General features: G+C 32.9%; 2 protein-coding genes across 3 annotated transcripts in view; one reads left to right on the top strand and one right to left on the bottom strand.

Moving 5' to 3' along the window:
• Nucleotides 1-21,551: 21,551 nt before the first annotated feature.
• On the bottom strand, nucleotides 21,552-175,260 carry LOC145294149 (sortilin-like). 2 transcript variants are annotated; one of them, XM_080141254.1, is made up of 22 exons: nucleotides 174,926-175,260; nucleotides 100,139-100,195; nucleotides 95,038-95,102; nucleotides 92,160-92,262; nucleotides 84,747-84,905; nucleotides 81,758-81,828; nucleotides 80,743-80,810; nucleotides 79,647-79,777; nucleotides 76,854-76,937; nucleotides 71,254-71,314; nucleotides 70,113-70,363; nucleotides 68,318-68,420; nucleotides 64,391-64,467; nucleotides 57,277-57,550; nucleotides 54,137-54,257; nucleotides 51,935-52,009; nucleotides 49,248-49,361; nucleotides 48,882-48,990; nucleotides 35,842-35,966; nucleotides 34,198-34,312; nucleotides 30,323-30,388; nucleotides 21,552-23,389 (listed from the first exon to the last, which is right to left on the bottom strand). In XM_080141254.1, exons 1-22 carry the CDS (start codon nucleotides 175,196-175,198, stop codon nucleotides 23,375-23,377), a joined length of 2,517 nt encoding a protein of 838 aa, XP_079997380.1. In that variant the 5' UTR covers nucleotides 175,199-175,260; the 3' UTR covers nucleotides 21,552-23,374. The 2 variants fall into 2 exon arrangements, with proteins under 2 accessions (XP_079997380.1, XP_079997381.1); XM_080141255.1 differs by lacking the exon at nucleotides 30,323-30,388 and having other exon boundaries at nucleotides 174,926-175,259.
• Nucleotides 175,261-222,267: 47,007 nt separating this feature from the next.
• LOC145294148 (uncharacterized) overlaps nucleotides 222,268-261,572 on the top strand; it is a 273,376-nt gene continuing 234,071 nt past the window's right edge. The window contains exons 1-6 of the mRNA XM_080141253.1: nucleotides 222,268-222,685; nucleotides 244,175-244,316; nucleotides 254,542-254,628; nucleotides 255,627-255,736; nucleotides 257,578-257,697; nucleotides 259,022-259,098. Of these exons, the coding sequence (XP_079997379.1) occupies nucleotides 222,524-222,685; nucleotides 244,175-244,316; nucleotides 254,542-254,628; nucleotides 255,627-255,736; nucleotides 257,578-257,697; nucleotides 259,022-259,098 (698 nt within the window). The 5' untranslated portion in view covers nucleotides 222,268-222,523. The remainder of the gene's footprint in view (nucleotides 222,686-244,174; nucleotides 244,317-254,541; nucleotides 254,629-255,626; nucleotides 255,737-257,577; nucleotides 257,698-259,021; nucleotides 259,099-261,572) is intronic.

Raw genomic sequence — 261,572 nt, 5'->3', positions numbered from 1 at the left:
ATCCTTCTACCGCTCCAGAAGATATCTCACTACTGATGCAATTCTCTATCTATATAAAAGCCAAGTACGTCTAAGGATGGAGTACTGCTGCCATATCTGGGCAGGAGCTGCTAAAAACAGCTTATCCTGCCTTGACAGAGTACAAAATAGACTTTGTGGCTTAGTGGGAGATGCCCTTTTCTCTTCCCTGCAACCTCTCTCCCATAGAAGAGACTTGTGAGCCTATCCTTGTTTTATCGTTATTTCCATGGCAGGCGCTCGTCTGAGTTCCAATCTCTAGTCCCCCTCGCAAATCTTTTACGAAAAACACCCGTCTAGCTGAAACACTATCAAAATTTTCCCCACTCAAAAACTGTGCCTAAATCAAAACGTAGATTCCATGAGCAAAGCTTCTTTCTTAGAACTGCACGCCTGTGGAACTCTGTTCCGTCTGCTTGCTTCCCACCTGACTACAACCTGGATGTCTTCAAGTCCAACGTAAACAAATTCCTGATGAACCGCCCCCTTAAGTAGACATTTTTATTAACCCCCCCACTAACGTACTGTACATGCAATAACCCGTATCCCTGAGTGGCTTCCGGGCCTTGATAAGTGGTTATCACCTTTTAAAAAAAAACAGATTCAAGTCTTATATAATATATATTATGGTTTCTAAATTAGATGTCTCTAAAAATAAGGTTCGTTCACATTCTATTATCTAATGAAAAAAATTACAAAATATATTTCAATCTATATATAACGAGTAACTTTTTTCTATGATAAATACATGAAAACTTATTCTAAGTAGAAACTTAATGATTTTCTACGCTTGTCATAGAAATACTTGGGATAGTACTCTATTCAACGGAATTTACCCGTAGATCTCATTAGATGACCCATCCAGGAGAAGAAAACTTTGATCTAAAATCTGAACTTCACTGCGCACCTTTTCAATAAATCTGAAATCAGGCATTGTGAAAAGGGAAAGTGATATGCACGTCATGTAAGCACACAACATTGAAAGAGAATGGAAAATTTATCGTTGATGTATTTTCGACACTCAGTTTCCTCTACATCGCCCCGTAGTACTCACTTTCTAAAAGGGATGCTGCTGATAAAGGGAAAAGAAAATGCTGTACTGCTATTTGGTGAATGGATTTTGGACCATGCAGTAGTTTCCAGTTAGCTCTTTCGATACCATATTGGTAAGAACTAGATTTCGGCAAAGTGGATAGTGGCATTAGGTCTCTAGAGTTCCAGGGGGGATGGCATTGTCTAAAAATAGAGGTTTTACTTCTACTCAAGGTGGCCAGAAAATTAATTGACGAAAATGTGGTGAGATAACAACAACTATGGAAGGCAGTAATTACTGGGGACAATATTACAAGACTCAGTTTTTCTATCCCTGAAAAAGGCCAGAGGATGAATTGGCCGAAATGTATGAAACAGCTACAACTATGAAGATGAGTGTGTCCGCAAAAGAATGAATACACAAATACTGTTTTCTTTATAATTTTTTTAATCGACATATAATATATATTGAATATCGGAAAAATTAATTTAATACACACTTTAAATCATCATAAATCAAACATTCGAACTGATTAAATACATTTTAAATAAATAAATAAAACACTAATTAAATCAAATAAATAAATGAATAAAACAATTAAATAAAACAAATAAAACAAAATAAATTAAAAATAAATAAATAAAACAAATAAACAAACAAATAAACAAACAAATAAATGGATACAACAAATAAATAAATAAAACAGCCATTTTTAATCTAAGAAAAAATTGTGAAAATAAACGAAGTCTGAATCGTATGAGTTATGACTATTTATTGGAAACTTTATTTACAAATCTTTTTTTTTTCACTAATAATTCAAACAATGAAACTTCAAGTTATGTACAAATAAATAAAACAAATAAATGAAAACAAAGAAATAAATAAAACAAATTCAAACAATGAAACTTCAAGTTTAAAACAAATAAATGAAACAAATAAATGAAAACAAACAAATAAATAAAACAAATAAATAACACAAATAAGTTATGTACAAAATACAAATTTGGACCAAAAAGAAAATTGCCCACATTTCATGTCACGTGACTTATCTCTTTTGCTTTTAATGGAAATCGGCCATTTCAAAATAGAAAATATCAAACTGCTATTACCCATAACTTTTGGTAAAAAAAAAATAGATCTAGCACATCTTCTACTGCAGATCATTATTTTTAATTTTTTGAATTTATGCTTTAACATGAACCGTAAATAGAAAAATGTATTTGTTTGAAATCCTTTTCAAAAATTTATTCTGGAAGAGGATTCTAACTATAACCATAAATGGGTACAAATCCTCGTTTTTAAAAAAAAACATATTGAAATAAAAATCATTCATTTGCATTTTCTTTTCTTTGTTCAAAGTTAACGTCTTTTCATTGGAATTTGTTAATAATTATTATTCTAATTTGAAAATTATTAACTCATTGTCGTTTTTAATATCTGGTTTGTAAGTCACATAAAACATTATTTCACAGATAAATGTTTTCTATTGTAAAATGCTTTGTCGATCATCTTCAAAAAAATTCACATCATATGTTATACGGATAGTCATAGTTGTCCAATTTATGAAAGAGTTTTTTTTCTGTAGAAAACATAAAACATATTTTTTATTTGCTTATAGTCAAGATATACGACATAATCATGTAGCACACCGGTTTTTGTTAAATCACCAAAGTTAAGCAACGTTGAATCTGGTCAATACTTAAATGAGTGACCATTTGAGAATCCCAGCTGCTGTATGTGTTCTTTGCTTATATCGGCATTGTTTCTAGTCATTTAGCACTTCTCCTTGCCACTGGACTTAAACAGTTTAGAAGAAATATGGTTGGTGATTGTGCAATCCTTGCTTTACAATAATGTATATATATATATATATATATTAAACTGTCATCTAAGCTTCAGCCTCTGTCCCATCGACGAAATGTTGCATCCCTTTGCCTGTTCTACACGTACTTTAATGGTGAATGCTCTGACGAACTGCAAGCATTTGTACCCCTGACAAACCCGGCAAGCTAAATCCCACCCCTTCACAGTAGAAATCCCTAGATGTAAGAACGCCTTCTACTCCAATAGTTTCTTCCCCAGAACTGCTAGACTTTGGAACTCCTTTCTGGGATTCTGCTTTCCCAACTGTACTAACATGCAGAAGTTCAAGTGTAATGTGAACAGACATCTTGCTACTCAACTCCCTTCATAATATCCCTGCAACTTATGTCCCAGATAGTAGCCCCCTACTTCAAAGTGGCGCTGTGCTTTGTTGGGGTGAAAATTGAATTAAATTGAATTGAATTTTTTAAAAAATGGCAATTATTCAATGACCAATTAGTCTTCGAAATATGGATTTATTTTCATTGCTCGGTGTTGAAATATATGCATATATATAAACACCCACTTCTAAATGGTTTGCAAACTTTGTTGTCCAACACTTTTAGAGATTTGTGTGAACTCATATTTCGCTATCTCAAGTGGATGCATATGTATATAAGTTTGTGCATATGTATATAAGTTTATGCATATGTATATAAGTTTATGTATATGTATATAAGTTTATGTATATATATATATAAATTTATGTATATAAGTTTGTGCATATGTATATAAGTTTATGTATAGTCAATTAATTACAATACATATAAAATTGAGAAAAACCTGACTAAAAGACAAAATAGTTCATTGTATTACAAAAACTAATGTTGACAGATTTGATGAACACATAAGAAGCAAAAAGAAAAAAAAATTGCTTCTAAAAACTTAAATTGAAACTTTGAGTAAGTTGTAATCAAGTTTTTGACTTGATAATTTTGACAATCATTTTGAAAATCATTTTGAAAATAATTTGGAAAAATTATTTTGAAAATCATTTTGAAAAATTATTTTGAAAAATCATTTTGAAAATCATTTAGAAAATCATTTTGAATAATTTTGTAAAATAATAAATATCTATCATGCTGATAGCTACCGAAATAACTGATTAATTATATTCTTCAGCCCCTATCATTCTACATATCCACGAACTGCACACTCCCCAACAAACTGTTTTCTTCTCTCTCCCACTATCTCTTTTAGCCATGTGATGTCACATAGTATCAAGCATTTGATACGTTATCTCATGAGTGTGAGCTTGTGAAAATTAAAGACAAGTTTTAACAGAAGTTTTTATAAAAGTGAAAAGTAACAATTATTCCAAATCATAATATACCATCCGATGTTCCTTATGGTCAAGAATTGCGTCATTTGTTGCCTTTAATATTCATAAGTTGCGTACATCTACTAAATATATGAAACTAGCAGAAAGACCCGATGTTGCCCGGGATTGAATGTTCCACAATTTCACTACTTATATTATCACGAAAATTTGTGAAATCATTCATCAAACCGATTGATTGCCTGCTTTGTTTGGGGATCCACCATGGTGCACTGGGAGGAAGCTTCACATGTTTCTTCACAGTGACTTAGTCCACAATACATTGTTGTCTACATTGCACTGTGGAGAATTTTCTGATCTTTGTAAAAAAATGCAAAGCAATTTAAACTGTTTGCTTGTTTATTTAATGATGTTATTGATTGCATGTTGTAGACCTATCAGGTCGGCGACTCTCTTTTGAACCTTGTCCAAGAGAGAGAGAAACAGCAGATGCACCAGCCCAAATGTAACAACATTACTCCATACATGGCCGAATGGTGGCCTTGTAGAGGTACAGGATACTTTCAGGCGTAAGTAACTTTCTAGCACAGTAGAGAGAGCCCACCTTTTTTGTGTTATATATTCGTTATCATCGAGGTTATCCTGGGGTTATCATTGAGGGGTACCAAATTAAACTTTTGTTACATTTGAATATGTTATATAGAGTTCTTCATTTAGGGGCGCCATTTACGTTTTCTATATAACATAAGAAGATTCCGTATGATTGTCTCTAATATAAATTGGTTGTGTGTTTGTTGTATCATAAAGGGAATCGTGTGTGTGACATGTAATTTCTGAACCTACCTCTGCTTCTTCAAAACGGACCATCTGGAAATTTCTCATCCTGGAGGGAGACTTGATACCTGTTTGACGAAGATTTATCACTCCAAGACGATGAATGTGTTTTATAGTTTTTTATTTCACTTTCCCCAGAGGTCCTGCAGCAGGTGGAAGTGAAATCTGCTTGTGTGGGTTCTTCTTCACACACGTCAGCGTTCGTCTCCCCCCTCCCAGTTAAGAGGGGGAGACAACGGAAAAACCGTCCGTCTTCTTCAAAGCCCAAATCAAATCTCTCCGATCCAGCCAACCTGACCACGTCACACACGTAATCTGGTCAGTTGACCTTCGGTTCTGGTAAACGTGTCTACCTCCACGTTTACTCACCTCTCTCTCTCTCTCTGTAACATTTGCAGCAGCCTTGGCAATGCTCTCGCCATGAAACAATTGTTATGACAAATTCCAATATGTAAATATTTTTTTATAAATATTTTAAAATTCTAATCTCAGCAATTGAGCACTGTCATATGCATTTATTCATGTATCGTTTTATAATTTATACCCAAATCAAATCATCGATTTACAATAATTTTTTTTTAATCTACAAATGTGGTTTATTATAAAGAAAATATAAATTATAAACTGATAGATTTTTTATATGCGTGGAAGCTCTATTTAATGCTAACTATACAGCTTGCTTTTTTTTAATTGAAAATCGATCGTACAATAGTCTTCAAAACAATATGATAGAAATGCGGGTGTAACCCTAACCCTAACCTCAGTGCTCAATTTTTGGACCTTTATTATTCCCGATTGTTATATCCTTACTTTAAATAAGAATACAGCAAGAAACACGGGGTTATGGGTGAACGACAAAGGGTTTTATTTACAAGGAAATACATGTGACATAAGAGTTACTCGACATCTTTTCTTATTCTCTTCCTGTCTTTTTTTCTTCTCTCTCAGTCACGTGAGAGGTTATAGTTCATTTCATCTATGAAGGGATGTTAGGTCATTCTATTACATCACCTTCCTCCCCAGCTAAATTCTTCCATAGAATTTTGCTTCTACCATTTTTTCCTTTTTAAACTTTGTCCAAAAAATTCGGTCCTTTTCCTTTTACTTCTCCTCACCATTTGTGTTTGCCGATTTTTTACTTTTGGAGAGTGACTGGATTTCTGAGTTACTGGTACTTACTTGTTTGGGGGTGTATATGGAAAGTGTCATATATCACTTCCATTAGTAACTCTTGGTTTATGACTGTTTCTATGTATCGGGGTCTCAGTTGGTTAATATGTTTTTTGTGGAAAAAAGTCTGCCCTTTTATAATCTAAACGATTCTCCTAATTCTTCTTGAGATTATGCCTTCTTCCCAAAAACTCTTTTTTTTGGAGAAAACTTTATCCCCGTCATTGTAAGTCTTTTACCTTACATTATCCTTGATACTTTTTTTTACTTTTTCTCTTGTAATTAACCGGTCGAACACCGAACATACCTTCCTGGCAAACATAATTTCAGCTAGTGATAATTTAGGATTTGGATTTGGTGTTCCCTATATATTGCTAAGAATTTTGGAATGCTTTTTTTCTTCAGTGTCGATCTTATTATTCTTTTTTAAAGCTCATTTAAAAGTATCAACAAATTTTTCTGCTTGTCCGTTTGATCGAGGGTTAAAAATTGGTGTTGTAATGTGTTCAATGGGCAATGCCTCACAGTAGTGCTTGAATTCCTGACCTGTGAACATAGTGCAATTATCACTAGCAATTGTTTTCAGAACTCCGAACCGACTAAATACCTCGTCCAGCACTTTTATTGTGTTTGCTGCTGTAGGGTGTTTGTATTTAAAAATTTCTGGCCATTTTGACATACTACATACGATTACTAGGTAATAATATCCTTTCAGAGATCCTGCATAATCGATATGGATGCGTGTCCAGGGTATATCTGTTTTAGGCCAAGGTTGCGTCCGTATGGGGGGGGGGGGAGATCTCCCGGCTCGTTGGCAACTTTTACATAATTTCACCATTTTCTCAATGTTTTGATCCATTCCAGGCCAGTATGTGAATCCTCTCATTAGGGCCTTCATTCTGGAGATTTCAGGATGTCCCATGTGGAATTCTTTTAGGATTTTCTTTTGTAATACTTGCGGTATTACCACTCTGTCTGCGTACATCAGAGTTTCATCACACATAGAAAATGGAAACACTTTTAATCCTTTTCTATTCTTTTCATCTTGTCGCACTTGTTTTTTATCTTGTTAATATATTCATCTGTTTTCACTGCTTTCTTTATTTACTCGAGTATAACATGAAGTTCCCTAACAGTATTTATTAATATATCCGTTAGTTCATTTTCTTCTTTTGGATCTGCTATAATAGTTTCTTCAAATTCAGTTTTACTGGGGATCAATCTCGACAAACCATCTGCATGTGCAATTTTACTAGATGCTAGGTGTTTCATTTTGAAATTGTAATTGAGCAAAATAATACTCCATCTTTGTAATCTATGTGCAGTATGAGTTAGAATCCCTTTTTTTTAACTAAAAATCGGTAGTAATGGTTTATGGTCCATTTCCAAGACGAAAGATCTTCCTTGAATGAATCTATGAAACTTTCTCATGACATACACAATCGCCAGACCCTCTTTTTCGATCTAACTGTACTTTCTTTCAGCGGGTAATAAAACCCTCGAGGCGAGAGAAAATGGTTTAGTAGATCCATCTTCCATTCTGTGTAGAAGCACCGCTCCTAAACCATATTTGCTCGCATCTGCCGCTACAACTAAATCATTTTTCGGATCGTAATGTGCTAACGCTAGATCTGATAACAAACATCTTTTAATTTTTGGAATGGTTCCTCACATTCTTTTGTCCAGAGCTATTTTTTATTCTTCTTCAATAATTCATTTAATGGAGCTCTTATTTCGTGCATATTTGGGATATAAGAATTATAGTAGTTTGCTAGACCCAAGAATGACTGTAACCTCACTGCATTGTCTGGTCTAGGCATGTCTCTAATTGCTTCTGTTCTATTTGGGTTAGGTCTTCTACTTTCCAATCAATTATTTGTCCCAAATATTCAATCTTGTCCATAACAAAATTACATTTTTCGAGAGCCACTTTAAATCCGTAGTCTTCTATTTTCTTGAATACCTTCCGAATATGGTTTTTATGTTCTTCAACATTTTTGCTTCTTATCAAAATGTCGTCTAAATAAGCCACTGCAAAATCCAAGCCTGCTAGCATGGCATCCATAATTTGTTGGAATAAATGTGGTGATAATTTCAACCCAAACGACAATCGTTTTAGGGAAAATAATCCTTTATGAGTATTCATTGTCAGGTATTTAGAACAACCTTTGTGGACTTTGACTTGCAAATATTCTTCTGATAAGTCAATTTTTATGGAAAATTTTTCCTCCATTTAACTTAGAAAATATTTCCTCATGGGTAGGGAGTGGATAGTTATGATCCTTTAAGCAATCATTCAGTCCAGTTGAAAGATCCTCACATACCCTGTTTTTTTTTTTCTTTTTCACATAAACTGTGGGTGATGCCCATTCAGAGTAGTTCACTTTTTCTATTACTCAGATTTCTTCGAGTCTATTTAATTCTTTCTCAATTGTTTCTAATGCCAAATACGGAACCTTCCTTTTGTGTGTAAACACCGGTTTTGCTTCGTCTTTCAGTTCAAATTTCACAACCCAGATCTTCAGAAAATACATTTTTTAAATCCTTCTTCAAATCCCCAACAAATCTTCCTGGCAGTTTGGGACTTTCAGATCCTGTCAGATTTACTCTTTTGCAAAATAAGTTTATTGGTTTCTCCCATAAATTGAAAAGTATCATCAAATCTATACCGAATAGATTAGATTATCTTTCCAGGTATCACATACATTTTGGTTTTTAATGTCTTTTCATTCAGAGTCACATTAGTATAAAATTCACCCTTAAATTTTAATCTATTTCCAGACATTCCTCTGGCAATTTCCTTTGTGTTTTGCAGCTTTGGAGAACCAATTTTCCTCCATGTTGTTTCATTAATTAAGGATATGTTACTTCCAGTATCCAAAAGACTGTTTACTTTCCGGCCATTGATTCTAACTTCAATATATTTCCTTTTTTTTTACCATACATGGACTCTTTTTTAGAATCAATGGTCTTTATTTCAGGCTTACAATATTTCTCGTTTTGCATACTGTTGACTTGTGTCCTTTACGCCCACACTTATAGCATATTTTGCTTTTGAAGTAGCACTCTTTTGTGAAGTGATTCTTTCCTCCACACGTCTTACAGCATTTTTTTTTTTTTTTTTTTTTTTTTTTTTTACATAGTGGTCACCTTGCTTTACCCTTTGTATTTTGTCAACATTTTTCTCTTCGATACTAGTATTATCCTGTTTTAAATGTAACAGTTTCTGCCATTCCTCAGTAACTTTCTGTAAGGTTATTTCTATGTCTTAGTGTAAAATGGATAATATCCTTGAACAAATCTCTTTATCCTTTGAGGATGTTAACCCTTGCACAAATAGCAAGCATTTAAACATGCCCTCTTTTTGGTCTTTCAACTTAAATAACTCGCATTGGGCATTTACTCTCCCAGCATAGGCGATAAAGTCTTCATCATCTTGTTTCAAAATATTTAAACACCTATAACGAGTATAAAATAAGCTATCCCACCCCCCAAAAATGTTTGATAAAATTTCTATAGTCTCTTTAAAAGAAATATCTTCAGGTTTCCTTGGGAGTATGAAATTGTTATACTTAGTATTTTCATGGGAATCCAGTTTTTGCAACAGTAGAATAATTTTTTCTTCATCCGACCAGGCCTGACATCGTTTGGAAAAAATATTTTTGTATCTACGATAATATGCTGGAAACGTTAAGCCATTAGTTGGTTCATATAAAAATTCTGTCAGCGAATTTGCAATTCCTTCTGAAGTGAACCGACAATCTTTTTTTTCTTCTTGTTTCATTAATATTGTTTTTAATACTGCATTTTGTTTTAACTGTTCTTTTTGTAAAAATTCCATCTGGCTTTGTTGGGCTGCCAGTGCTAACTGTATAGTTTTTGTAAACTCGGCTAACTGTTCCATGTTTAAGAATTTTTTCTTTTTTTTTTTTAAACATAGTAATAAAAGAAAAGGTTTACAATACCTGCACAAAGCATTAAATAAATTCACTGAATAGTTTTGTTTTTTTTTTGTTTTTTTTTGCTTTTGTTTGTTTAAACCACAAAAAAAAAATTCTTTTGTAGACAAAGTTTTTGGAGGTGGTTACACACACAAAATTGATACCAAACCAACAGCAGCAATATACATATGTGCGTTCCTTCCGTTGTATTTTTTATTCTTATGATGCAAAAGAAATTTGAAATAGACAACTTTCTTCCGTTCCGAGAAAAATTGTTCTTTTCCTTATGCAATAAAAAATAAATTTGAAATAAACAACTTCCCCGCCACCCCGAGAAAATTGTTCTTTTCAATGTTTCGTGAAATGTCAATTTCGCTTCTTTTTTTTTCAGTAGGACCGTAACAGACTGAATTAAAAAAATAACTTTTTGTGTGTGTCTTTGCTTTTTTTTTTTTTTTTTGCTTTTTCAGTAGTTGAATTTTTCCCTGCAGTTTTTTTCCATTTGTAGTCTAATATCTTTTTGGTTTAAAGTTTCCTTTTTGTGAATTCGAATCCTGTCACCATTTGTTATATTTCTTTAAATAAGAATACAGCAAGAAACACAGGGTTATGGCTGTAAAGACAAAGAGGTTTATTTACAAGGGAATACATGCGACATAAGAGTTACTCGACTATTTTCTTATTCTCTTCCTGTCTTTTTTCTTCTGCCTCAGTCACGTGAGAAGGTCAATATATTCATAGTTCATTTCATCTATGAAGGGATGTTAGGTTATTCCATTACATCACCGATATTCATAAATGATCACCCTGATAAAATTGTATTTGAAATGGGTATATTTGCTGATGACACTATGCTCTATAACAGGCACAAGGGAAAAACAAACGAACACATATCTAAGGCAATGGCAGAAACCCTAGAGGATGACCTCCAATTTGTAGTGGAATGGGGACAAAAACGGATGGTAACATTCAATGCTACCAAGACTGAACTTGTTTCTTTTAATAATTAAAGCCACCAATAGCAATGGCTAAAGATACATTATCTGAAAGTACTTAATTCAAACTCCTTGGTTAATTTTCACAGGAAACATAGTTGGAACAGATAGATCGAGAGCATTGTCGTGACTGCTGCAAGGAAGGTAGGCTCTCTCTAACGTGCTAGAAAGTTATTTATGCCTGAAAGCATCCTGTACCTCTACAAGGCCACCATTCATGTATGGAGTACTGTTGTCACATTTGGGCTGGTGCATCTGCTGCTTGTCTCACACTTCTGGACAGGGTTCAAAAGAGAGTCGCCAACCTAATAAGGTCCAAACTGTCATTTAGACTTCAGCCTTCGTCCCATCAACGAAATTGCATCCCTCTGCCTGATCTACAAATATTTTAATAGTAGATGCTCCAACGAACTACAAGCCCTTGTACCCCCACCTCGATGTAAATAGCTCCCATAAACTCAACAAGCAGCAAAATCCCACCCCTACACAGTACAGATCTCTAGATGTAAGAAAGTCTTCTACTCTAATAGTTCTTCCCCCAGAACTACTAAACTTTGGAATTCCCTTCTGCGTTCCTGCTTCCCTAACTGTACTGATATGCAGAAGTTAAAGTGTAACGTGAACCGACATCTTGCTGCTCAATTCCCTACAAAGTATCCCTGAAACTTATGTCCCCAATAGAAGCCCCCTTCATTAAAGTGGCACTGTGCCTTGTTTGGGGCGAAAATGGGATGAAAAAAAAAATTATTTTTAAATTAAAAAAAAAATATATATATATAAACTCCGACCTTCTTCCGGTGTATCTTGTTGAACTTGAGAATCTGTATAAAATTTCAAACAAAACCATTTATTTAATTCATGATGGGAGTGGAGGGGAAGGAACATGCTCTTATTTCGTCAGCCATAACCAGATAAGAGTTTTAAATAATTTGCAAATAGTATTTTGAATATCGCCTCCTGCACTGACGGTTAGCCCGCTTCTTCAACAGCTAGAAATCTGTTATTTAGAATTAACTGCCTTTGAAGGTTGAATCCTTAGTGTAGGTGATACTCAGAATACAATTGCAAATTATTGAAGGCTCTATACAGTCGAGGCTAATGAAACAAGAGCATAAAAACACACGAGAATGATCACAATAAGAATTGCAGATTTTAAAAAAAAAATAGGGACAGTTTGGCGCTTCTATATTAGAGAAACGATAAAAAATATTGAATTTCAAGTGAAACAAATGGTAACTACATAATTGTCATGTCTCAAATAGAAAGATATCCAAAAATTACGAAAAATGATTAGGTAGAAAAATAATTTTAATGAAAAAGAAAGACATTTGTGAAATGAAGCAAAATCAATATTTCACACTTACTAAAAAGATAATTTAACAGGGGAGATAAGTTCTGTTGCGTCACCTAATGAATTTAAAATGGCAGAAAAAATTTATCCTCATATAAGCTTTCACCGAAAACAGTTTTTATTAATTATTTTTCTACCTTTTCGTTTTTGGTCATTTTTGATATGTTACTATTTGCGACATGACAAATACGTACGCACCAATCGCACCATTTGTTTTATTCAAAATTCAATATTATTTTTGTATAATAGAAAAGCACTGAAAATTCTTGTAGTAAGGCAGAGGCATTTCTCACACTAAAAAAGGATAAACGATGTTTGTTTTTTTACCAATTTATTAAATATGAAATTTCACAGAAGTTTTCCGATATCAACAGTAAAAAAGAAATTAAATTTCTGTATTATTAATAAAACTAGCAGACAAGATACCCATTGTGTGTGCATTTGTTTCTCGCCTAATCGTAACTTTGATAAATACACACTGATATTTTTTTATTGTTTATATCTAATTTTGCTATTACTCTAGTATTTACAAAAAACAAAAATATAAGGAAAAACTACAACAAAATCAAAAGTTTTGATTATATTTTCAATAAACTTTCAGTAACTTCTCCATCCGTACAAATACAGTTTTAACGTGTTAAAAAAAATGAAGATTTTAACTGAGCTGTAAAGTTTAATGGTTCTGTCACTTTCACGTACAACATTTCGGTAATTGAGCATAACATGGTAGCTTAACTTTCAAACAAGTCTGTAGAAGGTGCTCGCATCGTCGCTCAATCGAGGTATGGAAGCACAAAATGGAAACAATACATACGCTTTTCTCCAAAACTGATTATTTATATATTTATTATTTTTTTATCGATGAAGTTAATCATTAAAAAAAAATACGATTTATGTTTATTTAAGTTAATATGTTATATATTTTCATAAACTGTTTAGATAAAAAAAAAAAAAAAAAAAAACGAATTATTAGAAATTTTCTTGAGTTAGAAATAACACTTTTTTTGTTCATTGAAAAGAGAAATCTTTTGTTGTTGAACAACCTTCCGTTTTTTGAACGAAGGCAATTAAAAACAAACAAGTTATTGAATTCAAAATCAAATTATAATTGCAAATACAATAAAAGATAATACTTATCTTAGTTTGAAGTTTGGTAGTTTCCAAAATGGTTGTTCTGGAGAACATTCTTTTTTGTTGAAGAAAATTAGGTAACAGAGGTTAGAAGTGCTTTTATTCCTTTCAGTAAAGGAGTGTTCATATATAGCTTCTCAAGTAATAGTGAGCTATTTGCATGAAGTTATTTGCATGACGTCACTCATGCAAATTGCATAAAAAGTCTTGTTAAGAATATTTCCAATATATTAACACAAAATATTTTCATATTTTGCCAAAATATATAAGTAAGCAGTTTTGGAGAAAAGTAGAGGCATTGTTTCCATTTTGTGCTCAATTGAGCGATGCGAGCGCATTCTAATCACATGTTTAAAAGTTAAGCTATCGTGTTATGCTCAATTACCAACATTTACAATAGTGTTTGTTTTGAAGTTTATGTTTGTTTTATTTATTTTTGGACACTCAAAATTAAGGTTAAATAAAGATGTGTTTTTGTTTTGTTGGTTTACATTAAAATCAAATTGAAATTTTATTGAAATCGATTTCCAAAAACCCAACACTAACCCTAAGTCTAGGCGGCAAGAGAATTTTTTTCTCCATTGTGTTTTGTGGTTATGTAAGAGTTTTTTTTTTGGGGGGGGGACATTTTGTTCAAGTGTAAGAGATTATTAAAGATCACTTTTTCCAAAAATTAAATTTTTAGCCTACACAAATATTTACAAAACAAAACAAAAAAAAATAACAAAAAGGCAAATTAACAAAGACATAAAACGTGTATAAAAAAAAGAAAAAAATCGTAAATTCCCACAGAATTTTAGTTGAACATATAAACTCAGATATATACAAGTCTTTATTTTCAGATCGATAGTTTCCAGTATCAGTTTGTAAGGACATTCAGATAAAATTTGCAAAAGAAAAGAAATTAACTTTTTACAAGTAGAGTGGATGTGAACGTTCAAGGGGAGATAATTCAGTTCTTTATAAACAAGGGAAGTAACTTATATAGCCACTTTTAAATAATAAATAAGAAAACAAAAAACAGCACAACCTGGAAAAATACACATAAATGAATCGTATAAATTCTCAAAACAAGTCAACAATAACATTTTCAATTCTTATAATCAAGGCTTAAAAAAGAATAAAGAGCAAAACTTTAAAAACAAAATAAAAGTTAGATGCTTCTAACGAAAAAATATTAAATTTCAAGTAAAACAAATAGTGCCTACATAATTGTCATGTCAAAAATAGTAACATATCCAAAAATTACAAAAGACTATAAAGGTAGAAAAAAGACATTTGCAAAAACTAGCGATTTGGTTTCAAAAGATTTGAATTGGAGAGTTAACAGGGAAGGTAATTAAGTTTTCAATTTTTCACAAATTCAGTTATTTTTTTAAATTCACAAATTATGTATATATGTTAGTTTGTCTTTTTTTTTTGTTTTTTGGGGTTTTTTTTTTCATTACTTCCCCTTTTGCTTACGTCACGTGACCTACCATGTCCGACCCAGCATGTAACCTTATCGAACTCTTTACTCTTATCGGAACTGTTTTTCATGAAAAATTAATAATAATCATTAATAATGAATTATTTTTCTACCTCATCGTTTTTCATAAGTTTTTAATGTTATTTTTGACAATTACGGAGGTATTATTTGTTTTACTTGAAATTCAATTTTTTTTTTTTCGTTATAATATAGAAGCACCAAAAGTTTTTAAAAATTACATGTGAAAATATGTAAATAAAATTCTCACTTTTCATGAAACTGAAATTAGTTTTGTGGGAATTTAGCAGAGAAGCCAACAATCGAAGAAAAAAAAAAAGAAAAAAAAAGTGGGGGTTAAAATTCAAATATATGACAAATGAACGTTACCAAAGGCAAGATAATTTGTTTCTCTATTATGTAAAAACTAAAAAAAAAAAAGAAAATTTATACAAACTTATCAGTATTGAATGGTGGATGTGATAAAAACAAAAAATTGAGTGAAGCATCAGAATGCATCATGTTAAAAAAATTGCTTTGTGACAGATCATTTGAAATTGTCAGCATCAACCAATTTGGCATTTTTGCCTAAAGTTTCATCCAATTACGTTACTTCTACGATTTCTTCTTTTTTATTAAAAGATTGTTTTTAAATATAATAAAAATATTCATATTTTTTCTCAAATTTGTTTTTGTTTTCTTTACATTTAAAAAAAAATATATATATTAAAGAAATTTATAGAAGTAAAATATAAAAAATTAATTTACGAATATTCTTATTATATTTAAAGACAAAATTGAAGTGAAACACGTGTAGTGAAATTCAGAAAGCAAAAAATTTTGATAAAATAAATAATAATGGCATCTGATTTTTTGTTTCAATTTCAACAAAAAGCAATAGCATCCACTTAATTGGCATGTCAAAAGCACTTAAATATTACTGCATCATTTAAAAGACAAGTTTCTAATCTTTATCGGAAAAAAAACTCGCCATATTTCTTGGACTATGCATGACAATAACAAGGGACGTAATTCAGTTATGCTAAAAAAAATAACGAATTCATATTCATGATTGTTGATGCACAATTTATGTAAAAATTTGGCAATATTTACACGTTATTTACCTCCCTTTGGAACTCCCCAAGTGATTTTATAGCCAAATATTTTATTTTCGCTAATTTTAATCAAAAAAAAATGTTTTCTTTAATTTTTTTTTCTACCTCATCATTTTTCGGAATTTTGGGATATATTTATTACTGTACCATGACAATTAAGTAGAGCTTATTGGTTTGAAACCTTGAAATTCAATATTAAAAATTTGGAATTTCACTATTGTAGTGCAGTTGCACCCAAATATGAAATCGCGGAATGATATTTTGGCAGGGATGCAAAATGTTAGTTCGTCATGAAACAATGGCTTGAGTAAGTCAATATGCATGTTCACAAGAAAAAAAAAAAAAAAAAAATCTGAATTCATTGTTCCAAGGGAGGTAACTATTTTACTAAATAGTTGGAAAAAATTTTTTACAATTACTCAAATGCTAAAAAAAGTAATTTTTTCACATTTGTTATTCATGTAATAAAACTTTCTTACCTTATATGAAGTAATTGAAAAAAAAAAAAAAAAAAAGGGTTTTTTCTTAGAATTCTTAGGAAAAGAGATTAATCTCCCTTAGAACAATGAGTTAAGATTTGGAATTGTCAAAAAATGTTTCAACCCAATTATTTCAGCCTTTAATGATATTAAAAGGGCATGCTTAGACACAAGATTGGTTTTTAATGCGGGGGGAAATATCTGGAGATTGTCCAGCATTTCACCTGCCAAGAAAAAAAAAAATTGTACGATGTACATACCTGTGATGAAAAAATATATTCCACAAGCCATGTAAATTGATCAAGTAGCTTTATTTTTATAAAGAAAATCATTTTCAAGCAAACTTGAGGGTTTTTTTCAATGCCTCGTGAATTTGAAGTTATCTACCTTATTTCTTCAGAATGTTTTCAAGATGGCTTAAAGGATGAACAATAATCTCACGAGAATAGTCTGAAGGAAGAAGGGAGATAACTCTAGATTCAAATTTGCAAGATTTTATAAGATCATTCTTAATATGGGAGGAAGAGAGACCAGAAAACTCGAATTTGGTAAAAAAAAAACTATTTGATCAATTTTATGCGAGTTTTGGTGTACATCATTAATTTGGGTTTTGTTGAGATAAAATTGCCAGATGCGGCAAGAATGAAAATAAAAATAAGTGTCCTTTCATTCAATAAGAATAAATTTTAAAGATGCGCAACATGAGATAAAATGCTATTTGCTTCCCCACGAAAGCAAAATGTGACACAAGGTCGTTTTTAATGTGGGGGAAAAACCAGCTTCTCAAAAATGGGCATTCTGGAAGTTACAAAAATACAAATTGCCTTAGTATAGAAAGATTTCCCCTCCATTGTCTAAGGACAAATTAACTTAAGAGTAGCATCAGAACAGATACTACACTTTGATGATAGTCTGGAGTGTGAAATAAAAATTTGCAATTTAAGATTAATTCCATGAAGAAGTTAGTTTTTTTAAATTTCTTTAAATTCAAATAAACATTCAAAACGATAAAAAACATTAGTCTAAAAATGTTAATATGCCATGCTAGTGACAATTATGAACTTGGTTGGCTTTGCAACTGCCTCTCCATAGACACTATTCATAGAAAAATACCTTAAGCCTGCTCTCTGCTCATCAAACCAGTAGGACATCTCATGAAACTTGATATTTGCAAATTGATTTTGAAAAAAGATATTTTATTTAACATAAACCTAATCTCTATATAAATATTATTTTTAAACTTCAAGCTTAAATAATTTTTAGTTCTGAAATGAAGTTGTACTTAAAAATGAAAAAAAATGTTAAAACTTCAATTTTGTTATAAAGTTTGTGATTGAGAAAAAAATCCAATTAAATTTTTTACATATCAATTTAAAAATAAAAATTCATCTTAATAAAAGTGTATATGATTATATTGAAATCAATAAGTACATTTCAATAATTTCAATAAGTACATTTCAATAATTTCAATAAGTACATTTCAATAATTTCAATAAGTACATTTCAATAATTTTAATAAGTACATTTCAATAATTTTAATAAGTACATTTCAATAATTTTAAATGAGAAAATAAGATTAGTAATTGTTTAATTTACATTTTATTTCAATATTATTTTAAAATATCTAAACATTTAAAGTAATTTTTTAGCGATATTGTCTGTCCATATCAATGCAACTAGATTTTATTGAATTGATATTATTTAAATGATATCGAAAGGTTTATTTTCACAACTTTTCTAAGATAAAGATTTTACCCAATGAATAAACCAATGTCACTGGTTTATTCATTGTGGATCAGCTTTTAGATTTTAATAACATACCAAACAATAAGTTTCCAAAACCACAACCGTAACACATCTTAACCGGACAAATAGTTCTTTTTATAGTGATATTTTTTAAACAAGCTTTAAAAATACATTTTCTGATGAGAAATAATATATGTAATATGACAATCAGCAAAATCACACCCTTTCACTGCTTAAGTCTCCAGATACTTCCACACTAACGTAATGTACTTGCAATAACCCTTATCCCTGAGTGGCTTCCGGGCCTTGATAAGTGGTGATCACTGTGTAAAAAAAAAAAAAAATACTGGAACGCCTTCTACTCTAATGGTTTCTTTCCTCAGACTGCTAAATTGGAATTCCCTCCCCGTTTCCTTGACTGTACTAACATGCAGAACTTTAAATGTAATATGAACAACAATTTTATTAATCAACGTCTCAGTTCCCTGTTAGACAATACCAAATAGCCAATTACATTCCAAGTGGCAATATGCCTTGTTTGAGGTGAAAAAGAGTTATAAAAAAATAAATAAAAAAAAAGGTATTTAAACAATTGTTAGTTTCAAGTGGTGATTTATTTTTGAATTTCAAGTAATTGTAAAATTGAAATAAATTTTCAAAACTATAACTCCACTTCACTCTGGCAAATTAATTTTTTATCTTTATCGTTATCTTATTAAAAAATTAAATCATTGGATTGGTTTTTTTTTCTGGATTTTTATTTCTTACTTGTAAATAATATTAAAAAAAAAAAAGAAAAAAAAACTGTTGGTGCCCTCCACCCACACCAGGAATATTCTAGATAATGCTGAAGCTTTTGTTTCAATGATTTAAAGTAGTGAGTGAATAAGAATTTGTGAAACGATAGTGAACAGGTAAATCCAACTATTTAAAAAAAAAAAATTAATGCTAAATAAAATAGCGCCACTTCTATGCGATTTGTGAAGTGTATAAAATATCAGAATAAAAAAAAAAAAAAGTGAAACAGAAATACACGGCACATAATATTTAAGATCGCAACAAGAATCTCAGTAAAACTAACATTTATAAAAGAAAGATTTTCTTTTTAAACCATGAAGGAATAATAAACAAAAATGAGAATTTCATTAAAGAAAAAAAATTTGGAAAAATTAATAAAAAAAATGAAAGTTATTTTTGTACTTGTTCCAGTTTATTCTACAAAAACAAAGCAAAGTAAATTATTTATATAAATTTTTTCCTCAGCTGAAAAACTGAGACAAAAGTTTATTTGCTCAAGTTTTGTTTGCAAATACAGAGATTTTAAATATTTAAAAAAAAAAAAAAAAGTTAAAACGTGTTTTTTTTTTAATACAAATGATTTCTAAATCCAGTAAAATTAAAACTATTTTGTTGCTTTTTTGAATTCAATAATTTAAGCAGTTTCTAGGTAAGATATTTTAGATTTTGTTAATATTCCTTTTTTTTTAAATTTTATTTTTCATATTTAAAACATTGGATTTTATTCTTGGAATTGTTTATATGCTTTAAAACATTAATTCTGATTTTGGTGTGTGTGTGTGTGTGTGTGTGTATGTATATATATATATATATATATATATATATACACACACACATGCACACACACAAAAAAATAATTAAAAAAAAAAAATAGATGTAATGATTTCTTTCATAAAATTTTCTTATTTCTGATTGGCAATCATTTTTTATTACGATTCCAAGTAATTTTATGAACTTCAAATAGGAAAATCTTGTTTGGTGAAAAATTACATAAAAAGATTTTATAAATTTTTTTTGCATTCAATAAAAAAAATAATACAACTTAAAAGATTGTGATTCCAGTAATCAGTTTCAACTACAAAAGATTCAGTGCAAACATTTCAATTTACCTTCTTTTTTTTTTTAATCCAAAATTTATCATTTAAAAAAAAAAAAATAAATAAATTGATAATTTTAGTATAAAATAAATTTAAATCGGATTAAACCGAATTATAAGTTTTTATTGTACAATCCTACTTTTAAAGTTTTTTAAACTATTTTAAAAGATAAACAGAGTAAAAAAAAAGACAAAATAAACTGGAATTCAGGTAAGTGAATTTATAGAATTTAACAGAAGATATCCATAATTAATTGGTGTGGTTAGTTTTTATCATTCATTACTCCAAAGTCAGATGAATGGATTTCCAGAAGAGTAGAACCCTTCCAAGTTGGAGCCATGTTTGTTCCTGACCAGTCTTCATGCTAGGCAGCATAGCACCTCCATAGCGAAAGGAATCCGGTGAACATGCATGGACATAGACCGAACACAGCAGAGGAGTAAACATTCAACACAAATCTTAACCATTCCCTTGGGTTAACAACCATTCCAGTTGTATTCATTGACAATGAACTGCTGCTAACAACAGAATGGTTTCACAAATGATATTTTTATTTGCTGATGGAAAAAGCAGAACAGTTAATGGAGCATCATCCAGGTTGGTTTCGCATGCAGCACATCCACTCAGTGATTTATAAAACATAATGAGATTGTTTCACTGTCAATTGACTTATAACTCGAGTAAAGTTCAAATTATACAAGAACGTGTACAGATAAGAAAATCATCTATTACGCAGTGGAATTGAAAATTTGGAGCTTGTCTAGAATTCTCCCTATATTAAAAAACAAAATTAAAAAAAATCTCTATAATATACAGACGTGATGAAAAGAAAATTATTCTGAAAATTACGTAAACTGATAAAGTTTATTTTATAAAGAAAATCATTTACTAAGCAAATTTAAGTTTTTCCAATGTCACCATCCTCATGTTAAGAATGGCTTTTAAAATCTCCAAATTTGAATTATTTGCAGTCATTTCCCTTCTTTTCAAGATAGTGTTGTGATACTGACAGTATTTTTTCACAACATTTGATTTTTCTTATTTGAAAATAAAACTATTTGGTCAATTTACGTGATTTTTGGTGTACGATATTTTATTTCCTTTATGGGTACATATATATAAAAATTTTATTTATATTTGTTTTTTTTTATGTGGGGGAATTCTGGGAAACCAGCAAACATTCTTACAGCAAAAATAAAGTAAAAAAAAAGAAAAGAAATAAAACAAAAAAGAAAAAACGAATAACAAAATTTTATTCAATAGAATATTCAATTTGAAACTTACATTATAAACAGAATTTCTTTTATTTATATACCCCCCCCTCTCCCCTTTTTCCAATCATAAAATTTTTTAAACCTTTTATTCAAACCAAATAAAAAACATAAAGGAGAACTAATTGTATTAGTACGTAGCAATGTAGAAAATATTTTTTTTTAAATAAGTGAAAATAAAACTTGTAGAAATTGAAAATAAAAATTCTACATTTGTCCCAATCCCCAATACCATCACGACATCCGTTTCACATGCGCTGAAACATACCTCAGCATCTGCTTTTCAAGTTTAGAAAAATAAAAAAATGTTTAAATACACAGTACAGGTAAAAAAAAAAATGAATAAATAAAAAAAAGACAAGCAGCAGTAGTAGTAGTAATAGCATTACTTTGCAGACTCCAATCAAATACACAAATATACAGACATTCACAAACCATTTGAGGGAGCAAGAAAAATCCAATTGGATTAAAAGATGCAGTTTCATTCCAAAGGATTATTTCTCTTTTTTAATTAAATTTCTGGAAATTTGGATTTTAAGAAAATGGTCGCCATGGAAAAAGAGGAGGAGGAGAGGCTTTTTTTTTTTTTTTTTAGATATAAATTAAGACTCATAAAAAGGTGGAAAGATTATAAAAAAAAAATTAAAATTAAAAAATGCTGCTTTATAAAATTTTCTGTTCTTTGATACTACAGAGGCGCAGTTAAAAATAAAATTCTCGTTTTTCTGTAGTTAAACTTAATAGTTGATTTTTACCATTAAAATTTAATTCTCTACAAGTTCCATTCAAAATCCTTAATTGCAACTAAAAATGCTTAAATTCAACGCAACACACCTGAAGAAGGTCCGAGGTTAAATCCATGATAAATTGTTTTCAAGCATGCGTTGAAGTCAAGAGAAGAAAAATAAATTTTATAAATCAAAACTATTTACATATTTTGATTGACTAAAAGAAAATAATTTCTGGTTTGAATTAATGTGAGGTCAAGTATTATGCTTCAATTGTGCTCTCATAAGAACTTTCATTCTTGCATGTGCCCGTCATATAAAAGAACCGAATTTTCATGGGAAGAGGAGAGGGTAGGGACTCTTTTCATGAATCAAAACTCCTAAAAAGATGTAGAGATTACTGAAAAAAAAAAAAAAAAAATACTTTGTAAAATTTTCAATTCTTTGAGATTACAGAGGCACATTGAAAAATAAAATTCATGATACATTTTTTTACAGTTGACATTAATACTTGGCTTTTGCCTTTAAATTTTCTTTTCAGTCAAAATATTTTCTATTAGCCAGCTTAAAGGCTTCAAAATCACTTCTGAATGGTCATGATAGTACAATTAGTTGGCCATGCAGAGGCATTAAGAAATGCTTTCATTTTTGAATGCGTCCCTGTCATATCAAAGAACCGATGTTCAGGAAATCATTGTTTAACTTCTTCAAATGAGAAGAAAATATGCAACTCACAAAAGCCGCAGAAGAAACAGAAAAAAAAAAAGTTTTAGGCGAGATCAAGTAGAAAGTTTGTTTGTTTGTTTTTTTTTAAAGAAAGAAAAACTTCCACCATCTTTCAGGACCAATAGAGCAAGATGTTCTTCGATTGTGTCAGTAAAAAAAAAAAAAAAAAAAAAAAAGTGATTTTGGAGAAAAGTCGGTTATGGTGTTTCATGAACCTTCTTTCATTTCCGTGAGAATAAAAAAAAAAAAAAATATGAAGTATGATTTTTTGTTGTTGTTTTAGTGTCTTCATTGCAGGAATGTGGAAATGTTTTGTGTTCTTTCACATCTGCAATCATTCAAGCATGTCCTGAAATGAAAAAAAAAAAAAAGAGTTTTAAACTGTGCGGATGAAGAGCTTTTCACAGTTTTGAATTTTTTAGATAAGGATTGATTATTCGTATAATTTGGATTTCCCAGATTTCAGTTTTCATCAAAAGTTTTATTTGTACAATTTGTTTCGATAGATGTCACCTCCTACAAGATTATCTTGTTGAACTTGACATTTTCTATCAAACTTGGAAATCTGCATAGAATTTGGAACAAAACCTTTTAATCTACAAAGTTATCATGCTCTTGCTGCATCAGCACGACTGAGTAGAAGTCCTAAGTATTTCACAATTGTCATGTCTGATGGAGCAGGAGCATGCTATCCTCCACCCCCACCCCCACCTCATGGATTGAATAAAGGGTTTCATTCAAAATTTCGTGTAGGTTCCCAAGATAGATTAAAAGACAGAGTTCAACACGATACACATGTAAAAGGTCAGAGGTTACATCAACTGAAACATTGTATGAATGACACTCAAGGAGAACAGTCGTCCAATGAATCCAACTAATACAAATGTACTTGATATGAATTAATTATAAAACGAATCTGGAGCGAGTGGATTATGGGAAAGTGAAAATGTGAGTGAATTCATTTTGAAAAGTTTACAAAGATTGGTTAGAGTTGGACAGAAAATAAAACCGTACCAGAAAGGTGAATGATACAGGATCCTTCTGAGTTTGACAAGATATACCTGAAGAAGGTCAGAGATTACATTGACCGAAACAGTGTGACACTCGAGATGAGACCAGTAGTCAGAAGAGTCCAAATAAATGAAAAGTTTTGTTTTTTTTAACAATCTTTTTTTTCACCATGAATTTAGAAATCCATATCAAAATAAACAGAAATAAATTAAAATATTAATTTGTAACTAGTAGAGACCTTGCTCAGTCATAAAATATGACTTAATATATTTTAATTTATGCAGATTTCATATATTAATTATCATTATATTGTACCCAATATATAGCAGCGATTTCAAAAGTAAAAAAAACAGCATTTGGGAGCCATCAGCTAGAATCGAAACCAAAACTTATGAAGAATTCTTGGTAAAATTATTACAACATGCAAGCAAGCAAGAATGCCCAGACAATCCACAGAGTTTTAGAATTATATTCATTTCCAATAAATACATGTAGCATCTACCTGTATTACGTAGGAGCTTTAAAGATGGTCAATGAGGTTTGTCCTTTTATTGATAACAAGTTTCTCTATAAATGCAAACCAAGAAAGACTGCTGTCATGCTCAGTCTTTCTCAACAACATCAAAATATCTATTTTGTCAAATTCAAAAACGTGAGCAACATCATACAATACGAAACCATAATTGAAAAAGAGGAAAACATGCAGATGAACAACACCCCAGATGAATAGTCGAATATTAGTATTCTTAAACAATTCGTATTAGTACATAATAAAGATCCTATTTGAATAGAAAAGGTTGAAGGTCAAGGGTCAGCACAACTACTGATGTAACGAGACAAAACAGCCTCGCTCACATGTATACAAGTGATGTTTTCTGTTAGTCTTTAAATAAAATAAAGATGCTACAAAAAAAAAAAAATGGTGCTTAAGTAATTTTATTCAATGAAAAACTTTCAGTTTACAACACGTGAAGGAAATATTCATGTTCAGTAGGTGAATTGATACCAGTGTTCGAACGAATCACCATGCTTTGCGGCAATAAGTTATTTTGTTGCTTGTAAAAGGTATTTATGCTAAGCAGATACAAGTGCAATAAATTCATCGGAGCACATTCCATTGAGATGCAACATTGTGCCGATAAGACATTAAAAAAATTTTCAAAAAATTTTGTTTTCAAGTGAAATTTTGACTTATATTTTAAATCGACTTATATTTTGAATTTTAAATCGACTTATATTTTGAATTATATTTTGAATTGACAAAACTTCTGCACTGATCTGATTTTAACAAATAATGAAACTTAGAAAGTCATGCAATTAAAAAATTTTTTTATTTATTTTGATGTTAAAGTTTTCAGTGATATACGCCCTCCTATATATATATATATCTCATGGAAACATTAAAAGAAAATTTTAATTTGCATTCTATGATTTATTATTGGTTTTAGTATTTTATATTTTATACTCGTTACTCTTTCAATATCTGATTCATCGTATAGTGTGCACCTTAGTAATTCAATTCTTGAATCGACGTGCCTGGTACAAGGCATTTTTGAAACCTACAAACATTTTAATAAATCTGCAAAAAAAACTTTCTTGGAATAATCGATGATCATCTTCAAAAAATGTTAAAACTTTTATTTGGATTCTTTGGACTACTGTTCTCATCTTGAGTGTCATTTTCACAACATTTTGGTTGATGTAACTTGCAAGAACCTGTGGCACAATGGCTAGAGTACTTGGAAAGTTTCAGATGTAAAATGACATTTTCTTGAAAGTTGAAATAAGTTCTTGGTGTGAACGACTGAAAATTACAGCTGTGAATTACTTCATACCAAATCATGCTACCCCCGTGAACTAAAAGGGTTCCACTCAAAATTCCATGCAGATTCCAAAGTTCAACAGGAAGATTCTCGAGTTCAACAAGATACACTCGAAAACGGTCAGAGAATTAATCAATCGAAACATTGTGAAAATGATACAAGATGAATTAGTGAATTAACTAGCTTTTTTGAAGTACACAAAAAAACTTATGAAACAATATCTTAATTACGATAAGAGCATATATCACAAAAAATTTATGAAACAATATTTTAATTGTGATAAGTAAATTTAATTGTGATATCACAAAAATTTTCAGATAAAAATTAAAATTAATAAATTTTGTGGTTTTTCGTTTTATTATTTTTTTAATTCAAATTTGTATATATCAACAAAGATTTATAATGAAGAACATTCCTTAGTTTCTAAACTAAAATTTATAAAAAGTTTTAACATGCTTGAATATTATGAAGGAACTCTTCTTGGAAAATGTTAATTTATCAAATGTTAAGAGAAATGTCTCCAAGATGCAGAGAAAGAGTTCTTACCCCACACACCAATTTAAGAAACGATATGCAGAATAATATTTATAAGATAAAATAAATAAAAAGTACACACAAGTCATCCTGAAACAAGGTTAAAAAAAAGAAAATGGTGGAATTCACTGCTAAGATTATCAAGATGCATATGAAGATCAGATGTAATATCAGATCGTGAAAGCAACATTCAAGATGAGAACAATAGTCAGAAGAATCCAAATCAATCCTCATCTCAAAAATTCAGAAACATAATACATCAATTCGCAATTGAGTAAATACGGAAATGAAAACAACTCAACGCTCTTCTGATTCATGAACAAATTCTGAATTCGATGATTGAATGATTGGAAAAAAAAAAAAAATTCTACCAGTCACCAATAGAGCTATTGTGAAGATACACTTAAAGATCAAAGAAATGGTGTGAAAACGTTACCCAAGATGAGAAGAGTAATTTGAATCATCCAAATACAAGAACAAAACAGACGTTTGTATTCAGATGAAAATGACAACCTGTATAAACGAAGCAACGTTGAAATTAATCGAGTCTAAAAAGGCAAGCGTTTTATAGCATTTCAACCATTTTTGGTTTATTTTAAGTCAGACATTTTGAAATTTTTTTATGTGTCGTGTTCTTAGTATTATCATATATTCAGGGGAGAGGGGGATCAAAGATGGATGCTGTATCAATCATGAACTAGCCAGACAAATCCATCATAATCATAGGTTTTTGTTTTTACAAAGGAGTCACCACTTATTAAGGCCCACAGCCCACTCAAGGATAATGAATGTATGGTAGTCTATGGAACAATATCATAGTAATCGTTAGCAGTGGAAATTTGGTAAATTGGATTACTTAAGAGGATGGCTCATCAAGAACTTGTTTACGTTGGTCTTGAAAACAACCATATTGTAGACCGCTTGAATGCGGGCAAACGGAAGAGAGTTCCACAAGTGTGCAGTTCTAAGAAAGAAGCTTTGTTCATGGAATCTATGTTTAGGTTTGGACACAAAGAGTTGGGGAAAATTAATGATAGTAGTTGCAGCTAGACAAGTGTTTTTCATGAAAGTTTGGTAAGGAAAGGGGACCATAGAATTGAGCTCAGAGGAGCACTTATGAAAATAACGATAGAGCAGAGACCTGCTTGCACCATCTCTTCTGTGCGAAAGAGGTTGCAGGAAAGAGAAAAGTTAGTTAAATCAGTTATAAATTTTTACATCATCTTTAATTTTTGACATAAAAAAAGCATTTCATCTTTTTTTTTTTTTACATCGTGTCTCACTATTCAAACACAACTATTAAAACAGACCTCGTATTTAAATTTTCAGAAAAAATGTATATAGTCGATTTTACCCTAAAATTATCTCCCCATTAAAGACATTTTGAAGCAGGATTTATCTGTCCTTGGCGGTAGCGATTAAAGCACCATTGACAAATTAGATGATCACAAAACACGGAAAAACTAAAGATGGAGTACGCTACTAATCATAGTTTAGCTGTACACAATTCCACCACTCAAACACCCACATCTTAAAATGCATGTAGACCAACTGCTTTTATAAAAGATTTTTAGTTTTTTTTTCATAGTTTTATCATTAGTTCTTATACAGCATATCAACTGATTGCCGAATTCGATAAAAAAAAAAAAATTGCTGACAATGATTGCCGAATTCGATTAAAAAAAAAAAATTGCTGACAATGATTGCCGAATTCGATTAAAAAAAAAAAATTGCTGACAATGATTGCCGAATTCGATTAAAAAAAAAAAATTGCTGACAATGATTGCCGAATTCGATTTAAAAAAAAAAATTGCTGACAATGATTGCCGAATTCGATTAAAAAAAAAAAATTGCTGACAATGATTGCCGAATTCGATTAAAAAAAAAAAAAAATTGCTGACAATGATCCGAAGGTTCCTTTTTCATTATCTAGTGTTGGACAATTAATCGGAAATTGGAAAAATCGGAACTTTTGTGGGTATCAGAATCAGAAAAGTTTGTGCCTAGTTTTGATTCCAAAATGATTCCTTTAATTTTCTTTATTTGATTTTGTCTAAAATCTTCCACAGTTGATAATAAAATTAATATTTATTAATTTTAAACTACCAGTAAAACTAAAATCTATAGATCACCCACCCACAGCAAAGTTTTACGTTTAAAATACACGTATATTTAACATGTTTTTACGATAATCAGGACAAAATAACTTTATAGTTAAATATTTAGAAATAAAAAATCAGAATTGGTAGTTGTATTGGAATCGAGAAAAATATTACAACAAGGGGATACATTATTTACAATCAGTTTGACAGTGGGTTGGCATATCGTTCGCTTCAGTCCTTGAAGATCAACTCACCCAGGTTTTACCTTCTATGAAAAGGAATTAGTTTATTATTAAAGCAATACTACCAAGAAATTCCAACATATTTGTTTTTGTGGGTCAGAGTATATTTCACAAAGTGCGCTAGTTTTTCAAAACTCATTTGACCTTGTACCTACCTCAAGTAGAGTGAATAAAAATTATCAGACTCTTTACGATTGACCGGCACCATCATAGATCCGTTACGATTGACCGGCACCATCATAGATCCGTTACGATTGACCGGCACCATCATAGATCCGTTACGATTGACCGGCACCATCATAGATCCGTTACGATTGACCGGCACCATCATAGATCCGTTACGATTGACCGGCACCATCATAGATCCGTTACGATTGACCGGCACCATCATAGATCCGTTACGATTGACCGGCACCATCATAGATCCGTTACGATTGACCGGCACCATCATAGATCCGTTACGATTGACCGGCACCATCATAGATCCGTTACGATTGACCGGCACCATCATAGATCCGTTACGATTGACCGGCACCATCATAGATCCGTTACGATTGACCGGCACCATCATAGATCCGTTACGATTGACCGGCACCATCATAGATCCGTTACGATTGACCGGCACCATCATAGATCCGTTACGATTGACCGGCACCATCATAGATCCGTTACGATTGACCGGCACCATCATAGATCCGTTACGATTGACCGGCACCATCATAGATCCGTTACGATTGACCGGCACCATCATAGATCCGTTACGATTGACCGGCACCATCATAGATCCGTTACGATTGACCGGCACCATCATAGATTCGTTACGATTGACCGGCACCATCATAGATCCGTTACGATTGACCGGCACCATCATAGATCCGTTACGATTGACCGGCACCATCATAGATCCGTTACGATTGACCGGCACCATCATAGATCCGTTACGATTGACCGGCACCATCATAGATCCGTTACGATTGACCGGCACCATCATAGATCCGTTACGATTGACCGGCACCATCATAGATCCGTTACGATTGACCGGCACCATCATAGATCCGTTACGATTGACCGGCACCATCATAGATTCGTTACGATTGACCGGCACCATCATAGATCCGTTACGATTGACCGGCACCATCATAGATCCGTTACGATTGACCGGCACCATCATAGATTCATTACGATTGACCGGCACCATCATACAAATTAGTGATTTAGCAGAACTTTTTCTACAAAGAAAAATTACAAAACTTTGAAAAGTCAGAAGTTTCCACAGATTAAAACAAATGAAAATGATTAAGTTTTTAGTATAGTATCAAAAAAAAAAAAAAGAAATTGGCACGAAGCAATAAATCATATGCATTCTTCAAAAAACAAGCAAGAATTCTCAAGCCAAAAGAGAAAAGGAGAGTGATTATTGAAACACGTCACCAAGCGGAAATTTAGTTTTATAAAGAAAAGTTAAAGATCATTGTTAACATGCTGTTATAATTTGGGTGAAAGTTAAAGAGATGAACTGGCACCATTCTGAAGAATTGTTTTGCAATAAAACATTTTATCTTGCACTCACATCGTCCGAATCATCAAATGATCCGTATCGTTTTTGCGGTTTTGCCGAATTTAGATTTCCAAGTTTCTGAAAGAAACCCAATGAAGAAGTGTGTGAATGAAAAAGCAGATTGAAAACGCTGCTCAAATCACATCAAGATTCGGAAAAAGTTGTGCAAGCAGTTTTTTTTTTTATAAACAGTACGGACTATGGTCATCCATATACTAGAGTCTCTGACTAGACACAATGTTTATAATCAGTCAGCATCAGCAAGGATCTTTTTTGCCATTAACAATTTGCTGGCATTGCTCTCAAGAAAGAACATTCTAATGATAGTTATCATTAAGTACAATATCTCAAAAACAAAAATTAACATCAATCATTTGAAATATGGATTTTTCTTTGTTTATTCAAAGTTACATTTCAATATTCAAAGTTATCATTCATTGTCTTATTTCTATTTAAAAAGCATAAGAATGTCAAATATATCTCAGAGGGGAATTTTCCTTCTGTTTTTTAAGATATATTTGAATGATGCAATCTGTGTTTCTTGGCTGACAGATCTTCTACTGGATTTAGCAATATGCAAGCATCAGGAGAAACCACTTTGCAGTTTTGACCCCTATTCCTTGACTGTTTTTCTGAAGTGCCAGGTCTTCTCTATCAGGAGGTGATTATATAACACCCGTGTCATCTGCCCCAGAAATGTTATCAAGCTGCGTACATATTTCAGCCATCAACTGATATTGATTGCGCTGTGACATCATACTCTACACTCTACAGTGTCAGTTCTCCTATATCTTCCTTGAGCCAGCATCTCAAATTCACGTCTCCTTCCAGTTGTATCATACCTTTCCAGCCATATCCAATAAGATACTTTCTATGCCGTGATCGTTAAGATCGTCAATCAATTTTTTCAATCCTGAGTTGTTACAGTAAAAGCAACGTCAAAAGCAGTTCAGAACAATTTGTTCTCACCGTCATCGCCAAACGATGGATTTCAACCTTTAGTGGCGCAGGTTATCTCAATATTTCATAAGAATCTTTCACTTAGTGATACAAGCACCAAGCAATCTGCCCTACTATTTCCATTCTTGATCTTGACACTCCTCTACAAGCTTTTCATATTTGTTTCCTATTTTCGACAACAAAGTCTTCTTCTCATTGTACTGTTAAGTTGAATATCATTTCTTTTCTTCATACAAGAATATCTGATCGTTATCCAGATGATATGAATGGGAAAAGCAAAAAGTTTTTCAAATCTACATTCAATTCCCGTTTCCAATTTATTTGTTATTTTTTTGTGTTGTGTGACGACTTATTACTAGTTTCGGTTTGTTTTATGGAATTCCATCTTTGTTTAATACTAAAATTCATCATGAAATTGCTTTAAGTTTTGCTTGATTTTTTTGTTCAATTATTGCAAAAGCCTGATTGTAAATCCATGAATACGTTTCTGTTGACGACTTACAGTTTGAAAGAATATGCCCTTCTTTTCGCATCAATCATCGATATATCCTCCAACGAACAAGATTAGCACTTGACTGCATTGCATTAGACATTGATGCAATTAAAAAAAAAATGTCTGCCAATATTCCCAATTTTTCACTCTACACATTTCTTCCATCGTAAGCAATGTTGATCATGTTTTACAAGACATAAACATCGATTTCCTTGAAATTCTTTTCTAATTTGTTTTCTTTTCCCTTACCTTATTCCCAGAAAATACCTTAAATTTTTCAAATACATTTTTACCATCCTGCATGGCTTCAACAATCGACTACAGTTTTTGTTCTCCATTGCATTCCAGTTCTTACTTCAGATTATCTTTGATATTTTTCCATCATCAGAGAAGCAAAACATCACTTTAAACAGACATTTTCTACCACAGATGTGGTAGGCACTTGTAGTTGATTTTCTTTTTTTTCCAAATATTGCAGTAGTGTTGAATGACTTTGACAATCACAGCCATTTTCTTGTGTATATTTTGCATCCGTTCTATTTTTTCAACAAAATGGACGTATTTTAGTTTAGAAGCAAACAAGATAGGAAAGTTCAATATAAAGTCACATCAGGGTTAATTTTGGATTTCATATTTTGAAACAGCTGCGACTCTTCACTTTTCAATTCAATGTCGAATTGTATAGCACGTTAATTTGTTTTTCACATTGTTTTGATAATGATGCTGTGAATGTTTAGTTTTCATCAAATCTAATTGTAAAATCATTTTTAAGCTTTTCCACTTTTGTTTTTAGGAATTGCTTCATCTGAAATGCAACAGAAGTTGAGGTTATTTTTCCAATCACTTGCTTCTTCACAAGGACAGCTAAACATAAGATTGGTTTATAATGTGGAGAAAATACAACTCCCAAAAGGGGCATTTGGGATTAAGAAAAAGAAAAATTTGCTCCTGTGTCGACTATAGAACCGTTGCTTTATTTAGCTGGTTTATTTTATATCAACCGTTATTTGTATTTTTTTTTTTTAGTCGGTTCTTCATCCTGATGCCAAACATTTTGTGAAAAGAGCAGGTCATCATCAACTGCTCCTTCTATGGCTTAAGCAGCCTACCATGTGGCCTTGGACTATTGATAATTTGGAGCATTTTCGATAACTGACGTTGAATGATGTGGCCATATTAGTTGTGCAACACAATTTTTTATAGAAATCTTTACAGTTAGACGAGCAATTTTCTTTGACCAAATGTTATTTTGATATTTCTTTATTAGCCATATCTCGCAGCCATAGGTTAGCCACTGCGTCTCTCCAATGCGACAGGATGCCTACATTTTGTAAAATTGTTAACAGCTTCCTGAAGACTCTCCACCCAATAGATAAATGTTGTCTTATAAGCATGTCAATCAATTATAGGTGAATGACTCGACATTTGCATCAATTTCTGTTTTCATGTGATTTGCAAGTTATTCAATGTCAAGAGAGTATAATTAGTTATTTATACAAAAACGTATAAAACAATTAAACAGCTGATGAGATGGTTAGCTTAAACATTTTGATTCAAAGAAATCAAAAAAAATGAATGAATTTAAAAATACAAAACTTCTGTTGCAGTAACATTTGACTCATTGTCATTTATGTTTTTGGATAATTTATTTAAAAAAATGTAAATGAATTAAGAAATGTAAAAAAAAATAGTCCAAAGAAAATTTAATTTTATTCCAATTTTTTTTATTTTTATTAAGTTATTTTTAAGTTTTAAGTAGTAAAAATGTGTATTGAATATTAGAGATCTTAATATACTTTGAAAGTTAATCGAGATGTCATGTGCAACAGGTTAATTTAATAGATACGATTAATGATCTGTAGGGAAAGCTGGGGATCAATACAGGGGTGGAGAGGTGATCTGGTAGCTTAGTTACATGGCATTGGAAAGATTTGAAGTAGGACTGAAGTTATAGCAAAAATCTTAGTAAAGGTACCTGTAAGGTTTTTATAAACCAGAGGACGTTAACTCAGTCGTGCCTTAGGGATCGTTTAGTTCAAAACTGAATTTGCATTATTTAAGTGAAGCAAATCTTTTTTTTTTCAACTTCGAATCATAGCTGTTTCATACAAAAAACATCAGCTAGCCAAGAAAAATAAAACAGCACAACCTGACAAGTGTACATAAAGAATATAACACTGTCATAATACACACGATGATAGAAAATATACATCCACAGATCAAAAATTATTTGTCAATATAAATATTTTGTATGAATATTTTAAGAGATTTTTTTAAGACAAATCTGAAATTCGTGATGTGAACCAAATAAGTTGGCTACCGTCTCTTCGACTAAACGCGTATAATTTCGTAAATTATTTGTATTATTGTTTTAATCATAAACAATGTTATTTAGAATTTCACTCAAAGCGCAAAATTTTGTGGAGTGACTTACCTCATCATCTGAACATTCTGCATAAACAGGTTTTTGAACATTTAAGGCCGATTCCAGCTGAGAATCGATGTCTTCTTCTGTTTGGTTAAGCAGTGAATATCTATAAACCACTTTGCTATTGAAAAGAAAAGAGAATTTATAATATCCACAATGTGTTTTCAGAATTTCTAAACAAAACAGAAGCATATGTAGAACAGAATAGAATCTTATGACACTTGGAAAATTGACAAAAACTGAAGACATACAAAAAAGGTTTTAAGTTTCTTATAAACATTTCCCCAAAAAAAGAACATTTTTTGAATCTACAGAAAAGAAACATCCAAGGAAGGCTGCTAAATCATCAGAAATATACATTTGGCATAATATAGAAAAAATATTTTTAATATTTTTTCTATATTATGTATTAATAAATACAGAAAAAAATTTTAATATTTATAAATATTTTGTATTAATATATTTTTTTATATTAAGTATTTCATATATATTCAAAAGTGAAATAATAAAAAAAAAATGTAAATTTTTATTTCTAGTAAAAAATTTTTAAAATTTGTTCAAATATTGTTTCTTTCCTTCTCAATCACTAAACTTATGTAACACTAAAATGTCACAATTTTTCTGGGACTCCTTAAAGATGTAGCTCTATTGTTTTAACTTACACCATCTCTGCTATGTATGTTTATCATGTGAAATTCGTTTGGGTTATAAATATAGAAGATATTTAAGCCGTTTTTTGTATTAGTTTAAAGTCAGTAGAAATTTATTTTATCTATACCAAGAATATTTAATCTGCTTGAGAATTGCTGAGAAAAATTGCCAACCATTTTCAATTGAAAATTGCCAACCATTTTTAATTGAAAATTGCCAACCATTTTTAATTGAAAATTGCCAACCATTTTTAATAAAATTTGACAACCATTTTTAATAAAATTTGACAACCATTTTTAATAAAATTTGACAACCATTTTTAATAAAATTTGACAACCATTTTTAATAAAATTTGACAACCATTTTTAATAAAATTTGACAACCATTTTTAATAAAATTTGACAACCATTTTTAATTAATTAAAATTGACAACCATTTTTAATTAATTAAAATTGACAACCATTTTTAATTAATTAAAATTGACAACCATTTTTAATTAATTAAAATTGACAACCATTTTTAATTGAAATTGACAACCATTTTTAATTGAAATTGACAACCATTTTTAATTAAAATTGACAACCATTTTTAATTAAAATTGACAACCATTTTTAATTAAAATTGACAACCATTTTTAATTAAAATTGACAACCATTTTTAATTAAAATTGACAACCATTTTTAATTAAAATTGACAACCATTTTAATTAAAATTGACAACCATTTTAATTAAAAATTGACAACCATTTTAATTAAAAATTGACAACCATTTTTAATTAAAATTGACAACCATTTTTAATTAAAATTGACAACCATTTTTAATTAAAATTGACAACCATTTTTAATTAAAATTGACAACCATTTTTAATTAATTAAAAATTGACAACCATTTTTAATTAAAATTGACAACCATTTTTAATTAATTAAAAATTGACAACTGTTTCTAATTAATTAAAAATGTTTTAAAATTCTAAAAAGAGTCATAAGAATGGTAACTCACTGTTTCCGTAAAAGACAGAGTTTGTGGATGAGGAAGGTTGACATAATAATCACAAGAATAACCACGAGTACGACGATGACGCCAATGATCTGATTGGCTGTTGACTGCGAAATCGGCATACTAAACTGAAAGAAAAACAATTAGAAATATTCAAACAAAAGTTTTCTCATTGTTAAAATTTGAAGCGCATTTTCTTTTCTTTTTTTTTTTAATTTATTAAGACATTTGTTTTGCTGATTTTTCTTTTTCAGCACATAAAGTATTAACCCATTAAGTCCAAGAGTATCTAAACTTTTTACTATCAGGTCCATCATTTGCTCCCCCCTCATTTAGTCCCAAAACTCCCAAGGCCTTAACATGTTTAAATTTGAGCACCATGCAAAACTGCTAAATAGACATACACAGAAATTTTTGGACAAATATGGCAAAATCGTCCCAAAAATGGAGTATTTTTATTAGCCCTAAAAGAGCCCGTGGGGCACATCCAAGAGTAATTGTGAATTATGAGGTTTGCCAATTTGAGAAAATATGTTTGTTAGATTTAGGTCACTAATCAAGAGAGAATCGGAAAGACATAACAGAGCAAAAGTTGTGATTGAAATAGATGGTCAGCTTTTTATTCACGCCAGCATGGGTTGGGAGAGGGGGTGGGGACTGCATCCGTAAGGCAGGAGTGTATCACGAACATGTTGGCATTCTACTACAATAAATTAAAAGTTATAAAACAAACTTTTTGTTTCAATTCATTTTTGCTGCAATATTTTCCATATTTTAAGACAACGGGTTGATTGGCTTTTGACTAGGAACAATGTGTAGTACCTGTTTGGAGACAATCTATTTTATCCTCAATTAGTGAAGGAGAAATCTTCTTAGAGTGAGGCAACACCTAGTTTTGTAAGAATCTTTGTTTTAAAATAATCCAATATCAATGAAAAGCGAAACATGAATATTCAACAATGGCAATTATTTTTTTCAAAGCATTTTTTCAAAATAATTTTTAATGCTAAATTATACAGATAGATGTAGAAAATACCATGAAATTTTCCATGGTGTTCTGCTAATTGTTTATAATCACATTTGAACAAATAAAAAGCAGAATTGCAATTAAAAGTAACAAACAAAAAACTTTCAGGTAAAAAAAAAAAAATTCTCTTAAAAGACATTTAGATATTAAAACAAAACTGTTATGAATGGACAAATAAGTGGCCAGATTCTCAAAACAATGAGTAATACTACGTTAGATAAATAGATATATTTGGAGGTACATTAATTCAATTGGAGAGATGCACCTTCAGTCTTCATCAAGACATGTATCTAGGAGAAGGAAACTGATGTAAAAGCCTGCGCTCTACGATATACTCTGTCCTGTGGCAGTCATAGCAGTAATACCAAAAAGTGTGGTTGGTTCTATACAAAGTCTTCACCACTATAAACAAATCATCTGTGTGGATTTCCGAGTAACTTAGTTGTTGTGGCGGAACCTCATATGTCAAAATCGATGGGAGAGAACATTTTTTTTATATAATATATATATATATATATATATATTTTTATATAATATATTTTTTTATATATAATATATATTTTTTTATATATAATATATATTTTTTTTATATAATATATATTTTATATATAATATATATTTTATATATAATATATATTTTATATATAATATATTTTTTTTATATAATATATATTTTATATATAATATATTTTTTTTATATAATATATATTTTATATATAATATATTTTTTTTATATAATATATATTTTATATATAATATATTTCTTTAAACTACATTAAAAGGAATAGACATGCAAATATTTACTCATGTTCAGAAAATTTGTCTTCTATTGGTTAACACCTTGCATACAATTGTTTCAGTCCCGGATGTTGGTATATAAGTGTATAAGCATATATAGATATTACATCATATCGGTATGAACTACATATAGATATTACATCATATCGGTATGAACTACATATAGATATTACATCATATCGGTATGAACTACATATAGATATTACATCATATCGGTATGAACTACATATAGATATTACATCATATCGGTATGAACTACATATAGATATTACATCATATCGGTATGAACTACATATAGATATTACATCATATCGGTATGAACTACATATAGATATTACATCATATCGGTATGAACTACATATAGATATTACATCATATCGGTATGAACTACATATAGATATTACATCATATCGGTATGAACTACATATAGATATTACATCATATCGGTATGAACTACATATAGATATTACATCATATCGGTATGAACTACATATAGATATTACATCATATCGGTATGAACTACATATAGATATTACATCATATCGGTATGAACTACATATAGATATTACATCATATCGGTATGAACTACATATAGATATTACATCATATCGGTATGAACTACATATAGATATTACATCATATCGGTATGAACTACATATAGATATTACATCATATCGGTATGAACTACATATAGATATTACATCATATCGGTATGAACTACATATAGATATTACATCATATCGGTATGAACTACATATAGATATTACATCATATCGGTATGAACTACATATAGATATTACATCATATCGGTATGAACTACATATAGATATTACATCATATCGGTATGAACTACATATAGATATTACATCATATCGGTATGAACTACATATAGATATTACATCATATCGGTATGAACTACATATAGATATTACATCATATCGGTATGAACTACATATAGATATTACATCATATCGGTATGAACTACATATAGATATTACATCATATCGGTATGAACTACATATAGATATTACATCATATCGGTATGAACTACATATAGATATTACATCATATCGGTATGAACTACATATAGATATTACATCATATCGGTATGAACTACATATAGATATTACATCATATCGGTATGAACTACATATAGATATTACATCATATCGGTATGAACTACATATAGATATTACATCATATCGGTATGAACTACATATAGATATACATTACATCATATTGGTATGAACTATATATAGATATTATATTAAATCATTAATATTGCTAGTAACACCTTGAAAGAGGTTCTCTGATCATAAATGTTCGTTTAGCAATCCAAAATACAAGAACACCACTCACCACATACCATGGGAATTTAAAAGAGCAGAACTTAACAGCGCTTGTTAAATGGGACATTCTTAGGAAACAAGGCCGATAGCCATTAGTCGCATGCTGTCATGTAATGAATGAATGCGTGAATGTAAGATTGACATGAAATTCTTAAAGATAAACTAAAATGACTTAAAAATAAATGACAGAATGACTTTAATGAACTTAAGGATGAATTGAATGACCTTAATGACTGGAATGCTTAAAAAATAACTGAAATCCTTCAAAAACAACTTGAATGATGTGGAGAATGACTTGAATGGCTTTGAGACTGACTGGTGGTAAAGTGGGTGATTCCCCACTTTATATCACGATAAGTACAGCATGTAGTAAGAACAGATACTACACTTTGATCTTGGCTAAGAAAAGGGTATTTATTTGCTCCCCCACCGAGCAAATTAGGCACAAGGCCAATTTTTAATGCAAGGAGTGAAGGGGAAATGGGGACCAACTCCCCGGGGAGTAGGGGAGTTGGATAGTGACAATTGGTATGAAGGGTTGCCCCTACATTGACCAAGGTCTTATATGTGAGACTGCCCCCACATATGGTCTTTGCTTGCAATATCTGCCGGAACAGATACTACACTTTGATCTTGGCTAAAAGCTTAAAAAGTTAACAGCATCTATTAAGAACAGACCTTTGATCTTAACCAAAAAGGCCCAGCACAAAAGTGTTACGGACAGACCGACCAACCAACCAACCGACCGACCGACGGAGTGACTTATAGAGTCGCTTGCATGCGACTAAAAAAAGTATGTGCAGATCTCTTAACTCGCCTCGCTACCTTTGCTTGAGCAAAAAAAACTTTATTTCCACATTCAAGGAAAGAGAAGCTCCTTAATAAAAAAAAAAAAAACCTCCATTAACTGTAATCACTATAAATCCCACCTTCTTAGCCACTTTGATTTCCTTTTGTAACTGAACTATCTTAATTGTTTTTTCATTCTTACACTCTTAGGAACTATATAACACGCAAAAATTATGTTGTGATTGTCAATTTACAATGTGGGTCTTCTTGCATACTGTTGCCTCTCCTCTTATTACCTTCTAATTTACTATCTCTTACCCCTTAGGTCTTCCTTGGTTTACCCTCTGTCTGTTCTTTAATTTCATAACCCTCTTAGATTTATTACTCTTTATTGTAATCTTAATTTTTTTTTTTCCAGGCTTTTTAGATTAAAAAAAAAAAATTATTTTTAAATGTTTTAATTTTTTAAAAACTTTAAATATTTTAATCTAATTTTTTTTATTATTTACTATTACTTATTTAATATCTCTTAACGTTCATATCACTTCCATAATGATTACTGTATTTTAATTTTTATCTCCTATTATGTCATTCTAATCATTCTTACAATTACTTTTATTCATATATTCTTGTTTATTTTCTACATAGTTTTATTACTTACTAAATTTTATTTATATTTTTATATTTATTATATATTTATATTTTATTAAGCTATCACTATGGCTATGTACTAATTTATTCTCCTATAATTTCTTATTCGATCTTTTTCATGATATTATGTTTTTCTTTAATTGCATTTTCCTTATTGCCTTATTTACACTTCAACTTCTGTCTTTCTGTTCTATCTTTTTCATTGTCATTTCCTTTACCTCTTTCTACTCCTCCCGTTTATCCTGCTAAGTTTCGTCATTTTCTTTTCCCCTAACGCTTTCTATTTTGAATCTAAAATGTTACTTAATATCACCCCCTCCCACTTAAATTTAGCGTTTAAATATATTTTTTTTATAAATAAAAAAAATATATTTCACTTCTTTCATTTGAGAACCAAATGTCTTGCGTCACCTGACGAGTGAATTTTGATTTCCTGCAAACCAATTGTCCAAAACATTAGCATGCTCAGTGTAGTGACGATGTAATATTTGTCTATATAAATGAAAATATATTTTGCTCTTTTTTATTGAGCACTCTTGATAGCCTCATTTTAATTCATGAGTTTTATCTTCTGAGTATCCTTAACTTGTGTGTGTGTGTGTGTGTGTATATATATATACACACACACCCACATATTACAGATACAAGGTAAATAAATTTATAAAATAATCATTTATGTACTTTCCAAGAATTCAACATAATTTTATGTACTAACATTTCTGAGATGATATTAGTTTTTACTGATATCAGGTCTCATCATCAGCACAGGAAATTAACACCAAATCCAAAGTGAAAACATTGTATCATGACTAGTACGAAGACAGTTATACAGCAAATCAAATTATAGAAAAGTCAAATTCGCACCAAATTTTAAATTCGCACCAAATTTTAAATAAGCAAACTTTTCCTGATTTCATTAAACATCTATTTGATTTATTTTAACCAAAACAAGAAATCTGTAATATGAGGAATCGAACACTTATTACTGATGGCACTCATGTAATGCACAGCAATACTTTATGGAAAGGTGCCAATGCAAGGGAAGTAACTGCTATTTAGTAAGATATTCATGAATCTGTTCCAAATACAATTTAAGACACATCAATAAATGACCTCCCTGATAAAATAATCTGAGATGAGTATATTTGCTGACAATACCACACTATAACAGACACGAGGGGAAAACAGATGAACACATATCCAAGGCAATTGCAGAAACCCTAGAGGAAGACTTCTATAGTGGAATGGGGGGCAAAAATAGATGATCACATTCTATGCTGCAAAAACTAAGTTTGTTTCTTTTAATAATTACAAGAAAATTTAGTTCAAACTCCTCAGCTTATTATTCACAGAGAACATGAGTTGGAACAGATACATCAAGGGCATTGCCAGAACTGCTGTAAGGAAGGTGGGCTCTCTCTACGATGCTAGAAAGTTATTTATGCCTGAAAGTATCCTGTACCTCTATAAGGCCACCATTCGCCCATGTATGGAGTATTGTCGCCACATTTGAACTGGTGCATCTGCTTCTAGTCTCTCATTCTTAGACAGGGTTCAAAAGAGTCACCAACCTAATAGGTCTGGGCTTCAACCTCTGTTCCGTCAGCAAAACATTGCATCTGCCTGTTTTACAAGTATCTTAATGGTATGTGCTCCGAACTACAAGCCCTTGTACCCCCTCTACATAGATACACTAGACAAACAGCAAAATCCTACTCCTATATAGAGATCCCACGATGCCAGAAAGCTTACCTTAATAGTTTCTTCCCTAGGACTGCTAGACTTAGGAATTCCTTTCCAGATTCCTGCTTCCCCAACTGTACTGACATCCAGAAGTTCAAGTGTAATGTGAACAGACATCAAGTGTAATGTGAACAGACATCAAGTGTAATGTGAACAGACATCTTGTTCCTCAATTCCCTACAACTTATGTCCCCTCTACATCAAAGTGGCACTCTGCCTTATTTGGGGTGAAAATGTAATTAAAACAAAAAAGCAACCCAATTGCACCTAAAACCCAAAACAAAATGGTGGCAGTTGCAAATTACTTTGTTAAAGAACTGAAACTTGGAGATCAAAAGAAAATACATCCAAGTTTTATGCAATAACATTTATAAAGTTAAACTAGGTTGACACTAATGTCAACAAGATTCATCATTTTTTGTCCAAATAGAATTTGGGACATTAAAACTAATGCTACTTAGATGTGTACATTTTATATAAAAGGAAAAAACTCGAAAATGCGACGTTGATTTTTATTAAAACATAAGCATGTACTAGTTTGTTTACGTTACATAAATTTTATGAAGTAATAAGTTTAAGGTTTTCTTTTTTTTAACGTTAAAAAAAAAAATGATTAAAAATATGAGTTTTCTGCAATACTGATCAGATAATTGTGTAGAGGATTTAAGCAATAACAAATGATTTACTGTTGAACAATAACAATGTTTAATTATTATGTTGACTATTTAAAAACTTTGAATTACAGATGAATAGATACATATGAAGGAGTGAAAAAGTTTGCTACCCTCTTTATGGGAGACAGAATTATGAAAGATTTACCCGCTAAAATGTAACACTAAATGAAAGGATATAAAATGAAAAAAAATAATTTGGAGAAACACCCATGACGATGTGTAACGGAACAGGTTATCATAGGAAGAACTCAGTTAATTTCCTATCAAGATCGAATTTTCAGAAGAAAAACTGAAACCATTTTATACGAGAGACGTGCAATAAGTAATGCCCCTGACCCACTTTCAGTTGTCTGATCTAGCTGAAATTTTGCATGTGCAATGATTTATATATCTACGGGTTATGTGGCAAATTACAGCTCTAAACTTATTGTGGTTTCTGTTTTACAGGTGTTTGAACTGAGTCAGGTGTGAAATGGAGCCTGTTGAATGTCAAGCAGTAATCCGGTTTTTGTATTTGAAAGGACGCACACCATAGGAGATTTTTGATGAAATGAAAAAAACTTATGGTGATAATGCCCCATCATATGATCTTGTAAAACGCTGGCATCGTAAATTCAAACATGGCCGGAAGTCTGTGAAAACAGCTCCCATACCTGGTCGCCCCCTTCTGCCATTGATGAGGCATCTGTCCATCAAGTTGAGACTACCATTTTGGAAGATCGGCACTAGTCGCCAAATAGCCCAAGATATCAAGATTAGTACAGGGTCTGTGGAAACTATCATTCAGGGCCATTTGCATATGCATAAGGTGTCTGCCAGATGGATTCCTAGTTTGCTCACACCATTCCAGAAGTGAGAACGCGTCGAGTGCTCGAGGATGAATTTGGAGATGTGCCAAGAAGATGAGTGAAAGTTTTTCAAAAGACTGATTACACAGGATGAAACCTGGGTCCATCACTATGATCCAGAGACCAGAGCCCAGTCAATGTAGTGGAAGCACTTGGACTCACCACTTCCAAAGAAGGCAAGGGTGCAGCCCTCCGCTGACAAGGTCATGCTCACAGTCTTTTGGGACCAGGACGGAGTAGTGATGACAGATTTCCTGGCAGAGAGTACCACAATTACAGGAGCCTATTATGCTTTACTTTTGAGGAAATTAAGGGAAGCTATCAAAATCAAGAGGCGGGGCAAGATCAGCAAAGGTACCCTCCTCCTGCAGGACAACGTTCCGGTCCATAACTCGTATGTCGCCAGATCAGAAGAACGGGCGTGTGGTTATGAAATTTTTGCCCCATCCTCCCTACTCTCCTGACCTTGCACCCTCTGACTTTCACCTCTTCTCAGCCATGAAGTTGTTTTTGAAAGGAAAATGTTTCCCAGATGATGCAGCCTTGATTTTTCTGATTTTTTTTTTTACATGGAGTTCACCACTTATCAAGGCCCAATGGCCACTCAGGGATAAGGATTATTGTGTGTACAGTAATCAAAGGGATAGTGTAGCAATAGTATTGGAGAAATTGTAAGGTGTCATTACTTGGGGGGGGGGTTCATCAGGAATTTGTTTGTGTTGGACTTGAAGACATCCAGGTTGAAGTCGGGAGGGAAACAGGCAAGCGGAACAGAGTTCCACAGGCGTGCAGTTCTAAGAAAGAATCTTTGTTCATGGTATCTACATTTTGATTTAGGCACAGATAGAGAGTGGGGAAAATTATTGACGGTGGTTTCAGCTAGTCGGGTGTTTTTTGAAAAAGATTGGCGAGGGGGGACCAGAGAATGGAGCTCAGACGAGCACCTGCCATGGAAATAACGATAGAACAATGACAAGCTCGCTACGTCTCTTCTGTGGGAAAGGGGTTGTAGGGTAGAGAAAAGGACATCCCCACCAAGCCACGGAGTCTATTTTGTACTCTGTCAAGGCAAGATAGGCTGTTTTTAGCAGCCCCCGCCCAGATGTGGCAGCAGTACTCCATCTTTGGACGTACTTGGCTTTCTGAAGTCACGTCATGGTTGGAGAACCAACCTGAGGTGTTCTACAACACCGGTCTCCAGAGCTGCATCAAACGATGAGAGAAATGCATAACTCTGGGTGGTTGCAATGTAGAGAAAGACTAATAACTGTGCCAAGTTTCGTTGCTCTACTGCTATGGGAAGTGGGTCAGGGACATTACTTATTGCACGCCCTTCGTATATTAGGTAATGATACAAAATAAGTAAAATAATTCAAATTTAGAAAATTTTAAACTAAATTTAAAACTAAATTTAAAACTAAACAAAGAATTAAAATAAAATAAAAAATTTCGCATTCTGCTCTGGCTGTGATCTTTGACGTTCACGCCTTATATTTTATTTTGTAAAAAAAAGATTTTTGGACGGTAATATTTCTTGAAATTGATTATCCATAGCATCATTCCACAAACCAGTTATAATCTTGTGTTAATTAAAAATGATATTGAAAAAAAAATTATATAAAAATATACCAAAGATCAAAAAATAAGTCTTTAGGAGTATAAGCAAAGCATTAATAAAGATAACAAAAATGATACAAAAAATATACGGTTAATTTAACCTGAAGATAATCAGACTTAACCATACAATGTTATACATAGTTTTATATTTATACAAAAATGTATAAACATTTCCATTTAAATATGCAAAGACATCCACATATATGTACAGACACTAGTACATTTATATACAGGGTGAAGCAATAAAATTGTCGCCCTAGAAAAGATGGCATGATTCCATTTGTTTGATAAAAACCGGTTTTCTTTTTTTATTACACACCATTTACTAGTTGGGCAGTTGTCTACAAGTCCCAAGAGTGATAGGAACCTTTTATCATGTCTGAAAATGACAAAATGTTCAACAAGCAAGATCGGAGATGCACTGCTGTACAATTCATGCTCTCTACCGATCAAAGTTATGACAACAGGACCGTTGCCAACACCTTATAACTGCATTGCTGGATTGCCACGAATAACAAAAACGTGCCCAAGATGATGAAAAGAGAGTTTCTGGCCACGATCATAGTTTTTGGTGTAGTTTCAAGTGACGGTCACATCATGCTATCTCACATCTTTGAAGTCAGCTTGAAAGTCAACACCAAAATGTACCTGAATGTGTTGAAGAGTGTGATGATCCCCTGGTGCAATCAGGTGGGCATTGGCAGACCGCGGGTGTGGCAGCAGGACTTAGTGCCAGCCCACAATTTCAAAGAGACTTGGGCTTGGCTTCAGAAGGAGTGCTACTTCCCTCACTGCACCCCCTCCTCCTCCTCTGACCTGAACCCAATGGACTACTTCATTTGGTCATACGTCAAGAACATCACCAACATGACCTCCCACAACACCAAAGTAGCCTTATCAACGCCATCCGCATGCTTCCAGTTCCAGACCCATATCGAAGCAGTGATTGAGGCTGAAGACAACTACATTGAATAGATGTCAGCTCTACTATATAATCAAGTTACCTGAATTGATTTTTTTCAATAAAAGTTTAAAAATAAAGCTGGAGTGTTGTTTTCTTTAGGGTGACAACTTTATCGTTCACCCGTATATATAAGACATATAGACACACTCTCCAAGATATGCATACAAGGGAATGTTCACATACATATATGCATGTACAGACAAACCCATATTTACTCGCTCATAAACGGATGTAAAGTAACCAACAAAAAAAACGGGACAATCTATGCGGACAGACAAAAATCAGACGTAGTCCATGACAAAAGCAAAATAGAATTGTCATACTATATTAATATCCCTACCAACAGTGATCGTACAATTTGGTAACATTTCCAATTATATGTGTTATTAGGTTGAGTAAAGCAGAACAGGAGGTAGAAATTTAATCAGGTTGGGGGGGGGGGTCTTTAAAGTTGGAGTAAAAAAGATACCTCATAATTTTTGTTGTATCCAACATAAAGAGAACATCCACAAGTCATTCAGAGTTAGTGACAGAAAATTTAAAAACATGCTTATATAAAAAAATTAATGTTTGTTTATGAGGGTCTTCAATAAGTTTCCAGACTTTTTTGTACATGCATTTAAAATTTAGTATGTTATTGCTATACATTTTATGAGATGACTGACCCATTTTTATGATTTCAGGTTCAAATGAACAGTTACAGCAGGAATTGGAATACACCCTACTAAAGCACGATCCTCACAGCAAGTGAATTTCAAAAATGCAATCTGGACACGGGGACACTTTAGAAGAACAATATGCAATAAAATTCCATTTTAAACTTGAAAAAAAAATGACACAGAAATGTATGGAATGCTTCAGACTGCTTTTGGACCATCTTGCATGAATCAAGCATAAGTTTTTGAGTGGCATAAGAGATTCAAGGAAGGCAGGAAGTCTGTGAGGGATGATGAGAGTTGTGAGAGGAGTAAGGAAGTCAGAATACCTAAGTGGCCAAATAAAGAATTTCATGAATAAGGACCATTGTGTGTCTATAGAGACAATAAGTGCGCAGTTTGATGTCAGTGTGGGAACTGTACACACAATTATTCGTGAGAAGCTGAAGATGCGAAAGATTTGCACAAATACACCAGTCCACAATTCTATCCTTGTCACAGACTATTTGACCAAGAGGGGTATCAAAACAGTTCCTCATCCTCCCTATAGTCCAATCCTTGCTCCCTGTGACTTTTGGTTATTCCCTAAGCTCAAGGAACACTTTAGAGGCTGTTGTTATGAGACAATTGAGGAGCTGAAAGAGGCTGTGATGGAGGTCATTGACACGCTTAGACAAAAAGATTTTCATGAGGCAACGGTATAACAAGTGCATTGTAGCCGGAGGAAGTTACTTCAACGAAAACTGGAGTTTCATGTGTGTACTATTAATAAAAGTGGCCATACGAAAAATGTTTGTAAATAGATTTTATTTAATCCATAAAACAAAAATAAAATATCTCTGAAAATGTATTTAAAAAATGTTTAAACATTTATTTTTATTGATATTTTTTTTTTTTTTTTTTAAATAATTTGCTTTTCATAATTTTTTTAAAATAATTTCAGATTCATTAACTCCATTTCCCATTTTACAACTGCATGTAAGCAATATACATTTTTTAGTGATAATACCGCACAGTTTTTATTATTCTATTTTAGCATTCAAATTATTAATGACATGGGTTGACAAATTTAGTGTTGCAAGTTGGAGTCAATTTTGTTCCACAAAAAAAATCACTTTCACTTAGGATGTTGGTAACTTTCACATGGTCTTGTAAGTACCCAATATCTCTCTAGAAAGAATTTTAGCTAGAAAAATATTGGTGAAGCCAATGGCAACAACAGAATCTTTGAATTCATATTAAAAATGTCTTTTTTTTGTTTGTTTTAAAGAAAAAGAAAAAAAAAAATCATCACACTAAGTTTTTTTAATTATTACTTGAATTCATATTGTTAGCAATTGTATATTATAATAACAAAAAAATATTGAATTTCAAGTGAAACAAACGGTATATAATATATCCAAAAGTTATGAAAAACGATGAGGCAGCAAAAAATTATAATGAAAAAAGAAATTTGCGAAATCACTGTATTATGCATACTAAAAAGTTGACAGGGGAGATAATTAAGTTCTGCTGTTTATGTCACGTAATTAAAGTAATTCAAATTTTATTCCCCATCTAAACCTTATCAAAAATTTTTCATTAATAATTATTTTTCTACCTTATCGTTTTTGGTAATTGTTGGATATGTTACTATTTGTGACATGACAATTACGTCATGCTATTTGTTTTACTTGAAATTCAATATTTTTTCGTTATTATAATATAGAAGCACTATAATTTTTTCTTTATAATGTAAACATTACACAGGCAGGTCAAGAAGTAAGGTTGGATACAAAGATCTTGGAAACTGTTCATTTATGAAAGAAATCAATGAAAATTAAAATTGTTTTGTTTTTTTTACGTCCTTTACAAATAAATGGGGGAAGCAATAGAATTTGCTCAGTGTTACAATTATCCAATATACAAGTGTTAGTTTAACACTCACCAAGACAAATCGAGAACTGCAGATCTTGCCCAAATCAATTCTCTTTGTGTTTGCATGGAATGAAGAAGGGTCTGTATTGGAACAGTTATCACCAGGAATTTTTCGATAGCTACAAAAATATAGAAATGCATAAAAGTCTTTACTGCAAGAATATTTAATTGCTCAGGAAAATTTTAAAGCTTGTCAAACATGAATATAGCATAATCATGTTGACTCACAAGACATGCCAGTTCTGGTTAGATCAACAAAGGTTTTTAAAATAAGGGGAATTCTAGACAAATTTTTTAAATATTTTGTTTTTTTCTGTAAAACAATAATGATTGCTGTATGTGTGATGAAAGAAAAGAAAATATTAAAAAATCTTACCCTTCACTGATAATCTTTTCTTCATGGCCTCTGATGCAAATATCAATTTCTTTGGTTTTTTGTGAACTTTTTTTACATTCGTTGGTCACTGAATCAATTTCATAACCATAATCACTGAAAATGTGGAAACAATATTGAAGGAGTGAGAATTAAAAAAAAAAAAAATTGTCTTGATATTAAAGAGGTAATTATATGAAAACTCATTTCTGGAAAAAAAATAAAAATAAACTTACATGAAACAAAAGCCGGTGATAGATTCTAGTGATATCTGACAAATTTCAATTGCGGAAACAATTTTTTTTTTTTTTTTTGTGTGTGTGTGAAATTAAACTAAAGATCATTTATAATATATTTCATAATTTCAAAAAGATTCAAAATAAAATATTTTTTCAAAAAAACTTATATTTTTAGGAAATATGCAACTTTAGTTCAGACTTCATGTTTGATTTAATTTTTAAATTTTTTTCAACATTGTATATAAATACATCACTACACATTTGTAAAAAAAATATGCAAAAATAGAGATATGGTGTCAATATGCCCTCCTACTCCCAAGACAATTTTCAAAACTTCCCAAAACTATTTTCTATTGCTATTAAATAAATGCACTATGCAATAATACAAAAAAAATGCAACATGCAATAATACAAGAGGGAGGGGGAGGGGCTTTGCACAACCTACAAAAAAAAAAAATGTGACATAAAAGGTTGTGTTGGGATCTAGTGATATCTAGACTTCAAATTTTCAATTGGAAAAACATTTTTATGAAATCAGTACATATAGAACAAACTAAATCCGAAATCATTAGTAACATGATTTATATTGAAACTATAAAATAACTTTAAAAAAGCAAAGATATTTAATAACCTATTTATAAACTGCTATATTTGAAAAAGATACTTTCGCTCACACTACATGTTTGATTTTTTTTTTACTTTCTTTATAAACTTATCTTTCTGATTTCGTTTTCTGCTGCTTTCATTTTTTTTTTCATATTTCATGAAAGTCAGTGAATTGTTATTTTAGTCAATTTTGTGAAAATCTTTGATCTACTTTTGTCAGCTTCTATTAAGCCTTCAATTATATCTCCCATACGCTAAAATCAGAAAACCTAAAACACTTATCACTGAACCTAATACAAAATAAACATTTAGAAAATAGCAAATGAAACCCAAAATATAAAGCAATTAAAGCATATTTTTTAGTGCAAGAGAAAATTGGTAAAGAAACCAAAAAACAATTGACATTAGATTTATTAAAATGTTCTATCATTTTTAAGCAAATTTCAATTCCCCCCTCCCCTCTCACGATGCTAAGAATCATTTTCTAAAATCTCATTTTAATTATCTCTTTTTTTCAGTCTGCTTTTAAGTCTGTCACTCCTCAGTTAACCATAAAATTTGATTTTCTTATTTAAAAATAAAATTACTTGATCAATTTACGTGATTTTTGGTGTCCAATATTTTTCCCCCTAATAGGTATGGTACATCATATAGAATTTTCTGCATTTTTTTTTTTAATATAGAGGGAGTTCTGCATAAGCACCATTGATTCTTTTTACCATTATTTTTTAATTTATCCAGTTTATTCGTAGAATTATTTTTATATTCATTTTGCTAGCTTTAACTTGATTGGTTAATTTGTCCTTAAAACATTTGCTTAGAAAAATAAAATTGTCTGGTAGATTTATATTTAAAAAAAATTTTTTTTTCAATCTTTCAAGCAAATAATTTTTTTTTTTTATTGGAAATTGCTCCAGAAAAGAGATGAAGCCACTTCATAAAATAAGTTAACAGAACAAAAAAATATTACTTCAAGATCGAAAAACTAGTTAATGATATACGAGATGGATAGATTCTGACCAATAAAACAGCAATATTCTCCCTTTGTCAGAAACATCACTGAATGAGAGGACTAAAGGACAAAATAAGGGAAGTGAGAATTAACCCAAGGGTCCACTTTTTACTTTTATTTTTTTTAGGGAATCACCACTTATCAAGGCCTGAAGGCCACTCGAACGTAAGAGTTAATGAATGTAAGGTGGTAGTATATTAATCATTAATAGTGTAAACTGGGTAGAATTTGATTTATTTATGGGGACGGTTTAACAAGAACTTGTTTACAGTGGATTAGAAGGCTACCATGTTGTATCTAACTGGGAAGCAGGTCAGTGGAATACTGTTCCACAGGCAGGCAGTTCAAGGAATGAAGCTTTGTTCATGGGATTTGCATTTAGATTTAGGCACAGATAGAGAGTGAGGGAAATTGTATATAGTGGTTGTAGCTAGTCTGTTTTTTTGTGAAAGTTTGACAAGTGGGAAACCATAGATTGAAGTTCAGTGCCATGAAAATAATGATAGAGCAGAGACAGGCTCCCAACGTCTCATCTGTGGGAAAGACGTTGCAGGGAAGAGAAAAGGGTATCACCTACTAGATTTTGAAGCCGATTTTGAACGCTATTAAGGCTGAGTAGAGCGCGACAAGCAACTTTTGCCCAGATGTGGCGACAGTACTCTATTTTAGGGCATACCTGGCTCTTATACAGAGGATTGCACCAGCAGCGAGATACCTACTGGAGCGATAGAGTGATCCAACCATTTTTCCAGCAATCTTGGCAAAAGATTTGATTCCCAGAATTTAAGAGAAAAAAAAGCAAAACCAAAATTCCAACAAATGACGATACGCACCATTCATAATCAGCTCGTGTGCATTTGCAGATCGTGCTAACTTCTTTATTCTTGTAGCTATAACCATTATAACACCTGAAGAAGAAACAATTTGGAAAATTAGTTTACACTAGCAAGAAGACGCCATGAAAATTTCACAATGTGTTTTACATTAACCTGTAGAATTTACTTTCAATATTTCTCAGAAATAAATGTGTCAGGGTCAATACTATTAAGAATGACTTCTTCCATGAAAACAATCGTCAAGTAAATATTTAAAAACATGTCTACTTATTAATTTACAATTGCAACAATTTAATTCTTTTTAAAACAATATTAAATCTTTTTACCATAAAAATAATTGTTCACTAAATATTCTTACAAATTCACTACCATATTTGTTAACAGGATGGTGTCATTTGATTTGGAAACAATTCATTTTAGAACGGATGAAAACGGAATTGTTTATCTTAGCAACATCACAGTAATCATCAATCGTTATCTTTGCTGATCAGATGATCACATTAAAAATGTGTGTGAAAGGTGATACCGCACAAACATCAAGTGCGGTGTTTTTGAGATTAAAAAAATCTTTCAATGAAAAGATTAACAAATACAAGTATAACACAGATTTTCTGAGATATTTCATTCCAGAATAAATTTATTTAAAAAGAAAAAAAAAAAAAAAAAAAAAAAAAAAAAAAAAAGAAATGGTGGCTTTTGTACAAATAAAAATGATGCCATTTATCAATCTAAAAAAAAAAAAAAAATGTTATAAACTTTAAGTCAAAAAATGTGCCTTCGTTTAATTATATAAATTTGTGTATGTGTGTACATTGCACAGGCCATGATTGTCTGCTCATTGTGCTGCTCTAAAGTCAGTGTGCAATTTCTGCAGCAGTTGTAGTGTTGATAGTGTGGTCTCAGTCAATGCTGCAACGTAAAGGTTTACTCTCCAAACAAAACAGCAGTTTTTTTTTGTTTTGTTTTTTTTACAAAGGAGTCGCCACTTATCAAGGCCTGAAAGCCACTCAAGAAAAAGAGTTAATGAATGTAAGGTGGCAGTGTAATAATTGTTAATGGTGTAACTTGGGTAGAATTTGATCATTGAAGGAGACGGTTCAACAAGAAGTTGTTTACATTAGACCTGAAGGCTACCATGTTGTAGTTAGCAGAGAAGCAGGCTAATGGAACAGTGTTCCACAGGCAGGCAGTTCTAGGAAAGAAACCCCGTTCGTGGAATCTGTTTCGATTTAGACACAGATAGAGGGTGGGGAGAAACTTGATAGTGGTTGTAGCGAGTGGGAAAGTTTGGCAAGATGGAACCATAGATTATAGCCTAGATGGGCATTTGTCATGAAAATAACGATAGGTCAGAGACAGTCTCGCAACGCCTTTTATGAGACTGCATGAAAAATTTCCAGCTATTCTGTAACTGCCAATCTTGTAAAGTAGACCATTATGCCATACCCTATCAAAAAGCTTTATTATATGAAGAGCTATTGCTCTAGAAACAAAGCCTTCATTGAGAGATTCATTAATCCCATGTGATATTACAGTTTGATATTATTATTATTGGAACTTACATTTGACCAGGTAGACGGGTAATGAAGCAGAGTCTTTGGTTTTGATGTATATATTTTGGATATTCTCACCACCTCCAGGAATTACCTCACAAGAACCTTTGCCGCCATTTGAATGTTGGCAGCAATCTGTTTTGCTGTCATATTTGAATTGGCAATATGAACTATGCTACACGAGCCTTTTCCTTAAAACAACGTTTGATTTTGAGGGATCTTACCAGGATACCTGTTTTCTTCTACTGAACAAAAGACTTGCAAATCAAAACTTTCAGCTAAACTGAAGCAAAACACAAGTCCTACCGAACATATTCCTTCGGCTAAGAGCTCAAAAAACTATTATTGCCAATGAAACTGCTCTAAACATGACAATGTTCAGAGCACTTTCACTGATAAACATCTTCTGTTCAACTTTGAGTTTATCTTTTATGGATCACAATGCACACTGGTGGCAGCAGTGCACATATCCATAAATATCCTAGTTGTGAAATACATTTGCTTCTCTTCAAATCAAGGTTGTGCCAAGACATAAGTTCTGTTGTTTACTGTTTTTCCACCACAAAACAGTCTCCTGTCGCTTTGTTAGGTTTTCTATATTTTGTTAAATTTTTTCACATTTTTATAAAATAAGATAAAAACTTACCAGGAATCTATTGCCAAACGATAAAAGATGATTTTGGTCCCCAACAAGCAACCATTGCTTTCCTCAGTGTTTTTCCATCGAGCACTGTGTGCTAGCCACGGTTTGTACTGGTTTTTGTCACCTGAGAAAAGAAATTTGAATTTAGATAATTTAAAGCATTTGCAACTTTATTAAGCAAAGAAAATGACTTTGGTACTTATCAAGTTTACGAACTAATATACGGCACCTTCATTTTTTTCTGTTCAATTACAGTCATTATAGGTCACTAAACAAAAGCGTTATATAAAAAAATCTCATATGGTCACAGTTCATGCCAATAATTAATGTGCATTTCCAGAAATTATCAGTTTCATCCAAATTCATAATTTCCAACATAAATTTCGGCATATGGCTTTCAATCAGATTAAACATAAGTTTCTTTTTCATACACAAAAATCTACAATCACTAAATTTTTCAGCTCCAGCTGACATTACTTCATTTATTGATATTGTATTTCACTGATTATGTTTCATATGGATCACTCCCTACTTTTACAGCAATTTAATTGGCTGGAAACCATTTTATCAATCAAATATAATTGGCAAACAATCACGAAAAATTGTTATAATTAAAATATGGCGCAGTTTATATTTTATTCAGTGAAACAAAAATAATTTCTATTTCTACAGTTTAGTTTTGATAAAAATATTTTTAACTAATAATTCATTTATTCATATAAAAACCATGTTTACCGTTTCATATAAAAAAAAACAAAAACAAATGCTCCATCTTTAACAATTCTGTTCTTCAAACCGGATGAATGCATTAGAGGAATATTAGGATGTCATAATTTCATCCAGCAACAACTATTAGATATTTTCATGATAAAAACAAGTCCAACATTTACATTATTTAAAATAGAATTAACGTTGACAAACGTTCCACAATTTATATAAAGTATTTGTTTAATTTATAGGTTTACAATTTATAGACTTAAAAAGCACCTCTTCAATAATTGCCTCAATCTAAAAAGATTTCTCCCTCTAGACAAAACACAGAACTGATGAGATGCAGTAATGCAGCAGAGCATAAAAATGATCAGTTATTTTGGTTTACTTGTTTGCCAACAGAGCCCATTTCATGTCATTTCCCAGAGGCCTCAGAAATAAAGCTCATAAACTATAATTACCAGTTCAAATGTGTAAAGATAACTTTGAAGGTTCTTGATGTATATCCAAAGTTCAATCACTTTAAAAACATGGTCTTAGTTTTGTTTTAAAGAAGTGATAATCCAATATTTATTTTTATATGTTTCTAACAAGCAGACCCGACATTGATCCTTATTCAATCCCATGGCAATGATCCACATTTTCAATATTTTTATTGTTCAAGAGATCACCAAAACTGCTCATTTTTCAATCAAATGTACTGATTGCCTGATCTAGTCCGAGACCTACCGTGGGGAACAGGGAGGAAACTTATAATGCCAATCTACAATGACAGTCCACATTGCACTGTAGCAAATCTACTGTTGCTTTTCAAAATCATTTTATATTGAATTAGTTTAAAATGCAAAACTCAAGCATCATGGTTCAATTGTGCTACAAACGGAAGCATTTATTTCAAACACAACCCTGTCTTATCAAAAAACTTATTGTTGATTTTATAAATCGGTGATAAAACTTTTCAAATGCAATTGTGATATTTTGGTTTAAATTGGGCTGTTCCTTCTTTAATCAAATATTTTTGATGATCGATACTTATCAGAGGCATTCCACTACAAAACCTATCTAAGAACACTCTCAGACAAAGAATATTTGTATGAAATTTCAAAAAATTGGACCAGCTGTTTCAGAGTGCACAAGTCATGAACTCACACACGTACACAAAGTGGCTTTTATATACAAGTAGGCATATGTCTTGAATACTTATTTTGTTTCTGAACTTTGTACAAGAGAAAAAGTGGTTTCCAAAGATCTGGCATTAGTTAGCTCCTTAAGACTGACATCACATAATCCAGTGCGCAAAGATAACTAATAGTGCCAATCTTGTTCTATCTTTTAATTTACCGTTATATTTGATACAGAGATTCATTACTGATTTTGCAGAATTTAAAAGCCTTTAAACCGCCAAATTCTGTTTGTGTACATTGAGAATTATGAATACTATTTGTTCACACTTTTTTTTAGCAATTACATGTAAACAGCCTGAAAAAAAAAAAAAAAGAAAAAAAAAATCATAATAAAGGAAATAAAATATATTTTAGATCTAAGGTGGGGAATCAATTTCCTACATAAATTTCGTGTAAAATAAGCACCCAGCTCAGTTAATGGTAAGTCAAGACATAAACAAATAGGATCTCAATTTAGGAACAAAAAATGGGGATGGAGTGGGAGGGAGGTCCTGTTTACTCACTCAAATTTTTTTTTTTTTTTCAATTTTAAATATAAATGAGAGAAATTTACTTTTTAACATGTTTTAAATTATCTTGAAAGGGTGCAAGTAATTCCTAAATTAGCAACCACTTGACAAAATAACAAAACTAAAAAAAAAAAACAATCATAATCGAAAATAAATGCAATACAATGAAGATGGATGTGAAAGAAAGTATATTCGGATGAAGAGGCTATTTAGGTTGTCGAGAATTTTGTTACTCTGGTATGGTCATTGGAGCACATGGAGTGGTACTAATGTGATTGCAAGAATTAGGACTGGATGGAATAACCAGTAAAGTGTTACCACTGTCGACCAAGAACAAAAAATGTATCAAGTAGTTAAACTTAGCCAATGAGGGTTGAGGACATGCATGGAGAGAACTAATACGAGATGATGGTTGTATCATGAGCCTCTTAAAGACAAGTTTTGATTTGATGACCTTAGAGATTAAATCTGTACGGGATAGATGTGTGCAGAACATGAGAGTTTGATGGTATGACCATAAAAGAATGGAGCAGAGGTTCTTGGATTAGTAGATGTAGAAGAGTTGGCAGAAGTAAGCCAAGAAAAACATGGGAGAAAGAGAGATAAATAAAGACCTGGTCAGAGATAGGTTAGTTTGAGAGTCAATTTTCTAAAAGTAGACTTAATATAAAAAAATACTCCTGCATAAGTCAGACTGAGGTGAATTTAATTAAAAAAAAAAATGCGACAATTTACTTACATTGTTGTTTTACCACCTGTCGGAAATCGATGACATGAACTTTCCAACTTCGGTCTTTATCCCGATATCCCCAAATGCTGACACTCATCGATTGAGATCCTGGTTCTGTAAGCAAACCGGTGTAAGTAATATTCTCGTCAGTGAATTTATATTCGTGCCAACATCGACCTTCGTCAGTGGAAAATTTTATAATTTTCGGATGTTTTACAATCGGTATAGCAACAAGTAGACCTCCACTATCAGCAATCTGGTAATGATGAGGACCGGACAATGCCTGAAAGAAATATGATTTCTTTAGAGTTTCAAATCATTTGTAAAGATCAATATACAAATATTTTTTTTTTGATAGTCAGTAGTGGTGCAACGATTAATCGGAATCGTTAATCATAAGAATCGTGTATTTTGGGAGGAATCCAAATCGCATCGTTAAAAAATACCTAAGATTTACGATTCTTTCATTACGATTCTCTTATAGTTTTAAGTTGAACTGTTTGATTGAAGTGAGATTAATGCTGTCAAAAATTTATGATAAAAACGTTATAGAACTTTTCATTACATATTTAATATGATATACAAGAATTTTAATAACTACTTTAAAGGTAATTAATGAGGTTTCTTAATCTGTCACATATATAAGCGTTGTCCGTTTGTTTTGAAACTTCAAGGCCTATGATTAGTTATCTGTCGTCGACTTTTTTTTTAAGTATCCAAAAACAAAAACGTTAGAACTATATATTATGCTGACTGACGGTTCCACTTAAGGTTTTTTGAAAACTACAAAAAAAAAAAAATCATTTTGCTATCTGTTAAATAAATGCGGTAAGTGAATTTAATTTTTTTTTTATTTTAGAAATTTACATTTCAACCAATTTATTTAGATTTAAAAAAAATAACATTGTTAAAAATATTTTCTAAATGTCAAATAAATAAATAGAAATAATGAGACGATTGAATAGAAAAGGCTAAAAATTAAATCAATGATTTAGTTCTTTTTAAATTTCATTTAGAAATAATATTTCAGAAAATGGAATAAAAATCAGTTAGCGACTGAAGTTGGAAAAAAAAATAAAATAAAAAAAGTTAAATTTAAAAAAGTTATCGAAGATACAGAGAAAATGAAACAAAAAAATGAATATCAAAAAATAAACAAAACATGTTATTCCTCTTGAAATTTGATGTTATTGCATTTTTGTTGAATTAATCATGACTTTTTCTTTATATTTTTTCATATATAAAATAACTCCTGAAATTGATTATTAATTTCATGGTGCATGTTTAATTCATGGTTAAAATATTTGTTTTGACTTTTATCTTCAATGAAAAAAATTTTACAAAAAAAAAAAATCAAATCGTTTTCGAAATTCCCTTAATTGTATTTCCACTTTTTTGCTGTACCAAATTTTTTCACTACACAAAATCTTTCGATTATATAATGGTATATTTCAAAACAACAATTCTGCGGGAATCTGAATCGTACTTGGCATCGGAATCGTTAATCAACATTTTCCTGGAATCAGAATCGGGAAAAATTTGGGAATCATACCAACAAGTCAAAAGCAAAAACTATTTTTGAAAACAGGTGTTATTTTTTTAAGCAGTTACTTTTGGAAAACAGTTACTTTTGGAAAACAGTTATTCATAACAACCTTTGATCTCTTAAACTGGATTCCATCTATCAATGAGCTTAAAACTGTCTCACTTGTAAAATTCTTTAGGTTTTGATGTGAAATATAACTCGTGTTCAATCTTTTCTCATGACGTTAACCTAAAGCTATTTAAATGGTTTTGTAATCCTCGAAATGAGTGATAATCCAAGGGAGCTAAATCAGGATAATAAGCAGGATGGGACAAGATTTCCCAACCACATTCTACTAGGATATTTTTGGTCAGTTGTGATGTGTGAGGACGAGCATTATCATGATGAAAAAAGACTTTCTTGCTGTTGACTAAAGGTCATTTTCAGGTCAACATGAGTGAGAATATTTGAGAAAAATATGAATGATGATTTAATAATTTGAAAGAAATGCTTACGCAATGAAAATGAGCATGCACCATATGTTATTAAATGCATGTATAAAAACAAAGAACGTTTCCAAATAACTTTTGGTTTCTGAAAAAAAAAAATTTTTATGAACAAGTTGTTCTTACCTGGCATTGCCCAGAATGTAGTAAAATTGCTCTAACTTTTTTGTTTGCAGATTTTTAAATTTAGGGTAGATAACTAGTTTTTGAAGTTAAATAACTTTGCCAATTTTTATTTTTAGGTGACTATTTAAAAATGCTAATTTTTATGTTTTGCCAATAACATGATACAACAATAACTAAAGAAAATTGGCTAGTCAGAAGCAAATTTTGATTCGTCACTTCAAACTTTTTTTGCCTTTAAAAACTAAATATATCATATGTTAAATATTACCATCATCATATTTGGTTTAACATGACATGCATTGGATGAGTTAACAAAATTGATTTTCAAAGCAACCTATCTCTGGCCAGGTTTTTATTTATCCTTCTTTCTTAAGATCACTTTTATAATTTTTGCAATCACATTTTTTATTTCAATAAATAATCAATTATTAGTAAATAAAAATGTGTAAGCCACGTCATCCAAATTTTAACAGTTGCTTCAACCCTGCTGTATACTTTCAACTTAAATAGGATTTTTCAAGGTTTAGATATTTGGGTTCGTACGCCCTTTGAAAGGTCTTGTTTTTAATCCTTCTGGGAGACTGGCCACCCTCCTCACCAGAAAGGCTGGTGGGGGAACCGATTTAGTCACCGGTAACCCGACCATGCGACAGGTAGTACTAGGTTACATGGTACCAGTAGCATATGACATGACCTGACTGGTACCATGTAACCTAGTACTACCTGTCGCATAGTCGGGTTACCGGCGACTAAACCGGTTCTCCCACCAGCCTGTCTGGTGAGGAGGGTGGCCAGTCTCCCAGAAGGATTAAAAACAAGACCTTTCAAAGGGCGTACGAACCCCCCTTTTTTGGGGATCAACGGCCAACTAGCATCATGCATATATATGTGCGTGTGTGTGTGTGTGTGTGTGTGTGTGTGTGTGTGTGTGCGCCTATAAGCACTGGTCGCATGGGTGGTGTGATTGTTTATAACTAAATGTTTATAATAGGAAATTTCCCTGGATCTGTGGATGTATATGTTGTTGGGTGTTTGCAAATATACAGGTGCATCTGTGCATCTATGTGGGTTCATGGCGGCTTTTAAAATGTGCATATGTGTTTATGTATATATTTGTACATAGGCGTATGCTGGTTGGTGCATGGATACGGATGTAATTTTCTGTGTGTTTATGAATATAGGTGCTTGCGGGTATACGCATAAACATATGCGTGTGTGTATATACGTGTGTGTGTGCGCGCGCGATCAGTTCCATAACGCGATCCAGTGCATCTCTTGGTCTGTCATCCACCCTCACTGCGGAACCGATCACCCAAGGGCTTGACAGATGTACGGAAATGTAGCTGTCAGTCAAGACTGTGCTGGCCTCCAGGCGGACGCCACTGGAAACTGAACTTCGGGCTAACAGTGCAAGGATCTATGGGAAGCTCAACCCAGACAGAAAAACCAGAAACTGATGCTCTGTTAAGGCAGTTTGAGAAAGTTGATAACACTCATTCTGGCTAGTCACTGTGACTAATGAGCTGCCAACTCGTCTTGGGCAATTCTTGCCAGTCTGGCGTACCCCATTAGAGGAGAGGGGTGAAATAGCAACTGAAAAAACCCACTTCATCCTTAAACTATCTTGTCAGCAAATTCCTTACGAACCATGAAACGCAAACAGAAAAAGAACTCATACTGGCAGGGCGTCACTCAGGATAATAAGGCCCACAATACACCCAACTTCAAGTTTGCATCGTGGAACATACGAACGATGCTGGACAGGTCTGATTTGGCAAGACTAGAAAGAAGTACGATTACATTGTGCGAATTAGAAAAATATGACATCGATATTCTGCCCTGAGTGAAGTAAGGTTCAAAGAGAGTGGTTCCATTAGAGAGTCCGGCTACACCATTTACTGGAGTGGCAAGGCCTCTAGTGAGAGAAGCGAGTCCGGTGTCAGATTAGCCATCAAAAACAAGCTAGTGACGAAACTCATAGAAGTGCCCCATACGATAAATGACAAGCTGATGACACTCAGGCTACCTTTACCAGAAGACCGTTGATGTACCCTGATAGCCATATATGCTCCGACTATGACAAACTCTCAGGAAACTATTGATATATTCTACCATCAGTTAGGCAGTACACTTGCATCCATACCAAAATTGGATAAGATCATACTCATGGGAGACTTTAACGCCAGGGTGGACAGGATTATATCACCTGGCCCAGAGCATTAGGGAAGTATGGATGCGGGAAAGTCAACTCAAATGGGGAGCTCCTCCTTTCACTTTGCACTGAGCATCAGCTTTGCATCACCAACACCTTCTTTAAACACAAGCCTGTTCACAGGAACTCCTGGATGCACCCTAGAAATAAACATTGGCACCTCATTGACTTCGTCATCACTCGTCAACGTGACCTCCCAGATATCCTGGACACGAGAGCAATGAGGGGAGAAAACTGCAACACTGACCATATTATGATCCGGACACAAGCGAGATTCAAACGAAGACGCAAAATAAGGCTGCTGAACTACAGATCTGGCAGACACCAATGACATGGAGGGTTTCTATGGGAGTATGAAAGCAGTCTGGGGCCCAAATGTGAGCCATCCTGATCAACTACTTGCAAGCGACAATTCCACTCTCTTCACTGACAAATGCGAGCTTCTAAAACAATGGACTGAGCATTTCAAAACATTGCTAAACAAGACGCCAGACATTGATGAACGAGCAATAATCAACCTGGAGCAGTTCCCGACACAGCACTGGATGAACAGATGTCCTGACTCAGATGAAATCTGCAAAGCAATGCTGATGTTACAGGATAGCAAATCAGCTGGGTCTGACGGCATACACCTTGAGATCATCAAGCAAGGAGGACAAAAATTACTTAGCACTCTCTGCACAATCATACAGAGTGCCTGGACCACTGCAACTGTCCCTCAAGATTGGAAAGACGCACAGCTAGTGACCATATTCAAAAGGAGATCGCAGGCTGTGCAGTAACTACAGGGGTATATCACTGCTCTCAGTCCCTGGGAAAGTGTTCGCTCGTGTTCTCCTGAACAGGCTTACAGCGCACGCTGAAACCTTGCTACCTGAGGCACAATGTGGATTCTGTGCAAACAGAGGCACAGCAAATATTATCTTCTCACTCAAACAGATCCAGGAAAAGTGTGTGGAGCAAAATAGCTGTACATGATCTTTGTGGATTTTACGAAGGCTTTCGACACGGTGGATCTTTGGGAAGTCTTGCTGAAGCTTGGCTTTCCTGCACACTTCACCAGCCTTGTCAGAGCCCTTCATTCAGGCATGAAAGCCACAGTTAAGCTGAAGGGCGAGCTCTCCGATCCGTTCGACGTGCAGAACGGTGTCAGACAGGGTTGCGTCCTTGCTCCAACCCTCTTCTCACTCTACCTGTCAGTTGTGCTTCAGCATGCCTTTAGAAATTGTGATAAGGGTGTTTTTATACAATCTAGGCCGGGAGCAAACCTTTTCAATGTCAATACATACAAATCCGCGAATAGAACAACAAAGATACTCGTATGGGAGCTCATGTTTGCTGATGACACCGCATTTGTAGCGCATAGTCACGAGGATGCTCAGAATATAATAACTCGCTTCGCAGGATCAGCCAAGGCCTTCAGATTGAAGATTAACATCAAGAAAACCAAAATGTACCAACAATCCCCTGGATCACCAGCAACAAGCCAGCAAGATCAGGAGCTTTACAATGTCAGCAAATTAAAATATCTAGGGACCACGGTCATGAACAACAACAAAATGGGCGAGGAGATTTTTACAAGAATGGCTAACACCTCCATATCCTATGGAAAACTCAAACAGAAGGTCTGGCAAAATAAAGACCCGACTTTCAAAACTAAATGCTTGGTGTACCGCGCCATTATCGTCTCGTCACTCTTATACGGTGCAGAAACTTGGCCAGTGTACAAACTGGTAGCCTGCAAGCTCAACGCCTATATGATGAGACACCTCCGGCAGATTTTAAATGTCAAGTGATATGACTGTCAGCAAGAGGGAGATCCTATCACAAGCCAACCTCCCAAGCATGTATGACCTGCTCATCCGAAAAAAACCTGAGAATGGCCGTGCACGTAAACATAATGGAGAACTCCCGACTACCAAAACAGATACTGTTTTCACAACTGGAGGATGGGGTACGAAGCATAGGCAGACCTAAGCTCAGGTTTCATGACACCGTCAAACAAAATCTAAAGGACAGGTTGATCCCTACTGGAAGCTGGCAGACCCTCAGTCGCGACTGTGACAAGTGGACAAGTGGAGAATGATGGTTCATAGGAAGTCATCTTGGGACACAAAGGACAGCACATGATGGGGGGGGGGTATTTGTGTTCTCAATTTGATTGAATGGCTGATCTCCACTTGATTCAATCAATTGCCAATACTTGTGTTAATCTATGTTTCAGGTTGTTCTTTAAGTTATCACTCCACCTCTTTAAAATAATAAATAGGGATTTGAATAAAGATTGTTTTTGTGTTTCATAGCTAACACTTTAGAACACTACACTATAATCAGAAGGAACCAGTTTTATCTATATTACTTGATTGCTTTTCTAAAATAATAACCATCTTCTGACAAAGGAACCTTACATAGCAGCGGGGTCACATTCTGAAATGTAATTAAGCTGAATTCTTTATTTGGCTTACTTGCCTTAATGGTAGAGTGATTCTTACCGCGGTTTCGGTCCTAGAGGTATTTGATACACATCTTATGGTCGATCAACTTGCACTGTTGAGAGTATAACTTCAAGAATTAAAAAAAATTAAAAATAGTTAATGTGTTTCTGCTTTGTCGGTCATCTTTCTGAGCTGGCAGGTTTTTTCCTGTATCCGAAGACTTGTAAATTCATTCTAATGCTCAATCTTGAATGTTGCAAAAGAGGGACTGCTTAATTTTGGGATATTTAAAATTGATTGAGAAAGAAAAGAGGTTTACCTTCCGCCACGTATAACCTCCATCACTCGTCACAAAAACATCAGGTGGTGTAATTTGCAAGGCATTTGCTACATGACCTGAAAATTAAAAACATTAAATGAAGTTCAATTGTTCTAAAAGAAAATTTTCAAATCAAAAGTTAATTAACAAATGACATATCTCCATATATTGTCCACATTCAATCATGCCTTTAAGACTTACATTACACATCCATCATATCATTCTCATATCATTTATTACCATGCAACGCACGTCCTCAACCCTAACTGGCCAGGTTTCATTCCCATACATCACACTATACACATGACTGATAGACTCTTCCCTTGATTGATAGTCGTAACACTCTGCAGGTTAGTAATTGCAAAAATCTCTACAACTTATTCCATCCATTCCTAATTCTTACAATCACTCAAGCACCTTCTCCTCCCTGTGCTCCAATGACATTACTAAAGATAAGAAAGCTTTGGGATAGTTTTGCCGATCAAATATACTTTCTCCACATTTGTGTTTTCTTCCGTCTCGATTCTCATCAAGATCTCCCAGTAATTCTACTGCACTTCTTGTGTAACTGTTTACAAAAATGAGTTGCTTCCAACACAAACTTTTCCACAAACTAAGCATGAAAACTTTGTTCTTTCGGAAACTTTACAGCATTACAACCATTTATCTTTGGTTTTATCAACATTCATTCTCCAACTTTTACTTTCCACAGCATTCCTTAACAAGTAGATCTATGGTTTCACATACAAGTGTTAAATATTCAGCATACCACATATTTGTGAGATAACCTATACAAAACTCCCTCGACAATGCCTCTAACACACAAATGAAAATCAATAGGATTCAGTACAAAATACTGATGTACTCCCACCTTAACATAAATGTACCTCAAAGCTTCTTAGCCTTAATTTATGCAAAGCCACCAAAGAACATCTCTTGGCACTCTGTCAAATGCAAGTGAAATATCTTGGTAAGAAGTACCTACATTTTACTTTTGTGTATTTGGAGAAACCTCATAAAATCTAACTAACGATAAACAACACTTCTACCTTGCATCCAGTTGGCATTTCAACCATAAGAAAGAGACATAACTATAGGTGGATGTGTTTATATAGGCCATCTAAGAAAAATATAAAATGTATAAATATAGATAAATGTAGGTTGTACATTATGTACTTTTATATATATATATTTTTTTTTTTATCACATTTTCACCCCAAACAAGGCACATTGCCACTTTGGTGTAGGGGGCTACTATCAGGGGCAGCAACTACTAGGGCACAATGTTGGGATTTGGGTAGTAAGATGTCGGTTCACGTTGCACTTGAACTTCTGCATGTCAGTACAGTTAGGGAAGCAGGAACTTGGAATGGAATTCCAGAGTCTAGCGGTTCTGCGGAAGAAACTACTGGAGTAGAAAGATCTTTTACATCTAGGGATCTCTACTGTGTGGGGGTGGGATTTAGCTGCCTGTCGGGTTTGTCGAGGGTGTCTACGTCGTGGGGGCACAAGTGTCTGCAGTTCGTCAAAGCATTCATCATTAAAATACTTGTAGAACAGGCAGAAGGATGCAACGTTTCGTTGATGGGACAGAGGCTGAAGCTTAGATGCCAGTTCAGGGCCTATCAGATTGGCGACTCTTTTTTGAACCTTGTCTAGGAGCGAGAGACTAGTAGCAAACGCACCAGCCCAAATGTGACAGCAATACTCCATACATGAACGAATGGTGGCCTTATAGAGGTACAGGATACTTTCAGGTGTCAGTAGTTTTCTAGCACGGTAGAGAGAGCCTACCTTTTTCGCAGCGGCCCTGGCAATGTTTTCAATATAATTGTTCCAACTCATGTTTCCTGTGAACGTTAGGCCAAGCAGTTTGAAAGATGTACTCTCAGGCAGTGAGTCACTGGCCATTGCTATTGGTGGCAGAGAAGGTTTCTTGTAATTATTGAAGAAAATCAGTTTAGTCTTGGCAGCATTGAATGTGACCATCCATTTATGTTCCCATTCCACTACAGATTGGAGGTCATCCTCTAGTGTTTTTGCCATTTCTTTAGATATGTGTTCATTTGTTTTCCTATCATGCCTGTTATAGAGTGTAGTGTCATCAGCATATATACCCATCTCAGAGGCAGTTTTATCGGGGAGGTCATTAATGAATATTAGGAACAATAGAGGTCCAAGGATAGACCCCTGAGGCACTCCCGCATTTATATCACACTGTTTAGATGTACGACCATCGAGGACAACCTGGATTTTTCTCTTATCTAAGAAGGATTTAATTATGTTAAGTATTCTACCAGTGATACCGCATGATTTAATTTTCCTGAGGAGACCCTTGTGCCATACCCTGTCAAAAGCCTTAGATATATCTAGAGCTACCGCTATGCCCTCCCCCGCTTTGTCCAGTGAATGGTATATACGTTCAGAGATTACAGTGAGGATGTCAGCTGTGGAACGGGCATGTCTAAATCCATATTGTTTGTCAGTCAGAAGTTTAACATCTGTAAGGTGCCGGACTAGAGCATGGTTAATTATGGTCTCAAATATTTTGGCGAAAAGTGGGAGGAGGCTAATGGGGCGATAATTTGATGGGTCAGTTCTTTCGCCATGTATATATGGTATTAAGCTACACAGAATATTCCGTGTTTCATACTCATATTTGCATAACTTACTACCTAGCTCTACCAATGTATTGAGCACTGTTGAAGCATACTGAAAAGTTATGCATAAAATTATATCTTTGTACATTAAGTTATGTGATTAAATTAATTATATATATATATGTGATTAAATTAAGTAATCATATAGCTTAATATACAAAGATATATATATGTACACACTAACTGGCAACCCAGCATTGCCTAGTCATACAATATGCTTAAACATGATATTTTCATTTATGCGATTAAAATCTCATGTTTAAGCATATTGTACGACCAGGCAATGCTGGGTTGCCAGCTAGTATATATAGTGTATGTATTATTATAGAATCAATCCTCTATAGATTATAAGTAATAATTTGCCTGGTGGACTAATTTGCAAAAGATTTTTTTAAATAATGATGTCGTTCAAATTCTATCTGTATTTGTTTACAATGTCATGTCAGTTGATATTTGTGCTTGACGATGAATGCCCTGAAAAAATCACTTCTGATTAATGTTTAGTTTGAAAATATGCAAACCAAGAAATGACTTTCACAGATTTTAAATGGAACCACTTTTTATCATAAATTGAACTCATTAATAAGAAAAAAATTTAAATAAAATGGTGAAGTACAGCCGGGCTTGAACAGGGGATCATTCAATCAGTAGTCAAATGCTCTATCACTAAGCTATGTCTCCAGATTATTATAAACTGGCATGGGTACCTGGCGTTGCCTGGGTGTTTAGAGATGTGTGTTGAGCAAAAAAAAAAAATAAATAAGTGGTAGTAGAAAGGCAGGCTTGAACCCGTACCATGAAGGAGGAAAAGAATGTGAAAAAAACGTGACGTCTTTGCTGTTACGACCACCGCCAAACCGGAAGTGACGTAGGTTTAAATTAAGGCTAGACAATCGAAAATATTGGCGAAAAAAGCAACCACTCCCAAAACGATACTGATCTTGTGAAAATCCATTGCCTCTGTCGAACTGTTCAAAAAGACATGCTGTATATAGTTTATGTAAGCTTTGATAAAACCTTTAATAAACCACTCGCTTTATTCAGAATGGACAACTGAGGTTTTTAGGGTAAAAAAAAAAAAAAAAATATCTTGAGTTATCAAACTTAGATCTTTCTGATATTTATTGTTGTGTCATGAGACTCCCTGACGATAAAATATTCCCTCACATCAATTTTTGGTGTTTTTAGCTTTAAATTGAAGATCCACGCAGCTCATTACAATACTTTGGTTTCAAATGATTTCAGGAACAAGAACAAAACAACTTACCATGGACTAAAATAAGACCAACAGCACTTGGTACACTCAACGGTACATCCACATAGATACCCCGTCTTCGACTGTAGACATTGTGGATTTGTAAAAAGCAGCCCTGTTGAAAGAGAGAGAATTAAAATCATCTTTTTGAGATGAATATTATTTCAACTACTCTTTATCTTTATCAAAGTAACAATTATAAAAAAATGGTGGAAAGTAAAAGGACTCAAAGCAGCAGCACATGTTGGCAAACAATTATAAATAGATTATCGTTTAAAATCTAATATATATCTCCCCTTCCCCTCTCAGTTATACATGAAATGATTTTACTACTTGCAGTATTACCTTTTATTTATATTTGATAATCCAACTCTTTGTTCCTTTCTGCATTACATTTGATTGCTGATAAACAATAAAAGTGATAGAAGCAAGAGTGATAGAAACGGTATAAAATAAGAGTGAGCAGTCAAACAAGATAACGTGATAGATTGCCGAGTTAATTGCAAATTACAGCTAGTTAAAACAAAAAGAGATTTTACTTTTTTCTTTTTCATACAAAACTTGATCCTGAATTCATGGAATGTTTTAGCATGTATTTTGCATGGAGAGCTATAGCATTAATATTCTTTGTAATGAACTATTCCAATCCTAGTTTGTTATATCAAATGGAATAAAACTAACTGTATAAATGAAGGACAGGTATAAAACCATGTACAAAAAGGGGGAGTGAGAGCAATAGATAAACTATAAAAATGACTTGGTAAGTAAATCGCAATTACAATCATGGATTTTTACAAACATAATTCATTCCCAAAATATTTTAAAATGTATTTTGTAGTATTAAAACATATTGGAACAAATCCTTTAAGAAAACAAATGTGGATTAAGTTTTTGTAGAATAGATTAGAGACTTCCATAACTAAAAATGTCAAACATCTCTTGCCTTTTTCCTGTTGTTCTTGGCCTTCGGGCCGGGATCAAAGTGTAGTATCTGTTCCGACAGATACTGCAAGCTATGACTAGCAAAGACCAGATGTGGGGGCAACCCCACATGCCTGACCTTTAACCAGCTCCCATTTCCCACCTCTCGGGAGCTGGTCCCCCTTTTTCCCTTCCCCCTCCCTTCACTCCTCACATTAAAAATCGGCCTTGTGCCTAATTTGCTCGGTGGGGGAGCAAATAAATACCATCTGTTCCGACAGATGCTGGAAGCTATGACTAGCAAAGACCAGATGTGGGGGCAACCCCACATGCCTGACCATTAACCAGCTCCCATTTCCCACCTCTCGGGAGCTGGTCCCCTTTTTCCCTTCCCCCTCCCTTCACTCCTCACATTAAAAATCGGCCTTGTGCCTAATTTGCTCGGTGGGGGAGCAAATAAATACCATCTGTTCCGGCAGATACTGCAAGCAAAGACCAGATGTGGGGGAAACCCCACATACCTGACCTTTAACCAGCTCCCATTTCCCACCTCTCGGGAGCTGGTCCCTTTTTTCCCTTCCCCCTCCCTTCACTCCTCACATTAAAAATTGGCCTTGTGCCTAATTTGCTTGGTGGGGGAGCAAATAAATACCATCTGTTCTGCAGCTGCTGCACTTAAGATAATTTGTACCAGTCAATGGAGGGGGAACCTTCTATACTGGGACAATTATTATTTTTGGTAACCAGAGTGCCCCCTTTTTGCCTAGTTTTAGGGGAGCTGGTTTTCACCCCACATTAAAAACGGCCTTGTGCCTAATTTGCTTTGGTGGGGAAGCAAATAAATACAATAAATACTTGCAGCGATGACAAGAAAAAAATGTTTTACCTTTGATGGTTCTTTGCATTGAACATTATTTGGGGGTTGAATCTCTTGCCATATTCCGCCACGATCAAATGTGATCACTGTTGAAATACTTTGATCCTGTTGGATCTTGCTTGCCAAGTAGACACCTCGCATCGATTCCACCTTATAGAAATCAGTAAAATCTATATAACTAGGATAGAGATGTCTCTTGAGAGATTCTGAATAGATGATGCCATCTTGACCAGATGTGTACAACGTGCCATGGCCAGTGTCTGGGAGGAGAAAAAATAAACAATTTATCAGTTTTTAACTTACAGTGACAATAATAGATTATAGAAATAAGTTCAAAGAACATTTACAATGAAATTTCAACACAAACATTTTATTTAATCTAGATGAACATGTGGCGCAATGGATAAAAGTGCTAAATTAATCAGTTCTAAATGGCAGTTTTCTGAATGTAATGTGGATGTGTGTATGGTAGCAAGTGCACAACAGCCAATGTATGCAAATGATCAAGCTGTGTGAGAGGTGACGTCATAGCGAGGAAGACAAAAAAAAAAAAGGTGGCCCGAAAAAGACAAAGGTAGACGTGTTACACACATGGCCTGAGAACAGGGAAAAAAAGTGTACAAAGCATAATACAGAGTACCATGTGTTCGACATTGCAGAGTTTTGTTAAACACATTAGAGTACAAGAAGATTATTAAACAAAAGACAAAGTGTTACTCTTGAAATACTTGTAAATAAATGTGTTGTTTCAACTGAATAAAAAGTCAAATTCTTTGTCTTTATTTTCCTATGACTGCACATAATGTGTGGGTCCAGAGTGTTGCTGTGTAACGACTTTGTCCCGTGAACGTTCAATCCTCACTAGAAGTGATACTATCTAATAATAAAGCTTAAATACAAATTCTACTCAATCATGTTTGATGGAAGAAGAAGAATCTACAATGTGGATTAAATAAAGAATTATTTGAAATTCTGTATTCATTTCAGAGTTCGACAAGTCGCAACTGAAGCTCAAAAATTATATTGGCTAAAACATTGTGAAAATAAAATATCCAAAGATGAGAATAATAGTTTAAAGAATCATATCAATTCACATCTCAAAAAAACAAAAAAAAAAAACATTGGATTTATTAAAAAAAAAATTTCTTACCACCAGGATTATCAACATGCATAAAAATTAATCCCTCCGACATATCCAAGATCGAGAAAAACTGAAAATATAAAATGAAGATTTTTGTTAAGATTTAGCAGATAGAAATGGAGTCATGCATTGAAAGATGAGAAATATTTTATTATATTTGAATTGCACAGACTTTTATAACCGTTTTTATTATCATCATTATTATTTACTAACTAGAAGTAGTCCGTCACACAGGCTATTATCAAAGATTTCTCTTTAAGAACAACTTGTGTTTCTGGAGTCTGAATGACAAGTCTCCTCAGATTTCCAGTACTCTACCTCTTGATAACTGTTGCAGATGAATTTGCATTATTGTAACAGCCGTTTACGATTGATTTCTCATTGGCGGTAACCATTGGTCTTCACTGGAATTTTGGTGGCAAAAAGCCGCCCCAAGGTCCCAGTCCTCTTTGCACTAGTCCAGCGGAGGCCTGGCTCTCTCTATCCTCCTTTTATCATCATCATTTTATCATCGCCAAAAATAAATGATCAGAACCAATAAAACAAAGGCTATTGCAACATAACTGTGCATTGTGATGCAGGTTTATTTGCAGTAATGCATGCAAATGACAGATCTGTGATGGGGAAAAAAATATATATTGCTCAGAGTTTGACCCTTCACAAGCTTAACTGGTTTTCAGCCAGACGTTCATTTCTGCGCCTGCATAAACCCATTCACTTAGCAAGTTAACTTTTTGATTGACATTGCTAAATTTGAACGGTTTTTGCTTTGTGTCAGTCATAGCGTAGCAGTAAGAGGTCACGTTTTCTTTCACTTTCTTTTCCACCTTCGCGTCACGGGTTCAAGCCTGCCTGCCTACTAACACCTTTTTATTTCACACACCTCCAAACATCCGGGCAACTATTTATTATATAGTGATTAAATTTAACCATAAAAATTTTTTTTTAAATAAAAATTAATCATTTGCCAAACAATTTTTTATGGTATAGTAAAAAAAATTAAATTAAAATGAAAATTAGAAAAAATTCCTAAGTAACGTCACAAGCTGGGTATTTATCCCTCACTCCCTCTATATATATAAAAAAAAAAAAAAAAAAACTATGTTAATATTTTTTTTAATCACTTATTGTTTACAGTATAATTACACATTTTCTTCGATGTCTTTTCTTTCATATCTAATATTTAGATTAGAGTTTGTTTTATGGCAACATGTTATTGAATGACAAATCGTTCGGATAAAATCCTAGTGGGATGATTGTTTTTTTTATTTTAAATTAGTTTAAAATTAATTTTATTGCAGAGTTTTTTTTGTTTTTAATAAATTTTAACATGTTGATCTGGTTAGCGTTTTTCAACATATTGTTTAGGCTATTTAAATAGTATTTTAAATATGACAGGCTATTAACCTATGCTTAACTGTATATGATTTTTTTGACATGAAATACACACTCGATACACATTTCACCATGTCCCCTACAGAATCTGGTTAATGCAATACCATTATATCTTGCCTTTCTGTAGCTTAGATACCACTCATCAATTGTTGGCCAAATTTGATGCAATTTGTTTGTTTGATCTTCATTCTAAAACAGTTGCTATTTTTTTTAATCCTATCTATAGAATTTTGAATATCAGTGTATGGAATCTTAGTATTGGTAGGGATCATGCTCATGGATTCTGTTCTATCTACATTTCCATTAGCATGAATACCAATATGGCTCCATATTCAACATAATTTCACTTTAAATGTACTTCATGTAGTAGATGAAGATGACATTGAGCTAACATTTAATCTTTTTCAAAATCGTCATTTGGCTCATCTCATGGTAAGAACTTTCAGCAATAATGTCCAACTGAGTTTGCAAATTTGCTCAGATTTAGTTCCTGATATTAAATGGCATCCATAATATAACTTCAGATGAGCATTTTAAATTCTGTTAATTATGTTTAAAAAATAATTTAAAAAAATATTCAAATCGTCTGTTTTATTATTTTTAGAAAATACATTACTTAAAATACAAAAAAACATTTTATTATAGTATCTGGAAAAAAAAATATATATATATATTTTTATTCACATCACCTATTTGAAGAATTATTTTTGTAAAAAAAATTGTTTAAAAGAAATATTTGTTACAAAACTTTTCAAATTTTCTAAAACACCCATTTGATTACTTATTTTTTAACCAAACCAAGAACCAAATTTGACTGGACACAGTTTACTGCAGACTTTGAGTTGAGTATTCTTCTGGTTTGACAAATTTTTCATATTTCATTCTAAATACAACACATTAGCATGCCACTTCATCATTATTCATTATTTCTTATCAAAGATTTCTTTTTAGTAAAAGAAAATTTCAATTCATGCTGCGTATGTTAAACTAGTCAAACCGTTACCTTTAAGTCTTATATTACGATTTATTATAAGAAAACTAATTTTTAAATGAAATTGCAAAAGAGAAATAGTTTGCTTCAAACATTGTGTTTAATATGTATATTAGATAGGCCATAGAAAGGCATCACAGTGCAAGAAATGGAAACAACGTATGTTATCATATTTTATAATATTTTGAGGTAAGACCTCTTTATCAAATAGTGGTTATTAAAAATCTAAAACACGCAGACTGGTAAAATGGAAAAAAAAAATATTTGCATTTTGTCAGAACTCCTTCTCACCAATTCCGCAATCTGTTTTAACTTAAACCATAATTCTCAATGTCCATTATCTCTTTCAGCTGTTAAAACTAGACTCATGTCCTTACCTATTCGTCCTTCTCGTAGCCACTAGTCTTCTCATATGCAAATTAATGCAATATGTTTATAAACGATCCACCTATAAACTTAAGTTTTTCTTTTCTTTTTGCTTATCAGACAGGTTAGACAGAGGTGCTGCCACTTGTGAGTAGTATCTTCCATTATCGTTGCCATAGTTATTAGTAATGTAAACAGCCCACCCAAGTCTCAAGAAAATACTTTCCATTTAATAAAGATGACTTACCTCAAAATATATAAAACATGGTCACATACGTTAGATCACTTTTTACCAGAAGTTGTGACTAAACAAGATTTATAAAAAAAAAAAAAAAAGACAAAACTGGACTGCGATGGTTCATGCTCAGGAATAAGTCAGCTTTATTATTGCTCATGTTTGAATTCATATTTTGAAACGTGACAAATCAAATCTATAACATGTCAAAGCTATCGTTATTTTAAGATGATGTTTTAATCTGTGTTTACAAGAAAGTCTAAATAGATCGATTGAAGATCAATAGACCAAAGATAGATGTTTCCGTTTTAGGTCATGACATCTGATTTATTTGTTGGAAATTTATGATTTACTAGTAATGCAATAATGTTTGTTTCTAAAAATATTAACTGTTTTTGACATTTGAAAACAAAAATTTATTAAAAATGTATTAAAGTTAAAAAAAATTATTAAAAATGTATTAAAGTTAAAAAAAATTATTAAAAATGTATTAAAGTTAAAAAAAATTAAAAATGTATTAAAGTTAAAAAAAATTATTAAAAATGTATTAAAGTTAAAAAAAATTATTAAAAATGTATTAAAGTTAAAAAAAATTATTAAAAATGTATTAAAGTTAAAAATAATTATTAAAAATGTATTAAAGTTAAAAATAATTATTAAAAATGTATTAAAGTTAAAAAAAATTATTAAAAATGTATTAAAGTTAAAAAAAATTATTAAAAATGTATTAAAGTTAAAAAAAATTATTAAAAATGTATTAAAGTTAAAAAAATTTATTAAAAATGTATTAAAGTTAAAAAAATTTATTAAAAATGTATTAAAGTTAAAAAAAATTTATTAAGAATGTATTAAAGTTAAAAAAAAAATGTGACAACTGATAAACGGACAAAATTTCTGTTTGTACAAGATGATTTAAATTATGCTTAAAATTTGCTTAGGTTTTTTTCACCCAATTTCCACCACAACCAATCATTACGCTGTTGTCTCACCAACCACCTTACACTCATTAACCCTTATGCTTAAGTGGCCTTCAGGCCTTGATAAATGGTGATTCCGATGTAAAAAAAAAAAAAAAAAAAAAAAAAAAATACCACAAACCAGATCCGTTTAGAGTGTGGACATGGGTAAATATAGTAAAATTCCCTTCGATTTCAATTTGTGATATTTTCATTTTTTTTTTTTTTTTCATTCACACACTGGAGGTCTCCCTAAAATCTCATTTTCAAGGATGATGTTAGAAAAAGATATGTTTGGTCTCATTTTTTTTTTTTTTTTTTTTTACTCTAGTCGGTCGTTATTGAAACAAATCAATTTTAATTTTTTTATTTTAACACTTTAATACTGCTACATAATCATGACAATGTTTTGGTCAATTAGTTATGAATAACTAAAGGCCTTGTCAGGTGATACTAGACTCTTCCTCCAAAAGATCAAATCCTCAACGAAATGAAAAAACATTTTACAAAACTTGCATTTTCTAATCGTCTCCTAACAATGGAAAGAGGGTTAAAACGTAAAAATAAATTTCAGGATTGTGTAGGGATATAAAAAAAAATAAATGTTTATTCAAATATAAATAAAAATATACACATATCTTTCGAGTCTATAGGGAATTTCTAAACCTTTGATTTCAACATTCCCATTCTAACCCCATTCTTGCAGGAAAATATACCGACAAATGGTGTATAATTGAATATAAAATAACAACCTAAAAACAAGTTATTTGTGAGACTTATTTCCTATTCGTAAACCTTCCCACAAATAATCAGCATCTTCACTTCATTGCTTTCTTGTGTTTTTGTAGTCTTTTTTTTTTTTATTTCATTTTATTCCATGCAGTTTTATCACTCCATGCAGTTTTATCATTTTATGCAGTTTTATCATTTTATGCAGACTCCTAAAATAAACTTGAATACATTCTTATCCATATTTCAACTCATCTCCTTATCTCGTTTTGTGTTGCAAATTACCCAGTGGTACTAAATACTAACTTTCATAGTAATATTTGCCCACATCTGTGATTTTTTATCAAAAAAAAAAAACAAAGACTTGATATTTCATTGTCCATTGTCATTTTGTTTTTAACATCTCTGCTCCATTATTTCATCAGAATAACTGTCCCCAAACAAGCGAAATGAATACTAATCAGAAATGAAATCAATTGATCCGAAAGCAATCAATAATACGCAACTATTATTAGGTAGTTGAAACACTGCCAATCAGTTGAAGAGAAAAAAAAAACTTTAGAAACTAATTAGCTGCAGTGTTTGAATTTATTTAAAAACAACTATGGAGGGGAAAAGAGTGTAACAAAACTAGTACAATCTTCAAGAGTAGCATATTTCTACCCCAAAAATGTGGAAAAAAGTAAAAAAGACAGAAAAAATACACTGGAAAGCAAAGATAACAAAACACAATAAAAAAAAGAAATAGATATAAATAAAAAAATGTAGCCTGGAACAGAAATATAGACAGAAATCAGAGAAGAGGCGTAACAGAAAGTTATAGAAACAATGCAGAAACTAATTGCAAAACTAAAACAGTTGTAAAGCATCGATTATTTAATGTTGATCTTATTGAATGTGAAAAGTTGGTTGGAGATTGATAAGGGAAAAAGGTTACCCTGTCATGAGTGATGGTCTCAAGTTGAGCCTCATTCCAGGTTTTGCCACCATCAGAAGAGATTTGCATTTTCCTTTCATTTCCCTAAGAAAAAAAAGAGACAATTGAAAATATTAAATTAGCTGTTGCCATTTACACATGAATTATACAAACATTTTGTGAAAAGTGGGAGTAAGGGGGTCAACTTAGATTTGAATGGTTTTATTTTGCAAACATTCTATCATAATGACAAACTAAACAGCACGTATTAACATTAATATCAGTAATGTGATACTTTATATTAATATATACGAATAAAATGGAGGTATCTGCTATGAAAAACACTTCATGCAAACACGTTAAAGTTGACAAGTTGATAGTCAAGAAACGTAACAGAAAGAGAGTCAAACAAACCAAATGTGACCCAAATCAGCTGCATATATTTTATATCTGTACTGTTAGATAAAAGGAACTTCATGTGAGTTTGTTCCTGCGGACTCAGAAAGAGCTGGGCTTAGTTTTTTAATTTTACATGAAGGTACTTGATGTATCTGGGAGTGTTTTTACGTAGAGTTCATCTGATAAATATCCGATGAAGGAAGGAAGCCCGATTTTGACCAAAGTTAACATTTAATACAACCTAACCTCACAAGTGTATTTGAGAAGTTTTATCACTGCATAAGCAAAAAGGCCAACGTAAAAAAATCAACTGTAGATTATTTTATAAGACATAGGCGTGTTCAAAATGAATGTTTCTTTTTAGAGCACAACTGAACCATGATACTTGATTTTTGTACGTTTAACTTCAATTCAAGTGATTATGCAAAAATAATTTCATAAAAATCAACTGTTGGTTCTTTGATAAGACAGGGGTGCATTCAAAATGAATGTTTCTGTTTAAAGCACAACTGAATCATGACACTTGACTTTTGTGTTTTAAACAACATAAAGCCATAATTTACATATAATTTTATAAAATCAACAGTAGATTCTCTACAGTACAATGTAGATTACAATGTATTGTGGACTAAAACACTGTGGGGAGGCATGTGAAGCTTCCTACTGGTACACTGTAGGAGTGGGGACCCTAGTAGAGAAGGCAATCAATTGATTTGATAAAAAATTTTTTTTTTTAGATAGGTGATTTCACCGATTTCAATGAAAATAAAAGTATGGGAGGGTGGAACATTTGATGATCCTCATTCAATCCTGGACAACGTCGGGTCTCTCCGCTAGTACAAAGTAAAGCAAGATTTTCCTTGACTTCAATATGGTTAAATAATAAATTGTTAACTATTCTGTACTTTCATGTAACAATTTTGGTGGCTAACATCACAATGCTGGCCAGATCAGAACTCCAAATTCCTATCTCGGAAAAAAGACATTTTATTCAAATCAGCAGCATCTCATTTGCATAATAGAGGACAAGAAATAGCATTACTTTATGAGATCCACCAAAATATCATGAGATATAGTAGCCATTGTTTTTTTTTCTTTTGACTGGGTTTTACATGTTGCACAAAATTAGATTTGTATCAATTGTTATATATTATTTGCCTACAAGTGATGACTAGACATTTTACAACAATAGGAATAATAAACAAAAACTACATTAAAAAATAAAATCTTTTATTATCACTATTGATCCGTATTGTGTTTTCACTAGTTATTTTTTTTTTACATTTTAAATTGAATCCATTCATGAGTTTCTATTTTTATTACTAATGTCATAAAGAGAGTTGGAGGAGGTAATCCTCAGTCACAAGTGCTCTTTACTTCTACTTATATCTTCAGGTTCAAATATTTAGTAAGAAAATAATCTCAAACGTTTTTTTTTTCTTTCCTGACACAATATATTAAATCATTTAAATTTTAATAATCTTATTATTGGCAATAAAATAACATACTTCATAGGATTTTTTTTTTATCTTTAATCTGTCTTGGCAATTTGCTAATAGAAAACAAATTCTTAGGCACCTAGGAAAAAAAAAAAAAAAAGCAAAGGGCAATAACCCATTCTTTAGTTAAACTTATTTGTGTTTTCAGCTTAAATATTAGACATAACAAATTTAAACATAATGGATCTTGGGCAATGCCGGGTGAGTACAGCTAGTATTACTGAAAAATATACTGAAGGATTTCTAAGTGTAGTATCTCGAATAGACTGACTGAAAAACGCGAATTTCATCAGAATGGAGTATGCATACGAAGGATAAGACTTTGCTCAATTTAATGATATGTAAAGGTGCATCACATGTTAGGGTCCTTCCTTTTTTACAGGTGACATTTTAAAGCTTTCTTTCTACTAGACTAGTTGCTCTACCAAGGTTTAGGGATCTAATTTATCTTACTATTTCATCCATAACCAAGAGAGATGGATCCAAAGTGCATTAATGAAACCAATGCAATATCTCTGACAGAATTAAACCACCACACGCAGAACTCACCATACATGCTGATAACCACTATAGCAACGTTACTTTTATGATTAGAGAGTTTATGTAATTAAAGATCACAAACTGTAGAAATAAAACATCACATTATCTCAAGTGGTATGATCGTGTCAGTCACTTAAAACACTCCAAATTATGTCTCCTGTTGATGGCTTAAAGCCACATGGTAGCTATTTTAAGAGGAGATGGTCAGTTGATGACAACCTGATTATGGCAAGCAGCACAAGCGAAATAGCAACAGACAGAAATTAGGAGGCATTCAGGAACCATAACTCCAGTACAAGAGAAGACGACCAAAAATGAAAACAATAGTAATATTCTCAAACATTTTTTTTTAACGATTCAAATACATTGGACTTACATCATTTGTGAGAGTTGATGCATACATGAAATTCGCTTGAATGCCAAACGAAACTACTTTTTCCAAGAGAGGAATCCAGTTCTCATAATTTCCACTTGCTTTCTTTAACGTGTACACATTACCTCTGTAATCTGGAAAAAATAAATAAAATGAATGTTATTAAAATAATGTTATTTTTATTATTATTTTTTTCTGTCTCCATATAACAGGGTTGAGAGATCTGAATCGCTTTAGCTATAAAAATATAAAAAATAGCTGGAAATAGAAAGACAGAAAATAATACAGTCAGAAATAAAAATAAATTTAAAAAATAGGTGCTAAAACTTCATGGTCATTGTTTGTAGAAAATTACATTGTGAAAGAGAATTGTTTTAACAATGACCAAGTACAAATTCTTTTAAAAAAAAAAAAAAAAAAAAAAAGAATCACATTAAAATAAAAAATTATTTATTGAAATTTGTATTTGCATTTCTTTTTTCAAAGTTACATCTCTTCATTTATAGGAATCCGTCAAAGTTATGTCAGTGTGATTTTTATTATTTAATAAGTAAAATTTTTATTATTTCATAAGCAAAACACATAAAAAGATCAAACTAATCACCCAGGAGAATTTTTTTTTTTTTTTTTCTTAATTCAATTGTCACCCCAAACAAGGTGCAGTGCCACTTTGAAGTATGGGACTACTATCAGGGACACAAGTTGTAGAGATATTATGAAGGGAGATGAGTAGCAAGATATTTGTTCACATTACACTTGAACTTCTACATGTCAGTAGAGTTGGGAAAGCAGAATCCCGGAAGGGAGTTCTCAAGTCTACCAGTTCTGGGGAAGAAACTATGCTTTCTTACATTTAAGTATCTCTACTGTGTAGGGGTGGGATTTAGCTGCTTGTTGGGTTTGTTGGGGATATTTATGTATTGACGGGCATTTGCTGTTTCTAACTGCTACATCAATTATAATTGAAAATTTACATGCCTCCAGTAAACAAACTCAGTTGCTGTTATAAGGACAACCACGACAGGAAAAAAACATTAATACTTACTTGTATTGGAAAAAAATTAATACTTACTTGTATTGGAAAAAAATTAATACTTACTTGTATTGGAAAAATCAGTTTCAAAAGCAGCACACACTGTATAGGCAGCATCTTTATCAGAAGTTGACCTGAAATGAGAGTAAAATACAAATGAGAAACAGGTTGAATTGGATTACAGGATAATTTTTATATACAGCATGATCTGAAAGTATATGGTTTATTTCTATTTATATACTAGCAGGAATAACTGGCATTGCCCAGGAATGAATGAAAAATTTCATTGAGCACTGAATCTAAGTTTATTACTGCTTTTACTTGTTTTCACATTCACCCTCGAGCAGTCTTGCTGTGGGGTGGGAGTGCAGCTACATTTCACATCCGTTAGCTTGAGTTGTCAGCCAAAACAGGAAGATCCCCCATTCTTCCAGAAATCCATGAACTAGGTTAAAATTTTCCCTTCTATCAATCACTCATCTTTGTAAATAATAACTTTCATTATGTAACCTTAAAAAAATTAACACTTTTGTCATTTAACTATAGAAAAATTGTTTCTTGGTATAAAGCATTAATTTTAATTGTATCTCTAGTTGAGATGTGAGTAACCAATAACAAAGTTCTAATGGAGATGAATTTTCCGACCTGGAGATAGAGGGGAGGGGATACCCTCATGTGCGTGTGCGTGTGCGTGTGGGTGTGTGTGTGTGGAGAAAGGACTGCACAAAAACAACTTTTTTCATAAACAACTACAATCGGTTTCAACTAAGTCAAAATAAAGACAAGAAATGCCTATGTGTCAGGAAGGAGACAGGAAGTCATTCTTGGATGAAACAAAAATCATCTCTCTTATTGACTTCATAAATTGCTTGAAATTTTCATTTTCAGAAAGAACTGTCATACGAAAGAAAAATCAGTTTAAGAAAAAAGAAAAGTGGGGTTCAATAGTTCACATCCATGTGAAGCTCTAGTGATCCACATAAATATAAATTTTAAAGTAAAAAAAGAAAAAAAAAACTGAGCAAAAATGCGAGGAAAAAAAATGGAGTAATGGGTGACAAAAAAAAAATAAAGTTATTACCAATAATAAGATCCAATACGCGATCCAATTTTCTTCCAGTGCATACCACCATCTTGTGTAATATGTAATGTCTATAAAAAAAAAAAACACCAATATAAAAGAAAGTGAAATAAATCATTTTATCTAATAAAGAAAAGTCAGTCAGCCCTTAATAGCATGGCATCTAACAAATCAATATTTGATTCTGACTAGAATTTTCTATTATCATTGCAGTATGTTCATTACACCAAATATATAAAAACAGCAGGTCTGATCTCAACTTTAATCCTAAATAGCATTGTATCTGACAAAGTGATATTTGAGTCTCACTAGCTAGTAATCTGCATAAATTTTCCGTTTGTGTTCTTTACAGGATCGATCAATATCATTTTATGGCTCATCAACCACTGTTGGGTCATTTACAGCCAAGAAGTTTATATTTATGATACTTCTTTTCGTGAAGATGTTCGCAGTGCCTTTTCATGAAGGTGTCTGCAGTGCAGAGTTTTTTATATCATACACAATGTGTGAGTAATTTTGTTTGATTTTTGTAGAGTTAGAATTTTCATTTCTTTTATGATATTTGAAATATTATCTGCATCTTTCATATTTTTCTTTATATAAAATGAAAATTTCCAATCGATTTGACTACATATTTTATCTGATCTGATAGTTTCTTTATAGAAATTTCAGATATATACAAAAAGTTTCATTCACTAATCCAATATGTTCATTTGTCAATGAAATGGCTGTTTGTGACTGATACAGAAATTACAAATGGCTGCCAAAATCTGTTCCATCATGAGTAATATCAAAACACACTTAAGTTTAATGAAGTTAATAAACATTAAAAAAAATTAATCAGCTTTCAAACAAATCAGATATTTCAACATTTACTTTTTTTTTACATTAAAATATTTTAGAAATAACATATCTTATAAGCAATAACTTCCTTTGAAAATCACTTAAAAATAATTTATTTTTGCACAGAAGCAGCATTTGCTAACTGGTATCAAATTTAAATTCCTTCACTGTTTGTTGAAACCTTGCAGGTAACAATCAAGACAAACAGTAATGTAATTAACAAAAAGTGTATTAAAAAAAAAAAGTGTTACAAAAGTACAGGTCAGGATTCTGAGGCCATAACTACCACAAATTGCTACATCAATGTTTAAATATAACTATAGCTTCTGGATAAATCAATTACTCCTGAAATAGGTAGACCATAACACATCGGATATTTTAGCAATTACTAAAAAAATCATTTCTTTAAAATAAATTGGACATTTTAATAATTAGTTATTGGGTTGTACAACAAAACATTACTATAAAAATGTTTTTAATGAAAAAATCAATTAATTTCTTAACTTACAAGCATTAATTTCTTAAAATTTTTCTTTTTCTATTTTTATGGACAATGGAGTTTGTCAAGCAATGTAGATTTGTTAGTGCACAATTAAAAATAACACATAAAATGCTAAGTTAACTTTATTAACTATTAAAAATTAAAAAATGTACTTAACATGCATTATGAAGACATTAATTTTTATCTTTTTCTTTTGTAAAAAGAAGCAGTTAAATAACTTTATTTTTTTAAAACAGTGCAGTTAAAATTATTCTACCTCAACCAGTAACAGATTGGAAATTTTATGAACTCTTGCAAAATAAAACAATGACTCCCAAGCAACACCAGAAGAGTTAGTTGATTATAAAATAAAGTAGTTATAAAAATAAACTAATAAACCATAATCAACAGTTTTCTTAAAAGATTTTTCATAGACCCAAGTATGCAACTATGCCCATGACCCTGACTCACTGCTTGACCATAAACATATGCATTGTGGTTCTTATCTCCCTCCCACGGTGGGAAGATTAGATACAAGATAGTGATTTGTGGGATCTGCAAAGCCAGCATTCTAGATGGACACTCTGGCCAGCCAAAATATGCCTGGGTAGTCCCATTGGCATTCCCCAGTAGGGGTGCCTCAAGTGATTAGTAGTGAACTAGCCCCCTTCAGAAAGGGTGAGTAAGCAAACCCTGGGAGGGTGGATTTCCTGTAACTGCACAGGATACAAAACAGAATAAAGCTGCACCAGCACAGCATGCTGAAAAGTCTTGGTCTTATTTTTGTATGAAATAACCTCCCCAGGGGCCAGTTGGTTAGAGATGCATGTATCGTGGTTGTTATCCATATCTGGATTCTAATGTTATTGGTTGTCATGCACAAAGCTATAGATCACTAGTTTACAAACAGAATAAAGACAGCACACAAACATTGGGGCAAACGTGTGTATATTGTCTCTACATAGGTTTTTTTAAAGTTTTTTTTTAAGGAAATTGCTCCAGACAAGGCATGAGCCACTTGATGTAAGAAGCTATAAAAAAATATATATATATACTTCATCAAAAACTAGCCAATGATGTTAGGTATATTCTGACCTAGAAACAGCAATTCTTCCCGTTTTGTCAAAAACATCACTTGTGACAACTAAAGGATAAAATAATGGAAGCAAGAGTGATGAGGTTGCAAAAAAGTAAACTGAACGTCCACTTTAAACTTCCCATATTTCGAATTTTGAAGCTTACTCAAGACCAAGTTTGCCATTTGCAACACTTTGGTGATCATCCTCCCATAAGTTAGTATCGCTTGAATATATAAATATCAATTTAAACATCTTTATTTTTTTTACAGTTAACCTTCATTAAAAATGAGAGGAAATTTTTTTTTCAACATCTTCCGAATTATCTTAACCCCCATCCCTGGTTGTTATTGGCTAATAGTCATGGCATCACTTTCTTTTTTTTAATGTCTTTTTTGTTATTCATTTTCCAGCTAACCTCTTCCTGGTTGTGGGGGTGGGTGTACTTTATAGTATTACATAAGTATTTTATTTATTTTTTTTTTATGTTAATTCATTACCTTTTATTAAATGCAAGTTAGACAATAGTGATCATAGTATTCTAGAACTTTAAATCAGATAGTTTGAAAAATTGTAATAAAGGCGTTACCTTTGACTTCTGTGAAAGCGTTAATATATATTTTTCGTTCTTGTTGAATGTTAGAGCACCATCCAAATCAAAGTCCAGTACAACTTTATCAAAATGGTGACCCCCATCATTGGTCAGGAACAAACAAGAACGAAACAAACAAAACGTAACAATGTACACCTGCAAGAGAAAGAAAATCACATGAAAGAAAATGGAATTAGAAGGGGGGGGTACATATGACATGTCATGCATCAATGCCAAATCAAATTGTCAGAATCATATTAGGTGGGATGAATTACGAAGTGCCTTAAATAAGTTTCCAGACCTTTTTTTGTACAGGCATTAAGTGTTGTAGACTCTCGAAAATTCAGTATCTAATTGCTATGCATCTTATGAAATGATTGACCAATTTTTATGATTTCAGGTTCAAATGAACAGGTACGGCAAAAATTGGAATACACCCTACTACTAAAGTCGGATTGTCACAGCGGGTGAATTTCAAAAATGCTATCTGGATGTGAAGACTCTTTAAAAGAACAATATGCAATAAATTTGTTTTAAATGTGGATAAAAATGCCATAGAAACATATGGAATACTTCAGGCTGCTTTTGGGCCATTTTGTATGTATCAATATCAAGCATCAGTTTTCGAGTGGAATAAGAGATTCAAAGAAGGCAGAGAGTCTATAAGGGATGATGAGAGGTGTGGGAGGAGTAAGGAAGTCAGAACACCAGAGTTGATTGGCCAAATAAAGAATTTCATGGATAAGGACCGTTGTGTTTCTATAGAGGCAATAAGTGCATAGTTTGATGTTAGTGTGGGAACTGTACACACAATTATTCACGAGGAACTGAAGATGCGGAAGATTTACTCTAAATTTGTACCAAGGATGCTTACAGAGGATCAGTTCACTACTCCATCCTTGTCACAGACTAATCAAGATAGGCATGAAGACAGTTCCTCCCTATAGTCCAGATCTTCCTCCTTGTGACTTTTGGTCATTCCCTAAGCTCAAAAACAACCTTAGAGGCTGTCATTATGAGACGATTGAGATGAAAGAGGCTGTGACAAAGGTCATTGACATGCTCACATAAGAGACTTCCATGGGGCCTTCCAGAAATTGGGACGGTACAAGTGCATTGCAGCCCAAGGAGATTACTTTGAAGAGGACTAGAGTTTCATGTATATACTACAAATAAGTCCCCATAGGAAAAAAGTCTGGAAACTTCTTGAAGGCAATGCATATCTATGTCTAAAGAAGCTTTGAGTAAAAAAAAAAAAGAAAAGAAAAAACTAAATTTAACCTATCGCAGACTTAGCACTTCCCTAAGGCGACTTCTAAAAAGTTTACAACTATAAAAGAGAATTCAACTATAAGAGGATGAAGAAAAAAAAAAACTAAAATTTTGTAAATAAAAAACAAGGATCATCAGCTGTTTACCATGTAGCTGTTTCAGAGATTTAAAAACAGGACAGCTGTAAAATACATGGTTCGCCAGTGGAAAATACCACTTCCCCAATACCAAAATTTTGATAAAATACAGTTACTATTTATACTAATATATAAAAAAAATGAAATATTAATAAAATATAAGTAAATTTAATAAGATTATAAGATCTATTCTGCGATATGTTGATTAGCATAGAAATTTTATGAGAATAAAAATGCATAAATGCTGAAGCACCTTTGGTACCAGACAATCAAATAGATAAGAGGAAGGAAATTTTATATATAACACACAGAGGTTGAAGAGAGTTTGACATAGGCAATTAGAGACTGGTGTGTTGGATTTGAAACCAATGGTACCAATGTTTTTTTTCTTATTTTCTATAACACAAATAACTAAATATATATAAAAAGTAGTTTAAATTTTATTGAAAAGTGTCGAGAAAAAAAAAAAAAAAAAAGGTTAATTTTTACTATATTCAAATGTTTATGGTGTTTTTTTTATTATTCATTCACAATGAAAATTGATCACAGTTTCAAATTATTCTCATGACATTTTATTTCATCTGTAGATTGGAAGCTGACAGGTACTACCACTTCTTCAGGTAAGATTGGACCTGGGAGCAGTGGTAACTAAAGATCAACTTGAAATTCTTTGATCACAAACAAGAATTAAAAATGGGAGACAATAAACCAGCTGAACCATGAGGACTGACGAGGGATCTTGTGAAATATCGAAAATTGTTCGAGGTCAAAACTAGTGATGCTGAAGGAATAGAAAGAGAAAGTCGGGAAAGGAAAGTTCTCGCAACAACGTTCATTCTGATAGCGTTGAGCTGGCTTTTTTTGTGGCCTGTACTACATAAGCTGAATCATGGTAGGTTATGCACAGCCGTTGTATGAAAGGTTGCACAGAATGGATGATCGCTAACCACCTGAAAACCTGAGAGTTCAGCAAAGTCCCCCTTGGTGGTGGTTTTCTAAGTTCTCCGCTATCAGACATGCTTGTAATACAAATTCATATGGGAAAATTGCTATACAAATTCATATGGGAAAATTGCAATACAAATTCATATGGGAAAATTGCAATACAAATTCATATGGGAAAATTGCAATACAAATTCATATGGGAAAATTGCAATACAAATTCATATGGGAAAATTGCAATACAAATTCATATGGGAAAATTGCTATACAAATTCATATGGGAAAATTGCAATACAAATTCATATGGGAAAATTGCTATACAAATTCATATGGGAAAATTGCTATACAAATTCATATGGGAAAATTGCTATACAAATTCATATGGGAAAATTGCAATACAAATTCATATGGGAAAATTGCAATACAAATTCATATGGGAAAATTGCTATACAAATTCATATGGGAAAATTGAAATACAAATTCATATGGGAAAATTGCTATACAAATTCATATGGGAAAATTGCAATACAAATTCATATGGGAAAATTGCAATACAAATTCATATGGGAAAATTGCAATACAAATTCATATGGGAAAATTGCTATACAAATTCATATGGGAAAATTGCAATACAAATTCATATGGGAAAATTGCAATACAAATTCATATGGGAAAATTGCAATACAAATTCATATGGGAAAATTGCAATACAAATTCATATGGGAAAATTGCAATACAAATTCATATGGGAAAATTGCAATACAAATTCATATGGGAAAATTGCAATACAAATTCATATGGGAAAATTGCAATACAAATTCATATGGGAAAATTGCAATACAAATTCATATGGGAAAATTGCAATACAAATTCATATGGGAAAATTGCAATACAAATTCATATGGGAAAATTGCAATACAAATTCATATGGGAAAATTGCAATACAAATTCATATGGGAAAATTGCAATACAAATTCATATGGGAAAATTGCAATACAAATTCATATGGGAAAATTGCAATACAAATTCATATGGGAAAATTGCAATACAAATTCATATGGGAAAATTGCAATACAAATTCATATGGGAAAATTGCAATACAAATTCATATGGGAAAATTGCAATACAAATTCATATGGGAAAATTGCAATACAAATTCATATGGGAAAATTGCAATACAAATTCATATGGGAAAATTGCAATACAAATTCATATGGGAAAATTGCAATACAAATTCATATGGGAAAATTGCAATACAAATTCATATGGGAAAATTGCAATACAAATTCATATGGGAAAATTGCAATACAAATTCATATGGGAAAATTGCAATACAAATTCATATGGGAAAATTGCAATACAAATTCATATGGGAAAATTGCAATACAAATTCATATGGGAAAATTGCAATACAAATTCATATGGGAAAATTGCAATACAAATTCATATGGGAAAATTGCAATACAAATTCATATGGGAAAATTGCAATACAAATTCATATGGGAAAATTGCAATACAAATTCATATGGGAAAATTGCAATACAAATTCATATGGGAAAATTGCAATACAAATTCATATGGGAAAATTGCAATACAAATTCATATGGGAAAATTGCAATACAAATTCATATGGGAAAATTGCAATACAAATTCATATGGGAAAATTGCAATACAAATTCATATGGGAAAATTGCAATACAAATTCATATGGGAAAATTGCAATACAAATTCATATGGGAAAATTGCAATACAAATTCATATGGGAAAATTGCAATACAAATTCATATGGGAAAATTGCAATACAAATTCATATGGGAAAATTGCAATACAAATTCATATGGGAAAATTGCAATACAAATTCATATGGGAAAATTGCAATACAAATTCATATGGGAAAATTGCAATACAAATTCATATGGGAAAATTGCAATACAAATTCATATGGGAAAATTGCAATACAAATTCATATGGGAAAATTGCAATACAAATTCATATGGGAAAATTGCAATACAAATTCATATGGGAAAGTTGCAATACAAATTCATATGGGAAAATTGCAATACAAATTCATATGGGAAAATTGCAATACAAATTCATATGGGAAAATTGCAATACAAATTCATATGGGAAAATTGCAATACAAATTCATATGGGAAAATTGCAATACAAATTCATATGGGAAAATTGCAATACAAATTCATATGGGAAAATTGCAATACAAATTCATATGGGAAAATTGCTATACAAATTCATATGGGAAAATTGCTATACAAATTCATATGGGAAAATTGCTATACAAATTCATATGGGAAAATTGCTATACAAATTCATATGGGAAAATTGCTATACAAATTCATATGGGAAAATTGCTATACAAATTCATATGGGAAAATTGCTATACAAATTCATATGGGAAAATTGCTATACAAATTCATATGGGAAAATTGCAATACAAATTCATATGGGAAAATTGCAATACAAATTCATATGGGAAAATTGCTATACAAATTCATATGGGAAAATTGCTATACAAATTCATATGGGAAAATTGCTATACAAATTCATATGGGAAAATTGCAATACAAATTCATATGGGAAAATTGCAATACAAATTCATATGGGAAAATTGCTATACAAATTCATATGGGAAAATTGCTATACAAATTCATATGGGAAAATTGCTATACAAATTCATATGGGAAAATTGCAATACAAATTCATATGGGAAAATTGCTATACAAATTCATATGGGAAAATTGCAATACAAATTCATATGGGAAAATTGCAATACAAATTCATATGGGAAAATTGCAATACAAATTCATATGGGAAAATTGCAATACAAATTCATATGGGAAAATTGCAATACAAATTCATATGGGAAAATTGCAATACAAATTCATATGGGAAAATTGCAATACAAATTCATATGGGAAAATTGCTATACAAATTCATATGGGAAAATTGCTATACAAATTCATATGGGAAAATTGCAATACAAATTCATATGGGAAAATTGCAATACAAATTCATATGGGAAAATTGCAATACAAATTCATATGGGAAAATTGCTATACAAATTCATATGGGAAAATTGCAATACAAATTCATATGGGAAAATTGCAATACAAATTCATATGGGAAAATTGCAATACAAATTCATATGGGAAAATTGCTATACAAATTCATATGGGAAAATTGCAATACAAATTCATATGGGAAAATTGCTATACAAATTCATATGGGAAAATTGCAATACAAATTCATATGGGAAAATTGCAATACAAATTCATATGGGAAAATTGCAATACAAATTCATATGGGAAAATTGCAATACAAATTCATATGGGAAAATTGCAATACAAATTCATATGGGAAAATTGCAATACAAATTCATATGGGAAAATTGCTATACAAATTCATATGGGAAAATTGCTATACAAATTCATATGGGAAAATTGCAATACAAATTCATATGGGAAAATTGCTATACAAATTCATATGGGAAAATTGCTATACAAATTCATATGGGAAAATTGCAATACAAATTCATATGGGAAAATTGCAATACAAATTCATATGGGAAAATTGCAATACAAATTCATATGGGAAAATTGCAATACAAATTCATATGGGAAAATTGCAATACAAATTCATATGGGAAAATTGCAATACAAATTCATATGGGAAAATTGCAATACAAATTCATATGGGAAAAGTGCAATACAAATTCATATGGAAAATTGCAAAACAAATTCATATGGAAAATTGCTATACAAATTCATATGGAAAATTGCAATACAAATTCATATGGAAAATTGCAATACAAATTCATATGGAAAATTGCAATACAAATTCATATGGAAAATTGCAATACAAATTCATATGGAAAAGTACAATACAAATTCATATGGGAAAGTACAATACAAATTCATATGGGAAAGTACAATACAAATTCATATGGAAAAGTACAATACAAATTCATATGGAAAAGTACAATACAAATTCATATGGAAAAGTACAATACAAATTCATATGGAAAAGTACAATACAAATTAATATGGGAAAGTACAATACAAATTAATATGGAAAAGTACAATACAAATTAATATGGGAAAGTACAATACAAATTAATATGGGAAAGTACAATACAAATTAATATGGGAAAGTACAATACAAATTAATATGGGAAAGTACAATACAAATTCATTTTTTCAGTGATGAGTTGCATACGCAATCTATCAAAGACGTTGCAACAATACAGATGACAACGACTTTACATTAACGTGTTGGGGTAGAGTTGACTTGCTGACAATGCAAGATTTGGTGAAGACAGTCATTGTCAAAAACTACTAAATATTAATAAGAGGGAAAGATTTCCTCTCAAACAAGACGAAGAATTCAAACTAAAACAATTTCAAAATTTTTTCAAAAGTTCTTCAAATCATAATGTTGTAACTTTCAAATTTACTTTCAAACTTGTTTTTTTTTCAACCAATGTCAAGTTTTATTTGAAAGTTTACACTTATAAAAATTAATGTTTTGAAATAGACTAATCAAAAGTGATTTTAAAATTTAAACAGTTTAATCGCAATAAATTACTAATGTATATTTGATTAAGCAACAAAATGTATATTTTTAACTTATTAAAATATTGTTTTGATGTCCCAAGTTTCAGTTCTAAGATCTCTTGTCTTAGGATAGAATTGATATCTACTGTAAAGGTGGATGTATGAAGAATCGATAGTGAAGCATGGATTACATAATATCCAACCGCATTGGCAAGGAGAATACTGTAATAAACAAAGAAGGATTAGTGTTATTTTCAGGCTTTTCCTAGACTAGTTGCACAACAAAGGCTTGAAAGTTTAGCCAAACCTACTATTCAACCCATAACTGGAGGGAGGATATATGGATTCATTCCCTTCAAGGGATTAGTAAAATTAATGCAGTCATCTTGACAGAACCTGGAACACCAAGTCCCATTTTGTGCCTGTAACCACAATACCACTTTTTATGGCATTCTTACAAAACAAAAACAAAAAATAAAAAAATTTACCTTCTTTTTATTAAACCGGTGACGTTGCAGGCCATTCCCCTTTTTGATTATATTACCACCAATTAAGTTATTTTTTTTTTCAAAAGTCGTACCATAATCCGTGCTAGAAAAGAATTGAAAACGAGAATAAAAACTATTGCTTCAGACATTTTTATCTGTAACAAAACCAACTTTATATACAAAGAAAAACTGTTTTTTTAACAATCCTTAATAACTACAGCATTTAATGCAAATACGATTCTAATTTCATGCTATACAGGATTGGTCATCATCGTCATTTGGTTTAACACGTTCATATGTTGGTAGTCATCAACCACCTTTAAGCCTGTCTTTAAGACTTACATTAAACATCCATCATGTTCTCATCATATCATTTCTCTCCATGCAACACATGTTCTCAACCCTCACTGGCCAGGTTTCACTTCTACACATCAAACTGTATACTGATAGACTCTTACATTGGTCAACAATTGTAACACTCTACAGTTCTGAACTTATGTCATCCACTCTGAACTCTTGCAATCTACTTCCTGTTTTTCCTCCAATAGTATCACCAAGGTAACAAAACTTTAACAACCTCAATATCTTTTGTCATCCAAATACACTTTCTCCACATCTGACTTCTCATCCATTTCATATTAAACTTTTTGTATGCAATTTTGTATGTTATCCTCTCAACCTACCAATAGTTCTACTGCACTTCTTTACCCATTGCTTACAAGTACCACAAATAAAAAAAAAAAGTAAAAAAGTAAAAAATAGTTTCATCAAAGTCCCTTTCCACAACCTGACCAGGCGAACGTTTTTTTTTTTGTTTTTTTTTTTTTGTTTTTTTTTTGGGGGGGGGGTTCAATACAACTTTCCATAGCATTCCTACAAGTTTTCCACTTAAAAAGTAGGTCTTCCATCGTTTCACAAGTACTAAATCATCACCCACTAAAGTTTAATGCTACTTCACCATGGTAGGGAGCGTAACAATGTGGTAGTGTCATAGCTGTTCGACTAACATAGCTCAGGTGAAAATCCAGAAGGGTCAGCATTAAATGCAACATCCTTTGATCGCCTGTGCATGTAGCAATTAAACGTGTGTGAGGAACGGCAAATCAATGAAGTAAATTTAATGATTCCATGTCATTCCTTTGTATGTTCTGAATTAAACCTTCCCAGACTTTGCATGCAACCACTGAGCCTTGCAGCACTGGGTGTTAGGAGATAAAAACATACAAGTTTGCAAGCTATAATGCATAGTTGTGCCTGATGAGGACTTCATGCAGACTAAACAATCCTGAGGCACAATTTTTATGAGCTTTCAATCAACAACAGCATCTCTTTGGGGAAACTGATGTAGATTGTTATGCAGAAAATATTTTAAGATTTTGTGAAAATGTTTTTTTTTTTTTGCTTTTTTTTTTTAAAGATTCTCAAATTTGCGCATTTTAAATTTATCAGCCACTTTGAAGACTAAACTAAAAACAAAGAACTATGAAATGATATGCTTTTAGCCAAATAGACTTGCTCAAGAATTTGTTTTTGTCTCAACAGTCGAAATGTTAATGAGTTACAAACTTTTTCAAAAGAAAAATTTGAAAATCTTAAAACTTATTTTCAAATTATTCAAACAAAGATTCATAATTTGTACCATTTCGACTACAATTCTCATCTTGAGCGTTATCCGAAAAAATGTTTCAGATGACATCATCTCTAACGTTCTTTGGGCGAGTCGTTTCAAACTCTAATCTGTATAGAATTTCAAACTAAAGCGCTCAGTTCAAAATTCGATACAAATTGCAGGGATAAAGATTCTCAAGGCTGACGAGACACACCTATGGAAAAAAGTCACGACTAAGAACTGTGTATATGAGATTCCATGTAAGTCTGGAAAATTATACACAAGATATGTTGCATACTAAAAGCAAGGTAAAAGAACATAAAAAATCTTTAATATGTGGAGAGATTGAAAATCCAGGTATAACTTACCATATAAGGGAAAGTAAAACCATTTATTATTAGACAAAGTAAAAATTATACACAGAAGTGGAGAGTAAGATGACTTAAAAAAAGTAGTGTATATATTGGACGATGATCAACTATTAAGCAGACCTAGTATAGAATTTAAAACCATATAGGAACAGTTAATTATAAATAGATATTATTTATAGTAATAAGTAGGTAGTAATTTTTTTTAAATGTAGTAATAAATAATATTTACATCTATAAACAAAACAGGTTTAAGGCTCTTAATTCTTACAAGAATTGTGGCCAATTAGATAAAGTACTTGGTAAAATTCAGTAGTAGAAGTTACTCTTCTGTGAGTTGAAGGTTCAATTCTCATTGGGGGTAGCACCCAAGATACAACTGCAAATTACTTAGGACTTCTATCAAAACGAGATCATGCTACCTCCGTTCAAAATTCCATGCAGATTCCCAGAGTTTGAGATTACAGAGTTCGACAAGGTACACTGGAAGAAGGTCGAAGGTTAAATTGATAGAAACATCGTCAAAACAACATTCAAGATGAAGACAGTAGTCAGTGTCAGAGGTTCCAGCAGGAATGTCTTTCATGAGGAACTACTACATAAGTAACATTAGAAAACTTTTTCTTTAGCTTGCTCATGAGGCGGAATTGCGTGGGTGGTTTGAATTCACATAACAGCATGTATTATAACAATCCATTAATAAAAGTAATATAAAACTACGCCAGCATCTTAGAATCTTATTCAGTCCAAAGAATACAAATAATATGAATAGTCTGAAATATCTAACAGTTCTTAAATAATTTATATAATACATTAACAATTTTAAAAATGAAAAAGGCAATAATCTGCAAATTGGTTTTGAAGTCACTAAATAAAAAAAGTATATAAAAAATAGTTTTACCTGATGTAAAGATTCGATGAATGTGAATAACCAGAAAGTTCTGTGGTAGTACCAACAAAAATAATCTGAAAGTTCAAAATAGAGTTTAAGTCAAAGAGAAAACACTACAATGGAAATAAATTTGATTGTAATACTTGTAAACCTCAATCTATATATCTATAAAAATGAAATTATCTGTGTGTACATTTCCTTACCAAATTACTCTCAATTTTCAGTCAACAGACTGGAGATTTGAAAATCGTACCAAACTCCTCCGCCAATTTTGGGTCTAAACACTTGAAATTTTACATGTAGGTTAACAACAGACTGGAGATTTGACATAAGGGATATTGAGATTTGGGAAAATCTTAATTTGTTTTCGGCCAAAAATTTGGCTGTCAGGGGGTCATAAAGTATAACGATTTGACATTTGAAAATCGTACCAAACTCCTCCGCCAATTTTGGGTCTAAACACTTGAAATTTAGGATGTAGGTTACTTGGACATGGATCAAACTTTTTAATTTGATTTGAGCCCAAAACAAACGTTAAGTGGTCAAAATTGGGGTCAAAATTTTTTAAAAAATTAACTCTGCAGTCTACCAAATTACTCGGCCAATTTTTGGTCTAAACATTTGAAATTTTACAAAAAGTGTATTCAGACATAGGGCAAGCTTTTTAATCGGTTTTTGGACAAAACTTTGGCTCCCAAGCAGTTAAAGTTCTAAAGATTTGACCTTAGCGATCTCTAGCACACTATTCAGCCAATTTTGGGTCTAAACATTTGAAATTTTTCATAAAGGGTATTCATGACATGCAGCAAGCTTTTTAATCAGTTTTTGGGGTGAACATTTGGCTGCCAAAAAGTCACAGTTGACATTTGCAGACTCTGCCAAACTACTCTATATGCACCTAAAGTTATGAAAAGTACATAGGGCCCGAGCAAAACCGAGCTGAACTGTTAGTACAATCTAATGAGATGAATTTAAGATGGAAAGGAAGAAACAAAATGCTTGATTTGTCTGGTCAGTGGTTTTTATTCAAACGATTGTTTTCAAATGTTAAATACAATATCTCTTCAGCTTCCAATTAGTGTTGGATAATCAGGATAGAAACATGGATAATTTTGTCACATTCTTATTGTAGTTATTCCATTTGTAAATTAGTTGTTGGCTGTTTTTAATTGTGGAGTATTATAGTTTGGTTTCCAAATGATGTTAGTTCATCAGGAGAAAATATGCAGTTTCGGGGCCAACGTCTTGACGTCTTTTTATGCATACTGGACCTCCGCCCTCACTGGTGGGAGACTTATATTATCTGAATTGCAAATAAACAAACTGTTCAAATGAATATAAAATGGATGTCTAATATTTCTAATTACATTAGAGATTATATAGATTATATATATATATATATATATATATATATATATATACACACACACTAGAAGATGTACCCAGCATTGCCCAGTATTAAACATAATGTTAAATTTCTTTATAAAAAAAAAACAAAAGAGAAAAAACAAACATGTGCATCCGAGTATTATGTTTTTTTCTAAACGCTTCACTTCTTGTAAGTAAAAATGAAAAATACTCGAGCTGAGATTTAAATTGAAACCAAAACCTAAGCTTGACACAATCTTTAAAAAGTGTTTTCAAACCTACTTATTCTTAACATAAAGAATCTGTCATGTGAACCATTCACGCATACGCATTCATGAAACCGTTGACAAACAGATAAAAATCCAATAACGCCCCCCCCACACACACACGTAAAAAAAATTTTATCATTTGATTGGGATTTAAAATAAAAGTGTTCATTTGAACCAACAGACAGATGAGAAAAATTTGTTTTTTTAAAAAAAAGGGGAGGGGGCATGGATGCAAACTATATCTAATAAGCATATGATAAAACAGTTTTAAAAAAGCTAAGCATTTTTTTTTTTCATTATCTAAAAATGCTAATGTGGACACAGATCTTTGGTAGTTCAATGAGCCTGTGAATTACGACTGTTCAAAGTTCATTAGAAATTTAAAAATTTGTTGTTTTGTGTGCTATTGCTCCAGAAACAAATTTTTTAAATACATAATCAAAAATGCGATTCCAAATAAAACAAAAAATCGTTACAAATGTATTGTCATCTTATGGTAAATAAATGAAACAATAGATATATGTATGTTTGTCTGTGAAAATATTTAACTGATAAACCCTTAAACTACTGATCACAGCACTGAAATTAACAAGAAATGATCGTCATACACCAAGGATGGTTTGTAACAAGTAAAATCTTTAAATGTTCATTCAATTTTCTAATATTTCAATTACTTTTGTGCATATGCAAATTCATTCATAGCTTGAAGTGGCTTAATTTTATATCTTATCTGTTGATAGCTCAAATCGTAAAGAATGCAACTGGAGTGCTAAATGTTTTCTTTCGATTCTAGCTGATGGCACCCAAGTCATTTTTTATTTTTAACTTTTGAAATCACTACTATATATTAAGTACAATAGAATATTCAATAGAGAACAACAATAAATATGAAATGAGCTATCAACAGATGAAATAAAGTACATTATTTTATCTTTACTTCATTTTAAAGTATTTTGTTTTGCAAATTTAAAATCAAACTGGATTCACTCTGAAACAGAGTGTAGATGTAAATATAACAGCAACGGCACAACACCTAACGTATGCAAATGACTGAGGCAGGTATGAGGTGACATCACAGTGAGAAAGAAGGAAAGAAAAGGATTTTTTTTTAATTAAAAAAAAAAAAAAACATGGCCCGCAAAGACAATACTATTTGTTCAACACAGCAGAGTCTTGTTAAGCACATCAGAGTAAGAGAAGATGTTTGAAGAGACAACTTATTCTGAAAGTACCTCTAAATAAATCTCTTGTTTTAACTGCAAAAGATTTGCGGGTGCAAGTCTATAAACAGGCCACAACAAATCTTTTTTTACAATAAAAATCTGTAAAAAAAATCTTTATAATGCACGTACTTGTCACTGCATGAAGATGTCATATTCCAAAAATCACATAAATCGATCAAGTAGTTTTGTTTTTTTGTTTTTTTATTTAAGAAAATCAAATATCAGACGTTTTATCGAAGTTTGCCAGACGCCATCTTATTTGAGAGATAATGCCATTAACGACCCCTGGCAGAAATATGGGTCAACAAGGGAAAAGCATCGAATATTTTATCAATCAAGTACTTTTTTTTTTTTTCAAGAAAATCAAATTTTACGATTTTTAGGGATAATAAATAAATAAATTGACTTAATAAAAAGAGAATGTGGAGGGCAGACCATCGACTATTTTTAGTTTTTTTTTTTTTTTTAAATGTTAAAAACTTTTTGGGTTTGTATTACTGTACACAGATTCGAAAAAGTTGTCAAAAAACAAATATATAACAAATAAATGTTATCAAAGGCAAAATAAGTTACTTTTCTACCTAACTGGATAATTTTCTAGTGTTTTTATTTAATGTAACATGTTTATTCAGCTTGAAAAACAGTTTTTACCGATGTATTGGGAAATTTAAAATGGCGCCGGCTTCTCTGTTGAACACGGTAAGTTTGGGAAAATGAGTTAAAAATAAATATACACTGTTAAAAACCCACCAAATATGTGTCAGCCTATGTCACGGTAACATATTGAGTGACTTTCTAACAGTATTTTGTCTAGTTTTTTATTTATAACCCCTTTTCCCAAACTTATCGTGTGAAAGAGAATCGGGCACCATTTTAAATTTTCCAATACATTGGTAAACACTGTGTTTTTCGAGCTGAATAAACATGTTACATTAAAAAAAAATCACTAGAAAATTATCCAGTTAGGTAGAAAAGTAACTTATCTTGCCTTTGATAACATTTGTTTATATATTTGTTTTTTGACAACTTATTCGAATCTATGTGTACAGTAATACAAACCCAAAAAGTGTTTTTAACATTTAAGCAAAAAAAAATTTTAAATAGTCGATGGTCTGCCCTCCACATTCTCTTTATTAATAGAAGTTAATTTATTTATTTATTATCCAAACAAAAATCGTAAAATTTGATTTTCTTCAAAAAAAAAAAAAAAAAAAAAAAAAAAGTACTTGATTGATAAAATATTCGATGTTCTGCATGTACTGCCCTTGTTGACCCATATTTCCGCCAGGGGTCGTTAGTGGCATTATCTCTCAAATAAGATGGCGTGTAGCAAAGCTTCGATAAAACGTCCGATAAAAAAAAAACTACTTGATGGATTTACATGATTTTTGGAATATGACATCTTCATGCAGAGATAAGTACGTATATTATAAAGATTTTTTTCAGATTTTTATTGTAAAAAAGATTTGTTGTGGCCCGTTTATAGGCTTTCACCAAATTGTGAGTCAAATTCTTCCTCGTCTTTGTTTCCTTACGACTGCCTGCATATTACAATGTGTGGGTCCCGAGTGTCGACATGTAATTATTCTGTTACAATTCCAGTAAATATAAATCGATGTTTTGGCAAAATATTGACTGAATAACCTTTTTAAAAAAAAGTTTTCCCAACAAGCTGTTCAATAATTTACCGCCCACCCTGAACCATTTAAGATGAGCGTATGTGCACTTGGGAAAATGCCAACTTTTGCACCAAATTAACAATGGTAAAAAAAAAAAAAATGAAGACAGACAGGTGATATTGTTTGGCCAGTTATATAACAAAACGAGATTATCCATTTGATCTGCATATTTAACAATGAAAATGTTATTTCAAACTGAAGACCATGTAACCAACGGACGAAGTTTCTAAAAGATGTTAAGAGACATCAGAAAAGAATAAAATAAATGAACAATTGAAATCTTATCTTGTGTTTCAAGAAACTGCATTTGAGTTAAGATAAATATTTTTTTTTTTTTTTTTTTTTTTTTTTTTTTTTTGCTTGGAAAAATTTTGGAGCCGCTTTTTTTAGTCATAACACTGAAATTTGGCTTCTGGACCAATCACACAAAATTGAAAATTTTCAGTTTTCAAATTCAATGAAAATAAAATTTTGGTTTGAAATAACTAGTAATATAGGGGCAGTTCTACTTGTATTTATGATGAAAGAAAATTTATTTGCAAAACATAAATTTTTAAATTAAAATACTTACCCCATTACCAGACCAGGTGAGAAGGATGCTGTGGTTTGTTTCATTTAAAAAAACATACTGAAATTAAAAAGAAAAACAATTTAGAATGGTTAAGATTTAAAACAGTACAGATTTATGAAGGTCATTCCAAAAGTAAAGTTTGTTTTTTTTCTCTCAACTCAAAAGTTAAAGAGTTACAAAGACAGGAGCGGTACAATTAGAACAAGTGAACTTTTTAATCCAATTTTATTTTTCTACATGATCACCACCATTCTCGATACATTTTTGCCAGGAATTCATCTCTGCTTCCGATACATCCATGACAGGTGTTGCTTTCTAAGAATCTCACATCATCAATATCTGCAGCAGCGAGATGAAACTTTCAGATTATGAATGCATAAATTCAGTTATAATCACTTCAGACGGAATAAAAAAGAGACATTACTGTGTGTGTGTGTGTGTGTGTGTGTGTGTGTGTGTGTGTGTGTGTGTGTGTGTGTGTGTGTGTGTGTGTGTGTGTGTGTGTGTGTGTATTATAGTGATGGAACGATTCCAATATTTTTCCTGATTCAATTAGATTCTGTATTAAATTCTTGATTCCGATCATTTATAAATCTTAATCTTTAACTAAAAGTTGCTATCTCCCCCCCTCGATTACAACATGTTAAATGTGCAGATATTTTCTAATGCATTTATAGCACCTTCTCTCATTGATGTTTTTCCTTATTGAATTGGCAAATAGATCTATATATACCAGTATATTGCTTTTTCTTGTCTATAATTCTCATTTTATATATATATATATATATATATATATATAGTAGAAATGGTAATTAATAAAAACCTGAAGAAAGTGCTCAATACTGTTGTAGAGCAAATATGCGCTTTATTTTTTATTACCGTATTTTTCTGTTAAGTTACATTATTGTTTCGGCTACGCAGCCGTTTTTTGGCCGTCATGTAGCTTCCTCAGACTTTTACAGAAACGTTCATTTATGGTGGAATGAAAGGGTGAAAGGTTGTCAGGGGAGGGGTGCGAGAGAAAAGCGTAAAAAGAGGAAGGGAACAAGGGGAGAGGTGGGAGGGGTGCTTGGTATGTCGGTAATGTTTTAGTTTTTGAGTTTAAGGACATTAGGTGGTTGGGGGGGGGGTCTGGGAAGTTCATCTCTGATGTGGCTGAGGGCATAGGGATACATGGAGGGGGAGGGAGATGTGGGGGTAGGAGGAGGGGGGGTTACTTTAAATTTCGAGTCATGCAGCAATTTTAGTCTGATCAGTGAAATAATTTTGGATTTAATGTTTCTACAGCATAACTTCAAGAATAGTTCAGAAAATATGGGAATATGGCCCAAATTAGACTTGCCCATTCTTACGTTGTCAGGTGAAAGTATGCAATCTCACAACCTTTTTGTTGATACAAGTAGTAAACACACACTATAGTATCAGGTAATTTGTTTTTAATCAAACAATGAAAAGATATATTCACATGTTAAAACATAATTGCATTCAAATAAAAAATATATACATTTACTTCAGTTTCTTCTCGGATATCATTCAGTGAAGTTTATTTTGGGGTGTAATTAAAGAGAAAATTAAAAATGCACTGCCTTGTACAGAGATTGAACACTTGCAGCCTTTAAGATTAAAACTTGTGTTTAATACACATCTACTACTACCACCACCACCACCACCTCATACCATTCGCCTTTCATAGTTTTATACTTTGTAATTCCATCTTTGTCTCCTGCTTCTGTACTAACATGCTGTTTAAATGTAATGTGACCAGACATTTCGCTATTGAAATTCCCACAATCCCGTTCGATATTGTCCTAAATAGTAACCATTTACGTTCAAATGACAATATACTTGTTTACAATAAAGAGTAAAAAAAAAAAAAAAAAGAAAAAAAAAAGGTAGTCGACGAAAACAAAAGATCAATTATGTTCACATGAGATGAAGGTAGAAATTAAAAACTTCATTTCATAAACGGCATAAAACAAAAAAATTTTAAATGTGGCTAAAAACCAGATATTTACTGAACTAAACTAGAACAAATAAAATGTGATATTTTAAGAGACATCAAATCTATTTCAGACAAAATTACAAGGAAAATATATCTACTTTCCAAGTAGAAACTGAAATACCAAAATAGTTATGTATCTTTTAAAAAGATTTTCCTCAAAAAAATAAAAACCGTATTCAAAGTAATTTTATGTACATGTTGCAGTCAATGTTGATCAGAACAAGTTAAAATATTGTTGCACTAGTTGTATGCACTGTTTAGTCATATGTACCCGGCATCTCAGTTTGGTACCCGAAACAGATTTTTTTTTTTTTTTTCACATTGGTTTGTATTTTACAAACTTTGCCAAAAACATCCTTTTTTCATAAAAATGGAACTAATGAAATAAAGAAAACAATTTTTTTTTAACTTGTAAGTTTACCATCTGCAGTTCATTTGGTAAACATGTCCTTGAAGAAATGTAAAACTATTCAATATCCAGCATTAAAATAAATGCTGCTACATCCAGATTGTCTTAATTATCACTTATTGAAGTCTGACAACAGATTCCTGATCCCTCTTCTTTCATCTGGCTTTCCTATTATAAGAGTTGTGAGTGTCCGCGACTCTGCAGTAAGCAACATTAGGAAACATTTCACACTTGCAGTTCAATCCAAAGGGTTGACACCAGTCAGGTTGCATGCAGTCATATCAATTTGTATACACTTCAATCTTCATTCGTCTATGACGCTCCTAATGCCTAGGATATCCAGGCGCTTTACATAAAAAATTTTTTGCTTACTCTCTCCATCTTTGAAACTATTCTATACAGGACGTTTTAAACTTGATGTCTTTAGAAATGTTTTTAGGAACAAATGAAAAAAAAAACAACATTTGTTTGATGCTTACAGTTCAAAACAATGAACAATATTCGAAAGCGATAGAGTTGGAAATTAGGCCATAAACATGAATGATAAAGACGGACATAAGAATTGTTATTTAACAGGGGAAAATATGGATTCTCAGAGCAAAGAGAGTTTGGCAATCAGATTTGAAGATGAGAAGTTATCCAAAATCTCAGACTGTTTATTGATGTGTGTAAGAAACCAAGCAAAACTTTTTTTTTTTTTAATAAAGAAAAATTGTCTTATCTTTAATTAGTTGAATATATCATGCTCTAACAAGAAATGAAAAAATTGCATCGCAAACATCAGAAAGAATAGATTAATCAGACAAATGATAAAATTGGTCAGTGATTACATTACAGTCGCATCTGCAGCTGACATTATCTCTAAATACTTATTTTTGCTAATTGACATTTATAACAAAAAACCTCAGGAGCTGACAGTGGTTAACGACACTGACTGATGATCTGAGTGTTCCAAGTTCGAATCCCAAAATCATTTTCACTTATGATATTGGAAACGTTCACATGATTCCTCCTTTGAGTACTCCATGTCTTTCTAGAAAGAATTCTGGTGCAAGAAATAGAGGTAAGCAATGCCAACAATAGAATCGTGATTCATATGACGATGATGGTAAAAACATGGGCCAACTTTCAGTGCATTATAAATTAAACAATCTTTTCATGTTAATCAACAAAAATTACTAAAAGATCTATAAAACGTAACTTGCCGACACTAACATTGCAGCAGATAAGTCATATTAGGATAACCTGACATGAGACTTTGCTAAGCTTATTAAATGAAGATACATGAAATGTATTTTATTACACAGACCTTATCTTTAGTTGACCTTTGACAAATATTGTTGTTTACTAGCCAAACCCACATGAATTTTGGAATAGAATATCTTCGTTCTATGACAAGTATGTATATCAAAAAAAATTTTCTGTATTTTTAGGGTTTTTTTTTAATTTTAAATATGCACCCAATTTTTTGTTAATACTGGAACATATAAACATTTAAATTTCTTCAGATTTCTTTTTTAAAGTCTTTGTAAAAAAAAAAAAATATCTTCTATTAAACCTTTTATTGTTTAAATAATTTGACTGTTTTATTTTAAAAAAAAAAAAATTTTCTATTAAACCTTTTATTGTTTAAATAATTTGACTTTGTTATATTTAAAAAAAAAAAGTTTTTCATTCGGTAATGAGCTTCGGAAGATTGTCAGTAAAAAAAAAAAAAAAAAAAAAAAAAAAATATAGACATACAGTCCTGTTTCGTTGTATCCCAACTCCTCAAATCACCAAAAGATAACCGTTTTATTATTTCTAGTCGCCACTTGAAAAAAAATCAATCGCAAATGTGACTGTATCACTCGCAACAAAGCCCTGTTATGCTTGATAAATTCTAAAACTGGAGAAAGTATTTCGTTAATGCTTATGACATCATCTGCATTGTAGAAATTGCATTGTATAACTTAACAATTAAAAAAAAATTCCATAGACGACATGAACTGGAAACCACGGTGTGCCAAATCTAAATCCAATTCATTCTATAGAAACACTTTCGCCAGGACCCACACTTTACCTTGTGTCTAACATCATAAAGTAAATAAAATAGAATAAATTAAATTAGATCCAAGAGGAATTGAATTCTATTTGATTCCATAATATAAGTAACCATCAGACCACCTGCTCCCTCCTCACAACAAAACCGGATATGGCTTATATATATATATATATTATATATATATATATATATATATATATATATATATATATACACATAAAATAGAAAAAGTGAAAAATTAATCAAATGAAAATCAAATGTTCTTTGATTCTTTACAGAATTTTTTTTTTAATTCAACGAAAACTTTTTTTAAGTAAAAATCATGCGCTTGACTATTTTAGAAAAACAAATGGAGACTTTTCAAGCAGCTGGTGACAGTTTTACAAAATACAAGAATCCCATCATATATGAAAGTGGCAGCATACCATTCAACGTTTGCATATCAGAAACATGGTCAAAACCACACGTTTTAAGCTGTAATGAACAGAATGAAGTTGTCAATCTCATTGTAAAGGCTCCCATGATAAATTACGTTGCAAAACAATGTCTAGACTGGTATGGCCATGTTGCCATCAGACACTTGAAACACGGTAGCTTGCTCAAGACATGCTGGGGATTAGTTGATTAAGACCAAACAAAAAACGGAGAAGTTGGAAGTCATTCACGAAACGTCTAACCTCAACATAAAACACGAAAAATATGAATATAATAAAGCAACACCGATTTCTACAAAATCTGCAAACCCCCTGATTGTACTTGAAATTTAAAAATGTATTTTATGTAAAATTTACTGCACTAGACAATGGAAGTGCTCCCGAATCTCGAAATGTCTTTCCAACCCAAGGATTAATTAGGACTGGACCTCCTTTAAAACTTTAACTTTATCCTATTTTGATGAAATTTATACCATATGCAAAATATTCTCTGGGAAATATTCAATGGAAGTTGTTCCAAATCACTGGGTTACCTTCTTTGTGGCCTCACTTGCAAGTGACCCATCAAGACAGAATACTCTCAAAACTTTAAACCATGTATATCCTATTTTAATGAACTTTAAACATGCATATTCTATTTTAATGAACTTTAAACCATGTGGGTAAAAAACTCATTTCTTCCAGCTTTATTAGGAGTGCGAAACTGCAATAGAAACAATTATGAGAATAGTGAAAAATACATTGAATCTTGAACAATGCTGAGCCTTCCTGTTAATTCTTTAAAAAAAAAAAAAACACATTCGATAAGCTAAATTTGTATAATTAAACAAAATGAAAAGGTGGATTTGTATGATTAAACAGAATGAAAAGGTGGATTTGTATGATTAAAAACAGAAGGTACAGATTTTTTGAACATCTTTTTGAATTCTCATTAATTTTGATAATTCTCAGAAATTGGAAGGTATAATGTCCTATTTGTAGAATTCAAAAATATCTAACTCCTTTTAAGATATTCTAATATTCAAATTGTCTTGATTTTTCAGTGATTAAACAATCCAAAAAATAGCATTCTTTTGAATCGCACTTGTATTCCTTCTAAAATCTGACTCTGCAGTCAACCAGTGTCGATTTCGTTTATGAATATTTTATGTAAACAATGAAAAGTAGATGAAATTGATCTGATATTAAATTGCAATATTCAGATGCATTCAAGCTTCCTATAAGTTTGCATCATAAATTGCACAGTTTAAACAGTTGAACGCAGCATCTTTCATTTAATATTAACAAGGTACTGCAGTATTGAATTACAATTAAAAACTACAGATCATTCAGTAATTATTTATCAAGCTTCTTTTTTTTTCTTTTTTTTTTTTTTTTTAAATAGGAGGTACATTACATATCTTTTCACCCCAAACAAAGCATAGTGCCACTTTGAAGTAGGGGGCTACTATTGGGGACACAAGTTGCAGCGATATTATGAAGGGAGATGAGTAGCAAGATGTCTGAACTTGAACTTCCGCATGTCAGTACAGTTGGGAAAGCAGAATCCCGGAAGGGAGTTCTCAAGTCAACCAGTTCTGAGGAAGAAACTATTGGAGTAAAAGGCTTTCCTACACCTGGGGGTCTCTACTGTGTAGGGGGTGGGATTTAGCTGCTTGTCGGGTTTGTCGGAGGTATTTATGTTGAGGAGGTACAAGTGCTTGTATCTCATCGAAGCATTCACCATTAAAATGTACAACAGGCAGAGGGATGCAACATTTCATCAATGGGACAGAGGCTGAAGCTTAAATGACAGTTCAGGACCTATCAGATTCGTGACACTTTTTTGAACTCTATTCAGGAGGGAGAGACCAGTAGCAGATGCACAAGCCAAAATGTAACAACAATACTCCATACACAGCCTTATAGAGGTACAGGATACTTTCAGGGGTTAAGTAGCTTTCTAGCACAGTAAAGCGAGCCCAACTTCTTTGCAGCGGCCTTGGCAATGCTCTCAATTTATCTATTCCAACTCATGTTCCCTGTGACGGTTAGAGTTTAAAAGAAGTACTGTCAGGTAATGTGTATTTGGCCATTGTTATTGGTGGTTGAAGGTTTCTTGTAATTATTGAAGGAAAACAAACTTAGTCTTGGCAGCATTGAATGTGACCATTCATTTTTGTCCCCATTCCACTATGGATTGGAGGTCTTCCTCTAGTGTTCCTGCCATTTTCTTAGATATGTGTTCATTTGTTTTCCCCTTGTCCCTGTTATAGAGCATGGTGTCATCAGCAAATATAACCATCTCAGAGACAATTTTATCAAAGAGGTCATTTATAAATATTAGGAATAATAAAGGCCCAAGGATAGACCCCTGAAGTACACCCGCATTTATATCATTGTTTAGATGTACGACCGTCGGGGACAACCTGGATTCTTCTCTTAAGGATTTAATTATGTTAAGTATTCTTCCAGTGATACCATATGATCTGATTTTCCTGAGAAGATCAAACTATACCCTGTCAAAAGCCTTAGATATATCTGGGGCTACCACTCTACCCTCCCTTGCTTTGTCCAGCGAATGGTTCAGAGATTAGTTAGGATATCTGCTGTAAAACGGGCTTGCCTAAATCCATATTATTGATTAGTCAGAAGTTTAGCAGGTGTAACGTGATGAACTAGAGCTTGATTAATTATGGACTCAATATATTTTTGTAAAAAGAGGGAGGAGGCTAATGGGGCGATAATTTAACGAGTCAGTTCTTTCAGAGTTTTTGAAAACTGGTACCATAGAAGCAGTTTTCCAGCAGTTAGGAAAGTAAGATTCGTTAAGGCATTTGTTGTAAAGTTTGGAGAGAACTGCAGCAACCTTGGCGGAGCATAGTTTTAATAGCACAGCTGGGATACATTGGGTCCACATGCTTTTGAGGTTTTTTTATGATATCATGTACCTGAGAAGGAGTGCTTTTCAGACCATCTAGTGTGGCGTCTGTCCACAAAGGAAAGTCAGGGAGGGAGTAGTTTGCTGGGTTCAATGTGGAGTTTGAGGCAAACCAACTGGCAAGCATGATAGCCCTCTCAGGTGCCGTGCAAACAACCCTGTGATTGTTTGATAGTGGGGGGAATTGTTGATTGCCCATTATTTACTATACTGTCGTAGATTTTCCAAAAATCACGAGTGCCTAATTTCTGTGCTTCAATGCGTTTTCTGGTGGTTTCAGTATATTCTCTCTTAGCTGTGGCTATTTCTCTCTTACAATTATTTCTAGCTTCTATAAACTTAAGTCTGTTTGAACTGGACTTATGCTGGTTAAATCTGCGGTATGCATGCTGCCTTTGAGGAATGTCAGCTGCACAAGTACGAGGGGCGTGCAATAAGTAATGCCCCTGATCCACTTCCAGTTGTCTGATATAGTTGAAATTTTGCATGTGCAATGATTTATATCTCTACAGGTTATCTGGCAAATTACAGCTCTGAACTAATTGTGGTTTCTGTTTTATACGTGTTTGAACGGAGTCAGGTGTGAAATGGAGCCTGTTGAATGTCGAGCAGTGATCCGGTTTTTGTATTTGAAAGGTCGCACACCACAAGAGACTTGATGAAATGAAAGAAACTTATGATAATGCCCCATCATATGACCTTGTAAAACACTGGCATCGTGAATTCAAATATGGCCGGAAGTCTGTGGAAATAGCTCCCAGACCTGGTCGCCCCCTTCTGGCATTGATGAGGCATCTGTTCGTCAAGTTGAGGCTGCCATTTTGGAAGATCGGCGCATTACTATTCACCAAATAGCCCAAGATGTCAAGATTAGTACAGGGTCTGTGGAAACTATCATTCATGACCATTTGCATATGCATAAGGTGTCTGCCAGATGGATTCCCAGGTTGCTCACACCATTCCAGAAGTGAGAACGCGTTGAGTGCTCGAGAATGAATTTGGAGATGTGCCAAGAAGATGAGTCAAAGTTTTTCAAAAGACTGATTACACAGGATGAAACCTGGGTCCATCACTATGATCCAGAGACCAAAGCCCAGTCAATGCAGTGGAAGCCCTTGGACTCACCATCTCCAAAGAAGGCAAGGGTGCAGCCCTCCACTGGCAAGGTCATGCTCACATTCTGGGACCAAGACGGAGTAATGATGACAGATTTCCTGGCAAAAAGTACCACGATTACAGGAGCCTATTATGCTTCACTTTTGAGGAAATTAAAGGAAACTATCAAAATCAAGAGGCGGGGCAAGATCAACAAAGGTACCCTCCTCCTGCAGGACAACGCTCTGGTCCACAACTCGCATGTCGCCAGATCAGAAGCACGGGCGTGTGGTTATGAAATCCTCCCATCCTCCTTGCACCCTCTGACTTCTACCTCTTCCCAGCCATGAAGTTGTTTTTGAAAGGAAAGCATTTCCCAGATGATGCAGCCTTGATTGATGGAGGACCAATCTGGGGTGTTCTACAAAAACAGTCTCCAGAGCTGCATCAAACGATGGGAGAAATGCATAACTCTGGGTGAGTCCTATATAGAGAAAGACTAATAACTGTGCCAAGTTTCGTTGCTCTACTACTATGGGAAGTGGGTCAGGGCCATTACTTATTGCACACCCCTCGTAGAAGTAAACCATTGGGGAGAGTGGGGCTTGCTATAAAATTTCCACGTGGGAACATGTGCTTAAATTGCCGTTTGGAACTATTCAGTAGTCTCATTTGCACACAGTTCAGTGGGAAGAGAAAAGATATTCTCTCACGAGGCATCCCTGATGGCTTCCCAGTCAACCTTTTTATAATACCTTGTTTTTTGAGCAATGGCTCTTCAGTTTTGGGTCGAGAATTTAGGGCAATTTCTACCATTATCACAGCATGATCAGCATTCCCAAGTGAGATGTGAGCATTCGTTACACAATCATTGAGAACTGTGGTCTGGGAAACGTGTCGGTAACCATCTGTGATAGGGAATGAGATATAGAGAAGTTATGTTTTGTGCTACCAGCTGTGTCTAAGTAGAGAATCCAAGCCAATTGGGCATCGAAGTCACCAAATACATGTACTTGTGTGCTAGTATCGTGAGAGAGTGCTTTATCTATGCTGTCAGAGACCTTGTTTATTAGGGTACAAGTTGTGAGTCGAGGGAGAGCAGTAGAGAAAATAAAAGTAGCTGATGTTGTATGTTAAGTCTAAAGCACATAAAGGCCTGGTCGTCTGATTCTAGTTTTGTTTAGTCAAAGGGAGGGTGTTTTAAATATAAACTCCAAGTTCATGCATGTCTGTCCGAGTTCTTATGGCAGAGTGGAAGATAACCAGGCATGTTAAAGTGGTTAGAGAGAATGGAGAGTGTAGGTTAGTTTCACTTAGTGCTAAGATATCCAGAGTGTTTGCTAGGAGAAATGATTCAACATCTAAATTAGTTCTAAGCCCATGAATATTCGTAAATGCAAGCCTCAAGGGAGGAGGCAAGTTGGTTTTGTCTGAGTTTGAGCCTGATTTAATCGTAATGTTTGATTGAACTACCGTTTTATTTTATTTAAAAGTTTCAGTTAGGGTGAGAGGTGTTGGACAAGTGGTTGTGCAAAATACCAGATATGCAACACTGACTCTTCATCTACAGGATTATGGCCTCAGGAAAGCCCACCGGAGATGAATGCAGAATCCCTTTCCATGTGCGGCATGGCACTATAATCATCCCGATATTATTCAACTGTTGATGGAGCAACTCGTCTAAGCGCTACCAAAGAGTTAGGGCCCCTGTACTATCAGTCAGAAACAATAGCCAGGAACTGTCAATCCAGTACTCTCAATCCGTCAAACAAAAGTCAACCCAATCCAACTGCACTGGCATAAATTGCACTCAAGTACCCCCAGAGTGCCCAAAGTTAAACTTTGTAAATTACCTCCCTTGAAAATTAATGAACACAATATTTTAAAGCTTTTAATAATTTTTTTTTTTTTTTTTTTGCTCACTTTCACTCCAAACAAGGCATATTGCCACTTGGATGTAAGGGACTACTAATTGGAACCAAATAACTTAATTATTTACTGTTAATATCAATAAAACTATTGCATGTATATATATATTCCCAAAACCTCTGGCCATGATGGAGGGGAGACTAAAACTTTCTGCGATGGTTTCAAATGATCTGAAATAACAGCAAAGGGAGACTTGATTCCAAATATTTCTCACGTCATCTCTCCTCTTTGAAAAATAGGGTACGATTATGAATATCTTCAGTATAAAATAATCTTTATACACTGAAATATACTTTATGTATGAAAACCAAAGAGGGAAGCATAACATGAGAAATATTTGGCGTTGTTTCAGATCACTGTAAACCATCACAGCAAGTTTTAGTCTCCCCTCCAAGGCCAGAGGTTTTAGGAAAATCAGATATTTTGTAATTCATATGCAAAACTAGGAAAACAAATGACTGAAACATTTGTAAAGGTGCAGTATCTTTCCACCTACGAAAAAAGTCCGCTAAAATTACCACTATTGTAGGTTTTCAGGGATGCTAAAAACCGAACGGTTAAAATTCTAGAAAATGAGTAGTTTCAAAGATATGAAGAAATTTTAGTTTTAAAAAGTAAGGGGATTACTTTTCTATATTAATAGAACGTAAAATGAACACCCACTTTATAGCCACCTTTTTGGAGGGAAAGGGCATCTTTTTTTTGGAGGTGGTGTTTATTTGGTAATTGTGACCTAGGAGACCAACACAGAACCTACTTAAAGAACTTGTTTTCAATAGGTTTTCAAGTGTGCTGAAAACTAATATCACATTTAATTTTTCCACAAATAAATATTTTTCCGGTATTAATCAACATAACTCTTTGTTATAAGTGGTGGCCATTGTTGTATGTGCAAGTGTGCACATATTTTTACTTAATACCCCAAAAATACTTATTTGCAAAAAATTTAAATGCGATATTCGTTTTCAGCACACCCAGAAAACCTATAGAAAACATTTTTTTTAAAGGTAGGTTTTGTGTTGGTCTTCGAGACTACAATAAACACAACCCCTAAAAAAAAAAAATAAAATAAAAATAACAGCGCCCCCCCCCCTCAAATAGTGGTATAAAGTGGATGTTCATTTTGCATTAAAAAATATAGAAAGTGATCCTCTACTTCAAAACTATAATTTCTTTGTTTCTTGAAAACTACTCGCTTTCTGGAATTTTAACCGTTATTTTAGTTTTCAGCACCCTGGAAAACTTATAATGGTAATTTTAAAGGATTTTTGGAGGATGAAAAGATACTGCACATTTTATGGCTGTAAAAAAAGTGCCAAAAATAGACTATGGATGTGCTACATTAAGGACAAATGTCACATAGCCCACTACACAATTCAGGTCAGTACATTTGCAACGAGCCTTTGTTAAATTCTAATCAATAGACACTGAGATTTGGATCTTATAAAATTGCCAAAAAAAGTGGTGGTGTGTGTATACACACACACAAGTAGCCAAAGTGAATATTGAAATGTTCATATCTTTGGTTCTATGGGATGAAACTACATGAAAATTTGCAAGTTTTTTTAAGATTATATTAATATTTTATGGTTACAATTTTATGACAATTGGTAAAAAGAACCTATATTTTCAAACCAATAAAATATGCCTAAATTAGCCTACATTTGCATATATAGTGTCCTGGCAGGCTAGCTTCAGTTTTGATGCTTTGGGATGAATTTTGCTTAGGGATTTTTCTTTGCTTGGTTGTCTCTAATGTAGCCTTGCAAGGCCACTAATATACATATATGAATGAGTGTGTGTAATGTTCATTTAACTTACGTCACAAGTCAATCTTATTTTTATTTTAAATTTACCTTCGTTTTTCGAAAACAAAAACTCAAATGCAAATAAATAGATTCTGTAACATTTTATTATTGAAAATATTAAATCTGGTTTGAATATTATTGTTTACTTTGCTTAAACAAACTTCAACTGCCATTGTTAAAAACTATTTTCATAACATTCTTATTTGCTATTGTATCGCCAGGCCACTAAATCTATAATAAAGCTGAATGTCTGTGTGTGTGTGTGTGTGTGTGTGTGTGTGTGTGTGTGTGTGTGTGTGTGTGTGTGTGTCTGGTCACGAATAGGCTCCTATATGGTTGACTATTTTAAAAAACTCATTACATATAATGATAGATGTATCGAAACACAGGAATGGGTATGTTTTATGACATATAAAATGTTTTGTGGCATATTGATGATTCATTAAAATTGTAGGGTCTGCGTACGCACCTGGTCCATAAAGTATGGAAATAAAAAATTTAAAAATTAAAAAACAACGTTTACAAGTGTTTTTGATATAGATGTACATAAGAATACTTTGATAAGTATGTTTTAACTTAAATAGGGATGTTATAATAAAATTATGGGGTCTGCGTTCGCGCATGGCCTCCATAGAATGAAAATAGGCACAAACTTTAATAAAGAGTTTTCATATCTATCTTTTTTTTTTTTCTTTTTTTTTTTTTTTATTACATTTTCACCCCAAACAAGGCAAATTGCCACTTTGGTGTAGGGGGCTACTATCAGGGGCAACAACTACAGGAGTACTATGTAGGGATTTGGGCAGCAAGGTGTTGGTTCACGTTACACTTGAACTTCTGCACGTCAGTACTGTTGGGAAAGCAGGGACCTGGAATGGAATTCCAGAGTCTAGCGGTTCTGGGGAAGAAACTATTGGAGTAAAAAGATCTTTTACATCTAGGAATCTCTACAGTGTGGGGGTGGGATTTAGCAGCCTGTCGGGTTTGTCGAGGGTGCTCACGTCGTGGAGGCACAAGTGATTGCAGTTCGTCAGAGCATTCACCACTAAAATACTTGTAGAAAAGGCAGAGGGATGCAACATTTCGTCGATGGGACAGAGGCTGAAGCTTAGATGCCAGTTCAGGGCCTATCAGGTTTGCGACTCTTTTGAACCTTGAGACTAGTAGCAGATGCACCAGCCCAGATGTGGCAGCAATACTCCATACATGGGTGAATGGTGGCCTTATAGAGGTACAGGATACTTTCGGGTGTTAGTAGTTTTCTAGCACGGTAGAGAGAGCCCACCTTTCTTGCAGCGGCCCTGGCAATGCCTTCAATGTAATTGTTCAAACTCATGTTTCCTGTGAACGTTAGGCCAAGGAGTTTGAAAGATGGACTCTCAGATAAAGAGTCGTTGGCCATTGCTATGGGTGGTAGAGAGGGTTTCTTGTAATTATTGAATGAAACTAGTTTAGTCTTGGCAGCATTGAACGCGACCAACCACTTTTGTCCCCATTCCACTACAGATTGGAGGTCTTCCTCTAGTGTTTCTGCCATTTCTTTAGAAATGTGTTCATTCGTCTTCCTGTCGTGCCTGCCATAGAGTGTAGTGTCATCAGCATATATACCCATCTCAGAGGCAATGTTGTCGGGGAGGTCATTTATGAATATCAGGAACAATAGAGGTCCAAGGATAGAACCCTGGGGCACCCTCGCATTTATATCATATTGTTTAGATGTACGACCGTCGAGGACAACCTGGATTTTTCTCTTATCTAAGAAGGATTTAATTATGTTAAGTATTCTACTAGTGATACCGTATGATCTGATTTTACTGAGGAAACCCTCATGCCATACCTTGTCAAAAGCCTTAGATATATCTAGAGCTACCGCTCTGCCCTCCCCCGCTTTGTCCAGTGAATGGTATATACGTTCAGAGATCACAGTTAGGATGTCTGCTGTGGAACAGGCTTGTCTAAATCCATATTGTTTGTCAGTCAGTAGTTTAGCATCTGTAAGATGATGGACTAGAGCATGGTTAATTATGGTCTCAAATATTTTGGCAAAAAGTGGGAGGAGGCTAATGGGGCGATAATTTGATGGGTCTGTCCTTTCGCCAGAATTCTTGAATACTGGTACAACAGAAGCAGTTTTCCAACAGCCCGGAAAGCAAGCTTCATTAAGGCATTTGTTGTAGAGTTTGGAGAGAACTGGAGCTACTTCGGTTGAGCACTTTTTTAATAGCACAGCTGGGATAAGATCAGGTCCATCTGCGTAAGTATACTTTGATAATTATGTTTCAGTTTGAAGAAATATGGTATAATAAAATTATGGGGTGTTCGTTCGCACCTGACCTCCATAGAATGGAAATATGTCAAAGTTTAACAAGGTTTTTTAATATAGATCCACAGAATATTGTGATAAGTGTTTCAGTGTGAACAGGTATGGTATAATAAATTATGGGGTTTATCTATTTTATTTTTACTTTCATCATATTTTGCTTAGGTTTTGATACTCCCAAATTCGACCCAAATTTACAACCCTTCCTTTTCATAACCTATCATACTTTCATAAATCAGAGTCCATTTTCTGTAGGCTGTTTTTGAACCCAGTCAACGACGGGTACTTTTGCTAGTATATATATATATATATATATATATATGGGGGAGAGAGAGGAAAATAGGACAGTACAATTATAAATGAATAACATTAACTAATAAACTAGCAGGCTGCCTGACATTGCCCGGTCATAAAATATATTTTAATTCATGTAGATTTCATATTTAAAGACGATTCTCTATTTTAATTCTCAATTGTACATTGTATTCAATATGTAGTAATGGTTTCAAAAGTTTAAACAAAAATGATTTCAGTGCCATCAGCTAGAATCAAAACCACATCAGAGGTCGAGAAACTTATCCGTAACCATCTGTACTATGTCGATAGGTATAGAAATCTTTGCAAAATGTAAAAAAGGTACAAATGTGCATGCTTAGAAGTAACATGTTTAGTCGACTTGTTATGGTCAATGTTTTTGTTTTTTCAATTTTGACCGCTTACCAGCCATTTTTTACTGGCTAAAAAACAAATTGAATTTTTTCCACAGAAATCCTTTACCAAGTTTCAAGTCTAGACGAAAAATTGACTGCTTCATTTAATCACATAAATTAATATACGAAAGTATAAATTTATGCGTAAACTTTAATTATTTACGTCAACAGTGCTCAATACGTAGGTAGAGCTAGGTAGTAAGTTATAAAATATATATAGCAATTAAGCTACACGGAATATTCTGTGTAGCTTAATTGCTATATATATATATATATATATATATATATATATATATATATATATATAGAGAGAGAGAGAGAGATGTGTGTGTATGTATGTATGTTCTGGGGTAGTTAACACCCCTATATTCATGATAGTATGGATTCATCTGGCATTATGTAAGCCAGACATTTCTGCCATCGAGTGAAGAGCACACACGCAGTTTAACCGCTCGTAGTGAACACCAAAACTTATTCACTTTGACCCCTAACCAGGACCACAACATATACACACATGCAGATATATTTAAATACATCTGTGTGCTAGAATGTTTGCATCCTAAATACTACCCAATTATGCACAATGTAGAAACTATGCATTTATAGAACCGAGCGTAATAGTTACATAAATAAAACCAATCATCTAATAAAAAAATAAAAAAATAATTGAAGTTCGATTTTCACAGAATATGCAAATCAGTTAATTTTTATGTACATAACTGAATATATTAAACTCATTTTAACAATTTTGAGATAGAAAAAGTAGGCTTTTAATACTAATATTGCAACGAAAACTCAACTTTATATAGGTATACATTGTTTGAAAAACAGTTATAAATCGATGTGTTTGGATCTTTGCTCTCTCCTATTTCTACAATACTAGCAGAGAGACACCGTTGCCCAGGATTAAATGATGACAAACGACTGTTTTACCCTCCCATATTTTTATTGTCATCAGAATCAGTGAACTACCCATTTTTCAATCAAATGGATCGATTGCCTACTCTTGTTGGGGACCCAATGTGGTGCACCGAGAGGAATCTTCAGATGCCTCCTTGCAGTAACAGTCCACAATACATTGTTGTCTACATTGCACTGTAGAGAACCTACTGTCGATTTTATAAAAATATTTTATATATAATGGCTTGAATTAAAGTTTAAAATACAAAAGTCAAGTATCATGGTTTAATTGTGTTCTAAATAGAAACATTCATTTCGAATGTGCCCCTGTCATATCAAAGAACCTATTGTTGATTTTATATGCCGGGTCTTTCTGCTTGTGTGGTAATAAAACTTCTCAAATTCACTTGTGATGTTAAGGATTTGTAAGGTGTTAATTTTATTCAAAATAGTCTCTTCCTTCATCGGATTTTTGGATTATTGAAAAATATTGAAGATATTCCGATACAACACCTACCTAAGAACACTGCCAGATACAAAGTATATTTGTGTGAAATTTCATAAATTCAGCCCGGCTATTTTGGGGTCCAATTCGCACACACAACCTTCCTTAATAATAGATTTCAAAAAATGTTATATTGTATTAATAGTAAACCGTTTTGATGGTAATATATGTGATAAATGGAAAAAAAATATTAATTTAGATATGTTCAGTAGCTGTAATATATGCTTATGCAATTTCAATGTTTGTACATACGTTTTTGAAAACATGTTTTTTTAAGATTTTTAAGATGGAATCACCTAAAACGCAATGCAAAAAAGTATAACACTGTTGTGTCAAATGTGAAACTCAAGTAAAATACACATTATTGGCCTTTGACCAACAAAACGTATCCTCGAAAATGCCAACTTCCCATTTTACATTTTTTATCTCAAATTGCATTCATCTCCAAACTCCCCCTCCCCGTTTATTCTTTTCTCTCACATTTAGATTGCACCCTCCACCACACACACACACACACACACACACACACACACACACACACACTCATGAAATAATCCATGCACGTTTTATTTATTTCAATGAAATTGTACATAAACGTTTTTATTTTCAATACAAAATTTTAATGATTTGAGAAATTTAAGTAGGATGGTCCCCTGGAGTAAATGTGATATTACAGTGATTGACGATTCTAGCTAAGAGTTGAATAAATATTTTTAGTTATGGTGACCAAGGATCACCAAATACACCAATTTTCCCCACATTTTTTAATGGCCTTGTGCCTAATTTATTTAAAATGTAAATTTTTTACATTTTCTGCAAATAAATATGTCAAGGTGTAGTATCTGTTTTGTCCAAAGAGATATATATTGTGAGGTCTATGTTTATAGCAAAAGTCAACAGAATGCGGATAACAGGCACGTTCTAACCAGAGTATTTAGATAAGTATGTTTCAGTTTGACAAATGGTTGTACAGTAATACTATGGAATCGGCATTCGCACTAGATGTTCACAAAACATTTGGAATTGACATAGGTCTTTTTTTTTCTTTTTTTTCTTTTTTACATAAACATAACCACTTATCAAGGTCCAGAGATCACTCGAGAATAAAGTTAAGAGTGTACAGTGATCAATTGAACAATATAGTAATTGTTAGTAATAGAAATTCGGTAAATTTGTTAAGTGGAACGGCTCATCAAGAACTTGTTTACGTTAGACTTGAAGATAACCATATTGTAGTCAGCTGGAAAGCAGGAAAACAGAAGACAATTCCACAGGCGTGCAGTTCTAAGAAAGAAGCTTTGTTCATGGAATCAATGTTTAGGTACAGATAAAGATTGGGGGGAATTATTGATAGTGTTTTCAGCTAGACGAGTGTTTCTTGTGAAAGTTTGGCGAGGAGGTACCAAAGATTGAAGCTCAGTCAAACATTTTCCATGAAAATAACGGTAAAGCAGAGAAACTCGCAACATCTCTTCTGCAAGATAGAGGTTGCAGCGAAGAGAAAAGGACATCTACTACGAGGCTACGAAGTCTATTTTAAACTCTATCAAGGCAGGACAAGTCCTTTCTAGCAGCTCCTGCCCAGATATGGCAACAGTACTCCATCCTTGGACGTACCTGACTCTTATATAGATAGAGAATTGCATCAGCAGTGAGATATCTACTGGATCAATAGAAGGATTCAATCATTTTTCCAGTGGCCTTGGCAACAGATTTGATGTACGTGTTCCATTTAAGATCAGGAATAAAGGTCAAGCCCATAAGCTTGTCAAAACTTGAGGCCTCCCAAGTACACTATCAATTAGATGAAATTTAGAAATCCCCTAAAAACATTAAGGGAAACATGATTATGGGTTTAAATAAAACTCGATATTGCAACTTGACAAGAGGGAAAAAAAAACACCGAGCCAACCTTACAAAACTAAATTTTAAAACAAAAATCTTTAAATGTCAAATGTGTTTTGTGAGGGTTACGCCAGCTGTTAGCAAAATGGTTAACATTTACTGTGGACGAAATTATTTGATTTCAAAAACGTAGGCTGTTCATATAAAGGACCGTTTGAATAGCAAATAATATATCATTATAAAAAAAATCAGAAACTAGAACGGAATAATATTTTATCACTGATTTTTTTTTTCTAAAAATTTTTGAACTACAAACACTTTGATAAAATTTTTGAATATCTACATCTAGTAGCTAATCGAACAATGTGCAAGTCAGAGGCACGAGAGTCACAAACATTGACAATTTTCTTTATACCGATTCAGACAATAAGGTTTTTATAAAATGAAATGAAGCAAGTTTATTTGCAACAATCATTTAATTAAAAAAAAAAAAAAAAAAAAGTAAAAGCAGTTAAATATTGGCAACAACAAACTGAATGACTTGACAATTGATTCTAAAAAGCCAGGCGCTGGCGGTCACCACAGCAAACTTAAAGAATAGAACAGACAAGGTCGACACAATTTACCATTCAATTGAGGTTCGTGTAATGACACAAAGTGGTTAAAGAACCACTTAAAGTAATAGTTGCTTCTGTGTACTATTGAGTTTGAGAGCTGGACGACTGGAAAGCACTAGAATATTAAAACGAATGTAAACTGCATCATGATTTGCTGTGGATAAAAACTTGCAAACCTTTGTTGCATTGAAAGTTATTGTTGCATTGAAAGTTGTTTAGTTTGGGTTGATTTAGTTGTTTTATGCTAGATCAACCTGTTCCGGGTTATTTAATGCTGAATCCAATCATTTTAGAAAAGGTTTCTGCTTTAATTTCTCTTTTTTTTTTTTTTTTTTTACATGGGATCACCATTTATCAAGGCCCGGAAGCCACTCGGGGATAAGTTTTATTTTGTGTACAATAATCAATGGGATAATATCGTAATAATAGTTGGTATTGGAGATTTGATAAAGTGTCTTACTTAAGGGTGCGATTAATCAGGAATTTGTTTATGTTGGACTTGAAGAAATCCAAGTTGTAGTGAGGTGGGAAAGGCAAACGGAAGAGAATTCCACAGACGTGCACTTCTCAGAAAGAAGCTATGTTCATGGAATCTACATTTTTATTTCAGCACAGATAAAGATTGAGGGAAATTACTGACAGTGCTAGACGGGTGTTTATCGTGAAGGATTGGCGAGAGGGGACGAGAGATTGGAGCTCGGACGAGCACTTGCCATGGAAATAACGATAAAACAAAGACAGGCTCGCAACGTCTCTTCTGTGGGAGAGAGGTTGCAGGGAAGAGAAAAGGGCATCCACCACTAAGCTACGAAGTCTATTTTGTACTTTGTCAAGGCAGGATAGGCTGTTTTTAGAAGCTCCAGCCCAGATATCGCAGCAGTACTCCATCTTTGGACTTACTTGGCTTTTATACAGATAGAGAATTGCATCAATAGTGAGATATCTTCTGGAGCAGTAGAAGGATCCCACCATTTTCCCAGCAGCCCGGGCAACAGACTTGATATATGTGTTCCATTTCAGATCAGGAGTAAAAGTCAAACACAGGAGCTTGTCACAACATGAAACCTCCTCAAGATGAGAGCCATCCATTTCAATTGATGCTAGATAAGGATCAGAGTGTTGATGATGTAAAGTTAGGAGCTTGGTTTTAGATGCATTAAAAGTAACCAGCCATCTCTTCCCCCACTGAACCATGCGCTCAAGATCAGAGGAAAGGGAATTAGAGAGAGCTTTGTCATTTACGGCCTTTGATGTGTTGCCGTAGATGATCGTGTCATCAGCATAGATGTCAACGAATGATTTAAGTATATGTTTTGGGAGATCATTGATGTAAATCAGGAAGAGAGTTGGGCCCAGCATGGACCCCTGGGGAACTCCAGCATTATTACTGTGGGGCTCTGATTGCTGCCCATCAACCACTACTCTTATAAACCTATCAGAGAGAAATGATTTAATTATTGAGAAAACATTTCCAGTTATACCGTAGCTGGAAATCTTGTGAAGTAGGCCCTTATGCCATACCTTGTCGAAGGCCTTTGCTATGTCAAGAGCAATTGCCTTATATCTTTAAATATTTTTTATGCTGTTTTGTTTGGTTGTTTTATAGAGAAAAATTGTTTGTTTTTGGCTTTACAGAACATGATTGTGTTTTGTGAACAGAAAGGAAACATCAATAACATGAATATTTAGTACATTTTAGGTCAGATAGCCAATATCTTCACACAGCCTAATTTGGTAGCACCAGTTATGGAGAATTGTGACAGAGATGTAGAAACAATTGCTAGCACAAAGGATCATACGTGTTCTGCCTAACAAAATTCACTGAGAAACTGGAAAAAAAAAAAAATTTTGAAAAGGTGCAACAAGATCCAGGCATGGTGATGTCAAATTCTGAGTCATCAGAGTAGTGACCATGAAGAAAATGCTGAGGAATCTTTGTTACTCCTCATAAAGGAGTTACAAGGATTAATTACTCACCAACAAAGCCAAATGACAGCTTTACAAAAGGTCAAGAAACTCCCGAACAAGGTCAAACACCCAGCCGAACTAAGAATGCTCTGGTATTTCCCAGATGAGACCTTCTGACCAGTTGCAGAGCAGGTGGGTAGCCCACAGTCCCATGTGTTATTAACATCAAGTTCCCTCAAACTATGGGAATGTTTGCAAAGAATACTGCCACCTGGTATCTTTTTAAAAAAAAAAAAAAAAAAAAAAAGGACAGAAAGCTATAATGGTTTAAAAGCGTATGCCATAATCAGACAGCATTTTAGTTCTGAGAATCAATTGCCCAATGCACAGAACAGGTGATAATCCTACAGTCCACAGGCAGTCCCACATGTTATCAAAACCAACTTCTTAAACTGGGATAATCTTGGAGTGCGTTTCCAGCAAAGGCCACATCATGCAGTCATCATATCTTTGCAAAGGTAGTTGGACTCAATTCAAATGATTAAAATCGATTCAGTCATCCTCTGTAGAGTAAAAGTGGTTCACATTCAAAAGGAGGTCTGATGGATACAAGAAGGATGCAGAAATTAGTACAAACACACCAAAACAAGAAAGTTCTCGCTCATCACCAAAAAATATCACCCAACATCCCTCATGAAGAAACAATTTTAAGGAAACTGACAACGATAGCATGTAACGATGAGGATAGTGCTTGCTACGTTTTCACACACAGGATAATTATTATTCGACAAGATATCCGAAAAGAAGGATCCCAAATACAAATCTCATACTCCAAATCTTTTGAGGAAAATGCTGTTAAAACCACGGCACACCATACATGGATACTCCACAACTACTCTTAACAATGCAGCAATGTGCATAGAATCATACATATTCTATAACTGGTATAATCACATTGATAAACCAGTTCTCATTAGATTACCAAAGTTAAATGACATGGAACCTAGTCAATATTGGGTGACCATTTGGAAATCCCAGGTGTTGTATGTAAAAATTAAAAAAAATTTTTTTTAAACCGTGATGACTTCCTTCAAGAATTATCAAAATCATCTCCTGACCAGGGTGTACATGCAACTGGGGGATCATTTGCAAATTTAATATTCGCTTGAAAGTTCTTTCTCAAAGGAGGTGGGAGTTGGCTCAATCCAGCGAAGATGAATGCCACACCAGCAGTATAGAGTTGCCTGTAATGTTTATGTTGGCTTCCATATTGAAAACAGCTTGAAAGCGCCACGCAAAGACTAAGAATCGTATGGCAATGAATGTTTCCTCAGTAAAGAAATGACAAAAAATATGCAACATCAAAGAAATAGTAGTCAACACAGAAACAATGGAGAGAAAAATTGGAAATCCATGGATAAACAGAACGACCAGAAATGTAATGCAAAAAAAAAAAAAAAAAAAAGGTGGAATTTTTTAAATCTGGATTCTACTCTTCAGTGGTACATTTTTTGAAGGATAATGTAATTTGGATAATTCAAGAAGAATTTTAAAACTCAACTTCGGAATTATTTGCTGTCTCATTAAAATGCGATATTAATAAAACAAAAAGAGCATATAATAACATTGAAACATTGGATGCACACGCAAGTGAAATTACATCTTAACTAAAATTATCTATACATATTTGGCTTAACGTCTGTTTTACAAATGGCTTCTAGAAATTGACTTTCAAACTAGCCCATCTCTGGCCAGGTCTTTATTTATCCCTCTCTCAATCCATCTATCACACCCTTCCATGCCTCTTTAACCTTCGCTTGCCAACTGAACTTGCTACTTCAACAGATCTACATCTACTACTTACTCAGTTTTTCTATGTGACCAAACAAACGTCTCCCGGCACGAAAGGCCAGGCGCTGTTCCTTCACTCGGATCAGTTTCGTTTTTATACGAAAAGACAAACAAACACTCAAAAGGACAGGAAAGAGGCAATTTTTTTTAAACTCGATCAAAATAAAGATAGAGACAACGTTCAATCGCAAATCATAGATATTATAATCTAGGAAGTATAAGGAAAGTTCTCCATAAATATAACCGACATGAGAAGGCCGACGAAAAAAGCCTTTTGTGGACATACAAAAACGCACACACACACATTTTGCCTTTCATATAATAGGCTAGCCTGGGTGCCCGGCATTGCCCGAGGGTTTGGAGGTGTGTGTTGAGCAAACAAATAAAAGTGGTAGTAGGCAGGCATGCTCGAACTTATACCCCGAAGGAGAAAAAGAACATAAAAATTGTGACGTCTTTGCCGTTGTGTCCATCACCAAACCGGAAGTGGCGAAGGTTTAAATGAAGGCTAGCCTATTGAAAAGGGGGGATGACTTCCAAAAATATCGGCGAAAAAAGCGATCCCTCCCTGTAGAAAAGTGCCCAGTTGAGGGTGAAGGAATTAATGTTTTTAGGCAATTTTTCTATATTTGTCGTCTGAAGGACCATGCTTCAAGACGATACCGGTCTCGTGATAATCCGACGCCTTTGTTAAAAGTTTCAGGCATACAAATATACATACATACATTTAAACAGACAGGTGAGATTTATTTATATACTAGCGAGGGGTACCCGGCATTGCCCTGGTGTTTGTAGGTGTGTGTGTGGTGTTAAATAAAAAAGAAACCGGTGGGGGGTGGGGGGGAGGATCGAAGCTGAAGCCCTGAGGCGAAGTTTGAAAATAAAATCGGCCAGCCAGAAGTAAAAGATGTTTGAAAGTCGTTGAGCGTTACGACGACGATGATGTAAGCATTGTTATAAGCGAAGTAAGAAAAGAAAACAACGTTTTAATTAAGCGGGGGGGGGGGGGGGGTAATCAAAACTTCGGAAAAAACACAAAAAAACTAACATAAGGCAAACGAATGATGAAAACAGAAAAACGAACACGTGAAAAATGGCTTAAATAAGCCTGTTTCGATATTAAAATTTAAAAAAATCGGTGGGTACCCGGGTGTTTTGGGGTGTCGCTAAGAATAAGCGAAGTAAAAAAAAAAAAAAAAACAGGAAAACGAATGTTACGTGAAAAATTGCTTAAATAATACAAGGTTCAATATTTAAATTTAAAAAATCGAAAAAAAAAAAAAAAAACATCTCACACCACGATTCGAACCCAAAACGTTTAGATAATGAACCAAGGCCTTAACTACCTGAGCTAAAGCGACGTATATGAAATTTGTTCGGTTTTTCAACTATTTAAAGTAAATCAGGTCACGACGTCATCTGACACATGTGTTGTTGACCCCCCATTATCGAAAATTGTTGATTTCGGGGTGAAAAAGTTAACGTTTTTCTCGTTTTCTGTCTAGACATATCTCTCTGTTTGCGTCTCTCTCTCTCACACTTCATCTTCCTTACTCTAAAGAGTGTTACTAAAAAAGAAAATGGCGTCTGGGTTTGTTTTTTTTGTAAAAACTTTGATCGGTAATATTTTTTGTAAGCATATTTTTTTTTTTTTTACTTCACATTTTTGGCTTGTTATTTTTCGTTTAACTATCGTATCTAACTATTTTTAACGTGCTAATAACTTTGGTAACGTTGTCATAGCGTAGAAGTTCATAGTTTAGCTTGTGTAAGGGTTAAATTTTTTTTTTTACCGATAAAAACAATGTTTTTTAAATTCAGACTGCCATTACAGCTGGCTGACGTCAAGATGACGTGACATGACTCAGCGGGTTTTAAATACAAGTTGACCCAAAATAAATTAACCTGTGTATATTTTATGTAGAAGAATTGGCGCCTGTATTTTTTGGAGCAGTTATAAATCGATTTAAAAATATGTAATGTTTAACATTAAAATGTCACTTTTTTTGGGCCCCCCCCCCTGCAGAAAATCGATCAGTTGATGCACTTCTGATGGTCCTTTTGGGCCAATTTTTCGATATTTGTCGTCCGGAGGGTGGGGCTTTCATATGAGACCAAGTTTGTGAATTTTTGTTCCGTCGGTCAAAAGTTTTTAGCAGACATACAAACATACATACATTTTCGCTTTTATACATATACTAGCGGGGGGGGGGGGTACCCGGCGATGCCCGGGTGTCTTGAGGTAAATCAAAACTCCGGGGAAGGGGGGGGGTAAATAAAAAAAAAATGTTTTGGTAAGTAAGTATGAGAATCGAACCCATACCCTTGAGTTGGAAATTAATGTGAAAAAAAAAAAAAAAAAAAAAAAACGAGCGACGTTACCCATTAGGCCACCGCGACATACATACAACATAGCCAGGTTTGAATTTATTTAACTATAAAAACAGGCGTGCGCAATAAAAGTTAACTCTGCTGCTTCCATTTGACCTAATTAAGAAGGTCAAATAGAAGTCACGCAGTTGTTTACCCAAATTTGACTGTTTTTGTTTCCCCCCCCCCAACAGATGTTGGGGAGAGGGGAACCAGCTCCCAATTGTCCAGATTGAATAACAATTGTCTGATGTACAACATTGATCAAAGATGATTGCTTCTGGACATTTCCTGGCGCAATGCCGAGAACGTTGTTCGTTGTTAACTTTGAATTAGTTTCGCTTTTTATACGAAAAAGCCTCATCAACATGCGAGAAGCCAAAATAGCAATAATTTTGTAAAAGTCGACGTAAATAAATCTAGATGCGACGCGCTTTCCCAAATCGTACATATTATTTAGGACCCATATAAACAGTTGTAAGCGATCGTAATGACATCGGAACCGTGTGCGAGAAAAGCCTTTTGAAGACATACACGAAATGGTCACACACATTTTGCCTTTTATATATACACACACACCCTTTTTTTTTTTTTTTTTTTTTTTTTTTTTACACACACACAAGGAGAAAATGAAATGCTTGGTTTTGTCAAACGCTTGGGTGACGTTAACCATTAGGCAACCACGACATACATCATACACAGGTTTGAATTTATTTATTTAACTATAAAAACAGGCGTGCGCAATAAAAGTTAACTCTGCTGCTTCCACTTGACCTAATTAAGAAGGTCAAATAGAAGTCATGCAACGTTTGGGTTTGTTTACTCAAATTTGACTGTTTTTTCCCCCAACAGATGTTGGGGAGGGGGAAAGCAGCTCCCAATTGTCCAGATTGAATTAGCAAATGTCTGATATACAAGATTGATCAAAGCTGATTGCTTCTGGACGTTTTTCCCGGCGCAATGCCGAGAATACATCCGTTTGAGTTTAGTTTCACTTTATTTATACTAAAAAGCCCAATCAACACGCGAGAAGCCAAAATAGCAATAATTTTGTAAAAATCGACGTAAATAAATCTATACGCTACATGCGTTCTCAAATCCTACATATTATCTACGGCCTATATAAACAGTTCTAAGCAATAGTAAACCCCCCCCCGGGAGCGTGTGCGAGAAAAGCCTTTGCGAGACATACACGAAATGGTCACACACATTTTGCCTTTTATATATATAGATAGCTTCAAGTTGAATTTTACAGAAAAAAAAGATTTAAAGTAATGAAATTTAAGATGCCGCTAGAGTTAACATTTTAGAACAGTTGTGTTTTCTGTCTTTTTGGAGATCATTGCAATCTATCTCTAATCGCTCAAACAGATCTGTACACTTCAGAGAACCATTTGTGGTGCCGATATCTACCAATGCTATTAAAAATCTATAAATCGTATACCAAAATAAAATCACTACTAAACGGTTCTAGAATAAAATTTTTACGTGTTGGTTTACACTGGACATAAAAAAACAGACAATATTTTTATTTTATTTACAATTTGAAGATTATAATAGAATAAAAATGTGTTCAGGGCTAGGAGAAGCACACACACACACACACACACACACAAAGTGGTGTGGCACAATGCATGAGAAACACTTCTGTGGAAACCTTGAGCTCCCCACATTTTGGACCCTTTTGCCAAACTTACCCTGTGCCAGATGTGTGCTTGTTCTCATGAGGAGGCAAACACACATGTTAGTGAGTGCAAAGTTTTAAGCAGCACACGATGATAGACAGTTGTTTACGAAACTCAGTTAAGTTAGAATCATCCGAGACCCGACAGGTACCCAAAAGGTCAGCTTTGCATGCTAACATCTGAATTCGAAAAACAAAACATGTGCATTAATAGATATTTCTCTTTATCTCTCTTTCAATGAAGAAAGAATTGAATCGTATTATAAAACATTAGGCGCTGAGCAGGTCAGATCGTATCAGGTCAGTTTTAATTTGCTCCTCCCATTATTCTTTGTAGCATTCAATATATTATATAATTTTCAATATATTATTATGCAAGTGTCAAGTTTCAGCAACGGAAAAGCGGTCCCTGCCATTTAATGCTGATGATGGATGCTGCCTGTAATGATATAAAGAAGACTAAAGGCGACTAGACCAACACAAGCCAATACATAGCCGATTATTATCGGCACCATATCAGCACCTTGATGTAAGGTGATGTGCCTATTGTTTTCACTGTGGTTAGGACACGGGGAGCTGGTGTTGTGTGCCAGGTCAGAACAATCATTCCAGAAATGTCTACGACATGGACACACCAAGAAACCATCCAAGAAACGAACAAGTTATATTAATGCCATTAAAACCAAGATGCACCCTGGGTTACCACAAACAACAGCTGTCCTAACCATTAAATTTCGAACAATGCTTACAAAAGAGGTATTGTTAAGTATACTAAATGAATAATTGTGTAAACTTAAATCGAATATAAAATATTAATACTAATATTTATACGATACTACAAACCAGATGAAAAAGCTCAATAAACCAAATAGGAAATGTAGCTTATTATAAGAGTATCAAATTTTAACTAAATTAGGATTTACAAACAATTTATTATTCAACATGGAACACACAATCAACGTACAAAATTCCTTATTTCACAGAATTTCAAAAGAATGCCCTCTCTTAAAATGAAAGAGTTCAGCAAAATATTAGAGTTAAACTAGGATTTTTCTGTTTAGCGCATAAAAATGAAAGTACAAAATATGAGGCGAATCATATTTGCATCAAAGTTTATGAAAATGCAGAAATGCATAAGTAAAAGGATATTTAGATTGAGTGAAAGTGAATCACGAAAAATGAAAGGGTAAATAAAAATCCGAAAATGGCAGAGTAAATAATAAGCTTTATTCCATATTTGGTTTATTGAGCTTTTTCATCTGGTTTAGAGTGTTTTTATGAATAATAGTTTTAAGATTTATATTGGATTTCAATTTTCAGAAATTAATCATTTAGTAAACTTAACAACACCTCATATATATATATATATATATATATATATATATATATATATTAAATTAAGAAATTCAATACAAACTCTGTAAATTAGAAATTAAAACAATTTATTATTAAAGAAAGAAAAACTTGAAAATTTTCATTATTCCATGGAGTTTCAAAGAATGGTTCTTATCCTCAGAGGAAAGTAGAAGATATTCATAAGCAAATTATAAATTTTGCTGCTAAGTACATGAATTGAAAACTATATATTATGCAAGAAATCATATATGTATGAAAGGTGATAACATGGAACATACAATCAACATCTACAAAATTTCTTATTTCACAGAATTTCAAAAGAATGCCTTCTCTTAAAAGGAAAGATATTAGCAAAATATTATAATTAAACTATGATTTTTCTGTTTAGTGCATAAAAATGAAAGTACAAAATATGAGACGAATCATATTTGCATCAAAGTTTATGAAAATGCAGAAATACATAGGCGAAAGGATATTTAGATGAAGTCCAGGTAAATCCAGAAAATGAAAGGGTAAACAAAAATCTGTACAAAAGCTTTGTTGTAAATCCGGGTGGGTGAAATCCGGGTGGGTAAAATCCGGGTGGGTGAAAAAACAAAATCCAAGCTGTAACAGAGTTTTCAATATGGAAAGTTAAGAATTTTTACCCAGAAAAACCCAAGTTAAACTTTTATACAAATACTAGCCTGGGCACCCGGCATTGCCCGGGTGTTTCGAGGTGTGTATTGAGCCAAAATAAAAAAAAGTGGTAGTAGGCAGGCAAGTTCAAACAAGGAAGAAAAGAATAAAAAAAAAAAGTTTTAAAAAGTGACGTCTTTGCTATTCCGTCCATCACCAAACCGGAAGTTTAAATTAAGGCTAGACAATCGAAAAGTGATGACTTTCGAAAATATCAGCGAAAAAAACGACCCCTACCTGTATAAAAGTACCAAGTTGAGGGTGAAGGGATTAATGTTTTCAGACAATTTTTCAATATTTATTGTCCGAAGGGTCGAGCTTCAAAACGATACCGATCTTGTGAAAATCCGTCACCTGTCGAAAGTTTTAGCCAGACATTTTGCAGTTTCATTTTATGCACTAAACAGCAAAATAAAAGTTTAACTATAAATAATATTTTCTAATATCTTTGCTCTTAAGGCATTCTTTGAAACTGCAATAAGGAATTTCTAAAATGTTCATTGTGTGAAAGAGGGAAACAAAAGAAAAGCGGCATTCTCTGTCCATGTTTCTGTTCCATGGAACAGCCTGCTGACAAAGCTTGCGATGATGTCTAATTCAGGTTCAAAATGAACTAACATTCAGACTACATCGTCTTTCCACATAACTGATTGCATTTTGCTACCCCCCCCCAAAAAAAAAAAATGAATTTATGTAAATAATATATCATCTTTGAAATATCAAAATGAAAATGATCCGAATAAAAACGGATTCAAAATTGTAGAATTCTTACGAGTTAAATTTTGAATCCAGAGAAATATAAAACCAAATTCAAGTAGGAATGAATTTTAATGGATATACAAAGAGAGGGTTATCACTTGAATTGAAAACAAATGTTATGAAATCAATATAAGTGCCACTTAAGAGAAATAATAAAGTCACCATAAAATTAACTTTTCTAGGCAAGATCAATATATTTGTGCATAGATGATCATGATGCAAAGAGTCACAAGTTGTCTCCAACGCGTTATACCATATGTTCATGATTACATGAAATCTGTATAGATTAGAATATATACACACATAATTCAGGCAATAAGAATGAAAGACAAAAGTGTAAACTTAAATCTAATATAAATATTAATGTTTATAAAGCAATCCCAAACAAATAAAAAGCTCAACACAACCAAAATAGAAAATCGAGTTTGTCATAGAAGTATACAATTTAAGACTGTAAATTATAATTTACATGAATTTAGCGTTCGACATAGCATATATCAATTCAGATAAGAATGAAAAGTTTACCAGACAAAAGCAAGTGTAAACTTAAATCTAATATAAATTTTTTTTTTGTTTGTTTACTTGCCACCTACCCCCCCCACGAGGGCAGAGTTAGACACAAGGTTGGTTTTTAATATGGGGGGGAAACCAGCTCCCAAAAAGGGCCACTGGTTATTAACAAAGAAAAAATGTATTAGTCAAAGGATTTCTCTACTAACCGAGACCAAAAAAGTGCAGTGCAGTATCAGAACTGATACTACACTTTCATCTTGGCTCGAAAGGCCAAGAAAGAAAAAAGCTCGTCATAAGGAAAAGAAATCAAGGCTAAATTAAAAATTTACAAGAAATTTATTCTTCGACAGAATACTTAAAAAAAAAAATTAAAAAAAAAATTGTATTAAGAAATCCTTAAGCTGCAGAGTTTCAAAGAATGCGATTCTTTTCTTCAGTAGAAACATATTAGCAAATGCCTAGTATAGTTGAGCTAAGAAGTTGCTTGTTATGGCATTAAATGAAACAGCATTTTATGATAGTCATGAAATGCAAAAAAAATTGTAATATGTTTATAATGGTTGAATATGTGAAAATGGGAAAACAAACCGAATATAGGAAGTCCAGAGTGCATGAAGACTTGATAGTAAATCCAGAAGTGAAGAAAAATTGTTTTTAATAAATATATTGATAAAAAATTGTTTTTAATAAATATATTGATAAAAAACAAAAATGCATTCACAAAAAAGTGAATATAAGGTATAAAAAATTTTATATTAAATTCTTGTAGCATTAATATTTTTCTTCTGATGAATTTCTTGCAGAGACAAGTTTAATCTAAAGTCAAGCAATCAGAAAAGATGGCAGTCAATAGAAAAGTGGAAAAAATGGTTTGTAATATCCTGTTTATTTCTTTTCCAGATTTAATGGAGTATTGCATGATAAGCTTGTCAGAAAATAAGTATGGAAACAATGTTACTGTTGACTACCAAGTTTATTCTATGCACGTGTTGCCCACTGCAGGCAAATTTAAAAAAAAATAACCTTTTTTTTAAGAAAAAAACAATTACTGCAACAGCTGAAAGATTCGGGTCGATATTCATATGCAGTAAAGATATGTGGTATTTTATAGAATCGCTAAGTAATAAGTGTTGGAAACGTTCAGGACTTGAACAGCAAACATCAAAGAAGATGTGGCTGAATTCAGGAATGCACAGGTGATCAGCCTTTGATGATGGAATCCTAATTTATTAGTCATCTCCTGCAATCTTCGACATGGCTCGCCGCTGTTTGTTGCAACATGTCACAACCAGATAAGATATTGGAGAAAAGTTAACTTTAAAATTCCTAGGCCAACAAGGGTAACGTCCAAAACGTTGAGAACGTGACAGCAATGAAGAGGAATACAGAAGAAAAGAAACTGATGGAAAAGGTCGTTATAATATCAGATTCAAATTAGACAAACATTTTTTTTTTTTTTACATAGATTGTTGTATTTTGCTATTATTTTTCTCCAATTAATTGGAATTTGTAAATACGAATATCTCATCTTGAAAATATAAAACATTCTCAATAAAAACGGATTCAAAATTGTACAATTCCTATTTAAATTTTGAATCCACAAAAAAAATACAAAACCAAATTCAAACAGGAATGAATTTTAATGAATATACAAAGAGGGTTAAAAACAAAGCATGGATAATACTTACAGCCACAATAAAATTAACTTTTCAAGGAAATATATAACATACATATATATATATATATACATATATATACACACACACATATATGTATGTATGTGTGTATATATAAGTAGAAATATACACAAACACACACATATATAAACATACATACACGAACACACAAACACACATACACACACATATAAACACATACACACACATATAAACATATATATACATATATACACACACATACATACACACACACATATACACACACACATATGACCATGACGCAAAGTGTCACAGATCCTAATTACATAAGATTTGTATACATTAGAATATACGATCAAAAAATGAAAATATGAAATTGCTTTATTAAATTAAATTCTGGCAACATTTTGATATTTTTCTTCCAATGAATTTCTTACATAATTGCTTTACTTCGGATTTTACTTATTGTCTCTGCAAGAAATTCATCGGAAGAAAAGATGGAGGCCAATAGAGAAGTGGAAAAAAAAATGGTTTGTCACACTGGACAACATCCTATTTATTTCTTTTACGGATTTAACGGGTTATTGCATGATAAACTCATCCAAAAATAAGTACGGAAACAATGTTGCTGTTGACTGTCTAGTTTATTTTACCATGTATTGCCCGCCGCAAGCGAAGTGTAAAAAATAAACTTTCTTTTTTGCCACAACAAAAATGATTGCAACGGCTGAAAAATTCTGGTGTGCAGAAAAGACAGATATTTTATAGAATTGCTAAGTAATAATCAGTTTTAAGTAACAGATTTCTGGAGGTTAAAGGTTTAATCTTCATTATAGGCGATACAAAGAATACAATTACGAATACTTCTATCCAGTCATAACTAACAAATTTCCCTCTGTTTGAAATTCTGTAGTTTCCTAAGTTCCGCAAGATGCATCTGAAAAAGGTCGGAGGGTGCATCTATTTTATTCTTGTCTAGATAGAGTACTTTATTATGGGAAAGCTGGATTCCCCTCCCCCATATAAAATACCAACCGTTAGTTTAACTATTAAAGTGGCCAGTAAAGAGGGACTATTTTAGACAAGTATCCTATTTATAATAGGGGTCATCTTACCCCCTATGCACAGAAGGATGTCATGAAAAGCATTGCCACAGCTGATAAAGCACCGAAGAGAATGTTTAGGTAAGTTTCCTTATCCATGTGATGAAACCCTGATTAAATATCTGACATATTGTGATAAATATGGATTAGTAAAAATGCTAACACTTAATACCTACAAAGGCTGAAATATATTAATAACATTTAAAAAATACCATATGACAAGATAGGAGGAAATATCATGCAGGTGACATGTGTCCTAAGTGACAGCTTGGTGCTGAAAGTAGGTTATCATAATTTTTTGCTTGTTTTATTTATTTTTTCATGAGCTAGTTGTCATAGTAATCGATGAAACATTTTAGAAAATCTAAGACTTCCACTACTTGTCTCACAAGAGCAAGTTTGACACAAGGTCAATCTAACACGGCTCTAATAGCTTGATACAGTCACAGAGTTACAATAAATAAGCAAGAAAAAGTATTCTTAGGATTTTTTTTTTACAGTTGGGCTGTCACTTTTTTTACAGTTGGGCTGTCACTTTTCAAGACCACTTGAGGATAAGAGTTAGGATAGAATGATCGTCAGTTGAAATCAACAAAATGTATCAAAGTTTGATTAATGATTGTACTTCACAACAAGTACTTAACAGATTTGAAGACTATAATCTGCGGGGAAGCAGTTCCATGGTAATGCATTCTACAGACAAGGCGGCAAAGAATCTATCCATAAAAATCCCTATTGATGCTAGATATATTGAGGAAAGATTTTTTTTAAACTTGTGGTAATAAGAATTCGTCTGATCATCTTATGAGGAGGAACCACCGATCAGAGTTCAGTCGAACACTTAATCTCTATATAAATAAAATGAACTCATTTTCCCCCCCTCCGACTCTGACCTTATTAGGATTAAAAATCAGAAAAAAATTATATGCAAATGTAATGCGTACAGACTGTAGCACATTATCTGAGGTTTGCTATAGGCATATACCTCTACAGTTCCACAACAATGGTACATTCCTATATTTTTTCCGGTGATTCAAAAATTTTAGATTCAATGGAAGTTGCAACATCTTTTCTCTATTAGATTCCTCTTTTCCCCTCTCCCCATTTACACCGCAGTGGATGAGTTCACAAGGAACACTACGAGGAAACACACCGGTTTGGAATCGTACAAGGTTTCTTAGGCAGTTTTTTTTTTTTTTTTTTTTTTTTTTAAATATTTTTCCCCTGATTTATGCTTTCTGTTTTTTTTTTCCATAAAATAGAAATAAAAAATTTTTAAAGAACGAGAAAACGTGATGCTTTTTTTTTTTTTTCGTTAATGTAAGACGCAATCTGCGAGACTAACCGGATTTTACTTCCGGGTTTTCACGACTAACCGTGAAATCTAACTGACCTTTATTAGTACTTGCAACTCAACATTTATTTATACACAAAGATTACAACGCAACGATATCGTGAATTCACTTGCATTACACGTAAATTAAAATTAAAACAAATAAATTCATTTAGAATTCGAGTGTGATGTGACTACTGAAAACAAACTTCACTGCGGACTTGATATTTGACCTAATTCACTTTTTAGTTAATTCATCACCCTTTTTTTTTTCTTTTCTTTTTTTTTTTTTTTGGCGCTTGCATCTCAATGATTCCAGTTCGAACCCCTCCCCCCCCCTTCAAACTTTTTTGGGATTTTTCAAACACACGGGCACCGCCGGACCGTTTGTATTGCATCATGTTCATTTTTTTAATTTATTTTCTTTCTTTTTTTTTTTTTTTTTTTTTTTTACACAATTTTTTTTTTAATAATTTTAACATTGTTTAAATATTATAAAAACAGAGTTATGACTTCGCTTTGTTTTCATTTTACCCACCACCCCCAACCACACACACCTCTAAAAACCAGGGCAACGCCAGATACCCCCCCCCCGCTAGTTGAAATAATAAAGTAGAGAACTTGCAATGTCTCTCCTGTGAGAAAGGGATGATCCTCCACTAGATAATTGTGTATGGTTAGTAATAAAAATGCTACTTCAAATTTGACTATGCAAAACACTAACAATATGAAAACATTTAGAAACCCATTCTTAACATAGGGAGGAGAGGAAGTTGTGTAACTATTGTTTTTTTACTTAATTTAATAAAAATACCATAAAAATTTGAACTTGAAAATCTTATCTAAAAAAATAGCATGGTCTGTACTCTACATAAGTACCTCAAATTTAAACATGAAAAATTGACAGATACTTGTAAATTTTACCTACTTTTCTTTTTAATAAAAAATCTCTCCCCAACGAATTGATGTGCCACAGGGAACCAGGATCGACCCAGACTCTATACCTTTTGTACAACGAAAAAAATAATACCCCAGAAAATTGGCTTTCAGAGTTTGCTTTCATGACTAATACCACATTTTGCAAACCCACAAATTTTACTCATTGCAATATTTTTTACATATTTTGGCAATTATATTTATAACTATGAGTGATAAGAACCAATCGTATGCCAGAATCATTTTATAAAATATTCTGAATTTCTTTGAATTCTTTATTCATAGCTTTCCATCTTGACGCAAGAAAACTACTACACTGCCAATTCTGACTGGATTAACTTTTTTTTTTAACTGGAAAAGCTTCTGACTGGATCGATGCTACTTTTTTTTGCTTGGCAGAAGTACATTTTCAATTACAATAATGTCTCTTCAATGAAATATATTCTTGATTAAGGAGGTTTATAAAATTATCTGTAAATAATGGCTTCATTTGAAGTTTAAAATGCAAAAGTCCAGTATCATGATTAAATTGTGCTCTAAAATAAAAGTTCATTTCAAACGTGCCCCTTGTCTTATCAAAGAATCTGCAGATAATTTTATAGGTTGGGCCTTCTGTTTGTGCGGTGATAAAACTTCTCAAATGTGTAGTTGGGTTTTATAAAAGTATTAACTCTGGTCAAAATCTGAATTTTCTTTCTTTCATTTCTTATCAGATGCATAGCCAGTTCTTGTGAATCGTGGCACCATGAACAATAAAATGTAATTAGATTTAATTTCTCTCCAAAAATACTTTAACCGATTGCAACATTTTTCAGATGATACCATCAGCAACAAAATTAAAATGGACGCCATCATTGTTATCAACATCAAATCTAATTATTTACATTAAAATTTTAATACATTTATAAAATAACTTTCATGTTTTCTGGTAATTCCAGGTTTAATTTCCATTTTTTAATTAACCTACTTGTTTTATTTCAAGTTTTTTTTCATTATATTTTTATTTTCCTTACACCACAATAGGATCTTCAACAACGTATTTATTTTAAGCTCCTCATGATTTCAATTTTCATATTTTTATCTAAACTTCAACACAAGATAAAAGCGCGAACATTGTATCCAAGAGTTTTGATCTAACCCCTTTTTAAAAGAGAGTCCAGAATGAAAAGAGGTAATTGATGCTTTATACTGTAACTGCAAGGAATGTTTTGTTTACTTAAATTAACGGTGTTTATGTCTCCCAAAGTCTAACCCCCACCCCGTTTCATGTCCCCGGAGGGAGTAACTGGTCTAAGAAGTAGACTGTATCCTGAAATAGGATGCGAATTTTAATCTATTTTGAATTATTTTTCTCCAAATTCTTCAGATTATATATTTCTACCCAGACAATACTAGATAAATACGTTGTATAAGAACATTACTCTCTTATCCTAGAATGATAAAAATAGCAGTTAAAGGAGTTCCGAGATGAACGACATGCCTGCTGAGAGACTGGAAGGCATAAGGCCAAAACATGATCCTAGTGAATGTAGATGTGGAGTCGTGACATCAGAGAGTAATGTCATCTATTTCCCAGCCGCACGAGGCAATCATTCATCCAAGCCTCTGTGTAATTTTCTTTTCGGTATCTTAATGCCTGTCTCACTATCTTAGCAATGTGGGTAACTATACCTCTATATCTTTCTCTTGTAGTTGATTATATATATATATATATATATATATATATATATACACACACACAATCACACACGGTGCCTTCAATAAGTTTCCAGACTTTGAATTGTTATAAACTTTTGAAAATTCAGTATGTTATTGCTATACATCTTATAAAATGACTGACAAATGTTTATAATTTCAGGTTCAAACGAACAGTTACAGAAGGAATTGGAATATACCCCTACCAAAACCTGATTGTCACAACTGGTGAATTTGAAAAATGTAATCTGGATGAATCAAGCATCAGTTTTTGAGTGGAATAAGAGATTCGAGGAAGGTAGGGAGTCTGTGAGGGATGATGAGACGTATGAAAGAAGTAAGGAATTCAGAACACCAGAGTTGATTGGCCAAATACAGAATTTCATGGATAAGGACCGTTGTGTATCTATAGAGACAATAAGAGCACAATTTGATGTCAGTGTGGGAACTGTACACACAATTATTTGTGAGGAACTTAAGATGTGGAAGATTTGTGCAAATGCACCAGTTCAAACTCCATTCTTGTCACAAACTATTTGACCAAGCTGGGCATTAAGACAGTTCCTCACTCCCCCACCCCTATAGTTCAAACCTTGCTCCCTGTGACTTTTGGTTATTTCCTAAGCTCAAGGAAACCATTAGAGACTGTCGTTCTGAGGAGATGAAAGAGGCTGTGACGAGTCATTGACACACTCATACAAGAAGACTTCCATGGGGTCTTCCAGAAGTTGATGCAACCGTACAACAAGTGCATTGCAGCTGAAGGAAATTACTTTGAAGGGGACTAGAGTTTTATGTGTGTTTGTTATCAATGAAAATGCCCGTACGAAAAGAGTCTGGAAACTTAATGAAAGCACATATATACATATATATATTACTCCTGCTAATAAGACCTCCATTTTCAAGAAGGTTCATGTTCCTGTAAGGATCTTCAAGGCCAAAGACATGATTATGCACATGGTATTGCAACAAATACAACTAGTTTTTAATAGAAAAAAAAAATGATTTAAGTTTGAAAATGAGGGGATGCTCAAATTTGTATTTACTAACAGCCATATAAAAGTAGGATGTGACACAAAGTCTGAAGAGAAACAAAGAGGCTTCACTTTTATATGTTAAGGATCATTTTTCAACACACATTGGAAAATGCCAAAAGAAACAAGGCCAGTAAATAACATAAATAGAATAAATATTTCCACAAATTCAAGAAACCAAACACATTAACTGATAAAAGGCCAACAAGAACAGTAAGAGAAACTCTACCAACTTCCAATTACTTCATTTATTAAAAATAGAAATTGTTTTATATCTTTAATATGCAATAAAAAAAAAAATTTTTTAATTAAAAAAAAAAAATTTGAAACGGTTATAAAAAAGTTCAACTCTAAACTACACTACAAAGAGTAAACGGTAGGGGGGGGAGTAATTTGTGAAAATTCAGATACCTCTGATTTGGAAATTTTAACCGCAAGTATCAGACATCAACAACAATTAATATACCCCAAATATCAATTTCTTTGGAGTATTTTCAAACGGTTTTAAGAGGTATAACATGAACCTAAACTCATTTGAAAATTCAAATATTTCAGGTTTGATTTTAAGTTAATCTATAGTCCTTAAACATCAATAAAGCAAAATTTCCTGATTTTCGATTTCATCATGAATCTTTAAAATTTAAATTTTAGGCATTTTTTTTTTTTTTTTTTACAATCAAAATCATGTAATAAATTTTTATCAAAATTAGAACATGGATTCTGGACATAGCATGGTATACTTATTTTAATCTTTATAAGAGTTGTTTGAAACGGTTCTATTCGAGAATCAATATTACAGGTTCTGGGATGGGTATTCTAGTTATACAAAGCAGTCAACTTTCCAATATGCTTCAAATTAGTAGCAATGGACAAATGCTGCAAAACTTTTGTCTGAGAAATGAATTTTACCCGTCCTAGGATAGGCACTCTTCTAGTAATATATATAACCTTCCCACTACCCACAAACCAATTAGATTAAATAAAAAAAATTTTAAAAAAAGGAAACTTGTTGTGTGCAAAAAATCTACTTTGATATTTTTTTCTTTCCAGCAGAGTAATGAAGCATTATTTATATATAAAAAATTATATTTTTCGGAATTTTTTTTAAAAATGAGAATTGATAATTTGATACTTATGCAGAATATGGACCGTGTTAAAATAACATTTAGAAACTCATTCTTAACATGAAGAGAGGAAGGCGTTTTGTAACTATTCTATACTTTCATCTAACAATTTAAGAAAAAGTTAATGTAATTTAAATGAAAATTCTATTTAACAAAATAGTATTTGTTCATATTCTGCATTAGTGCTGATAATTTGTATTATTCGGATTACTGTTCTCATCTTGGATGCCATTTTGTCAACATTTTGGTTGATGTAACGTAACACCTTCTGCCAAATCTTGTTGAACTTGGAAATTGTAGCCTAATAGATAAAAGTGTAAAGTAATAATCATTTCTAAGTGACAGTCTTCTGGAGGTTGCAGGTTCAATCCTCACTACAGATGATACTAGGAATTAAATAAAAAAGTACTTAAAACTTTCCGTTAGTCATGGCTGACAAAATGAGAATCTACCCAAAACTTTTGATAATATCCAATATGAGAGTAATTTTTAACCAGTACAAAAAAAACTTACAACAATAAAATGTAAAGCTTCAATAGAATTTTAAATGTAAACATTTGCTTAGAAAAGATTGCCGAATATTAATCATTGTAATTAGCCAGATGGGTAGGAGGCAACAAATGTTCCTATTAGTGATGGAACGATTTCAATATCCCCCCCCCTCTCCGATTCCAATATAATTACATATTCTGTTCTAAATTCCCGATTCATTTCTAAATATAAAGTTTTTTAAGGGGGGGGGGTCAGATTATAGTGAAATCTATGAAATATGTTTATATTAATGTTGGAACGATTAATCAGAATTGGGAATCGAAAATAAAATTGGAACTTTTCAGGTTATCGGAATCAGAAAAATTTTACTCTAATTTCTGATTCCAAAAACGATTCCTTAAAAAAATGTTGAACTTAATTTTACATTGTTGGTACCAAAGATAAAATAATGATGAATATCTATTGTTATTAAGCTACTAATGGTATTAAAATCTATACATCACAACATAAACTTTACTGGTGCAAAAAAAAAAAAAAAAAAAAAAAAAAAAAAAAAAAAAAACTTGCCTGGTCCTTCAGCATTGATAAACCTGAAAAAAACTTCAATGAATTAATAGACTCAGAGATTTTTCACACTTCTACGCCAGACACATTTTGGCACTTGTGTTTCTTTGATTTTGGTATCTCGTGTATGTTAAGTAGCGTTTACTTGTCATAAAAGCAAGTTCACGATATGCTGATATTAGCTTGGTGCAAAATCAATACCGTTTTCTCACATATATTACTTATATATGATTTCTGAATTAATTCATTGATATATGCATAGCCATGTTATATATCATTTTGAAAAGCGCTTTTCACTTTATCGAATCATGTTATTAGTTACCGTTCTCAATCTCTTCACTGATTTTTTTTTTTTGCAGACTTTTTGACAGCATGGCAAAATTCAAGTACGCATGATTGTCTTGTTCTAGTTCAAACTAAGCCAAAAAGTTTATGAGACAGCCTGTAATATCAATGTGTTTGACCCAGGAACCACTAACGAACATGTGGCACAACGGTGGTTCAAGAAATTTTGCAATGGTAAGGACAGCCTTAAAGATGAAGACGGTTGTGGCAGCCAACTCCGTTTGATAATGAACATTTGAAAGCCTTAATTGAAGCAGATTCTCACAAAACCACACAAGTTGCTGTTGAACTCAAGGTCGACCACTCAAGTTATTCGCCATTTAAAGCAAATATGGAAGTCAAAAGAGTTGGTTAAATCGGTGCCGCATGACTTGAACAATAATAAAAATAAAAAAATCGTCGTTTTGAGGCATCTTCTATGCTCCTTTTGCGTAACAAAAATGACCCATTTCTCGAGTGGATTGAGATGAGAACTGGATCCTCTCTGACAACCGGTAATGTTTGGCACAATGGTTGAATGCCAGAGAAGCTCCACAACACTTCCCGAAGCCGAAATTGCACGAAAAAGATTATGATGACTGTTTGGTGGTCTGCGGTCGGTCTCATCCATCACAGCTTCTTGAATCCAGGTGAAACAATGGCAGAGGAGTACTCACGACAAATTGACAAAATGCACCAGAAGCTCCCACGTATGTGCCCAAGATTGGTCAATATGAAGGGACCAATTCTCCTCCATGACAATGCTCACCCACACATTGCTCAACTCACCCTTATGATGCGTCATTCTATTTACTTATATTCCCAGATTTAGACATAAGGTTATTTCATAATGCACAGAATCCAGCTCTCCAAAAACGAGCATTCGAATTTGGGATAAAAAATATAAATGGTCTCATTCTAGGAATTCTTTTTCACTGACTGAAGGCAGAAAAGATAAAGTGTAGTATTAGAACAGGTAATACACTTTGAATTATTTATTTGCTAGAAAATAAAACATCAGCAAAAGTGTGTGAAAGTGGAAATCGTTGGTCATTCTATATCTTACATTATCTAACTGAGCTAGAATCATTTCACTCACCACAATACCACATTTACTCCTATTCAAAATAGTGTCAATATATTTAATATTTTTCAATAAATATTCCTGTTTTTAATGAAAATATTTTCCATAAAATGGCTAAAAATATCAATAAATTGTCCAATAAATTTATTCAGTGTAAGAAATTTAATAAAACTTCATACAAAAATATCTGTGCATCTTCCCTTCAACCAAACGAATCCTTAGGATTGAAGAAAAAAACTTATCGGTTTTGGGTCAAATTTTCTGGTATCCCTTATAACATGGTTATAAATGCAGAAGTTTTTTTTTCACATGAAAAGAATTTGATTTCTGTATAAGTTTCCTAATGTGTATTTTGTGTATAATTTTCAGTGAGATACAAATAGAAAAAAATGAACGTTTTTTATAGATTTTGTTCCACCATAAAATTAAAGAGAAAGAAAAAAATGATAAAAAAAAGTGATCTAACGTTCTGATTGAGTGAAAACAAATCAAAGTCAAACAAAACGTGGAACTTCATTGGCTACAATATGAACCAGGTAGTAAGACCTTACAATAAACAAAAGTGAAGCCATCATAAGAAATGTGACCATTTGTGACGATGACCTATATATTTCAAAATTAAATTAATTCTAAGTGAAACCATGAACAATATTTTAACCAAGTTTTATAATGTGAGGCTGTTCACTAACAAACAGTGACAACCTCTACCGAAAGCATAACCTCCACCTTGGTGGAGGTAATTAGTGGATAAGAATGTAAACAGAATAGTTAAAATAAACATTTCCAAAGCAAAGCGATATTGCAGTTATGACGTTATGTGTTTGTATTATTTTAACTAGTTTTTTTTTTTTTTTGACAATATTCCTAAAATTGAACCAACTTCCTCTAAAAGATAAAGTGTCAAGGCAATATTAAATTCGCCAGTATACACTAATTCTATAAAATTAAATTTTAGGGAAAAAAAGGGAATGGTTTATCTAGACACTAATTCTATAGATTAACCATTCCTTATTTTTTTTCTAAAATTTAATTCCACGTTTTCAACTTTCCCATTGTCATAACTTAATATAGAATTTTGTGAACAAAAACCTAAGAAACCAATTGAAAAAACACAGCAGAATGACAAATGATTTTTGATAATATATATACTAACCGATTTGGCTGCGAGTGAAGGACCAATTGATTCTGAATATTTTTAAGAAACCACAGTTCTGACAACAGCATGCAACTATAAATCTTGAACAGGTTTGATAAAAACAATTTTTTTTTTTTTTTTTTTTGAGGGGAGGCGGATACATGAAGATATTTCTTTAATTAGGAAAACACGATGTCATTTGGTGACGTCATATATACCATTGGTATACCAGAGTAGGCTAGAATGTGAAGATTCGCTTTCCTGCTAAGTTTAATCAAATACATGCCAGCCTGGATAATGAATATGATAATTTGAGCTTTTGGTGAGATGTGAAAAAGAGTTTGCAGTTGTACTAATATACCAGCAATGATTGGATAATCTAGGAAAGTGCAGTGGATTACGTCTTCACTTTCTCTTGTTTAATTATTGGTATTGTTGCTTAATTGGATTTTAAGTGTGTTGTTACAAAGTCGTCATTGTGGTTATTTTAATGCTTCAAATTATTAAAGGATCAAAATATGATTGATGAGACGATTTTTATTCCCAACACAAAATGTCTCATTTTCCCCATATTAAACACTTATGCAGAGGCAGCCAAGAAAATTGGGGGGGGGGGCACATGACACAAAACCAACAGTCTCTGCCATTGTTTAGATGACTTATTCCTTGTTGACTGAGCTATGGCTTTTGTCATGTGCAGTTCTATGAGGTCCACTCTCTTATGCTTCACTTTCTTCCTTTGAAAATGGGTTAGTTTATTGCTCATCTCCTGAGACACCCTTACCAGGAAACTTTGGTGGGGCTGCCCAGGCAAGCAAGCTAGAGTGCTCTTCCTCAAGGTTGTTGGCTCTTCAAATCCTACTTTCCAACCTTTGTATCGCATCATCCTGCCGTGGGAGTGGGGAGATAAACAACAGCAAGTAAACGGGTATAATTAAGTGGAAACAAATTGGATAAGCCGACATTGAATTGCTCCGAAGTACAACAATACGGGCAACAAGACTGAAAAGCATAAAATTGTAAAGACTAAGTATTTACATATGGAGGTGGTGGGGGTCAGTCTTTTAGTGTTAATGAAACAGAAAAGTGAGTTAAAGAGAAATTAATGGGAAGATAATGAAAAGAATGGGAGGAGAGAGGGGGGGTCATAAGAACAATTCGGTGGTGTTGAAGTCCGAAAATTACAAAAAGGAATAAAAATTTAGTTTAAAAAAATAAAAATGTATCAGAGCATAGAAAACCCGAAGAAATTAACAAAATCTCGTTAAAATATTTGAAAATTTCAGACCAGCAGAAGTTGTCAAAAATTGAATAAAATCTTTTGGAGAAATACGTTCATTCAATCAATACTATTTCAAACTGACGCATGACAGACCAACAAAAAATATACTACTTAAAATGCCACATGACAGACCACAAAAACGTAGATTAAAAAATAAAAAAAACGACTTGTTTTAGAAATAAGAAATTAATTAGTTTTACTTCCATAATCAAATTATTTTGTGAAATGAGAATTTTTTCAAGTCTGTTTTAATACTTGACAACCAATAGTAATATAATTTTAATATTTAACCAGCCAATAGTAAAAAAATAAAATAAACACAAAGTATACATAAACTCAGTTTCTATACATGTTTATTTTGTTTGCGATACTTTTGGACAAATTCAATTTAGATAAAAGAGAATTTTACCTTAATGCTAGTTGAAAATAATTTCTGCTTCACTTAATGCGATGCTCGCAGATGGGGAGCAACATTTTTTAGGCTTAATTATCCAGATATGTTTCGTCATTTACCACTCATCAGCATGGCTGAACCAAGCAAAATTCAAAACTAATTTTAGCTAGTGCTAGAATGTCTCATCTTTTTATAGATGTCATTTATTTGATTATTTTGTTAGCAATAATTTAGGTAAAATGCTCTTTCATATAAATAACTGAATTCATTCAAAACTATTGCCAATAAATGAACGAATGACACAAAAAGGCAATACATTCTAGCACTACCAAGAATTAACTGTCATATAGCTTCAGACTGGTTTCAAATCTTGCTAAGTTTAGCCATAGTGATAGGTCCTAAATGATGAAACATGTTACTGTAGATTGTGTGTATGTGTGTGTATATTATAGTTCTATATCCCTTGCCCCACAGTTTCAATGTATTACCCTTTTCCTCTTTATCTGTGCCTAAATCCAAACGTAGATTCCATGAGCAGAGCTTCTTTCTCAGAAGTGCACCATTGTGGAACTCTCTTCCTTTGCCTGTTTCCCACCTGAATACAACTTGGATGTCTTCAAGTCCAACATAAACAAGTTCCTGACAAACCTCCCCCGTAATTAAGACGCTATCAAATCTCCAATACTAATGATTACTACAATATCATCTCATTGATTACTGTACACGCAATAACCCTTATCCCTGAGTGGCCTCCGGGCCTTGATAAGTGGTGACCGCCATGTGAAAAAAAAAAAAAAAAAAAAAATGCTCCATGATTTCGTTCTTAATGTAGTTATCACTAGACATCACATCTCTAATATATTACTTACATCTTCTCTCTTCCAATGAGAAGCATTATGCTTCGAAATATCTAGGTATAAAGAGTTTACTTATCCTACACCCCTAATTGATGCATCAGCCATTTATATATATATATATATATATATATATATATATATATATAAAGCGAAAATGTGTGTTTGTGCGTGTATGTGTGCGTGCATTTTTTTCTGTACATCCGCCAAAGGCTTTTTTCACCGGGCTTCTAAGTCGGCTCACTCCTTAAAACTTTTTATATAATGTCTAAATCATAATATCTACAAGTTATGATCAAGGGTCACGTCTATTTTTAATTTGTCCAACTTTTACGCGCTATTTTTGAGATTTTTTTTGGATCGCCACGTCTGTTACACTTTTCAGTATAAAAAAAGCGAATGATGAGGCGGGGAAAACAGAAACTGGCTTGCAGCGCAATTCGCGTCATGTTTGACTTTATTAAGGTCAAACATGACGCGACTTAACTCTCGCACCTGTCAATTTCACTTTATAAACCTTAAATTTAGACAGCTTTTACTTCCTCTCCCTGGTTAGATGTCTAGGGTTTTTCCCCTCTCGTTTCTACCTTCGCGTCAAGGCTTTGGATTCGAGCTTACCTTCCTACTAAATTTTTTTTTTTTTTTTTTTTTTTTTTTTACACCTCCAAACACCCAGCCAATGTTTTTTTTTTTTTGTTTTTTTTTAAACAGGATTGCTTTGATCAACTCCCACCCCCAAACTGTTTGTGCGCATGTGTTCATGACTGCTAAAAACATTTTTTCACAGGGTGTAGTGGGCAAAAGCGTTTGGCAAAAACGTTTTCCCCTTCTTTCCCATTTCAGGTTCGAGCCTACATGCCACGACTAAGTTTTTTTTTGTTTTTTTTGCAGTAGCACGGGCACTTGCTATTTTTATTGAAAAGTTTTGCTTCATTTTCTTTTTTTTGGGGGGTGGGGTCCAACACACGGGCTACCGAAATATCTGGTGATGCTTCCGTTCTTTTCCGGGGAGTGCTCAATATCCTTAGTATAGAGAGACTAGTAGCAGATGCACCAGCCCAAATGTGACAACAATACTCCATACATGGACGAATGGTGGCCTTATAGAGATACAGGATACTTTCAAGTGTTAGTAGTTTTCTAGCACAGTAGAGAGAGCCTACCTTTTTCGCAGCGGCCCTGGCAATGTTTCCAATATAATTGTTCCAACTCATGTTTCTGGTGAACGTTAGGCCAAGCAGTTTGAAAGATGTACTCTCAGACAGGGAGTCACTGACCATTGCTATTGGTGGCAGAAAAGGTTTCTTGTAATTATTGAAGGAAACGAGTTTAGTCTTGGCAGCATTGAATGTAACCATCCATTTATGTCCCCATTCCACTACAGATTGGAGGTCATCCTCTAGTGTTTTTGCCATTTCTTTAGATATGTGTTCATTTGTTTTCCTGTCATGCCTTTTATAGAGTGTAGTGTCATCAGCATATATACCCATCTCAGAGGCAGTTTTGTCGGGGAGGTCATTAATGAATATCAGGAACAATAGAGGTCCAAGGATAGAACCCTGGGGCACTCCCGCATTTATATCACACTGTTTAGATGTACGACCGTCGAGGACAACCTGGATTTTTCTCTTATCTAAGAAGGATTTAATTATGTTAAGTATTCTACCAGTGATAACATATGATTTAATATTCCTGAGGAGACCCTTGTGCCATACCCTGTCAAAAGCCTTAGATATATCTAGAGCTACCGCTCTGCCCTCCCCCGCTTTGTCCAGTGACTGGTATATACATTCAGAGATTACAGTAAGGATGTCTGTGGTGGAACGGGCTTGTCTAAATCCATATTGTTTGTCAGTCAGAAGTTTAGCATCTGTAAGGTACCGGACTAGAGCATGGTTAATTATGGTCTCAAATATTTTGGCTAAAAGTGGGAGGAGGCTAATGGGGCGATAATTTGATGGGTCAGTTCTTTCGCCAGAATTCTTGAATATTGGTACCACAGAAGCAGTTTTCCAACAGCCCGGAAAGCATGATTCATTAAGGCATTTGTTGTAGAGTTTGGAGAGAACTGGAGCTACTTCGGCTGAGCACTTTTTTAATAGCACAGCTGGGATGAGATCAGGTCCACATGCTTTTGAAGTGTCAAGGTTTTTTATGATAGCATGTACCTGAGCAGGGGTGATTTTTAGATCGTCTAGCATAGCGTCTGTCCGCAAAGGAAAGTCAGGCAAGGGTTGGTTGGAAAGGTCCAGTGTGGAGTTTGAGGCAAACCGGCTGGCAAGCATATTAGCCTTGTTGGTTGCTGATCAAACAACCTCATGATTGTTGGTTAGCGAGGGAATTGTTGATTGCCCATTATTTACTACACTGTCGTAGATTTTCTTGCAAGGAAAGTCACTTTTCACGTCGCAATTTTCGCAAGTCATTGAAACTATGTTTAAAAACATTCTTTTGCACGGTCATGATGTCATAAATCGTCATGGTTTGATGGGCAAAAGCATTTGTCAGTAACCTTTTTTCTCTTCTTTCCCTCTTTTGTGTTTAGAGTTCGAATCTGTCTATCGCGTCTCATTTTTTTTCTCTATATCCTTAGTATAGCAGCTGTGTCCAAACCAAACTTCAAGTCCACCCGGACAATGCTGAGTATCTATGCCAGTATTGAATAAACGCTTAAATTTATATCCATTAGTACATATTTTTATATTGTCGTTCTTTTATTCTTTATCCTCTCTCTCTAGATTTATATATATATATATATATATAGCCAGTAGAGTTTAGTTTCCTAGAAGTACATCCAACGAAACAACATGTGTCTACCAAAGAGTGCTCAATGAGTGAACAGAGCAGGTATATTAAATTTATTTATACAAACATTAATGGCTACATATGTGCATTTTCGACGGTAATTCTTGGCCTGAAGACGTAATCCCCCAACGCGGGTGATTACAGAAACATGTATGCATATATGTAGCCATTAATGTTTGTATAAATAAATTTAATATATATATATATATATATATATATATATATATATATATATATATATATAAACTAGGTCGCCCAGCATTGCCCGGTCATAAGAGGCATTTAAATATATTTAAATTCATGGAGATTATGAATTTATAGAGACAATTTTCTAACGATTATTATAGTAAACCTAATATATAGTAGTGCGATCAAAACTTTAAAAATATAGGACTTGGTGTCCTTAGCTAGAATCAAAACTCTCCACCCTTATGAACATATGACCCACACCCATACACAAATATAAATTCACCTGTCATCCATTTTTTTTAAAGATGAAATCGCCCGATCGTTGAAAACACAATGCAAACAAGTAAACAGCGTGCTACATGTATTTATAACTACATGTATATTGATCGATTGAAAAACTCAAGGCAAAGAATTTCCCTTTAATCTGGTGGGTAGATAAGGAACAATGTCTCCACTAATAATTTTCTTAGCCAGAGTATTTTCATTAAAAAAAGTAGAGCGAAATAGAATATCTTAACGTCAATAACATAGTGGAAGGAAAAAAACAAACTAGAATCTGAAGTCTAGAGTCTGAATCGAGTATCGATACATCAGACAGATGACTATTTTGGTCCACCTTTGAAAATCCAATAAAATAAGAGATGTACATATTCTAAGGAAACCCCACTACAGTAATGATATATCTGCAGTAATCTCGACAATATGGCATAAATAATGACAAGAAAATCTTGCAAGGACCCTAGAACAGAGTTTTACAGCCATAGATCTTCACTAGAGTTTGGAACAAAGGTCTGTTCCACAATCTTACTATCTTCAGAATATCTGAATGTCCTCTAAACCATCAAATCATTAATCGCAAATAGGTCTTTAAAAATAGTTGATAGACAATAGTCTGAAGCACATAGTATCAGTGCCATTGTGGCACAAATTGTCTATTCTGAGCCTAACTTTCTTTCTGATCTTCCAAATCATATTTTGAGATCATTTGTTCACATGCAGATTACAACCATCCATGGCAGCACTTTGAAAAACATTAATGATCAGGATTTTGCTAATTTTCTCTTTCCAATCTGAATCATCTGGTGCAATAGAGGGGAGAGGGAATGGTGGCTAGTTACCTTTAATATCTTTAAAACCAAGGTTCTTTTACCACCAACGCCCGGATTCTTATTTTACCATAGCTAAAATGAATGCGTCTCTCCCTGAGGAGGCTCCTTACTTTGAGTGAAAGTCTTGGAGACTATCAGACTTAAAATAAGAAATCCTACAGTAAATATGTTGATAGAAAAATGATTGAATCATTCTACTGCTCCAGGAAGTACTGACTCCTGACACAACATTCTACATGTATAAAAAGTTACATCCTAAGATGGAGTAATGCTGCCACATCATAGGCAATGCCCTTTTTTCTTCCCTGCAATCTCTTTCCCCACAGAAGAGACGTTGCAAGCCTGTCTCTGCTCTATCATTATTTTCATGGCAAGTGCTTAGCTGAGCTTCACTCTATGGTCCCCCCTTGCAAAACTTTCACAAAAACACTTGTCTAGCTACAACCACTATTAACAATTTCCCCCACTCCCTGTGCCTAAATCTAAACGTAAATTCCATGAACAAAGCTTCTTTCCTAAAACTGTCCACTTGTGGAACTGTTCCACTGACTTTCTTTTTATCTGACTACAATATGGTAGTCTTCAAGTCCAATGCAAACAAGTTCTTGTTGAGTCCCCACATCCCCCTAAATCAATTTCTACCCCATTTCCACTACTGTTATTATGCTGTTGTCTCAATGACTATCATACACTCATTAACCTTTATCCTCGAGTGACTTTCAGACCTTGATAAGTGATGACGCCTATGCAATATAAAAAAAATCTGAGTAGGTGCACCTAATCATATGCTTTCTTACCATAACAGTACAAAATCAACTTTTTATTGAAGAAACTCGTCTTACTACAACCACTTTCTTCCTGTGTACTAAAAACACAACGGAACTTCTATAAACAGTTTCTTTACACAAACTTCCCAGTTGACTACAATATGGTAGTTTTCAAGTTCAGTGTTAAGAAATACTTGTTAAGTCTTGTGTACCAAATTTTCTCCATTCGATACATTGTTTCAAATCCTCTCATAGCATTAGTCATCATCCAAGTAACAATCTCATTCATCCTCATCAATAAGTAACCTCAATAAGTGGTGACGTATTGGTATTAAAAAAAAAAAATGGCATTTCAAAATGGTCTAATCAGACCCAACGATGCTCAACTTTAATGATCTGAAAAGAAAAGTCTAATAATAATAATATGTGAGTGTAGAGAGCTAATTTTTTCTGAGTTGCCAAAATTTTATAATTATATGCAGTATATAATTAAAGCAAAATTGTTTGGGACTATTAAAATAATTTCTAACGCTATTGATAATGTTTATCTAGTCATTTCATTTTTTTTATCATCACTTGATTTTAAATTCAAGTTTTGAAACATGACACAAATCATTAATCTAAGGCGTCATGCCAAAAATTTTGTTAACGTTTTAAGCTCTATTCATAAGAAAATCCAAATAGATCATTTGGCAGAATCTCAGATTAAAGATCCCTAGGCTTCAGTTCTGATTATGGCATCAGTTTTATTTGTTGGGAATTTATTATTTACTATTAATACAAAATTCTCCTTTTCTAAAAGTAGTTAAGTTCTATTTTGAAACGAGACAAATTTTATTATGTATTTAAAAAAAGAAAAAAAGTGATCGACAGAAGGAAAAAAGAGAAGGAAACAGATTCCAACGTTTCTCTAACAATTTCACATCTTTTTTATAGAATAACTAGCAGGCTTCCTGACATTGCCCAGTCATAAAATATGACTAAATATGATATTTTGATTAACGCAGACTTTGCATTTATGATTATATTGGACCCTATATATATAGTAATGAGTTAAAAAAAAAAAAAAATTGTGCATCACCACCAAGAATCGAAACCAAAACGTATTTTTGCCTCTGCCGTTAATGACAGAGCTATGAAGACATGTTTTCTGCACGACTAAAAATTAAAACATGAATCAATAGTTACTATGTTATGCATGTATATTCGTAATGCCAACAAATTTCATTTTTATAATTTTCATTTTTGTACTGATTTTCCCAGGCTAAAACCCAAATATTAAGTTTCACGTGGGTTCAAATACCTTATATATGGAGTTTCATGTCTAAACCAAAAACTGAGTTTGGTAGGCAACATTTTTTTAACAAATATATGGAAAGCGTTGTGTTTACTATAAACTTTTTATGCAAATATTACGCAAGTATAAATCATGTAGAATATTTGCATTAATATAATTACATGTAATAGTTAACTAAAAATGATCATCCCATAAGAAAACCGAAAAAACTAATAGGGTATTAATTAAAATGAATGTTTAAAAGAATATGCAAATTAGCTAGAGAATGCACTTCCACAACCCATATATGACAAATTTATATTTTCTTCTATATAAATTTCAACTGTATATTTGTGCATATGTCTAAAAGAATTTTTTACACACAACCAACACTAACAAAATTGGTATCGTTTGAAGGCTCAGTCTTTCAGTCAACAAATATCCAAAAATTGGCCAAAAACATTCACTTTCGCCAACTGGGCCATTTTCTACAAGGAGGGGGGAGGTCACTTTTTCATCAACATTTCTGCAAATGTCATTTACACCTCACAGCATCGATGTACGCATAAAACGTTATTTCAAACAACCATGACGTCACAAGTCACGTGAGTGAAACGACTAAATGGTTTCTTTTTTTTTTTTTTCACCTTTTCATCTTAACGTTACAGGTTTGAGCCTGGCTACTGCAGCTATTTTTTTTTTTTTTGGCTTACAAAATTTTGCTTTCAGTTTGGCTCCTGTCTGATGGCACCCACAAATTTATGGGCAGTTTTAGGAGTGCCAATGAGTTTTGTGACAGTTAATGACACTGTTGGGTTCGTAACAATTGAGAACAATTTGGAGTTTGACAATGGCAGGTTGTACCAAGAGTAGAAAAGCTTTAGGCAGTCAAGATGAATCAACTGATGACAAGGCCTCAACAGGTTATTCTCGTGATGACGTCACACACCATTAAGAGCGCAACTGATATTTGCAGAAGGTGTTGGAGTGTTTTACTTTTTTTATACTTGTGAACCCGTGCGTACCCCACTCGATTATCGCCAATGTGACAGACTATGACACAGCCAGAAGATAAAAGGAAAGAAACGCGCATAACAAAACATTGGAGTCTGAAGTGTTGCTACGCTTTGCAACAACAAATCATTCAAAACCTCTTTCTTGAAAACAATGTTCTGAATTGCCAACGCGTGTTTTTATCGACTGAGCAAACAGAACTTTGAACAGTTTTCTGATGGACGAACGCAAAAAATGATAAATAATTATATTATTAAATACATTGTTCTGATATATTCAACTTCTCTTATTATCCAACACAACTTGAATTTACAATCGACAAAAATGAGTTTGTGTATTTGTTTATACTTTCCAAGACAACCAAATTTGGACAATCTGGGCATTCAGCATCATTTTTGTCTGTATGACCAAGTCAGTATACCATCTCTTAATCACTATCGCAGACAGCAAAGTTTGAACAAGCTGAGCCTGCAGGGTCCCCCTCCAGGAGTGAAAAAAAGAGAAAAATTTATTTTCACCATAACTAATGTTTGTGCAAAATTTTTTAAAAATCCAAGGCGTGGTTATTGAGAAAAGTGCACACTAACGAACAGATGAATGATTTGGAGGCAATTTTACCCCTATAATGCCCCCTAAGGTGGCAACCAGTTATCCTGGAAAATCTATTCTGGCAAAAATTTACTTTCACCATGACTAATGTTTAAGCAAAATTTTTAAAAATCCAAAACGTGGTTATTGAGAAAAGTGCAAACAAAGAAACAAACAAACAAACAAGAGTGAATGACTGGGTCAAATGCTTCCTTTGTCGAGTGGGGTGGAGTGGAGGGACCAATAACAATCAGATGATCATTGCTCTGCTTGAATAGTATTTCCTCATCCTTCAGAAAGGGATTATCTATATATATATAAAAGCGAAAATGTATGTATGTTTGGATGTCTGCTAAAAACTTTTGACAGACGCGACGAAAATTCACAAACTCGGTATCACATCGAAGCTCCATCCTTTGCTTGAAAAATATCGAAAAATTGGCCAAAAACATTAAATTTTCACCCCGAAATCGACAATTTTCGACAGGGGGGGGAGGGGGCAACAAAAACGGTCCTCTCGTGACAATAACCGATTCTACGCATGCGTCAGATGACGTCGTGACCTGATTTACTTTAAATAGTTGAAAAACCGAACAAATTTCATGTATGTCGCGTTAGCTCAGTTGGTTAAGGCCTTGGTTCATTATCGAAACGTTTTGGGTTTGAATAATGGTGTAAGATTTTTTTTTTTTTTTTTTTCGATTTTTTAAATTTTAATATTGAACCAGTGTTATTTAAGCCATTTTTCACATAACGTTTGTTTTTCTGCTTTTTTTTTTTTTATACTTCGCTTATTCTTAGCGAAACCCAAAAATACCCGGGTACCCATCAATTCTTTAAATTTTAATATCGAAACAGGCTTATTTAAGCCATTTTTCACGTGTTCGTTTTTCTGTTTTCATCGTTCGTTTGCCTTACGTTAGTTTTTTGTGTTTTTTTTTTATTGTTTGAACGCCGCGTAGCGGGGAAAACAGAAACTGGCTTCCGCAACTTAATGTTGTCGCACCTGCTAATTTCGGTTTATAAACGTCAACTTAACACACTTATCAAATCATCTGTTCCCGTAGTCAAGATGGTTAGGTCGCAGGGTTTTTTTTTTTCATTTCCTTTCCACCTCAGCGTTAAACGTTCGGGGTTCAAGCCTACCTTTATACTAAAACTATTTTTTTCTTTTTACACCTCCAAACAACCGGCTAACGTTTTTTTGTTTTTTTTTTAACAGGGTTGTTTTAATTAACCCCCCACCACCAACACACACCTCCAAACACCCGGGCAACGCCGGGTACCCCCGCTAGTTTATTTATTTTAAGAAATGCGGGGGGTTTTTTGTTTTGTTTTTTCATCTTAAAAAAATTGCAACAATAGTTCAACTTAAATAATTTGGATTATTCAAACTACCATTCTCATCTTTAGTATTATTCACACAGCATTATCACAGCTGATACAGCCTCTGGCCTTCAGATGAATCTTGTTAACAGGTCGTGCAAATAAAACTCAAGATGAGAATAGTAATCCAGATCAATCATCTCAAAAATTCAGAAATATGACTAATTTATAAACTAATCTGATTGATCAGAAATTTTGATATATGGCATTTGAACGTTAGTACTTTATAAAAAGTTTTTTTTTTTTTTTTGTTTTTTTTAGTAGTAGTACTATCTTTATTCCAAGCCTGGGAGTTACTAAGTAAGGTTTTACACTTGAGTAAACTGAATGTAACTACTGTTAAGTGACGTGTGAAACAAACAGTTAAGACGAGTTTTTATAATTCAGACGTTAAAAGAAGATCAATTTGCTGCTCTAATTAACATCAATAGTAACCACATCTAAGCACAGACAGATCACTAACCTGGCAGGACGTCAAACAAAGTTTTATTTACAACGCACATAACACTTGATACTTGGATAGAAAAGTTTTTTTGTAAAATATCCTCAAGAGAGTATGCTCATTCACCATTGCAAATCAACGCAACAAATTTATTGTTAACAAATTTAATCCTTTACAATTCACTATTGAATTTATGCAAAGTATGTAAAAAAAAAAAATTTTTAATAGTTATTTAAAACCGCATGAAGTTTAATCAGATATTTTGTTCCAGATGTTTCTGCAAATAAGTTTTAAAATATCAACACAAATAAAATAAAATATTTAAATATAATCACTACTTTTTACTGGAGCGATTAGTGTCAAAAATGGGTAAAAAACAAAATTTATCAAGAAATTATTTTTATTACGATCCTTTAAGCAACGTTGAGCATGGTCAAAACTAAAATGAGTAACCATTTGGTGCTGTATTTTCTACTTGTCTCAGTATTCATTCCAGTCATCCTGGACTTCTCCTTGCGATAATTCAGGAGAGGTGTGGTTGGGGATTGCATAATCCTTGCTACACAATTACATGGGCAGCCACCTTTACAGCGGAAGGAGTGGGGGTATCCATTGTTTCTTGCAACTGACCGGAGGCCATGATTAGGATGTATCCTTAATTGAGGAGGAAGATAGTGTAGTTTCTATTCAGCTATCATGAGACAACGCTCCCATGTATTATCTCCGATTTTTTTAAAAAGGAGTGGTGACACAACAACAAATGCAACACTTACATTTCACGTATACTAGCAAAGATCAATATGCAATCAAAGTGATCATATCCGATGACTCACGATACACCAAATATCAGGACCAGGCTCACATTTCAACTTTATGCCGTTACCTTTATATATTTACGGCTGAACAAATTAGTTCAACCAAGTTATAAGGGGTTAATGTGTTCATGTCTAGCAGAACACATATCTAAATGAGTAAATCTTGAACAAAAATCCGTCTATTCTTTTGGGTATTTATAGTTCCTGTGGCACCCGTTAACAAAAAACAAAAAAAATGCCTCGCCTAGGAGAAAAAACATTGCAGCTTTACAGATCATTGACAGAAAGATGCATTCCTCCAGTGAGTGGAAAATCAAAAAAGTATACAGGTTGTATACTTATCCATCCTTGAAGATGCTTTTAACAAGTACATCAGTATAATCTGCTAAACCATATATTATAAGACAATCCCTGAGGCAGCTAACATTAATATTGTTAGCTTTGGATTTCTGGCCATCAAAGAGTACTTGAATCAAGGTTCTTGATAAATCTGAAAACACGTGAACAGATATATGGATGTTGCTCAGGGTATTTTCAATTCTGAGAGGAAATTTGGAGGATAAGTGGCCATTATCACATGATATGAAGTTCTTAGTGAAGAGTTTGGCTCTGTCAGATGCTCACATAATCACCTCAGATCAGTTGATGATGGTTGGGATGGAAGATATGCAGCTGTTCAGAACCCTGTTAAGCGCCAAAACTCATGGGAACTAAATTTCTACTCAGCTTCTTTAAACTTAACAATTAAGGCAAAAGACATTTTCTACAACCATTTTGCAGTTGTTTCTTTAATTTCTGAACATCCGTTTCATTCAAAGCAATTAAAAATAGTAATTTCTATATATATATATATATATATATATATATATATATATATATATATATATCTATTCCGACACATTCAGGGATGTATCACGGTTGTCTATTTGGTTTCACTTGGAAGTTTTGGAAGGCATATAGTTGGCTATGCCGATAGACTGGCTGTTGGCAAAGACAACTATGTGCCCTCGGAGGCATTCTTTTTGACCATGGAGCATAGGGGTATTTCTAATATGAATGTACGGAAACTGTCCCAGTTGGCTATTGTGAGTAGCAATACACGTGAGGTTTTGTAACAATTTATTTTAATCTAAACTGAGACAATAGAGTAATCAGAGGATCCCAGTGAACGCAGAATGGACGATGAGTACAGGTTAAGATAGGTGGTCATAAAAAGATCTCGAAGGTTTGCAAATTGTCCATCAGCATCGGAAATGCAAACGGATTCATGAACAAGCTGGGTTAAATAATAGGCAAGGGAGAAATTATGATAGAACTTCCCTTCATAATCTGTCTGGTTTGAGTGGACCAGCCATTCAATACTGTGAACATTGAAATCTCATTGAATGTTGCCAAAGGGATGAGCAGGCAGGATATGGTCAATTTCACAGCAATATTATCAAAGATAGAAACTGCATCGTTGTGGAGACAGTATAGGGAAAATATGAAAGTGATGCTGTGTTGAAGTGCAATTCAGAAGCACATGTAGGATAATTTAGGATCTTTGGCGGTGCCCCCCCCCCTGCCAAAAAGGAAGCCATCCCTAATGTAGGTACATATTCCATGTCCACGGCATTCTTGAGGGTCAGGTTTAGAGATTAAGTTAGAATTAATTTTAATCGAGAAATCGTTTGAAGAAACAGTTGAACCAATGCCAGTTTGGCACAGGAATAACAGGTCAGGTTGGACTGTAGATACCTGGTAGGTGAGGGGGGGGTCTATGTAGAAAAATGTGGTTTGGAGTTTATTCTTTTTAAAATTGTTTTTTTATATTCATGGTGAGGTTGAGATGTCTTGTAAACAAGGTCAGCAGAATTATTTAGAGATAGACATGGAGGAAAAAAAGTTGTTTTTTTGTTTTTTTTTTTACTATTGAGGAGGGAAAAGCCATAACAGTTCCACATGGCACAGAGAGGCCCCACCAGAGACTACTGTATGGTCCAGATTCCATTCACCAAATGGCAATACAGCTGCCTCAGTACTTTGCACCTGCTGATGACCTTTTTGGGAGTTACATGAAGGCTGATGATGCCAGTTCACTAAACCATTTACTTCCAGCAACCTTATTAATGACATGGCAACAGGAGTAGGAATAGAGGTAGAAAGAAAAAATAATTCAGAAGGTTCCCTCCCGTTACTATTCATACAAAACTGCTGACCAGTGGATTATAAACTCCACAGCCATGCTTACCACAAGTTGTTGGCAAGCTCAACAGATGTTTAGGAATGATAGTTATGACATTCAAATATCAACTAATTCAAATCATGTTCAACAGAGACCGAGTCAATAGAAAATTATATTCCTTCTAAAGATCTTACAATGGAAACAAAAAAATATATTCCACCCGAGTTATGATAAACATTATGCATATCATTATGATAATCATTATTATATGATAAGCATATGATAATGACTAAAAACATTAAGAATCACAGTCATAAACTTAAACTACATAAGTAAGCAATGACAAAAAAGCTAAACGAGATGAATTTCCCAATCTGGGGTACCACGGCCTCCTTGTTGTTTGGAGAGAAGGCAGGACAAAAATCAATTTTTTCCTAAACAACTTCAAGTCTTCGATTTCACAAAAAAATAGCATTTTCAGAGAGAAATGTTATAAGAGGAAAATTTATCTTTTTCTTATATTAAAAAAAAATTGTATCAAAAAGTAGAGAACTCGCATGCATGAAATACGCTTGAGAAATTTAGGCAGAAATTTGTCAAGTTTGAAACGAAAGCCAGATTCTGCTAAAAAGCAAAGAACTCATAACTGAAACTCAGAATTCCAATTCCTTTTTATAACAAGTGTTTTTCGTTGTTTTTTTTATTACCAGAATTTTTACATTGACGAGGATGAGTCTGAATATTGGAAGACTTTAAAATAAGTCACAGTTCTTATTTACTTGCCTCCTCCACAAAGGCAGAGTTGAACTGTTTTTGATATGGATAAAATCCAGCTCCTAAAAGAGGTCTGGATTAGGACAAAACTAAAAATTGAAGATTAGCATTATTACTAGTAGAGGTTGAGGACAGTAGACATGATTGATGTGTTCTGGAGGTGTACCGTCTGTTTAGAAAACGCACTTTCAATGGAAGTGCATATGATTGTAAACTTTAGCTATTTTTAATAGTGATTTCTGATTAATTCTGCTCGTTTTGTTGACCACAATGAAAGCAATGTTCCAATTTGATCACCAACCTGAAGGAACATGATACGACATTCAACCTGACTGCTTTTGAAAAAAGAAATTTCTAGAAAATATTAAATTCACAAGCAGTCGTATGCATAGCCCAATCAGAAGGAAGGGGAAGGGGGATAGATGATGCTGATTTTTTTTTTCTTTGTTTTGCACAAAAGTGTCACTATCCTTCCACATACACCGCCTGGCATTTACGAATGGTCATCCATCTGATAGTTGTTTATCTTTGGTGATCTCACCAGAACTGTTGTGTCAACATGATTAAAACAGATTTGGTTAAATAGAAAATTCTTAATCTGTCATGGCTGCCAAATTTGACATTTCAATCAGTGTTAATTTAAAACAAATCCTATATTTTTGCCTGTTTTCTTTGACAACGTTTTTCCAACAGTTTATTACAAATAAAAATTAAACCTGCTATCACAATTGGAATGTTTTTAAAATATTTTAATTAATCAAATATAATTATTTTATAAACCAACAAACAACCAATTCATACTATTCTTAAACAGAAATTTGCCTTAAAATTCGGCCATTACAAATTCACATTTTTATATAGTCTAATAAACATCAGACCAATGACATATACAATATAGAATATTGAGACAAAGAAATTGTTGAAGCAAAAAAAAAAAAAAAAAAAAAAAGGGGGGGGCACGAATCAAAATTTCTTATTTCAGTTTTTCCGGCCATGACAGAGTGAGAATTTTTGATTTAACCAATTATTCACATTTCATTGTAAATCTTCGTTATTTAAGTGTTGTATTTATGAAATCTGTGTGCACACTGTTGTGCTACGCACATACTTTAAGGATGTGTGTTGTGGAGGACTGGAATAGAGGAAATACAAAATGCCGGCGATAGACCACTACCTTAGATGAGAGTCTTGCAGTATTGCAAGATAGTGCTGTCTACTTAATGAGCTTTGTTGACTTGTCACTTGCTATACTTCTATTGGCTTAAAGCAAACCCTGCTATTAGACCACGCGTGAAATAATTTTCTGAAAAAATCTGACAGTCCATTTTAAAATCAAATTTTCAATTTCTTGGATAACATGTATCCAAATTAATATTTGAAATTTTAAAGTGTCCAATGATCGGTTGCTATTATAATGTTCGGAGCAACCCATGCTGTATAAACATTTTTCCGGGGTCCAAAAAGTTTAAGTATCGACTCCTGATGCAATACTCTATAGCAGAGGTCTCCAAACAGGCCTGCAGGCTAGAACGGGCCTGTCAAAGTCTTTAATCTAGTCTGTGGAGTTCTTATTAAAAATATAAAAATATTTTTTTAAATTTTAAATGGAAATGTGTGAAAATAATGGTTTTTCATTTTGTTAATAAAATGATTAAAAAAATAAAAAGGGGTTTGGAGAACGATTCTCACTAAAAAGCAAAGTTGATAAACAAAACCGTATCAACATGTCCAGATCATTTTCTTTTTTTGGCTCGCATAGCTATATGTCAGCAATATGACTCCCACCCATTTAAAAACTTTGGAGAGTTCTGCTCTCTTTCTCATATATATATGTGTATATATATATATATATATACTAGTTGCTTTTTTTTTTTTTTTTTTTTTACAAAGGCATCACCACATTATCAAGGCCAAGAGGCCACTCAAGGATATGGTTAAAGAGTGTACAGTAGAAATTGGTCAATATAGTAATCATTAGTAATGAAAATTTGGCAAATTTAATAACCTATATGGAACGGCCCATCAAGAACTTATTTACTTTAGACTTGAACACAACCATATTGTAGTCAGCCGGAAAGCAGGAAAACGGAAGAATTCCACAGGCGTGCAGTTCTAAGAAAGAAGCTTTGTTCATGGAATCTACGTTTAGGTTTAGGCACAGATAAAGAGTGGGGGAAATTATTGATAGTGTTTACAGCTAGACGAGTGTTTCTTGTGAAAGTTTGGCGAGGGGGGACCATAGATTGAAGCTCAGTTGAACACTTTCCATGAAAATAACGATACATCAGAGACAAACTCGCAACATCTCTTCTGTGAGATAGAGGTTGCAAGGAGGAGAAAAGGACATCTCCTACGAGGCTACGAAGTCTATTTTGAACTCTATCAAGGCAGGACAAGTCCTTTCTAGCAGCTCCTGCCCAGATGTGACAACAGCATTCCATCCTTGGACGTACCTGGCTCTTATATAGATAGAGAATAGCATCAGCAGTGAGATATCTACTGGATCGATAGAAAGATCCCACCATTTTTCCAGCGGCCTTGGCAACAGATTTGATATACGTGTTCCATTTAAGATCAGGAGTAATGGTCAAGCCCAGAGCTTGTCAAAACTTGAGGCCTCCTGAAGACGAGAGCCATTCATTTCAATTGATGACAAATGTGGATTAGAATGTTGATGATGTAAAGAGAGAAGCTTGGTTTTAGATGCATTAAAAGTAACCAGCCACTCCTTTCCCCATTGTACTACGTGCTCAAGATCAGAGGAGAGAGAATTGGAGAGAACTTGGTCGTTTACTGTCTTAGATGTGCTACCATAAATGGTAGTGTCGTCAGCATAAATGTCTACAAATGATGTAAGGATATGATTTGGAAGATCATTAATGTAGATCAGGAAAAGAGTTGGGCCCAGGATGGATCCCTGAGGGACACCGGCATTAATACTGTGAGCTTCTGATTTTTGCCCCTCAACTACTACTCTTATGAACCTATCAGAAAGAAATGATTTAATAATTGAGAAGACTTTTCCAGCTATACCATAGCTAGCGATCTTATGAAGTAAACCTTAATGCCATACCCTATCAAAGGCTTTAGATATGTCAAGAGCAATTGCCCTAGAAAGATTGCCACCGTCGAGAGATTTGCTAATCCTATGCGATATAACAGTAAGCACATCTGCTGTAGATCTAGCAGAACGGAAACCATATTGAGTGTCACTAAGAAGGTTATTTTTGTTGAGATGTTTGATTACTTCTGTATTTAACACAGATTCTAGCAACTTACTCATGACGCACAGGAGACTTATTGGCCTGTACTGAGAGGGGGATGAGCGATCACCTGAATTCTTAAATACAGGGCATACTGATGAGATTTTCCAGGGAGATGGGAAACTATTCTCCTTAAGACAACGTTTAAACAGTTTTGTAAGTATGGGCGCTAGTTCAGGTTGAAGTTTTTTGAGTACTATAATTGGAATACCATCAGGGCCAGTTGCTTTACTCGAATCAAGGTTTTTGATTAGCTTCGCAACATCACGTACAGATATACGTATATCACATAGCGTGTTTTCTGATACAGGAGGAAATATTGGGGGTTGGCGGTCTTCGTCGCAAAGGGTAGAATTAGCTGCAAAGTTCTTGACAAAGAGTTTGGCTTTGTCTGATGCTGACGAGATTACCTCAGGTCCATTGATAATAGTTGGGATGGAGCACACGCTTCTGTTCAGGATTCTGTTTGCTATTTGCCAAAACTGGTGGGAACGAAGCCGCTGCTCAGCTACTTTGGACTTAACAGATTGAGCATACAACTCTCTTGCGTTCCTTATTACTTTCTTACAATGGTTGCTGGCAGTCCTGAAAACGGCTTTAGTTTCCATACATCTATTACGTTTGAAGCAGTGGAAAAAGTGATTTCTGTGTGCAATGGCAGCAGCACATTCTGGAGAGAACCATGGCTGGCTGTTAGGTTTTTGCTGAAACTTTTTAGAGGGTATGAAATGGTCAATACCTACAATTAACCATTCAGTTAGGTCTAATACTATAGAGGACACATCCTTTTTAAACATGGAATGCAGAGGTAGATCAGATATAAATGTACGGAAGCTATCCCAGTCAGCCTTAGTGTATCGATATACTGTACGATGAAGAGGTACGTCTGGGGACTTATTACATTTCATTTTATCTTAATTGATACAACAGAGTGGTCGGAAGGGGATGGGGCAGAGGCACATCATTTGAACAGCCAGTCATAGACTACCATGTAGTCAATATATATGGTCAATTACTCCGAGGGCAACACAATGCCTGTGGGCAGAGAAAACGTTTCAAAGAGATCTTTGAAGAGGTACCAAATAGACTTCTCTTCACCAGAAGGACTTGCTTTCTGCCAGGATCTCTGGCGCTCCCTCTGCTCACAAGGAATAGACTGTATTGAAGAGCAGCAAACACAGAAACATACAGTGAAGCATGCAAAGAGACATGCTCGCTAGGCCGTCCCTGCTCTATTCGGCACCTCGTCCACATGCCCGCTCTGTGACTGTACCTGTGGGTCCAGGATTGAACTATTTCAATATCAGCAGACTCACAAGATAATCATCATCGGATAATGATGGACAACCAAGAAGACATCTTCTCTATTCTTTCAAGGAAACTAAACCAACAAAGTTTCGTTTTCTTCACACATTCCTTATGATGTCAAAATATAATTTTCCTCCGAGCTCCTCAGATCTAAGTCTGTTCACATTACACATCCATTGCATCATTCTCATATCATTTCTCTCCATGCAACACATATCCTCAACCTTTAAAATTCAATTATGTTTTTAATGAATAAAATCTAAAAGATTCAAGTTTTATAAACAATGTTATGAAGAGAAGTTGTGGAGTCGATAGGACAAACACTACAGTCAATTTTTTTTTTTTTTTATTAAAAAAAATTGTTGAGATGCCACTAGAAAACTTTTGAAAATGTAGTCAAAAGAAAAAGGTTTGGGAACCACTGATCCACTACATGAAATTCCATTTGTAGATAAACTAGAGGCATGCAATAGTGTTCTACTGAAATAGATAATTTTATTTTTCAAGTCGTATGCGCGAGCCAGCATTTACTTCCGATACAGCACTTAAATGAAAACATACCGAAGACCAGGTGTTCACATTGCGATGTCCAAACAAAAGGTTTTAATATATCTAGATGCAGGTGGATACATAGATGAAACACTCTGCTGAAAAAAAAAATTTCCACTTAGCATCGAGGCAATGTTTTTCTGTAGAAATCATTAAATACTTTTTAATTATAAATCAATCAAGTTACATTATATGCACATAGACTGGTTCATACAGTAAATGTGGTATTGTGGTGACTGATATGATTCAACTTAAGAGTAAGACATCGCTTCGGATGAAGAATAAACCCACTTTCCCCCCCACACACACACACACTTTTGATGGTCATGTGTTTGATTTGTTACATTGTAAAATTTTTATCTCAGCAAATAATTCAAAGTGTAGTATCTGATATGAAACTACACATCTGTTGTCGTCGAATGGAGAAATTTTTAAATTTAGGCAATTCTTATTTTTGTCCCAAGTCAGAGTATTCCTTTTGAGGGAGCTGAATTTTGGATTTTGTCCACATTAAAAATCGTCTATATGCCATTGTGGAGAGACAAGTAAATAGGGAAATTTGTCGAAAATGAGATTTCAGTTTTTTTGTTTGTTTTTTTTATTCTTTTCATCCAAAATACGCTTATTGAATGTGTTTACGAAAGAACATAAAATTTTGCTAAAGATAGAATCTAAAAACAAAACATCACATCCTGAAAGAGTGGGAGAGGGGATTTGTTGTCGACATGATTTTTTTTTTGTTGTTTTTTTGTTTGTTTTTTTTTTGCATTAAAATTTCTCTTCCACTGCAATAACTTAGACAGCAGGATCGGAAAGAGAGATGGAGAAGTCAGCGCCCCCGAGAACCTACAAAAAGTGCCTGGGTAAACCCTGTCGGCATTCCCCAGTAAGAGCGCTTCAGACGATTAGCAATAAACTCTTCTCAAAGAGAAAAGGCAAAGCCTGGGAGGATGAACCTGTGCAGTTCTAGGAGATTCATTGAACCTCCTAGAACTGCACAGAATTAATCCCCCACCGCAAAATAATCAGGGACTGAAATCATTACAAGAATGTTCTAGTTTCTATCGATTTTGGGGAGCCGAACAGATGGATGGATCAACCGAAATATCTTGGTTCTCCTTTAGTCATGAGAATGAGTTTGTTATTTTACTAGTCCATTGCCATGCGTATCCACTATGCCACATACTAAAAGTCTACACCTAATCGTACATTATCATTAGATAGATTCATTTTTATATCGATGAAAGATTAGAAAAAAAAAAAAAAAAAGACATTGACACATTCTTTATTCTTATATTCTAGGATCTGGTTGTGGTTCGTGGTTCGCTAGAGAGCCTCAACTTTGCGTGAACGAGGTATGGTCCCGTCCTATGAAGACATGCTCCCAATAATTATCTCCTCCTTCGAAGAGGTGATTGGTTCATCTTTTATCGGTGTTGCTCGAGAGTGGTCGCTCGTTACTTGGACTTCGCACATTATAACCTAGTTGCATGTCGGAAGCAGCTAAAAACCTCACTTTCGAAGGTTTTTTGTTTGTTAATTACCTAATTCTGGTACTTTTGTTTTTAAATACGCAATCAAAAATAAATAAAACGATTATGGTCATTAATTATTGTATCTGTAATGACATTTTAGAACCCCTTCCTTCCCTTTTCTCTCTTTTCCATGGTTATTAATTAATTTAGCAACAGAGTTGGCGGCAGGTGCGATTATCACAAAGGATTGTTTTGTTTATAAAAAGAAAAGCAAGTAGTTGCTGAAAATGACGAACACACTCAAAACGATTTTATATGTTAAAATTATGAAACAGCGTTGGGTTTCTCGCCTCTACGTGACTTGTGTTTACTTTTAATCAAAAATACAAATATTAAAAAGAACTGTATAAAAATCCTATTGAAAAAATAGATCCACAAGAATGATTTCGGTTTCTTGTAAACAAACTAGCCATTTTAATCTTGTTATTGTTAATAGTTGAAACAAAAAAGAATTACTTTGTAACTCATTGAAATTTAAAAGCTATTTGGAAGCATTTAAACTGTCGAATAGAAAGCCATTTCTGGCTTTCAAATCCTTTAGCATATTCCCCTGGAAGTTTTGGAAGCTAATTAAATGCAATCAATTTAAGATATTAATACAACTTAACAAAATTAGTTATAATTTTATAATCTGATTCTGTTAATTACGAATGAAACTTGACTTTCAATTTATATAACAGCCAGAATTTCTGGACTATTATTATCGGGGGGGGGGAACATTTGAAATATAAGCGGAATCAGTCTATAAAATTAAAACCAAAAAAAATGATTATTTAAGGTTTCAATGGCGAACCCCTCTTTTAAATAAACCCAAATGGTTAAAAAAAAATGTATTATATATATGTGTATATTATATATATATATATATATATATATATATATATATATATATATAATTGCCGAATTAACGTTGCTATTAACGACAATTTTTTTTTTTTTTTTTTAAACAAACTACAGTTCGAAACCGAGTAAAATAATTCGTTAAAAAAACATTTCATAGAAAATATAAATAGGTAAACTTTACTATTAGCACTCATAAATAGTACACGTTACTTCCAGAGTCAATAACATGTGGAATGATTACTTACAACCAATATCCACGGTCATTTTGCGCGTTAATATTTTTTCTATTAAATATTAAATTTTCTACGTAAATAAACGAAAATAAATTATGAAAAATTAATTTCTTGACTGAATTTCGTTTAAAATAATTGATGCCAATAGTAACGTTACTACTTTGTTGACTTTGCTTCTTCATTGGCCTTTTTGACTCCCACACATCAACTTGATCATTTTCGGTACTAAACAAACCGAAAAATAATGTGAGGAAAGTGGTCAGATCCAATCAGTTTTTAGACAACACAAAAAAAATAAAATTATATATATATATATATATATATATATATATATATATATATATATATATATTTTTTTTTTTTTTTTTTTTTTTTTTTTTTTTAAGTATACGACAAATAAATGTCATGGTAACATCGGGCCAAGATCACAGTGTAGTATCTGTTCTGATGCTGCTAGTGACTGCTGCTACACTTCACCTTTTCTGTTCTCGGTCAGTGAAGGAGAAATCCTTCTAGACTGAGACAATTCAAATTTTTGTTCCTATCCAGAGTGAGAGTGTCCCGTTTGGAGGAGCTGGATTTACCCCACATTAAAAACCGGCCTTGTGTCTAACTCTGCCCTCGTGGGGAAGCAAGTACATAGGAGCATTTATTGGCTGGGTTTCTGCTAGTATGTTGTTTAATCATCCAGCAAGGTAGAAGACTGAATAACTGTGGTAACATTTATTTGTTATGTTTGTTTTTTTTTACCACTTTTTCGAATCTGGATTCGAAAACAACCCCAAAAATCTTAATTTCATAATTATTTTACCGTCATCAATTATTTTAAAAGGAAATACAATTTAGGAACTTAATAAAAATATTTTTTCAGGTTAAACTAAACGTTTGTGACTTATTTGTGTAAAAAAAGAAAATACTGAATATATTTTATAAGCTTTAAAATTTGCGTCAATATCAGATCTGGGCAAAGAAGCAGCCATTTTTGTTTACGTTACTAAACAAAGATGGCTACTTTGTTTACCATAATCAGTATTTACTTGAACTTGAAAAGCTTACAACTTGTAATGCAAATTACAGCATTATAAATTATTTGGCTTTCGTTAAGAGTCGCCCTTCTTTATTTACAAAGCCATTTGGCGGAAGTGACGTCAGACAAATTTTAAGGTATGGATGACCAACAACACTGTCACTAATGTAACTTATTTTTAAATCAAATATAAAGTACAAGTTTTATTCAAAAAGTTTTTATTTGAACTTTTATAATAAAAATGTTTAGGCAGTGTTTTTTTTATTTTTCAATAAAAAAAAAAAAAATTAAAAAACAGCGCATAAATATTTTAACAAAATCTCGTTGGAAAAAATATTTTGGGGAAATTTTTACGTTGTGACCCAGCATATTATAAACACACTAACCTCCACATGTTAAGAACGGCTTTCAGAATAAACACCTCCCAACCTCGAAAGTCGTTCTTAACATTAGGTTGAGGGAAGGGGTTATACCGAAAGCCGTTCTTAATATGGGGTGGTTGGAGGTGTTTATACTACGCCGGGGCAGGTCGTAAAAAATACCATATTTTTTATAAGTTATATTTTTGTTTGATAATTTTTTTTTTTTTTTTAACTACCAATACCTGATGTTTGATTAAAATAAAAACTCATTTTTATTCTAAAAATTATAATTTTGTTATAAAAGTTCAAATAAAGACTGTTTTAATAAAATAGTGTTGGTCACTCATCCGTACCTTAAAATTTGCCTGACGTCACTTCCGCTGGATGGCTTTGTAAACAAAGTGCGACTCTTAACGAAAGCCATTTATTTTTATTTTATTTATTTATTTATTTATTTTTACTTATTTCTTTTGAAATAATTTACATCGGTAATAGTGATTACTAGTTTCGGTTTCTCCCTAAACAAGTCAACCATTTTAATCTTGTCAAAAGTTGAAAAATAAAAAATGAATTACATTTTCATCTTTCGAAGTTTGAAGGGAATTTAGACGCATTTAAACTGACGAATAGAAAGTCATTTAAACCGACTTCAAATATTAAAAGTTACATCTAAATAATTTCAGAGATTAACACAAAATTCGTTTCAGTAAATTTAATTACCAAATGATCTGGCGGACGTTTAGGAAATTGACCCCCACCTCTAAATTCGACATTTTTTTTTTTTCTTTTTCCATGTTAATCTGATCGATTACAAACTTAACTTTCAGATTAAAAGAAAATCTTTAAAAAAAAATTATGACTTCGTCGGGGATAAGTTTTCAATTATAACTTTCTACTTGAACAGTGCTTTGTGACTATCACCGAGAAAAGGTATTATTTTATCTTATACACAAGAGAAATATCCCATGTAAACATCTTTTGTTGAATTCTTTAAATTATTTGGGGGTTTTGTTTTTAAATAAATTATTTCGTGCCTTTGGTAACAATTATTTGCTGTGAATTTATAAAATACTTTTCTACCCCGAATATAAAATGTCACATTGGTTTTTGTTCTATTTTAGCGTCGGAAAAAAAATTATGACTAATTTTTTAAAATAACGTACCCCACCCCCCTCCAAAAAAAAAAAATCAATGTTTTATTTTATTTATTATTTTTTTTTTCGGTTATTTGTAATAACAATAAAAAGATTAGCTCCACATTATCTTGTAATTTCATTACGTCGTCCCCCACCCCGTTTCTGCACGCTGCATAAACAAATATGGCTGCCACTTTATATTGCTACATGAAACATGTCGCAAAGTATGTTTGCAATATCGTGAAAACTAGTTGCCGGCCTCAATTTTAAATGCGATATTTGTTTTCAGACTACCCGAAAATCGTAGAAAAAAAGTTTTTAAAAAGGTGGGTTCTGTGTTGGTCTACCAAGCCACATTTACCAAAAATTTCATTCTTCCCCATTCCAACAAAATTTAATGAAATTTATCGCTATTTTATGTTTTAAATGTAATCCTCTCCGCCACAACGCAAAAAATGAATTTGTGATGTGGGACCCGTTTTGTTTATAAAATTGTTCGGTGGAAGTACAGAATGGTCATAAATAAATAAAAAAAAGTATCCTTATTTTATGTTTCAAATTTAATCTCCACTCAATCGCGAAACTTGAAAAAAATGTTAGGAGTGACATGTCCCGTTGTACGCTAGGTGGCCAAAAAGCTCATTTTCCCTTAATTGATATAGAAAAGTGATCCCCACTCTAAAATGTTTAATTTTTTTTTTTTTTTTTCCTCCCAAAATTTTTCATATTTATAAAGGTCGCTTAAACAAAGATCATTGGGAGAGGGAGTCACATCGTAAAAATTTACAGATTTTGAAATAAAATTTACTTTTATTTTTTTTATATATACAAACAATGACGATTGTGCAGCACTGCAGCAGCGGTGTCAGAAATTTCGTGAAAATAGTGAATAATTCCACCCCATCTTTCCAAGCTTATAACTCCTCGAAAAATGTAATTCAAGCCCTAATTTTTTTTTTCAATTAAAGGAGCAAGGACCAAGGTTTTATTAAAAAAAACAAAAAAAAAAAACAATGTGTTTTTTTTTAAAAAAAAGGTTTTAAACTTCGGACTTTACAGGTAAATTTCTAAAAAACGGATTTTTTTTTGTTTTAAATTTGAATATATTTATTGACCTTTTCTCTTCAATTTGTGATATATAAAACTATTAAACATAAATTAATTATTTACTTTTTAAGAGAAACTTGAAAATGTGTGACACTTACACAAATGGGGGCGTGAATTTAAAAAAAAAACGTTTGTCTAAAATATTATATTCGGTTTATTGGAAAGAACATAAAATTTCACATTGACCCTGAAAATATCGTAAAAATAGAATCAATAGAAAAATTTTGATAGATTTTTAAAGTTTAAAAATTGAAAAATATTGAGTTCGGAAAATTCATTACTGTTTTTAAAAAATATATATATATATATATATATATATATATATTTCTTATTACTTTTAAAACAACTGTAATAGTTTATTTTGGAAGTATAATCCATAAAGAAAATAAATAACCCACTTTTAACAGAGAAATTACAAGATTTTTATATTTTATTCGCAGTTTCGTGTTAGGGGTGTCAAAAATTCCTACAAAAATTCTGATACTGCTAGAGCAGCAGGCAGCACACAGTTAAGAAAACTCAAAAGTAAAGTACACACACCATTTTTATCGTGTTTACAATCGCCCGTACAAATTATAACATTTAGGATAAAAATGTCTTAATGAGCTACATAGATGAATTTGAATAAAGACATGTTTTTAAATTGATTTAAGGAAAATGCAAACTTTGTACAATGTACAAAGTTTAATTTACATTTGATGATAAACAATTGTTTTGTGTACAAATATATACAAACAATTGTTTTCTCGTCAAATATAATTAAACTCGCATTGAACTTCCATCACCGATAAATAATTTTAGTACTTGTACAGTTCAAGACATTAAAAAATGAAAATATCGAAAAAAAAAAAGTTATATTGTACGTATCCGTTTTGATATGAAGATCTCCGAAAAAAAAATTTCACTTAATTGATCGAGCAGTTTTGTTTTTTACGGCGGAAAAACACGTTTTTATGAGATCGCGTTGAAGGCAGACATCTGGGATTTGTTTTAAATTTTTGTTTGAATTTTAGAAACGACACGGGAGATAACTCCATGTAAAGCGCCGACACTCCCTCCCCATCTTTAATACCAGCTTTTCTTCCTAAAAATCGAATCTTTTGCTCGGTATCATAAATTGTTTTTTCACTGTAAAAAAAAAAAAAAAAAAAAAAAAAAAACTACTTGATGAAATTAAGTGAAAAAAACTTTTTTTCGGAGAACTTCATTCCATAACAGATACATACAATTTAAACTTTTTTCGATATTTGCATTTTTTAATGTCTTGACTAAACTGTACAAGTACCAATTTTAGTTAAGCAAAAGAAAACCACTTGATAGAGTGCTTACATCAGCCCCCTATGTCTGTTAATATTGTTTCCGATAGAAAAAAAAAAATGAAAGGACTACAAAAAATTAAACTCTGGTTCCTGAAAAAAAAAAAAAAAAAAAAAAAAAAAATGCATTTTATTACAAATCTATTTACATTTTTTGTTTAGTTTTTTGGTAATTGTTATCCAGTATTTATTTTAAGTCCCGCGGACATTGTACCGCGCTATTTTTTTAAATAGTATTTTCGAGTTACATTCAAGTTTCACAATATATTTTGGTAGTCATGCCATGCACTTATTGATCCGTGCCGAAATAATGTTATTTAAAAAGCCATTCTTAACATGGGGAGGATGTTTTGTACCTATTCTGTACTTTAACCTTACAACTGAATTTAAAAAAAAAAAAAAAAAAAAAAACACACACCATAAAACTTTAAACTTGGAAATACGATTTTAAAAATAGCGCGGATCAGTAGGGTCTGCCAAACGATCATGAAAAATGAACTGCATGTTCCCGTGACGTCAGATTTGTGTTAACTATACGAACTATGGAAAAGCAGAAGCGACTTAATAATTTTTAAAAACCTTTGTTTATCTTCTTCAAACTGCATTTAATAATTAATCGTTATAATTTTGTTAGGTTTTAAGATTTACAGTTTAACGATTAATAATATTATAAAAATTTGTATACGGTTTTACTGAATGTTCATTTGGTTACCTAGGGGCTTCCATATCTTGTTTGGTAAAAAGAGACAAACAAAATATGAGAGGGGGGGCTACAAAATGCATAATATTTGTGCAATAATATTTTCAAATTGGTTTTAATCTGGTGATAAAATAGCTGACAAGAGTCATGTTTATATTAAAACTTAATATTTTAAAAAAATTAAACACAATTAATTAAAAATCTATGTTGGAACGGAACATTTTGAAATAATGGAAGTTTAATCGTTTTAATCTTTTAAAAATTAATTTTTATGAAGTTTCTTTTTTTTGGCAGTTCAACTGATCATAGCATATATTAATTCGAAAAAACGCAATTTAAAAATAAATAATATTCAATTTATATCATTTTTTAATTGCAACTTCAAGGTAATTTTTTTGTTCAATACGTGTATTTAAATTTTAAAAAAATAAATGTTTTACTTATTTGAACTCTTATGTTTCATAATTTCATAAATAGAAATTTCGGTAGATTTAAATATGAGGGGGGGGGAATATTTTCCCTCGTATATTTTACGGAAACTGCATTTTATATGTAATTTTATTCTAAAATAGATAAATATCGAAAATTTCACGAAAATCTGACCATTAGTTGATTTTTGCTAGATTTATTAAATACGGGTATGTTTTCACGTTCGGAATGTCTAGTACATGGGAACGTTATTTTAAAGCACCAATTATGTAAACACGATTTTCGTCTCGCAATTTCATTTTCGTACGATGAAAAAAATTTTTTAATATTACTAGTTTATTTTGTCTTATTTTAAATTGTACAAAAGTTATATTGCTAATATTAATTTATAATAAAGTTACATCGTTTTAGAGGGGGGTTAATTCTGTGGCGAGTGTTGAAGGTGCCTACGGATCAGTAAGTGCATTAGCACCTATATTTTTATTAAATTGTTAGGTGAAAGTCCAGAATAGTTACCCAAACACCCTCCATGTGTTAAGAATGGGTTTCTAAATAACGTTATTATTTCAGCACGGTCACAATTGCACAAGTTTTTATAAATTAAAAGAAAAAAAAAGCCGTTTCAGGGTGTTGAAAGCCGAATGTTCAATTTCGCAGACTAACACACGAAAACTACCACAAATCACATTAATAATAATAATAATAATAAATAATAATAATAATAATAGGTACTCATGCAGAGAGTGATCCGTGCTGAAATAATAACGTTATTTAAAAAGCCATTCTTAACATGGGGTGGGGACGGTGTTTTGTACCTATTCTCTACTTTAACTTTACAATTAAATAAAAAAAAAAACTGTAATTAAACTTGGAAATACGATTTTATAAAAAAAAAAAAAAAAAAAAGCGCGGATCACTCTCTGCATTAGCACCTAATAATAAAATAAAAAACCGTTCACATGATTGAAATTAAATAAAAATAAAATTTAAAAACTACAAAAAATATATAAAATAAAAGGTAACTTTTAATATCAAACCCATTAGATTGTTTTTGTTTTTTAGAAATCCATTTTTAACATGGGATGGACTTTGTTAACTACCTATACCAAAATTTGTTGAACTGTAAAAATTGTTGGCACTTGTGCATTTTAACATTCCACGACAAATTTAGAAAGCTATTAATACTAGGAGGAGGGTGGGCAGGTTCTGTTAAAATGAAAACAATTTACTTGAGTGTTAAAATGCACAAGTGCTATAAAAAAATTTTTAAGTTATATTAGGATTTCATTTTTATTTAATTATTTGCTAAAATACGATGGCCGTGATAATAGTAAAAATACTAAATAAAAAAAATCAACTTTAAAATACAAAGTAACAATGTAAATGATTATATTGAAGTTTATAGCTTTAAGATAACTGCTATTGGAAAATTATCTTAAATTTTATAAGAATTTAGGGTACTTGTGCAATTATGTTACCGTGCTGAAATAACATTATTTAGAAAGCCATTCTTCACGTGAAGGGATGGTGTTTTGTAATTATTCCGTACTTTCACCTAACAATTTAATAAAGATATTGTAAAACTTGAAAATACTATTTTAAAAAATAGTACGGTAACATAAGTGCATAAGCATAATTTGATCAAAAACCTTTAAGGTTCTAATTAGGTTATATTTTCATATGGTTACAGCATTAATTGAAGCAAATTGTTATAAAACTATAATTAATTTGGTTATGGCAGCCATCTTAAAGCTGAAAAGTTAAAAATAAACATGTAAATATATCCATGTTGTTATTCTTGTGTGTGTTTTTGATGTAGTCACCGTTCAGCTGTTTATAATTTGATACCAAACCGATGGGTGTCGATTTTGGTGCTTGTGGTTAGCGACTCGATCACCACAAGCACCAAAATATTAAATCCTTTTTAATGTTAAAAAAAGAAAAGAAAAACAATTATATGAGCACAAATAATAAGTATTACCTCTTTATCGATGGTTATTCCTTTGTTGAATTCATTCAAGAAAGTCTGTTCTTGCTTTTTGCAAATCGCAATTTCATTGTTGCTGTTTGTGCTGGTCTCACGTTTCGTGCGTACAAGGTTGGCCGGCCAGAAATTCGAGCCTTCCACCAATTCCCTCTTCTCCAGACGAGCCACAAACGGGGAAGAAGCATCGCCGTTTAAACCTGTGGCTGCAACAAGAAAAACGAACGAGGCCAAAGACGACGTAAAAATCCATCCTGAGGAGGACGCCATGGCTGACAAAGTGATGAGAACTCTTCGTTCTCAAGAGGAAGAAAGAAGAGTTGTTGTTATGTCATGTGACTAATCCATTTCGTTCTTTATTATTTAGACACGTGGTCTTGTGGTTGGTTCCAGTTTTGACACACCTAATTTTTTTATTTATTTTTTTTTTAAACATTTTATTTATTTATTTATTTATTATTATCGATGAGAGAAAAAGTAATTCTGGGCATTTTTTTTTTACTACAGACAATAGAACGAAAAAATGATCCAAAAACAAAACAAATAAAAAAAATGTTCCTATTTGGCTCCCCACGAGGGCAAAGTTAGACACAAGATCGGTTTTTAATGTGGGGAAAATCCAGCTCCCCAAAAAGGGATACTCTAGATAGTAACAAAAATAAAAATTGTCTTAGTCATGAAAGATTTCTCCTCCACTGACTAAGGACAGAAAAGGTGAAGTAGTGCAGTGCACTGACTGCACTGCAGCAACAGATACTACGCTGTGATCTTGGTTCGAAGCCCATCAAAGGCAAATAAGTTACTCTTCTAAATAACTAGCTGAATAAGTTTCTAGTGTTTTAACTTATTTTAAAGCGTTTATCCAGCTCGAAAAACAGAGTCAAGTGTTACGGGAGAACGAGAAAAAATAGCGGACACGAGAGGGTCAGGGTCACCTCCTTGGGGTCTTGATAATCGCTCAAAAATAGAAAATTAGACTAAATACAGATAGAAACCCACCCAATAAATGTTACCGCAACATTTATTGTTCTTATTATATGCTGGTTATTTTTTTACCACTTAAAAAAAAAAAAAAAAGCCCCAAATATTCCCAAATCTAGTAATGTTTACATTTTTTAATGGGATTTTTTTTTTTTTCATTTTTAACGTTTTAGTTTTCTCTTACTTTAATTTTGATTTCCAAAAATTCATAGTAAATAAATAAAAATAATATTTCGATGTATTTATTGAAATTACATACAGGCTAGAAACAATGGCTTATCGTTCTGTTTTTCGATCAATTCCTATATTTATTAGTTGCAAGTAATGAAATATTTATTAGTTGCAAGTAATGAAACATTGAAACACGAAAAGAAAAGCAAAACCTTTTGTTGCTTCTTTAGAATTGGACACTTGTTAAAAATATACGTATACAGACAATCTTTCGTGCTCGTCACGGGGCGAAGATGCTATATTCCAAAAATCACATAAATTGATTAAGTAGTCAAGTACTTTTTTTTTTTTTTTTTTTACAATGAAAATAAAAGGCACTTCTGCAGTATACGGACGGAGACCACCTTTTTAGTGCGTTGTTGCTGGGTGGCCCTGTTGCTTTAATTCGAAAACTGTTTCATTTAAATTATTGTCGCTTTTACACTGTTAGGACGGAATTTCGAAAATCGTAAAACTGAATTTAATTTCACATAAAAACAATGATATCTACGTATTCCTCGTATTTTTAAGATGATTATATCCATATTGATAAGGTAGAAAATAATTTATTAAAAAAAAATTTAAAAACAGCGTTTGATGAAAAGATTGTAAGACAGGAAAGTTCAAAAGGGAAGTAATTTTCTGTTTCGATTTAAACAAGATGGCCGCAACTTTTCACCTGCTAACACGATTAAAGTTATTTTTAATAATTAGTAATAGTCAGGCAATTTCGACTGCATCATTTGGAAGCTGATATTGTAATTTATTAGAATTGACATAAAAAACAGTAGAAACCATTGTTTTTTATCTCAAAAATCTATTTATGGAGTACAAAATTTTGTCCTAATAGTGTAGAAGCGGCAAATTATTTATTTGTCCGAAAAATTTTTTTTTACTTTATAAAAATCCAATTTTCATTACGAAATTCTTTTATTAAAATTATATTTTCTTACGCAGACTTTTAAATAAATGTTTTTAACTTTTACAATTATGTATTGATACGTTTTTCTACAATAAATATTTTAGTTTTCAAAAATTTTTCTGTTCAGAAAAAATTCTTATTTGTTACTTATTTGATCAAGAAGAAATTGGAGCTATCGCTCCCTAACAATAGCCGCCGTCAACATAATGCAGAAGTGCCACATGTAATTTTACAACTGAGCGAATTGTAGTGTTTTCATCGGCCATAAAATAAATAAGGGGGGGGGCAACTCAATTCGAAATATTGAGACAATACTCAGCCTTATACTAAATACAATTAATATTAAAAGCGCTAAAAAAATATCGTAAAATTTGATTTTCTTATTTAAAAATATATATATACTTGATCAATTTAGGTAATTTTTGGAATATGCCATAACGAGTACTGTAAGAAATTATATAATTATAAGCAGGCCCCTCATTGGCAGATTGGCCACCCACTATCTTTGTTTAGACCAATCAGATTGGTCGAGATTATAAGCACTGAGTGATGGGCTTGCCGGGTTTTTGAATGCCTTTTCTTTCAGTTCCAAACAAGCAGCCGGAGAAGGAACATGGAACTAAACTCTTTCTAGATATGAGGCATTTGGGCGCCTGTACCCTTCGTCTCCTTGAGACTTTATTTTTAAAGCCTAAATGATTAGGCTAAGTTATTATTATATATGTCTCCCAGAAACTTTTTAAGGTCAGAATTATTGACCTGTCATTAATGACTTTTCCTTCAAATGAATATTCCTTATGAACTTCTGTGATGTCGACTCTAGTCGAGAATTGAATTTTCATCAGGAGACATCATACTCACCCCTTCAAACGGTTGTAATTAATCCAATCTTCGAACAGTGCTAAACCCGAATTCCAGTTCCTGCTGAAGATAAAGGACTATTACCTTTCAAAGTGTTACCAGCTCTATTCAGAGGCAAAATAGGTATTTCCTTTTTTGCAATGAAGAACAAATAATATTTGTGTCGAATTTTAGAGGTATGCTTTGCTGTAATTGTTGTTAATTTTTTGCCACTGTCTTGGAGCAAAAACAGGAGAGAAGAAATATCTCACAGTACACACACCATAATTTTTTTTATGTGTTTTTGGTTTTTACATAAGTGCAATTCTAATTACTAGCGGAACCTCTGGAAATTCCACAGCAGCATTTTTCATAGGTAATATATTGCTGCTGGGCATTCTGTGGATGTTCAACATGAATGGAGACCCTGCAATAATATTGTATCCCTTTTGTTAAAACTGTAAAAGTATTTAATTAAGTAATCTGGTTAATATAGTGTCAGAATATGTCTGGTTATTACAGTTTATCTCCAATATCCTTATCGGAGTCTGTGACACATTTCCATTGTATGGATGCCCAGTGCGATTGAAAACTCTCAATATCATTATACCATCTTTAGACAGAACAGATACTACTCTAGGATCTTACCCAGAAGACCAAAAAGGTATATTTTAGTTCAATATATGGTCCAAAAGCGACATTATTTTATTTGTTTTTTTTTTTACATTGCGTCTTTGGTGAAAAGGAGCAGAGAAGGCAATAACATACTACAAACATTAAATTATCTATATAAATTAATATATCTATATAAATTAATATATCTATATAAATTAATATATCTATATATTAATTTAATGTTCATAGTATGTTATTGCCTTCTATCCTCCTTTGTAATTAATAGGATCTCCCGATCAAATAATTTATAATCTGGAAACCCTGACACATGTATCTAAACAGTTTGACAAAATATATAAGATATTAACTTAATTATAATAATTCTTGAGATTATCATCTATATAATATTTATATAGATGATCATCTATATAATTATTACATAGATGATCATCTATATAATTATTACATAGATGATCATCTATATAATTATTACATAGATGATCATCTCTATAAATATTATATAGATGATCATCTATATAATATTTATAGAGATGATCATCTATATAATTATTACATAGATATCATCTATGTAATAATTATATAGGTGATCATCTATTATAGACAAAGTCAAAATCACACACTACTTCGTCCATGAAATGTTGGAAGGTACTAGCTGCGTTTTGCAAACCAGGAGGCATAGAAATTCAAATGTTCCAAACAGAGGTTTTGCCACAGTTAATGTTGAGATTAATGGAAAGAATTTGATCTTTGTTTTTTATTATTATTGCATTTTCACCTCAAACAAGGCACAGTGCCACTTTGATGTAGTGGGCTACTATCTGGGACATGATTTGCAGAGATACTATGTAGGGGGTTTGAGCAGCAAGATGTCTGTTTACATTACACTTTAACTTCTGCATGTCAGTACAGTCAGAGAAGCAGGGATCCGGAAAGGAATTCCTAAGTCTAGCAGTTCTAGGGAAGAAACCATAAGAGTAGAAGACTTTCTGGCATCTGGGGATTTCTACTGTGTAGGAGTGGGATGTTGCTGCTTGTTGGATTTTTCAGGAGTATTTACGCCGAGGGGGTACGAGGGCTTGTAGTTCGTTGGAGCATCCACCATTAAAATATGTGTAAAACAGGCAGAGGGATGCAACATTTTGTCGATATTATTATTATTATTATTGTTATTGTTGTTGTTGTTGTTATTATTATTATTATTATTATTATTATTATTATTATTATTATTATTATTGGCGGCTCACGAGGAGCTTTCACACAGGTCTTCAGAGATCTTTCTCTGAAAACAGCCTATGGTGTTCCCTGGAAGCTGAGTGACAACAAGTCTCCCCACGTTTCCAGTACTCTCCACCTCTTTCGATAACATTTGCAAATAAATTTGCATCATCGCAGCAGCTGCTTGCCATTAATTTCTCATTATTATTATTATTATTATTTTTTTTTTTTTTTTTTTTATAATTCTAGCAGTGTTAGCAGTATTTTTGTTAGACTTGCTATGGGCGTTTGAGGAGTGTTTTTCACTAACTTTTGAAAAGTGTTAACTACCATGTCATTCACTGTATGGTTTTAGATGACAGACGTCTTACTCTACAAAACCCTATCTTGCCTTGATAGAGTTCAAAACCGGCTTCGAAATCTAGTTGGTTATGCCTTTTTCTCTTCCCTGCAACCTCTTTCCCACAGAAGAGACATTGCGAGGCTGTCTCTGCTCTAATGTTATGTTTATGGCAAATGCTCGTCTGAGCTCCATTCTATATCCTCCTCTCTTGCCAAACTTTCACAAGAAACACCTGACTAGCTACAATCACTGTCAACAATTTTCTGCACTCTCTATCTGTGCCTAATTCTAAAAGCAGATTCCATGAACAAAGTTTCTTTCTTAGAACTGTCGACATGTGGAACACTGTTCCTTTGGTCTGCTTCCCAATTGATTACAATGTGGTAGCATTCGAGTCCAATGTAAACAAGTTCTTGTTGAGTCGTTCCCTTAAATAATCCAAATTCTACCTAATTTACACTATTAACGATTACTAAACTACCACCCTAGATTTTCATCAATGATCTTCCAAATCACATTCTTAGATCATTCGTAGACATTTATGAAGACGACACCACAATCTATGGCAACACTTCAAAAATTTACTCTCGAGTGGCCTTTGGGTCTTGATAAGTGGTGAATGTCAGTTTCACAATGTTTCAGATGATGTAACCTCTGACCTTCTTCATATGCATTTTGTCTAATTTTGAAATCTTTATGTAAAACTCATGAACCTGAAGAGAATTTCGAATGGAACCAGTTATTTAATCCACAAGGGTAGGTAGATCTCATTCCATCAGCCATGATCCAGTAGAAATCTTTAATAATTCGTAATTGAAATCCTAGTATCGCCCATACTGAGGATTGAATCTCCAATTTTCAGAAAACTGTGACTTAGAACTGATTATTACTTAGCACATATATCCATTACACCACAGGTTAGCTTAAGATTCACAGTTAACATTATTACTAAGAATACAATTACGAATTACTTTAGACTTCTACGATGTCATGGCTGATGGAATGAGGGCAAGTTATGTCTGTGGATTAAATAAAGAGTTTCATTCAAAAATCTCTACGGATTCCAGAGTTTGACATAAAGATTTCTGAGTTTGACAAGGTGCACTTGAAGGTCAAAGGTTACATCGTCCGAAACTTTGTAAGAACAGCATCCAAGATGAGAACATTAGTTTGAATAATTCAAATAATACAAATTATAAATCGTTATCTCAAAACACTACATCTCAATATATTAAGTAACCAAATAATTTATAGCTAAGTTCATAGACATTACTTTTGGTTCAATCCACCCTATATTAACTGAAATCTTAGTAATAAACAATTTCTTTGCAACATGAGACCAATTTATTCCTGATATTAATGAGATTTTTTTTTTTAATGGCTTGACTATAGTTGAGGGAAACCACAAAACTCACTTTTCATTAACTCTAACACTGAGATGTAGGGGAGGGCGCCATTTCTTTTCTGGAAATAGATTATTTAGTTACTTAATATAAATATAAACAATCTGGAAAATATTTGAATGTGCGTTGGAATGTCAGATGACGTATATAAATGAAATAGCCAGTAATAGTTGAGGACATTCGTTGCATGGAGAGAAATGATGTGAGAATCATATGATAGATGTGTAATGCAAGTCTTAAAAACAGGCTTAGATCTGATGACATCAGAAGATGATGACATCTTGACAGTATAGATCTGTGACATCAAAAGATGATGACATCTTGACAGTATAGATCTGATGACATCAGAGGATGATGAAATCTTGACAGTATAGATTTGATGACATCAGAAGATGATGGCATCTTGACAGTATAGATCTGATGACATCAGAAGATGATGACATCTTGACAGTATAGATTTGATGACATTAGAAGATGATGACATCTTGACAGTATAGATCTGATGACATCAGAAGATGATGACATCAGAAGATGATGACATCTTGACAGTATAGATCTGATGACATCAGAAGATGATGAAATCTTGACAGTATAGATCTGATGACATCAGAGGATGATGAAATCTTGACAGAATAGATTTGATGACATCAGAAGATGATGACATCTTGACAGTATAGATCTGATGACATCAGAAGATGATGACATCTTGACAGTATAGATCTGATGACATCAGAAGATGATGAAATCTTGACAGTATAGATCTGATGATATCAGAGGATGATGAAATCTTGACAGTATAGATTTGATGACATCAGAAGATGATGGCATCTTGACAGTATAGATCTGATGACATCAGAAGATGATGACATCTTGACAGTATAGATTTGATGACATCAGAAGATGATGACATCTTGACAGTATAGATCTGATGACATCAGAAGATGATGACATCAGAAGATGATGACATCTTGACAGTATAGATCTGATGACATCAGAAGATGATGAAATCTTGACAGTATAGATCTGATGACATCAGAGGATGATGAAATCTTGACAGAATAGATTTGATGACATCAGAAGATGATGACATCTTGACAGTATAGATCTGATGACATCAGAAGATGATGACATCTTGACAGTATAGATCTGATGACATCAGAAGATGATGAAATCTTGACAGTATAGATCTGATGATATCAGAGGATGATGAAATCTCGACAGTATAGATTTGATGACATCAGAAGATGATGGCATCTTGACAGTATAGATCTGATGACATCAGAAGATGATGACATCTTGACAGTATAGATTTGATGACATCAGAAGATGATGACATCTTGACAGTATAGATCTGATGACATCAGAAGATGATGACATCAGAAGATGATGACATCTTGACAGTATAGATCTGATGACATCAGAAGATGATGAAATCTTGACAGTATAGATCTGATGACAGCAGAGGATGATGAAATCTTGACAGAATAGATTTGATGACATCAGAAGATGATGACATCTTGACAGTATAGATCTGATGATATCAGAGGATGATGAAATCTTGACAGTATAGATTTGATGACATCAGAAGATGATGACATCTTGACAGTATAGATCTGATGACATCAGAAGATGATGACATCTTGACAGTATAGATCTGATGACATCAGAAGATGATGAAATCTTGACAGTATAGATCTGATGATATCAGAGGATGATGAAGACAGTATAGGTAGATGTGTGCAGGAGAGTTTATGTCACTGATATGACAATGTTAAAGAAATGGGTGAGAGTTCTTGGGTTTGTAGATGTAGAACAGTTGAAGTAGCAGGATCTTGGGAAAATCCAAAAGTTAACATGGGAGCAAATCATGCAATTGAAAGAAAGTAGGATGAATAAAGAACTGGCCAGAGGTTAGTTTGAAAGTTTATTTCTAATAGCTGTCCAATGCATACAAGCATATAAAATGGGCATTAAATCGATGCTGCTGCTGCTGCTGCTGATGATGATGATGATGATGATGATGATGATGATGATGATGATGATGATGATGACGACGACAACGATGATGATGATGATGATGATGCCTTTGAACAGGATTTCCTTTATTTAAACATTTGTCAATTGTTCTTATCTTTGTTAAAACTTGCTTTGTACAAGATATCCGTTTCATAAGTAACTGAAATATATATATATATATATATATATATATATATATATATATATATATATATATATATATATATATAACAAAGGCACACATAAACATATGCAAAATTAACGTCCTGGGAGTGGATGAAAAGAGATTATTTTTATTTATTTTCATTTACAAGGCACAGTGTCATTTTGATGTAGGGTGCTATTATCAAAGATATAATTTGTAGGGATACTATGTAGGGAGTTGAGCAGCAAAATGTCTGTTCACATTACACTTGAACTTCTGCATGTCAGTTCAGTTGGGGAAGCAGGAATCCGGAAAGGAATTCCAAAGTCTAGCAGTTTGGGGAAGAAACTATTAGAGTAGAAGACTTTCTTACATCTAGAGAGCTCTATTGTGTAGGGGTGGGACTTTGTGGCTTGTCAGGTTCGTCGAGGGTAACATCAAGGGGGTCACAAGGGCTTGTAGTTTGTCAGAGCATCCATTATTAAAATACTTGTAAAACAGGCAGAGGGATGCAACATTTCGTTAATGGGACAGAGATTGAAGCTTAGATAACTGTTCAGGACCTATCTATTTGGCGACTTTCTTTTGAACCCTGTCAAGAAGCAAGAGACTAGTAGCAGATGCAGCAGCCCAAATGTGACAACAATACTCCATACATGGGCGAATGGTGGCCTTGTAGAGGTACAGGATACTTTTAGGCATAAGTAATTTTCTAGCATGGTAGAGAGAGCCCACCTTCCTTGCAGCAGCCTTGGCAATGCCCTTAATGTATCTGTTTTAACTCATGGTTCCTTGTGAACGTTAAGCTGAGGAGTTTGAATGAAGTACTTTCAGGTAATGTATCACAAGCCATAGCTATTACTGGTTGTTGAGGTTTCTTATAGTTAATGAAGGAAACAAGTTAGTCTTGGCAGCATTGAATGTTACCATCCATTTTTAACCCTATTCCACTACAGACTGAAAGTCTTCCTCTAGTGTTTGTGCCATTGCCTTGGATATGTGTTCATTTGTTTTCCTCTCGTGCCTGTTATAGAGTGTGGTGTCGTCAGCAAATATACCCATCTCAGAGACAATTTTATCAGGGACGTCATTTATGAATATCAAGAATAATAAAGGTCCAAGGATAGACCCCTGAGGTACACCTGCATTTATATCATATTGTTTAGATGTACGACCATCGAAGACAACCTGGATTCTTCTCTTACTTAAGAAGGATTTAATTATGTTAAGTATTTGTCCAGTAATACCATAGGATTTGATTTTCATGAGAATATCATCGTGCCATAACATGTCAAGTGTCTTAGATATATCTAGGGCTACTGCCCTCCCCTCCCCTGCCTTATCCAGTGCATGGTATATATGTTCAGAGATTACAGTAAGGATATCTGCAGTAGAATGGGCTTGCCTAAATCCAAATTGATGGTCGGACAGAAGTTTAGCAACTGTAAAGTGGTAGACTAGAGCTGGATTGATTATGGACTCAAATATTTTGGCAAAAAGATGGAGGTTAATGGGGGGGTGATAATTTAATGGGTCAGTTCTTTTGCCACAATTCTTGTAAACTGGAACCACAGAAGCAGTTTTCCAGCAGTCGGGAAAGCATGATTCGTTAAGGCATTTGTTGAAGAGTTTGGAGAGAACTGGCGCAACCTTAGCAGAGCATTTTTTTTATATTACAGCCGAGATGAGATCAGGTCCACATGTTTTTGATGTGTATAGGTTTTTTATGACATCATGCACTTGAGAAGGGGTAATTTTCAGATCATCTAGTGTGGTTTCTGTCAATTGAAGGTCAATTATGATCGGTCACCATATAAATAGTTTAAGTTAAAGTATTTTTATTCATTTACTTGCATTCTCACGAGTCGTTTTTTTTTGGGGGGGGGGGGTTCAGTTCTCCAAAATAGAAAAAAATAAATCCTATCATCAAATGTTTTTAGATGCTTGCCGCTCTTCACATATAGATGTGAAGATGAATGGTTGGTCTGTCATGCTTAAGTTTGAAATACCATTTCTCACCCAAGTTTAAAATGGTATCTGACACAAAACTGCATCCAATGGTGGGATTCCAATTTGGGAGCTTTGTGGGGGAGGGTGTTCATTTCTTTGTTACTATAATTCCTAGACCCCCTCTGATTTTGAGTGGTCCTATCAGTCATTGTCCCATCTATGGAATATATAGAATTTGCCTTTTACAACATAAACAAGGTCACAGGTCAGTCTTGAGCATCTCTTGATTAATCGTACAATTAATAAGAATAAGAAAAAAATGTTACCATGAAAACCGTTGATACCTCCAAAATTATTCATCTTGAAATTTTTTATGGTGGTTACTGCTATCAAAGAGCCAATTTTGAAATTTGAAAGTTAAAATTCCATCAAAATCTCATGAATACCGAAACTTTTCAGGATCAAAATCATATAAAATATGTGGAACTTCAGTGGTTACAATATAGGCGAGGTAATGAGTTTTATGATGAGCAGAACCAAAGTTACGCTCAAAAGTGTGACTTGCACCTTTTCCATAATCGTGAGCACAACCTATTTCTATACAGAATGCAGAACTCAACAAGTGCATCAGAAAGCCATCCACCACACAAAATCGACAAAGTGAACATTTACATGACCTGTGTCATTAGCATCCTTCTGTATGGCAGCAGAATATGGGCAACCTACAGCCATCAAGAATAGAAACTGAACACATTTAACATGTGTAGTCTGTAGAGAATTCTTGGAATTTCTTGGAAAGACAAAATTACAAAGTTGTGCTAAGTTTGTTTGGAAACTAATTTCTAAAAAAGCCGTCCAATACATGCCAGTATGTAAAACCGATGTTAAACCAAACATGACGATGGTCAGCATTATTCAACTGACAATCCATTTCATTGATACTTATCCTCGAGTAGTTTTTTGCCTTAATAAAAACACAAAGAAAACAACTGTAGTCTGGTTAAATGAATTCCTTCCCTGCTTTTACAATTAGAAGAAGAAGAAGAAGAAGAAGAAGAAAGAATTTCATTTAGTTTTCAAGTCTTGATAAACTTGCAAAAAGGAACAAAGTTCATCTGATTTCATCCACACAAAACTGATTCTCTTTAATTAGATGGCAGCACATTTATTAGACTTCTGAAATTTCTCATTAACTTACTTAGAAATTCACTGCACTTTTTCTTTTTCAATTTAATTAATGATTCATCATTTATCAAGGTCATATATATATATATATATATATATATATATATATATATATATATATATATATATATTAGTAGCGTTCCTAGAATTCAGATCAACATTGATCTGTCCTACGATTGTTTCAGAGAATACTCAGAATTATATCTTCTAATTTGTTCATTTTTTCATGTATATACGCATCCCATTATGTCTCTTCTCCAGTGCCTTTCATCAAGATCACAAGTAGAGCTTCAACAAAACATGAGCATTTTACATTTAAAAGAGTTTCAAATTCATATGAGAAAAGACAGAGACATGCATTTACCAAACTTGTGCCAGTTCCATCAACCACCAAGCTAATAATAATAATAACATGAAGAATACCGAGGAGAGAAAACACCAATCAGACCTCCACTGGATGAGTGTGAAGAGGACTGGGACATTGAGGAGGCTTATTGCCACTCAAATTTCAATGAAGACCAATAGTCGTTACCGAGGAGAAATCAATGGTAAACGGCTGTTGTGATGATGCAAATTCATTTGCAAATGTTATCGAAAGAGGCGAAGAGTACTGGAAATCTGGGATATTTGTTGTCACCTAAACTCCAGAGAGCACCATAAGTTGTTGATGATGACCTGTGTGAAAACTCCTAGTGAGTATAAATAATAATAATAATAATAATAATAACTGAGACCTTGGGGAGGCTTATTGCCAATCAAATTCCAGTAAAGATCAATGGCTACTGCCAATGAGAAATCAATGGCATCAGCTGTTGCAAAAATGCAAATTTATTTGCAAATGTTATCGAAAAAGGTGGAGAGTACTGAAAAATCTGGGGAGACTTGTTGTCACTCAGCTTCCAGGGAACACCACAGGCTGTATCCAATGAGATCTTTGATGATCTGTGTGAAAGCTCCTTGCGAGCCGATGATAATAATAGACCAAAGGATCCTGAAGAAGGTAAAACGTACAAAAAGGGATATAGCCATGGCATGGATCGACTACAAGAATGTGTACAACAGGAATGCCTGAGAATGTACATGACATGATTCCATTTCCATTTGATGAAAACCGGCTTTCTTTTTTTGTTGCAGACCATCTACTAATTGGCCTATTGTGTACAAATCTCAAGAGCAATAGGAGCCTTCTATCATGTCTGAAAGTGACACAAGCGAGATCGGAGATACACCACTGTGCAACTCATGCTTTCTACCAATCCAAATTATGACAGCATGATCATTACTAGCACCCTCAAAATGCAAATTCAGATGGTTCAATGCTTGTGAGCACAGCTCAATGGAGTTTCCAGTCATGCATATTGTCTTTGATGTGGTTTCAAGTGAGGGCCACATCATGCCATCAAAGCCAACACCAAAGTGTAACTGTATGTGTTGAAGAGTGTGGTGATCACCTCCTGCAATCAGGTGGCCACTGACAGACCCTGGGTGTGGCAGCAGGACTCAACGCCAGCCTACAAATCCAAAGAGACCCAGACTTGGCTTCAGAAGGAGTGCTACGACTTTGTACCTTTCTCTCACTAGCTCTCTTCCTACCCTGACCTGAACCCACTTGACTACTTCGTTTGGTCATACGTCAAGAACATCACCAACATGACATCCCACAACACCAAAGCTAGCCTTATCAACGCCATCCGCATGCTTCCAGTTCCAGACCCATATCGAAGCAGTGATTGAGGCTGAAGACAACTACATTGAATAGATGCCAGCTCTACTACATAATCAAGTTACCTGAATTGATTTTTTTGATAAAAGTTTAAAAATAAAGCTGAATTGTTGTTTTATTTAGGGTGACAACTTTATCGTTCACCCCCCCCCCTGTATATATAAGACATATAGACACACTCTCCAAGATATGCATACAAGGGAATGTTCACAAACATATATGCATGTACAGACAAACACATATTTACTCACTCATAAACGGATGTAAAAAAAACAACAAAAAAGGGACAATCTATGCGGACAGACAAAAATCAGACGTAGTCCATGACAAAAGCAAAATAGAATTGTCATACTATATTAATATCCCTACCAACAGTGATCGTACAATTTGGTAACATTTCCAATTATATTAGGTTGAGTAAAGCAGAACAGGAGGTAGAAATTTAATCAGGTTGGGGGGGGGGGGTCTTTAAAGTTGGAGTAAAAAAGATACCTCATAATTTTTGTAGTATCCAACATAAAGAGAACATCCACAAGTCATTCATAGTTTAGTGACAGAAAATTTAAAAACATGCTTATATAAAAATTAATCTTTGTTTATGAGGGTCTTCAGTAAGTTTCCAGACTTTTTTATACAGGCATTTAAAATTGTCATAGACTTTTGAAAACATCACCAACATGACCTCCCACAAAATCAAAGCCACCCTGATCGCCGCCATCTGTCGAGTATTCGCCGAGTATTCACTGAGCTTCAACCAGCGCTTGTGAAAAAGGCATACTCCCAGTTCTGGACGTGTATCGAGATGCTGATTGAGGCTGAAGGCAGCTACATTGAATAGATGTCAGCTCTACTACATAATCAAGTTACCTGAATTAATTTTTTTGATAAAAGTTTTAAAATAAAGCTGTACTGTTGTTTTCTTATTGTTCAACCCTGTGCGACATAGCAAGTAAGATTATCAATTACATAGAAAATGCAATGAGAACATGGAAACTTGAACTGACAGCTGATAGACAAACATAACTGAGATTAAAATACAAAGAAATATCTTCCAAGATCATTCCTTATGACTACTACTGTTCATCATAGCTATGATGCCCCTTAATAATATACTTAGAAAATGCCAAGCCAGATACAAGTTCACTAATACAAATGAAAGAATGAACCACCTAATGTACATGGACGACCTGAAACTGTTTGCAAAAGTCAAGAAGGCAGTAGAAATGCTAATAAATCCAATCAGAATCTTCAGCCAGGATATCCAAATGGAATTCGGTATAGAAAAATGCGCACTGCTGATCATGAGGAAGGGAGAAGGGAAACAATGGAAGGCATGGTACTAGCAAACCAAATGGAGATGAGAGCATTAGGTGATAGCTACAAATATTTGGAAGAGCTAGGGGAGGTTTATTGCCACCCAAATCCCAGTGAAGACCAATGGCTGCTACCAATAAATAATCAATGGTAAACGGCTATTGCGATAATGCAAGCTAATTTGTAAAAGTTATTGCAAGAGGTGGTGTGTACTAGAAATATGGTGAGACTTGTTGTCACTCAGACTCCAGGGAACACCACAGGCTGTTTTCAAAGAGAATTCATTGATGATGGCCCATGTGAAAACTCCTAGTGAATAATAATAATAATAATAATAATAATAATAATAATAATAATAATAATAATAATAATAATATGAATATGAATATGAATATGAATATGAATCATTATAAGAATAAATTCGAATGTTCTTTTTTCCATTTATCCAAAATGATGTTCATATCAAAACTAATATTCATATCAAAACTAATGTTCATATCAAAACACTTAATTCAATAATAATTCAACCTTCAAAAAGCTTCTGTTTGATTTCTTTGAAATTCAAATGACAAAATATTTTCAAATACTGACTGAAAAACTTACAAAACACAGTCAATACTATACTTCATTTGCATATTTATTTCATAAGCAGTTTCTAATAAAAAAGGGGTGTAGTTTGCTTGAAATATTGCATGTAATATATGTATATAGAAGAGTCAGAGAAGTCTATCATAACGTCGATGTTGAGAAGGAAGACATAAACAAGTGATGTTTAATATATTTTTCAATCGTAAATCTTGCTTGATTAGTCAAAACTTCTACATTGTGATCTAATATGTGTGGCTGTATTTAACAAACGGTAGATGTTTCAAATCTCCTGAAATCCGTGTGGATCAATAATGTTGTTTTGTGGTTTCTAATAAATTAATATTCTGTATGATTCATTTGTACTTTGATTCTCATTTTTTTTATATATATGCAATAGTTTTCTTGATATTATTATTATTATTATTATTATTATTATTATTATTATTAGTAGTAGTAGTAGTAGTAGTAGTAGTAGTAGTAGTAGTAACAAAAATGATTTAATGAAAAAGTTCAAACTTCAAAAAGCTTCTGTTTGATTACTTTGAAATTAAAATGACAAAATGAGATTACTTTAAAATAATTTGTTTAACAAAAATAAACTTTTCACTGAACACAATGACTAACAAAGTTTTTCTTTAAATAATTAAATAGATACGTTTATGTTTAAAAATAAATTTATTGTTTCTGCTGTTGTTTTTGTCGTGATGGTGGTGGTGGTGGTTACCATGATGATGATGATGATGAGCATTACATTTGTCATGGAAAATAGAAAAAAAAAAAGCGCCTCCTCTTTTCTCATCTTTCTAAATTACAAAAATATAGATTCATATTTAAAATCTTCATTAATTTTATTTTATGCTTTTGTCTTTAATAATAACAGCACAAAACACAAATTAACCATTTCAAATTATTCACTAATAAATAATAATTTTATTTGACCAATCGACATTCTGCTTTTTCATTTATTCATTTCACTAGCTGAAGTATCCGGCGTTGCCAGGTGTATTTGATATATTTGAATATTCGGTCCTCATACATAATTATTTTATTGATTAAACGAAACATTAATTCGTAATGGCTTCTTTTTCCACATCCCCCATGAGGTAGGAGCAGTAAGTGCATTTTATTTAATAAAGGTCTCGCCAGTAACCCTAATCCTCTTTTCTAGTTTAATCTTTTATCTTTTAGTTCTTGTTTTTTTCAAAATATGATGTAAAAATTGCAATTATTATTTTATATTATAGTGCATATCTTAAAACTGTTAAATCTTCTTTTGTTTTAACTATTTAATGTACAATATCTATAAAGATGACATTAGTAATCTATTCTGTTAATGAAATGATCAAAATTTAGTTTAAATCAGTGCATATCTGAACACTGGCTAATGTACCTGTAGCATTAATTTTGAAGAACCTCTACATGAACAACATTTTGGGTGTGACATCTAACAGAACTTTCAATGCATGAGCAATCAACATACAACTAACCATGAGAAAAGCAGATTAAGTCTAACAACTTTGAGTTTTTGTTCTTAAGCTTGAAAACAAAATTTATTGGGAATTGTAAACGCTTGAACTGAAATTGAATGTCAGAAGGAATGAGGGGAATCCTAGGAATTAACACAGTTTCACCTTCAATATTTCCAGTTCTTATAATGATTTTATTGCTGACCGTGTGCAATTACACAGTTTAGGTGGATCAAGATTTCGTAATATTATGACTGGAACTCCTTCCTTCAATATTAGGTTATGATATGGCATTCCAGGCAAATTCTACTGTCTGATCTTCATTAATAACACAATGGATTGATAACTGTTGCAAAAGATTATAATTGATCATATCAACAGCATCCTTCCTAGGGGTCAAGTTTTCTCTTTCACAAAGCCATCCAACATTGCAGAAATTTTTAGCAATATCTGGGTAAACCTTAGTCATCACGTCACAAATTGAATTTACCGTCTGGCTACATGATAATTTGTGCAATTGAAAATCTCTATTCAATGTTATTGAGCCAGTGCCAATGAAAAGGAGGTGGTTTGAGAAAAGTGCTGCAGACTGATCATCAAATAAATGTGTCCTCATAATAATATTCTCCAAGCTAAAAACTAAAAACGTGATTACCACGCAGTATTGCAGAAGTGCCAGATTTTCATATCATATTTTAAATGGAAAACAAGAATTCGGAACTGAATCAAACGTTCAATTCTCAATGACAGCAGCATTTTGTGTCCTCATAATAATATTCTCCAAATGTGTCCTCATAATAATATTCTCCAAGCTAAAAACTAAAAACGTGATTACCACGCAGTATTGCAGAAGTGCCAGATTTTCATATCACATTTTAAATGGAAAAAAAGAATTCGGAACTGAATCAAACGTTCAATTCCCAATGACAGCAATATTTTGTTTTATAGATGAACCACTCGTTGCAGACTATAACGTTCTGTTAGACCTATCTCTCTTTTTTACCATTCTACGGGTAGGTTATAGCAATATAATTAAATATTAATAATGTGAAGTTCTGGTGTAGGATGATTTCGGAATACAATGTAAAAAAAAAATAGAATTATAACTTACAATGTTGTAATGACTTGGCAACTGCCGGTTAGTACTTCTACCTGTGTGGGGTGGATAAACCTAAACTTTATAAACTTTATTGTTTTTGAGCAAATTCAAATTTTAATGAATTTTATTAAAAAATAATGGCCAAGAGAAATCTGTTTATACTTGAATGATTGCTTTCATGTCAACCTGTAATTTGTTGGCGGTTTTTGGATTGTAAATATTGGTGGATGACAATTTGAGCATTGACAGATTTTTATCAGACGAAATTTTAATGGTGAATACATTTTTTGTTTTCGCCTTTGTTTTTGTTTTTGTTATTATTATTATGAAAATTGTATTTACAGAAATTAAATGTTCTTGTATGATATTTTGATATGCGATTGTCGAAGATAACTAACTGCATTTATTTTATCATATCTTTAAAATATAAAACACACCAGGCAATTGATCTGTTTTGGTATGAAATTTTAACTATAAATTTCTATTAGGAAAACGGAATTCAAATGTATCATAAATTTGTTGAAATATCGAATAATTATCTGAAAAATGTGTATTTTAGTCAGGCTAATTATTTAAAAATTACATTGAAATTAATATTTGTTTATCTAATCGATAAATGAATTAAAATGAAGATCGGTATGTCTTCACATATTTGATTTAACATCTGCAGTCAATAAATCCTCAGTTCTTTACATTTCTTTGAATTCAGTAAATGTGTAAAGAAAACTTTCTAAAAAAAAACAAACCCAAACACACGCATTCGAAAACTTTAAAATTTGGGATTGAAAATAATGTTTGTTTTGTCTAATCAAGAGATGAATAAAAAAGATGTACAGGTGTGTCTTCGTATATTTAATTTAACGTCTGTAACTCAAATTCTTATTTCTTTAAAAATGAAAAGGCGAAATTATTTCAAGAACAAGAGAGGAGTTATTTAAAGTAAAGGAAAAGTTATTTGAGAAAAGAAAATTTAAAGTGGAGGGAAAGTTATGTAGAGAAAATGGAAATTACTAAAGGGAAAAGGAGGAATAATTTAAAGAAAAATAACAGATTATTAAAGTTAGGCTATAAATATTTTCGATTGCAGAATCTTGAGCAATATTTATATTTATATAATATTTATGTATTACTTGAAAAAAAGCATGAAAGAAAAGAAACGCAGTAACCTGACATTATCTTTCTATCTGTGCTTTTCTATCAAAGTCTGTACTTAGAATTTGCCCCTCTATTGCAAGATTTCCTTAAGTAAAGTATGAATTTTTAAATAGAATAAACTTGCATTATCGCAACAGCCGATTTCCATTGATTTCTTGCTGGCAGCGGCCATTGGTCTTCACTGGTATTTGAGTGGTAATAAGCCCATCCCTCAGGTTCTCAGTTCTTTTCGTACTTGTCCAGCAGGTCTGGTCAGTGCTCCCTCCTTGGTTTTTCCATACTCCTTGACCCTCTCAGCTATTTGGTATCACTCTTTTGGGGGAGGGTGTCGATGATGAGGCAATGGAGGAATGGGATAATGGACTTTTAGATATGCAGCTTCAATGCACTTGTTTCCATGTAACCCTTCATCTTTGGCCTTTGCAGCAGATGTGTATTAGTCTCTGCATTCAAGGGTTTTCCTTAATATTTCAGCTATTTTCATTATTATTATTTGCTGTATCTTTCTAGCCATTCCTCTGATTTCAATTTCTTCTATTCTTTTTTCAAAGTTTTTCAGGATTGTCCCTAGTTCGCCTACTATTATATCTTATATATTATATCTTTATTTTCTTCATCATCCATATTCCTTTCAACTCTGGCTAGTTCTGTGTATTTGCTCAGTTTCTCCTTTTCTTTGATATTCACCCTTTGGTCGGCTGGAACAGCAAAGTCTATGATTTGACAGGACTTTTCTTTCTTGTTATACGGTCTTCTTGCTTGGATGGGTTTGTCGGTATTATTATTATTATTATTATTTTTTTTTTTTTTTTTTTTTTTTTTTACCTGATGAAGTAAGAACAAAAGTGCAATAAAAATGTGATGACAACCAAGAAATTAAAACATATTCGTTCGGATTTGGTAATCATTGACAAAGTCTCAAAAAGGTGGCAAATCGTAGACTTTTCAAAGCTCTGGGACAAAAATGTGATAGAGAAGAAGTGTAACAATTATGCCCCGTTGGAAATAATATGAATGCATGGGATTAAAACCCAAGTAATCCAAGGACATTAGAAAAACAACAAATCATATTATCCTTTGCTATTGTTATTATCCCACTTTGCTATTGTTATTATCCCACTAATATCCTTAGGAAAACTGTTGATCTTTGAAGCTTCCGGTTTGAAGCCGGGATTGAGAGAAAAGAAATCCCATTACTATTATTGCCATTATTACTATTTTTTATTATTACTCATTATTACTATTTTTTATTATTACTCATTATTACTATTTTTTATTATTACTCATTATTACTATTTTTTATTGTTACTCATTATTACTATTTTTTATTGTTACTCATTATTACTATTTTTTATTATTACTCATTATTACTATTTTTTATTGTTACTCATTATTACTATTTTTTATTATTACTCATTATTACTATTTTTTATTATTACTCATTATTACTATTTTTTATTATTACTCATTATTACTATTTTTTATTATTACTCATTATTACTATTTTTTATTGTTACTCATTATTACTATTTTTTATTATTACTCATTATTACTATTTTTTATTATTACTCATTATTACTATTTTTTATTGTTACTCATTATTACTATTTTTTATTATTACACATTATTACTATTTTTTATTATTACTCATTATTACTATTTTTTATTATTACTCATTATTACTATTTTTTATTATTACTCATTATTACTATTTTTTATTATTACTCATTATTACTATTTTTTATTATTACTCATTATTACTATTTTTTATTATTACTCATTATTACTATTTTTTATTATTACTCATTATTACTATTTTTTATTGTTACTCATTATTACTATTTTTTATTATTACTCATTATTACTATTTTTTATTATTACTCATTATTACTATTTTTTATTGTTACTCATTATTACTATTTTTTATTATTACTCATTATTACTATTTTTTATTATTACTCATTATTACTATTTTTTATTATTACTCATTATTACTATTTTTTATTATTACTCATTATTACTATTTTTTATTGTTACTCATTATTACTATTTTTTATTATTACTCATTATTACTATTTTTTATTATTACTAATTATTACTATTTTTTATTATTACTCATTATTACTATTTTTTATTATTACTCATTATTACTATTTTTTATTGTTACTCATTATTACTATTTTTTATTATTACTCATTATTACTATTTTTTATTATTACTCATTATTACTATTTTTTATTATTACTCATTATTACTATTTTTTATTGTTACTCATTATTACTATTTTTTATTATTACTCATTATTACTATTTTTTATTATTACTCATTATTACTATTTTTTATTGTTACTCATTATTACTATTTTTTATTATTACTCATTATTACTATTTTTTATTATTACTCATTATTACTATTTTTTATTGTTACTCATTATTACTATTTTTTATTATTACTCATTATTACTATTTTTTATTGTTACTCATTATTACTATTTTTTATTATTACTCATTATTACTATTTTTTATTGTTACTCATTATTACTATTTTTTATTATTACTCATTATTACTATTTTTTATTGTTACTCATTATTACTATTTTTTATTATTACTCATTATTACTATTTTTTATTGTTACTCATTATTACTATTTTTTATTATTACTCATTATTACTATTTTTTATTGTTACTCATTATTACTATTTTTTATTGTTACTCATTATTACTATTTTTTATTATTACTCATTATTACTATTTTTTATTGTTACTCATTATTACTATTTTTTATTATTACTCATTATTACTATTTTTTATTATTACTCATTATTACTATTTTTTATTGTTACTCATTATTACTATTTTTTATTATTACTCATTATTACTATTTTTTATTGTTACTCATTATTACTATTTTTTATTGTTACTCATTATTACTATTTTTTATTATTACTCATTATTACTATTTTTTATTGTTACTCATTATTACTATTTTTTATTATTACTCATTATTACTATTTTTTATTGTTACTCATTATTACTATTTTTTATTATTACTCATTATTACTATTTTTTATTATTACTCATTATTACTATTTTTTATTATTACTCATTATTACTATTTTTTATTATTACTCATTATTACTATTTTTTATTGTTACTCATTATTACTATTTTTTATTGTTACTCATTATTACTATTTTTTATTGTTACTCATTATTACTATTTTTTATTATTACTCATTATTACTATTTTTTATTATTACTCATTATTACTATTTTTTATTGTTACTCATTATTACTATTTTTTATTATTACTCATTATTACTATTTTTTATTATTACTCATTATTACTATTTTTTATTGTTACTCATTATTACTATTTTTTATTGTTACTCATTATTACTATTTTTTATTATTACTCATTATTACTATTTTTTATTATTACTCATTATTACTATTTTTTATTATTACTCATTATTACTATTTTTTATTGTTACTCATTATTACTATTTTTTATTGTTACTCATTATTACTATTTTTTATTATTACTCATTATTACTATTTTTTATTATTACTCATTATTACTATTTTTTATTATTACTCATTATTACTATTTTTTATTGTTACTCATTATTACTATTTTTTATTATTACTCATTATTACTATTTTTTATTGTTACTCATTATTACTATTTTTTATTGTTACTCATTATTACTATTTTTTATTATTACTCATTATTACTATTTTTTATTGTTACTCATTATTACTATTTTTTATTATTACTCATTATTACTATTTTTTATTATTACTCATTATTACTATTTTTTATTGTTACTCATTATTACTATTTTTTATTGTTACTCATTATTACTATTTTTTATTATTACTCATTATTACTATTTTTTATTATTACTCATTATTACTATTTTTTATTATTACTCATTATTACTATTTTTTATTGTTACTCATTATTACTATTTTTTATTGTTACTCATTATTACTATTTTTTATTATTACTCATTATTACTATTTTTTATTATTACTCATTATTACTATTTTTTATTATTACTCATTATTACTATTTTTTATTATTACTCATTATTACTATTTTTTATTATTACTCATTATTACTATTTTTTATTATTACTCATTATTACTATTTTTTATTGTTACTCATTATTACTATTTTTTATTATTACTCATTATTACTATTTTTTATTATTACTCATTATTACTATTTTTTATTATTACTCATTATTACTATTTTTTATTATTACTCATTATTACTATTTTTTATTGTTACTCATTATTACTATTTTTTATTGTTACTCATTATTACTATTTTTTATTGTTACTCATTATTACTATTTTTTATTATTACTCATTATTACTATTTTTTATTATTACTCATTATTACTATTTTTTATTGTTACTCATTATTACTATTTTTTATTATTACTCATTATTACTATTTTTTATTATTACTCATTATTACTATTTTTTATTGTTACTCATTATTACTATTTTTTATTGTTACTCATTATTACTATTTTTTATTATTACTCATTATTACTATTTTTTATTATTACTCATTATTACTATTTTTTATTATTACTCATTATTACTATTTTTTATTGTTACTCATTATTACTATTTTTTATTGTTACTCATTATTACTATTTTTTATTATTACTCATTATTACTATTTTTTATTGTTACTCATTATTACTATTTTTTATTATTACTCATTATTACTATTTTTTATTATTACTCATTATTACTATTTTTTATTATTACTCATTATTACTATTTTTTATTATTACTCATTATTACTATTTTTTATTATTACTCATTATTACTATTTTTTATTGTTACTCATTATTACTATTTTTTATTATTACTCATTATTACTATTTTTTATTATTACTCATTATTACTATTTTTTATTACTATTAATTCTATTATTACTATTGCTACTACTATTGTCATTGTTATTATTATTACTAATACTACTGCAACTACAATTGCTCTCTTGAGCAGAGAAATGTGCGTGGGGACGCATTTCTGGTCCAAAACATCAACAACCAAGATTCAAATGTAACTTTCGGTGGTAGGGGTTGCCTCAGTACCAAATCTTGGACTGCAGCAAAAAGATTTACCATAGCCACACTCATCTCATTAGAAGAAAGGCAGCATTCTTCACCCGTGATTCTGCTTTGTGGAACAGTCCACCATATCTAGTGATGGTAACTATCAGATCTCGCGTTAAATTCGTCTTAAAAAAACTCCTTTTACATGACTTTTTTTATTCACCTCGACCCTAAACAAGGCATATTACCACTTGGATGTAAGGGGCTCCTAATTGGACCATGCTTATAAAAGATTAACTAGATGTTGGTTTACATTATATTTGCACTTCTGCATATCAGTACAGTTAGGGAAGTATGTAACCAGAAGGAAATTCCTGTTTGAGGGAAGAAACTATTAGAATAGAAAGCTTTCTAGCATTTAGAGACCTCAACAAACGGTGAAGGGGTGTGATTTTGTTGCTAAGCGGGTTTGTCGGGGATATGTACGTCAAGGAGACACAAGTCCAATTAGTTCATCAGAGCACATTCCATTAAAATACTTGTAAAACAGGCGCAGACATGTAACATTGCGGCAATGGGACAGGAGTTGGAGCCAAGTTAATAAATTTTAACCTATTAGACTGGAAACCTTTTTTGGACACTATTCAAAAGGGAGAGACTAGTGGTGGATGCACCACCATAGATGTGGCAACAATACTCCATGCATTAATGAATGATGGCCTTGTAGAGATACAGGATATTCTCAGGTGTGATTAGTTTTCTAGCAGAATAGAGAGAGCCTTATTTTTTGTTAATACATTTCATTTGATTTGCTGTTTAGCTAGTTGTAGTATTATGATTGTTTGAGCTTATTTGATTATTGGTAAATGTTTATTGATGTTTTTTGTACATTAACCTGTATTGTTTTGTTTTGTTTACTTTGCTATTGTTTTGTTTTGTTTACTTTGCTATTGTTTTGTTTTGTTTACTTTGCTATTGTTTTTGTTTAAATGATAACATTAAACAATAGCAACATTTTTCTTTTGAATGTTTATTAACTTCTGGTAAATTTACTTTCAGCAAAGAAGAACACATGTCCAATGATCAGAAAAATTTGAAAAACAAAAAATAGACAAAAACAAAATATTGTTACAAACATGGCGGACAGCAAAGAATAAAATGACACAACGTTTAAAGTTAATGTTATTCGATTTTAGTAGTCAGCTGTCTGATTAATAATTTCTATTAATAGTGCTACTATTAATAGTATTACTATTAATAGTACTACTATTATTGCTATTGTTATTATTACTAATACTACTGCAACTGTCCTCATCTTGGTTCACATTTATTTATTATCTTATTTTATCTTGATTATTCAGACTACTATTCTTATTTTGTTTATTTTCACAATCTTTCAACCGATGTAATTTCCGACCTTCTTCAGATGCATCTTTTCAAATTTTTTAATCTTTATGTCAAACTTGGGAACCTGTTTAGAATTTCAAACTGAAACTTTTCTTAATCACCAAGGGTAGATTGTTCTCATTCAGTCATGACGAGGTGAAAGTGCTAATTATTTTTTTTAGTTATTATGGCTCAAATAATGCAAATCATTAATCCTCATTTACGAAATTAAGAAACAAGAAAAAGTTTATGTAGTTTTATAAAGTTGCATTGTCATCTTAATTGCTGATTAGACATTTTATTCATTATCTCCCATATTGTCAGCAACTGTTTGAGACAAGAAATTAAAATATGAACATATCAACGAAGTCAGATGTTTCATGAAAAGAATAACTGGGTGAGTAGATGTAGAACAGTTGAGGTAGCAAAGTCGGAAAAAAAACATGTAATGAAGTGATAAGGATAGATTTAAGAGAAAAAGGGATAAATAAAGACCTGGTCAGAGATAGGTTAGGTTGGAAGTCAATTTATAAAGAGCTGTTCAACACACGCCAACATGTAAAACAGACGTTAAACTGATGATGATGATGATGATGATGATGATGATGATGATGATGATGATGATGATGATGATGATGATGATGATGATGATGATTTGGATCAGATGTATACCTTTTTTTTATTTCAAAAAGTTTATTTGGGTTGTTTAATACACTACTTGTTCTTTCTCTCATTATTTTAAAAATATTAAAATATGGGGGGGTGGGGGCAGGAATCAAAAATTTTGTGATAGTTGTATTATATTTTTCAAACTTTTATATAATTTATCAAATATTGATCTAATCTTTCTTAAAAACACAAGTTTAACTGGTGACATTCCTGAGATTGAATCCGATTTTTAATTTATCTACAACACCCTGAAAAATTTGATGTAACAATTTATCTTCAGTTTCACCTCTTGTTTTATTAACACTTGAAAGTATTTACAAAGCATTCTACTTGACCATTAGGTCCTGGACGGTATGGACTGGTTGTCAACTTTTTTTTTTGCTTTTTCACTCCAAACAAGGGACAGTACCACTTTGATGTAAGGGGCTGCTTTTTGGGACCAATTATGCAGGGAGTTGAGCAGTGAGATCTCTGTTCACATTACACTTGGACTTCTGCATGTCAGTACAGCTAGGGAAGCAGGGACCCGAGAGGGAATTCCAAAGTCTAACAATTCGATGGAAGAAACTATTTTAGTAGAAGGATTTCCAGTATCTAGGGATCTCTACAGTGTAAGGGTGGGATTTTGCTGCTTGTTGGGTTAGTTGAGGGTATTTATTTCGGGAAGTAGCACAAGTGCTTGTAGTTCGTTAGATCACTTTTCATTAAAATACTTATAAAATAGCTACAAAGATGCAAGATTTTGTTGATTAGAGTTGATAGTGCAGAACTTATTAGATTAGCGACTCTTTTTTTAACCCTGTCTAGGAATGAGAGACTAGTAGCAGATGTGCCAGCCCAAATATGGCAACAATACTCCATGCATGGATGAATGGTAGCTTTGTAGAGGTACAGGACTCTCAGGCATGATTAACTTTCTAGCACGAAAGAGAGAGACCACCTTCTTCACAGCAGCCCTGGCAATGCTCTCAATGTATTTATTCCAATTCATGTTGTCTGTGAACGTTAAGCTAAGGAGTTTGAATGAAGAATTTTCAGGTAGTGTATTATTAGTCATGGATGATGGTGGTTAAAAAAGCCTCTTGTAATTATTAAAGGAAATAAGCTTAGTCTTAGCAACATTGCATGTTACCATCCCCTTACGCCCCCATTCCCTCACAGATCTTCCTCTAGATATGTGTTCATTCGTTTTCCCTTCATGTCTGTTATAGTGTGGTGCTATCAGCAAATATACCCATCTCAGAGAAATTTTATTAAGGCTGTCATTTATGAATATCAGGAATAATAAAGGTCCAAGGATCGACCACTGACTAACTGAAGGTTCTTTGCAGAAATTTCCAAATTTTTTAGTTGTAAATTGAGTTCAATTATCAGTTTTTTCCCTTTTGCACAACAAGATAATTAATCCCTTGCATGCTTGGACACTTCATCACTTACTGTTGTGGGGGAATCACCCTCCAAATGGAATGTTCTATCCATTATATAAACCATAGACCTTTTGATCTCAGATGTGGATTAAACACCAAAGTGACCCTCGCCTGCTCGGTAACGTTTACTCCTCTTTTCAGTTGTAAGCTTTTTCGTTGTTGTTCCAGTAATACATTGTTTAAATTCTATTCCGTTGTTCTGTTTTCTTTGTGGCTTATTGCAAGTCATAACACTGGCGACATTGGATTCGGAGAACATACTCACGTTTAAAAACAGTGTTCTAAAAAACTAAATACTGACGACATTGCATTCAAGGAGCATACTAAAATTGAAACCAGTAACGACATTGAAAAAAAAAATACTTGCGTTGAAATAGTATTCTAAAAATACTAACGACGTCGGACTCAAATGTTATCAAGCCTAAGGAAGTGTCTAACATAACACTTGCAACTGAACGGTTCACGGTAACTAAAAAAAAACAAAAAAAACACAGATCATTACGGAAAAAAAAGAGTTGAAAAGAAAAAAGTTTGTCACAACTTTCAAAGATTGCGCTGTACTTTTGCAAAAAGAAAAAGGTTCGTCGCGACTTAGAAAGGTACATTTTTATACTTTTGGAAAAAGAATTCGTCACTTGTGGTTTTCGCTGCTAAAATCGGGCGTTGTTTTTTTTTTCTCTGGAGAAAAATATACACTTGATTTTTTTTTTTCTTTAGACAATGAACTTTTTATATATTTATGTTTTTTTTCTGTTCGCTTTATTGTCTGGAGGAAGAAATAAGAAAGAATAAAACGGTTTTGTAAAATTCAGCGAACGTTTTGAAATTGCTAATGCTGACAAAGCAAAATGGATGAATTGAAAGTAGCGTTGGAACATTTGACCAATGCCACAAAGCGTCAGTCACAATCCGAAAAACACTGGGCTGAACGTCAAATATGATTCGAGGAACAGCAAAAGGAATTGCAAAAACAGTTAGCGGAATGTCAAATACGAACCGAGGAACAGCAAAAGGACGTTCAAAAACAGTTAGCCAAACGTCAATTAGAAGTTCAAAAACAGTTAGCCGAAAGTCAATTACGAACAGAGGAATTGCTAACAGAAATTGTTATGAATAATGCGAATGCAGAAAGCAATCCAGCATTTTATCAGAATACAATATGGACCGCGATAGACAATTTTAAATACGAGGAAGAGGAAAAATCATTTGCAGCATATATTCGGTATTATGAAGATGTTTTTTAATATTGACTGCAGCAACTGGTCTGATCAAAAGAAAACCAGACTTCTACTACGAAAATTGGAAACGGCTGAACATGATAAATTCGTGGATTACATTTTGCTTCGAAAAACAGCAGATTTATCATTCAATGAGACGGTAAATTTGTTAACAGAACTTTTCTCGCCGAAAACGTCTCTTTTCCATAAGCGTTGGAGATGTTTGAATGTGGCAAAAGACGATAATGACGATTTTGCCACCTACGCATCTGTAGTGAACAAACACTGTTATGACTTTAAGTTATCTGAACTAACAGCAGACAATTTTAAATGTCTTGTGTTTGCGCAAGGGTTAACCTCGGTAAAAGATGCGGAAATCAGGCGCAGAGTCCTTACAAAATTAGAAAATGAACCGAACTTAACACTTCAAAAATTGACTGAGGATTGTCAAAAAGTAGAAATTATAAAAAAAGATGCAAGAAATATCGAAGCAGGCATCGCGAATATAAAAAAGTAACAAAGAAAAAACCGTCGAAATGGCACACAAACACTAACCACCGAAACTCGGAAAAACTAAAAGCACCGAGCGCTTGTTTCAGATGTGGTGGAATACATTGGATAAGGGATTGCCCATTTTTAACAAAAAGATGCTATTTATGCAATAAGATCGGTCATAAAAGTTCGCACTGTAGGAAAACTCAGAATAGAAGCAGTGTACGTCAAACCAGAACTAAGGACGTTGTAGATGAAAATCAATCTATGCAAATATATAACAGTTAACATTTTTGGCAAGGCTATTAAATTCCAATTAGACAGTGGATCGGATCTTTCAATAATAAATCTCAAAACGTGGAAAATATTACGAAAGCCGACTATGTTAAAAACTAACAGAATGGCGACGGCCATTAATGGTACAAAAATTCATTTTGAAGGTGAATTAATTACAAACGTCACTTTACGGAGGAAAACAAAAAAAAACTAAGATTGTATGTGCTAAAAGATAGTGAGAACCTGTTCGGTTCTGACAGCATGGAGGAGTTTCGTCTCTGGGATCTTCCTATATCCACATTCTGCAAGAAAATAGATATCTGCCCAGCAGAAACGGAGAAACTTATAACTTGTTTTAAAAAAGAATTCACAAACGTATTTACTCCTGGCCTGGGGAGATGTACAAAAATGGCCGCAGATTTTAAGTTGAAACCTGGCACACAACCAGTGTTTAAAAAGAAACGTAATGTTCCGTTCGCTTCCCTGAACAAAATAAATCAGGAACTAGACAGATTAGAAAGCATCGGTATACTGGCTAAAATTGAATAAAGTGAGTGGGTTGCTCCGGCAGTTTATGTAAAGAAAAGGTTCGGGGAAATTCGTGTCTGAACCGACTTCATGACCGGACTCAACGGGTTCTTAGAAGATTTTCACTATCCATTACCTAGTCCAGAAGAAGTGTTCACGAAATTAAATAGCGGCAAGTTTTTTTCTAAGATCGACCTAAGTGATGCTTACCTACAGATTCCGGTAAACGACAAAAGCGCTAACCTCCTCTGTACTAACACTCATCAGGGTTTGTACAGATACAAGAGACTTCCGTTTGGTATCAAGATGGCACCTGCAATATTCCAGCAAGTAATGGATACTATGCTGTCCAGCTTGGACACCGCAATCGCATATCTTGATGACATTATCATAGCGAGCAAAAGCAAGGAGGAACATGAAAAACATATCAGACAAGTATTCAAGATTATGGATTTAAGATCAAAGCAGATAAATGCAAGTTCTTTTTACAAACAATTAAATACCTGGGTCAAATAATCAATAAAGATGGCAGACGCCCAGACCCAGATAGGGCGATCACTATTAAAGAAATGCCTGCACCAGTAAACATAACTCAATGGCAGAGTTTTTTAGGTTTGTCAAATTATTACCAGGGGTTCATCCTAAATATGCACAAATTGCGCGCACCACTTAATGAATTGCTGAAAAAGGATAAGGTTTGGGAGTGGACAGAAGATTGCAGACATCATTCCAAGAAATAAAAAGTATCCTGACTTCAAAACTATTCCTAACGCATTTCAACCCACAGTTGGACATAATAGTAGCTAGCAACGCTAGCCAATATGGCATCGGGGCGTGCATGCTACATCGAATGCCGGATGGCTCGAAACAGTCTACTGCTTGCCAGTGGAAAAGAATTATTCTCAGATTGAGAAAGAGGCCTAGGAATTATATCTGCACTTTCCAAATTCTACCGATTCTTGTACGGAAGACATTTTTTTCTACAAACCGACCATAAGCCGTCGATATCAATTTTTGGATCAAAAAAAGGACTTCCAACATTCGCTGCGAACTGACTATTAAGATGGGGAACTATTCTGCTGAACTATAATTTTACGATTCAATTTCTCCCCTCAAAACAACTAGCCCATGCAGACGGTCTATCGAGACTAATTCCTGCCAAAATGGAACCTCTTGAAGATTCAGTAATCACGGTACTACGTATTAATAGCGATGTAAAAACCATGATAAACAATGTTATTCGCTGAACTGCCGGTCATACTTCAGGAAATTAAGTCAGAATCCCTAAATGGCAATTTCATTCAAACCACGAAGCAGAAATTAGCACTTGGTGACACCAGTTCAGACATTTTTTCTGGTTGCGACGAAATACTGTTATACAGTGAAAGGGTTGTCATCCCCCAAACCCTTGAAAAAAGAATTTTCACATGGGGCATCCAGGAATAAACAGAATACATATAAAACCTTGGCCTAAGGCTGAACAACCATGGTCGAGGATCCACATCGATTATGCAGGACCTGTGGAGGATTTTTACTACCTGATAGTAGTTGACTCTTTTACCTATAGCAAATCAGGTCAAAACCTTTTATAATATTTGCTAATATTTTCCTCCGAGGAGATGTATAAAAATTGAAAACTCATGGGTTAAGGAAATATAATTTACTATACTGTATTCTTTTTCTTGCATGCAATAAAATTTCTATATTTGAAATTTAACTTTTTCAAATCACAAATTTTAAATTCCTAAATTATGATTTATTTGCTCTATCTAGTATATTGAGCAATTTTATTTAGCTGGGATAATCTTATATAAAATATTACATCCAATAATGTTTTGTAAGACCGATGATCGATAATCACTGGATTTGCACACCAGCAGATTTATTGTATTTCATTATTCTGAATTATATATATATATATATATATATATATATATATGATTACTTCATTTAATCACATAAATTAAGATATGAAAATATGATTTTATGCGTAAATTTTTCAGTATTTACTTCAACAGTGCTCAATACATAGGTAGAACTAGGTAGTAAGTTATGAAAATATATGACAATTAAGCTACACAGAATATTCCACGTTTCATTCTTGTGAGAATTCGTTAGGTTTATGCATGTCAAGAATCCATCAGGCTTATGCATATGTTTCATTCTCGTGAGAATTCGTCTGGCTTATGCATAAGTCTGACGAATTCTCACGATTATAGTAAGTTATGAAAATATATATGGCAATTAAGTTACACAGAATATTCCGTGTTTGAGAATTCTCACGAGAATGAAACACACACACACACACACACACACGCACACACACACACACACATATATATATATATATACTAGCTGTACCCAGCCACGCGTTGCTGTGGCTCAGTTTGTTAAAATGGAACACATGTGAAAGTAGAGAGAAGTTTTATTCTTTTTTTCAAGAGAATGTACAAATTATTTTTTTTAACAGATGTTAAGAAAATAAACGGAAAAATACTTCCATCATTAATTATGCAAAAAAATAAATAAAATGTTGATTTAGTGTTTCAATATGCTTATAAAACTTGCTGAGTATGCACTGTTTTACGGTTGTTGTAAAAATGGAACGGAAACTTAAATTTCGCTTCGTTTTAATCTTTCTTAATTTTTTAATTGTGTCCCCCTTCAAACGAATATAACCAAAACAGTAACATTCAACAATTGTACTTTATGTATATAAAACACAAAATATTTATTAAAAAAAAAAAAATTTTGTTAAAGTTAATAACGAAAAGGAAATAATTCCATTTTTAAACGAAAAAGTCAGTTTGGTATATCTTTTTGTTATTTTTTACATAAGTCCAGCTTACCATTCACATTGGAAATGTCGCCATTTATAGGTTGTCGGGTACGTTTACAATGAATAAACACTCCAATCTAGTAGATGTACCAGAATTTTTGTAGGAATTTTTTACACCCCTATCACGAAACTGCGAATAAAATATAAAAATCTCGTAATTTCTCTTTTAAAAGTGGGTTGTTTATTTTCTTTATGGATTATACTTCCAAAATAAACTATTAAAATTGTTTTAAAAGTAATAGAAATATTTTTATTTTATTTTTTAAAAAATAGTAAGGAATTTTACGAACTCAATATTTTTCAATTTTTTAACTTTAAAAATCTATCAAAATTTTTCTATTGATCCTATTTTTACGATATTTTAAGGGTCAATGTGAAATTTTATGTTCTTTCCAATAAACCGAATATAATATTTTAGACAAACGTTTTTTTTTAATTCACGCCCCCCCCCATTTTCAAGTGTATAGTAAAAAGTAAATAATTAATTTACACACCAAAGTTTTATATATCACAAATTGAAGAGAAAAGGTCAATAAGTAATATATTCAAATTTAAAACAAAAAAAGTAGTGTTTTTTAGAAATTTACCTGTAAAGTTCGAAGTTTAAAATCTGTTTTATTAAACCACGTTATTAAACCAAGTTCGAAGTTTAAAATCTGTTTTATTAAACCACATTGTTTGTTTTTTCTTTTGTTTTTTTTATGAAACCTTGGTCCTTGCTCCTTTAATTGAAAAAAAAATTAGGGCTTGAATTACATTTTTCTAGTAGTTATAAGCTTGGAAAGACAGGGGGTAGAATAATTCACGCCTCCCATTTTGAAATGTCTATTAAAAAGTAAATAATTTATTCACCAAAGTTTTATATATCACAAATTGAAGAGAAAAGGTCAATAAATAATATATTCAAATGACTGTTGGCCAAGTAGTGATGAACACTTTTAAGCTCTTCCCTGACACATTTTTCAATCCCAATCAGCCCTGTTCCTCTTTTTTTCCTTGTGATATGCAGCCTGAGTACATTAGAATTTGAGTGAAGTGTTCCATAATTGACTTACAGTTTCCATGTGTCTCTATCCAGTATTTCATTTTTTCCTGTGTCCATCCTACAAAAGTTGCACTGAATCGAATCACAGCAACCACCCATGAGCAAGTTTTTACCATTCAGTCTAGCTTTCAGGAGTAGTTTGAGTCTCTTCATATATAATTCTTTCGTCTTCTCTTTTACTTCACTGCAAAGCATCAGATCAAGTTTAAGGACTCCCAGGTATTTGTAGCCTTCAGCATCAGAATCTCCTAATTTTTCACCATTTGTCAAAAAGGGTGCCTTTGATGCCTCCTCTCTTCCCTCGTTTAAAACAACTGCACGTTTAGAAATTCCAAATTTCATATTTGTGTCTTCACTCCATTGCTGTACAGTTTGAACCAAAAAGTCAATTCTCTTTTCTGTTTTGCCAAACAATTTCAGATCGTCCATAAATTACATGTGGCTGATTCTTCCTCGCCTGATCTCCCATCTTTGTCTCTCTTAGTACATGTGTCAATGGTATGAGTTCATCTCTCCATATCATAAGCTTTCTTGTAATTTATCCAAACTACGTTCAAGTTTATTTTTCTCTTTTTGCAATTCTTTAAAATACATTTATCAATCGATAGTTGGTCTTTTGTTCCTAAACATCTTTTCCTTCCGCCTTTTTGTTCCACTGGCAGTGAACCATTTACTTCAAGATGGCCATATACTTTGGAACTGATTATCCCTGTCAGTGTCTTCCAAAGCAAGTTCAAGCAAACAATTAGTCTATAATTTTGAACATCTGTCCCTTTAGAAGGATCTTTCATTATTGAAATAGTTCTTCCCACTACAAACCACTCTGACATAATCATCGAGAGAAACAGCAAGCCTCTCATGGATTCCTGTGAAAGATCGTAACCAGTACCCATGAATTCCATCAGGTTCAGGTCCTTTCCACTTAAGCATGAACTTCATTTGTTTTCTCAATTATCAATTATTAATTCTCAGATTATAATAATAATAATAATAATAATAATAATAATAATAATAATAATTATTAATTTTATTATTATTATTATTATTATTATTATTATTATTATTATTAGTAGTAGTAGTAGTAGTAGTAGTAGTAGTAGTAGTATAATTGAGAAAGAACCAGTAAAAAATATTTTCTTTCAATTTTTTTCAACGCAATGACTCTTTCCATTGACATATATCACAGTGTGTGGTAAAGACTTGCCGATACAAGTTAATGATACCTGTGCATGCATATTCTGCGTTCGCACGTCTAAATTGCACACAAAAAATATCATTGTATATTCAAAGTTGGTAAATATATAAGTAGGCAAACATAGACAGCTAATTTAATCGGTAGACAAAGATATCAGAAATGAAAGCACTTAAATCTATGCGTGTCCACAATGAGGTGAGGAGGGTAAGAAGCTATTCACCGAACCCAACCAATCAAATCAGGCCTTCGAATTGTGGGCAAGGAGGTTTGGAAGTTTGAATTTAGAAATAATTTTAAAATAAAAAAAAAAGTTCAATCTTTTAAGTATGAAATGCAAGATTTGATAAATCTTATAGTTTCTTTTTTATTATTGGCTCACAAGGAGCTTTCACACAGGTCATCAAAGATCTCTCCTTGAAAACAACCTGTGGTATTCTCTGTAAGCTGAGTGACAACAAGTCTCCCCAGATGTCCATTACTCTCCACCTTTTTCGATACAATTTGCAAATAAATTTGCAGCTGCTTGCTATTGATTTCTCGTTGGCAGCAGCTATCGGTCTTCACTGGAATTTGAGTGGTAATAAGCCTCCCCAAGGTCCCAGTTCTCTTTGCACTCATCTCGCAGAGATCTGGTCAGTGCTCTCTCCTGGGTCTTTCCTTCCTCCTTGACTCTACTTGGCCGTTTGTTTTTTTTTTGGGGGGGGGGGCAGTGATGTGGTAATGAGAGGGATAGGGGTGTGGTTAGAGAACATAGATATGCGGCTTCAATGTTCTTGGTTCTATGTGGCGTTTCATGTTTTGCCTCTGCAGTAGTTTGTCTGGTCCGCGCATGTTGCTCATGTGTGTTAGTCTCCACATTCAAGGGTTTCCTTAATATTTTAGCTGTTTTCATTAACAACAGCTAAAAATACAAATCTGAAATATTTTGTAAATTGATTTATTTATTGCGAACTATTATCCTAATCTTTATTAGTTGTTGTTTCACAACGTTTCAGCCAACTATTCCTCTGCCAGGTGGTAACCGCGACAGGATAGGAACTCCGAATCTCCTAACTGCATTGTTTGACGATAGCGATTTCAATCCTACCCAAAGCCGGCCAGAGGCTTACTTGGCCAAAATGTGGTGAGACGACAACAGCTATGAAAGGCGGTAATTGCTGAGGATGCAGTTAGGAGATTTGAAGATCCTATCCTGTCGCAGTTCCCACCTGATGAACGGCAGCGGAATAGTTAGCCGAAACGTCGTGAAAACAAAAACTAAAAAAAAAGATAAGGATAATAGTCCGACATAAAAAGTTAATAAATAATACTCAACACAATAATGAATTCCAATTAAATAATCTATATATAGTGAATAAATGACAAAAGACTATATTCCAAAGTTCATGATGTTGACCATCTTATAATTTATTCCTTTAAGTCAGTTGACATTTACTATTCTTCAATGATCTACATTCAAAATTGCGTAAAAAAAAAATTATAAGGTATTTACAGCTTCTCTTTAAATTTTCGGATTTTAATTATGTCGAAATGCACTTTATTTCCTTTTGATGGATTGATTGTTGCTATTTCTTCTGATGAGTTAAGGGCATAATAGATTCACTGATTGATATAATAATTAAGTGATTGATTTTGATTAATATATATATATATATATGTGTGTGTGTGTGTGTGTGTGTATAGTTTTGTTGTTTTGGTGGGAAGGTATCCAAAAATTGAAAATAATTGAATTTCAACAAGGGTCGTTGATAGTGCTCAATCAAAAGAGAGCAAGTTATATATATCTATTTCTATGTATATGCAGTCATATCTTGCTACGATGTGCAGACCGTTTCAATCTTATTAGATATCATTAGGCAAGAAAAATTAAGGTACAAAATTTGAAAAGGTTTAACACCTTTTCAAATTTTGAAAAGAGAAAGTTTGCCATGTGTGGCGATGGGTGAAATTTAAGTTTTTAACTATGGCAAACTTTCTCTTTTCAAAAATTTTTTTTTTCAGTTTTTGTACGTTATATTTTCTTGCCTGATGATATCTAATATGATTGAAATGGTCTGCACATCGTAGCAAGATATGACTGTATTTACATAAAAATAAAAAAAATTAAATATATATATATATATACGTCAGGTCATGTCATATGCTACTGGTACTATGTAACCCAGTACTACCGGCCTCATGGTCGGGTCACCGGCGACTAAACTGGTTCCCCCACCAGACTTGTTTGGTAAGGAGACGGCTAGTTTCCCTGAAGGATTAAAAACAAGACCTTCCAAAGGGCGAATGAACCCTTTTTCGGGGTCAACGGCCAACTAGCACCGTGTATATTTGCGTGTATGTATATATGTGTTGGGGTGGAAAGGGCTCCCGTAAGTCATGGTGAAGGCAACCTTTCTAGCAGAAGCAAATCTCTGATTTAAAAACCATAAAGTGGGAGACCAGTACCCGCATTAAGCTGGTCTGCAATTTAATTTGTTGCTGGCTATCTTGCTCTTGCTTGTTGCTGGATCTCAACATTTTGAACCGAGAGAGAGACTTAGCTGTCATACAAAGCTAAGACTCTGTAACATCATCTTTGTAGCGATACTCCCTCAGGCATTTGGGCTCATGGACTTTGTGTCCGAGGGAGTGGCACTCGTATGACAAGACGTAGCAATCATCATATATATATATATATATATATATATATTGCAAGTTTTATATTTAATTTCCTTCAGAAAACAATTTTCAAAACAAATTTATTGTTGAACAAGTAATACAACATTTAAAGTAATTTCCTTAAGCCATAGATTTTCGATGTAGACTCATCTCCTCAGAGAAAAGTCATTATGACACTACACTCTATAACAGGATTGACAGGAAAACAAATGAACACATATCTAAAGAAATGGCAAAAACACTAGAGGATGACCTCCAATCTGTAGTGGAATGGGGACATAAATGGATGGTCACATTCAATGTTGCCAAGACTAAACTGGTTTCCTTCAATAGCTACAAGAAACCTTCTCTGCCACCAATAGCAATGGCCAGTGACTCCCTGTCTGAGAGTACATCTTTCAAACTGCTTGGCCTAACGTTCACAGGAAACATGAGCTGGAACAATTATATTGAAAACATTGCCAGGGCTACTGCAAAAAAAGGTAGGCTCTCTCTACCGTGCTAGAAAACTACTAACACTTGAAAGTATCCTGTATCTCTATAAGGCCACCATTCGCCCATGTATGGAGTATTGTTGTCACATCTGGGCTGGTGCATCTACTACTAGTCTCTCGCTCCTAAACAAGGTTAAAAAAAGAGTCGCCAATCTGATAGGCCCTGAACTGGCATCTAAGCTTCAGCCTCTGTCCCATCGACAAAACGTTGCATCCCTCTGCCTGTTCTACAAGTATTTTAATCGTGAATGCTCTGACGAACTGCAGACACTTGTGCCCCCATGACGCAGACACCCTCAACAAACCCGACAGGCAGCTAAATCCCACCCCCCACACAGTAGAGATCCCTAGATGTAAAAGATCTTTCTACTCCAGTAGTTTCTTTCCCAGAACCGCTAGACTCTGGAATTCCATTCCAGGATCCTGCTTCCCTAACTGTACTGACATGCAGAAGTTCAAGTGGAACGTGAACCGAGATCTTGCTGCCCAAATCCCTGCATAGTACCCTAGTAGTTGCTGACCCTGATAGTAGCCCCCTACACCAAAGTGGCAATGTGCCTTGTTTGGGGTAAAAATGTAATTAAAAAAAAAAAAAAAAAAAAAATTTGTTCTGGATTGATATGATTTTGCTATTTAGTACATACATTGAAAATATATTAAAGATTAAAATCTTTTACAAGAATATAAGATGAAAACGTTCTAGCACATGGAAATATCTGTTTATCTATCTATATATATATATATATATATATATATCTTCATATATATATATATATATATATCTTCATATATATATATATATCTTCATATATATATGTATATATATATATATATATATGAAGATATATATATATATATATATATGAAGATATATATATATATATGAAGATATATATATATATATATATATATATATATATATGAAGATATATATATATATATATGAAGATATATATATATATGAAGATATATATATGTATATGAAGATATATATATATATATATATATATATGAAGATATATATATATATATATATATATCTTCATATATATATATATATATATATATATCTTCTCTATATAAATAAAATGAACTCATTTTTTCCCGTCGGATTTTGACCTTAATAGGATTAAAAATCAAGATATTTCATGCAAATATAATATGCACAAACGGCAGAACAATATCTGAGGTGTGTTATAGGCTTATTATTTCTCAAATTCCTCGATAATCTTAGATTTCTATACTTTTTCTGCTGAGAAGTCACGGCCAAAATCGGTTAAGATCAATGGAAGTGGTAAAATATTTTCTCTCTAATAAATTCCTCCTCCCCCTGCCACCACTTAACACCGTTTGGGGATCGTTCACAAGGAACAGTTGAGAAGAGAACACCGGTTTGGCTTCGTAGTTCTTTCATGTGAAGTTATTTAAAATCACTAAACTAAGCTGCAGTGCTCTGTGGCATAGTGGTTAGCGTGCTGGACAATTCACATTATATTTTCACGTTCGCGCCGACCTATCGTAGTCGTTTTTTTTTTTTTTTTTTTTTCCTAAACAACTGGAATGGACTTTTCTTGGTGGCCGAACTGTTAACGTTGCAGATGTTTTTTTTGTTTTTTTTTCACACTTTATTTTCCTACTTTTACTCATGACTCCGGGTTTGATCCTTCCTACTTACCTACCATAACATTTTTTAAAACTCCCCCCCCCCCGTCCCGGAAACAAACACTCGGGCAACGCCGGGTACCCCCGCTAGTATATATATATATAGTCATTCACATATATTACTGTTTCACTGTTTTACAGCTCATTAGTGCAGCTAGACAAGCCAGGATCGAAACTTGACTGAGCTTCTAGCCATTGCGCTCTTCAGCTGCTGCTAGACGGGTAGTGAATTAACAATATTTTGACATTGCCCAACTAAGCTCAATTTGTTTACACAAAGAGCATCGCTTAATACGCTAATGATAATTTGTATACCACTTCCCAATATGCTCAACTCAAGATAAGTGACCTTGTCGGTGTCTATGCGAAAAGTTTCTACCAAACTCCTCTCTAAATATTTGGCCTACAGAGTTGAAATTTGATATATAGGATACTAGGACCTGTAGCACACTTTCGATTTGTTTTTCAACCGGCAAAATAGCTGCTAAGCGATCGAAATTGAAAACAAAGCAGTTGACCTTAACAGGACAAGTCGAATAAAACATTATATAAGCTATTTATTATGCACATGCTCAAATTTAAACATCCATACTTCCAAGTCGCTTAATCCTTAATTTTTCATATCCGTCTGTCCAGAGCTCAGACAGTGATGATGCTGAAGAGCTAAATAGTGACTAAGGCTGGAGCACTAAACATTCTAGTTTCGAATGTAGTGGATAGTATCCAAGTCATATTTTTTGCAACTTTTGAAATCATTACTGTATGTTGGATAATAATCAATCGAAAATTGGTTCTAAATAATAAGAAGTCTGCATGAATTAAAATATAATATTTATGTGTATTTTATGACTGGGCAACGCCGGGCGGCCTGCTAGTAGATTGATATAGATAGAAAGAAAGATAGATAGACAGCCAGACAGACACATGTGTTTGTACCTGTCTCCACCGTTTTGTGCTAAGAGTCAGTTGAGTGGTCTTTCATGAAGCCGTCATAATATATTGCTTGGAGTCCAGTACTTTACTTACAACAACAACAACAACAACAACAACAACAACAACAACAGCAGCAGCAGCAGCAGCAGAAAACAATAAAACAAAACTCATTAAAAAGGAACAAAAAAGAAAAAACAAAAAAACAAAAAAATAAAAGAAAGACACAAAAATCCACCCATGATGTCGATTGTTGTCCTGGGACACAAATCAGAAGAATCCACTCTCACGTGGTAACGCAGTCAATTCTCATAGCTACCATTTTTCATCGAGACGAGCTTATTCAAGCTACTCTTCACGAATCTCCTAACATTCTTATGCGATCTTTTAACTTCACGAAAACCAAAACTCTAATTGTTTACATATAAGAAACGGATCCACAAAGGAGCCACAATCGGCACATGCCCCAACCGGTAATTTTCTTACATTTTTTATAATCGATCTTTGAGTTATCTTGATACATTGGTATGTTGATTTCTTTCTTTATTTAGCTTTAACTGCTTTTATTATTATTATTATTATTATTATTATTATTATTATTATTATTATTATTATTATTATTGCCAGTGAGAAATCAATGGCAGACGACTATTGCGATAGTGTAAATTCGTTTACAAATATTATCAAAAGAAGTGGAGAGTACTGGAAATCTGGGGAGACTTGTTGTCACCTAGACTCCAGAGAACACCGCAGGTTGTTGGCAGAGAGAAATCTTTGATGATGGCCTGTATGAAAACTCCCACTGAGTGCAATTATTATTATTATTATTATTATTAGTATTATTATTATTATTAGTAGTAGTAGTAGTAGTAGTAGTAGTAGTAGTAGTAGTAGTAAAACATCATTAATGTTTTTTCCAAATATAAAAATATACAAATGTTAGCAAGAATGGGAACTTATCTATAAGGTCCTCTTCTGTGCAACTCCCTAAAATTATTTTATAAATTTATGTTTTCAAACAACAAATATAATTCCGAATATCCTTTATGCCTTTTTGTTTTGCTTGTCATCAGCTTCAAAAGTCCCATAATCTTTTAATAGTGTATATCCACACACACACATAAGATACAACTATACACTTTGACATATTTTAATAAAACTAGTGTATATACCCGCTCCTTGATTGGTATTCATACAGTTCGTGGCTACGTCAATTCATCTACTTTATAATGTTTTATAGTTAAAATTCCGGTAAAAATATTTGTGGAATTTTGTGAGAAAAACAAAACACTACTTTGTATTTGCCTGAGAGTAACTTTATCTGAATCCACATGGAATAAATTTGTTGACGTTGTTGGCATTCTTGTGGGGGGGGGGGGTGCACATGAAGGTTACAAACATCTCTAAGTGAAAGTGGTACTATGGAATTGAGCGCATTCGAACATGATGGTCGTCAGTTCGAGTCATTAACCACTCAACTATTATCAAAATGTAAGATCAAGCACCAAAGTTAAGCGACACTGAGCCTAGCCAATACCAGATGGGTTGATACTTCAATTGACAAAACTAAGAATAGAATTGTGAATTACTTAAGTCACAGCTGATGGAATGAGAGAGTGCTACCCACGTGGATTAAATGAAGGATTATATTCGAAATCCTGTGCAGAGTCCAAAGTTTTATAAAACGATTCCCAAGTTTTACAAGATACTCCTGAAGAAGGTCAGAGGTAACATGAAAACAGTAATCTGAATAGTCTATATAATACATATTTAGCTGCAGTTTAATGCAAAAACATTTAGTTCCACCAAAACAACAGATAAAATGGAAACAATTTTACAATTATCAAGGGGAATAACTCATATATTTATTGAAGAATATAAAAATATTATCTCCTTATGATTACAATTTTCTTTTTCTGTAAAAAAATGTGCAAATAAATCAAAGTAAAAAAGTAAAATGACTTCATTGCATTCTCAGTAGTGACGGGTCGGTACAGCTAGTATTCTATATAATGAACTTATTCAGGAAATATATGATCTTGGATGATTCAATAATCATTTTGGAATGCCTACTGGACACTAACCTCGAGCGTCTTAAGTCTCTTCGTACAAGGATTTGTCAGGACAACTTAACATAAGGATACGTTTTCCCTACAAGTAAACCCTAACAAAATATTCAAAACAACATAGTAATTGCAGTACAAATAAGATATCCTCACCATGGTCAACCTAAACTGGCTTTTACAAGGAATGATATACCTTCTCCAAGTGATGTTACCTTATGTAACAGCACGAAACTGCATATTCCATCAAACTAGATGAGTTCTTGTCCTGGAATTCAATAAAACCAAGAAACCAGAAGAAATAAATACTATAACATATTTAAAGAACCAGTTGGGGAAAGGAAAAAATTATGTTTTCAACTTCTTTACTAACTTCCTAGATATGAAATTAGAATAGCTTTTGATGGAGAAATCAGTTAAGGAAACAGTATTTGAGAGATAAAGGAGAAATTTGCTGGAATGTTCAAATATTTTTGTGTCTCATATAGAGATCAGTTGGGGAAAGGAAAAAATTATGTTTTCAACTTTTTTACTAATTCAATATTTGAGATGTAAAGGAGAAACTTTAATGAAATATTCGAATATCTATGGATCTCATATAGAAATCAAGTGTTAACTCCAGGAAGGTGACCCCTTGGTTTCTGAGAATTTCAAGTGAAATAAAATGAAACACAAAATATAATTGAATACAAGACATGTAAAGCGGCTGTCGTAAAATATTTTTCTCTGCATTTATTGGATGCTAACAGTATTCACTTTGGCTAGGAACAAAGTGTAGCATCTGTTTTGATGATACATTCAACTTATTCTGTTCTTTGTCAGTGAAGAAGATCTAGACTGAGACAATTGTAGTTTTGCTCCAATCAAGTGCCCTTTTTAGTGAAGCTGGATTTTCTCCATATTAAAAAGACAACCTTGTGCTTAACTCTGCCCTCGTGGGGAGGCAAGTAAACATGAACAGTTTGCAGTTATTTCTATGTTTCTCGCCGATTCCAAATATAATCTCACTAGCATCTCTTTATTGAGAAGGATGTTGTCGTTTGTTTGAAGCATTGTGTGTAGTGTGAAAGGAGTTGTGTTTGAAGGCTATATCAATGCGGTTTGTAGGAAACACCATGGACACGAGTTAGTATAAAAAAAATAATATAATATAAGAATAATGACAATATTAGAAGGAATTTTCAATAATTATTCAATTATATTACGTTTATTTGCCAACATAATGTGTCGTACAAGATGGTAAGTGTTGATGTCCCTAATTTTCGAGAGTTTTATCTCTTCTTCAGGGGAGAAAATTAAAAGAAACGTGGACAACTGTTCAATGAGGTTTTTCTTTTATCTGTTTTATTTATTTTATTTATTTATTTATTTCCGGAAGTCAATGTCGTAGACTGGCTGTCAAATCAATTTCCAGGATACGAGTTGCCATGGATATTAATTAGTTTTTTAGGAATTATTGTAGTTTTTTTTTTTTTTTTTATTAATGTACATAAATGATTAATTTTTGTGTATTATGCTTAAAGTGTGTACTTAGGAGTGTTAATGACTGCTGTATTAGTGTTGTATAATATACGTTTTAGGGTACAGAAAATGGTGTAAGGGAGGTCACTCTATGTGTGTTTGGATTAATTCTCCTGCCAAAGTGTATACAGCAATATGTTCTCTGTTGTTTTAGTCATAATTTTACTTGTGTTTAATGCGTGGAATTGTCAATCTCTTCTGTGCAAATAGGCATCCAACCTAACATATAAAGTTATCTTGTGTAGCTTTAAAAGTTAGATCTATATCGCATTTAAGCTGACACATCAAAATTTGATTCTGACTAACCAGTTTTCACTTGTTATTATAGCATGTATAATAACATAATCGGATGGTTTATTTCTTAAATTATGTTCTTGAGTGGACAGCCATTTTTGTAATAGAAAATTTATCCAAATACCAAAGCTAAGACCTGGACTACAAGCATTGGATTCAGTACAGAACTCTGATGTACTTGCATTTCAACATTAAAACTGTCACTACACATGCTAATTCTAGCATAAGTTTGAGCATTTTTGCACATTACTTGAACAACCTTTACGAACCAATCGTTTGCCCTCTAATTTATGCCAAGCTCACAAGACATCTCTTGGCAGTCTGTCAAAAGCTTTCTCCAGATTCACGAAAGCAACATACAAGTTCTTCTTCTTACTAAGGTACTTCAACATTAATGCAATCAATAAAGCAAATAACACTGAAATGACAGAATCGCACATGACGTGCCTTAAAGCCTTAAACATAAAATAAAAGTGAGATACAGTTAGGCTGATTCGAACTGTCAACCTACTGATTCATTATTTTTAGTTCCATATTTGATGATTTGTCTGTCAAGCAGAAACAACTCATAACATTTCTAACGTCCGGGTTATTTGGTTGAGAGATTTAGGGATAACAGCTCTTTTGTTTATTTGGATACAATGAAGTGAAAATCAAGCAATCAGAATATCACGACTTTTATAAGTTTTCGGGTATGCTGAAAACAAATATCGCAGTGAAAATTAGTGCAGAGAAATAATTTCCGAGGTATAAATACCTGTATTATGCAACGTAATTTCTGACAGTTTGAATTGGCCATCATCTTTGTTGTTTCAATGAAATGGTTCAGTGAGCATGCACAGACGAACTGTGAAGTTAATTCTACGAAATTCAAACGTTTATTGAACGTCATTTCAAGCTAATTCCAATGTCAAACTAATTCCACCAAAAAAATTACTGTCAAGAATTCAAATTCAAGAAAATTCCAAGGAAATTTCAAAATAATTCCAAATTCAAGAAAATTTCAAAGAAAGATAATTCCAATTGCAACATAATTAATAAAAAAAATGTCCTGTGTTTGGTGTGAATACAACTACATCGACGCAATGTCAGAATTTAATAAACAAATGCGCACACATATGGAAGCAGTACACCATGTTGGGGCTAGGTTTAGGTTTAGGTTTAAGGTTAAAGTTAGGTTTCGAGTTAGGGTTAGGATTAGGGTTCTATAGTATCCAATGGAAATATTGAAAAAGATGAAACTTAAAAAAAATACCGATGTGTTTTGGGTTAAAGCTAGAGTCAGGGTTAAGGTGTGGGTTCTATCGTATCCGTTGGAAAATCTTGAAAAAAGACAAAACTTAAAAAAAAATACTGATGTGTTCTATAATAATGCGCTGAAAAAAACTGAGTTTGCCGTGTTCATATACCGCCCATTCAAACACGGCCACCAGTGATTTATATTGCAAAATACAGGTATTTTTTTATCTCGAAAACTATTTGTCTGCGCTAATTTTCCCTGTGGTATTCATTGTCAGCTCAAAAACCTTTCAAAGTTACCTTTATATTGAACAATTGTGAGGCGTCTTCAGTTGGCGTAACGGAGCACTTTGATGAAACTTTCTCATTACAGTATACCACTGTAACAGAACGCGTGTGAACACATTGGAAAATATCAGCAGGTGCCTGCGAAGAGATTAGCAGCAGCAGCAGTAATCAAAAAATAGGTATATGCAAATGAGGAAGTGGGCACGAGAAGAAAGGAAAAAGAGAGAAAAATGCAGCACATGGACGTTAAAGAAAATGGATGTATAAAGCAAAGGCGAGAAATGGCTGGCTATAGCCGGTGTGGAGTTGGAGAGGAAAAGTGTTCACCAGGCGAGATGGGCAATGGCCAGAGACTTTTAAGATGCGTTGAAACAATTTTAACGGGAAAAAGGCTTTTGTTAAAAAAAACAAAAAAAACACGGATTTTATTTATTTATTTCCATTTTATTTTTACTTTTATGAATTACTAAAGCAAAGTATAATGGTCACGTTACAACACTTGTGCAATGGGCCACTGTGAACACGTGTGCCATAGGTTGACCACCCGTGATTTTTTTTTATTTGGATATTTTCTTTTCAAATCCCACAAGATATTTTGTCAGTGTGTCAAAAGCTTTCTCCAGGTCCACAAAAGCAAAATAGAGGTTCTTCTTGACAAGATACTTCTCTTAGATTTGTATTCACATTTTAAAATTAAAGTTGTCACTATATGTGCTATTAATTTTAACAATTTGTATGCCAATTGTAACTGTGCAACAGGCCATTGTTTGCACATGTGCCATTGGTTGGCCATCCTTAATTTCTTTATTTTACTAATTTTTTTTTTTTATATAATTTAGAATGACAATTGATAAACATCAAAAATGTTATTCCAAGAATAAAACTATTCATCCTATGGCTTATAAATCATACCTTGAATGTGAGTTATTATCTTCGAGACAAAAGGCGGTATCACCCATGTTCATCAGCGTTGGACTTCACTCTACAAACGACATAACACAACCATAAATTCATTGATTGCTGAACTCGAGAGACAAACCGAACTTTATAGATATCAGCTTACACAAAAGATCAAGGAAACACGGAAACACGAAAATGCCGATTGCTGTCAGGAATTATCCGGAGAAAGCAGACATGAGAAGATTAAAGGCCAACAGTTTCGACCGTGACTCAGCAAACAGTGCAAAGCACATCAACCAATCAGAATGCACTTTAAGCAAGCCAGCATCAAATGATGCATCACCAGAAGTTAATGATGTAAGTTATATTTTCAATTTTCTCTCTATAACACCCTTCCTCCCCCTATTACCCCTCTCTCTCTCTTTATATATATATATATATATATATATATATATATATATATATATATATATATATATATATATATATAGTAAGTTATGAAAATACATATGGCAATTAAGCTACACAGAATATTCCGCGTTTCATTCTCGAGAGCTTATATTTTCATAACTTACTACCTAACTCTAACTATGTATTGAGCACTATTGAAGTAAATACTGAAACATTTACGCATAAAATTATATCTTTGTATATTAATTTATGTGATTAAACGAAGTAATCATATATATATATATATATATATATATATATATATATATATATATATATGATATCAATATATATATATATATATATTTCTTTTTTTTACACCGTGGTCACCACTTATCAAGGCCCAGAAGCGACTCGGGGATAAGGGTTATTGCAAGTACAGTACGTTAGTGTGGATATTTGATGAAGTGTTTACTTAAGGGGGCGGTTCATTAGGAATTTGCTAACGTTGGACTTGAAGACATCAAAGTTGTAGTCTGGTGGGAAGCAGGCAGACGGAACAGAGTTCCACAGGCGTGCAGTTCTAAGAAAGAAGCTTTGTTCGTGGAATCCACGTTTTGATTTAGGCACAGATAAAGAGTGGGGGAAACTTTTCACAGAAGATTCAGCTAGACGGATGTTTTTTGTGAAAGATTGGCAAGGGGGGACCAGAGATTGGAGTTCAGACGAGCACCTGCTATGGAAATAACGATAAAACAAGGATAGGCTCGCAACGTCTCTTCTGTGGGAGAGAGGTTGCAGGGTAGAGAACAGGGCATCCCTCACTAAGCCACGGTCTATTTTGTACTCTGTCAAGGCAGGATAGGCTTTTTAGCAGCTCCTGCCCAGATATAGCAACAGTATTCCATCCGTGGACGTACTTGGCTTTTATATAGATAGAGAATTGCATCAGTAGTGAGATATCTTCTGGAGTGGTAGAAGGATCCCACCATCTTTCCAGCGACCTTGGCAACAGACTTGATGTACATGTTCCATTTCAGATCAGGAGTAAAGGTCAAGCCCAGAAGCTTGTCAAAACACGGGGCTTCTCCTCGATGAGAGCCATCCATTTCAATTGATGCCAGATGGGGATCAGAGCGTTGATGATGTAAAGATAGGAGTTTGGTTTTAGATGCATTAAAGGTAACCAGCCACGACTTCCCCCACTGAACCACGCGCTCGAGATCAGAGGAGAGAGAATCAGAGAGAACTTTGTCATTTACAGCCTTTGATGTGTTGCCGTAGATGGTCGTGTCATCAGCATAGATGTCAACGAATGATTTAAGTATGTGTTTAGGGAGATCATTGATGTAGATCAGGAAGAGAGTTGGGCCCAGGATTGACCCTTGAGGGACTCCAGCATTAATACTGCAGGCCTCTGATTTTTGTCCATCAACCACTACTCTTATGAGCCTATCGGAGAAAAATGATTTAATGATTGAGAAAACATTTCCAGTTATACCGTAGCTGGAAATCTTGTGAAGTAGGCCCTTATGCCATACCTTGTCGAAGGCCTTTGATATGTCAAGAGCAATTGCCCTAGAAAGGAAGCCTTTGTCAAGAGATTCACTAATCCTGTGAGATATAACCGTTAGCACATCTGCGGTAGATCTTGCAGAACGGAAACCATATTGTGTGTCACTAAGAAGATATATATATATATATATAAGATATATATATATATATATATAAGATATATATATATATATATATATATATATATATATATATATATATATATATATATATATTGATATGTATATTAGCAGGTCACCCGGCATTGCCCGATCGTAATATACGCATAAATATTATATATTAATTCATACAAAACTGAGTCGTGCATGCAAGTATTGTGTTTTTTCTAAACAGTTCACTTCTTGTAAATAAAAAAAAAAATCATACTCAAGCTGAGATTGAAACCAAAACCTAAAAACAGTAAGTCAAGTACAATAACCATTAGGCAAGCTTGCCACAAACTTTAAAAAGTGTTTGTAAACTTACTTATTCTTAATATAAGGAATCTGTCATGTGTTCGATACATCCAGTTGACAAGCAGATAAAAATCTGATGTCCTCCACGTACAAATTTTTCAATTTTGACCCCTTACCAGCCCCTTTACCGGATGAAAACCGATGAAAAAATTTTCACGTGTTTGAATACGCTATATGCTAAATTTCAAGTCTGTAGATAAAAAAATTCGTTGAGTATATAGGTTGAGAATTGTCCTCGCAGACAGAGACACACACACATTCTCACTTTATATATATATATATATTTCTTCTTCTTCTTCTTCTTCTTCTTCTTCTTCTTCTTCTTCTTCTTTAGATGCTCTTTAGTGCACAGCTTCTTTCAAAAATGACGGACAAAAAAGTGTCACTTGTGCAGTTATGGACTATGCTATTCTTAGATAGGATTTTCAAGTTCAATTCAATTTGTACAGTATTTTCATTTATTAAATTGTTAGGTGAAAGTACAGAATAGTTATAAAACGCCCTCCCTTTTTCATGTTAAGAATGACTTTCTAAATAATAATAACATTAATATTTCAGCGCGGTTCGTATTCTGCATGAGTATCAAAAAAAATCATACTTCATCAGCTTCGTCAGTAACTTAATTTTTCATATAAAAATTATTCTTATCAGGTTTGATAGTCTAAAGAAAAAAAACCCTTTTGCTTTGGAAGCGGATTTCTTTCCAAATCTACTGTCCTAGTAATGCGTACCGTGCCTATTTTTGTGCCAATCAATCCCATGTTTCTATTTGTGGATGAATAAATCATATGAACTGTTTACTTCAGGGAAGTAATTTTACCCGTCCGGGGACAGGTATTTTTCTAGTATATTTTATATAAACGAAATGAACATTTAATTTCATTTATAGATGAAAACACTATAACATTTTAATGGTATCTGTACAATATTCTGCTTGTTGCTTTGTTAGTTGTTAGTCCATACGTTATGATTTGAAAAAGATCAAATACAATTTTTAAAGGTCAAACTGCTTCAAAAAATGCCGGAATCGTAAAATTTGGCTTTAAAAAGACTAATTTAACAATACTGGATAAGAATATGAGAGTGATCTCCCTTTGATGTAGCCTCGTTTTCGAATATCGTTATAATAATATATAATCAGTGTAATAATCGTGTGAGAAAGGCACTTGTAGTAATGTCGACGTGCAGCAGTTTTTTCACCGAAGAAAGATTTCAGTGAAACGTTAAGTAAAATAAGGAATATTTGAAAGAAAAATAACCCGCACACAAAAAAAAGAACATTGTCTGTCTAGAGTTGCTCGACTGAAAGAGTAAATTAAAGATTGTCTCTCACAATGTGATTTTATTATTTGTATTATGTAGCACATTATTATTTTCTAAGCATTTATTAATACTTATTAATTTATCTCATTTGAGTCAATAAACATTATTTTCATGGAAATGTTAATAAAATCATATTTGCTGCACGTTATTGGTTTTTCTGACCAGAAAAAAAAACTATTATTCTTTTTTCTTTTTTTGCGTTATCCATAAAAATATCAGTTTTATGAAAACATATTTGTTGATTAAATATATTTCTTATTATATAGAATTTCCACAGGTCCTGCTAGTATAGATTAAAATACCATAACTTTTTGATAATACAGAGAATAAAAAACTCGAATTGTACACAAATATTTTATTGACTGCATTTCGTATTAAATTAACCAATAAAATTAGTAATAAATTAAATTTTTATTACTTGTTTTTATTTCAAAAGATTTAGTCTTCATATTTTTTAGTATCAACATAAAGTTTTAAATTAAATTAAAAAATCTTAAAAGTATAGGTTCAAAGGGAACATAAAAATGTTAATTTAGTTTATATAAATATACAAGAAAAATACCCGTCCCAGGATGGGTAAAATTTATTCTCTGGACAGTTTTGCACCACTTTTATCTCTGTTTATGAAGATTAAATTAAAGATAAAATGCAACTAAAACTTATGTACAGAATCCTTATTCCAATTCTGATCAAAGTTTTTTTACATGATTTTGATTCTATAAAATGTGTAACATTTAAGGCTTAAGCATACGGGGGTCTTAAGAACACATTGAAATTCAGGGAATCTTGCTTAATTGATGTCTAATGATAATGGATGAAATTCAATACAAATCTGAAACATATGAATTTTTTAAATGGGAGATATACCCATATTATGTCCCCTAATATTCTTTTTAAAATATTCCAATGAAACTGAAATCTGAGGAATCTTTATTAATAGATGTCTAATAACTATTGTTAACATTTCAGAAATGTCAGAGGTTTTATCTGAATTTTCATGGCGGTCATCCACCTCCTTTTTACCCCTTTTTGGAGAAAACTAAATTAAATATATCCCACTCGTCTGAGCTCCATTCTCTGGTCCCCCCTCGCCAATCTTTTTCAAAAAACACTCAACTAGCTGAAACCACCGTCAATAATTTTCCCCACTCCTTATCTGTGCCTAAATCAAAACGTAGATTCCATGAACAAAGCTTCTTTCTTAGAACTGCACGCCTGTCGAACTCTGTTCCGCTTGCCTGTTTCCCTCCCGACTTCAACCTGGATGTCTTCAAGTCCAACACAAACAAATTCCTGATGAACTGCCCCCATAAGTAATGACACTTTATCAATTCTCCAATACTATTACTACACTATCCCTTTGATTACTGTACATACAATAACCCTTATCCCCGAGTGGCCCTTGGCCTTGATAAGTGGTGAACTCCATGTAAAAAAAAAAAAAATCCCACATTTAGACCATTTGCACTTAATAGGTGTGTTCTGAAATTTATAATGATAAATTGATTAGTTTAGAAATGAATCATAAACATGTACACATATTGAACTTTACAGAATAAAATTGTTGGGATCATTTTTAATTCAAAAAAGTTATTCTGATAGCAAGTCAATCAAAAAATATTTTGTTTTTATTTGAGAAAGAAGTGGCATTTGAGTTACATTAGATATGGTGTTAAGGTAAACCCGTTCCTTTCAACAGTAGGAATGCTGTATATTTTATAAAGTCAAAAGTTGATTTTCAAGTTAGTGTACAAGTTTATGTCAGTAAGACAATTTGTGACTAAAAAATTATGAAGACCTGCAAAGTCATCGATGTAGAGAAAATATATTTGGATGGTAAGGATATTAATGTTGTCCAAAGGTTCTGTTGCCTTGCTGATACTATTGAGGAGCTGGTGCTATGTTTGCAAGAGTGAGGAGTGGATGGAACATGTTCAGGGAAATTCTACCATTACTAACCAACGGAGTACAATCACTGTTGACCAAGGGAATTGTCTATCAGGCATGTGTATGCTATATGATAATGTATGGTAGTGAAATCTGACTAGAGAGAGTCGGGGAAATAAGGAACAGGAAAGGAATTCCAAAAGCAAGCATAGGAAAAAAAAAATTATCAGCATTAGAAAATCTTCTACGAATGTCTAAAATGAAGAGGTGGGATTTTGCTGTCTAAAATAAAGAGGTGGGATTTTGCTGCAAGTCAAGTGGATTGGAGTTATTGTTTTGTGGCCATTCATGCGTCATTCCTGGGTAAGGCAATTCAAAGCTAGAATCCGCAAGGCAATCCAAGGTTGTATGCAGCAAAGTTTTGACAACTCCTGTGATAGCACTAAAAGCATGTGTGTCGACACTTACCTTTTCAATGGACATTCCACCGACGTGGAGAGATGGGGGGGGGGGTGATCAATAACAGCTTGCCTACATATTTAACTATGCAGGCTTTGTGTGTCAAGTGCAACTCTGTAATCTTCTGAGGTTGAAGGATGCCAATAAAAAGATAATGTTACAAACGAACTTTGTGTTAAATATTTAAGTTGTCAATAACAAAGAAATAAACAATCCTTTTTTATAAAAATAAAAATCTTTCTTCGTCTGCTGTATTTGTGTTATATATATATATATATATATATATATATATATATATATATATATATATATATATATACTAGCAAGCCACCCAGTGTTGCCCGATCGTAACAATCCGTAAGATACACTTAAATATGATATTTTAATCCATGCAGATTACATAGCAATTATCATAAAGCCAATTCTCTATCGATTATTATATTATACCTAATATATAGTAGTGATATAAAAAGTAAAAAAAAAAATTACTTAAGTGTCATCAGCTAGAATCGAAACCAAAACATACAACTCTCCAGCCTCATTCTTTAGCCTCTTATCCATATTCATACGTATATAAATAGTGAAAAAAATAACATTACTTAATTTATGAATGTAACTTTGTGTATGTAAACATGTTTAGTCAACTACTCCTGCCAAGGTCAACCCTTTTGTTTACAATTTTTGCCCATTAGCAGCAATTTGGTCAGCTAAAAAACAAATCGAAAGTATACTACAGGTGAAAACACCTTATATATCAAATTTCAATTGCAAATTTCAAAAACGAGTTTAGTACAGACTTTTTGCGCGCACACACACACAATGGCAAGGTCACTTTTATATAAATGTATACGAATAGATAAAAATATTTCTGTGCACTAGAACGTTTTCATCTTAAATTCTACACAATTATGCAAAATGTAGAAACGATGCATAAATAGCAAATGCATAAGCAATTAATCAACGTTTGTTTTTCGAAGGAATATGAAAATTGTTAGCCTTCATGTAGCCGCTTGTATATCTATTACTGAGTATATAAAAAAGTTCGTTTCAATCATTTTTAAATAGAAAAAGTAGGATTTTAATATTAATGTCTGATCAAGAAAAAACTCAAATTTATACACACACACACACACACACACACACACAGATATATATATATATATATATATATATATATATATATATATATATATATATATATATATATATATATATATATATATATATGTAATAAAAAATTTTCTTTTTCTTCACCATATTTCGTCTGCTTCACTTTTTGTTATCAAGTAAGATCTTTGACTTACTTGCAGTTTCATCAAATACTTTTGTATGCAAAATCCGATCCCGCATTTTGCTAATTCTTACCCTCTGATGAGAAGGAAAGTATTTCTTTGAAACTCTGTGGATTAAGAACTATTCACTTATTAAGTGTTTTCTTTTCGGATTAAATATATATATATATATATATATATATATATATATATATATATATTATATATATATATAAAATGAACTCATTTTTCCCCTCTGATTTTGATCTCAATAGGATTAAAAATCAAGACATTTCATGCAAATGTAATATGCATAAACTGCAGCACAATATCTGAGGTGTGTTATAGGCCTATTACCTATCCACTTTCTCGATAATCGTAGATTCCTATATTCTATCTGCTGAGAGTTCACTGCCAAAATCGGTTAAGATCAATGGAAGTGGTATAATCTTTTCTCTCTAATAAATTCCTCCTTCCCTCACCACCTCTTAACACCATTGCGGGATCGTCCACAAGAGACAGTTATAAAGGAACACCGGTTTAGGTTTTCTTTACTTCATAGTTGCTTAAAAAAGCTGGAATGGAATTTTAATTCTACTAGGTGAAACGCACCATAGAGTTAACCGAATCGAAGGGTTATTTATGCCATTTTTTTTTTTCGCTTTGTTTCGTTTTGTAGTTGATTAAAAAAACTGGAATGGACTGGGTGAAACGCACCATAGAGTTAACCGAATCGAAGGGTTATTTATGCCATTTTTTTTTTTTTTTTGCTTTTCGCTGTTTTTTTGTTTTTGTTTTTCCGAACACGTCCATCATTTTTTCCCTGATTTATGTTTTTTGTTTTTCCGATTTCTTTTTTAAAGAAGTTTTACGTTTGTTCGCTGTTTTTGGTTTTGCTGATTTTTTAAAGAAGTTTAACATCGTTTTTATTTTTATTTTTATATTTATTTTTAAACAGGGTTATTACTTCGCTTTACCCCCCCCCCCTTACACACACACACACACACACACACATATATATATATATATATATATATATATATATATATATATACTAGCAGTTCAGCCCGGCTATGCTCGGGCTCTTTGTACTGTTCATAACTTTATGTGCATATGTATATAAGGTAACCTACATCTAAAATTTCAAGTGTTTAGACCCAAATTGGTGGAGTAATTTGGTAGAGACCGCAAAGGTAAAACTTTTAACTTTGACTCCTTGGCAGCCAAATTTTCGGCCAAAAACCGATTAAAAAGTTTGCCCTATATCTGAATACACTTTATGTAAAATTTCAAATGTTTAGCTCAGAAATTGGCTGAGTAATTTGGTAGAGACTGCAGAGGTCAATTATTTTTGATTTTGACCCCAAATTTGACCCCTTAACATTTATAGTTTTGGGCTCCAATCAAATTAAAAAGTTTCATTCATGTCCAAGTAACCTACATCTAAAATTTCAAGAAGATTGGCAGAAGAGTTTGGTAGAGTTTTCAAAGGTCAAATCGTTGAACTTTGACCCTTGACAGCCAAATTTCTTGCCGAAAACCGATTAAAAAGATTTTCCCAAATCTCAATACCCCTTATGTCAAATCTCGAGTCTGTAGATTGAAAATTGACATAGTACTTTGGTAGGGAAATGTACCCCCCCCCCCACACACACATTCTGCGGAGAATTCTAATGTTTAACTAATCAATTAAAATACATTACCGTTCATTCGTTCCATCATTCGTCCCTTACATTGATCTTGCCTGACTGAAGAAACATTGTCCGCATAATAAGTTGGTTTATATTCCGAAAAAGAGCCAAGAAGAGACAACGGTTAATGACAGGAAAAGGTTTCTTTGCCAGGAATAATTTGTTCTCAATCATTAACTAGTACAGCCAAGAAGAGGGGCATTTTGGTTACGGATTATATTGTTTTTTTTTTAGCTCCTTAATTAATCGGTAATGTTAAGATATTCTTTACATGTGGTGTTCTCTTCACAAGCATCCAACGAAATTCCAACCCCTTCTATCCCCTTTCTTTTCTATCCATGTGACGTTACTTCTGTTTCCAGTACACTACAAGCTCGAAATTACATTGAATGCAGTCCGTGACCTGATGACTCCGGTCTTCCCTCCCACTTGAACCTTTGCGAAATAACAAATTCTAATAAAAATAGCAAACTCGATAAAAAAAAAAAATCCAGGAGAGAACAGAGTTGAGTTAATCAGACAAGACATCTAACATGCAGAATATTACCCTCACTCTCCTTCTTGCCATTTAAATTCAGAGCAAACAAAGGAATACTCAACTCACACACACAGAAATCCACATATATTTACACACTGACAAAGTCCGCACACACACACATACACACACACAATATCTCATGAACTCACACACACATTTAGTCATTCATCGTTTATTTCTTATGAATTAATAAAATATTCAAATCACGTTTTTCTTGAACAAAATAAAGTTTAACATATCTTCACTTTACATATGGATCCGAAGATTCTATTGCTGGCATTGGTTTACCCGATATTTTTCTAATTTAAATTATTTCTAGAAAAACATCAGCTACTTACAGAAGGGATACGTAAAGATTGCCAACATTCTTAAATGAAAGTGCTTTTGCGGAATGAACTAGATTCGAACTTGGCACACCCAGGTTGTCAGTCCATGTTGTTAACCACTGAACCAGCGTCACTTCCCATTTAGTCAGTTAGTAACGCAAATATAAACAAAGCTGGCTACTTTTCTCAGAATTGATATTTATGTATTTTATGTACTTTAAATGCTTATAACTTCTATTGAAGATTTTGGCTCATCGTTATGTTGTCAGGTGGAGTTTACACTACTGCCTAATGCTCTTGTTATACATCGTCAAAGAACTGGTAAATCGTGTAGAGGCTTCATCGATTCAATGCTAATTGCGGACGTTCTTGCTTGCAAGGGTATGGTCGAGATTCTTTAAAGAGTTCAATAATATTCAATAGAAAAAGTAAAAAGAGATAAATAGTCAGAGATCAATAAAATCAATCATTTATATTGATTCAACTTTTATATATGCTTTGCAATGTGGGGGAAGACATTATGCCATAGAATTGGTATACATGCTTTTATGGTTAACAATACATCCTTAACAATTGATCTGAGGAATTGTTCTGTTCAATTTTAGGAGGTCTACCCTCTCAAGCTTCACCTTTTTTTTTTTAGAAGAGGTTAGTTTATTGTTAATCGCCCGAGGAGGCCTTACAGGGCAATGCTAACAGGGCTGCTCAGGCATTTTTATAGGCCAGAGTGTGTTTATTCTAGTGCACTAACTTTTTTAAATAAATACAAGATAATAATAATACTACTACTAATAATAATAATAAATAATAATTATAAATAATAATAATGAATAATAATAACAATAACAATAATAATAAATAATAATAATAAATAATAATTATAAATAATAAAAATAATAAAAATTAATAATAATAAATAATAATAGTAAATAAAAATAAATAATAACAACAATAATCATAATAATGAATAATAATACAAAATAAAAATAAACAATAATAATAAATAATAATAAATAAAATTTATATTAATAATAAATAACAACAACAAATAATAATAAATAATAATTAATAATAATAATAATAAATAATAATAGTAATAATTAATAATAATAATTAATAATAAATAATAACAAAAATAATCATAATAAATAATAATAAATAAAAATAACAAATAAAAATAAATAATAATAATTAATGATAAATAATAATTATATTAATAATAAACAATAATAATGATAAATAATTTATAATAATAATAATAATAACAATAATAATAATAATAATAACAATAATAATAATAATAATAATAATAATAATAATAACAATAATAATAATAATAATAATAATAATAATAATAATAACAATAATAATAATAATAATAATAATAATAATAATAATACTGGAGATGAAAAGAGAAAAACATCAGAAAGTATGGACTGCCAAAACAAAATGAGATGACGGCGCTTGGTGAAGATGGCAGATACAAATATTTTGATGTCCTGGAAGCAGACGCCATTAAATCTACAAAAATGAAAGAGAAGATTGAAAAAGAATACCTGAGAAGAAGGGAACTCTTAGTAACAAAACTATATAGTAGAAGTCTAATTAAAGGAATAAACACCTGAGCAGTGTCGCTAATAAGGTATTCTGGACCATTCCTAGGATGTACCAAAGAGGAACTTAAGCATCTTGATCAGAAGATGAGGAAACTAATGACAATTACACCCAAAAGACAATACTGAGCGACTCTATGTGAAAAGGAAGAAACGGAGGAAAATGACGAATAAATGTAGAAGACTGTATAGGAAGCATAAATATATGTACCAGAACACAAACAGACAGTCTCTAAGGTTTTCCTCCAGCTTAGGGAATAACCAAGAGTTACAGGGAGCAAGATTTGAACTATAGGGAGGGCGAGGAACTGTCTTTATGTTGTCATAACGTCTTTCTTTTTTTTTTCTCTGAGAACCCTAACAACAAACTTCGTACAAATATTCTGCATCTTCAATTCCTCGTGAATAATTGTGTGTACAGTTGCCACACTGACATCAAAGTGTGCACTTATTGTCTCTATAGACATATGACGGTCCTTATCCATGAAATTCTTTATTTGGCCAATCATCTCTGGTGTTCTGACGTCCTTACTCCTTCCACATCTCTCATCATCCCTGCCTTCCTTGAATCTCTTATGCCACTCAAAAACTGATGCTTGATTCATGCAGGATGGTTCAAAAGCAGTCTGAAGCATTCCATATATTTCTGCGACATTTTTATCCACATTTAAAACAGATTTTTATTGCATATCGTTCTTCTAAAGAAGATTACACTTTTGAAATTCATCAGCTGTAACAACCAGGCTTTAGTAGAGTGTATTCCAATTCCTACTGTAGCTGTTCATTTGAACCTGAAATCATAAAAATTAGGCATTCATCTCATGAGATGTATAGCAATAACATCTTTTCAAGAGTCTATCACAATTTTAAATTCCCGTACAAAAAAATCTGGAACGTTATTGACGGCTCCTTGTACTTTGTTAACTGCTTCTTCCTGTAGGCATCCCTCATAAACCCCGCAGAACCGAGGAAACACCACCTGCAAACAAGTTTATTCATACCCTGAAAAAGAACCAAGTCATGACAAACTGTTGAAGACAGATGTCTATTCGCTTTGCTTTCACTAGCCACGGTGACTTGAAAAAACTAACACATGGGGAAGACCAAAAGAGGTTGCTTATTAGCATTTAATCGTATCTTGTGGATATTTTTAAAACAACAAATTCACACATGTGTTATTCCAAACAAACTGTCGACTTCTTTCCCACACTCTCTCTTTGCACCATGTGACGTTACATCTGTTATTATCAATTCCCACAGTAGATCGAGCTAACCTTTGAAAACACTAAGTTAATTCTGCATAAATCTCACCTACACACAATTTTTAACAAATTCTTTTCTTTTCATTTCAGAATTAAATCTTTGAAAGTTGAACTTATACGTCACTAAATTATAGAAACTTTCCATTGCAGCAATTTAGTCATAAAATTTAGTCATAAAATTTAGTCATAAAATTTAGTCATAAAATAAAAGATTGATGGCAAAGTCGTACATTTAATGTTCAGGCGTCTAATACGTTCGCCATACATGTCGTGTTAAGTAGTATAATGATTGATTACAACAATATATGTATTTTAAAGCCTTGTGTCACATCGATTTTGAACTGTAAAAACAAACTTTGCTACACACACAAAAAAAACGATAAACAAAGGCAATATATGACATGAATTGTACAGTTATTTTATGTAAAGTTAGTTATGTGTATATGCTTATATAGTTTTATGCACAGAATTTACTCCTAAACTAATTAACTGATCATTATGAATTTTTGAACACACTATTAGGCAGAATAGATCCAAATGTTGCCTATATTTAGTTAAATTTAGTTTGATGCAAAGCAGATAAAAAGTGGATGGAATTTTTTGTGAGAATTCAGGAACTCTGACTTTTATGAAATTCTAACAATCAGTATTAGACATCAATCAATATTCTTCCAAATTTAAGTCCAATAGCTTTGTATCTCTCTTGCACTTAGTTCACCGGGTATCTTTGTAGATAGTCTTTTAAAATTCTTTTTAGTGAGTCCTGTTGGTCCTATAATCACTGGAATGATAGAGATCTTCCTAAGATTCCAGTTTCTTTTCATGTCATACATAAGACTTTGCTTATTTCGTTATCTTTCCTTCCAGGTCTTTTTAATTCAGTATCACTGAGGACACTGACTTCTACTAAGGTTGCTTCTTTCTCGTTGTAGGAATTGCATAGTCATATGACTTATTTCCAATTGTTCTTTTTGTGACATGTTCCCAGGACTTCTCTGCTGCTTCTCCTTTTTTTTTTTTTTTTACATGGAGATCACCACTTATCAAGGCCCGGAAGCCACTCAGGGATAAGGGTTATTGCGTGTACAGTAATCAATGAGATAGTATTGTAGTAATCAAAAGTATTGGAGATTTGATAGAGTGTCTTACTTAAGGGGGTGGTTTGTCAGGAATTTGTTTATGTTGGACTTGAAGACATCCAAGTTGTAGTCAGGTGAGAAACAGGCAAACGAAAGAGAGTTCCACAGTCGTGCACTTCTAAGAAAGAAGCTCTGCTCATGGAATCTACGTTTTGATTTAGGCACAGGTAAAGAGTGGGGAAAATTACTGACAGTAGTTTCAGCTAGACGGGTATTTTTCATGAAAGATTGGAGAGGGGGGAACAGAGATTGGAGCTCAGGCGAGCATTTGCCATGGAAATAACGATAGAACAAAGACAGGCTCGCAACGTCTCTTTTGTGGGAGAGAGGCTGCAGGGAAGGGAAAAGAGCATTCCCACTAAGCCACAAAGTCTATTTTGTACTCTGTCAAGGCAGGATAGGCTGTTTTTAGCAGCTCTTGCCCAGATGTGGCAGCAGTACTCCATCCTTGGATGTACTTTGCTTTTATACAGATAGAGAATTGCATCAGTAGTGAGATATCTTCTAGAGTGGTAGAAGGATCCCACCATTTTCCCAGTGTCCTTGGCAACAGACCTGATGTACGTGTTCCATTTCAGATCAGGAGTAAAGGTCAAGCCCAGAAGCTTGTCAAAACATGGAACCTCCCCCAAGACGAGAGCCATCCATTTCAATTGATGCCAGATAGGGATCAGAGCGTTGATGATGTAAAGATAGAAGCTTGGTTTTTTGATGTATTAAAAATAACCAGTCACCTTTTCCCCATTGTACCAGGCGCTCAAGATCAGAGGAGAGAGAATCAGAGAGAACTTTGTCATTTACAGCCTTTGATGTGTTGCCATAGATGGTCGTGTCATCAGCATAGATGTCAACGAATGATTTAAGTATGTGCTTTGGGAGGTCATTGATGTAGATCAGGAAGAGAGTTGGGCCCAGGATGGACCCCTGAGGGACTCCAGCATTAATACTGTGGGCCTCTGATTTCTGCCCATCAACCACTATTCTTATGAGCCTATCAGAGAGAAATGATTTAATGATTGAGAAAACATTTCCAGATATACCGTAGCTGGAAATCTTGTGAAGTAAGCCTTTATGCCATACCTTGTCGAATGCCTTTGATATGTCAAGAGCAATTGCCCTAGAAAGGAAGCCTTTGTCAAGAGATTCACTAATCCTATGAGATATAACCGTTAGCACAGCTGCTATAGATCTTGCGTAGCAGAAACCATATTTCATGTCACTAAGAAGGTTTCTGCTGAGGAGGTTGACTACTTCTTTATTTACTTACAGGAGACTTATTGGTCTGTACTGAGAGGTAGATGATTTTTCGCCTGAATTCTTAAATACAGGGCATACTGATGAGGTTTTCCAGGGTGTTAGAAAGCATTTCTCCTTAAGTCAACGCTTAAACAGTTTTGTAAGTATGGGGGCAAGTTCTGGTTGGAGCTTTTTCAGCACTATAACTGGAATGCGATCAGGGCCAGTTGCTTTACTGGAATCCAGGTTTTTGATTAGCTTGGTGACCTCACGCACAGATATTTGTATGTTGCATAGCGTGTTTTCTGTTATAGGAGGAAATACAGGGAGTTGATAGCCTTTGTCGCATAGGGTAGAATTAGCTGCAAAGTTCTTGGCAAATAGTTTGGCTTTGTCTGATGCTGACGAGATGACCTCAGGTCCATTGATGATGGTTGGGATATAACGCACGCTTCTGTTCAGGATCCTGTTTGCTATTTGCCAGAACTGGTGGGAACCAAGCCGTTTATCAGCTACTTTGGATTTAACAGACTGGGCATATAGCTCTCTTGCATGTTTTATTACTCTTTTACAGTGATTGCTGGCATTCCTAAAAGCAGATTTAGTCTCAGTACATCTATTACGTTGGTAGCTATGGAAAAAGTGATTTCTGTGTGTGATAGCAGCAACACATTCTGGGGAGAACCATGGCTGGCTGGTAGGTTTTGTTGGAATTTTTTGAATAGTATGAATCGGTCTATACCTACAATTAACCATTCGGTCAGGTCCGATGCTATAGAGGACACATCCTTTTTAAACATGGAATGCAGAGGTAGATCAGATATGAATGTACGGAAGCTATCCCAGTCAGCCATAGATTATTGATATACAGTACAGTGAAGAGGAATGTCTGAGGACTTATTACATTTCATTTTTATCTTAACTGACACAACAGAGTGGTCGGAGGATCCCAGAGGAGATAGAATGGAACTTGAACATAGCTCAGAGGAAGTTGTGAGAAAAAGGTCTAGAAGGCTTGCATACTGACCGGTAGTATTGGGCACACGGGTGGGTTCGTGAACAATCTGAGTAAGGTCATAGGCAATGGCAAAATCATGACAGAACCTCCCCTCATCATCAGTCTTATTTGAGTGGGTCAGCCATTCCACATTATGGACATTGAAGTCATCGCAAGTGTGAATGTTAGCCAAAGTATCAGCAGACAGGATGTGGTCAATTTTCTCAGATATGCTCTTAAAGATATTAACTCCACTGTTGTGAGGGTGATAGAGGGCAAATATAAATGCAGTCGTGTAAGCTAGTGCAACCTGGAAGCACATATAAGGTAAATTAGTGTCTTCTCTGTAGATATCCCTACCACATGGAAAGCCATCTTTAATGTAGGCACATACTCCATGGCTATGGCGATCTTAGAGGTCAGATTTAGATGTTAAGTTAGAGTATCCCTTAATTATGAACTCATCTAGGAAGTGGTCGGCCCTATTCCAGTTTCACTTAGAAAGAATATGTCCGGTTTTGTCTCCTGTAATTGTGTTTCAACCTCTGGAAGGTTGGAACGAAGACCCCTGATGCTAGAGAAGGAGATATAGTAGTAGGGGTTTACGTTGGAGGATGGGGTTCTAGGTTTATTCGTGTTTTTTTTTTCTGGAGATTTGTCATGTTGAGGTTTTGGTATGTGATGTCATTGTGATCGTTTACAATGAATCATTTACTATGTTATATACACAACTATAAAACAATGTATATCCGCCGAGTGCCAAACGTTTTCCAAACGTAAGTATCCTGTTGTATGTGAGAGAAACAGCATATGCTTCACCTGTACTCTTGTATAGCTGCAAGATGTGCTCGACAATGGAATACGGAAACAACACAATCCTATCTGTAACGCATTGAATGATGAAAATTGCGGGTCTGACTGTAAAGTCTGCCAGGCTGACAACAGTCTTAACTGATACGGTCAGGTCACCAGCCGGCAGGTATCCAAAAAGCACCAAAGTGTGTCCCACATCAATGTCGATGTCCTCAAACCATAGGTAGACTGCTGCAGACACGGAAGAGATTAGTTGATGACGACCTGATCTTAGTGGACAGCATATGTATATAAAAAAAAAAAAATATGCAAAATAATAACAAATAGAAAACATTTCTTTAAAACGTTTAACTTACTCTTGCTGCTGCTACTACTACTACTAGTAATAATAATAATGATAATAATAATAATCAGAAGAAGAAGAAGAAGAAGAAGAAGAACAACAACAACAACAACAACAAAAAGCTTTTATATAGTCGTTTGGCAAGTAAAGCAACAGTGCCTGTTTTATTTGTATATTTCGGTGAAAGTCGAAATTGATTCAGCTTCCTCCCTTCATAGTCGCAACTTCTTACGCAATCTTCAGACAATTATTCTTAAAAAGAATTGTATTAGCTGTTGTTGTTGTTGTTGTTGTTGTTGTTACTCTTGTTCATCATCATCATCATCATCATCATCATCATCATCATCATCATCACATGTCCCATCGAATATCTACATCTATAATATATTTGTGATGTCTGTCTGTCCGGGGATACAGTTAAAAACAAAGCCTTATACCAAGATTAAAAACTGCAATGCTAGTATTAATCCTTAATTTGTACATTAGTAATTATTTTATTCTATTCAATTCACGGTATGAATATTTAAAATTATAGGAAATAAAATAAAAAGAAATAAAAATGGCAATATCGCGTTCATGGATGGGAGCAGGAGTTGTAATTCGTTCCAGAACAACAACGAGATTACCTGTCAGCATAAAATAGAGACTTAAAACATAGAAAAAGATTTATAATATCTATTAGTCTTAAAATTTGTTATCAAAATCACAAATGACAAAGCAGAAACATTCCTTTACTCGTGACATCAGTAATTCAAAAACAATGGATATAAGTATAAACTATTATTAAAACAATTTTTTAATAATATTTTTAAAAAGGAATTTGTGTTAAAAAATGGATCAAATATAATTCGGTCAGCAGCTGACATCAATCCGTCTAAACAATTGTTATTTAAGAGAAGGGAGTAGGGATTCCACAGGAAAAGGAATCTGCTAGACAGGCAGACAAGTTGAAGGCAACAGATTAAGCGTTGAGTTCTCCTGTAGCAGATGTTTCCCTGGTTCTACTTTCGCTTTTTCTCGGTCACATGCTATTTATTTTTTATAGTATTTCCAAGTTAAAATCAGTTTTTTACGATATTTTTGTTTATTAAATCGTTAGGCATCGTAATTTACTAGAATAAATCTTCAACTTTTGAAATCAAATAAAAAATGAAACTTTTACTTGATTAAATAATTCGAAATAAAATAATGATTTTTGTTTTAATTTAATTATTTTTATTATACAATAATCTATATCAGTTTGAAATATCTTAAACAGTAAAAAAAAACAAAAAAACAAAACAAAACATTGTTGATGACTGTTTTGACAGAAAAAGTCCACTGATGTTGGTCCGCTGTAGAATAGGGGCATGTGACCGAGAAAAAGCGAAAGTAGAATCAGGGAGACATCTGCTACAGGAGAACCAAGAGTTGATCTGAGAATTGTTAGTTCATTCATGAAAGAAATCAAGGAGCATAAAATTGCCCTTTTTTTTATGAAACAAAACCAGTTGTCTTATTGCCTCTGTCAAGGGACATAACTCATGGCTTAATCAGACAATCGATAAAATTAGTTATGCCAGTTCATTTGTTTACCCACCATAGTCGATAAAAATGCTACATTTTTCAAGCATTGATAAAGCAATATTTTTATATCGCACTAAAATGTATTTACATCACGAGTTTCTTGTATATTGTTTAGTGACATTTGTTTTTTAGTGTGAGTGAAGAGAAAATGAAAATGTTTTACATTGTGCTGGTGCTGCATTGCTCTCCCCTCACAGGGAGGTCTAATATCTTACAAGTCATGACCAAATAAAATATGTGGACATTTAAAAAAATGCCCCATGTTTCCCACGTTCAACTACTGCAATCTTCTGTAATTAAGGCAGTCATTTCATAATCATCTCCACGGCTGAATTCTCGCTGGAATTAAAGTTAGATACAACACGCCAACAGTTGTTGGCTAGTTTATCACAAAAGTTTATTGAAAAAAAGCAAAACATAAACTTGTATGTATGTATGTATGTGTGTGTGTGTGTGTGTGTGTGTGTGTGTGTGTGTGTGTGTGTGTGAAAGAGAGAGAGAGAGATTGTGGGGTATATGGTTAGAAAAGAAGAAAAAAAAAGAAAGAAACGTACCGGACGTATCTGCATCGCTCTTTGGGAAAGAAGAAGGAAAGGATGGCCAGCGCATTTGTATATGCGAAGGGCATCTTGGGAAGGCAGAGCATGATGGGAGAAGCTATTTTTTTTTTTTTTCCTGTTTCTTCCTTTTTTTTCTAGACAGGAGGATATAAAAGCAGGGAAAAATTCCCTGGAGATGCAGAGAGAAAAGAGTCGTGAACATCTCTTGAAAAGAATTTTGTATTGCTGTCGTTCGGATTGTGCGGTGTGACATTGGTGGCGAGAGGCCAGGTGTGATCGATTGGAAAAGAAGAGGGCAGAAACGTGCTGTTGACGAGAGAGTGACTCACTCCTTCCTGAACCCCAGAACCGAATCCTGATTATAACCCTAGAGAGATAGAGAGGGGGGGGGGAGATGAGAGAGATAAATCTCGCTATATCAAGCCAACTTTGTCCTGTTGTCTCCAGTTTTAGGGACGGCACTCAACACGTTTTTCCTCATCCAAGTACTCATGTCATCAGCTAAGGAAGCAGAAGAAAGCTTTACTCACAAATCACATGGTACGAGCGAATCTCAATCAACATTTTTCAAGAGAATGCCTTGAGCCTGGTCTTGGCCTGCCAAGCCAACACAACATCTGATGAAACTTTCTGATCTTCTAAATAAAGGTTGTTGTTTTTTTTAAATTTGTTAATTGCCAAAAGAAAAAATTTTGAATAAAACGGCAAAAAAAATAAGTGTTTTCATTTTTAATTTTGTTAAAATTTCAATTTTGGAGTCATTGCATTTTTTTTTTATTATATTGTAAACTAGCATGGGCGCCCGGCGTTGCCCGGGTGTTTGGATGTGTATGTTGAGCAAAAAAAAAAAAAAAAAAGTGGTAGAAGGAAGGTAGGTTCGAACCCGTACCGCAAAGGAGGAAAAGAACGGAGTAAAACCTAACATTTATGCTGTTACGACCACCGCAAAACCGGAAGCAACATTTTTTTAAATTAAGACTAAACAATCTAAAGGAGAGGATAACTTTAAAAAATATTGGCGAAAAAAAGTGACCCCCCCCCCTGTAGAAAAGTGCCTAGTTGAAGGGGAAGATATTAATGTTTTTAGCCAATTTTTCGATATTTGTCATATGAAAGATCGAACTTTAAAACAATACTGATCTTGGTAAAATACGTCGCCTCTATTGAAAGTTTAAGGCAGACATGCAAACAGACATACATACATACATTTATATATTGGTAACTACAAATTTTCGACCCAAACTGATGAAAAAGCTTGCCCTATCTCTGAATACCTTTTATATAAAATTTCAAATATATAGACCAGAAATTGTCTGAGTAATTTGGAAAAGACCGCAGAGGTCAATTTTTTTTAACGTTGACCCCTATTATGACCTCTTACAATTTCTTGTTTTAGGCTCAAATCAAGTTATTAAGTTAGATCCATGTCCAAGGAACCTATACCGAAAATTTCAAGTGCGTAGACCCAAAACGTCGGAGGAGTTTGGTAGAGTTCTCAAAGGTCAAATCGTTGAACTTTGACCCCTTAATCGCCAAATTTCTGGCCAAAAAAAAATCACATCGATTTTCCCAAATCTCAGTACCCTCTATATCAAATCTCGAGTCTGTAGGCTAAAAATTGACAGAGTTATTGCGTAGGGAAATGTACACAGACACACAGATACACAGACACACAGACACATTCACTATTATAGATATATAGATAATTGTTTATACAACAGAAGGAGAAAAACCGATAATTAATGAAAATTTTGAATTTTGCTAGTTATATAAAGTTAGGCATTTATATATTTGTATTTACAGGATCCACTCCTAAACTAATTAACCGATCATTATGAATTTTGAACACATATGCGTAAGGGGTCGTAATGTGTGTTATATTTACTTAGTTTAGTTGTATACAAAATGAGTAAAAAGAAGATGGAAACCTTTTATGGAAATTCAGAGATGTCTAATTTTTGTTCAATTTTAACAATAGATTTTAAACATTGATTAATAAATATTAACAATAGATTTTAAACATTGATTAATAAATATTAACAATAGATTTTAAACATTGATTAATAAATATTAACAATAGATTTTAAACATTGATTAATAAATATTAACAATAGATTTTAAACATTGATTAATAAATATTAACAATAGATTTTAAACATTGATTAATAAATATTAACAATAGATTTTAAACATTGATTAATAAATATTAACAATAGATTTTAAACATTGATTAATAAATATTAACAATAGATTTTAAACATTGATTAATAAATATTAACAATAGATTTTAAACATTGGTTAATAAATATTAACAATAGATTTTAAACATTGATTAATAAATATTAACAATAGATTTATTAATTTCCTCAATTTCGTTTACTTTTTTCTCCTGAAAATGATAGGAAAAAATGTTCCCGCCTGAAGATGGCGAAATGGTATTGAAACATAAAATGGCAATTTCTGAGTTTTATTCATCCATTACTTACGGATTCCAGTTGGAGAATAAATACAAACATGAGAAGACAAATGCGGATATCATGGCAGGTAAGATTGATTTGAATGTTACTATTTTTATTTTTATTGCTAATATTAATATTATTACTATTTTTATTTTTATTGCTAATATTAATACTATTACTATTTTTATTTTTATTGCTAATATTAATACCATTACTATTTTTATTTTTATTGCTAATATTAATACCATTATTATTTTTATTTTTATTGCTAATATTAATATTATTACTATTTTTATTTTTATTGCTAATATTAATACTATTACTATTTTTATTTTTATTGCTAATATTAGTACTGTTAGTATTTTTATTTTTATTGCTAATATTAATACCATTACTATTTTTTTTATTGCCGATATTAATACTATTACTATTTTTATTTTTATTGCTAATATTAATACTGTTAGTATTTTTATTTTTATTGCTAATATTAATACCATTACTATTTTTTTTATTGCCGATATTAATACTATTACTATTTTTATTTTTATTGCTAATATTAATGCCATTACTATTTTTATTTTTATTGCTAATATTAATATAATTACTATTTTTATTTTTATTGCTAATATTAATATTATCACTATTTTTCTTTTTATTGCTAATATTAATACTATTACTATTTTTCTTTTTATTGCTAATATTAATACTATTAGTATTTTTATTTTTATTGCTAATATTAATATTATTACTATTTTTATTTTTATTGCTAATATTAATACTATTACTATTTTTATTTTTATTGCTAATATTAATATTATTACTATTTTTATTTTTATTGCTAATATTAATATTATTACTATTTTTCTTTTTATTGCTAATATTTATATTATTACTATTTTTTTTTTTATTGCTAATATTAATACTATTACTATTTTTATTTTTATTGCTAATATTAGTATTATTACTATTTTTATTTTTATTGCTAATATTAATACTATTACTATTTTTATTTTTATTGCAAATATTAATATTATTACTATTTTTCTTTTTATTGCTAATATTTATATTATTACTATTTTTTTTTTGCTAATATTAATGCCATTACTATTTTTATTGCTAATATTAATACTATTACTATTTTTATTTTTATTGCTAATATTAATATTATTACTATTTTTATTTTTATTGCTAATATTAATATTATTACTATTTTTCTTTTTATTGCTAATATTTATATTATTACTATTTTTTTTTTTATTGCTAATATTAATACTATTACTATTTTTATTTTTATTGCTAATATTAATACTATTACTATTTTTATTTTTATTGCAAATATTAATATTATTACTATTTTTATTTTTATTGCTAATATTTATATTATTACTATTTTTTTTTTGCTAATATTAATATTATTACTATTTTTATTTTGCTAATATTAATGCCATTACTATTTTTATTGCTAATATTAATACTATTACTATTTTTATTTTTATTGCTAATATTAATATTATTACTATTTTTATTTTTATTGCTAATATTAATACCCCTACTATTTTTATTTTTATTGCTAATATTAATTCTATTACTATTATTTATTATTATTTCTTATACATTATTATTATTACTGGAACTATTAATAACATTATTGATTTTATTAATACTAGTGCTACTTGCTAATATTACTATTAGGAGTATTTATTTCATGTGGGGGTCACCACTTATCAAGCCCTGGAGGCCCCTCGGGGATAAGGGTTATTACATGTACAATAATCAATGGTACGATATCGTAGTAATCGTTAGTAATGGAGATCTGATAAATGTCTTACTTAAGGAGGCGGTTTATCAGGAATTTGTTTATGTTGGACTTGAAGACATCAAAGTTGTAGTCAGGTGGGAAACAGGCAAATGAAAGAGAGTTCCGCAGACGTGCATTTCTAAGAAAGAAGTTTTGTTCATGGAATCTACATTTTGATTTAGGCACAGAATAAGTGTGGGGAAAATTAATGACAGCGGTTTCAGCTAGATGGGTGTTTTTCATGAAAGATTGGCAAAGGGGGAACAGGGATTGGAGCTCAGACGAACACTTGCCATGGAAATAACGATAAAACAAAGACAGGCTCGCAACGTCTCTTCTATGAGAAAGAGGTTGCAGGGAAGAGAAAGGGGCATCTCCCACTAAGTCACAAAGTCTATTTTGTACTCTGTCAAGGCAGGATAGGCTGTTTTTAGAAGCTCCTGACTAGATATGGTAACAGTACTCCATCCTTGGACGTACTTGGCTTTTATATAGATAGAGAATTGCATCAACAGTGAGATATCTTCTGGAGCGGTAGAAGGATCCCACAATTTTTCCAGCGATATTGGCAACAGATTTGATGTACGTGTTCCATTTCAGATCAGGAGTGAAGGTTAATCCAAGAAGCTTGTCAAAACATGGAGCCTCCCCAAGACGAGAGCCATCCATTTCAGTAGATGCCAGATGGGGATCAGAGCATTGATGATGTAAAGATAGAAGCTTGGTTTTAGATGCATTAAAGGTAACCAGCCACCTCTTCCACCACTGTATTATGCGCTCAAGATCAGAGGAGAGAAAATCAGAGAGAACTTTGTCATTTACGGCCTTTGATGTGTTGCCATAGATGGTTGTGTCATCAGCATAGATGTCAACAAATGATTTCAGTATGTGTTTTGAGAGATCATTGATGTAGATTAGGAAGAGAGTTGGGCCCAGGATGGACCCCTGGGGGACTCCAGCATTAATATTGTGGGCCTCTGATTTCTGCCCATCAACCACTACTCTTATGAACCTATCAGAAAGAAATGATTTAATGATTGAAAAAACATTTCCAGTTATACCGTAGCTTTCGCCAAAATATTTGGGACCATAATTAACCATGCTCTAGTCCATCACCTTACAGATGCTGAGCTTCTGGCTGACAAACAATATGAATTTAGACAAGCCCGTTCCACAGCAGACATCCTCACTGTAATCTCTGAACCTATATACCATTCACTGGACAAAGCCGGGGAGGGCAGAGCGGTAGCTCTAGATATATCTAAGGCTTTTGAAAGGGTATGGCATGTGGGTCTCTTCAGGAAAATCAGATCATACGGTATCACTGGTAGAATATTTAACATAATTAAATCCTTCTTAGGTAATAGAAAAATCCAGGTTGTCCTCGACGGTCGTACATCTGAACAATATGATATAAATGCGGGAGTGCTCAGGGGTCTATCCTTGGACCTCTACTGTTCCTGATATTCATTAATGACCTCCCCGACAAAATTGCCTCTGAGATGGGTATATGTGCTGATGACACAACACTCTATAACAGGCATGACAAGAAAACAAATGAACACATATCTAAAGAAATGGCAGAAACACTAGAGGATGACCTCCAATCTGTAGTGGAATGGGGACAAAAATGGATGGTCATATTCAATGCTGCCAAGACTAAACTCGTTTCCTTCAATAATTACAAGAAACCTTCTCTACCACCAAGAGCAATGGCCAGTGACTCTTTATCTGAGAGTACATCTTTCAAACTGCTTGGCCTAACGTTCACAGGAAACATGAGTTGGAACAATTACATTGAAAGCATTGCCAGGGCCGCTGCAAAGAAGGTGGGCTCTCTCTACCGCGCTAGAAAACTACTAACACCTGAAAGTATCCTGTACCTCTATAAGGCCACCATTCGCCCATGTATGGAGTATTGCTGTCACATTTGGGCTGGTGCATCTGCTACTAGTCTCTCGCTCCTAGACAAGGTTCAAAAGAGAGTTGCAAACCTGATAGGCCCTGAACTGGCATCTAAGCTTCAGCCTCTATCCCATCGACGAAATGTTGCATCCCTCTGCCTGTTCTACAAGTATTTTAATGGTGAATGCTCTGGCGAATTGCAGACACTTGTGCCCCCACAACGTAGACACCCTTGACAAACCCGACAGGCAGCTAAATCCCACCCCAATGCAGTAGAGATCCCTAGATGTAAAAGATCTTTCTACTCCAGTAGTTTCTTCCCCAGAACCGCTAGACTCTGGAATTCCATTCCAGGTCCCTACTTCCCCAACTGTACTGACGTGCAGAAGTTCAAGTGTAACGTGAACCGACATCTTGCTGCCCAAATCCCAACATAGTGCCCCAGTAGTTGCTTCCCCTGATAGTAGCCCCCTACATCAAAGTGGCAATGTGCCTTATTTGGGGTGAGAATGTAATAAACAATAAAAAAAAATTTTTAAATCTTGTGAAGTAGGCCCTTATGCCATACCTTATCAGAGGCCTTGTCCTAGAAAGGAAGCCTTTGTCGAGAGATTCACTAATCCTATGAGATATAACCGTTAGCACATCTGCTGTTGATCTAGCAGAACGGAAACCATATTGCATGTCACTAAGGTTATTTCTGCTGAGGTGGTTGACTACTTCTTTATTTAATATAGATTCCAGCAACTTACACATGAAACACAGGAGACTTATTGGTCTGTACTGAGAGGGAGATGACTTTTCACCTGAATTCTTAAATACAGGACATACTGATGAGGTTTTCCAGGGTGTTGGGAGGCACTTCTCCTTAAGACAACGCTTAAACAGTTTTGTAAGTATGGAGGCAAGTTCTGGTTGAAGCTTTTTCAGCACTATAATTGGAATGCCGTCAGGGCTAGTTGCTTTACTGGAATCAAGGTTCTTGATTAGCTTGGCAACCTCACACACAGATATTTGTATGTTGCATAGCGTGTTGTCTGTTATAGCAGGAAATACAGGGAATTGATGGCCTTGGTCGCATAGGGTAGAATTAGTTGCAAAATTCTTGGCAAATAGTTTGGTTTTGTCTGATGCTAACGAGATGACCTCAGGTCCATTGAGAAGGGTTGGGATAGAACACACGCTTCTGTTCAGGATCCTGTTTGCTACTTGTTAGAACTGGTGGAAACCAAGCCGCTGCTCAGCTACTTTGGATAAAACGGACTGAGCATATAGCTCTCTTGCATTTTTTATTACTTTTTACATTGGTTACTGGCAGTCCTGAAAGCAGCTTTAGTCTAAGTACATCTATTACGTTGGTAGCTTTGGAAAAAGTGATTTCTGTGCGCGATGGCAACAGCACATTCTGAGGATAACTATGGCTGGCTGTTAGGTTTTTGTTGAAATTTTTTGGATGGTATGAATCGGTCTATACCTACAATTAACCATTCGGTTAGGTCTGATACTATAGAGGTCACATCCTTTTTACACATGGAATGGAGAGGTAGATCAGATATAAATGTATGGAAGCTATCCCAGTCAGCCATAGAGTATCGATATACTGTATGGTGGAGAGATACGTCTGAAGACTTGTTGCATTTCATTTTTATCTTATCTGACACAACAGAGTGATCGGAAGATCCCAGAGGAGATAGAACGGAACACGAACATAGCTCACGGGGAGTTGTGAGAAAAAGGTCTAGAAGGCTTGCATACTGACCTGTAGTATCGGGCGCATGGGTGGGTTCGTGAACAATCTGAGTGAGGTCATAGACAATGGAGAAATCATCACAGAATCTCCCCTCATCATCTGCCTTGTTCGAATGGGTCAGTCATTCCACATTATGGACATTGAAGTCACCACAAATGTGAATGTTAGCTGAAGGATGAGCAGACAGGATATGGTCAACTTTTTCAGATATGCTCTTAAAGATTGTAACTTCGCTGTTGTGGGGGCGATAGAGGGCAAATATAAATGCAGTGGTGTAAACAAGGGCAACCCAGAAGCACATATAAGGTAAATTAGTGTCTCCTCTGGAGATATCCCTACCGCATGGGAAGCCATCTTTAATGTAGGTGCATATTCCCATGCCCATGGCGATCCTGGGGGTCAGATTTAGATGTTAAGTTAGAGTATCCTTTAATTATGAACTCGTCTAGGCAAGTGGTCGGCCCTATGCCAGTTTCGCTTAGGAACAATATGTCCGGTTTCGTCTCCTGCAATTGGGTTTCAACCTCTGGAAAATTGGGACATAGACCTCTGATGTTAGAGAAGGAGACATGGTAGTAGGGGTCTACATTGGAGGATGGGGTTCTAGGTTTGTTCGTTTTTTTTTTTTTTTTTTTTTTTTTTATTACATTTTCACCCCAAACAAGGCAAATTGCCACTTTGGTGTAGGGGGCTACTATCAGGGGCAACAACTACTGGGGTACTATGTAGGGATTTGGGCAGCAAGGTGTCTGGAGATTACTAATAGTATTACTAATACTATTATTATTATTAGTAGTAGTAGTAGTAGTAGTAGTAGTAGTAGTAGTAGTGTAACATGGTTACTACACTTTAGCCGTGTCGTTACATTTTAACCACTTGGACCCACACGTTGCATGGTATCGTGACAATGGAAAAAATGAAATAAATAAAAATCCGACTCAGCATTTTTCAAGTGCAAATGAAATACATTTATATTAACTTTTCAAGTGTAACATGTGCCTTTTTGAAAGTCTCTCTCCCCACCACCTGACGCCAACCATAGTCAGCGCTTTCTCGCCATCGACTTCACACTTCCACACTTTGCTTCTGTTTTTTGTTCAACCACGTGCTGGCTTTTCTTCTTTTTCCTGTTACATCAACACGTGTACACTTGCTTAATTTGCATATGTGCAAAGATGGCTGCTTCCAATATTTTTGCTAGTCAGTTTTCATAGACTACTGCTGTCATGCGTCCATCTTCCCCAGTTCTTTGCTTCTCTTTTTTGCTAGAGTATGTGCTGTCCATCTTTCTCTTTTTTTTTCTCCTCCTCCCATGATGTCAGCATGTGCACACTTTTTTAATTTGCATATATGCTAAGACGGCTGCTGCTAATATTTTCGATAGTCAGCCACCCTACAGCTACTGCTGATTTTCTCATATGTGCATATATGCACCCTATGTTACAATACTACAATTATTACGGTTTTATTATTATTACTGCTACTACTATTATTATCATTATTATTATTACTGGTGCTACTACTTCAACTACAAGCTGTCATGGACTACTGAGTAGTGTAGGATGCTTGGGGATTGTGTCAAAAATCAACAACCAGAATTTAAATGCACTTCTCAAAAACCAAGCTGTAGTATCCACCTATAAAAGAGATTCTTTTTTTTAATTCCATTTTCACCCCACAATAAGCAGCTTACAATAAGAGGTTCTGACGATGTCTATGATACCCAGATTTAAATTCGCCTTTGACAAAACATTCAGACATTATGTAGATATACATTTCTTTCTGTCCATTCGCATGGCTTATTGTAATTTTCTGTTATTTTTTTGACAATAAATTTGATTTCATTCATTTATTTACATGTGTGTGTGTGTGTGTGTGTGTGTGTGTGTGTGTGTGTGTGTGTGTGTGTGTGTGTGTGTGTGTGTGTGTGTGTGAGTCAGTCTGCGTGTGAATGCATATATGCATACTATAATATGGGGACAAATCTGGAGTAAGCATAAATGGATGTCAAACCTATTGCGGTTGTCAAGGAATTGGGTTTCTTTGGTGGAGGAAGTGCTGGCGTGGTTGCAAGACTTAATAATTAATTGAATGAGTTCAGTGAAATTTTTTTTTTTTTTATTCAATTTTCACCCCAAACAAGGCACAGTGCCACTTTGAAGAAGGGGGGTACTATTAGGGACTTAATTAGCGGGGTCATTATGAAGGGAGATGAGTAGAAAGATGTTTGTTAACATTACACTTGAACTTCTGCATATCATTGCAGTTGGGAAAGCAGAATCCCGGAAGGGAGTTCCAAAGACCCGCAGTTCTGGGGAAGAAACTATTGGAGTAAAAGGCTTTCTTGCACCTAGGGATCTCTACTGTAAAGGGATGAGACTTAGTAGCTTGTCCGGTTTGTCGGGGGTAGTTACGTTGGGGAGGTACAAGTGTTTGAAGTTCGTCAGAGCATTCACCATTGAAGTATTTGTAGATCAGGCAGAGGGATGCAACATCTCGTCGATGGGACAGAGGCTGAAGCCTAGATGACAGTTCAGGACCTATCAGGTTGGCGACTCTCTTTTGAACCCTGTCCAGGAGCGAGAGACAAGCAGCAGATGCACCAGCCCAGATGTGACAACAGTACTCCATACATGGGCGAATGGTTGCCTTATAGAGGTATAGGATACTGTCAGGCGTAAGTAGTTTTCTAGCACGGTAGAGGGAGCCAACCTTCCTTGCAGCAGCCCTGGCAATGCTCTCAATGTATCTATTCCAGTTCATATTCCCTGTAAACGTTAGGCCGAGGAGTTTAAAAGAAGTACTTTCAGGCAATGTGTTCTTGGCCATTGCTATTGGTGGTAGAGAAGGTTTCTTGTAGTTATTGAAGGAAACAAACTTAGTCTTAGCAGCATTGAATGTGACAAACCATTTTTGTCCCCATTCCACTACGGATTGGAGGTCATCCTCTAGAGTTTCTGCCATTTCCTTGGATATGTGCTCATTTGTTTTTCCCTCATATCTGTTATAGAGAGTGGTGTCATCGGCAAATATACCCATCTCCGAAACAATTTTACCAGGAAGGTCATTTATGAATATCAGGAATAATAGAGGTCCAAGGATAGACCCCTGAGGTACTCCCGCATTTATATCATATTGTTTGGATGTACGACCGTCGAGGACAACTTTGATTTTTCTATTACTTAAGAAGGATTTAATTACATTATGAATTCTTCCAGTGATTCCATATGATCTAATTTTCCTTAGAAGAACATCGTGCCATACCCTGTCAAAAGCCTTAGATATATCAAGGGCCACCGCTCTACTTTCCCCCGTTTTATCCAATGAACGGTATATACGTTCAGAAACTACAGTTAAGATATCTGCTGTTGAACGGGCGTGCCTGAATCCATATTGTTTGACAGTCAGGAGTTTAGCAGCTATTAGGTGCTGGACTAGGGCTTGATTAACTAAAGACTCAAATATTTTGGCGAAAAGCGGGAGGAGGCTAATGGGGCGATAATTTAGTGGGTCAGTTCTTTCACCAGAATTCTTGAAGACTGGTACCACAGAGGCGGTTTTCCAGCAGTCGGGAAAACAAGATTCGTTGAGGCATTTATTGTAAAGTTTGGACAGAACTGGAGCAACCTCGGCAGAGCATTTTTTTAATAGCACAGCCGGGATGAGATCTGGTCCACATGCTTTTGAGGTGTCTAGGTTTTTTATAATAGCATGTACCTGAGAAGGGTGATTTTTAAATCGTCTAGTGTGGCGTCTGTTCGCAGAGGAAAATCAGGGAGTGAGTGGTGTACCAAGTTCAGTGTGGAGTTTGAGGCAAACCGACTGGCAAGCAGATTAGCCTTGTCAGTTACCGTGCAAGCAACCTCATGATTGTTTGATAGTGGGGGAATAGTTGACTGTCCATTATTTACTACGCTGTTGTAGATTTTCCAAAAATCCCAGGTTCCTAATTTCTGTGCTTCGATGCGTTTTGAAATTCTGCGTTTACTAACCAGCAGACAAAGGGAAGAGTCTATCAGACATGTGTATACAATGTGATGATGTATAAAAGTGAAACCTGATGAGTGAATGTTGAGGATATGCAGTGCATGGAGATCATCATCATCATCATCATCATTGCCGTATGAATCTGATGATTGTATTGTTTGCATTGGTTTCCCCGATATTTTCTAGTTAGTATTTTTTCTAGAAAGACATCAGGTACTCATAGGAGAACTGGGAGCTTAAGGAGGCTTATTGCCACCCAAATCCCATTGAAAGTCAATAGTCATTGTCAGTTAGAAATCAGTGGTAAACGGCTGTTGTGATAACACAAATTCATTTGTAAAGGTTATTGAAAGAGATGGAGAGTACTTGACTGCAGAAGCCAGTTGACACTGACATTTACTAATTCTGAGAGAAAAGAAAGAAAAGAAATCGAAACTGTTAATGGGATTTGAATTTCAACATTTGATGATGATGATGATGATGATGATGATGATGATGATGATGATGATGATGATGAATTATTTTTTTTAATCCTTTGAGATGATGTTTCATAATTTTTGGATTCATTAGGATAACAGTTTGCAAAAAGAATGAATATATAGATAATGATGATGATGCTTTTGATGCTGTTGCTGTGTTTGTTTGATGATGATGATGATGATGATGATGATGATGATGATGATGATTTTTTCCCAAAACTATAAATATACTTTTAGAAGAAAAAAGTTACAAGACTAGGTTTGGAATAAATCCAGTAAACAATAGACGATTTGTTCAGAATATGAACACTTTATATTCAAACGTTTTAAAAACAGTTGATTTAATGTCCTTCCCTCCCCCCTCCCTCTGTCTTTTTATTTTCTTTGTTAGTCGCCTACAACAATCATCTGCGAGGATTTGTGATTCTTGACACGCGGGGAATCGTCACCTGTCGGCTAAACAGAATCGGATCCAAAGGTAAATTACCAATCTCCTAAATCACACTCTTTTTTTGATTTATTTTAAAGCGATAAATTTCCCGTGTTAAAACTTGCTTTAATGAAAGCTTTAGCAGTTTCCATTGAATGTCAAGGAATTCGTGGCAGAAGTTAAAACTAGCTGACCAGTGTCCCGGAGTTGCCTGGAAAATTAGATTATCTCAAGAAATTTCATGTTTCAACCGTTTACTATTGAATTATTTATTGCTTATGCTTGTCCTCAACAAACACACACCTCACAATGCTAATACAAAACAGCAACCAGAAAAGTAAAAAAATAATGTGTTTAATGTACAATATATAAATACGTATTTCCTTAATGGAAACTGTAATTTAGGATGTCAAAACTATAAAATGTGATTATCATGAAATGATTGAATCGCTGGCAGCTATGTCAAAATAGAGAGAAAGAGACAGGAGTGATATAGAAAATGTGGCAATACGTCCATTCAATTTGTGCGGTTAATAAGGTAAATCGTATTTCAAACAGGACTGTGACAGAGGAAAGGAAACCGCTTGATCGTGTAGTGTTTAAAATATTACAGAGTTTAAGAAAATGCTTAAATGTGATGGATTGAATGATAAAAAAAAGTCTCACTATTATTGTAGATGACAACCCTTCAGATACTTATTATTGTTTGCTTATATGCGCATATTTTAACAACTCTGGGATAAAAAAGAAAAAATATTTCAGAAATTACTACTACTACTACTACTGTTACTTGAGATTATTAGAAACCATTCTATTCTTAAAATAGTGTTCTGGATACAATTTTGGAGTATGTGGTGTTTGAGTGTCATGCTAAATATGTTACTTTCAGGTACTAGCATAATTGGGGGTGCTGTGAATACATTTGGTCCTAAATAAGAGGACTTATGCATAAAAAGGCATTTCCTTCTTCTTACAACTACTTCTCCAACAAATGTGTTTATGCTGTATGAATCAACTAACAAATGTTTTATTTGATTTTTGTTTAGTTGAACGCGTCCTTTTATACCCGAAATACCAACATCGGGTTATTACTTTACTGCAGTATGTGAAGAAATATAATTGCTACTTTGTGCTTGATAAAGACTTTATTGTAAAGGTATGTATTGACTGTTATATAATAATGATGATCTAATGTTTAAAAGAGATAGTTGTAGTAGTTTCATGACAGGTGTAGGTTTTCGTATATATAGACGCAATTTCTTGCATTATGTTTTGTTGTAGTTCGGTTAACGTAAACAGGCTTATCCAGACTCGCATATTGATATACAGGCAATTAGCACATAACTGAAAATGGCACTTGTAGCCGGCTGATTTTCGCCCCTCTTCATTGACAAATGAGTTTCAGAATAAAATGTCATAACAAGACGTCAGAACCTGTTCTCGTTACTTGACAGAAGTGACAAGTCGAGATGGTACTCCAAAATACCACATTCTGTTAATAGCAAAAGCTTTCTTTATATTCCAATGTTCCAGTTAGTGGAACTATTTGTGTTTTCTTTGGAAAAAGGTGATCCTTTACTAATTCAAGTCAGATACACCCAGATCCAAACAACTCCACTAAACCTAACCAAATGGCTATCTTCATCTTGAAACTCTCCAACCAACCATCTAACCAGGAAATAGTCCGTTAACAGTAGTTTCTCATTTAATATATAAAGAAAATTTCATCGGATTTTTTAATTTAGACTTAAATGACATTACATCTGACAAATCGATATTTGTTTCTAATTAGCGATTTGTTTTTATTATTGCAGTATTTTCATTAAACTAAATATATAAAAATACGGCATCTGATCTGTGCTTTAGAACTAAATAGCATTACATTTGACAAAGCGATATTTAATTCTGACTAACCATTTCGTCCTTTTTATTAGTGTAGAATATTCATTACTCTAAAAAATTGTAACTAACGTCAATTTTTTTCTGGAAATACATTCCAGCTAATAAGATTATTATAATGGAGATAAAATCTTAAATAAAAACCTAAAAGCTCAAAATATAAAGGAGATAAAATAGGAGCTATCTCTGTTTCATCTCTCATATAAATAAAACTATATGACAATTTTCTGTGTTTTTGTGTATATGTATGTTAGTCACTTATGCATGACTTATACATAATAACTATTTTTTAATTAAAAAATTTAAACTAAAATAGTTTTACTGAATCCCGGGTAATACACAGTTTACCATCCTATCCATGCTGATAATTGCCAATGGTTTTCTTTGAAATTAGAGTGAGAATATTGTCAAGATTCAAGATTCCAGTACACTAGTATATTCTTCCAGTTGATATTTGGATACTGATCATTGGTCTTTTCATGTAGTGGTTCAATAATATTCCAAATAAAATAAATGTACTTTCTGTCTATTCAACAATGTTGATTTGTAGCTATCGATCTCTGAAGAACTCTCAAACATGGCTTAAGAATTCGCATAGATATACACTAAATTCATTATGTTAAGAAATCTAGAAGATCAGTAATGTTAAAAATAATGATCAATGTATAAAAACAAGAATGACAATTTACTTTGATATTACCATGGGATACTTAGATTTATCAGACCCTTCAAAACATGTAGGCCTCTGTATTTTATACTATTAAAAATTATTTTTTAAGATATAATATTATATATAGAGATGATTGCTTAGCTATAATAAGGAACTTAACAAATTTAAAACTTACAAAATGTTATTATAACAAAAATTATACATAAAAATAAAAAAATTTGAAATAGTAAAATGATATTTTTTTTATTACATTTTCACCCCAAACAATGTTATCATAGCAAAAATTATTATATATAAACTTAAAAAGTATTTAAAAAATAAAACAATAGATCCTTCAGTTAATATTTACTATATAAAACACGAGTTTCGCTTTTTTTAAGTATATTTCATGCGTTCAGTTTGTTAACTTTTATGTTGTATTATTTTAGATATTAAATAAAGACTTTGAAGAGGTGTATGCCATGGACTCTGAGACAATTGGAGCTTCTTTCATGGTATTCAATTCTGTTACTGATGAACTTTTCACAGGAGGGGTGGGAGGGACCAAGGTAAGTAATAATAACTTTTGTTTCTCCACAATTTGTATTAGTTCAACATATTTCACAGATAACACAAGCCCTGCAAGCAATAGACCCATGACAAAAGATAATTGAATTAATCAAGTTTGGATTTTTTTTACAAATCAGCTTCTTTTCTGGCTTATGTTTTTTACAAACTCGTTCAGTTTTAAGTCGAACCAATTGAATGAAAGCAGTTAATTTTCATTTTCGTTTCTCTGTATATATATATATATATATATATATATATATATATATATATATATATATATATATATATATATATATATATATATATATATATGTATATATATGTATGCATATATATATATATATATATATATATATACAGAGAAACGAAAAAATATATACATATATATATATATGTATATATATATATATGTATATATGCAAATGGATATAAGAAACAAAAACAGAGAAACACTCAAAGTAACAAACAGACGACAAAAAGTAGACAAATGGGGAAAAAAAAAAAAAAAAAAAAAAAACAGAAAAATATAAAAGCAAAGAAACAGAAAACAATTATTAAATATTATTGAACTGGTGTTCATGGTGAGCGATGGTATGTCCTTACGTGTGAGATGTAACACTTCTCCTGCTACCGGTCACTATTTATGGCTTAATTAGCCAATCATATTCTTGTGAGGAAGAATTCGGATGTACTCATAAAACAAAAACAGAAATAAAGATGCACAAAAACAAACAAACAAACGAACAAACAAATAGAAAATCCAAATGAAAACAAACAAAACCCAATGAAAATATAATAATAATACGATCTTATTTTTTCTTTAATTCCCATTTAATTTGGCATTTCCTTTTGCAAATGACATTCAATTTGTGTTGAAAGTTTTGAATTCTCATCAGTAACAGAATCGGCAACAAACCCTAAATATGCAGCATCGTCAGCAGAGAAACACAATCAAATTATATCACCAGATTTCTGTTCCAACCGATGAAGACAAGTGAGCGATAGACCCTACTACACAGGACTTTCTTAACAGCTTGGGTCTGGTAATAAAGCGTCGCACGAAAACCATCGTGAATTGACTTGTCTTCACGAACACATTTTAATCACCACTATACGTGGAAGCGCCTTAAGCCTGTTCTTAGCTTGCCGATCCAGAAAAACAGCCAACGAAACTTTCTCATATTTGCATATTGGTTTGAAAAAACGACATTTTATTAATTATAAAACCAATCTTTATTTCTATAGTGATAAAATTATTTTAAATTTTAATTTAACTAAATTCATAGTTCTTAAATTGTTTGTGCTTTTTTCTTACCTTTCTAGATTTGGCAATTCCATAAGATGTCTGCAGAAATGTTTACTGAAATCAAGCACCTCTCAAACTACAGACTCACACAAAAGTAATGCTTTCAACATTTTTTTCTCCTATACTCTCTCTCTCTCTCTCTCTCTCTCTCTCTCTCTCTCTCTCTCTCTCTCTCTCTCTCTCTCTCTCCCCCTTTTGGAGTGACACATTATTTTCATTTATTTTTATATAGTTCTATCTGAAAGGCTCACAGGGTTGCAATCAGGCGATTTGGAGATGGGGATATATTGGAATTGGTGACATCAGTCACTTCTGTCTGGGAAGTACAGAGCTGAGTTCTGTTGCAAAACGTATGACATTCCACAGCGATACTCTTCACCCCACACTTGACAACAGTAGACAGAAACTCAGTATAATCATCTAAATTGAATCTGAATTCAAAACTTCAACATTATGTGACCTTCACTGGAAACACCTAAAGATCATTGCGGTTTGAGAGAACTTAATCTTCATGATATGCGAGACTTCATGTGGATTGTTGTCTAAACACCTGTTGTCCAGTGTATTGTGCATCTATGTTCTGGCAGAATTTATTTCTTAATTCTTCAAAACGCAAATTTGCTATTATAGATAACTAACGTTGTATGGTCGTGAAATATGCTTAAATATATTTTAATTTATCCAGATTTCGTATATATTATTATAGTCAATTCTCTATCGATTATTTCATATTATATTGTACCCAATATATAGTCGTGATTTCAAAAGTAAAATAAACTAACATTAATGTAAAAATGTATAGATTTGCTCATGTGTAGAAGAGCAGTTTAAGCTGACTTATGCTTGCCAAGTTTTTATTCCTTTCAATTTTGCCCTTTAACAGCTAATTTTGACCCCTAAGCAATTATTCGTACTTGGTAAAGACCTATAAAAAACTGTCCATAAAATGCAATCATTTGACCCACCTTGTGTCGCTCTATGATATTTCGTCTTGGAGGAGATACAGTTTGAAAAAAAATGAAGACAGTCTGACAGACAGACTGACAGGAGTTTTATAAATAAGATTACATTTGAACTGGTCAAACGGTTTTCAAATCGCTTTGATTATACAGAATGAAATATTGAGTTTGTAGGATGCAACAGATCAATAACAATATATGAGATCAGACCAGGTTTTTTGTATTATAAAGATACTAGCAGGATCTATGAATATTTCACAGCAATGTTTCTCATCTGTTGTATATTGCTGCCATGCTTATAAAATATTTCCATTCTATGGACGTCTGGTGGGACCTCATAATATTATTGTACCATACTTTGACAGAACAGATACTACATTTTGAGCCTAACCAAGAGTTCAAAAGTGTATTTTAGTTTGTATTTTGACGCAAGTAATTTTTTTTTTTGCATTTAATTTTTAATAATTGAGCAATCACATCTTTTAAAATATGGATGAAAGGTGATAACGTACATACAGACATGAAGTTGCTTTAGCTTATTATTATATGGATTATATAAGTAAATAATTTCAAACCCGACACAATATTTGTAGAGTAAATGTTTCGTTTTTAACGGTTGGATTAGATATATTCTGCGCTAAATAAAAGGATGATAATTATCGACGGCGTAGTAACATAGGAAATTCACAAAGAGAGAAATGAAATGTAGACAGAATGAGAACCTGCATTGAAGAGCAGAGACCTTTTAAAGCCAGGATGAAACGGAAGAAAATGATATGAGAAGGATGAGGTGATAGTGACACATCTAAAAATAAAAATTACAAGTACTTCCATGAAATGTGCGCCGATGAACTTATGGCACTTGTATCCCCTCAACGAAAATACCTCCAATCCCAACCAACTAGCAGCAAAATCGTACCCCTTCACTTTAGCGATCGCTAGATGCCGGAAAAATGTTCTACTCTGATAACATTTTTCCTCAGACCGTTTGTCTTTAGAATTCTTTTCTTGCCTCCTGTTTTCCAAACTGTGCCAACATGTTGAGATTTAAATTTCATGTGAAAAAATCTTGCTGCCCGAATCCCCATTTAGGCTGTCCCTTCATACGGCTGTTCTTTTTTTTTTTTTAAGACAATAGTTCCTTACGTCGCAGTGGCAGTATGCCTTGTTTAGGGGTGAATAAAAGTTAAAAAAATATTTTTTAAAGGAGAAAATAAACAAATTCAAATAATCAGATGAGTTAAATTAATAAATTGACAATATATTTGGTAGAACTATGAGGAACTGACCAATCAGATGGGACTACACTCTGCTACCAATCAATCAGAAACCAGAATCACTCCATAAAATATACCGAATATTTTAGAATTCCTGCACATAACTTTTCATTTTCAAACGGGAAGGAACTCTGCTCTTTGTCTGCAAGCATTTACAATTCAAAACTTCTTCGGATTGGTTACCTACCGGAAACTGTTGTTCATCTTTGTCTGCTTTTAAAATTCCAAACTTCTTTGGATCCATACTGCCATTTTGTTTGGAATAACATTTCTCTTTTTTTCTGAAACTAAAATGGTTTACAACAAAAACATTTTTGAAGCAAAATAATATA

This window comes from Euprymna scolopes, chromosome 15, assembly GCF_053919585.1.
Source record: "Euprymna scolopes isolate OS-2025 chromosome 15, ASM5391958v1, whole genome shotgun sequence".
In the NCBI taxonomy this organism is placed as follows: domain Eukaryota; kingdom Metazoa; phylum Mollusca; class Cephalopoda; order Sepiida; family Sepiolidae; genus Euprymna; species Euprymna scolopes.
The sequence above is the reverse complement of the archived record's forward strand: the minus strand, read 5'-3'. Positions and strand labels throughout refer to the sequence as shown.

Excerpts from the sequence above, each read along its gene's own strand:
- LOC145294149 (XM_080141254.1), bottom strand. The coding sequence starts at position 175,198 with ATGGCGTCCTCCTCAGGATGGATTTTTACGTCGTCTTTGGCCTCGTTC. Across the intron at positions 76,938-79,646 it reads CATCAACTCTCACAAATGAT|GGAAATGAAAGGAAAATGCA; the intron begins GTAAGTCCAATG and ends TTTTTTTCTTAG. Across the intron at positions 52,010-54,136 it reads CGTTTGGCAATAGATTCCTG|GTGTTATAATGGTTATAGCT; the intron begins GTAAGTTTTTAT and ends TTTCTTCTTCAG.